At 42.9% G+C, this 236,725-nt stretch overlaps 4 protein-coding genes and 1 non-coding gene across 6 annotated transcripts; 3 read left to right on the top strand and 2 right to left on the bottom strand.

Annotated features, from left to right (window-relative positions):
- Positions 1-6,381: 6,381 nt before the first annotated feature.
- On the bottom strand, positions 6,382-11,094 carry hypk (huntingtin interacting protein K). The gene is made up of 4 exons (XM_080216241.1): positions 10,900-11,094; positions 10,058-10,113; positions 8,931-8,982; positions 6,382-6,773 (listed from the first exon to the last, which is right to left on the bottom strand). The coding sequence occupies exons 1-4, from the start codon at positions 11,050-11,052 to the stop codon at positions 6,678-6,680; spliced, it is 357 nt and encodes a 118-aa protein (XP_080072367.1). The 5' UTR covers positions 11,053-11,094; the 3' UTR covers positions 6,382-6,677.
- A 3,394-nt stretch (positions 11,095-14,488) lies between these two features.
- mfap1 (microfibril associated protein 1) lies at positions 14,489-24,597 on the bottom strand. The gene is made up of 9 exons (XM_080216021.1): positions 24,455-24,597; positions 23,047-23,263; positions 21,846-21,975; positions 20,481-20,668; positions 18,602-18,710; positions 18,181-18,341; positions 17,531-17,690; positions 16,489-16,578; positions 14,489-14,960 (listed from the first exon to the last, which is right to left on the bottom strand). Exons 1-9 carry the CDS (start codon positions 24,534-24,536, stop codon positions 14,778-14,780), a joined length of 1,320 nt encoding a protein of 439 aa, XP_080072147.1. The 5' UTR covers positions 24,537-24,597; the 3' UTR covers positions 14,489-14,777.
- Positions 24,598-46,334: 21,737 nt separating this feature from the next.
- On the top strand, positions 46,335-147,368 carry furina (furin (paired basic amino acid cleaving enzyme) a). Its single transcript, XM_080216248.1, has 15 exons — positions 46,335-47,036; positions 101,237-101,335; positions 110,722-110,817; positions 112,083-112,211; positions 113,047-113,123; positions 114,587-114,675; positions 116,625-116,797; positions 117,019-117,231; positions 118,454-118,554; positions 119,580-119,683; positions 120,775-120,892; positions 125,960-126,139; positions 127,673-127,797; positions 129,600-129,725; positions 140,571-147,368. The coding sequence occupies exons 1-15, from the start codon at positions 46,860-46,862 to the stop codon at positions 141,137-141,139; spliced, it is 2,376 nt and encodes a 791-aa protein (XP_080072374.1). The 5' UTR covers positions 46,335-46,859; the 3' UTR covers positions 141,140-147,368.
- LOC145360838 (U2 spliceosomal RNA) lies at positions 99,646-99,844 on the top strand. The gene has a single exon (XR_013889782.1). It is a non-coding gene; the product is annotated as a U2 spliceosomal RNA (small nuclear RNA).
- Positions 147,369-170,841: 23,473 nt separating the features above from the next.
- Positions 170,842-236,188, top strand: fes (FES proto-oncogene, tyrosine kinase). 2 transcript variants are annotated; one of them, XM_080216077.1, is made up of 19 exons: positions 170,842-171,267; positions 195,676-195,917; positions 199,234-199,407; positions 203,922-204,018; positions 209,760-209,943; positions 212,950-213,087; positions 213,726-213,845; positions 214,131-214,253; positions 215,124-215,310; positions 217,056-217,133; positions 218,029-218,238; positions 219,459-219,581; positions 220,884-220,937; positions 222,302-222,420; positions 223,132-223,226; positions 227,383-227,506; positions 229,117-229,274; positions 231,598-231,720; positions 233,193-236,188. In XM_080216077.1, the coding sequence occupies exons 2-19, from the start codon at positions 195,693-195,695 to the stop codon at positions 233,333-233,335; spliced, it is 2,475 nt and encodes an 824-aa protein (XP_080072203.1). In that variant the 5' UTR covers positions 170,842-171,267; positions 195,676-195,692; the 3' UTR covers positions 233,336-236,188. The 2 variants fall into 2 exon arrangements, with proteins under 2 accessions (XP_080072203.1, XP_080072202.1); XM_080216076.1 differs by lacking the exon at positions 170,842-171,267 and adding an exon at positions 171,283-171,351.
- Positions 236,189-236,725: the final 537 nt, after the last annotated feature.

Here is a 236,725-nt window from a genome sequence, read left to right as displayed (position 1 = left end):
CACCCCACACCCCTCACCCCAACCCCCCCTCTCACCCCAACCCCCCCTCTCACCCCAACCCCCCCCACCCCACCCCCCCCACCAAACCTCCCAGATGAAATCCAGACATTGGGGTATACTAAAACTCCACACAGACAGTGACCAAAGCCAGGAATCAAACCCAGGTTCCTGGCACTGAGAGGCAGCAGTGCTAACCACTGTGCTACTTCTCCAGTCTATCCATGTCCCATCAGATTCACGTAAATTGTTATGCTTCAGGTCAGAAACTCCAAAGTGTTTTATGGAGTTCGCCTGGATCATCAGTTTTGCGCCTTGAGTTTGGCTAGGATAAGCATGATAGGTTTCACTTCAGATATGATTCAAATGACCCACTAGGGAGCTTTTATCAAACAAAGTTTATTTATGAAGGGAAAGAAAATTAGCAATAACTTCGATTAATTACAAACAAATAAAAAAACAACCACAATAATGTATAACCCTTTACAAAGATAACCAAGATGTTCCAATCAAATCAGTTCCACAAACAAAAACCCTTCCACAGGGATAACACAGTAAAGACTAATGCTTACGTGATACTGGAACTCTGTCCTTTGGATGAATGTTGCAGTTCTCCTGATACACTCGAACAGTTTGAAGTCAGAACAGCTTCCCAGAACACCATGGAGTCTGGTCAAGCCACCAACAGCAGATTTTCTATTGCAAGAAGCCTTGCTTTCCGCTAACCAGCAGAATTTCCAAAACCCAGGGAGAGAGCAAGAGAGACACTGTTTTCAGTCTGATGTCCACCTTCCTTCTAAAACTAAACAGAAGCTCAAACTGTAAACAAAAGAGCTCCTGCCATCTGACCTACCAGCCAAAAACAGAGAAACCTTGAATTCCTTTGGAAAGAAAAATAACTGACCAGAACCCATGTCCTTCCTCCTAACAATGCAGGGCCATAAAACAACCCAGAGTAAAAATAAATAAACCCCATTTAAACCACAGAAGGAGGAGTAAAAGGATTCCTACAGTTAGCCCGGCAACAATGAGAACTACAGAGAACACGATTTAATAAAAACTTTAAAGGTACCCTAACTTCACAAAACAGGTAAGAATTTTTCAGGATAACTGGATTTTATAAAAATGGGCTCTGTCTGTAATTAGATATAATTTATTTCTTAAAAATTCATTCTCCGATGTGGCAAGACTAGCATTTGATGTCCATCACCAATTGCAGATGGCATTGAACCCCTGAGGATGTAGATAATGGCATGGTGGCACAGTGGTTAGTACAGCTGCCTCACTGCTCCAGGGTCCCAGATTTGATCCTTGGCTTGGGTCACTGTATGCACATTCTCCCCATGTTTGCGTGGGTTTCCTCCAGTTTCGTTCCACAGTCCAAAGATGTGCAGGTTAAGTGAATCGGCCATGCTAAATTGCTCCTTCGTGTCCCAAAATGTGTAGGTTATAGAGATTAGCAGGGTAAATGTGCGATGATGGAGTCTGAGTGGAATTGTTGTTGGTGCGGACTTGATGGGCTGAATGGCCTCCTTCCGCACTGTAGGGTTTCTATGGTCATGATACTGTGCCTTTTATGAGATATATTTATATCATATTTCTTGTAATGGGGTATGGAGTTCAGCTGTTTTACACCGTGCCAATTTTTCTGCTAATCAGACAACTTGCATGCTGAGAATGTAGCATAATGATTGATTTCAGCTGGGGATGTGTTTGTTTTAATCTGAGTTAATGCATTTTTATTTATTTGGGTTTTTTTTCCCCTGGGGTTTCAGAGGCTGGTTTTGATTAAGTGGATTGACACAGTCATGTACTTAAGAGGAGGAGCTAAGTTTACAAGGAAAAGCAGACAGTTACTACCGGGTTCTAAAAGAAGTAATAGGAGTCTCTCTTTGGGATCTATTAAGAGAAATAGGTTTCCCTCTCTTTCCAGAGGGGCCCTGGAGGTTCAAGGACTGGCAGCTCAAGTAAAAGCACTTAAGCCTGTGTGTTGCTAACTGTTTTTGAAGAGGAGTTTAAGTCTATAAGTGGAGGTGTTCCCATTCAACTGTGGTCCTCATTCTTGCAGGTATATCAGCCGTGGCCCAGTCAGTAGCACTCTCAGCTGAGCTGTAAGGTTTTGGATTCAAATGGTACTCCAGGGTTTGAGCACAAAAATCAAAGTTGAAACTCAGTGCAGAGCTCTCTTTGTACTACACTAATTAAGAGCTGCCACCTCTGTAAGAGACATTAAACTAGGACTCATATATTCCAGCTTCTGCACATGTAAAAGATACCATGGCACTATTTCAAGGAGATGGGATTCTCCCCAGTGTCCTGGCCAATATTTACTCCTCAGACCAACCTACTCATTATATTTGCTGAGCATATATTGGCTGTCATGATTCCTACAACATTGACTGAACCTTCAAAACTACTTCATTGGGTGTGAAGTGCTCTGAGATATCTAATGGTTATAGAAAGCACTACATAAATACATCACTGTAGTAGGTTGGATCTCAAACAATGAGGAGAAAGAGAGTACAGAAGATCATCTGGTGAACTGGTGCAACGACAATAATCTCTCCCTCAATGTCAGTAAAACGAAGGAGATAGTTGTTGACTTCAGGAAATGTTGTGGAGGACATGCCCCTTCTACATCAATGGGGATGAAATGGAAATGTTTGAAAGCTTCAAGTTTCTAAGTGTTCAGATTACCAACCTGTCCTGGTCCCCCCTGTCAACACTATAATTAAGAAAGCCCACCATTGCTTCTACTTTCTCTGGAGGCTGAAGAAATTTGGCATGTCAGTTACAACTTCCACCAACTTTTACAGATGCACCATAGAAAGCATTCTTTCTGGTTGTATTAGTTTGATATGGCTCCTGCTCTGTCCAAGACTGCAAGAAACTATAAAGGGTTGTGAACAAAGCCCAGTCCATCATGCAAACCAGCTTCCCGTCTGCTGACTCTGTCTACACTTCCCACTGCCTCGGAAAAGCAACCATTATAATCAAGGATCCCAAGCACCCCAGAAATACTCTCTTCCACTTTCTTCAATCAGGAAAAAGATACAAAGATCTGACACCATGTACCAATCAACTCAAGAACATCTTCCCTGCTGTCATCAGGCTTTTGAATGGACCTACCTTATTTTAAGTTGATCTTTCTCTACATCTTAACTATGACTGTAACACTATATTCTGCACTTTACCTTCCCAACGTATGGTATGCTTTGTATAGCACCAGAAACACTTTTCACTGTATATCAATATGTGACAATAATAAAATCAAAACAATATTTTTCTTAACTTTTTGGTAGTGGTCACGGGTTTGGAAGGTGCTGTTGAAGGAACCTTATATTCTTGCAGTGCATCTTGAAGATGGTACACACTGCTACCACTGTTAGTCGCTGGTGGAAGAAGTGAATATTTGTGAATGGAGTAACAATCAAGCGGGCTGCTTTGTCCGTACGGTCTCAAACTTCTTCAGTGTTGTTGGATCTGCATTCATCCAAGTGGGGATATCCCATCACATTCCTGACTTGGGGCTTGTTGATGGACAGGCTTCAGGGAGTCAGGATGAGTTACACATTGCAGAATTCCCAGCCTCTGCCCTGCCTTTATTCCCCTTCAGTTTAACCATCTAAGCTAATTTTAAGTGTTGACAGTCTTCTTCAAACAAAACTCCAAGCCTCTCAATCTTGTGTGTAAGGAGTTCTATCCGAGTTCTTTACGTGCAATCTTTCTCTGTTGTTCGAGAACTATCACTGGAAACCTATTATCTCCTGTTCATCATTGTTAAATATTTCAATCTTTAGGATTCTCTCTGTTTTAATATTATTCATATGCAGTCATTTCCTTGGAATTTTGAATTTTCACTTAACCCCTTATGCACCATCTGGATTCCACGTTGTGCATGAAGATTTTATAGGTGCCTATCATGGCCTGATTTTTATAGCCTGTACTTTCATCACTACACCCAGTGATCCACAGTCACCCACTTTAATCATAGAATCCTACAGTGCAGAAGGCCATTTGGCCCATCAGTCTGCATCAAGTCCCATCAAGCACCTACCCCAGCTAGTCCCCCTGACACTAAGGGACAATTTAGCATGGCCAATCCACCTAACCCACACATCTTTCGGCATGTGGGAGGAAACTGGAGCACCCAGAGGAAACCCACGCAGTCATGGGGAGAATGTGCAGACTCCGCAGAGTGACCCAAGCTGGGAATCAAACCCGGATCCTCGGTGCTGAGGCAACAGTGCAAACCCACTGTGCCACCATGAACAGTTCCTTTTAATATTGTGTAAAACTTGACCCCAAATTGCTCTGCTCTTCTGGTGCATTTATTCCACTGTTGTTCACCTTGCTGAACAAAACCTACTGCCTCACATTCACTCACACTGAATTCCAGCCAACAGATTTTTCTGTCCAGTCACAACTTTAATACCCTTCCTTTTGTCCTCAGTATTAGGCACTGCACTTCCTATTTGTGATATTTTCTGATTTACGCAATAACTAGGAGCAGGTCTCTCCCAGCCTGCTCAGCCATTCAATAGGATCGCAACCAATCTGATTGTTCCCTCAAGTCCACTTTTCCATCTGCCTCCACTTCACACAAGGATTGTACTCCAGAATTACAGATTGTGATGGCAGAGGTTCCAACTTCTGATCAGGAATTTCTCCCACTCCCACAGGTGCTGGACAGATTTGCAAGGTTGATACTCAGCCTATTTAGCTGTGTTACAAACCCACCTTCCTTGGCCTAGGCTGGGACTTGAAAATCTGAGCTGCTGGTTCGAGGCAGGGGTGCACACTACCTGCTGCACCACAAGACCTGAATTTCAGTTTCAAATTACTGATGAATAGCAGCCTTAGAAAACCCTGTGGGTCACCACCACACATCTCCAACCACAGAGCTTTCTAGACCTGGCACCTTTCCTTAAATAGAAAGAAATGATTCCTGTTGGTTGGACTAAGGGAAATAGACTAAGAAATAGGGCCAGCTCCTTCAGAGGTGAAGACAAGAAATACATAAAAGTCAGAAGTTTGAAACGACACCACCATATCAATTAAGAATTTTAAATCTGAGATAAATGAGATTTTTAAAAATTAAAGCTTTATTTATTAGTTGTAAGTAGGCTTACATTTACATTGCAATGAAGTTAGTGTGAAAATCCCCTTGTCACCACTGTTTGGGTATACTGAGGGAGAATTTAGTACGGCCAATGCATCTAACCAGCACGTCATTCAGACTGTGGGAGAAAACCGGAGCACCTGGAGGAAACCCATGCAGACATGGGGAGAATGTGTAGACTCTGCAGTCAGCGACCCAAGCCGAGAATCGAACCCAGTTCCCTGACGCTGTGAAGCAGCAGTGCTAACCACTGTGCCACCCTTTTGTTATTCTTTTATTCTCCACAAGGTTTCAAAAAAATATGGTGCAGACATTTTCTTTTGGAGTTTGGTCACAGATCTGCCACGCCATCACTGAATCGTGGAATAACCTCAACCAGTGAAATGGCATGTCCCTGTTCCAGTGGGTTTTTCACGTGGTTTCTTGATTTGCCACACTCCCATATGTTTCTCCTGTTCACAATCTTATCAAGTGTTTTCTGAAAGACCGAGTCTAGATAATGAGTCCAGCTGAAGATGAGGGGACCTGCCTCTGTGTTGGCTGATGGGATAGTCATGGTTTACCGGAGATGGAATAAAATCAAGGAATCTTGGATAAGATGTGGGCAGCCAGAAACAAAGGGACCCGAACATAACCAGGATGGTAAACATCCTGTTCAAACCTGCACAGCCCTGGTCTGACATACCCCAGGAAAATATTTCAACTGTAGATATGGTGCAGAGTGCAGAAAAAAAAATGTTTATTCATGAGTCACAAATAAGGCTTACATTCACACTTCAATGAAGCCACTGTGAAGTTCCCCTAATCGCCACACAGGCGGCTGTTCGGGTCAATGCACCTAACTAGCACGTTTTTCAGACTGTGGGAGGAAACCAGAGCACCCGGAGGAAACCCACGCAGACATGGAGAGAACGTGCAAACTCCACACAGACAGTGACTCAAGCCAGGAATCGAATCCAGGTCCCTGCTGCTGTGAAGCAGTAGTGCTAACCACTGCACCATCTCGGTTTGAGGGACTAAGTTACAGGAAAGACCAGAGAAACTTTATTTTTTCAGCTAGAGTAAATGGTTTTACCAAGGTTTAAAAAAAGCAGAAAAGGAGGACTAGAATATTACCTTAAATTCCCTTGAGATGGAACAGAAGTTATGGTTTCAAAGGGGTAAAAAGCAAATGTTGGACTGACGCACAGCAGCACTCTTCACACAGACACCGGTCTCCCTCCCCACTCTGTAATCTCCGAAGGCAAGGACACATCAAGGTCTGGTTTGAATAAGTGAGCTTGTATTTTATTGATTCAAGTTTTGAGTCTGATTCCTTCCCACTCGGAAGGTTTTGCCCATCTTCCCGATTCAGCGTTGGATCTTGAGTCGTGCTTGTACCAGCAAAGTATTCGCTCCACTGAAACCATCCCAATCCTGTCACCAAACAGTGGGCAGTGCTTGCACAGGGTGGATGGATTTCCAATTCCATCCGCCTCTTTCACCCAATCTCTGCATTCCCCCCTCCCCGATCCCTCACCAACATGTCCGAGACAATCCTGTCAAACACGCTGCGACCTCAGTCAGTGAGGGCTATCAAAGCTTCGACGACATTTCCCAAATGCTCGCGTAGACCACGCTCGGCTGCATTTCGAGAGATCTCCATCTCATTCATCTGGAGAAAGATTACAACAAATACATCAAGGAGGTGGCTTTCAAGTGGTTTCCCCTCACCGTTAGTGGCTTGTGCTGGACATGCTCTGTACGAGATCCTCTGTAGGAGACATCATTTCTAATATATTGAGATTTCATGATCAGGTGATGAAAGCAGACTCAATAGTAACTTTCAAATGCAATATTGTGGAGTTGCCGGCACTGGACTGAGGGAGGCACAGTAAGTGGTCTCACAACACCAGATTAAAGTTCAACAGGTTTATTTGGTAACACGAGCTTCCGGAGGACCACTCCTTCATCAGGCGAGTCACCTGGTGTTGTGAGACTATTTACAATTCAATATTTGAAGGGGCAAAACATGCACAACTATAGGGAAGAGCAGGGTCGTGAGGCTAACTGAATAAGAGCTGCCAAAATCATAAAATTCCTACAATGCAGAAGCCAGCATTCAGCCCATCAAGTCTGCGTCGACTCTCCAATAGAGCATCTTACCCAAGTCCTTTTTTTCCCGTCCTAATCCTGTAACCCCATTAATTTACCATGGTCAATTCATCTAACCCACACATGTTGGGGCACTAAGGGGCAATTTAGCATAGTCAAACCACCTAACTTGCACATCTTTGGAGTGTGGGAGAAAACCAGAGTACCCGGAGGAACTCCACCCAGACACAGAGAAAATGTACAAACTCCACACAGACAGTGAGCCAAGGCAGGATTTGAACCCGGGTCCCGGTAGCTGTGGGGCAGCAGCGCTAACCACCATACTGCCTTAATCACAGTGGGCTGAATGGCCTCTCTCTTGTTACAAGATTCTATGAAGTTAAGAATTCCCTCCATTATTCTAAAAATGGTAACACTTCAGACCAGCACGCACATTTTTTAATCAACTGATTGTTGTCAAAAACTGCAGCCTCTTGGCTCCAGAAAAAAAACCACAAGATCTCCCTGCATGTCACGGATTCTTCAAAGCCAGCTGAACTAGCAGACGGAGCCTCAGTTTAATGGTCTACCCGCAAGGTGGCATTTCTAAGAAATTGTCATTAAAAATACATTGGATATGGGTTCATGTTGAGGAGCTTAAACCCACATCCTTATGATCTGATGAAAGCAGACTCAATAGTAACTATCAAATGCAATTACTATTTGAAGGGGCAATAACTGCATAACTATAGGGAAGAGCAGGGTAGTGAGGATAATTCCTTCAGAATCACAGAATCCCTACTATGCAGAAGAGGCCATTCAGCCCATCGCGTCTGCATGACCCTGAGACAGAGTATCTTACCCAAATCCTTTTCCCCACCCTCTCCGTGAAACCCCACTAATTTAGCATGGCTATCCATGTAACCGACACATCTTGGGACATTGGTGAGAGCCCAGACTAAAACAGATGAACAAATTTGTTCTGATTCCATGTTACCAATTTAAATTAATTAGATTGAAGCCAGTAAGAGATTTGAACGTGTAATTTCTAATTAATAGGGCAAAACCCCTAAATCCTTACAACACAATAATTGAAATGAATTTGCAAAAAATTTTTAAATTTTTACATAGGACTCTCAGGCCAGTCTGCCCACCATCATACTGGTGTTTAAAACCCTCTCCCCTCCATTTCACCCTTCTATTCCTTTCTCTCTCATGTCTTTACCTAGCTTCTACCTAAATGCATTAGTTCTGCTAGAAGGTCTGACTTGTGGAAACACAGATGCAACCAGACATTCAGCCCATCAAGCCTGTACCAATCACCATTCCATCCAGGCCCTATTCCTGTAACCCCACTTATTTACTAACCTCCTGACACCAAGGGGCAACTTAGCACGGCCAATCAACCTAACCAGTAGATCTTTGGACTGTGGAAGGAAATCACAGCACCTTGAGGAAACCCACACAGACACAGGGAGAATGTGCAAACTCCACACACACAGTGACCTAAGCCAGGAATCGAACCTGGGTCCCTGGTGCTGTGAGGCAGCAGTGCTAACCACTGTGCCACCGTGCTGCCCATTTTGCATGGGTTTTTTTTTTGCCTAGCCTCCAATGGATTTTACTACTGAGCAGAAACCTCCAATGTTTAACGTGGCTCGGTATCAAGCTGGGAGGTGAAAGGACTTGGATCACAAAAAAAATGCTCTGCACAATCGCTAACAATCAATTGACTTACAATCAATTCAACATCTTCCTTCCTGATGGTCACTTTTGCCAGTTCCTTCTCCCTGCAGGGGAAAGGGGGAAAAAAATCAACCCCAGTTCATAGAACATAGAATCCCTACAGTGCAGAAGGTGGCCATTTGCCCATCTAGGCTGCACCAACCACATCCCACACAGGCCCTATCCCCATAACCCCTCAGCTCGTCCCCCTGACACTAAAGAGCAATTTTAGCATGGCCAACCTGCACATCTTTGGACTGTGGGAGAAAACACACGCAGGCAAGGGGAGAACGTGCAAACTCCACACAGTGATCCAAGGCCAGGAATTGAACCTGGAACTGTGAGGTAGCAGTGCTAACCATTGTGCCACTATGCTGTTCATTACCAGACTGATCGATACAAGACAACTTACTAATAAGCTTTCACCTCTCATTTAAGTGATAGGTCTGAAAGCCTTAATCACAGCCCAAGGGACAGGATCAGGTGCAGAAGGAAATTAAGCACTGAGCATAATAGAGGACTGAGAATGTGGTTCCAGGGCAGGAACCATTTACAGATGATTTCTGAACATGTGGGGATATTAACAGGGCTATCAGTTGGTGAGGGGATCACAGGACAATGACAATGAGGTGGACAGAATTCATTGTAGATTACAATAGGGAATAGGAGGCATTACTGTGGTCACAATGCCGGCTGGGGCGAAATCTGTAAGCAACATTGAGGATATTAAAGTCAATGCTTTGGAGGTTCTCAGAGACTGGAGGCAGTGAGGGAATGAGAAGCAGTGGATGCACTGACAGTGAGATCAATGGAGCTCACCACAGGATAGCTGTTTTCAGAGATGCTGGGATTGATCGAAGAGAGAGGAAGAAACGTGCTGCCATTTGAAGGTCAGCTGAGGATAAGTGCACTGAGGCTACACTTCATCAGCTTAAGCATGAGGGATTGGCCAGAGGGGTGGCAGCCCGGAATGGGCAGATGGGGAGGTGGAAGCAGAGACGGAGATGCGTTGACAGGAGCTGGACTAAAATTGCAAGGTTTCGCACTCCCCAGCACCCTTCCTGCTCCCCCCCCACCCCCTCCACCGCTTTCACCAATTCCCCCAGAACAACCCGCACTCAGCGAACAAGTGGTTCAGACCTTTCCTGTTTCGCCTTCTGTTCCCGGGATCTTCTGTCTCCAATGACGGACATTGCCTGTGAACAGAAACAAATCCCTGTCACAATCCACACTCACTGTAAACCCTCCCCAGCCTCCTATCCCAACATCCCTAGCCGTGTGTCCTCCCCTTTCACATTCTTCATTATTAATATATTCAGGGTCAAGTTAGACAGATTTTTGACAGACAAAGGAGTCAAGACTTATGGGAAGGGAGAGGAAAGTGGAAGGAATTGAGACCAACAACCGGATCAGCCTTGATCTTATCAAATAGTGTTGTTTGCTCCCAATTCCTTTAGCCCAGTGAAAGCTTGGCTGGGGAGTGAGATTTCAGGGAAATAGCATGGAGAATTCAATTTTATTCCTATTCAATCTCTCTCTCCTCTTCCAACCCAAACTGCCATCGTCACCCCCCTCCAATTTCATACTGTCAGCCCCCATTCACCAACTCACCCCAACTTCAACAGATCCCCTTTTCAACATCCCTCCTTCAGTTCCACCGTTTCAATACTTACTTCCCCGGCTCACCAGCCTGCTGAACCCATAACCTCCTCCCCCTCGCAACCACTTTGCCCAGACACCCTACCCTTCCCTGTAAGCATCTATATCTCCCACTCCCCCCTTTAAATACACCCCCCACAAACTCGTCCCCCGCCCTCCGTACCCCGACCCGCACTCTCCCCCCTCCCCTCCATATAACCCCCGCACTCTCCCCCCTCCCCTCCATATACCCCCCACACTCTTCCCCAATCCCCCCCGTATCCTCCCACCGCACTCTACCCCCCCGGATCCTCCCACCGCACTCTCCCCCCCCCCGGCCTCACCGTCTCCAGGTCCGAGCTGAGAATCTCTTTCTCCTCTGCATAGTCGGTCACTCTCTCCAGATCCGCCGCGCCGCTGTCGTGTTTCCGCGGTTTCTCCGCCGGCCGCTCCGTCTCCTCATTCTCCAAGTCCAGGTCTCCGTCAGCCTCCGCCATCAGCCCGCTGCCTGCACGCCACCGGAAACTACGTCAGTACGCCGACGGAAACTGCCTCAAGACGCACAACTGCCCCTACGGGAAATGGCGTCAGCACGCTTTGCTCGGCTATCGGAAATGGCGACACCGCGTAGCTCCAGCTCCTTCCGGGTTCTGCTGTCAGTGTTGCTTAGAATATAAGAAATAGGAGCAGGAGTAGGCCATCCAGCCCATCGAGCCTACCCCGCCATTCAATAAGATCATGGCTGATCTGTCGTGTCTTAGTTCCACATTCCCGCCCTCTCCCCATAACCCTTAATCCCCTTGCCTATCAAAAACCTATCAACCCGCGTCTTAAATATATTTAGCAAGGCAGCCTCCACCACTCCAACGGGCAGAGAATTCCAGGTTTTAGTCCAACCGATTTAAAATCCCCTCGAAAGCTGGTGAGTTTACTATCAAATAAATCGGTTGGACTAAAACCTGGTGTTGTCCGACTTTTTACCGTGTTTACCCCAGTCCAACGCCAGCGTATCCACATCGTGTTGCTTAGACACATGGTCCCCTTTCTGTAAACGCTGAGCTCATTTCACTGTCCATCCAACTTTAATTATGTTTAAAACACATCAGCATTAACATTCTGCAAATGTTTCCAGAACATTTCAAAATCAGTGAAGTTGAGGCAACTGATGCACCCCATAGTCTGGTGCCTAACACATTGGAAATGCTGCAGGGAGGGGTAATGGTTTGGCTGAGAAGCCAGAGAAATGGACTTCAATCTGGGAAAGAGTGAATACTCAATGAAGGGGAAGGGGTCTGAGGAAGTGAGGACCCTTGGAGTGCATGCCCACAGGTCTTTGCAGGTGGAGAGGTGGACAAGATGGTCAAGAAAGCACATGGCATACTCTAACCAAAAGAGAAAATGCTGGAAAATCTCAGCAGGTCTGGCAGTATCTTTAAGGAGAGAAAAGAACTGATGTTTGGAGTTCAGACGACCCTTTGCCATAGCTCAACATGGAATGCTTTCCCATATTGCACAAATTATTGAATTCAAATGCAAGGATGTAATGATGCAAGGCTAGCACAGTGGCTACAACTGCAGCCCCTTGGTGTCGGAGACTTAGGTTCGATTTGGGCCGAGAGTGCTCGTATAGAGTCTGCATGTGCTCCCCCCGTCTGCATGTTTCCTCCAGGTGCTCCGCTTTCCTCCTAAAGTACAAGGATGTGCTAAATTACCCCAAAATACATAGGTTAGGGGGTAATTTTGGCCTGAAAGACCCAGAGGAGATTGACAAGAAGTTGCTAGGGTTTGAGGAGAGTTTGGTTAGGCTAGACTTGTTTCCTTTATATAGTGGGGGTTGAGGGGGTGACCTAATTGAGTAATTGTGCAAAATTATGGGGGGGGGGCGCGGCGGGGGAAGCTGGACTCTAACTGAGGGTAAATTACCACTTGGTATAGTTTTAAGGTGATTGGCAGGAGGGTTAGACGGGACGTGAAGAAAAACATTTTCACCCAGAGGAGGGTGGAGGGAGTCTTGTATTCATTGCCCAACATTGGATGAAACATTGAACTGATTGACTGAATTTTTCTGAATCTGAAGTGCTGTAACCTGCAAGAACGAACTAGCTGGAAGTGGCAATAAAATGAGTAGTTTTTTTTTCCTAGTTTGGTCTGCACGGGTATGATGGGCAGAATGGACTCTTCCTGCACCACAACTTTTAACAGGAAGCATTGTGATCAGATCTGACCCAAGAAACACAATCATTCAAGCAGATTCTGCCACATGCCAGGGATCCAGCTTTGAAGAAATGTGGGCTTTCCACTCAGGTAGACTTTATAGAACAAAGATAGCAAATAATATGGAATTTGTTAAGTTTAAATTGTGAGAATATGACAGGGAGACAGTGTTGAAGAATGAGATCAACAAGGTTTTTAGCCAGTGATCACAGCAAGTGGAATGACAAGGTTAAGTAAAATCAAAAGCTTTGGAACATTTCTGGAGCAATTGGATCATAAATTGGGAAATGGTGAGTTTTTTCAGAATGAATGAAAATGAGCTTGACTTCTATCTAGGGACTACTTAGTATTTTCTCCATTAAGTTTATTTTTTATTAGTGTCACAAGGAGGCTTACATTAACACTGCAATGAAGTTACTGTGAAAATCCCCTAGTCTCCACACTCCGGCACCTGTTCGGGTACACTAAGGGGGAATTTAGCACGGCCAATCCACCCTAACCAGCACATTTTTCAGACCGTGGGAGGAAACCAGAGCACCCGGAGGAAACCCACACAGGGAGAACGTGCAAACCCCAATAACTCAATAATTGGAGAACTGCACCAGATCGACAAAGTCTGAGTTGAGTTTTCACCACTGACAAAAGTAGACATACATTTAAACAACTTTTTTAAAGTTGGTTTCGTGACCCCACTGTACAATATTCCTTGCTTTCAGAGCCAACCCTGAACACCTGATCATGAGTCCTTGACTCTCTCTCTGCCTGCCAAAAGATTTTGATTTGATTATCACATGTATTAGTATACAGTGAGAAGTATTGTTTCTTGCGCACTATACAAAGTATACCATTCATAGAGAAGGAAAGGAGAGGGTGCAGAATGTACTGTTACAGTCATAGCTAGAATGTAGAGAAAGATCAACTTAGTAGGTCCATTCAATAGTCTGACAGCAGCACAGAAGAAGCTGTTCTTGAATCATTGGTACGCAACCTCAGACTTTTGTATCAGAAGGTGGAAAAGAGAATGTCTGGGTACTTTGAGTCCTTAATTATGCTGGCTGCTTTGCCAAGGCAGTGGGAAATGTAGACAGAGTGGTGTGTATTTCATCTCAACCAGCAACCAGAGACATCAAAATATCCTGTTAATCTATAATCATAACACAGCAGGTTAGTATAGTCCATTATTGAAGGTGGAGTTGGGCATTATCGTATCAGATCAGTCATGCTTATTGCACAGCAGATAGGACTTGAGGGGCTGAGTGGCCTACTTATGCTATTGTGCTTATACCTATTTTAATGCCTGCAAAGAAAACATTTGCAGTATTAAGTATTCACAGCACAGTCAGACCATCCAACTCACCTAGTCCACTGTGGAGGTTCTGCTCCACACAAGGGTCCTCGCCACCACTTCACCTCACCCCATCTACATATCACTCTGGTCTTTGCTCCTTCATTTGCATCAGATCAAAATCCCTTGACAATTACTATAAAATCAGCTTCCTCCACCCCTTCAAACAATGCATTCCAGACCATAACAGTGCGCTGAAATATTTTCCTGTTGTTATGTTTAAATTTGTATGTATGGGAAGTAGCAGGAAAGAAGAATGGCTAAATCAAACTCAGGATACTAATGTGCAGGCTTGTAATGCATTGTTGTCTGCACAATAATTTTCCCTCTGGTGCACAGCCCATCCCACAAGAACGAAACAAGGAGATTATAAATAAATTCACTAACTGGCTATTTTTATCCAACTTGACAAAACAACAGGAAGAGGAAAAAGATACATGATTACACAGCTGTAAACTTTCCAGAAAATAGGTTTTTAAAAAGTAGGTTTAAATTACACATGAACAATATCTTCACCAGGGAGGGAAAACAATATTTTAACAGAAGGACATGAAGGGTTTTAGAAAGAGAAAGCAGAAGCAGTTCAGTTCACCATGCCAAAGATCTAATGCTTGGTGTAAAACACAAAGTTCACGTGGCCACAATGCCCCTGCTTTGCTAAGATTACGTGGTCTTCCTCTTTTTGGCTGATGGTCTCTCAAAAACGTCACGCACACCAGCTGCTCGCTGCTTGAAGAACTTGCTGTTCTGGGCAGATTCCTGGGCCCAGGCTGAGTCAAACGAGGTGGTATCTTGGTCGACCAGGTGAGTGTATTTGGTCCGTCCCGAACGACCAAAGTTTTTGACCTGGTGGAGGGAGCAAAATTAAACCCAAATTCAGTTTAATCAGTCAAACAGCAGCAAAAAATATTTCATACCAAGTGCTGGAAATACATAACCCATCAGTCATAGAAGTACACAGCACAAAAAGGTGGCCATTTAGCTCACTGGGCCAGTGCTGACTCTGGAAGAGTTATACAATTAGTCCCAGTTCTTTCCCTATATCCCAAGGGGAATTTCATAGTAACTTCATTGCAGTGTTAACGTAAACCTTACTTGTGACATTAAAATAAAATTTTCCTTAAAAAGTGTTTATCAAATTCCCTTTAGGAAGCTGCAATTTACATTAGCACTGCTGCCTCACAGCGCCAGGGACCATGTTCGATTCCTGGCTCAGGTCACTGTCTGTATGGAGTTTGCACATTCTTCCCATGTCTGCATGGGTTTCCTCTGGGTGCTCCAGTTTTCTCCCACATTCCAAAGATGTGCAGGTTAGGTTGGTTAGCCATGCTAAATTCAGCATAAAGCCATGCTAAATCATCACCACCTGTTCAGACCACGCAGTCCACATCATTATAACCTTCCGATTACCATTTTCCTTCCTTGGTAACTGAAATTTCTAAAGTCTAAATGAAAGGCTGAGAACAAAATAAAAGCTGAAAATGGATGTGTCGAGGTTTCCGCTGTCCATCAGCTTGGATTCCAGCATTTGCAGCTTTCCCTCTTCTTTTGGTTTTCTCACAGGGGGAAATGTGACCCAATTAATCCTCCTTTATACCCCTGATGAACTATCTAACGCCCACGGAGATTTCTCATTCCTCTACTGTTCACAACAGATGGTGCTCGGAAAGCGCACAGCAAAGGTCAGTCGATCTCTGAGGGTGGGCATTGCTGCTGTTCCATTGAAAGATACGCATTCTGATAGAGACTGCACTGGAAACATCTTTCTTTCAAATGCTCAGCTGCTGTTGTCTCTGAAAGCCAGTTGCTTTGGTACTGCCATAGGATTGTCCAATATTTGCACCCACCCACTATTTCCCACAACAAGGGTATCAGAGGTACCCAATTATCCAGGGGGAGTTTTTTTATTCATTCATGGGGCATGGGCATTGCTGGCTGGGCCAGCATTTATTGCCCATCCATAGCTGCCTTTGTTCAGAGGGCAGTTGAGAGTCAACCACATTGCTGTGACTCTGGAGGCCAGACCAGGAAAGGACGACAGATTCACACGTAGGCCAGACCAGTAAGGATGGCAGATTTCCTTCCCTAAAGGGACATTAGTGAACCAGATGAGCTTTTCTGACATTTGACAATGGTTTTGTGGTCATCAGTAGATTCTTAATTCCAGATTTTTTTTTAAATTGAATTCAAATTCCACCATCTGCTGTGACAGGATTCGAACCCAGGTCCCCAGAACATTAGGTGCGTTTCTGGATTAATAGTCTAGCAATAATACCAATAGGCCACTGCCTTCCCTGTGGTGTTGCAGGAAGGCATGTGCTTATTGAGCAGCGTCCGTGGGTACACATTTTCGGATAATCCGGGTGCATAGTACCTGCATAACTTTGGGCAGAATGGTCTTGTTGAAATGATCCTCCAGTGTTGGGGAACTGAAGTCGCGTTTATACAGATCTTCCTCTTCATCCTGTTAAAAATTGAACAAGGGAGTCTGTCAGTTTAACACACCAGAGAGAGCTTTACATTGTTAACAAGTGGTGCATACTCCCAGGATAGATAAGGTGTGGGGATGCTGGCGTTGGACCAGGGTAAACACAGTAAGAAGTCTCACAACACCAAGTCCAACAGGTTTATTTGGAATCATAAGCTTTCAGAGTGCTCCAGTCACCTCATGAAGAAGCAGCACTCTGAAAGCTTGTGATTACAGATAAACCTGTTGGACTTTAATGTGGCATTGAGAGACTTTCAAAGGAACAGATAAACATGATTTGTAACAAAATAAATACATCAAATTCCTCCCACAGCCCAGTTCATGCAAATAATCGATACTTGTTCAAAGATACCTCAGAAAATCCTGTCTTTCATCTCTCCCTCCCAAAGGTGCCGCCTCTCACTGGGGCCTGGTACCACACCAGTCCTTTGTAACTCATCTGAATAGCTATTATTGTTGAGCGATAGTCAGTGAGCGTCAAACTATCCCACTATGGGCGCCATCGCACAGGAGCCCAATCCAGTCCCCAAGACCAGTTACTCAATAGTGGCCAGGAGTGTGAGGTTGATGCATCTATTGCCAGAATTACCAGAGAGCCCCAATATATGTGGGCGGCATGGTGATTAGCACTGTTGCCTCACAGCCCTCGGGACCTGGGTTCGATTCCCGGCTTGGGTCACTGTTTGTGTGGAGTTTGCACGTTCTCCCCATGTCTCAGTGGGTTTCCTCCAGGCGCTCCTGTTTCCTCCCACAGTCTGAAAGACATGCTGGTTAGGATGCATTGACCCGAACAGGTGCCGCAGTGTGGCGACTAGGGGAATTTTGCAGTAACTTCATTGCAGTGTTAATGTAAACATACTTGTAAATAATAAATAAATTTTATATTGGAGTTCGTGTTTAGAGGTGACTGAAATCAGCCCCTACTCACCATGAAGAAGGCTCCTCTGTGGTAGTATTTCTGCAGGAATTTGTACTTCCCCTTGCTGGCCTTGTTGGTGATAGCTTTGCTGTTGGCTCGGAGCTCTGCTCGCCTCTCTTCCTCTGTCAGATTATGCATCCGATCAATCTCAGCTTTCTCCTTCTCCATGCTGGGAATTGGGAAGATAAGCAAGGAATGGCCATCACAATCACTTCATCCAGAGAGAATCATAGAATCCCCACAGTGCAGAAGGAGGCCATTTGTCCCATCGTGTCTACACTGGTCACAAACCCACCCAGACCCCATCCCCACAACCCCACATAGTTACCCTGCTAATCCGCCTGACACGAGGATAAAAGCAGATTACTGCAGATGATGGAATCTAAAAGAGAAAATGCTGGAAAACCTCAGCAGGTCTGGCAGCATCTGTAAGGACAGAAAAGAGCTGATGTTTCGAGTCCAGACAACCCTTTGTCAGATGGAAATAATGTATTGATGCAAAGATGTGTCCAACTAACTTGTATAGTGGGACCAGATTCAGCAAATTTGAGCTCGGTATGCAGCATACACGCTGATATGATTCTTCAGGAGTTAGAGGGCATGGGGAGGGTGCTGCAGTAACAAAGAGGTGGGATATAGCGATTAAATACAGTACTCACGATTCCCGCTCCTCTCGGTCACGTTTAATGCGTTTAAGTTCCCGGACTTTCCATGACTCGTATTCCTCTTCATCGTTCTCATCATCGGTATTCAGTGCATCGAGAGCTGACAGTGTTCTCCGGGACTCCTCGATCTCCCGCCTAGCCTCCTCCTCCACAATCTGCAAAATGCCAATACATCACTCAGTATCACACCATAGAAACTACAGGCAAACCTCTACCCTGACTAGAACCACCCACCAGTACTGTCCTCCAATGCCACCCCGATGCCCAAAGCCAGACTATTGATTTTACTCCATCTCTGCAGCATGCTTCCTGCAGTAGTCCTGGAACTGCGGAGTACGAAAGCGGATTCACATCCTGTGGCTGGAGGGGGGCAGCATTCCGCACAGGAAGCAGGGCTATAGCTTGCACTCAGTACCTTCAGTGTGTATTTGCGTTGCTCCTCGCTCAAGCGTTTCGCCTCCAGCTCCAACTCCTTCTGCTTAATGGCCTCGGCTTCACGTTCTTGCACAGTAACACGGTCCTTCCTGGAGAAGACCAGAGGGGGAGGCATTAATCAGGAGACCTGCACAGATTAGCTCATAACACAAACCTCCAGTAAGAGAAATTGGGCAAAACAGCTTTCATACTCAAAGCCAATTATTACTTTTTTTCCCCAGAGGCAGAGATTGTCACTGGCTAGGCCCAGCAATTATTGCCCACCCCTATTTGCCCCTTGAGAAAGTGATGGTGAGCCACTTCCTTGAGGTGTCAGTACACCCACAGTGCTGTTAGAGGGAATTCCAGCATTTTGGCCCAGCGACCGTGAAAGAACAGCAATATATTGCCAAATCAGGATGGTGATTGTAGGGGAACTTACAGGCAGTGCTGTATCTACTAGATGGTAGTGGTTGTGGGTTTGGAAGGTGTATGTAAGGAACCTTAGTGAGTTCCTGCAGTGCATCTTATAGACAGCTGCCACTGTGCATCAGTGGCGGATAGAATGATTGTTCAAGGTAGTGAATAGAATGCCAATCAAATGGACTGCTTTGTTCTGGATGGTGTCAACCTTCGAGTGTTGTTGGAGCTGCACCCATCCAGGCAAGTGGAGGGTATTCCATCAGACGCCTGACTTGTGCCTTGTAGATGGCGGACAGGCTTTGCAGAATTGCCATAGAATTTCCAGCCTCTGAAATACTCTTGTAATTTTTGTAATTGTTGTTTTGTAACCTCTTGTAAATCTTGTAATTGTTACTCTTGTAATTATTATGGCTGGTGTAGTTCAGTTTCTGCTCAATATAACCCCCAGGATTTTGAGGGAATCAGTGACGGTTATACCACTGAATAAAGTGCTTTAAGTGCAGTCACTGTTGTAATTTGGGAAACAGCAGCTAATCTATGCACAGCAAGATCCCAAATACAGCAATCTGATGATAAACAGCTGATGTTTTTTATATGGTCAAGGATAAATATCTCAACAAACACTCCAAGGACTTTTACAGCATGGGGTTAAACATAGAGTAATGCTCCCTCTACACTGTCCCCCATCAAACACTCCCAGCACAGGTACAGCATGGGCTTAGATAAAGTTCCCTCTAAACTGTCCCACAAAACATTCCAACAACACTCAGGAAGCCTGACACCATTTAGGACAAAACAGCACATTTGATTGCCACCCCATCTACAAGCATTCATTCTCCGCCGGTGAGACAGCCATTTGTACCATCTACAAGATGCACTGTAGGAACTCACCAAGACTCCTTAAACTGCACCTTCCAAATCTACATCCGCTACCATCCAGAAGGATATGGGAAGCAGATACCTGGGAATACCACTACTCCAAGCCACTCACCATCCTGATTTGGAAACCTATCAACGTTCCTTCACTGTCATTGGACCAAAATCCTGCAACTCCCTAACAGCACTGAGGGTGTACCTACACCACATGGCCTGCTGCGGTTCCTGAAGGCAGCTCACCACAACCTTCTCAAGGGCAATAATAGCTGGGCTTAGCCAGGGAGGCACATGAATGGATTAAAAATCTTCCAGGCACGTGCAGAGGGGTGAAGTGAGTCAAATATCCCTCTAAAGTCCTCAAAATGTCTCAGCTTCAATCTCAGGGAGCCTCTCCAATGGCTCAGGTTTGGCAATGTTACTATTTCAGGAACAAGCTGAGTGAATTGCTAAATCTTATCCAGAATGTTGATAATTTTAAAATTTTGTGCCCTGTATCCACACACACTGCAGGCTCTTTCCCCACACTTGCTTCTTTGCATGAGAAAGTTTACTTATTAGGTAGTTCTAGAGGCAAGTCATACCTTCTTATAAAGACAGGCTTTAGTCGGGGTTCAGTTTCATCCTCACTGTCGGTATATTCTTCATACTCTGATTCCTCCTCCGACTCTTCTCCAGATCTGCCCTCGTCCTCCAGCTCCAACAATTCCAATTCCTCGTTCTCTCGTTCCTGAGCCCGTTGTCTCATCATAGCACGGCGACGCTCGATTTCCTGCGGGGTACGAGAGGCACAGCTGTAAATATGTCTGGATTCTTTTAACTTCAATAACTGATCAAAGCTGTCCACAACTCATCTAAAGGTTAACATTTCCCCACTCGCAGGGAGGCCAAAGTAAGAGTCACTAACACATCCAATTGGCAATTCAGGAGATACATTGTCTGGCCATGACAAGAAGTGGTTAAGTTGAATAGAGTTGATAAAGGGAAGCTGGTTAAACATGAGGGAAAAGCAGACGAGAAGGATCTTATTGAACGGCAGAGAGGCTCAAGGGGCCGAATGGCCTACTACTTCTCCTGTTTCATGTTCCTAAGTTTAGAGGTTGGTGTTTCTCAGAACAGCTTCCATCTGCAATGTAGATTCTATGTGAGTCTGGAGAAGGCATAAACAGCAGGAAAGACCAGCTGGGCTGAAAATTATTTTGAACAATATCCTCAAATCCAAAGCACGATAAATCCCTTCACTCAAACCTCATCCAACCAGCTTAACCCGACCTGTAGGCAGTTCCTCAGATGCTGACGATCTCCTATAACCTTAGTCAAGTGACTTTAACATGTTGACCCAGCAAACCTCATCGATTGTGGGAGATATTCAGATTCCAACCCTTGCTCTCCTCACCCTACACCCTCAAGGACTATAGCTGGAGCCTGCTTCTTACGTCACTCAAGGGAGGTTGAAGCTAACTGGTCTCTCTCCTTACATCTCAGCTACATTTAGCTAACTCCGCAATGGTGCCGAGACACTTTCCAGGCAGGGCTGCTCACCTTTATGTCCGTTACTTGCATCCAGTGTGCGGGGGAGAAAAAATATCCAGGATCACAGAGTGAAACATAATGATTCCAGTAGCTGCAATTTGTCTCTCTCACAGCACAGAAAGTGACCGTTCAGCTCAACAGATCAGGGTGAGGTTTTCCATTCCACCCTCCTTATCTTTCCATGCCTTCCTCACGTGTCTATCTAGCTTCCCCTTTGATGCATTATGTTATTTATTTCTTGTGTTGCGTTTCATCCACTGTCATTACCCAGTAACATTCTGAAAAAACTGCTCAGCATCTCAGGCCTGTGTTTCCAAGTAGAATGTGCAACTTGTCTCTGCCCAGTCTTCACCCTCACGCACGGACTTTCGCTGTGGGTCTCCCTGCTTTTAAAGTTTCATTGTTGCTGTACCCACCTCATCGTCCACTTCCTCCTCCTCCTCTTCGCTGGTGTCCTCTCGATCCACATGCCACGGCTCACCCTCGTCCTCTGATTCTGCTTCCATCACTACCTCAGGCTCAACAATCATCCGATGCCTTGCCAGCCTGGAGAAAGGCAAAAGAAAACAACAGTCATCTTCTCAGAGAGCAGAGCTTGAACATTGATCACCACTTCATTTATATAGCCCCTTTCCCATCTTTAGGATGTGGGACGGCACGGTCACACAGTGGTTAGCATTGCTGCCCCACAGCGCCAGGGATCCAGGTTCAATTCCCTACTTGGGTCACTGTTGTGCAGAGTCTGCACGTTATTCCTGTGTCTGTGTGGGTTTCCTCCCACAGTCTGAAAGACGCGCTGGTTAGGTGCATTAGCCGTGCTAAATTCTCCCTCAGTGTATCCGAACAGGCGCCGGAGTGTGGCAACTAGGGGATTTTCACAGTAACTTCATTGCAGTGTTAACGTAAGCCAAATTGTGACATAATAAATAAACTTCATATCCATAAGAGAATGTAGTCATTGCAGTCGATTTGTACAGTCCACAAACAGCAATTAAATAAATGAACAGTTAGTCTATCTTCTTGGTGATTTTGAAGCATAAATAAAGGCCAAGAAAATGGTGCCTTGCATTCTTTGGCATCAACTTCAATTGTTGTTTTGGTTAATGTCGCAGTTGAGAGATGGCACCTCTGACAACGCAATCTTCCCTCAATCTCAGCCTAGTTGACATCTTCAATTCCTGATGAGGAACAGCAATCCTGGCAACTGTTTTTTAAAACTCCCATTGCCTTCATCCGAGACCCGGCATTTCAACTGCGACCTTCCCTGATCTGTTACTGCTCAGGTCCAGACAGCACGGTTAAAAGTTTTAAAGTTGATTTATTAGTGTCACAAGTAGGCCAACATTAACACTGTAATGAAGTTACTGTGAAAATCCCCTAGTCGCCATGCTCCGGCACCTGTTCGGGCAAATGCACCTAACCAGTATATCTTTCAGACTGTGGGGGGAAACCGGAGCACAAGCAGGAAACCCACACAGACACAGAAAGGAACTGCAGGTTCCGCACAGACAGCGACCGAAGCCAGAAATCGAACCGAAATATTATACATTGAACAGAAACAAAAAAATAAACAAGAACTGCATGGCAAATCATGCGTGGTCCCAAACAGCCTCTTACCTCTCCTCGACATCCTCAGAGAGCCGGTTCTGGAGACGTTTCAGACGAGGATCATTTGCCAACTCCTCTGTCACCTCAGGCTCTGCCTCTGCATCCTTTGGCTTCTTCACAAACTGAAAGTCCTCCTCCTCCTCATCTGAGGACTCCATTGGCGCGTAATCGGGTCGCTTACCAGAGACATAGCGTTTCACCTTCACCTTTTCCATTGACACCTCACCTGGACACAGAAGGCAGCAGGATTTGGTAAAAGGTATTACTACAGTAACCTTCAGCAACGGGAAACCAAAAGGGACCTGAGTCTCAGTTCGCTCATCCCAGCGATGGCAAGCACTGATTAAAGTCACCACAGAGGAACAAACACAGAACAGAATTTGATGGAGGAGGGGGAGAGAGCCTGTTACTGAAGTTAACACAGAGGTGGTGCTGGGTGTCATAAAAATACCCACCCTCCCCCGGATGACCCCACCCCTGGGCAAACCCCTCTCCTAACCCCACCACATCCCAGAGAGCCCACCTCCATGGGGCAACTTTCTCTCTCTTCCCCTGTCCCCCCTTCCGCAGCAGGGTAACCCCCTCTCCTAACACCCTCCCATCCCACGCAATCCCCTTCTCCTTTACTTCCCCCTCCCCGGGGTGACCCCCCCCTTCTCCTTTACTTCCCCCTCCCCGGGGTGACCCCCCCCCTCTCCCCTTTACTTCCCCCTCCCCGGGGTGACCCCCCCCTCTCCCCTTTACTTCCCCCTCCCTGGGGTGACCCCCCCCCCTCTCCCCTTTACTTCCCCCTCCCTGGGGTGACCCCCCCCCCTCTCCCCTTTACTTCCCCCTCCCTGGGGTGACCCCCCCCCCTCTCCCCTTTACTTCCCCCTCCCTGGGGTGACCCCCCCCCCTCTCCCCTTTACTTCCCCCTCCCTGGGGTGACCCCCCCCCCTCTCCCCTTTACTTCCCCCTCCCTGGGGTGACCCCCCCCCCTCTCCCCTTTACTTCCCCCTCCCTGGGGTGACCCCCCCCCCTCTCCCCTTTACTTCCCCCTCCCTGGGGTGACCCCCCCCCTCTCCCCTTTACTTCCCCCTCCCCGGGGTGACCCCCCCCCCTCTCCCCTTTACTTCCCCCTCCCCGGGGTGACCCCCCCCCCCTCTCCCCTTTACTTCCCCCTCCCCGGGGTGACCCCCCCCCCCTCTCCCCTTTACTTCCCCCTCCCCGGGGTGACCCCCCCTCTCCCCCCTTTACTTCCCCCTCCCCGGGGTGACCCCCCCCTCTCCTTTACTTCCCCCTCCCTCCCCAGTGTGACCCCCCCCCCCTCTCTCTCTCTCTCTCTCCGCCCCCCCCCCTACGTCCCCAGGGATCACTGTACCCAGAGCCCAGGCTCCGGCCACGACTAGGCCGCAATCCCCGGTCTCGGGCCACTCACCTTTCTCATTGAGGACGGGCACGGCTCCGGCCGTGGACTGGATGGGAGGCTGTTTGGCGTTGAGGCCGAGCGGAGCCGCCATGGTTGCGCCGCCGCTAGAGACAGAACCCGGGAGAGAGAAAGGAAAACAATCAGAAAATGGCGCCCCGGCGGCGCGTAATAATGACCTCATCAACGAGCGACCAGTGCGGCCCCGCCCCTGCCCAGATTCTATTGGCTGCTGGTGGGGTCTGGCCTCTGAGGTCAATAATCAGGGGCGGGGCTTCAGGAAGGGGCGTGGCACATAGTGATGGTGAAAAGTCTGACAACACCCGGTTTTAGTCCAACCTATTTATTTGATAATAGACTCACAAGCTTTCGGGTTAGTCCCTTCGTCAGGTGAATGGAGAGTTCTGGCCTCAGACAGAGCATATAAAGCACAGACAGTTTAGAGATTACTGATTAGAATGCGAATCCTTACACCTAACCTGCTGTTCAAGACCTGAAGTGGCTGATAATGTGAGTGGAAGGAGCACTGATCACAGTTTAAAGAGATGTGTATTGTCTCCAGACAGTACAGTAAGTGAGGTTTTGCAAACCCAGGCAAGTCACGGGGGTTACAGATAGTGCGACATGAACCCAAGATCCCTGTTGAGACCTTCCTCATGTGTGTGACCTTCGGGTAAGCATCCTCCAAGGCGGCCTTCACGACACACGACAGCGCAGAGTCGCTGAACAGAGACTGATAGCCAAGTTCCGCACACATGAGGACGGTCTCAACAGGGATCTTGGGTTCATGTCGCACTATCTGTAACCCCCGTGACTTGCCTGGGTTTGCAAAACCTCACTTACTGTACTGTCTGGAGACAATACACATCTCTTTAAACTGTGATCAGTGCTCCTTCCACTCACATTATCAGCCACTTCAGGTCTTGAACAGCAGGTTAGGTGTAAGGATTCGCATTCTAATCAGTAATCTCTAAACTGTCTGTGCTTTATATGCTCTGTCTGAGGCCAGAACTCTCCATTCACCTGACGAAGGGACTAACCCGAAAGCTTGTGAGTATATTATCAAATAAATAGGTTGGACTAAAACCTGGTGTTGTCAGACTTTTCACTGTGTTTACGCCAGTCCAACGCCGGCATACCCACATCATGACATAGTGATGGAGCAGCTTGTGGAGTGGGCGGGACTAAAACAATGGAGCAGGACGATGAGAACGGGTGGGGCTATGGGAATGGGCGGGGCTATGGAAATGGGCGGGGCTATGGGAATGCGAGGGGTGATGGGGCGGGGTTTGCAGAGTGGGCGGGACTAAAATAATAGCCCTGACGTAGAGGTGTTGGACTGGGGTGAACGCAGTAAGAAGCCTCACTACACCAGGTTAAAGTCCAACAGGTTTATTTGGTAGCACAAGCTTTAGGAGTCTCACTCCTTCATCAGGTGAGTGAGGAGTTGCTCTTTTGCATGCCAAACAAACAAACAAACTCAAATTAACTTAGGGACAAATTACAAGGGGCAGCCCCCCCAAAAAGGAAGGGGGGGGGAATGGCCCGAACAAAAACCAAAATCGAAAGGAAACTTAAAACTTTAAATCAAAATGTGATTGTCGCACCCCAGCCCCTGCAGTGCCCAGCGGGCACGGACGGCATCAACTGTGCCCGTGGACACCGCATGCTCCCTCTCCAGGGACACCTGGCTGTGAATGTAGCTGCGGTAGAGGGGCAGACAGTCAGACCCCGTCGATCGCCCGCTGCCTGGACCTACTGATGGCACGTCTCGCCAGGCCTAGGAGCAGGTTCACGAGGAGGTCAGCATCCCGACCTGCCCCTCTCTGCACCAGGTGCCCGTAGGTCAGGAGCGTGGGACTGAAGTGCAAACAGAACATCAGTAAAAGGTGTTTCAGAAAACCAAAAAGGGTGTGCAATCTATAATGTGAAACGTAGGTGAGTGAGGAGTTGTGTTCACAAACAGGGCATATATAGACGCAAACTCAATTTACAAGATAATGATTGGAGTGCGAGTTTTTACAGGTAATCAAGTCTTAAAGGGACAGACAATGTGAGTGGAGTAAGGGTTAAACACAGGTTAGAGATGTGTATTGTCTCTAGACACAACAGTTAGTGAGATTTTTGCAAGCCCCGGCAAGTTGTGGGAGTTACAGATAGTGTGACATGAACTAAGATCCCGGTTGAGGCTGTCCTCATTTGTGCGGAACTTGGCTTATCAGTTTCTGCTCAGCGATTCAGGAAAGGATATCCTGAGGAATGGTACATTGGCGAGACCATGCAGATGCGTTTAAAAACGGATGAATGGACTCCGCTCGACAATCACCAGGCAGGAATGTTGCCTTCCTGTTGGTGAACACTTCAGCCTTTGATCTTCGGATAAGTGTTCTCCAAGGCAGCCTTCACAACACACAATGCAGAGTCGCCGAGCAAAAACTGATAGCCAGTTTCCACAGACTTGAAGGGTCAAATGTCCTATTCCTGCACATTGGTTAACACTGCTGCCTCACAGCTTCAGGGACCCAGGTTCAATTCCAGCCTTGGGTCACTGACTGTGTGGAGTCTGCACATTCTCCCCGTGTCTGTGTGGGTTTCCTCCAGGCACTCCACTTTCCTCCCACAGTCCAAAGATGTGTGCACTGGCCGTGCTAAAATTGACCTTTCATGTCTAAAGGTATGTAGGTTAGTTGGATTAGCCAGGGGAAATGTTTAGGTTTGTAGGGATAGATACAGTAAGAAGTCTCACTACACCAGGTTAAAGTCCAACATGTTTATTTGGTAGCAAAAGCCACTAGCTTTCGGAGCGCTGCTCCTTCATCAGGTAAATGGGGGGCAGGAACTCCCACTTACCTGACGAAGGAGCAGCAAGCGCTCCGAAAGCTAGTGGCTTTTGCTACCAAATAAACCTGTTGGACTTTAACCTGGTGTTGTGAGACTTCTTACTGTGTTTGCCCCAGTCTAACGCCGGCATCTCTACATTATAGGGATAGGGCAGGGGAGAGGACTCGGTCAAGATACCCTGTCAGAAAGTCAGTGCAGACTTGATGGGAAAATGGCCTGTTCTGCACTATAAGGATTCTATGATTGTTCATATCATTATTGCTGTTTGTGGGATGTTCTAACCATGGTATTTCAAGGTCTCTTTGGTAAAGTCATGAATAAACCAAAAACCTCACACTGAATTCAGATTTTGTGATGATAGTGGTGGCCTGACACGGAGGGCATGTTCACCAAATCTGCCACACAAGTGGTCCTCACTTAATGTTCTCATATCACCCTGAAAATCATAACCATAAGTGAAACACATTTTCCAATAAAATCAAACGAAAGGTTATAGTTGAGTTCTGAAGGACATTCCTTATCAAAGAAAAAAAACATGAAAACATTAAAGGTAAACACTTTCCATTGATAAATTCCTATATTGGTAAAATAAATAACTTTCAAAATAAGCTTAAAAATATAAAATAAGCTGACTGTACCTTTCACTTGCTGCCAATCCTTCTCAGACCTCCCTTAAAGTTAAAGTTTTATTTATTATTCACAAGTAGGATTACATTAACACTACAATAAAGTTACTGTGAAAGTTTCCTAGTTGCCACACCAGCCCTGTTCCGGTATACTGAGGGAGAATTTATCCTGGCCAATGCACATAACCACCATGTCCTTTGGACAGCGGGAGAAAACCAGAGCCCCCAGGAGAAAACCCATGCAGACATGGGGAGAACATGCAGACTCTGCACAGACAGTGACCCAAGGGAATCGAACTCAGGTCCCTGGAGCTGTGAGGCTGCAGTGCTAACCATTGTGCCACCACGCTGCCCCTAATCTGAGGACCCTTCTTCTCATGACCCTCCAATTCATGGCCACTCCCATTGCCAAACCCACCCTCTGACTCCTTTGTCCTCTCAACCTGACTCGAGTACCTAATTCTTCCGTCTCCTGAGCACTTGCTGTGGCCAATTGATCTGAAGATGAGCAGCAAGCACATAAGAACATAAGAAATAGGAGCAGGAGTAGGCCATCTAGCCCCTCAATCCTGCCCTGTCATTCAGTAAGATCATGGCTGATCTGATAGTGGTTCAGTTCCATTTACCCGCCTGCTCCCCATAACTCTTAATCCCCTTATTGGTCAAAAATCTATCTATCTGTGACTTAAACACATTTAACGAGGTAGCCTCCACTGCTTCAATGGGCAGAGAATTCCAAAGACTCATTACCCTCTGGGAAAAGAAGTTCCTCCTCAACTCTGTTTTAAATTGACTCCCCCTTATTTTGAGTCTGTGCCCTCTAGTTCTTGTTTCCTTTCTAAATGGAAATAATCTCTCTGCTTCTACCCTGTCTAGCCCCTTCATTATCTCATATGTCTCTATAAGATCTCCCCTCAGCCTTCTAAACTCCAACGAGTACAGGCCCAACCTGCACAGTCTCTCCTCATAAGCTAACCCCCTCATCTCCGGAATCAACCTGGTGAACTTTCTCTGCACTCCCTCCAAAGCTAATATATCCTTTCTTAAATAAGGGGACCAAAATTGCACACAGTACTCTAGGTGCGGCCTCACCAGTACCTTATACAATTGCAGCAAGACGTCCCAGCTTTTATACTCCATCTCCTAGTAGCATTGAAACAACGTTTAAACAAATCTTCTGATGGTAAACATGAGTACAGGCATCATTAACTGACTGCCGTTAAGGCAAAACAAGATGAAATGGAGCAATGTCAAGTATGAACAGAGGGTCACAAAGATATTGGGTGCAGTAAGGAAGGTAATGCAGAGCAGCTCTCCATAGATGGAGCTATTAGATTAATGCATCCCATCTGTTAGCTTCACTACAAGGTGAAGACTCTTCGGAGAACATTAAAATGTTTTACTTGCAACAGGATTCAACATTTTCTTTAATAATATAAACCTGCAAAAAAAATTACTCAGACCCCACTGAGAGTCTGTGTGTGTGAACCTGTATCCCAGTGAGAGTCAGTGTGTTTGGAACCCGTACCCCAGTGAGAGTCAGTGTGTGTGTGGGACCTGTACCCCAGTGACAGTCAGTGTGTGTGGGACCCGTACCCCAGTGAGAGTCAGTGTGTGTGTGGGACCCGTACCCCAGTGAGAGTCAGTGTGTGTGTGGGACCCGTACCCCAGTGAGAGTCAGTGTGTGTGTGGGACCCGTACCCCAGTGAGAGTCAGTGTGTGTGGGACCCGTACCCCAGTGAGAGTCAGTGTGTGTGGGACCCGTACCCCAGTGAGAGTCAGTGTGTGTGGGACCCGTACCCCAGTGAGAGTCAGTGTGTGTGGAACCCGTACCCCAGTGAGAGTCAGTGTGTGTGGGACCCGTACCCCAGTGAGAGTCAGTGTGTGTGGGACCCGTACCCCAGTGAGAGTCAGTGTGTGTGGAACCCGTACCCCAGTGAGAGTCAGTGTGTGTGGGACCCGTACCCCAGTCAGAGTCAGTGTGTGTGGGACCCGTACCCCAGTGAGAGTCAGTGTGTGTGGGACCCGTACCCCAGTGAGAGTCAGTGTGTGTGGGACCCGTACCCCAGTGAGAGTCAGTGTGTGTGGAACCCGTACCCCAGTGAGAGTCAGTGTGTGTGGGACCCGTACCCCAGTGAGAGTCAGTGTGTGTGTGGGACCCGTACCCCAGTGAGAGTCAGTGTGTTTGGAACCCGTACCCCAGTGAGAGTCAGTATGTGTGGGACCCGTACCCCAGTGAGAGTCAGTGTGTGTGTGGGACCCGTACCCCAGTGAGAGTCAGCGTGTGTGGGACCCGTACCCCAGTGAGAGTCAGTGTGTGTGGAACCCGTACCCCAGTGAGAGTCAGTGTGTTTGGAACCCGTACCCCAGTGAGAGTCAGTGTGTGTGTGGGACCCGTACCCCAGTGAGAGTCAGTGTGTTTGGAACCCGTACCCCAGTGAGAGTCAGTATGTGTGGGACCCGTACCCCAGTGAGAGCCAGTGTGTGTGGGACCCGTACCCCAGTGAGATTCAGTGTGTGTGTGGGACCCGTACCCCAGTGAGAGTCAGTGTGTGTGTGGGACCCGTACCCCAGTGAGAGTCAGTGTGTGTGGGACCCGTACCCCAGTGAGAGTCAGTGTGTGTGGAACCCGTGCCCCAGTGAGAGTCAGTGTGTGTGGAACCCGTACCCCAGTGAGAGTCAGTGTGTGTGGAACCCGTACCCCAGTGAGAGTCAGTGTGTGTGGAACCCGTACCCCAGTGAGAGTCAGTGTGTGTGGGACCCGTACCCCAGTGAGAGTCAGTGTGTGTGTGGGACCCGTACCCCAGTGAGAGTCAGTGTGTTGGGAACCCGTACCCCAGTGAGAGTCAGTATGTGTGGGACCCGTACCCCAGTGAGAGTCAGTGTGTGTGGAACCCGTACCCCAGTGAGAGTCAGTATGTGTGGGACCCGTACCCCAGTGAGAGTCAGTGTGTGTGTGGGACCCGTACCCCAGTGAGAGTCAGTGTGTGTGTGGGACCCGTACCCCAGTGAGAGTCAGTGTGTTGGGAACCCGTACCCCAGTGAGAGTCAGTGTGTGTGGGACCCGTACCCCAGTGAGAGTCAGTATGTGTGGGACCCGTACCCCAGTGAGAGTCAGTGTGTGTGGGACCCGTACCCCAGTGAGAGTCAGTGTGTGTGGGACCCGTACCCCAGTGAGAGTCAGTGTGTGTGGGACCCGTACCCCAGTGAGAGTCAGTGTGTGTGGGACCCGTACCCCAGTGAGAGTCAGTGTGTGTGGGACCCGTACCCCAGTGAGAGTCAGTGTGTGTGGAACCCGTACCCCAGTGAGAGTCAGTGTGTGTGGAACCCGTACCCCAGTGAGAGTCAGTGTGTGTGGGACCCGTACCCCAGTGAGAGTCAGTGTGTGTGTGACCCGTACCCCAGTGAGAGTCAGTGTGTGTGGGACCCGTACCCCAGTGAGAGTCAGTGTGTTTGGAACCCGTATCCCAGTGAGAGTCAGTGTGTGTGGAACCCGTACCCCAGTGAGAGTCAGTGTGTGTGGAACCCGTACCCCAGTGAGAGTCAGTGTGTGTGGGACCCGTACCCCAGTGAGAGTCAGTGTGTGTGGAACCCGTACCCCAGTGAGAGTCAGTGTGTGTGGGACCCGTACCCCAGTGAGAGTCAGTGTGTGTGTGACCCGTACCCCAGTGAGAGTCAGTGTGTGTGGGACCCGTACCCCAGTGAGAGTCAGTGTGTTTGGAACCCGTATCCCAGTGAGAGTCAGTGTGTGTGGAACCCGTACCCCAGTGAGAGTCAGTGTGTGTGGAACCCGTGCCCCAGTGAGAGTCAGTGTGTGTGGGACCCGTACCCCAGTGAGAGTCAGTGTGTGTGGAACCCGTACCCCAGTGAGAGTCAGTGTGTGTGGAACCCGTGCCCCAGTGAGAGTCAGTGTGTGTGGGACCCGTACCCCAGTGAGAGTCAGTGTGTGTGGAACCCGTGCCCCAGTGAGAGTCAGTGTGTGTGGGACCCGTACCCCAGTGAGAGTCAGTGTGTGTGGCACCCGTACCCCAGTGAGAGTCAGTGTGTGTGGAACCCGTACCCCAGTGAGAGTCAGTGTGTGTGGGACCCGTACCCCAGTGAGAGTCAGTGTGTGTGGGACCCGTATCCCAGTGAGAGTCAGTGTGTGTGGAATGTGTAAAAGTTGCTTAGGCAAGGAAGATAGAAAAACTGGGGGAAGTCCGTTTCTTACAATCAGAAAAACCAACAGAGGAAATTCTTGATGCAGTCATGACCAAAATGGCAGGAAATTCTCTATTTGCTCTACCAAGAACTCAGCCTGACCACAGCGTGTTTTCCCGAAGGTGATTACATGTTTGCCTCTTTTTGCTGACACAATTAGATAGCAATCTATCCTGTGGTCAAGTCAGGAGTGCCAAACCCACACAGAGAAGCAGCTTGAACATTAATGATGAGGAGGCATCCCACCTTCTGAGCCTACTCCACCATTGAATATGATCGTTCCTGATCATTGACTGTCCTGGGAGAGTGTCATATCCCCGGATTCTTCTGGCACCCAAACTCCATCACTCCTGGTCTGGAGAAAACTCAATGGCTGGACTTCCTTCGTTGTCTGGGGTAGAGAGTTGTACATCCACTTTTACAGAGTTAGATTAATTTAAGTTGTTATTGCTTTGATGTTTTCTGGCTTCTACATCAGTGTTACTAACCATCCCTTTAAGATGCAATTTTGTTTGTTTTCAAAAGAAGATATCTGAAATTTCATTTCCAGCTGATCTCAAGCTGTGCTGGCCCTGTGTTAACTTGCACAAAGTCCTGTTTACTTTTCATGTCTGTCCTCACTCTTCTACATCTGAGCTGGAAACATTTCAGTATCAAAATTCTCATCATCCTTCCTTATCTCCAGCATCTCCTCCAGCTCCGCAACACTCCAGCATATTTCCATTTCTGGTCTCTTGCACATCCCTGATTGTAATCACTTCATAATCAACAGCTGCTTCTTTGGATGCTTCGGCCTAACCTCTTGAATCCCTCCCTCAACCTCTCCACCTCTCTCTCCCTTTCTGTTCCTTAAAACTTAATGTCTTTAACTGAGCTTTTGGTCACCTGTCCCAATGTCTCCTTGTTGCTTTATGCTGGTATTTATTTGATATTGTGCCTGGATGGCACAGTGGTTAGCACTGCTGCCTCACAGCGCCAAGGACCCAGGTTCAATTCTGGCCTTGGATGACTGTGTGGAGCTTGCATGTTCTCCTCGTGTCTGTGTGGGTTTCATCCGGGTGCTCCAGTTTCCTCCTATGGTCCAAAGATGTGAGGGTTAGATGGATTGGCCATGCTAAATTGACCTTGAATGTCAGGGGGATTAGCTAGGTTAAATGCATTAGGTTATAGGGATAGGGACTGAATGGATTGCTGTTGTTACAGACTCGAGGGGCCAAACAACCTCCAATAATTCTGGTTTCCACATTTAGTGAATGAGTCCTGATAGTTTCACATTAAATTCATCCTACTGACATGAGTCTTGCAGCTTTGCTAATGAGTCTTTGGTTGATAGTCTACATATCAGCTTCAGAATTACCTCAAGGGGTGACAATAGGACCACCTTCCATGAAACCAATTTCTTTCATCAATTCTTTGAAGAAAAGGAATTAAATACCATAATTAGACAGGTAGTATGAGACAAACAAATGGGGGTTAAAGGCAGCTAAGTTCCCTGGCCCAGATGGCTTCCATCCTCGCATCCTAAAAGAAGCAGCTACACAGATGGCACAAGCATTGGGTGTAATTTTCCAAAAATCCTTGGATTCTGGAGAAGTACGGGAGAATTGGAAAACTGCCAATGTGACACACCTATTCAAAAAGGGAGGGAGGCAAAAAATGGGTATCTACAAGTCGATTATCTCAACATCTATTTTTGGAAAAATGTTGGAATCAATCATGAAGGAAATAATAGCGGTAGAGTCATAGAGGTTTAAAGCACTGAAACAGGCCCTTTGGCCCAAGTTGTCCATGCCACCCTTTTTTTAAAACCCCTAAGTTAGTCCCAATTGCCCGCATTTGGCCCATATCTCTCTATACCCATCTTAATGGTCTAAATGCTTTTTAAAAGACAAAATTGTACCCGCTGTACTACTGCTTCTGGCAGCTTGTTCCAGACACTCACCACCCTCTCTAGACCCCTTTGTATCTCTCCCCTCTCACCTTAAACCTAATTTTAGACCCCCCCCACCTTTGGGAAAAGATATTGACTATCTAGCTGATCTATGCCCCTCATTATTTTATAGACCTCTATAAGATCACCCCTCAGCCTTCTACACTCCAGAGAAAAAGTCCCAGTCTACCCAGCCTCTCCTTATAACTCAAACTATGAAGTCCCAGTCACATCCTAGTAAATCTCTTCTGCACTCTTTCTAGTTTAATAATATCCTTTCTATAATAGGGTGACCAGAACTGTACACAGTATTCCAAGTGTGGCCTTACCAATGTCAATAAGAAGTCCCAACTCCTGTATTCAATGTTCTGACCAATGAAACCAAGCATGCTGAATGCCTTCTTCACCACTCTGTCCACCTGTGACTCCACTTTCAAGGAGCTATGAAGCTGTACTCCTACATCTCTTTGTTCTGTAACTCTCCCCAGCGCCCTACCATTAACTGAGTAAGTCCTGCCCTGGTTCAATCAACCAAAATGCATCACCTCGCAGTTATCTAAATTGAACTCCATTTGCCATTTGTCAGCCCACTGGCCCAATTGATCAAGATCCCATTACAATCCAAGATAACCTTCTTCACAGTCCACTATGCCACCAATCTTGCTGTCATCTGCAAACTTACTAACCATGCCTCCTATATCCTCATCTAAATCATTAATATAAATGACAAATAATAGTGGACCCAGCACTGATCCCTGAGGCACACCGCTGGTCACAGGTCTGCAGTTAGAAAAACAACCCTCTACAACTACCTCTGGTTTCTGTCATCAAGCCAATTTTGTATCCATTTAACTACCTCACCCTGGATCCCGTGAGATTTAACCTTATGCAACAACCTACCATACAGTACCTTGTCAAAGACCTTGCTAAAGTCAATGTAGACAACATCAACTGCACTGCCCTCATCTACCTTCTTGGTTACCCCTTCAAGAAACTCAATCAAATTTGTGAGACATTACTTTCCACTCACAAAGACATGCTGACTGTCCCTAATCAGTTGTTGTGTCTCTAAATACCAGTACATTTGGAAAATTTAATCATAGAATCATTGTATTCCTACAATGCAGAAGGAGGTCCTCTGGCCCATCGTATCTGCAATGCTCACAATCCCACCCAGGCCCCATAACCCCACATATTTACCCTACTAATCCCCTAACACTAGAGTCAATTTAGCATGACCAATCAACCTAACCTGCACATCTTTGGACTGTGGGAGTAAATCAGAGCACCCAGAGGAAACCCACACAGACACAGGGAGAATGTGCAAACTCCACACAGTGACCGAAGGCCAGAATTGAACCCGGGTCTCTGGCGCTGTGAGACAACAAGTGCTAACCACTGTGCCACCCCTAATCTAATCAAGAAAAATTGGCATGGATTCATGAAAGGGAAATTGTGTGTGACTAATTCGAGTTTTTCATTAAAGTCTCAACCACAATTGGTAGAAGGGAACCAGTAGATGTGTATTTGGACTTCTAGAAGGTGTTTGACAAGATATCTCACAAAAGGTTAAGTCATAGATCAGAGTCCATGATGTTAGAGGTAGTGTATTGGCAGGGATGGAGAATTGGCTAATTGGAAGGAAACAGCGAGTAGAGATAAGGGGTTTTTCTTCAGATTGGTGACGTGTGATTCCACACGGATCAGTGCTGGGATCGCAACTGTTTATAACATATATTAATGACCTGGAAGAAGAAGGCGATTGAACCATAGCCAAGTTTTCAGATGACGCAAAAATAGGTGGAAAGGCAAATTGCAAGACGGATACAAACAGTTTACAAAGAGATATCGATAGTTTAAAAAGTTTATTTATTAGCCACAAGTAGGCTTACATTAACTCTGCAATGAGGTTACTGTGAAAATCCCCTAGTCGCCACACTCTGGCACCTGTTCAGATACACTGAGGGAAAATTTAGCACGGCCAATGCACCTGACCAGCACGTCTTTCGGACTGTGGGAGGAAACCGGAGCGCCCAGAGGAAACCCACGCAGATACGGGGAGAACATGCAGACTCCACACAGACAGTGACCCAAGCCAGGGATTGAATCCGGGTCCCCAGTGCTGTGAGGCAGCAGTGCTAACCACTGTGCCACCCTGCCAATATGTTAAGTAAGTGAGCAAAAAAGTTGGCAAATGGAGTATAATGGGGGAAAATGTGAAGTTTATTTTGGAAGGGAGAACAAAAGAATAGAGTATTATTTAAACGGAGAAAAACTGCAGAAAGCTGCCAACAAAGGGACTTGGGGTTACTTGTGCACAAAACACAGAAAGCTAGCACATGGGTACAGCAGGTAATCAGGAAGGTGAATGGAATGTTGGTCTTAATTTAAGGCATTTGGAGTGTAAGATTTGGGAAGTTTTGCTGCAACTGTATAAGATACTGGTGAGGCCAATCAGGAGCACTGTGAGCCATTTTGGTGCCCTTATTTAAGGAAAGATATTATTTCATTAGAGGCAGTTCAGAGAAGGTTCACTAGAATGATCCCCAGTATGGAGGGATTGTTTCAGGAGGAAACAGGTTGGGACTCATTGGAATTTAGAAGAATGAGAGGTGATCTCGTTTAAATGTATAGGATTCTTAAAGGGTTTGACAGGATAGATGCTGAGAGGATGTTTCCCTTCATGGGAGAATCTGGGACCAGAGAGCACAGTCTCAGAATAAAGGGGTGCCAATTAAGACTGAGATAAGGAGGAATTTTCTTCTCTCAGAGGGTTGTGAGTCTTTGGAATTCCATGCTACAGAGATCTGTGCAGGCAAAGTTATATGTATGTTTAAAGCTGAGACAGGTTTTTGATCAGTAAGGGAATCAAGGATGACGGAGAAACGGCAGGAAAGTGGACATGAGGAATGTCAGATCAGCCACGATCCTATTGAATGGTGGAGCAGGCTCGAGGGGCTGAATGGTCTACTCCTGGGCCTATTTCTTCTGGTCTTATGGTATTACAAGACTGAAGCATTTGCAACAATCTTAAGTCAGAAGTGCTGAGTGGATGATCCATCTCAGCCTCCTCCGGAGGTCCCCAGCTTCACAGCTGTTGGTATTTTTTCCCAGGGTGGAAGAGTCAATTACTAGCGGGCACAGGTCGAAGGTGCAAGGGGCAAGGTTTAAAGGAGACATACAAGGCAGATGTTTTACACAGAGTGGTGGTTGCCTGGAGCTCACTGCCAGGGAAGGTAGTGGAAGCAGATATAATATTGAGTTTTAAGGGGTGTCTTGACAAATACACGAATAGGATGGGAATAGAGGGACATGGTCCCCGGAAGGATAGGGGGCTTTTGTTCAGTCACGCAGCATGGTCGATGCAGGATTGGAGGGGTGAAGGGCCTGTTTCTGTGCTGTAATTTTCTGTTCTTTGTCCTGCTAATTCAGATCACTGCACTTGATATCAAGAAATGGCTGAAGACACTGGATATTGCAAACACTATGAGCCCTGAAAATATTCCGGCAATACTCCTGAAGACTTGTGCTGCAGAGTTAACCACACTCTTAGTTCAGCACAGCTAAAACAGTGGTATCTACCTAGCAATGTGTAAATTTGCCCAGGTATGTGTTGTCTACAAAAATGGGATAAATCCCTATTAATCTTCTACTGATCATCAGCAAAGTGATGGGATATTAATCACTTGACTGGATGAGTGCAGCTCCATTAACAATCACGAAGCTTGACACCATCCAGGACATATCAGCACATTGATTAGCATCCTATCCAGCACCTTAAACATTCACTCCCTCCACCACCGGTGCACAGTGGCAGCAGTGTGTACTATCTATAAGATGCATTGCAGTAACTCACAAGGCTCCTTCAACAGCACTTCCCAAGCCCACAAATTCTCTCATCTAGCAGGACAAGAGCAGCAGATCCCTGGGAACCCCACCACCTGCAAGTTCCCCTCCAAATCACACATCGTCATTCCCTCACTGGGTCAAAATCCTGGAAGACCCTCCCTAACAGCACTGTGGGTGTACCTACACCACATGGTCTGCAGTAGTTCAAGGAGGCAGTTCACTTTCTCAAGCACAATTAGTGCTGAGCAATCGACAACCACATCTGTTGTAATAAAAACAAGGAACCAAAGTAGGTCAATGAGTCAAGAATAATTGGACTCCATGTGAGTCAGGATTGTATGTAGTTGTGTGCGAGTGTATCTGGGTGTGTATGTATGAGGGTATGTGTGGGTGTGGGTGGTTGTATCTGTGGATCGGTATAAAATCAGGAAAAATGTTGAAATAATTGAAAAAAAAGTAAGGATGTTATACTTCAGTTCTACAGGCTTTGGTAAGACCACATCTCTAATGTTTTGCTCTCCTTATTTAACTAAGGATACAAACATGTTGGAGGTGGTTTAGGGAGGTTTACATATTTCCGCCTCTCTCTCACTTTCACATGTTCCATCTCCAACACTTCCCTTCCTTGACCTCTCTGTCTCCATTTCCAGTGATAGACTGACCACCAATATTCATTACAAGTCCACTGACTTCCACAGCTACCTGAACTGCAGCTTCTCACACCCCATTTCCCTGAAAGGACTTCATCCCATTCCCCCAGTTTCTCCACCTCCATTGCATCCGTTCTGATTATGCCACCTTTAAAAACAGTGCCTCTGACATGTCTGACTTTTTGCTCAAATTGCCTGGCATTATTATGGTTGACAGGACACTCAAATGTGTTCAACCTGCTTCTGGAACCTCTGCCCTCACTCCTTCCAAAACCATGATAGGGTCCTTCTTCTCCTCACTTTCCACCATACCACTCTCCATTTTCAAAGGATCATTTGCCACCTTTTCTGCCAACTCCAGCACGATGCCACCACTAAACACATCTTTCCCCCACTGCTCCCCACCCTACCTCCCACTTGTCAATCTTCCACAGGAACTCCTCCCTCCCAGACACCCTGATCCGTTTCTCTAGCGCTTTCCCATGTAACTGCAAGAGATGCAACACCTGCCCCTTTTCCTTCTCCCTTCTCACTGTCCAAGGCTCCAAACACTCCTTTCAGGTGAAATAACATTTTACTTGCACCTCCTTGATTTTGATTTGATTTATTATTGTTTATTATTAGTATACAGTGAAAAATATTATTTCTTGTGCACTATACAGACAAAGCATACCATTCATAGAGAAGGAAAAGAGAGAGTGCAGAATATGGGGTTACAGTCATAGCGAGAGTGTAGAGAAAGATCAACTTCCTGCAAGGGAGGCCCATTCAAAAGTCTGACAGCAGCAGGGAAGAAGCTGTCCTTGAATCAGCCTCAAACTTTTGTATTTTTCTCCGATAGAAGAAGGTAGAAGAGAGAATGTCCAGGGTGCATGGGGTCCGTGATTATGCTGGCTGCTTTTCTGAAGCAGTGGGAAGTATAGACAGAGTCAGTAGATGGGAGGCTGGATTGCGTGATAGACTGGGCTACATTCATGACCCATTGTAATTTCTTAGGGTCTTTCAATTTTCCTTCAGTTTGGTCTATTTTATTCGTTGTTCCCAATGCTGTTTCCTCAACACTGGGGAGACTAAACACAGACTGGGTGACTACTTTGTAGAACAACAAGCATGACTCCTACCTTGCTGTTTCTTGCCATTTTAACTCAGCATCTTGTCGTCATGCCCAAATGTCTGTTCTTAGTCTGCTGCAATGTTCTAATGAACGACACTAACTGAGCAACAGCATCTCATCTTTCGAATAGACACGTTACTCAGGACTCAACATGAGTTCAACAACTTCAGGCTGTGACCTTTCTCCTCCATCTTGACCCCTTTTTTATCCAAAACACTTTTTGTCTCAATGCAACCTCCCTTCCCCTCCCCCGCTGGGCCATCTCTAACTTCCTCGTAAGTTATGATTTCACTGAGCACTGACCTTTGTTCTGCCAATTACACATTCTGATTTCTTACCATTTTGTCAATATCAGCACCTTCTCTCATCTTTCAAATTGCCATTAACACTTCCTTTGTCTCATGCACTAGAGCTCTTTGTTGCAATTTCTCCGAGCTCCATCTATCTCTGACCTATTTTCTCTTGCAGCTCCATCTCATTTTATACAGTGTGGAATCCATCACATTTCTCCCTCTCTTTAGATCTGAAGACGTCATATAGACTCAAAGCTTCCACTCTGCTTCTCGCTCCACAGATGCTGACAGACCTGCTGCATTTTCAAAGCAATTTCAGTCTTTATTTTGGATTTCCAGTATCCTGCTTTATTTACTAGATTGATATCTGGAATGAGGGGATAGGTTGGACAGACTGGGCTTGTTTCCACTGGAGTGTAGATGAGTGGCTTCCTTGAAGTATATAAGATCCTGAATGGTCCTGAGAAGTGGGCATAGAACATAGAACATTACAGCGCAGAACAGGCCCTTTGGCCCACGATGTTGCGCCGACCAGTTACAAAACAATGACCCACTAACCTAAACCAATCCCTTTTCGTCCATAAACCTATCCACGGATCTCTTAAACGCCCCCCAAACTAGGCGCATTTACAACCGCAGCAGGCAGGGCATTCCAATCCCTCACCACCCTCTGGGTAAAGAACCTACCCTTGACATCTGTCCTATAACTACCCCCCCTTAATTTAAAGCCATGCCCCCTCGTGCTAGATTTCTCCATCAGAGGAAAAAGGCTATCACTATCCACCCTATTTAAACCTCTAATCATCTTATATGTTTCAATAAGATCCCCTCTTAGCCGCCTTCTTTCCAGCGAAAACAACTCCAAATCCCTCAGCCTCTCCTCATAGGACCTCCCCTCCATACCAGGCAACATCCTGGTAAACCTCCTCTGCACCCTCTCCAAAGCCTCCACATCCTTCCTGTAATGTGGGGACCAGAACTGCACACAGTACTCCAAGTGCGGCCGCACCAGAGTTGTGTACAGTTGCAACATAACGCTGCGACTCCTAAATTCAATCCCCCTACCAATAAACGCCAAGACACCGTATGCCTTCTTAACTACCTTATCTACTTGATTCCCAACTTTCAGGGATCTATGTACACATACACCTAGATCCCTCTGCTCATCCACACTATTCAAAGTCCTCCCGTTAGCCCTATACTCGACACATCTGTTATTCCTACCAAAGTGAATTACCTCACACTTCTCCGCATTAAACTCCATCCGCCACCTCTCGGCCCAGCTCTGCAACCTGTCTAAGTCTTCCTGCAAACTATGACACCCTTCCTCACTATCTACCACACCTCCGACTTTGGTGTCATCAGCAAATTTACTAATCCACCCAACTATACCCTCATCCAGATCATTAATAAAAATTACAAACAGCAGTGGCCCCAAAACAGATCCCTGAGGCACACCACTCGTAACCGAACTCCATGATGAATATTTACCATCAACCACCACCCTCTGTCTCCTATCCGCTAGCCAATTCCTGATCCAATTCCCTAGATCACCCCCAATCCCATACATCTGCATTTTCTGCAGAAGCCTACCATGGTGAACCTTATCAAACGCCTTACTAAAATCCATATACACCACGTCCACTGCCTTACCCCCATCCACCTCTTTGGTCACTTTCTCAAAAAACTCAATAAGGTTAGTAAGGCACGACCTACCCGCCACAAAACCATGCTGACTATCTCCAATCAATTCATTACTCTCCAAATAACTATAAATCCTATCCCTAATAATTTTTTCTAAAACCTTGCCCACAACAGAAGTGAGACTCACCGGTCTATAATTCCCGGGGAAGTCTCTGTTCCCCTTCTTAAACAATGGGACAACATTCGCTAACCTCCAATCTTCCGGTACTATACCAGAGGCCAACGACGACCTGAAGATCAGAGCCAGAGGCTCTGCAATCACTTCTCTTGCCTCCCAGAGAATCCTGGGGTAAATCCCATCCGGACCAGGGGACTTATCTATTTTCAGACCCTCCAGAATATCCAGCACATCCTCCTTATCAACTGTAACACTGTCAATTCTACTCCCCTGCAACCCAGTGTCCTCCTCAGCTATATCCATGTCCCCCTGCGTGAACACCGAAGAGAAATATTGGTTCAATGCCTCTCCAATCTCCTCCGGTTCCACACATAACTTCCCTCTGCTGTCGATAACTGGCCCTAATCTTGCCCTAACCAACCTTCTGTTCTTGACATACCTATAGAACGCCTTAGGATTCTCCTTAACCCTATCAGCCAAAGTCTTCTCATGTCCTCTTTTAGCCCTTCTTAGCATGGAAAGGATGTTTTCATTTGCGAGTCCAGAACGAGAGGGCACTGTTTTAAAATTAGGGGTCACCTTTATGGAGTCATAGAGTCATACAGCAGAGACAATAACTACCACTAAAGTCATGCTATTTCCATTTTCCAGAACTTGTACCATATCCTTGAATATTATGATAGTTCAAATGCACACCCAAAAACTTTTTAAAGGCTGTAAGTTGTCTAGCCTCCTCCACATTCCCAGGCAGTGCATTCCAGATTCTCACTACCCTCTGAGTGATCTTTTTTCTCAAATCTCCTCTGAATGTCCTGCCCCTCACCTTAAAACTATGCCCCCTCGTGATTGACCAGGGGAACAGCTGCTTCCGATTCACCCTGAATGATACCCTCACTGTCTAATACACCTCAGTCGTGTCCCCCCTCAGCTTTCTCTGTTCTAAGGACAGGAATGAGTAGTTTTTTTTGAGTTTTGTGCGACTTTGAAATTTTCTACCTCAGAAGGCAGAAGTAGCAGGGTGGTAGAATTTTTTTAAGGCAGAAGGAGGTAGATTTTTGTTAGGGAAGGTGTGACATTAGTGTACCTTTAAGGATTTTTTTAAAATCAGGTTCTCTGCAGCCATAAGCTGTTTTGGTTTCTTTGCTGCCAGGCCATCTGCTAGAAGTCTTATTACTGCTCCTTCAATGGTTTAAATGGTGTTGTTTATTTTTACTTTGGGACCTTTTCTGACCCTGCATTGTTAGGAGGAAGGTCGTGTGTTTTTGGACTTGTTTTTTTCCCTTCTCAGTGAACTTATGGTTTCATTTTCTGTTTAGCTGGTGGCAATATTAGTTTAGTAGGGACATCAAGTAGAAAATAAGTGTTTCTCTTTCTCCCTGGTTTTTGAAATTCTGCTGGTTAGCTGAAAGCAAAGTTTCTTGCCTACCTGGAGTAGAGAATCTGCTGTTGGTGACTCAACCAGATATGTCCTGGGACGCTATTCTGACTCCAAGCTTGTCTGTGTGTGCCTCAAGAGAACTGCAGCATTCATCCAAAGGACTCAGTTCCAGTATCACGTGAGCAATAGTCTTTGCTGTGTTAAACTTGTGGGAAGGGTTTTTGTCTATGGGAAGTTTTTGATTGGAATGTTTTAGGTTTTTTTTAAGGGTTGTATTGTTTTTGTTTGTAACTGATAAAAGTTCTTGCTAATTTTCTTTCCATACATGTTAATATATCTTTAAATAAACTTTACTTGAAAAAAGCTCCCTGGTGAGTCATTTGAATCATACCTGAAGTAGAAATGGTTGAGAGCTTCAAGCACCAACAGCCTGGTCCCCCCCGCTGACACCGTGGTTAAGAAAGCCCATCAACATCTCTACTTTCTCAGAAGACTAAGGAAATACGGCATGTCTGCTACAACTCTCACCAACTTTTACAGATGCACCATAGAAAGCATTCTTTCTTTCGCAGAGTGGTATGGTTCCTGCTCTGCCCAAGACCACGAGAAACTACAAAGGGCCATGAATGAAGTCCATCACTCAAACCAGCTTCCCATTCATTGACTCCGTCTACACTTCCTGTCACCTCAGCAAAGCAGCCGACATAACTAAGGACCCCACGGACCCTGGACATACTCTCTTCGACCTTATTCCATTGGGAAAAAGATACAAAAGTCTGAGGTCATGTACCAACCAATTCAAGAACAACTTCTCTGCTGCCATCAGACTTTTGAATGGACCGACCTTGCATTAAGCTGACCTTTCACTACAACCCAGCTATGAACTGTAACACTATATTCTGCACTTTCTGCTTTCCTATTGTGTGCACAAGAAACAACGCTCTTCACTGTATACTAATACATGTGATAATAATACATCAAATTAAATCAAACATATCATGTTTATCCTAGACAAATTCAAAGTGCAAACTTATGATCCAGGTGAGTTTCATAAAACACTTTGGAGTTTCTGACCTGAATTCAAACAAAGGATATCAAAAGGTGCTCAGGGGTAGATGAGAATATGAAACTGGAAACATAAACATAAGAACAGAAGAATTAGGAGTGGGCCATCCAGCCCCTCGAGCTGCTCCACCATTCAATAAGATCGTGGCTGATGGTTTCCTGGACTCAGCTCCACTTACCCGCCCACTCACCATAATCCTTAATTCCTTTACTGTTCAAAAAATTATCTATCTTTGCCTTAAAAACATTCAATGAGGGAGCCTCAGCTGCTTCACTGGGCAGGGAATTCCACGGATTCACAACCCTTTGTGTGAAGAAGTTCCTCCCCAACTCAATCCTAAATCTGCTCCCCCTTATTTTGAGGCCATGCCCCTAGTTCTAGTTTCACCTGCCCCTGGAAACAACTTCCCTGCTTCTATCTTACCTAGTCCCTTCACAATCTTATATGTTTCTGTAAGATTTCCCCTCGCTCTTCTGAATTCCAATGAGTAGTGATAAGCCATCACCTCTTCCACCTTCTTCCTTTGGGAAGAAGATAAAAAAATCTGAAAACATGTACCAACCAATTCAAGAACAGCTTCATCCCTGCTGCCATCAGACTTTTAAATGGACCTACATTATATTAAGCTGATCTTTCTCTACACCCTATCTGTAACTGAAACACTTGTCACAGTAAGAAGTATCTCACAACATCAGGTTAAACCTGATGTTGTGGAACTTTTTACTGTGTGTACCCCAGTCCAGCACCAGCATCTCCATATTATGTGCAATGTTTGTCTGTATAGAACAATATAACCATACTAAGACATGTGACAAAATAATGTATCAAATCAAATGATCTTATTGAATTGTAGAGCAAGCTTGAGGGGCCAAATGGCCTTCTTGTGGCTTGTTGGATGTGGCTGTGACACCATTGCGAATAGAGGGAAGACAGATGTCACAGCGGAGCTATGGGTGGTGCTAAGAGTTATGTGTCACCTCTCGCCCTGCGGGACAGAGACGGGGCTAAGAGGAGGTGGGTGGGGATAAAGGAGGTGGGCCAGGGCTAAGGGAAGAAAAGGCAGAGCTAAGAGGGGATAAGGGGAGGAGGCTAAGGGCAGGGGGGGGTGTCAAAGGGGTGGCAGGTGGGGCTAGGAGAGGGGAGGCAGTGCTAAGAAAAGGGGAGACTGGGTTAAGAGGAGAGTCATAGAATCCATACAGTGCGAGAAAGGACACTATTCGGCCAATCGAGTCTGCGCCAACTACAATCCCACCCAGGCCTATTCCTGTAGCCCCATGTATTTTGCCCTGCTAATCCCCCTGACACTAAGGGGTAATTTATCATGGCCCCTAGTCACCATACTCCAGTGCCTGTTCAGGTCAATGCACCTAACCCGCACGTCTTTCAGACTGTGGGAGGAAACCGGATCACCCGGAGCAAATTCCACACAGCCAGTGACCCAAGCCAGGAATCGAACCCGCGTCCCTAGTGCTGTGAAGCAGCAGTGCCTCACAGCGCTGCGTACAGAGGGCAACCGTCGAGTGGGCGGGACTAAGGGAAGGGGCGGGGCTAAGTGATGGCACACCGTGCTGAGGGGCGTGTTTAAAGAGAGGGGGCGGGATTATTGACGCCGTGGGCCTGTGGGAAGGGGCGGGGCTATGGTAGGAGAGGCGGAGTTACGGGTCGGAGCTACGGGAGGAGAAGCGGGGCCGGGGGGAAGGGGCGGGGCTATCTACGGAGGAGGAGCTTTGGGAAGGGGCAGGGCTGTGGGAGGAGAGATGGGGCTGCAGGAAGAGGCGGGACAATGGGAGGAGATGCAGGGCTATGGGAAGGAGAGTGGTAGTGGGAAGGGGAGTGACTGCAGGAAAAGGCGGGGCTATGAACGGAGAGGCGGGGCTGTGGGAAGGAGCTGGACAGTGCTAAGGACCGGGGGCAGTAGGAGGAGAGGCGGGTCTTTGCTAAGGGGCGGGGTTATGCCGGCGCCGCGGGGATAAAAGAGGCTGGTGGGGGGCGGGGCACTGGCTCTGTGTTTTCCTCTTTGCGGTCCGCGTTCTTGCTGTGCACGCTTGCGCGGCGCTGCTGGCTGGGCGGGGCGCGCGCCGGGGGTGGGGGGGGGAAGGAGCGCGCTCAGTGAAGGGGCCGCGCGGGAAGCGGGTTGTTCGCTCGGAGCTGAGGGGGAGCCGGGGGGAGAGCGAGAGTGACCGGGAGAGACAGAGAGAGGGGTGTTCGTGTCCTGTCCCCCACCCTCCGGCTGCCTCACTCAGCCCGCACCATGGCCACCCCGCACCGCTGCTGCTGCTGAGGGCCCCACTCCGGCCACTGTTCCCCATTTGTTTCCTTTATTTTTACCTCACGGAGTGAGTGAGTGACCGGTTCCTCAGGGAAGAGGAGAGGGTGGGGGGCGGATAGACGGGCCGAGTGACCATCCTTACACGGGGTGGGGGGGTAGAGGGAGAGTGACAGCGAGTGCCGGTCTGTCCCAATCCCATTCCCCTGGGACTGAGGAGGAAGGGGGGAGAAGACTGGGGAGGCGGTGGAGCCCGGGGCCCTGAGGAGGAGGCAGCGGGACAGGAGGGCAGGGGGTAAGCCGTTGACCCTCCCCAGCGGTGGCCGGAGTAAGGAAGACGCTGACCGTCTTGGCGAAGCTGTCCGGAGCGGGCCTTTGGGGGATGGAGTGGGGGCTGAAGGCCGTCCTCTCCTGCTGGACCCTGGCCGCGCTCTGCGCCGCTGCCGGGGCCCCCTCGGCGGCCAAAGTTTACAGCAACACCTGGGCGGTGAGAATCCCCGGGGGACAGCAGGAGGCCGAGCGGGTGGCCAGAGAGCACGGCTTCACCAACCTGGGCCAGGTAAGGCAAACTGTGTGTCCACCACTAACCCAGACTATCTGACCCACAGCAAACACCCCCATCCTTCCCAACACCAAAACCTCATCTTTCCAACATCCAAAACGCCTAACTTAATCCTCAGTAAACTTTCTCTACTTCCTCCTGGGTGGCAACAAAGTCCTTTTTTTAACTTTTAACAAACTTTTATTTCTAAACGAATGAACATCCCAGCAACTTCAAATGGCTATTCTTCCCCCCCCTCCCTCTCAACAAAAAGAGACGTGTCATCCAAGTAATTTTAAACTTTAAATGTTTCTTCCCCCTCCAAGTAAAAAGAGAGACTTGTCATCCCAGTAACTGTAAAGGACGCTCTTTTTGAGCTACCCCAAACAAGATAGACTTGTGTCATCCCAGCAATTTTAAACTTTAAATTACTCCCCCAACAAAGAGTTTCGTCATTCCAGCAACTTGAAACGACTGCCCCCCCAAAACAAAGACTTGTCATCCCAGCAACTTTAAACGGCTCTCTTCTCACCCCCCCCCCAGCGAGAAATTTGTCATCCCAGTAAATTTTAACTTTAAATGATTTTCTGTCCCCCCCGCCCCCAAACAGTGAGACTTGTCATCCCAGTAACTTTAAACGACTCTTCCCCCCCCCCCCCCCAAAAACAAGATAGACTTGTCATCCCAGCAATTTAAAACTTAGTGACTCCCCTCCCCCTCAACAAAAAAGATAGTTGTCACCCCAGCAACTTAGTTCCCCCGAACAAAAAGACTTCTCATCCCAGCAACTTTAAATGGTTCCCACAAACAAAAAAGAGACTTGTCATCATTGTGAGATTGAAATGATTCACTAACTTGTCATCACCCAGAAAAAAATTGCGTGGGGCTCCTCTTCAAAGGGGCAAACAAAGGTTGGATCAGTTTACTCAAAGTTTTGCTTTAAAACTCAATTTTTTTCCTTTCTCTCCCCGCAAACAATACACCCTCGTTTCCCCCCCCCCCCCCCCGAAACATATTCCAAAACAAATCCATGATTTCTTTTAAAAGTGATTTCAAGAAACATTTGCTAATCTTAAAAATTGCAACAGGGAATGGGCAAAGGGGTAAAGTAATGATGAGATCAGCTACAAACGATTGGCTTCCTCTAGTCTAAAACTGCACTGATTTTGCTTCAGGTAGCCATGCATTCTGTATTGCAATAACTTTTTACATGACAGAACTTTTTAGCCTCTCAATTTGTTTTGTTTCTAAACATCTAATTTAGTTAGAGACATAATTATACCTGAGGGTTTTCTGTTCTCTTTTCCCCTCCAAGCATTTGCTACATAAAGATGCTGTGAGCAAAAGATTTATGCAATCAGTGCTCTTTATCATTGAGTCCTGAGGCTCTTAATTTCTGTTCTGCATCAAAAGTTCTTGCAGTCCAGTTCTTCTGTAGTTCCATGAGATGGGCAAAACTAATTGTTTCAACAGCATCTGTGCTCTCATCCAGAATTTTTCATCTCTTGGTTCTCAGTTGCTGTTGAAAATTTTAAATGAGGATATGTTGAAGACAAGAAATGGTCCCTCTTGCTGTACTTTTAATATAATCCATGATTTATTTTGCAATGCCATTTTGTTTTAATGTTGCAAGATTGATGCAGTAGGTTTAGAAAGATAAAAAGTAGTGGAGATTCAATATTATAGTCATGAATCTTTGTGCAATGAGAATGAGATCTATTATGTCTGTACCTGCACATTGCTCTGAGTATGGATTATGTACTGTAACAAATAAGCCATTTTGTATGATTTTGATTCCTTTTGCCACTGTATTTTACTACTATCGAATCTTTACAGTCTGTGTTGCATACTTTGCTGCTGTATGTTGCCACTTGTTCCTATCTTGTAATACAAGTGTGGAACAAACTAGCATTCCTGGAGCTCAACAAAATCTCATTCCTCGATCTTAGGGCAAGCAGTTTCACACCATTGTATATGAACTTCCAATTTCTAGTCAATATTCAGTATATCTGAGTTCAGAATTGTTACAGATGCACATTTTATCTTTAGCTCAGAGGTATTCAGGAGTGGGTCATATGAAGTGATGCTTTAATCATTGAGTTTATCATTTAATATTACTTAATTTACCCTTGTGAATATTCTCGTGTTCTAAAGTATGTTTATTGGTTTTCAGTATACTCTTAAAGGTAATGATTTGTATTGTCTATAGGTGCTGCTGTTTCCTGTACTGATTTCGTGGAATTTTTACAAACTCTCTCCAGAAATATCTCAATGCAATTTTTTAACACTAGTTTATATGTAGAAACTGGGAAGATGAGTATAGCAGTTTTCTAATTCAATGTTCCATGTTATCAACTATCCTGATGGCAATTTTTAAACAAATATTAAATCCATATTTAGAAATGTGCAAACTCTTGAAGTGAGTTAACTGCATGTGATACACAGGATTGGTTTATTAATTCACTGTTGTGGAGTTCCTCTGTCTGCAAATTATAGATTCTGAACTTTGGTCACCTTTTAGGGAAGGTAGCGTGGATAGAGGATTGGTTGTCAAATAGGAGGCAGAGAGTGGGGGTCAATGGGTGCTATTCGGATTGGCGGTTGGTGACTAGTGGGGTGCCCCAGGGGTCGGTGCTGGGGCCTCAGCTATTTACCATTTATATAGATGATCTGGAGGAGGGAACCGAGTGTAGGGTGTCGAAATTTGCTGATGACACCAAGATTGGGGGAAAGGCAAATTGTGCGGAGGGTGTGGAGAGTCTGCAGAAGGATCTAGATAGGCTGGGCGAATGGGCCAGGAAATGGCAAATGGAATTTAATGTTGGCAAGTGTGAGGTGGTCCACTTTGGTAGGAAGAATGGTAGGAAGGACTATTACTTACGTGGCGAAAAACTGCAGCAGGCGACGGTGCAGAGGGACCTCGGGGTCCTTGTGCATGAGTCGCAAAAACCCAGCCTGCAAGTGCAGCAGGTGGTCAGGAAGGCGAATGGGATGCTGGCCTTCATAGCGAGGGGGATTGAATATAAAAGTAGGGAGGTCTTGCTGCAGCTGTATAGGGCATTGGTGAGGCCGCAGCTGGAGTACTGTGTGCAGTTTTGGGCGCCGCACCTGCGCAAGGATATTTTGGCCCTGGAGGGAGTGCAGAGGAGGTTTACTAGGCTGATACCGGAGTTGAGGGGGTTGAGCTATGAGGAGAGGCTGAATAAACTAGGCTTGTACTCGTTAGAGTTTAGAAGAATGAGGGGAGATCTCATTGAGACGTATAAGATGATGAATGGGATGGATAGGATAGAGGTGGAAAGACTCTTCCCGCTCAAAAAAGACAGTAGGACTAGGGGGCACAGCCTCAAGATAAAGGGGGGGGCGGTTCAGAACGGAGTTGAGGAGGAACTTCTTCACTCAAAGGGTGGTGAATCTCTGGAATTCTCTGCCCGTTGAAGTGGTGGAGGCTGCCTCGCTAAATATTTTTAAGAAGCGGGTTGATGGGTTTTTGATAAGAGAGGGGATTAAGGGTTATGGGGAGAGGGCGGGAAAGTGGAACTGAGCCACGACAGATCAGCCATGATCTTATTGAATGGCGGGGCAGGCTCGAAGGGCCAGATGGCCTACTCCTGCTCCTATTTCTTATGTTCTTATGTTCTTATGTAAAGTTGTTGTATTCTGGCTGTCATTTCTTATGTTATCCACAATCCCATAGGAGACAGTGGAGGCTGGGGTTGCAGAATATGCAATGTGCATTGAAGCCACGCAGGCTACTCTTCCATACCATTTTGAGCTTTAGATAGAGTGAAATGTAGCAAAATTTTGTCTCCAACTTGGGAAAGTAGTGAGTATAATTATTGTAATGTTAGGGAGGTTCAGATGACAAGCTAAATTGTATGAGTATTGCTGTTTGGTTAATCTCATAAGGAATCTGGGGAAGTATTATTCATGTCTTGCAATCTTGGTGTGTTACTCACCTCTTTCCATTAGCTAGTGTTGCTGGTCTAGAGACCTGTTTGAAGCTGGAAACCTCTAGAAGAGGAGACTGAATCCAATTCCTTGACATTAGTATAGGGAGAAACATGAAGGTTTGAGAATGTGCGTATCGAGTGACATTGGGTCCTTTATATTGCAGGTTGCTGTCAACAAGAGCTTTACATTGAATCACACTTGACATTTCAGGTTGATTTCAGCTCTTTGAATGAAATGTGTTCTTGATTTTGGTTGGGACTGCTCGCCATGTACAGTGTGGATGAAACCCATATTAAACCCCATACTTCCTGTCGAAGAAATTGTACTGCATTGAGGTCAAAACAGATGAGATTGCTGACATGGTTATTGTTTAATGTTGTAATCTGTACTGTGATTGTCAAAACATAATGATTCACTTTAAATCAGTTTCTTTCCATACTCTTCTATAGTAATTTCTATACAATACAAAGGGAGTAATTTTCCTGAGTGAGCTTGATGAAAAACTCACCGGTTTAATTTTGCCCAAGGCTGCATTTGACCTTTTCATAGAACACGGCAATCACTTAGAATGGTTTGTTTCTTTGCAATAAGAACAAGAGTAGGCCATTGAGCCCCTCAGGCCTGTTCTACACCTAAGATTATGACTGATCATCTGCAGTCTATCTCCATTCTCCTGCCTTAAATCACAGAAAAGGCAAACAGAATCTACAAAAATAAAATCCACTTTATAGTTGTTCTTGTGGCTCATGTATAGAGTCAATGCCTTCCCTGTTTTTAAAGTTGGGCAATGGATCCTTAAACACAATTGGAACTAGTTAAACAACCTTGTTAAATCAATATGGTTGAATTCTTATGGATATATCCAGGCTTAGTTACAATTAGAGAGTAATGTTAAGTTTTTTTAACCTTGTGCTTACTAAGTTCCTAGGAAAGGAGGTTGACGTGGATTTAATATAAACTGTTGTCCACCTGTTTGATTTGATCAAGATGCACCATCTTGGCAATTTTTCCAGCAAAACATTGATGCATCATCTTAGTACAACTAATCCAAAAAACATTTTGGATATTTTTATAAAAATTTGTGAAAGAATCAAAGAATCCCTACAGTGCAGAAGGAGAAAGAATAAAACTAAGTTTGTTATAACTGGATGGTCAGGCTTTATGCACCACTGTACAATGTCCAAGGACATTTGATCGGTTCAGTTTGATTTGTTTATAGCATCGAGAATTTTTAAGTATTAAAGATTGGATATTTTTATGAATTGATTATGAAGATTAAATTGTCATGTGGTCTGTACACTGAAAAATACTATCCAGTACAAAGACGATAGAGTATCTTTCTCTGAGCCTACAAACTAAATTCAGATTCAGTGATGGAGAGTAACCTTTCAGAAACTCTTCCAAGTAACTAAATATGAATTGCAACAGCAGTTTGAGATAATGGAGTACTGCGATTGAATTTGAGACGTTGTTAGTTGGTATGTGACCAATTATCTATTTATTTGTTAGGTTATTATGGAAATCCTGTTGCAGGTTATCCTGGTGCTCTCTACAAGTGTCCAATTTATCAGAGTAGTCCATGAACCCAAATGCAAAATGTAAGCATTGTCCAAAACTTAGGAGGGAATGTAAACCAAATAAGTCCCCAATTAAATCTGAAACTTTTATTGCAGTTTGTAAAGGAAGGTGTTTTTGGGCAGCACAATGGTTAGCACTGCTGCCTCACTGCCGGGGACCTGGATTCAATTCCTGTCTCAGGTGACTGTGTGGACATTCTCCCTGTGACTGCATTGGTTCCCTCCATAGTTCTTTCCACAGTTCCAAGATGTGCAGGTTAGGTAGATTGGCCATGCTAAGTTGCCCCAGTGTCTCAACGTGTAGGTTAGATGGATTAATGGGATAAATTCATGTGGATCAGAGGGATAGGGCCTGGGTAAAATGCTCTTGTAGAGAGTTGGTGCAGACTCGATGGGCCAAATGATGGCCGCCTGTAGTGTACAGATCCTAATTCTATGAAATGTGACATCCACTTTTTTCACTGAGGTTCCGCAAATAGCAGTGAGAAATTATCAGATATTTTGACTGAAGGCTTGGTCAGGAGAGCTCCATGGCTCTTTGTACAATGAAAAGTCTAACAACACCAGGTTAAAGCCCAACAGGTTTATTTGCTGGCAAACGCCACTAGCTTTTGGAGCGCTGTAAATGCCACTAGCTTTCAGTGAGCCTCACAAAGGAACAGCGCTCCAATAACTAGTGGCTTTGGCTACCAAATAAACCTATTAGACTTTAACCTGGTATCGTGAGACTTCTTTCTCTGTACAATGCCATGGACTTGCCTGCAAGGTTTCGCATTTCGCTGTACCCCAAAATGTAGGAGTAATTTGAAACAGCACATGGATTAACTGTGAATATGTGGGAGGAATAGATGACATTGGACATGTAGCTCTCAAAACTGTTCACCACTGGAGTTTTCCAGGCATCATTGTGGAAAAATTGATAGAGATTAACTGCTATTAGTAGGCAACTCTTATCATTGTGTCAAGCAATCACCGTGATGGTACAAAGTGAACTTGATGGATTTTGATCTTTTCTAGTCAGCAGTTTGTATGCTCCAATCATCTGAAAAATAGCACTATTGACACTGTCACTGCTGGTCCTGTTGTAAAGTGTCAGCCTAGATTATGTTTTCAAATCTATAGAGTGGAGCTTGAACCTGTAATATTTTAACTGAGGTGAGTGCTCTTCCTGAGCCAAGACTGACTCATGAAAACCCAAATAGCTAAAAAGCTGTTTGTGTAAAGTACCCGTTGAAAACAGGAAATTTGTGCAGAATAATCCTCTTAATCTTGCTGTTAGCAGAACTGCTTTTTGAGGTCTTGAGTTAATCAGTTGTACTTTATTTTGAGTATACCCTGGTCCCAAAACAGTGGGTATCCTCTAACTAGAAATAAATCAATTTCAAGTTCTAATTATTTAAATAGCGTGCTTGAGGTGTCTTGGAAAGCAGTCAATCTTTTGTACCATGGGAGGGGAAGTAAATATGTACTAAAACAATAATGACGCATGTTCTTCCCGTGTCTGCGTGGGTTTCCTCCAGGTGCTCAAGCTTCACCATGAATCTGAAAACGGTGCTGGTTTTGTGCATTGCCCTGAACAGGCGCTGGAGCTTGGTAACTAAGGAAATTTCACAGTAACTTAATTGCAGTGTTAATGCATGCCTTACTTGTGACTGACTAATAAACTTTTAAAACTTTTTTAAACACTTTCTATGTGCTGGCACGTGCTACTGTGACAGTCCATGACTATAGCAGCCTTGTAATAGGTGCCAGTGTCCCAAACAATCTACAATATCACATGACAGTTTCAAGAGTGACACTTGTAACAGATCTTGTCCCTCAAGGATTGGCTTCCATTCTTTCAAAAAAAGACTGGTTTACTGTGTGTCCATCTCATTGCCTAGGTAGAAGGCTGCCAGCAACAATTTTACTGTACAGACTTAAATTTTGCTTTTATCTTATTTGACCTCTTCCCAATCATGCAAAAAGAACTGAGTGGCTACTGCTCAAATTCCTGGATTAAACAAAGCCTGTGCTCATTTCCTGAAACTTCAGGCGTGGTTCCGAGTAAAAACAGTTACCATTTACCAGGAAAAAGATGTGGTAAGGTTGAAGTGGTTGGCTTACAAATGTGCATTGTCAAGTCGTGGTGTGCCTTAAAACAGCATCCATTTGAACACTTGCTGTGTTTTAAGAGAATGTGTTTTGGCTGACTTTTTTTAAAAAATCGCCGACCAATGTACAAGATCACAAAAAAACTAAATGATTTGTAAAAGGTATTTAGGATTTGCCAAAGATCTTTAGGCCCATGGACTTGGTACTTCTAAGTTTCTAAATTTTAATTGTTGTATTCAAATAGATCTCCAAATTTTAGTAGCATTCACTGTCTTCATTTGAACCCAACAACTATCAGAATGATTCTGCAGCAATATGTGGTTTTTGTGTAGTAACTGATTCAAGTTCAACGCTGTTGCAGTTCAGGGTTGTGATTTTAATTTTGGAATTGGTGAATACAAGTACATTTGTTATCGTGTGAAGCATTAAGAAGTGCATAATCCTGAAACCTGACTCTCCATTTCATGTAAGGGAAGATGTCAGACCAGCAGTATTAAGGTGGAGTTATGTTCAGTAGCATTTAGACATCACTGATGCTACAGTTTACAGTATTGTGTCACAAGTATTGTCACCAGGCGTATCGCATATTAGTATCGGTGAGCAACACAAAAATCATCTCCATAAGCACTTTGCTTTTGCATTCTCAATTTATTCGCTTGACAGCACAAAACCCATGACAGCTGTATAACCACCACCAGTACTTCACCCTGTATTTCCAAAATGCTCCCTAAAGATGTAATCAATACTTCATAGGATAAATTGATTTTTTTAAAAAAGTTTTTCTGAATACAAATAAAGTTGTAATATCCACCTATTTTTCCAAAATCTTTGGAAGGTTTCATTAGGAAAAGCCTTGTGCAAGAAATTTGTTTCTTTCCACTGAATTTTATTGAAGAATGTTAAAAAGTATTACATTATCATTCTTGTGCTAAGTGTATTGCTGCAATTTCGTGGTCTGTAATTTGAAGGATAGTGCTGAAAGGTTTGTATCTTTATTCCAATCACTGCAGTTATTTCTTGCCCAAGGGGAAAGATAAGGGAAAATTAGTCTGTTCACATACTCAAAGTAACCTTGGTTTCCTTTTACACATTACAGAAACATTTTGGTTTTTACAATAACCACATGTTAAATTTCTAATCTTACAGTAAAATTTTACACTGGTTTTAAAACAACTACAGCAATGTTTGCATCAAATTGTTACTACAGAAGCATCAGGAGTGCAAATAACTGCCCATCACTCATTTATCTAGAATGTCATGGTGTTCTGTCATTTTGACTAGTGAGACACTGCATCCTATTCTAATTTTTGCATGTTTGTATTCTGTTGAAATATTGTCTTTAATTGGTGCTGTGTACATGATTCCGGCCTCCAAAATCCCCAAACTTGGCTGGTCCTGTCCTGAAAGTTGATGATTCATGTTGTGATTTAGTTCCAGGATAGTGGCAGTCTTTTTATTGCACCCAAGTGTTGACCTGTTTTTGAAGCAGGAGGCATTATAGGAGGATCCAGTCCTATTGCCAGCATTTCCAGCAGGGAGCTTTGGGTCAAGGATGGGGGAGAAAAGATCAGATGTTGAAGTCAATTGTAGCATCCCTGCTGCTTCAACAGCTGAGCAACTAACTCTGAACAAACTCAGGATTGAGTCTGGGACCTTCGTAGATTTTGCACATCTAATTGTCTATAGCAGCTGAGCCATTGAAGAGTCAAGTCAGACTGGTGCTGTGAATTGATTAATTTCACCAGAACATAATATATAGGGTTGTTGATTTTGGGGGTAAAATACTATTGGAATGGAGATTTCCTTGCACCACCTATAAATTGACATAAGTCGAGGAACTGTTATGGTGGCGTTTGGATAAATGCAACATTTCACAGTAAACAGTGCAGCGTCTGGCTCTGTTCTAAGAAAATTAGAAAACCATTGGGTGGCATTAGGTTGGAATGCCTCTGAATGTGCCAAGTTTTTAAAATCAATTTGTGTGCCACTTTCTCCAGAATAAATACGGGTGCTAATAATAAGCTTATAGACTGAGTTTCAAAATTTAGCAACTTTGACTTTTACTTGATAGTTTTGCTCATACTTAAGTGAGGCCAACATAGATATCTGTGCACACGTCTAGCAGGAATTGTTGCATGGGTATTACATTTTGAGCAATGTAAAATGCACTAAATATTAGTGGAAGCAATTATAGGAGATGAATGAGGATCATGCAAGAAGCTCGTTGGCACAATATTAAAGTGTATTAACATTAATTTTTCCCAGAGCATTTTGGTACCAGTATGCTAAATAAACTATGTCGCAACACTGAATCTCTGTCTGCTCAGACTGGCTTAATGACTGCATCATCAGGAAGTACTGCAGAAAATGTTTCCCAAAGGAAGTTTATTGGGATAACATAATTATCAAAATGAAAACAGGGATAATTTTTACAAGGTTACACTTATAGGTCTTTAAAATGTTGAACTGTTAATTTAGCAGTGATTAAGAAGGAGAGACTAGTACATTTTGCCCAGTTTAGGGCAATTGAAATGGGATATCACTGAGGTTTCATTTCCCAGTGTTGTGACTGTAGTGTAATTATTAATTTGAATTACCTATTCATTTTGTGCTAGCGGTTTAAATTCCAGCTGGTCTGTATGTTGACAATGGTTTGACTGTTCAGCTGTCTGTGTGACTCACATTGAAACTTTTCCCTTCTCCAATTTTGAAGGGATTTTCGAAGTTTCGTATACTAGCGTTTTTAGTTTTTCTGCATATTCTGCAGTAGAACAGAAATCCAATCTTTGTGATTAACAATGCATGATGTCAACAAAGTGGCCTTGTGTGTGCTTTGCACTGTATTTATATCTGCGTTTAAATTGGAAGACAGCTGTTGTGATGTGGATATTACATCTGTGTAATCAAACCTTGTTATGAAGATATGATGACTGGTTCCTCTTTGGAAAAAGTGGAAGCTATTAATGTCAGGACTTGGGTTACTAAAATATATAATGCTTCAGAAGTCAGTACTGTATTGTCATTAATTGAACTTATAATTTTCAAATCTTGTGAAAATATTTTTCATTTACTTTTGTTCTGTTGAAGATTATTCTTGCCATCTGTGTTATCTTTTTAGTGTTGGTGAAGCCTGTGTTCCACTTATGTATGAGTGAAGTGACATGTAGCTATTGTAGTGGGCTGAAGATGACATGTCAAATCTTAAAGTATGTGCGCCATAATGGACTTTATGGAAACTCGCTCAACACTGGATCCTCATGAAGTTGGCTGCCATATTTCTTTCTTGTCATTGGATTTCACCTGCATGTGATAAACATCTACCAACCTAGCCCTTTGCATTATACGTGAAATGTTTTGGGGTAACTTGTGTCATTACTAAGTAATGTTTAACAAATTAAATGTATTTTATTGGTGTTAGCATTGCTAGTGCTGTGGAAAACCACATCAAATGAAACAGTAATTTAATCTTCAACTTATCCGACCTACAATTTTTAAATCCTTTTTCTTTGTATCTGGTGAATTACTGAAATTTCTTCATACTAAAGTATTTCCGTGGCCGAACTATATCGGTAGTAGATAGATTTGTTTGTTCATGTCTTTAAGTTAAGTCTGCATATATATTTGGCAATTGTAATAACTGCATTTTTAAAAAGGTTTATAATGGGAATTGGCCTGAAATTTTCTGTATGTAGGATTTAACAGAACAAAGTGTTTGGTCCAACAAGTCTATGCTGGTGCTCATGTTCCACGCGAATCTTCTCCCACCCGACTTCATCATGCTCTATCGACATATCTTAGCATTCCTTTTCCTTCATGCACTTATCGCAATTAAATCACATGGTAATGAGTTCAACATTCTCTCTGTTCTTTGTAAAGAAGTTTCTTGCCAAATTCCTCACCGAGTGTCTTGTATTTATTGCCTTAAGGCTTCAGTTTTCTGATGCTTTGTATACATCTATGTATAATTGACTGGTTGGCAGAATAATTTCATATTCTTGGGAGCTGTGATTTTATTTTTGACCTCCCTCATTATCAAGTTTTGTTCCATATAAAGTTTATAAGTTTTGGGAGACCATGTATGAATTTTATTCTGTTCAATGAAACCAAAAGCCTGCAGGGCCAGCTGAAAGATCATACAACATTATTTGAAGAACAGGGGCTTCTTTCTTCTGTCTTTACCTGCATTTACTTCCATCCAAAACACATCTGATTATTTAGCTCTACTGTTTGTGGGACCTTATGTACAAGTTGGCTATCACAGTTACCATAACATTTAGTCAGTTTGCTTTGGGATTGAGAAATGGAGATGGGTGTGATATAAAATTCGTAACCTATGTTGGTAATTTTTGTATTTGAAAATAGTGAGAATGTGGGAGCTGTCTGTTGACCAACCATAAAGCTGATGTATCAATGTCTCAAGCTGGTTAGAATATGTTTAATGTTGGCATCTTGACAGAGGAAAATCAAATAGTTCATGAGCTTTGACTAGATTCTGTTGCATATTTGTTGGGCATCACCAAGGTTCTGAACCTGTACGTGTGTAGGTAGGACGGGCTGTGGGCAGTTAAGGAGTTCCACGGTTTCCAAGCATGAGGGAATGAATGTGTTTGGATTTTTATTTTAAACAGGATGAATTCTATACAGGAGGATGTATCTGAAGCTGATTGTTGTAGAGCAGAGATGAGAATGTTGCAACAGCATAACAGTACAATATGATATAGAATAAAGTGTGCACTGAAGAAGTCTATTGCTGCTGTTGACTATTTGCTGTGCAACAAAGTTGGAATGTATAGACTGAGCAATATCTATATGCTAAAATTAAAATATTAGTTTTGGCATTTATTTTAAGCCAGTTTTTAAATTGAAAGACCAAGGCCTGGCCTGCAGCGTAGACGTTAAGATTGAGGATCAATGATAGTTAGGAAATGATAGTTAGAGACACCAAGCTTTGAGCCTAAAAGGAGGTCACAAAGACTGATGATTTGCATTCGGGCAAAAGGTGAGTGCGTACTTCAATCTGGAAGTGTTTTGCAAACAATAGGTTCACTTGTTTTCCATTGCCCTGCCACTTCATTTGAATCCTAATTTCATAAGTACCTGTAGCTTCAACATGCAGAATCACTTCAGTTTGTCCTTTGGTGCAATGATCTTGATTCTGTACTGCATGTGGGAAAGGAATAGATATCTAAAAGCCTAGTCTAAATCTATCTGGGGCGTGGAATCCCTCAATGAATATATTCCTTGACTTGTCATGTTCTCAAAAGGTTCGTGGGTAGTAAAGCTAACTTTTTGAAACATACAATTTCTTATTAATATCATGGAACTGAATCTGCTGTTGCATCACAGTTCCTTCAGGGGAGTTGGTACAACAATTTTTTCTTTACTCGTAACGGATCTGAACTTGCACAAAGAGGATGTGGAGAAATACGGGGCATTCGTTATTCCAAACTATGACGTCGTAATTGATGTTATCTGAGCAGAGCTAAACTTTCCGTATCTGATTTTAGTCTCTTAAAATATATCTTACAACTTGTGCACTCGTCTTTCCAGACTTGTGTTTTGCTGCATTTTAAATGGAAGCTGAACTAGTCTTTTTGTCTCTGAATGTCTAGCTCGTATGTTATCCACAACATTGGCAAAATTAAAGTTGCTAAAGTAAGAATAACATTGTTGCATTTTTTAAAAAAATGCTTCCATGACCAATGTAAGCTGTCCATTTGGATTACTTCTGGTTGTGTAATAATTAAAGCTTGCTCTCTGGTTATGTCTATATCTTATGCAAAAATTGAAGGTCACAACATTCAGTTTCACTATTTGTGTTCACTTTTTATGTTTGTTCCTCCCCAGACTGCCCCAGTGTTCTTCAAAAATACTTCGGTAAGCTAGCTATCGAAAGACAGTGCAGCTTTAATTCTGCTAAATAATGTCGAGTACTCATAAAATCATCAAGGTGTCATAGATGAATGATTTTGGAGATGGATTTTACTAATCTTAACATGAGAAAAACTTGTTCTACTTTTTCCTGTTTGAATAGTTACTGCAATTGCTACTGTTAAGTAAAAGGTATATATGTTGACAACAGCTGCAATGGCTCAAAGCAGGCAGAGTTTCACATTTACATTTAAGATAGAATGAGAGTTGAGGGAACAATCCATTGCGCTCATAATGACAAATGCTGCTTTGGCGAATGAGGTCTGGTGGATGATATGCCAGTGTAATGGATTGTGCAATGAAGTACTAGGTGCATTTTCTCATGCTGCAGATTCATGACAAAAAGAGTAGGGGACTGGGATCAAATGAGTTCTTAGAGTCTGCTTATAAAAATAGACCAAATGATCACCACCTGTGCTGCAGCCATCCATGATTCTGATTCATCTTATGAAACTTGTCAAAATTCTTGCCCCTGTCAAGGCAAGAGATGACAAAAGCTGGTTCTGGCACATGGTGTTGGTATTAATTGCTCACCCAAAGGTCAGGTATTCTACAACCAGACGCTAGTTCTTTCCCAACAATGAGCCTCCGCTCTACCTCAGAATATCACCCACCACTGCACTGGTGAGACATTCTTTCCGTTTTCCTTATCAGCCCTAGTGGCATTTGAGTAAAATTATCCGTGACAGGTTTGGAACTGTTTTGTACTGTGATTCCAATTACATGCCAGACTGGACCAAACATCTCATATGTAGACCTTACAGTCAATGACAAAGGATGTCACATTTCTGGGCCATCGTATCATTTAAAAGAAGAATGATATTTTACCATGATAGACATATAAACTGCCTCAATTTATTAAAAGTCTTCAAGTCTGGGACTTCGAGGCAAATATCTAGTTCATGACTTTTGTAGTGAAGATAGCTAAAATGCTGGGCTTAGAGATTCTAGAACATGTAAAAGAAAATGGGAGTTCTGAATGTTACCAAGTTTAAAGTCAGATTAGAAGAGATGAAGCCATAAAACAAGTGGGCTTACATAATTAAAGCTAATGTTTATACTGCTTGCAAAGAAATGAAGCCGAGGAATTGTGTTGTTTTGGGAGTTGGATTAAAATCTATGTAAAATTATTCAGTGAACCCTAAAAGGCTTATATCATTGAAATGGTGGAACTGAAGGTCACTATTTTCAATTTACTTTTTCTGGGAAAGGGGAGGTTGATTGCAGTCTGAACCTCAGAGAATCTCTAGAAGCTGTTATCTCGCCCCAGACAGATGGGGTTCATTGAAATCCTGGGGAATCGAAGTAGGCAGAAGGTCGGTGCTTCCGTAGGGAAAAAGATGAGGGCTCAGAAGTACTGGAGCCATTTTTGGCTTAAATCTTAATCTTAACAGTGCTGGAGGAGGTCATTTGGTCCACTGTTTCTCTTGAGAGCATTTTATCTAGAGTCACACCCCTGTAACCTTGCACATTGATTCTTTTCAGATAGCAATCCAATTCTCTTTTGAATACTTCAATCAAATCTGCGCCATGACCTTCTCAAAGTTTGTTCTAGTCTCAAGTGCCCTTTAGATTCAATTATTTTTACTTCATTTGCCAGTTAAATTGTGAACCTGTTACCTCTAGCTTTCTTGAATGGGAGCAGTTTCTCATTAGTTAGTCCACCCATACCCCACAGGATCTTTGTCAAGTCTTCCCTCAGCCACCTTTTCTCCAAAGAAAATAGCCTCCACCTCTCCAATTTATCCTCATAACTACAGTTCTTTATCCTTGGAATCCATTGTTCTTATGAATTTCTTTTCTCTCTCCAATGCCTTTGGATCCTTCAAGTATCGTGCCTAGAATTGGACATCAGTACATCTTGTACAAATTCAACATAGGCTCCTTACTCTTGTACTCAATACCCCTATTAATAAAGCCTAAGATACTGTATGTCTTCATTGCTTTCTCAACATACCATCTGTAGTGATTTATCTACATATACCCCAGATCCCTCTGTTAGAGTCCTCCCTTTGCTTTATACTGTTTGTCCATATTCTTCCTGCTGAAATGAATCACCTCGCACTTCTTTCCCTGGAACCTAATTTACCACTCATCTGCCCAATCTATCAACATCAAGGTGAGACTATAACAGTTGATGTTTTCAATCTTTCTATGCGCTAAAAATTTTGAAATCCTGCCCTGAACACCATAGTCTAGGTCAATAATTTATAGTAGTAAGAGCAAGGGTCCCAACACTGACCCTCTGAGGACCTCCATGTCCTGCAATCTGGATAAACGACCATCTCTTCCCTGTCCAATTTCATATCCTAAAGCCCACTCTCCTTTCTATTCCAATACCTAGAACTTTTGTCTCAAGTCGGTTGTGTGGCACTGTACTAAATGCCTTTTGAAATTCCATATACACTACATCAACAGCATTGCCCTTATCAGTCTTCTCTGTTACCTCAAAAAAACTGAAGTTAATTGAACTTGATTTTCCCTTAATCCATGCTGACTTTCCTTAATTAATTATCCTGTCCTTGTCTAAATGACTATTGATTTTTGTGCCAAACTACAGTTTCCAAAGGTTTCCCTACCATTGAAGTTAAACTGGCCAGTCTGTAGTTACTGGTTTTATCCTTGCATTCGTTTTTGAACAAGGGTGTAACATTTGCATTTTCCAGTCCTCTGGCACCACTCTGTGTCTAAGGAAGTTTTGAAAATTGTCACTTGTGCCTCTGCAACTTCCACTCTCTCTCTCCCCTCAGCACCCTTGGATCTAATCCTGGTACCTTGTCTATTTTAAGGAAAGCCTTTCTAACAACACTTTCTCAATTGCAAATTTGAGTGTACCAGTTAGCTGCATTCTCACCTTGGCCTGAATAGCATCTTGCTTTGTGTAACACCTTTCTTTGCTTAAAAAAAAAAGCAGTACTCGTATAATACCCTTGCTATTTCTCCTGTCTCTACATGCAAGTCCCCTTTTAACTTTAATGGGCCCTCCTTTTTTTGCCACTGAGTATTTGTATGCTTGAAAGGAGATCCCAAGATTTATTATATAATAGTTGCCAGTCTCTCTCTATGCTTTCGCCTTGCTTATCTTGTAGTTTTTTTACTTCTCTGGTCCTTTTATATTTCGCCTGATTCTTCATTGCATTTTCTATCTGACATTTGTCTTATGTGCGCTCCTTCCTTTTCATCTTCACCTGTTACCTCTCATCATCCAGAGTGCTCCTGGATGTATTTTTTCCTTTTCAAGGAAGCATACCCTGACATTGCCTGCAACACATTTTCTGTGAAGGTGGTTTGCTGTTCAGAAACCACTTTTTCTGCCAACCTTTGTTTACAACTTGGATGTATTCTCATCCATCAAAGTTGGCTTTCCCTCAGTTAATTATCCCCAGAAATCCAAGTGCAGTGAGTTCGAATTGCACCCTTAGAAGCAGGAGTGCACTTTTGCAAATCCTGCTGAATGCAGTGTCAAGAAAAGAAGATTAAACCACTGGGAAATGGTGCTTAAGGGAATTCAGAGTCCAGCAAAGAGAGTTGAAATCCCTCATGAAGGAGATGAAGTTTTAACAAGATATTGTGGCCTTGTGATTACTGACATCTGGGTGGGTTGCCAAGAAATCGGTGGGAACTGTCTTGATTGTATCTGCTGTTCACTGTGCAGTGTGATTTTAAACACAGTTTGCCTTTAATTCATATTTACCTAATTTTAATTCAATTTTGAAGTATGAGGTAGATATTGTAATTTTTTTCACTTATGACCTTTATTTGTTTTGTTTCTTTAAAGCCTTGGAATCTGGTGGCTTTATTTTCCTAGCGGGTAACTTGGATTTCATAAGACAATAGGAGCAGAATTAGGCCACTCTGCTGATCAAGTCTGCTCCACCATTCAATCATGGCTGTTTTTTTCCTCATTCCCATTCTCCTGCCTTTCCCCATAACCCCTGATCCCCTTATTAGTCATCTGTCTTAAGGACACACAATGATCTGGCCTCCACAGCCTTCAATGGCAAAGATCCACAGATTCACCTCTCCATGGCTGAAGAAATTCCTCCTCATCTCTGTTTTAAAGGATTGTCCCTTTAGCCTAAGGTTGTGCTGTCTGGTTCTAGTTTTTCCAACTCATGGAACCATCCACTTCACGTCCACTCTATCCAGGCCTTGCAGAATCCTGTAAGCTTCAATAAGATCCCCCGTCATCCTTCTAAACGCCAGTGGGTACAGACCAAGTTCCTCATACGACAAGCTCTTCATTTCAGGGATCATTCTTGTGAACCTCCTCTGGACCCTTTACAAGGCCAGCATAACCTTCCGTACATATGGGGTCCAAAATGGCTCTCAATACTCCAAATGGGATCTTACAGCTTCAGAAGTACATCCCTGCTCTTGTATGCTAGCCCTTCCGACATGAATACTAACATTGCATTTGTTGTCTTAACGGCAGACCGAACCAGCTTGTTAATCTTAAGAAAATCTTGAACAATGACTCCCAAGTCCCGTTGTTTCTGATTTCCTAAGCATTTTCCCTTTCAGAAAAGAGTCTCTGCTTCCATTGCTCCTTCCAAAGTGCATAGCCTCACACTTTTTCACAATGTATTCCACCTGCCACTTTGCCCGCTCTCCTAACCTGTCCAAGTCCTCCTGCAGTCCCCCCCCCGCTTCCTCAATACTACCTGCCCCTCTACATATCTTTGTATCATCTGCAAACTTAGCAATAGTGCATTCAGTCCCTTCCTCCAAATTGTTAATGTGTATTGTGAAATGTCGTGGTCTCTGCACTGACCCCTGAGGCACACCACTCGTCACCAATTGCAATTGAGAAAGACTCCCTTATCCCCACTCTCTGCCTTCTGCCAATCAGCCAATCCTCTATGCCAAGGTTTTACCTGTAACACCATGGGCACTTAACTTATTTAACAGTCTCCTACCTTGTCAAAGGCCTTCTGGAAATCTAAATAAATCCACTGATTCTCCTTTATCTAACTTCCTTGTTATCTCAAAGAACAGATTTGTCAGACATGGCCTCCCCTTGACAAAACCGTGCTGATTCAGTCCTACTTCGTGCACTTCCAAGTACTTTGTTATCTCATCTTTAATAATTTCAAACTGTCTACTTTAAACAAAGTTACTAGTCCCTTACTAGATTGTCACTTGATGTGAAAATATTTGTTTCCATGAAGCATGTTAGAAATGTAAAAAAAAGGCTGAAAGTGTGTTCCTGGCATGAAATACTACTGCTGTCCAGAATTGGGGCACTGCTAAATTTTAATGCTGGTAGGTGGATGTGCTTGAACTGTGCAAGCAAGGTTAATTGTTCTTGTAATTCTGCTCAAGGAAAATTGATTGTGTAGCTATTTTCTGCTTAAAAAAGAATTTGGATCAAATGTATGAGCAAAATATATTTAAATGGGAATTCAATTGTCCGTTCCCTGTTGGTGCAAATTTATCTTAGTGGATGTCCTGGCTGACCCTTTGAAATGTAGTGAAGGGGAATCCTTTAGTCATTCATTCACCTTGCTGGGCTTGGAGACCAGGACTTAAAGTTGCTGTTGGTATGAAAAAAACTGCTTTGTGCCGCTAAATTTATATTAAATGCGCTGGTGTCCTCTTAAACCAGAATTCAAATATAATCGAAAAGGTCACATTTTGCAATTGCCAAATCCACGTGTTTAACAAATAGAATTAAGCTTGAATTTGCAACCTAAATTGACAATGGCGGGGAGAGATAGACTGCAGCAGCAATTTGGAGGTCATTGCATTAACTTGAAATTAAGTGCAGGAGAACTCAGGTGATGTGTATTATGCTAGTTATTAATGCCAGTGTCAAAACTTTTGGTTAAATTGAAGTCAATTAGCTGAACCTATAAATATGTTAAATCAGCCATTTATTTTATAACATTCAACATTGAATGCTGTTTGTCAGAATGAATCACTAGCGAGTTGCCTCAATGTGTAAAGCTGCCGTTGATCAGTTATCTAGTTTAACTTTAGCCTGAATACTGAATGTTTCAGGGACCAGATGATTTTAAATGTCAAAAACATCATGCATTTGCTATGCTTCACTGAGGTTTAGGTGATGTTTGATTCGTGCAACATTTTCCTTTATTTGTTTGTTGTTATCATGCAATGCATTTGATTTGATTTATTTTCATATATTAAGATAGTGAAAAGTATTTATTGTGTGCTATACAGACAAAACATACTATTCATAGAGAAGGAAAGGAGAGTGCAGAATGTAGTGTCTTTGTCACATCTGTCATTTACTCTGTAGTGTGGCATGTCTGTGAAACCTCATGTACCTCTTAGCCTGAGTGTTAGAGTGTAAGGTGCATATTGTAAATTATTTTCTTTTTCCCAAACTTGTATAGTAAAGTTTGTTTTTGTTCAAAACCTATGGATTCTTGTGACTTTTTCAAAAATAAATGAGTTCAATCTATGCCTCTACCTACTTTTAAAAAAAAGTTATTGGTCCCTAATTGATCTCTTATTCCCTTCTCTTCAAACCCCTCCTCCCATGACTATAGCCACCCATACCCTGAAGCCTATCCTTCATGATGTCCAGGTTAAAAGCTTAATCCACAGGTCAGCCTTGGTGATGTTCTCTACCCTAAGATGGCATTATAGTCATTGCCTCCCAGTTGCAAAAGTTCTTCAAATCTAATCTCAAAGTGTAAATCATGTTTGCCAATTTGGCTGCAGTTTTGCTCTTTGTACATAAATATTTACTTGGTGCTTTGAAATTTTGTGATTCCTCTTTTCAGATTTCCAGCCACTTCAACCTCAACATGATTGAAATTTGACTGGACTTTAACCTGGTGTTGAGAGACTTCTTACTGCGCCAACCCCAGTCCAACCCCATCTCCAAATCATGCTTTCCTACTTAATATAATTGTGTTGAAATTTAGGTACTATTATTTGTAGTTACTATTATTTGGGGTAATGCATTGTAATACCTAGGTATATATTGCCTTGAGTTTATTTGCTTGAAACAAGGTCCTACAACCAGTCTGACCGGTCATAAATAGCTAGCTAATATGCTTGGGTTCAGAAATAAGTATTAACCAGAACACTTAAACTCCCAGTTCTTCAAACAACATTGAGACGTTTTGCATCTGCCTCAGATTTAATGTCATTTGTCAGTACCTCTGGCGCATACTTCAATGTGGTATTGAGCTAAACTCGATATCAGATTCATGAATTAAGTTTTTACCAAGGATGTCACCTTTGGAGAAAGTAGAGCTTTTCTAAAAAAAAATTCTTCTCTGAACAGTGGAGGGAGCTGATCATTAAGTGAACTATGCTAATTTATTTCCAATAACTCGCATCTAAACAAAGAAAATTACAGCACCAGAACAGGCCAGGAGTTTTTGTGAATAAATATTTGGCCTACTGAACTGCTTTGTGCAGTACAGAAGTCTTTTTTTCAGTTTTTCCCCCTTTGTTAAAGCTTGCATTTAAACAGAAACTTCAAAATTGCCTCTAATTCTTTCCTGTCTTGAAGAATTTGTTTTGTGGCATAAAGCTTGTGTAACATTCACTTCTAAGACTTAATCTAATGTTCATAGGTTGGGTAGGCTAAGACAACTACTGGGTGTTGTCTTTTGAGATGTAGCAGATGAGTGGAGTACTTTATTGTCTTTGAGCGCTGATCAAAGGTATCCAAAATGTTGATTTAACTTCAGTTGATGGAAAAAGTGAGAGAACTATTTAATACTAATTTTATTCGAGTGAATAGAGTAACAAGCATACATTAATGCACCAAATAAATGGCTCTTTAATTTGCTTGCCTAAAGACATTGGTTCACATGATACTGAAACAGTATTGGAAAAATGTTACTTGTGTTTTATATGCTTTAATGTTATGCCAGTACCTCAGTGTTGAGGGATCATCTTATTGCCCAATGAATATAACTCCCTTTTAACTTGTAAATGTCAACATTTTCTTCACTGCTCGATTCAACAAAATACTCTTCAGTGACAACTCTAGTTTAATGCTAAACCTTAAACAAGCTGTGTTGCTAAAGGTTGCTTCAGTTCAAGTGGATATATTGTCTCTAAAATTTCACATGCTTGTTTTGGTTTTAAAAAAATCTGTGACAACGCATTTAAGTGGCATGTTTTGCACAGGCTGTAACTGAAAATTCTAGGATTTCAATCTGAATTAAAATTCAGTACTATTTATAGTGAAATCCAGGGTACAACTGTGATCCATGGAGTACAGTCTGATCATGCAGCTGACTTGACAATCTATATTGAACTAGAAATATTGCCATATTTTTAAGGATTTTGAGTATGGAAGATGAGGTAAGCATTCTTGTGATTTTCCTGATTTAAGAAGATGGGCTAAATGCCACTGATTTTATTCTGCACTATTTGGCTTCAGGGCATTTGTTGTGGGTCCAAAAATCAGACACACTCTTTCACTTCTAGAACTTCATCCCATTTTTGCCTGGCTGACCCCTCTTCTGCTATAGGAGTTCTGATGAAGAGTCAAACAGACTGAAACATTAACTGTTTCCTCCCTATTTTAGTGTTGCATCTGAGATTTTCCAGCATTCCAGTAATTGATTACAGCATTGTATTGTCTAATTCAGTTTGAAGTGGTGGTTGAAGAATGGTGATAGTTCCTAGTCAAGATGGTGTGTGGCTTGGAGGGGAACTTGCTAATTGTGTTCCCATGCATCTGCTACCATTGTCCTTATTGGTGGTAGTGGTCATGACTTGGAATGTGCTGTTGAAGGAGCTCTGAGTTGTTCAGGCACATCCTGTAGATGGTGTGCACTGAATGAGGGGGAAATGAATGCTTAAGCTGGTTAAGCCAACTAAGGCTGCTTTGACTCAATGGTGTCAAACTTCTGCTATTTTTGCAGTTCTGTTTGTACTTCAACCCCACTTTCCTGATCTGTGGGTATATGATGCGGAGAAGCGGAGGACCTTGTTAATCTGCTCCTGGGTCTGGCCAAACTGGCCATCGACAGGTCCAGGTAGCAGGCAACCAAGGGGGTCTTCTGACCTGACATGTCTGCCCCTCTGCTGTGGCTGGGTGTCCCAGGGGTCCCCCTCCCATGGTGATGCTGTGGGATTCGGTGATGGTAATGCTGTTGTGTCAAAGAGAAATGGCTACATTCTCTTGCTGGAGATGGTCATTACTTGCCACTTGTGTGGTGCAAATGTTGGTTCCCACTGATCAGGCCAGATGTGATTGTCCTAATCTTACTGCATGCAGGCAGAACGATTTTGAGGAGTCAAAAATGCCATTGAACATTGTGCATTCATCAGCGAACATCCCTCCTTCTGAGAAAAATGGAGGGAAGGCCATTGATGAAGCAGCTGAAGGACAGTTGGCTGAAGAAACTAACCTGTGGAACTCCTGTTGCAATGTCCTGAGGCAGAGATGATTTGAACTTTAACAACTATACCACCTTCCTTTATGAAGGCACGACACCAGTCAGCGCCCAGACTTGTATTGATTTAAATTTTGCTAATGCTTTCTGATGTCACATTTGGACAATTGCTGTCTTCCTGTTCACATTTGTAGATTTTGAACAAACCATTTGAAAAACCTTGATGTGTATAGTTACAATTGTACCCAGTATGTATTTTTCCCCCACACTCAAAAGTGACAGTCATGATGAGTGGTCCAAGGAATGGTGGTCTTCTGTGGCTTTGCTGCATGTGTATATTAGATTTTTCAACTGTGGCTATTATTAGTTAAACTTCAATGTTGGTCTTACTAAATACCCATATGTACTTCTGGCAGAATTTATTCTGTAATGGTTGGGATGAGTGTTTTCTTATGATATTTTCCCTTTGAACTTAACCTTCTTCCCTATTCTAAGGCTGTCAGAACCCAGTTGCAATTGGTGCTGTCATAACTGCAATCAGTCTCAAGATATTTTATTTGTTTGTTACTCATTGGCAAGTTATGCTCACTGAATCATTAAAGTTAGATAAAAAGGTCATCTGGTTCTTAAGCCTTTTAAGCACTGTTTCTCTGAACATAAGAACATAAGAACATAAGAAATAGGAGCAGGAGTAGGCCATCTGGCCCTTCGAGCCTGCCCCGCCATTCAATAAGATCATGGCTGATCTGTCGTGGCTGATCTGTCGTGGCTCAGTTCCACTTTCCCGCCCTCTCCCCATAACCCTTAATCCCCTCTCTTATCAAAAACCCATCAACCCGCTTCTTAAAAATATTTAGCGAGGCAGCCTCCACCACTTCAACGGGCAGAGAATTCCAGAGATTCACCACCCTTTGAGTGAAGAAGTTCCTCCTCAACTCCGTTCTGAACCGCCCCCCCCTTTATCTTGAGGCTGTGCCCCCTAGTCCTACTGTCTTTTTTGAGCGGGAAGAGTCTTTCCACCTCTATCCTATCCATCCCATTCATCATCTTATACGTCTCAATGAGATCTCCCCTCATTCTTCTAAACTCTAACGAGTACAAGCCTAGTTTATTCAGCCTCTCCTCATAGCTCAACCCCCTCAACTCCGGTATCAGCCTAGTAAACCTCCTCTGCACTCCCTCCAAGGCCAAAATATCCTTGCGCAGGTGCGGCGCCCAAAACTGCACACAGTACTCCAGCTGCGGCCTCACCAATGCCCTATACAGCTGCAGCAAGACCTCCCTACTTTTATATTCAATCCCCCTCGCTATGAAGGCCAGCATCCCATTCGCCTTCCTGACCACCTGCTGCACCTGCAGGCTGGGTTTTTGCGACTCATGCACAAGGACCCCGAGGTCCCTCTGCAACAGAAGGAAGAACCAAGCATTTTAATTATTCCACTATAGTATTGCTTTGAACTTGCTCAAATAAATTATCTTCAGTTTTTAAACTTGGCAGCTTTCATTAAAGAAGTCCAGCTAAAAAGCTTATCCTTTTTAAAAATGGTCTTAAATAATTTTCTGTGCAAGACCAGTTGGAAACCTTTTCTCTTTATTTCATTAAATATTTATTCTATTGAATCTTTGACACAACTGAGAATCCCACATCGTCATGCAAGGTGATGCCATAAATAGTTCACAACTTCCTTGGAAAGTGTTTGCATTTTGGACAGTGGGTCTCTCTCTCTCTCTCTCTCTCATGTATTCTGAATCTTAGGCCTGCTTCAGCATACAAATTTAAAAATTTTTGCTAGATTAATATATTCCAGCAATAAAACACAGCCATCGATAAATTTTTTTAGTTGGCCTTCAACAATACATTAGTAACTGTTGTATTTCTTATCTTTAAAAAAAATTTAAGCATATTGAAAACAGCTTTTGAAGCATGGAAGGAAAAATGCAATCTGTTTTCAAATGACCCATGGAGACAAGAGATTAACCTTTCCACATGCTGGGTGAATAATCTTCACCAAAAGGCCATGTGTTTGCATGAAAGCCTTTTATCAAACGAAGGGATTGTCAGACAAATAGTTGTACAGTGCATGTTCCCTTTGAACTATAACAAGATTAGCAGCTGTACATTATCTCAACACCTGTAAATTCAGTTATTGAAAAACCTTGACCAAGGCCTATAGTACTACACGACAGCAATGAGATTGGAAAAGAGGGATGAAAAAAGTCTGGTGATTTAACGGGTAGCAGAACTGTGTTTTTAGAAGCTGCAGTTTGACGGGAAAAGGAAAAATAGGAACAGTTGAAATCCGTATTGCAGTCTGTTTAGCAATTAAAGGAAATCCAGTATACTTCACAGTAACTGAAAATGAATTCTTCAAAAGCATCTATTGCACAAGCAAAATTCCACAGCTGAGATCTTTAGGACCCATGGCTGAACTGTCCATTATCATTCGTTGCAGTGATTCGTTAATGTTCCTACTTCTTTTATCCAGTGGTATAGATATTGCATCAATTAGAAAAAGCATACATTTGTTAACTCGTTCCGGTGTCATCTCACACACCGACCTATTTTGAAACACAGTAGCTGCTCTTTGGTTCACAGCACAATTCCATACATAAGACTTGTAAAATCGTGTCTTTGAAGCAGATGAGTGTATATTTGTGAAATTTTTAAATCCTTCCCAAGTTCAGCACCCATGCACTGTAATTTTCAGAATATTTTTGTGACTTGTGTTGCCCCGTGAGAAGTATGGAAATATTTTTATTGGTTTATTCTACATTATTTCAGTCTGCTCTTTAATGGTGAGGATTGGCATGCACAAATTTTGCTGCCTACTGAACAATGCCTAACCAACAAAGAACAGTTGCTGAAAAATGATGGCCAAGCTTTTCATCTTGCACTTGGCAGATAGCAAGATTGCCAACAGTTAAGGGAGCAACCATTTATACTGCGTGAGAAGAGAATGCTGGTTGGCAAGTAGAATCTGATTGGTAGAGGCATTGCCGTGGAGAATGCAACAGGGAACAGTTAATTGCCAAACTTTTGTTCAAATTCAAACCAGACAGATTGACTCCCCGTTTGGCACTGCCTTGAGCAATGAAGTAGAAAATGGCAGAGTATAAATTGTTCCCTTCGTTGTCATTTGTGATCTGTCCTGATAAGTGCAAGGTGTTAAGTTTAGATGGCATGTCTCCTTATTCAGTATTGCTGAAAGAAGCTACATTTTGTGCACAACTCCTGAAAGTTTAATTTTGGTGGTGAAGTCCACTGAGCTACAGAATCCATACAGTGCAAAAGGAGACCATTCAGCCCATCAAGTCTGCCCCAACCCAGAATCCTATTCCCAAAATGCTACATTGGCCATGCTAAATTGACCCTTGTGTCTGGGGTCAATCAATCTAATGAACTCATCTTTGGAATGTGGGAGGAAACCTATGCAGACACCGGGAGAATGTGCAAACTCCATGACCCAAGCCAGGAATCGAACTTGGGTCCCTGGTGCTGTGAGGCAGCAGTGCTAACCACTGTGTCGCCTTGGGAGGAAAACTCATGTCAAGCTCCTGTGGATATTTTGGTAGCTTTGATTTGGAGGCTCTTGAATATGGCACTGGTACTGGGTTTCCGTATGATAAACACACAACTGGCCTAAAAATACAAGTTCAAAATTACATCTTAAAGATTTGAAAATGATCTTTCCTTTCTGTGACATTCTGTGGTTTGTGTTGATATAAAACTGAGATATATAACTGGGCTGTAACTTTTATTTTTAAAGAAAGATGTTAATGTATTTGCTAATTGGAATTTCTTCTCACCCCCCACCACAAATAATTTTTCTCCTTTCTCCCCTCTTCCCCCACAACAGCTACTGCTTCTCCTTTCATTCCCCAATCTGTTTTCAAGTTTGAGAAACTAATTACAGATAAAGGTGCTAAGTTGCATATAGAAAGCTGTCTTAAACCTGATGCAATACTTCAATAAAACACTTACGCAGATCACAAATGGGAGCTGATCCTAGAAGATATAACATGATTGGTGCATTTCAGGAGTCGACAGCAAGTTCATGCCTCTTCAGATTGTTTTCCTCACTTATTGGCTTAGCAAGTAACATTAAAACCACTTTTTTAAAAAAAAGGTTAATTTGCTGCTAAGTCCCCTCTGCGACGTTGTGCATTAATTAGTGCATACTCCCATGTCTGAACCGTTCCTGTAACCTGACTGCCATTATTTGAAAAAGCTGCCACTTAGTTGTTCCTGTTTGATTACGTTTGTCCAACCAGATAGCACTTAAGGTTTGTGGTATATTTTCTGTTACTGTAAACTGAAAGATTAAAGCTGCCATATTTCTTCTGAAATTTGAACTGTGGTGAGTGTGGTTGTAATCCAAAAGTTGCATGATTTAGATGCTTAAGTTTCTGGTTTGGTATTTTTAATTTAACAGTAACTCATTGTTAATGCATCCTTGTAGCTTAAAATTGGACAATATATAAAATGCAATACATGAGAATATTCTGAAGCAACTTGTCCAGAGTTTCTATTACAACTGAATGCAAAAGTTTCTGTCTGCATAGAGAAAAATATGACAAGTATTAATGTAGACCCCATGCAGTCAGAAATGGGGGCATTCATAATGGGGAATAAAGAAATGGCTGAGGATTTAAATCTATACTTGTCTTCCTGAAGCAGCTGGTTAGAAGATAGGAAGCAAAGAGTTGGCATAAATGGGTCTTTTTCTGATTGGCAGTCAGTGACTAGTGGGGTTCTGCAGAGATCTGTGCTAGGACCTCAGCTGTGCACATTTTGTATTAATGATTTGGAAGAGGAAACAATGTATTATCTCAATTTGCAGATGATACAAAGTTGGGCAGGAGATTGAGCTGTGAGGAGGATGCAGTGATGATTCAAAGTGATTTGGACGAGATGTGTGGACATCTGCATGGCAGATGCAATATAATGTGGGTAAATGAAGTTATCCACCTTGGTAGCAATAATGGGAAGACCAATTATTACCTGAATGGATGTAAATTGAGAAGGTGGATACTCAACGAGACCTTGGCATTCTCGTGCATTAGTGACAATAAGCACACAGGTACAGCAGGCAGTAAAGAAGACAAATGGTATGTTAGCCTTCATAGTGAGAGGATTTGAGTATAGGGATGTTTTGCTGTGGTTGTACAGGGTGTTGGTGAGGCCACATCTGGAGTATTGTGTGCCATTTTGGTATCCTTATCTGAGGAACAGTTGCCTTACTATAGAGGGATTACAGCAAAGGTTTGCCAGGCTGATAACTGGGAAAGCAGATCATTAGGATTATATTCGCTGGAGTTTAGAGTGAAAGGGGATCTCATAGAAACTCATAAAACTCTAACAGGGTTAAACGGGGTAGATTCAGAAAGAATGTATCCAGTGATGGGGGAGTCCAGAACTAGGGTTCGTAGTTTGAGGATAAGTCAACCTTTTAGGCCTGAGATGAGGAGAAATTTCTCCACCCAGGGGGTGGTGAATGTGTGAAGTTCACTATCGTGATGTATTGGAGGCCAAAATGTTGTCTGATTTCAGGAAATTAGATATAGCCCTTGGGGTTAAAGGGATCAAGGGATATAGGGGAGGGACAAGGGAGATCGGCCATGATCAAAATGAATGGCGGAGGAAGCTCAAATGGCCTACTCTTGTAATTTGTTTCTATGTAACACTGCATTAAGGACTGAGGCATGAGTGTGATCAGAGCAGAAGAATTATACATCCTTGTCCCATGTTGGATATGTGGAACTTTTGCAGTGACAGGATATTTGAGATACTTCATTTTACAGTTCCAAAGTTCTGATTAAGCTAATAATTATTGAAGTGCTAAACATAAAATGCTGGTGGCTTTCTTTTTCAAATTTGTTCATTTGTGTTCATTCAAACAAATTTTCCACTTGCCATTGCTGAAAGATTGGTTGTAACTGTTCAGTGTTAATGATCTATCTCCCTCTAGGAAGTATCTTTGGATGGGCCCACATGATTGATCATTACTGTGGAATTTTAAGGATCTTCATCTCTTGCCTTTTGTCAGACTGCCTTTTTAAAATTGAATTTCCAAGTGTAAATTATGGATATTTGAGCCTACTTCACATTTTGCCCTCGAGAAAATTTAATTAGATTTCTTGATGAGGTTATGCAGTACTACTGTAGCTGTTTGTTTAAGGATTGGAGCAATTTGTTTAGTTGCAGGGTCTTAAAGTTTATTTGAGCCATGGGAGTAAGGAGGTAATGTTTAATGTGACTTGAGTTTTCGTTGAGCTATACTATATGTAAGTTTTATCATTTGGTGAAAATTCTTACTATGAGGTGACTTGTTTTTCAACTTGAGCTTCTCTAAGGCATTTTGAGTCCTGGGTGTGAAAACAGATGTTCTGTTTTCAAATCTTGGCTTCTACTTGTATGTTTCCCCTTGCTTTTGCAGAGTCGTTCGGTGGATCTAGTTTTTTCAGTTGGGAAACCACCCGCTCCAGAAAGCAGAAATGTTGGGAGTGATTTTTCCCAAAAAATACCTCAACGCAGTTAACGTGAACATAACTATTAGGGAAGAAATTTTCAGACATGGTCCTCTTCTGTCCTTCACCCTCAAATGTTTATAAATGATCGTGCCTGACATTGGGATCTTACTCTGAGGAGTTGCTTTTCCTGTGAAACCGTACAATTAAATCAGAAAGCCCACATGCAGAGAAAGAGGGCAGAAAATACAATGTCTGAAGTATAACTTGGATCAAATGTTGAGTAATCTGATTAGTCATAAATGTTAGATGTTACATGACGACCCCATTAGAGATGACTTGCCCAGGATTAGGATAGAAATGCATACATCGCTACCAAACTCTCTCTCTCTCTCCACCCGTTTTTCCCTTGTTTTATTTCTCCTGAAGCTTATTTTGGAGAACAGTTCCAGGAATGTTAATACCTTGCTGAAATACACCACACTTTAGTAATGTTTTAAATAGTGCTCTTCACTGTGCAAGTGTCTGTGGACTTTACTAGAGGTTAAAGTGGAAAGGGGAAGATGAAGAAAGTACATAGCCCTATTTCTGTTTGTTCCTCCCAGTTTCCACCCAAGTAACAACTTGGATTTTTTTATTCATTCGTGAGACGTGGGTGTTGCTGGCTGGCCAATATTTACTGCCCATCCCATGTTGCCAAGGGCGGTTGTGAGTCAACCACATATGTGGCTCGAGTCATACATAGGCCAGATAAGTATGGTAGATTTCCTTCTCTAAAGGACATTAGTGAATCAAGTGGGGTTTTCTGACAATCAACGATGGTTTCATGGTTGTCAGTATATTCATTTCAAGTATGTTTTATTTAATTCACATTCCACGATCTGTCATGTTGGGATTTGAGCCTGATTCCCCAGAATATTAACTGAGTTTCTGGATTAATAGTCTAGCGATTTAATACAGCTTGGCTGTCGCCTCCCCTGATATAGCATATTTGTAGAAAATAATCCTACAGTGTTTGGTAGCACCCAGATACAATGTATGCTGATTCACTTGAGCAGGGAGTAGGAGGGATGGCGAAAAGCTTGGTCAAGGTCTGTTTTAAAGAGTGTATAGAGAAGAGAATGGAGAGGTGAGAAATTTGAGGGAATTCCAGAAGAGGCACAGATGACTGAAGGCATGGTCACTAACCTTGGAGGTGAAGGAGGAGGGATGTAGAACAGACCAAAGAAACAGTTCTTGGGATGTTTAAAATTTGTGGAAGCTACTGAGACTGAGGAGAGGACATTGAAGGAATTTGAACAGAATGAAAACTTCAAATTGGTGGAACTGGAAGACAATTTGGGTCAGTGAGGACAGGGGTGATGGGGAAAGAAGGTCATAACGTTGGACATGGGCTGAGAGAATTGAAGTTTGAAGATTAGAGGCTAAGAATACTCAAGTCTGGTGGTGACAAAAGCTATGGATGAAGCAGGAGGAGAGGTGGGTAGTGATATTGAAATAGAAGCAAGTTTTCTCCATGGTCCAAGCTGATTGGAGTAGGATAGCTCCTCCTCCAAAGCTTGATCTCATTTGCATCTTAGCCAAAAGGCAGAGATACTGCTTTTAAAAATTGCTGCAATTAAGCTAAAATGTAACCTAATGACTTCAACCAAGCACAGCATGTTGATACTGCACAGGAAGAAATGGGGTTGGAATATTACCAGGATGTTGCCTGGCATGGAGGGGCTGAGTTACGAGGAAAGGTTGGAGAAACTGGGACTATTCTCCTTGGAAAGACGGAGATTGAGGGGGGACATGATAGAGGTATATAAGATACTGAAGGGAATAGATAGAGTCAATAGTGAGAGACTGCTCCCTAGACTGGGTACAAATACAAGAGGTCATGATTTAAGGGTGAGGGGGGAGAGGTATAATTTGGATGAGAGAGGAAGGTTCTTTACACAGAGTTGTGGGGGTATGGAACACCCTACCGAGTAGGGTGGTGGAGGCAGGAACGTTGGACTCGTTTAAGGTTCAGTTAGATAGACACATGAGTGAAACGAGGATGGAGGGTTATGGTAGGGGCTATTAAATAAGGTTAGAACCTCGGGAGACACCGGAAAAGCAGACTTGTAAGATTAACGTTTTTGTCTTTTTATTCCGCAGGTGGAGGTCCACCTCGTTGTCAAACGAGGGGCATGCACACGGTGGGTCGTGTGTGGGCTGCTCTTGGAGGTTCCGGGAGTGGCCTGGTACTTCGTGTTGGTGTGTGTGCTTGATCCTGGACCGGTAGACGGGCGCCACAACAGCTCGGTGACTAGCACTGCTAGCTGTTCAGATACATGGATTTGGGCCTGTGTCTGTGGGAGTTTGTGCATTCTCCCTGTGGTTGCGTGGGTTTCCTCTGGGTGCTCCGGTTTCCTCCCACACCCCAAAGATGTGCTCTTAGGCTGATTGGTTTTACCAAATTGACACTATTCTCCCCTGAATCTGGCTAAGTTAGGGGTTCCATTCGTAGACACGCAGGGTAGAATAGGTGTAGGGTGATGCGGCGGTGCGGGCTCGTTGGGCCGAAGGGCCTGTTTCCCGTGCTGGGTTGTTCTTTGTAATATTTGATTGGGGTTGAATAACATGCCTGGATTGAAAACACAGTAGAAGATTTTTTTTTGCAGCGATGAACCCCTGGCTGATCATGTTCTGTGAGCTTCACCTTAGAATAAGATGGGCATTTGAGGCCAGCTAATGGCCTCACTGCACTGTTACAGGAGGCAATTTGACCTATGTGCTATTCAACTCGTGCCAGGTTTCAGTTTAGTTCCACTCTCTTGTTACTTCCCATAAACAATTTTAGTACATGTCCAATTTACTTTCAAAAATTACAATAAACCTACTTCCAATATTCTTTCAGGCACTGTATAATTGCCCATGTTGTTTTGCTCAAAAGTTCTTAAAAATATAGAACTGAGATTGTTTCTGTGCAAGCCCTTAGTATTTATTTTATTATTTGTTTTGTTTTATTGTGAAAGATGAAGAGAAATCAAATGTGTGAAGTGCTGTATGGAAGTATGAGCATTTAATTAAATGCTATTTCATTGTTTTTCCCTCCTCTACTTGTTTCTTTAAACCTTTGCTTTCATTCTATTCCTTGTCCTCTGCTCCTTTACAACCCATCATCAATAACTTGTCACATTTGATACTGCAATCTAATTGCAATTAAAATGGTGTTGCGTTCCCCCATTTTTAAAAAAAACAATATTTTCCTTGTTTAAATTGAATGGTTTATACCCCTTAAAGGGCAGGTTTAAAAAATCAGCTTACAGCTGCTCATAGATGCACTATCCTTTGGAGATTTATATTTATGAAACCAACAGATTATTTAGATTCTGGAAGATTTGTGTAGTTTGTGAAGCTTCAGTGGAAAACTAACAAAGCAAGTCATTTTAGTAACGTGCCATTGATTTGCATGAAAAAAGTTACTGGGTCCATTAAGTTTGATCCTACTTAAAATTGAAGTGGACTGCCATAGTACCCTTGATTTCCCCCTGAAATGTAAAATGTTAATTCCAGTTGGACTTTCTTTAAAGGCATAAAACACACCATCTTGACATTGCGCTTGTATGCTGTTAGTTTTATTGTGGATTGACAGATTAGATATCCATAAAACCATAAATCCAAATCCCTCTGGCTTTATTGTTTGTTATTCTGTATTCATTTGTACTAAAAATGGGATTAAACAAAAACTGAGATCGGAAAATCCATGACCGAATAATCATCCCTGAATATTTTTGATAGCACTTTGATAAAATGCAGAATGCTGAACCTTGCAGCTTGCCTATGAACTGCTGTTACATGAACTATCACTTCGTTTCAGAGATAGGTCTGTTATTTGATAGCCAAACACTTTGCCATTTTTTGGTTACCAGTTTTCGCATTTGGTTTTTCCTGAAGGGGTTAGTTGAAATGCTATAAATTAATGTTTTGTTTTTGCATGGGAAAATGCCGTGGGACATTTTCATTTTGTTCAGTCAACTTTTAGATGAATTGCCACCGGTGTATGCAGTAACTGGGAAAATAAATAACTGCGTATGTGTGCTTATGATGGGATATTTCCTACCCTTGCAGGAACATTGAGTTCCTAGAGTTCAGGGCTTGGAATGTTTATCCAGTTTGTACAAAGAGAAATAACCCTGTGCGTGCGATTGTTGGTTACTATGGTAATTGGAGTTCAAGGGACGCTAGAGGTCCTTGCACTGAGATTCCGGATTGCGGCCTGAAATTGTCCATGAAAATGCCAGATTAACCATGTTACTATTACATTAATAGAGTAGCTGCAAATGGTTTATTTTCCTTCAGTGTTGTTGGTATGAAATCATTGACTAACCATGGGTATAACTATGGCAAGATTATTTAGCTGTGTGCACTAATTTTGGTTTAATAGAAGTAAATGTGCTTTAAGTTGATTTGCCATGGTATTCATGCATTTAGAAACACAAACTTTAACGAGCATTTATCAGCATTTGGTGAAAAACTTTACAATCTTTCTCTTTTGCTGAAGTTTGGAATTCTGGCATGAATTTATCAAACAAATCAGATCTTTGTGCAGTTCCTATGTATTTGTCCTGCAGCTGCAAGTGGTACTTTGACTTCAGAAGATTGTTATCAATGTTGGCTTGCATGATTAGATGAACCAGGTGCCCCTCTGCTCTCCATCCAGAGCTGGGCTTGATGCTGCTTTACCTTAGCCATGACTTTAGCCCATTGGAGCTGCTATTGGTTTGATAGTCTGATTCTGTGATCCTGGGTTGGTTATACCAAATTGCAATAGCTCTTCCCTCCTTGGTGCAAATTCACTGCTGTCCCCATGATAAGCCATTACTTTTATGCACCATTTTTACAAGCTAATAAAAGGTAACCCAAGGAAGAAATTGCCTTAATTAAAACAAAACACTCTTGCGTGCTGCTTTCCCTATGCATGTGAATGTGCATAGACAATGTAAATTAGTATTGAGATCATGCACTCTTTTTTTCTATTTACTAATCAAAAATGCAGTTGGCCCCATCTGCATTCCCAATTGTCCACTATTTCACAATGCCTTTTTAGTAAAGCAATCAATCTTTCAAATCAAACTGAAGCGTTTATTTGCATGAAAATGTTCTTGGCTTTGGGGGATAAAAGGTCTCTGCTTATTTTGGGAAAAGTCAACCTTTCAGTCAGTTCAACAATATCTGCAGTATTATTTGTTTTCACATGCTGGGGATGTACAGAAATTAATGAGTTCCTCAAATTTTTGATATAAACTTTGGCAAGCATAAAATAAAATTATCCTTTTTTGTTTCTCTAATTTCATACTATTACTTACAGTTCAAGGTTAAAGTTTGACTTTAATCTCTTGGAAATCTCAAAACTAGAAACTTAATACAATATCCCCTTGTGTCTTTTACGATTAAAGCCCTTTCAGTAAATCAGTAGAAATTGTGAATACCACAGTTGAATCTGAAGTTGGACTTGAACAAATTTCCATTATGGAAATCACATGACATTCAGCAGTTACTAACTAAATCTGAGGGCAAAATAGGTTTTAACAATATTTCAAGATGAGAAACTAAAATTGAGACAATAATTCACAAGTAGGATTTTTATAAGTGTTTTGATCAGCAATCATTTTCTAAAGTGGATTTTGGGCAATGCAGTATCATTTTGGTACACTATCAATTCCTGTGGTGTGTGCATAAAGAACACATGGCGATTGCCATAAATATTAAATGAGTTTCCCTAATCCTAACCGTTTGCAGCTCTCTGATCAGAACCATGAGTGGGATGTCAAAAAAAATACATGCAAAATAAATTACACATCATGAAATTGGAGTTTTGCAATTGACGTGAGCTGCTTCCTTAGGGAGAGGAAGATCATCAGAATTCTCGCTGTTGATTGTCGTTCAGTAAATGTGCACATGGAAAAGCTTGTTGGAGAGAAACACTGATGGTCCAGTAGCTTAACTTTGCTCAAGCTAGGCTTTCTGGTAAAAGTGGGCCACTTGGGTGAGTTTTTGGAGATTGCTGCTGTGGAACACTGAGAAAAAGCGGAATAGTTAAATACAGATTTTAATGTTTGACATTTTATGAATGGGTTCAAGCCAGCAAGTTCTTTGTGGGGTGTGGAATGAAATGTTTATGCATCTGACAGTTGCTGGAACCCTTTTTTTAATGGTATTTCCATGCAATTCCATTGTTTTGCCTATGTCACTTGCATGATATTTATGCTAAATTATTAGAACCCATCATACTACACATTATATGTGATCCTCCAAATCCCAAATACATGTTTGGGGTACTGAATACTGGAGGTCGCAGAAGGAATTTGAGCAATGTCTTTTCAAAAGTTATGGTATTCAATTTCTGTGCAGTTGCCTCCTACCTATTACTGACTAGGCTACAAAGCAATGTTTTCTGTATATAGTACATTATGAAGAGTGGGACAGATGATTTGTATTTTTGTAATACTCCTGGGTATGCGCATCAAGCTTTAAATGAAAACTCCTGCGCTGGAATGGATGGCCAGACTTGGCAACAAATTGGTAATGGACGTTTTCCCTGTTTGAAAAGTAAAGAAATTTGAAGCTAATTCATATATTGTGCATGTTTTTGCACATCGATGGGTTCTAATGAAAGCCTTTTGCGTATTATGTCAAAATATCATTAAATACATTTTATAAATTCAAGTTTTGTACTTATTGCTGAATTAATGGATTTTATTGTGGGTAAATCGTGTTTTAGCACTTCCAAAGGATGCATCCCCTTTTAAGTTGTTTTCCCCTTTTCTGTCGATGGTGTTCTCTGTCTAATGTTTCATGTAGTTCCAACTTATGTCCGTCATTGGTTCTGTAGCAAAAACAAAATACTGGAAGAACTCAGGTCTGGCAGCATCTAGATAGAGAAACATTGAGTCTGATGTGACTACTGTTTGAAGCCAAAACAAGGCAGAAATGTGGTGAGCTTTTTTATGTTGTTGAAAATGGGGAGGACCATGGACCAGTTAGAGGACGGGAGATTAAATTAAAGATGTCATGGAACAAACAGCAAAAAGACATTAGTAAAGGAAATGAGTATTGGTTTAATGTAGGTGTTAATAGATTTTACTATGTGAACGGTGTACTACAAATGGAATATTGCTGCAGATTATCCACAATGAACACCACAAACCTGGCAGCCAGAGCTGCATTGCCTTTTTATTGATTCGCATCTTTAGGTCATCTTCATGCAGAAGAACTTATTGCCCAACTGAACAACACATTTCTGATGAAGATTGATCTCTTATCTGCATTTTGTTTTAAGTTTACCAGAACTATGTCCGGGGACTGCTGCTTAAATTTGGATGCCCTTTCTTGGGTTCCAAAAATCCAAACTTGGGATTGCTAAAATAATGCCTGATTTACCTCATTTCTTTCCCTCTTTCCAACTTCTCATCTGTGATACTGATCTTTGCCTGTTACGGAGTTCTAAAATTAAAAGATATTTTCTAAAATGAATTGTTGAGCTGAAACTTTTAAGATTAAATGTTGGTACAGTTTCTGTATATTGATTAGCAGTATGGTTAATGTTTAAAAAGCACAGTGGTTAGCACTGCTACCTCACAGCACCAAGGACCCAGATTTGATTCCTGGCTTGGGTCACTGTCTGTGTGGAGTTTGCATGTTATCCCCATGTCTGTGGGTTTCCTCCCATACTCCAAAGATGTATTGGTTATATTGATTGGCAATGCTGAATTGCCACTTAGTGTCAAGGGATTAGTAGGATAAAAATGTGGGGTTATGGGGATAGGGCTTGGGTGAGATTGTGGTTGGTGCAGACTCTATGGGCGAAATAGCCTCCTGCACTGTAAGGATTCTATGAAAAGTTGTGTAATATTTCAGTTCAGGGATCTTCAGATCTGGGTTGACCTGAAATATTAACTGTTTCTCCTCTGGAGATTATTAGACTAGCTGGGTAGTTGCATCAGTTTTTATTTCAGACTTATAGCATCTGCAGTGTTTTTTGTTTCTTTGAGCAGTTTCTTGTAATACCTTTCAGTTACAGTAGCCATCCAGCTGTTTCTGCTGTAGTTGTGATTCAAATTTCTGGTTTCAAGGTTCCATGGAAAGCATTTTCTGGCAGCCCTTTCCCAGTAGTCTTGGCCAATGTTATGCTACATCTGTTTTCAATTTCTATATTGCAATATTAATGGCTTTGCTGTTTCAATAGTCCCGACAGTGAACTCTTACTTCCTATTATGAATAGTTTTTTAAAACCAATTTTGATGTGCTAATTTTCTTTTCCTCCTCTTCTGCTTTGACTGAGAAACAGCCCCATGTCTTTCTGGCTGTTTTTTGTATAAAGCATATTTTGGCAAGCCCCTTGACTACATTGATACTGCAGGTGTCTCTGTCCCTTCTTGAGCTGAAAATACTATCACAGCTTTCTAGTAACTTTGCCCGATAGCAATTGTGATGGACACCTTTATCAATATGGTGTTTTTAAAAGCATGTGCGCACACCCCCATACCCACTTTTCACCCTGCAGCTGAGGAGATAGAACCCATGTACACAAATTACACCTGGTCCAGCTGAACTAGAGTGGATAGCAATTTGCTGCCATCCATTGGTCAAGGCACTGCCAATCATTCAAGCTGCCTGGTTCAAATGTCAAAGTGCTTGGCAGTTAACTGTCAGTCACCATCAACTGGTACATTCTCCATGGCAATGCCTCTATCAAATCCACAGTTTTTCCTTAGTATGCGTTTATTGTTTTCCCTTGCATTGTGAATTGTCCTGCCAAGTACAAGACAAAAAGGCAGCATTAGGAAAGATCATTAATGATAAAAAATAGTTATTACTGTAGCATAAATATTTACATATAAAAATATCAATGAGGAAAATAATACCAGAGTTGAAATGCTTGCAGTACAAATTAGAAATTTATTACTTAAGGTCAGTAAAGTGGGGGTGATTTAAACATGAAAACATAGAGCACTTGAGGGGTTTGGGATGAAAGAGAGGTTGTATTGAAATGCAACTTCAGATGCCAAAGCTAATCTCTATTTGAACTGTACAATGTTTTTGCTGTTAGTTTGTGAAGAGTGCGTTGTTGTGCAACCAATATGGCCACATGCCCGCATGTTAACTTAAAAGATGTGTCAACACCAGCCTACCCTGGGTGCTTGAGACAGTAAACATGAACTGCAGTGCTTTGCAGAATGTATGCTTGTGCTACTTGTTTTCTTTTTAACGTGGCTTTGACGTGAACTTTGAATCCACTGATGGAAATTGGATAGTTTTTTTTAAACTTTGGCTCCTGTGAGCTAAATCCAATGCTTTTGAAAAGACTGAGGAGAGCTGTCTGACTTTTTTAAAATGATGGGATTGAGCAAATCAGAACTCTGCAGAAATCCACACCAGATCAGTAACTCAAAAGGTGGAAACATGCAGTTAGTATCCAACGCCATATATGAAACATAAGCCTGTATTTTTTTCAAATACTGAATTACCTTGTTTGCCATATTTCCATAATCCCATTTGTTCTGCAGTTCCATGGCGGCACAGTGATTAGCACTGCTGCCTCACAGCGCCATGGTTTGTTTCGCGGCTTGAGTGACTGTTTGGAGTTTGCACATTCTCTCTGTCTGCATGGGTTTTCTCTAGATGCTCCAGTTTTCTCCCAGAGTCCAAAGATGTGCAGGTTAGGTGCATTAGCCATGGTAAATTGTCCCTTAATGTCAGGGGAACTAGCTAGGGTAAATGCATGGGGTTATAGGGACAGGACCTGGATGGGATAGTGGTCAGTGCAGATGAGATGGGCCACTTGGCCTCTTTCTGCACTGTAAGGGGGGGGGGTTCTGTGATTCTTGTTATCTGCAGAACAATATTTCTTTAAAGATTAAACCAGTTTTTTGTGTTTATTCCAATTCAATCAAATCAAGTCCGATTCAGAGTCTCAATAAGTTGAGACATTCCTGATCCAAGCTAAGACAGGGCTCCCACCTGTCTTGGACTTGATCTGCATGATCCAAGCTGATTGGAGTAGGCATAGCTCCTCCTCCATGGCTTGATCTTATTTGTATCTTAGCCAAAAGGTGAGATGCCACTTTTAAAAAGTTGCTTCAAATGAAGCTAAAATGTAATGACTTCAAGCACAGCATAACATGTCAATACTACGTTTGATCTTAGCCAAAAGGCTGAAATGATTAGTTGTGAAGAATTTGTTGCGGTGAGGTCGTGAACTTCAGAGCTTAATGTATTGATTTTTGCCTGGGGTCAAAACTTCAAATGAGTTTGTTTTTCAGTTTTTGTACAGCTGTGCTGATAAATTCTTCAAATATTGGGCATGCTAGATGTTAGCTTCCAGAATATGCAAATAATCCTGTAGTTTAATGCAGCAAATCCAACATGTAATATGTACAAGACAAATACATTGATTTTCCAATTTCAGAATAGTTATTTGGGAGAATTGAATTCATTTGCGCACAAACATAAGTTGCAATGCCCAAAAAAGGCACCCTGATGCAGGAATATATTAAAGATAAATTCAAGTTGTTTACCAATAAATAAAAACAGTATAAATCTGGGTACTGAGCTGAAAGCAAAATATCCTTAAAATATACATTGGATTTATAAGAAGCTATAAGATGGGTTTTAGGTGAGTCCTTCATCTTGACTAATATCATGCCTAAGCTGGCTGTTCTCTTGGGTGTTACTGCACATCAGAGTACTTCCTGAATTTGACTGCTTTTAACTTAAGAAACCACCACACAGGTTACTTTATTTTCTAAATGAACAAGCGAGTGGGTGAAATTTGCTGTCCTCCATGCCAACAAACCTTCACCCACTGTCTGGAGATCAGTTGACAAGATTGGCCTTTCAATGCTTGTGGGGTGACAAAACCATGCTGTAACACTGAAATCAAAAGATCCGCATCTACCCCCTTGACGTATCAGTTAAGTGTAGGTAAGTGATGTGTGCAGTTTTGGAAACTTGAGTAAAATTAGGTGTAGGGCTTGGGGTAATGGAATCTGAGATAAGGTGCTTCACTGAAAAACAAGCAGTCGATTGAGCAAATTAAAATCTATCTTTGTAATGCTAAACTAGTTATCTGTACAGAAATTCAGTTCTCATGGTCAGGGCTAGTGACTGAACAAAATGTTCACTTCCTGCACCACCAATTGTTTAAACAATTTTTCTTCCAAAAAACATGCACACGAAAGGTTAGTGACTTTTTTGAAGTTTGTTAAAGAATCATCATGGCCAGTGACTTGCTCAATTCTGTAATTCATTAAAAAAATACAAGTGCATGCTTATCCAGAATCAATCTTTGGTTTCAACTCTAATTTTTCACTTAAAGTGACAGTCCACTTAATTTTCCTTGTGGCACAGTTTACCAGTGGCATGATTGGTCTCTTGCATCTGCAATCCAAATTACTAAGATACTAATTCTAGGCTTTGTGTGTCACCCCAGTGAAAAATAAACTGGATATTCATGGGTATTGTGCTTTGTGGAGAAAATAATTTTTTTATTTCACATTTGAAGAAATCAAGGCACACATGGCAATGAAGGTCAGGTATATACATAATAGTTAAAACTGGTTAGATGAGGCCAGTTGGATTTTATTATTTGGTGGATTTTATCGTTGAAAGGTCAAGTGAGTGTTTTAAGGAATCTTTCATTTTTGGGAATAGCATTTGAGAGTTGGTAACAAAGATGATGCACAGGTCCTAAAAGGGAAATAATTGAGCCAATTTTAGGGCTTATTTTCTTCATTACAATTAACATGTAGCTAATTAAAATCAGTGGACAGAATAAACAAATTGTAATGTCATTATTCTCTGCAAAGTCCTGGTGCATGGAGATAACTGTTATTCAGATCAAGCAAAATTTATTCAATTCTTAAATACACTTGACGCTGAATTAGATTTGACATGATCACAAATCTGTGCGCTATCGGCTGAGTTCAGAGATATGTGAGCAATTTATTGATATATAGGTATTGTTTAAAATGCATTATAATGCAGGTCTTTTTAAAGATCAGTTTATGTTGGACAATAGAACAGCTGTATATTTCAAGTCTTAGTTCATGCCCCATGGTTCCTAATGCAGACATGGCTGGAAGTTTAGTTAGTTGCATTTCCACATGTACAAAGAAAATTGGAGGAAATTTGTCATTGACAATAAAATTCAGCACTGTTTCATTAAGTACATTTTTATAGAATGTCTAGGGTATATGGAAAGCTGAGAACTTGAGATAGCATTCTTTCTACCCTATAAATATTCTCACCACTCCCTGCAACTCCATGGGAATTTTCAATCATGGAATGTAGGAAATTATATTTTGGAATGTCCCATGTCGAAAAGGGCACAGGATGAGGGGAGCTCCAGCCCAACTGTCAGAGCTCATGTCGTGAGTCCTTGGCATGGTGTCCATATTACTCATGATATGAATGCAGCAATTGCTGAAGTAAATTGATCTGCACTGGAAATTAATATGTACCAATTAATCCTTTAGATTCCATCTTTTCTTGTCACTGATGCAAAATGTCCTTACAATTAAGCCATTATTTATTCATGGAATATGGGTGTCACTGACTGAACCATAGAAAATTTACAGCTCAAACAGGCCTTTCGGCCCTTGTCTGAGCCGAACCATTTTTTGCCTAGTCCCACTGACCTGTACTTGGACCATATCCTTCCACACCCCCCTCATTCATGAACCCATCCAAGTTTTTCTTAAATGTTAAGTGACCCCGCATTTACCACTATCTGGCAGCTCATTCCACACTCCCAACACTCTCTGCATGAAGAAGCCCCCGCCTAATATTCCCTTAAACTTTTCTCCTTTCACCCTTAACCCTTGCCCTCTGGTTTTTTTTTCTCCCCTAGCCTCAGTGGAAAAAGCCTGCTTGCATTCAGTCTATCGATACCCATCAAAATCTAAAAACATCTCTATCAAATCTCCCCTCATTCTTCGACGTTCCAGGGAATGAAGTCCTAATCTATTCAATCTCTCTAATTCAGTTTCTCAAGTCCCGGCAACAACATTGTGAACCTTCCCTGCACTCTTTCAACCTTATTTACATCCTTCCTGTACTTAGTGTCCCATCCCTAGTAGCTCTTGAACTTAGTGGCTTGCTGGTCCATTTCAGAGGGCATTTGAGTCAAACACCTTACTGAGGATTTGGTGGCACATGTAAGACCAGGTAAGGATGGCTGCCCTAAATGGTATCAGTGAACCAGATGGATTTTTACAATTGACAATGGTTTCATGTCCATTAAAATTAGTTTTATTGGATTCCTGTTGCATCATCTGCAAAGGTGGGATTTGATCCCAGATTGCCCTGTGTCTCTGGATTACAACTCCAGTGGCAATACAACCGTGGGGTGGCACAATGGTTAGCACTGCTGCCTAAGTGCCAGAACCTGGATTTGATTCTCGGCTGGGGTCACTGTCTGTGTGGAGTCTGCACATTCTTCCTGTGTCTGCATGGGTTTCCTCCAGGTGCTCCAGTTTCCTCCCACAGTCTGAAAGAAGTGCTAGTTGGGTGCATTGGCCATGCTAGATTCTGTGTATGCGAACAGGTGCTGGAGTGTGGCGACAGGGGGATTTTCATAGTAACTTTGTTGCAGGGTTAATGTAAGCCTTACTTGTGACACTAATAAATTTTTTAGAAATATTACTGTCTCTGCCTCCCAGTAGTCTGCTGAAATACTCCCCATGCGCTGCCTTTCCAGTTTCATTACGCAGAAATGAAGTGCAATTCTCATATTTGGAATAGTGAACCTCAGCTTTTGCAGCTTCTCCCTATTAAAAACTTTGGCCTGTAAGAGATATGACTACCATGCCTCTGAGATATCTGTGCACCTGTAATTCTGACCTCTTATACTTTCCAAGTTTCACTTTTGGTGACTGTGCCTTTAGATACCTAGGCCCCAAAATTCAGGAGTTCCCTCACTAAACTTCTCCACCTTAATTCCCCTTTCTCCTCCTTTAGAATATTCCTCGAAACCAACCATTTTGGTCATCTGACCTATACCTCAGCGAGACTCAATGTCACACTTGGTTTTATATTGCCCCTTTGGGCGCCTCATCGCATTGGAAGTGTTATGTGAATATAAATTATTGTTGCTCAATGTCAGTATTGTACGCTTCCTTCTGCGCTAACTAGGTAGTGAACGTGAGCTGGAATCCCAGCTGATGTTTACAGTTACGTGGGTAAAATGGGTTTAGAAGAATATGGGCTGAATGCAGGCAATTGGGACTAGCTTAGGGGTGGCGTGGACAAGTTGGGCTGAAGGGCCTGTTTCCATGCTGTAAACCTCTGACTCTATAACTTCCTCCCAGACACTAATTGCCGAGCCATGCACTAGCAAACCTGAGATCAGAAGTCCAGAATCTGAACTTTGTACCTTCGTGGCATGTGCATTGAACTCCAAGGCAAACTTAACAGATGGAAATTAATTTGCTTCTGCTTTAAGAATGGATTGTGTTCAAATAACACCGGGGTACTACTATTGGGATGTTAAAGAAAGAACTTAGCTTTATATTAGCATGTTTCAAAAGTTTAGAACATCTTGGAAATATGTAGGTGTGGAGAGATGCTACAGGGGAACTGACAGGTAAGTGCAGAAGATGATGGTTTTCAACATCCTCAAATTGGTGTCAGAAATGTTCCAGTCAGAACACAAATTGAGGAAGCCAAATTAACTGATCACATGTAATTTCTTTACGAGAGTCAGTCAGTGGAATGACTGCTTCTGCTGGATGCACTTTCACAAAAATGTTAGATTTCTGATTCAGGAGGGCATGAATATAAGTTTTATGGTTGAGGAAGGGAGACTAAATTTGTCAGGGGCCTGAACGGTGGGCCAAAAATAGGGGAGAGTTGAAGTGGGTGGGTAGTGTGGTGTAATGAATTAGGTGGGGACATCCCTTCTTGGTCTTCTGATTTCTTGCATTGAAAAGCAGAATTATGATTCAGCCAGTCATTTGACATCTGGTGCTTTTTTTAAGACTTCCGCCTGGGCAGTGTTTTTATTAAATGAAGAGCTGATTCCCATAGAAAAGATCAATACAGATTGAAAGAGTAGCAAAGAGATGCTGAGAAGCTAGCTTGGTGATGATGATCTTGATTGTTAAAAGCATGTGAAACAATGAAAGATTAATAATTAAGATCTGAGGCCTTGGATAAGAATGAGTTAGTGTATGCTAGTGGAGAGTGCTGTTTAATGTTAGTATTAGAATAGCTTGGGGATTAATAAAAGCTGTATTCTGGTCAGGTGGAAAGCAATTCCAAAGATGTGTGGGTTCAGTTGATTGGCCATGCTAAATTGATCCTAGTTTCAGGAGGATTAGCAGGGTAAACACATGGGGTTACAGGAATAGGGCCTGGGTGGGATTGTGGTCGGTACAGGCTCAATGGACTGAATGGCCTCCTGTACTTGATGGATTCTGAGTGGTGATTTCTTATATAGCTTTACTGTGTAGTTGTATTGAATGCCCAGTTGCAAGCACCTAAATATTGAGTGAATATTTTTCCTCTGAGTGCTGTATAAAATATTCTGAATAAACAGTGCAGCTGTAGTAGCCTGATAGTGATAAGCAAAGACCACAATAACAGTATCTTATGCAAATCAGAGTGGTGAAGAAGACTTTGCAAAGTGCGTTTAAGAAACATTTGACATCCGACTGATATTGAATCCTTTGGTTTAGCTCTGTTGCTGATTGCTGCTGCACATTAAAACAACTTGAACCTGGGAGGAAAATGAAGTGAAGTAACAACTTTCATGGAATAGGGAAAATAATGCCATTATTTAGAGCTCCAAATTTTAATCTTCAACCCAATTTGAGGGCGAGGATCAATGAAACAGAAGCATCACTAATTTGGCAAATGTCATCAGAGACCACAAAATAGCTGATGTGGAAAATACTGATGCCATGGGGAGTATCATGCTTCAGTTGAGGTTGAGGGATATTTGGATGAAGAGTTTTTGCTTGTATCTTGCCATGCCACTTTGATTTTTTTGGGGGGCATCCAGTTAGTGCCTGCCTGCACTAAGTAGAGGGATCTATTTTTCAACACTAGCTTATCTTCCTTTCAATTAATTTACAAATGCTTTCCATTTGCAATAGAACGTGTTAATCCCAATTTTTACATGACTGTCTTATAATTATAAATGCTTGAGTGATACTTCAAATTTACTAACTGGTAAATTAATTGGAGTAAGCTATACTGAATTCAGCAGCCCTGGTTGCTATTGGTCATTGTTTAATTTGCCAGCTAGATGCTGATTTTTTTGGAGCCTTTTGTAAACTGGATTGCTGAATTGATTCATTAAATGTAGGCTCACAGCTGGAAGAAATTTCATAATGGGGGCAGAATAAAGTGCATGTGAATTTGCAATCTCGTGGAGCTCATGGAATTTTTTAATTTCACTATAGTGGTTTTTTTGGATTTTCATTTAAAACTCAATGTGGATTTATTATGAAAATGTGGCCAAACTCTATTGGTAGCTAGCTATGTTAGTAAGGCAGGTGGTTCAGTGCAGTATCAAACAAAATCAAAGCTTGAATTATGAGCCTAGATCCTACCTATAAACATGACCAAAGTATGTGACGTACTGATGTGCTTTTGTACCCCACAATTGCAATATTGTGGCTAACATGGCATATTTCTTTTTGCTCTGTTAAATGTGTTAATGAACACATTTTGGGTCATAAAGGAGTGCCAGAAAATTTGAGTCCTGCAAATGCTGTTTGTTCTGAGTATTTGTTACGCAGGATGAATTAGGGGAATCTAAAACTGGAGGGCATAGGTTTAGGGTGAGTGTGTCCAGAGGGGCAATTTTTTTGACATTGAGTGTCTGGAACAAGCTGCCAGAGGTGGTAGTAGGCGGGTACAATTTTGTCTTTCAAAAAGCATTTAGACAAATGTGGGTAAAATGGGGATAGAGGGATATGGGCCAAATGTGAGTAATTGGGACTAGCTCCGAGGTTTTAAAGGAAAAAAGCAGCATGAACAAGTTGGGCTGAAGGGGCTGTTGCATACTGTAAACCTCTGATTTTGAATTCTCATTTGCTTTCAGTTCATGTCAAATGCTTTAATTTTCTACAAGTGGGACTCCTCTTCCGTCACCCTGCCATTTAAAGTTAGAATGGATTGAAGAAATCTACAGATATTTATTATTATTCATAAAGGATTTGCATTTAAACTATGCTTATTATTCACAAGTGCTGTAGTATTACGGTCAAATAGTTACTGTCCTTCGGTAGACAAGCGCAGCAATTAATTTGTAAATGATAAAGTTCTATAAGTAACAAATCAGTTAAATGATTTATTAACCTATCCACTAATTTTGGAAAACACCCCCACTCAGAATTTCCATGATCTTTTATAAGTCTCAATCTTTTATGTCCGTCTGGCCAGATTAATAGGTCTCCATTTAGAGTTATGGAGATTTACAGCGTGGAAATGGGCCCTTCGGCCTATCTTGTCCATGCTGCCCCCTTTTTAAAAACCCTAACTGGTTGATGTTTTGTCTGAATGAGGAGCATGTGACATTGCAATATTTCCTTTATATCGCATATCTGGCTTGAAGTTTGTTTGGAGGCAGAAGTTCTACCACCGAGATGTAGCAAAGTGTCCCTTTTTCACAACTTTTATTTTCTAAATAGATAGTTGGGTCAGTTTTAATGGTGAATAGAGACTGTGGAATCTGAGGAAAAGCCCTAAAATGGAATTTTAGATTCCAGTATTAGACACATCCAGTTTGGGATGAAAGCCTTCAATTTGTAGTGCTGCACTTTTTTTACATCAAATAATTGCAATGAGTCAATAATGCACAATGATTGATTACATGCTACTCCAAAGCAAACAACATAACCCCTCAGCCAGTTTGGAATTTGCCTCTCTTGCTCTTAATGTATTAAATTTCTCACAAATTCCTGACAGTCATTGATTTAAGGAAAATATGAGTATCTATAGGAATACAAGTTTTTCTATCCAGCCTAAGTTTAGCAGCTCTAGGCATTTAATGCAACTGCATAATTGCTGTTAATTAAAATCCAATGTGTTGTCAAAAAAGCTTCCAGATTTTAAAATCTATTTATAAAATTCAGCATCTCCTAGTGACGGCATTTCGAATTGCGGTGTTAAAACTCTTCTAAAAGTCCTACAATGTAAAAATAGCCCATGCAGCACTTAACATTTAAACTAAATTGTCTGTTAGCATTTTGATTGTTGCTAAATGTTGGAATTTTTTCAAAACTTCACATTAGATACTTAAGTCTGCAACGTTGCACACATCTTTATAAAATCATATGCTAAAACTGCAGAGCTAAATGAAGCTTTGCTGTAAAAAAAAATGGAGTTTGTGAAATGAAATCTGACTTGAATTGGGGAACTGAGTAAAAGCAGTAATTGTTGTGGAAAGGGCTGAAGTCAGAGCAGTGAGTGGGAGAAGAATGAGGCCATCCAGATGAGAGTTTCAGGTGATGACATTTGGTGCTGGGATTTGTTGCTCATCCCTTAACCAGGCAATTGCTTGTGATTGCATTTGTTTAAAATTTATTTGGATATAGTTTATTGATTTCTGGTCTGGCATTGCCTCAATTTTAAAATTCTCATCCATAGTTACAGCTCCCTCCTGTCTCGGTAATTTCCTCCTGTCTGGTGACTCTGATCCCGGTACTGTTCCAGTTCTGATCGCTTGCACGTCCTTGGTTTTTGACTCCTTCACCATTACTACTGTAACTTCAGATGCTTAAGCCCCAAGCTCTGCAGTTGCCTCCCTAAGCTTGCATTTTTAGGACACTTTGAAAGTCTACCCTTTTTGTCCAATCTTTTGGTCACCTCTGATTTTCACTCTGGGACTCTGTTAGATTGTTAATTTGATCTTGCTCCTATGACATTTCTTTGACTATTTTACTGTATTAAAGTTGCAGTATAACTATTGCTTTCAATTTAAAACATTTTTTGTTTCTCTGAATTTGTGATTCAAAAATGAGTTTATAAGGAGTGATCACTGGCATCAGGTAGCCCTGATCATACTTGCAAATGTATGCAAAGGCTTCTATATGCTTGTGCTTTATTTAAAGCTGATATTGCATGACATCAAACCAGTCCAATATTGTTAATTTGGCTTGCAAATCTGTTTTTGATTAATAACGGTCAATTGCCCTGACCTGAATACAGGGCGGTACGGTAGCACAGTGGTTAGCACTGCTGCTTCACAGCTCCAGGGACCTGGGTTTGATTCCCAGCTTGGGTCACTGTCTGTGTGGAGTTTGCACATTCTTCTCGTGTCAGCGTGGGTTTCCTCCAGGTGCTCTGATTTCCTCCCACAGTCCAAATATATACAGGTTAGGTTGATTGGCCATGCTAAAATTGCCCTTAGTGTCCTGAGATGAGTAGGCTAAAAGGATTAGTGTGTAAATATGGAGGAATATGGGGATAGGGACTGGGTGCAGACTCAATGGGTCGAATGGCCTCTTTCTGTACTGTAGGGTTTTTGATTCGAAGAATACCATCTGGCTTGAACATGGCACAAGAGATGAGCATACAGGCATATGAGTTAGGAGCAGAGTAAGTCATCAGCCCCTTTAGCCTGCTGCATCATTTGATATGATTGGTAATGGTGGATGATCTGATTGTGGTTTCTAGTTTACTACATACCCCCCCCATACCCTTTGACTCCCTTTGTCAGTCTCAAATCTATCCAATTTGGTCTTTTAAAAAAAAATCAATAACTGTGCCCCTGACTATTCTGAGAAGAGGAATTGGAGAAAAATACTCCTCTCATCAGACACGAGTGCTGGAGACAGTGCAGAGATGATCCACAAAGCTGATTTCTGTGTTAGGTGTGTGACATAAGGGAAAATGAGGTAACTTGGAGATATTCATACTACAGAAGAGACACAGTCTTAGAGGCATACCAGATAGTGAAACAGAATGGGGAAGGTATGTTTGGAATATTTTAAATCCAATGGTGAGTTGGTCAGGGGTCAGATATTCAAATTTAAAATTTAGGCCTGATGTCAGGAAAACATCTTTATATGGAAAGAACTTCAGGAAGTGAATACAGTGTGGGGGAAGAGAGAGGAGTGGGGAGGAAAGCCTGGACTGTTTTATAAAACAAGAAAATTCTGGAAGCTAGAAATTTGTGATCCATTTGGATGACCAAAGGTAGAGAAAATGCCTTTCATCTTGTGAAAATTGTGACCTGATTTCTGTCCTTTTTTTCTGAGGGGGAATAAAACAGAGCTTTGTATATTTGACCTAACTAACATTGACATCGATACATTCTTGCACAGATGGTGCTCCTATCCATCACTACATCACATCTGTTGCATGCCTATTCTCAACAGGGGTGACAGTGGTTAGCACTGCTGCCTCACAGCACTAGGGACCTGGGTTTTATTCCCAGCTTGGTCACAATCTGTGTGGAGTTTGCACGTTCTCCCTGTGTCTGCGTGAGTTTTCTCTGGGTGCTGTGGTTTCCTCCCTCAGTCCAAAGGTGCGCTGGTTAGGTGCGTTGACCCAAACAGGCGCCGGACTGTGGCAACTAAGGGAATTTCACAGCAACTTCGTTGCAGTGTTAGTGTAAGCCTTGTGACTAATAAATAAACTTATAAACTTTTTTATGAAAAGTGTTCTAATTTAATATTCAGCTTCCAGATTTTTGCCCACAAATTGAGCTGAGTGTAAGGAGATAAAATTCTGTCATGTTTGTGTCCTGTCAAACTAATTCCTGAAAATTGTATCTTAGCACCAGTTAGAAGAAAGTTATTCCGTGACCTTCACCCTTGTAGAAAAGGGGATATTTCAGTTTCTATTTGGCCAATCTTATTATGTTTAAGGTTGGTTTAGAGTTCAGTGCAAACACTAAGTGCTGTGAGGTTGTTTTAAAAAAAAATCAGTTCTGGATTGAGTAATTGTTCAGTCATTTCAAAGATGAATTAGAGTAATCTGCAGACAGTCACAGGACCATGTTTTTGATATTGTCATGAATCATTTACACCCACACGCAACTGTTGCTCCTCTCAATCTGATCACTTGGAACAAGATAAAACTGAAATATTTAGTTGGCAGCGTTGACTTACCCCTTGATCCACTTCTGGTAGTAAAGGGGAGCTTGTGAGCAAATTAACTAAATTATCTGATTTTATTCATATTTTCAGTCTTAGCAGTTCCTGGTGTCTGCACCCACTCCCCCACAATGTGTGTTCCCTTAGGATACAGTCCTGCTGGGGTATAGTTCCATGCAAGATAGCTATCTTCTGGTTTCTCACTCAAGGGCAATTCTTTATTAGCTTTGATACACTGAACAGTCAGGTAAGTTGGTGAGTTCTTTGCTAAAGCTCTATTATATTTAGGCACCTCATTTATTTTACTATTTTGTTAACTTTGCATGTAATTTTAAAGTCTATTGGTGTCACAAGTAGGCTCACATTAACACACAAATGAAAATCCCCTAGCCACCACAACCTGGTACCTGTTTGGGTACACTGAGGGAGAATTTAGCATGGCCAATGCACCTAACCAGCACATCTTTGGGACTGTGGGAGGAAACTAGAGCATCTGGAGGAAACCCACGCAGGCACAAGGAGAATGCGCAGACTCTGCAGAGACAGTGACCCAAGTTGGTAATCAAACCTGGATCCCTGGCATTGAGGCAGCAGTGCTAGCCACTTTGCCACTGTACTGCTCGGGAAAGCAGCCAACATAATCAAGGACCCTATGCATCCCGAACATTCACTTCCACCCTCTTCTGTCAGACAAATATAAAAACCTGAGGTCACGTACCAACTGATTCAATAGCTTCTTCCCTGCTGCCATCACACTTGTGATTGGACCTACCCTACATCAAGCTGAACTTTCTCTACACACTAGCTATAAGTGTAACTATATTGTGTATTTTGTCTTCTCCTTCTCCCCAATGTAGTCTATGAATGGTGTGCTTTGCCTGTATGATATGCAAGAAACAATACTTCTTGCTGTGTCCCAATACATGTGACAAATCAAAACCAACTGTATTGTGCACCCTCTCCTTTCCTTCTCCTTTATATACTCTGGTGTGTTTTGACTGTATAGCGCACAAACAAAACTTTTTTCTTGAGCAGAAATGCAGTTTTCAGAGATTTTACTGGATATGCATAAGTTAAGATGCTGAAAGGCAATCTGTTATAACTGGCACAATTGGAAGAGGCCTTGTTATCCAGATTCCTGCCTAGTACAAGTGACAGCAAACTAATTTACCGCCAAACAGGTAATTTCCAAATTTGACTCCTATCCAATATATGCACTTTTACTTTTCTAGAAGGATCATTGGATTAACAGAAGCAGGAATTATAACTGATCTTCGGGTTTTTTGCCTTGCAACCCAAAGATATAGCAGTACATCCCCACCTCAATCTTGGAATTTAACCTGAAACCTATTAACCTGTGTGGTTCTGGTACAGCATATTTACTGACTTGAGCATCAAAAGAAGCCTGCCGGCATAAATCTGAAACAGCTAATTGAATATAATGAAATGTACCTTCATTTGTGTGTTTATTTTGGTCTGGTTTACTTTCCGACTCATAAACTGATTTAATAGGAAAATAATTAAGTATCCAGAAGTTCTGCTTGTTCTATGCAGGCACCTGCCTGTTTTATGCCCTTTAGCTTATGCCTAACTGCTATGAGTTAATTGACTTGTCATACATGTGAAAATGCTACATACTAGAAAAAGATGTCCAACTCCTTAATGAACCTAATTATCATGGGCACAAAACCACACATTTTGGGTTCCCAAGTTCAATTTCAAATCTATTGTTAAATTATCCCAAATTATTTAAGTTTGGGGGATGTTGATAGTTTGGAACAGTACTTCCAATTGTCCCACATGTTTTAATCTTTGGAGGGTAACAGTCTGGGATGGCTTTGGACGCAAGTGAGAATTGAATGGGAGTCAGTTGGCTCCCTTTGGGTGGCACAGTGGTTAGTGCTGCCTCAAAATGCCAGGGAGCCAAGTTCAGTTCCCAGCTTGGGTCGCTGAAGTTTGCACACTCTCCCCATGTCTGCATGGGTTTCTTCCAGGTACTGCGGTTTTCTCCCACAGTCCAAAGATGTGCTGCTTCGGTGCATGGACTGTGCTAAACTGTGTACCTGAACAGACGCTGTACTGTGATGACTCGGATTTTCACAGTAATTTCATTGCACTGTTATTGTAACTTTACACATGGCACTAATACATAAACTTAGTTCACCACCCTTGCTGTAATCTAAGAATCGCTTCTTGGCTTTTTGACTAAGATCAAGTGTAGTATTGACATGCTGTGCTTGGTTGAAGTCATTTGGTTACATTTCAGCTTCATTTGAAGCAATTTTTAAAAGCAGCATCTTGGTCTTTTGGCTAAGATGCAAATGAGATCAAGCCTTGGAGGAGGAGCTATGCCTGCTCCAATCAGCTTGCATCATATAGATCAAGCCCAAGACAGGAGATGGGAGCTTTGTCTTGTCAGCTTGGATCGGAAATGTCTCAACTTGTTGAGACTCTGAATTGGACTTGATTGAATTAGAATAAAAACAAAGAAAAGGCAGTTGGAACAATGTGTCCTGTACTGCAACAGTTGCTGATTGTGTGAAGAAGGGAAAAAGTTGACTTGCATGTGCCATAAAATTTAAGACAAGTTGGTGTTTTCTAAAATAATGGTATGTTAAGTGGATTGTAATAATAAGTGTTTGGAAAATGTTTGGGTTAGAACATTGGAAGTTTACTATGAAGATTTGTCTTAACGACACTGAAGACACTTGAAACATCGTCATTGCTTTCCTGATTAACATCAACTAACTTTGCAGAAACCAAGTTGTCTTCAGCAGTAACTTGCATCTATATATTGCTATTAATGTAATCAAACATCCCAAGATGGTTTTTGGGAGTTTTATAAATAGAATGTGACAATGAGTCAAGTTAGAAGTTCACTATAAGAAAGATATGGAAGATTGGAGACAGTGCAGAGGAGATTTACCAGGATGCTGCCTGGTTTAAAGGGTAGGTCTTATGAGGAAAGGTTGAGGGAGCTAGTGCTTTTATCTTCAGAGCGGACGAAGATGAGAGGTTTATAAAATGATGAGTGAGATAAATAGAATGGACGTTCAGAGACTATTTCCTTAGATGGATGTAGCTGTTACTAGGGGTCATAACTATAAGGTTCATAGTGGGAGATATAGGAAGGATGTCCGAGGTAAGGACTGGCTGCTGTGATAGGGGAATCGGACACTTTAGGAACTTGAAAGTGGTTATTGGATAGGTATATGGAGCACGCCAGAATGATCGGGAGTGGGATAGCTTGATCTTAGCTTCGGACAAAGCCTGGCACAACTTCGAGGGCCGAAGGGCCTGTACTGTGCTGTACTGTTCTATGTTCTAGAAGTTCTTGGGGCAGATGGCGCAAAGCTTGGTAAAAGGGAAATGTTTTAAGGAGGAGAGTGTTGTAGCAAAGTTTAGGAAGCGAATTCCAGAGATTAAGGCCTTGGCATCTGAAGAGACAGCAGCCTCAAGTGGAGAAATGCAATGGTCTGAGTGTTGAGACTCTAAATTTAGGGTCATAAGGTCCAGAAACAGGCCCTTCAACCCACCATGTCTGTACCATCCGTCAAATACCAATCGATACTAATCCATTTACCAGCACTTGGATCATAGCTTACTGTGTCTTTGTGAAGTGATCATCCAGATGCTGCTTAAATGTTGCTACATATTACAATCTTGCAATATGTTATACAGCAGCTCAAACTTTTTCCACTTAAGATAGACATGATGAGGCTTGGCTTTTTATAGTTATTTAGAGTATTAATGGATACTGTGCTTCTGTCTTGCAGATTTTTGATGACTATTATCATTTCCGGCATCATGGATTGGTGAAACGATCACTGAGTGAGCACACGTATCATCACAATAAACTGCGACAGAACCCTCAGGTACGTAAAGGACGAGGTTTGAATTCATCTCTTCCATTCGTTGAATTGGCGCTTTGGAATTTTGGCAACCAAACTTAAAATCCGTCATTGCTAAAAACCTGGGACATGATTTTTGTTCCCAAGTTAAATGCAAGAACTATATAAAAATGCAGGTTTGCGAGAGCATAATCAGTGTTGTGAATAAAAGCTTGATAAACACATCCAGTAATGCAGTTTGTAGACTCTCTACATCCAAACCTAGAAAGTACACAGTAAGTTCGAGCTGACGAACACAGGGATGAAATGTTGGTTATAAATGAATTAGGAATATCATGCAGGGAAATGTGACAAGCTGCCACATCAAAGATTATTGCAGAAAATAGAAACTCATGGTGCAAAGAGCAACATTGGCTCACTAATAGAACACTGAGTAGGCATATGATAGGTAGGGTGTACCACAGGAATCAGTGCTGGGCATCAACTTTTTACAATTTGGATGAAGGGACCAAAGGTATGGTTGCCAAATATGCTGATAACATAGATAGGAAAGTAAATTGTGAAGAGGGCACATAAAAGCTGCAAAGAGACATTGGTTAAAAGTGTGGGTAAAGATCAGACAAATAGAGTATGATGTGGTAAATATGCAATTGTTCATTTTGGCAAGAAGAATAAAGCGTATCTAAATGGTGAGATTGCAGGGCTCTGAGATAGAGGGTTCTATGTCCTATTGCATGGATCACAAAAAGCTAGAATGCAGTTATAGCATGTAATTAGGGAAGCTAATAGAATGTTATATATGGAGAGGGAAATTGAATAAAGAAGTAGGGAGTTTGTTTCACTTGCACGGGGCATTGGTGAGAGAACATTTACTGTACTGTGTACAGTAATGGTGGTCTCATTTAAGGAAGAACTTACATGCATTGGAAGCAGCTCAGAAAATGTTTATTGGACAAATACCAGCAATGGGTGGATTGTCTTGTGAGAAAAAGGTTGGACAGGTTAGGCTTGTGTCCTCTGGAATTTGAAAAGGTAAGTAACTTGATCAAAATATTTAAAATCCTAGGGGTTTTGACAGAGTGGGTGTGAAGAGGATGTTTCCTTTTGTTGCAGAATCTAGAACTAGAGGTCACTGATTTGCTCATTTAAGTTGGGGGAGGAGAAATTATTTGAGGTCATAACACTTCCAAAAAGATAATGGAAACTGCAGTGGAGTCTTTGAATATTTCTAAGGCAGAGAAATTCTTGATGAGCAAGGGGGTGAAAGCTCATTGCAGTGGATGAGAATGTGAGTTGAGGTTCTCATCTGATCAGCCATGATTTTAACGGAATGGTGGAGCAGGTTCAAGTGGCCTAATCCTAATTTCTGCTTGTATTTATCATTCGCAATGTCATTTGAGTGAACAGAATATTCTTACTATTGTATTTTGAGCACATTAGTATTTCAACTTCACACCTAGGTAAGTATCAAAAATGAATGTGGTCAGCATAGATTTGAGAAGGAAACGTCTTACTTGGCTAACCTTTAAATTTTGAGGAAGCAGTATCAAAATTAAATGATGGTAATGCAATAGATGTAATTTACCCAAATTTATAAAAGTCTTTTGACACGATACATGAAGATAGACAGATGAATAAGATCAGAGGATATGGAGTCAAGACAATTAATAGATGGATTGCTAGCTGACAAGACAAGAAGGGAAGAGTGAGTAGAAAAGCTGGCGCAAGGTGAGAAATGGCTGAAGGTGATCAGTGCTGAGACCACTGCAATTTGCAACTTACATTAATGATTTGGATTTTGATATTGAAAACAATTTGATATTGGGTTGGAAGGTATCTATAGAGTACTGCAACAAATTGCAAACATGGGTCAAATCAGGTAAACACGACACAGTGCATTTTGTTAGGAAGGATAGGGATAACACATTACTTGGACAAAGATCTTTTAGTACAATTACAACACTGCAAGCTGTCCTATAGAGAAAGAAAGCAAACCAAGCACTCCGCTTTATTTCCTGACAGAATTGAAAAGTAGGAAAGTTTTGCTAAACCTGATTTAATTTTGGTTACCATCTTACAAAAAAGAGAGGAGCGCATATCAGCAAAGAATTGATGTAATATATCTTTCGCCACTTGAAAAAGAAGGCTGAAGAGTGGAATAAGAAAGGTATTTAAAGTGTCTTGATTGAGTGGATGTGGAGAATGACTCCTCTTGTGGGGAACAGCATAGAGGCCATCAGTATAGAATAGTTACTGAAATCCTATATGGAATCCAAAAGAAACTTTTTTACTTTGAGAGTGGTGAGAATGTGGAACGTTGTACCATGGGGCAGTTGAAATGCAGAGTATTTTAGGGGGTAACTAAATGAGCGTGCAAGGAGACCAGAATAGTGAGTTACAATGGCGGATTTGGATAAGGAAAGATGGAAGGATGCTAGAATGGACCAAACGTTGGTGTGGACTGTTTGGTTGAATAACCTGTTTGTCTTGTTGTATGTGATCTTGTGTTTGTAACACCCCTGGATCAGTAACTAGTCTTGATCAGTTCAGAAGCCTAACCTTTTGGTATATTGAACTTGATTTGCTTGCTCTAATGTTTCTAGCCTAGTTTGGGTGCCTGTTTAATCTGTGAACTGTAATTCACAACCTGGAGTCTGTGTTCATATTTCACAGAAAAACAAAATCCAGCCTGGGAATGCATACAAGCTGAACTGGCTATGCCTGTTTGTTTCCCTCGGGTGGTTCCAGGGTTCATTGAGTGGGAGTGCTGACAGCTCTGCTTTAACTCCTATGCCAATTCTTTAGATTCCATTGGGAATCTAAAACTTAACTGCTATTTTGTTAGCTTCAGTTATGCTTGGCGGTCTTGAGGTGCTACTGTCGTCTCAAGAAATCATCCACTTCAACCCATGTTTCTGCATTCACGGTACAATTCTGATTGAGGGTATTGAGTCTGAGTTCTGCTCCTGCATTACAGCTTCTGGTCATGTTTTTGTGTACTTGTATTCAATATAGGTGTGCTTGATCCCCTATATTCTGGCTTAATCCACTTCATGCACAACTTAATTTGAAATGGAGGCTATTCCCAACCTCGGGTGCAGAGCTGATGACGGAACAGGACTACAAGTTTTAGTGCACTTTGCTCGGGTGGTGTTGGAAGGAGTCATATAATCTGTTTCTTTAGTGGCATTGGGAATATAATGGTGAATAAGGGGCATTAACAAGTATAGACTTCTATTTAATGTTCCAGTTGCTTGCTATATTACTGTGCCACTAAACTTCAATCCCTTTTGATAGGTATTTAGCTCATGTCTTGTACTTTTGAGACATGTGCTGCACAGGGGATATACAGAGACAATATTTCCTTTGAAGTCACCCAACATTCCGGTATGTAGATATGGTGTCTTGTGTAATGCAGTCCACAGGAGATTTGGAAGGTCCCAGGTTCAGTTCTCAATCTCCAGTTGGGTGCTTCAAGTTTTTGATCAGTTACAGGGATGAGTCAGAATTAGTTAGGTGTCCACTGTTGATTGTTACCTTGCTGCAGAGTGTGGTGAGATTGGGTTGTGACTCTTTCCTGTCAACATGACTTGTGCAGAATTGTCACTTAAGCGAGATACTGGAGGGCAAAGCTGGAAGCTGTTTATTGGGAAGAGATGGTGCTTTGCAAAGGTTCCTGAAATATTTCCTGTTTAGTCTTCAAAAAAATTCCTCTGGTATTTAGCAATAATGGGCATGTTATTTCATGTATCTATTCAGTTAGATGGGGAGGTTACTGAACCAATAAAGGAAACACACAACACAGACTTGGGTTGAGCTTTGATTAATTAACAAAGGCAGTGGGTTTATTTCCTTTAGAGTAAACCAGCAGGATGCAGCTGGCAGAAGCAAACAATACACAAAACATTCGACCTGCGATTTGTGAAATTTTCCCACGCAAAGAGGGCAAAGCATGCCAGTTGTATTGCAGTTTGTTTGCTTTGATAGATATGAAAGAAATTTGCTTAGTCTTTTCAGCATTGTGTATTCTTATTTCAGAACACCAGCAATAGGTAAACGGACTTCCTTTTCACGCTCAAGTGGTAGAACTCACGGATGGTGTTGGGTGCAGGTGCAAACCTTCCCCTTTGACAGCTCTATATTGAGGCACAGTTCAACTGCAACTCCCTTTTCAGCTGATGGAGTAATACCTATTTTAGTAGTTTGTGGTGCAAGGACTGCATTAGTGATTATCATTGCAAGTGTTGCAAACAGCTGCTTACAACATGCGCATAACTTTCTTTTTTCCCTCCTGAGATATTTTAAGCTGAATTATTGTTTAATTCTAATTTCTCCTACATGGAGGGTTGCCAAGTCTTGATGTATTCCTGAAAGTTTCAATCATGGATGTCTCCAACAGCCTCACCCAGTCAAACAAACTTTTAAAAACTATCCCTAGTGTATTAGTTGTAAAAATAATACTGTTGAAAGAGTCAAAAAAATTATTTTAATGTCTCTGATTTTTCTCCTGGGTTATTCAATTACTTACAGGAGTTTCCAAGAAATGAATTCAATCTTGAAGGTTTCATAACCCTGACTATGTAAGGTTTTAAATAAATATTGAAAGCGTGGGTGAAATTGGTGCAATCCAATCTCCTAGGAGGCTCAGGGGTTATCTTGGCTAAATGATGAAACTAAGTGCCAAATGGATATTGTGCTAACAAGACATGCCTGTTTAAAAATTTGGATTTAGTGCACAATTTTCCTAATTGCTGATTACCATAACTTGAATTTGCTCAGAGGTATTAAACCAGACAGCTGCAGATTTGCCACTCGAATGGAGCAGTGTAAGTTAATACTTGCACCCACTTTGAATGTAGAGGTGTCTTCTCCATAAGCAGTCCTCCTTGATCAAGGATGATTTAGAACCACTTAAACTGGAGATGAACCAAGATGGCTAAGTTCAGACGGTAATCTGCAGACTTGTTTGCAAATACAAAGCTTCGGGTAGATGGGCTGTTTCAAGGCTTGCGTGCTCCCTTTGATGCCTTGACTTTTTTGTACATTCCTAACTAATATGTTTGGTGCCTTCCTGGCTAAGTTGTCATTTTGGTTGGTTGCAAGCCAGGGTCTTCCATGAGTCAGCATGGATGTTTGTCATCTTCAGGGATGCTTTGAGGGCATCCAGAAGCATTTTGCGTATCTAGGGAGCCTCCATTCAATAAGATGTATACTGTTGTGACTACAGATGTTAATTTCTGAGCAAATCAAATCACAGAGGGAAACTTTGTTTACCGAGCCATACCCTTTTTTGTGTTCTGGAAATGAGAAGAAAACTTAATCTCAGCAGCATGAAATCTGGTAACACTTTTGGGAATTTACAATTAAAAGCAGAAGATTTTTTAAAAGAAAACTTAAGCACACAAGATTACAGTTGCACAGTTAAAATTAGTCTTAGAAAATATTCTCTCAAAGACTCCTTACTTGGTCAGACTCATAGATAAACACAACCAGGCAATACTCCCTTATAGTTTTCTAACTATAAAAATCCATTAGTGTTCCAGGGTAATGCTGCTGTCACCTTAAGGCATACCACTCTACCTCAGACTCTCGTCTATTTGCTGTCTGAAGCAGTCAGTCATTCTACAACCCTTGTCACTCTTGCTGACATTTAACCTTTTGTATAATTGCAAAAATACAGTAGAAAAAATCTGATTGCTTTGCAAGTTTGCTTTCTGGCCTGAATGAAATAGATATCTGAAGGAACTTGGCTGTCTACGTTGCAAACTATGGAATATACTTTGGATAGAGACTGAAGCCATGCATTGCAATGTTTGCAAACAATTCATCCTATGTTACGTATTTGTATTGATAATGGACTCGTTTGGAGACTTGAGCACCAACTAATAATCCGTTTGCAGGAACAATTGGGCCAAAATAGTGATTTGTGTTTCTCTTATAACACTAAGTAAAAGCTAAAATGGGTTACCAACTTGGTGACGCCTTGTGACTCAGAAATGAAAAGAAAACAGCAATGTAAGAACGAAAAACTGACCTTCATGTTTTTTGGTATATGAGAGGAAAACACATGTCTGGTTAGATCCTTGCACAATTGTGTGGGTAGTAGGGACTTCGAAATTGGAGCTTAGAATGAGCTAGGATGAACCAAATGTTGGGCTAAATCCAATGAACATGGTCTTCCATAATTTAACTTGTTAATACAAAAAAATTCAAGATTGACTTCATGTAAAATCTGACCAGATTTGATTGTGTAGTGTTCCAGTGCTATTCTGAAATTTGCGAAGTTGTGTGCCAGATGCTATACTTGTCTAACAGTTTTGAAGTATTATTATTAGCTAATGACCAACTTGAAGACTTATTGCAGATGGAAGGAGCAAACTGAAATTGGGATCCGCACTTTTAATGTCTTTATTTCTTCATCCAAGAGTTCCCCTGATTGTGATTGCACCCACAGCTGCATTCATTTTATTTCATAATCCTTGCTCTTGCCCCCTTTCCCTTGGTTGTCAACCCATGATAGGGGCTCCACCCCTACAGGCTCTGTATTCAGTGGACTTTCTCCAGCATGCTGCTATCACCAAACAGATCTTTCACCCGATCCCAAAATTTTCGTTCAGAATTCTAAAAAGTCTGTTCCTTCAGTAATGACCTCATCCACTTTTTATTGGGGTGAAAGGGATCTAAGGTTATGGAGAGAAAGCAGGATTGCCGATTGAGTTGGACAATCAACCATGATCAGAATGGCGGAGCAGGCTCGAAGGGCCAAATGGCCTTTTCCTGCTCCTATCTTTCAGTGTTCCTTGCCGTGCATGTGCATCTGTCCTTTTACCTCGCTTTCCACGCTCCTAAGGCTCCTTCCAATTTATACAGTAATTTACATGATCTGTTTTCAATGGTATACTGTATCTGCCTGCTGGACATTGATCAAATGTGGATGAGGTGGTGGCTTTGTGGAACACATTGATTTCATCCATAATATTGACCGCAAGCTTCTGATTGCCTTTTCTTTTAATTCTCTATCTTGCTTCGACTTTTGCTGTTACTATTCTAGAATATTCCAGTGCAGCTCAATGCAAGCTCGAAAGACTGCACTTCATCTTTTGACTGGGTACTTTCCAGCCTTCTGGACTTAACCTTGAGCTCAATTTTAAATTGGCTCAGACAAAAACTTATGTTTTTGTTCTTGTAAAGGGCTGACGCTCGCATAATGAGCTAAAGATTGGCTCCTTCGGTGTAAACATTTTTAATTAAACAAACAGCAAAAAGGATAGATGATGTAATTTCATTTACACAGTGGAGTGAACTTCGGTTCAATTCGTGCTTTTTTCTCCCCTTTCCATTGGCTACCATTTATACAGGTGCGTGAATAAAGGCCAAGAGGTCTGAGCTGTATCATCAATACTTTCCGATTCTGGGGGTATATGTCGGAGTTCTGAATTTTATTACAGTTTAAAATAGACTTGCTGTGCGTGATCATTAAAACATTGATTCAGTAGGATCTTAATTCTTTCTACTCCAGGAATGACTTTGCTGTGTAGGAACTGTGGGGTCATAATTTAAATGGTTTGATAGTCAAAATAATGACATTGGGCTTTTATTAACTGGATCGTTTCACTCAAATGTTCCCATCTTATCCAACCACTTGCTGCCTGCTTCATTCCTTCTAAATTTGATGGAGTGGAAATTGAGTGGAAAACATGAAATGTCTGAGTGAAATTAGTATCAAGCAGGGGACGTGGCTAGCCCATTGCACTTAGTGTGCTGATGCCTGCGATCGTGGTTTTCCCTGGGTAGAGTAAGCAATCAGGGTAGCCAATGAGGTTAAACCGAGACTTTACCTGATGCAATTTTTTTAAAAAACAAGTATTTCGGCCCTTTGGCTAAGATGCGTTAGATCAAGCCTGGGAGTGGGTATATGCCTCATCCTAACACCATGGGTCTTGTTTTGATCAAGCTCAAGATGGGATGTATATCCTCGTCAGCTTGGATCTGAATTGTCCCTTGTGTAGGGACTCTGGACTTAATTTTCTTTTTTGATTGATTAGGAGTAAAGCACCAAAAGAGATACAGGAACAAAAGCCATTGAACTGTGTATCTGGGTGTGAAATTAGAAGCCTGGGGAGTTTGTCACATTTAAGGTACAGGGTATTTCAACACTTGTTACTAGATAGTAACCAATGTAACAAAGGTGGGACCACAGTGTTTTTAAGGTTACCAGATCAGTGCAAGCGTCATCTTGAGGCAGTGAATTTTGGGAGAATCTCAGCTAACAAGTATCTCCGGTGAAAGGGAGAGAAATAGGTCCCAGGTAAATTAAAGAAAGAACTGCAGGGAGCAGATTGTAAGAGGACTGCTGGGGCTAAAGTACATCCTTGGACCAGTGGTGTTCTACAATCTAAGCCTTCCTTTGATCAAACTGCTTGGGGTAACTTCAAAAAGGTCACATTACCTCAGTTTTACCCTAGATTTGAAAATAGTCCCAACATCACATTATAAACCTCATAATTGTAACACCTTGGGAGGTACAAGTTTAGGGTGCAGGAGAATTGAGTCATCTGACTTGATGGGATTAGTGGTGAGTAATGCAGTTTCACTAACAAATGCTCTGGCATAATGTCTAGAATGAAGTGCCACATGTGATTCGTTGGCCGGTTTGAATAATGCAGATATTTTTACCTGGAGTACTGGGCTAGAGATGGAAAACTGATATTAGTTTAGTTTTATGCAATGCAAAATTATTTCTGCTGTACATTGTTTTTATTAGAATAGTTGATTGTAAAATTTTGCACTCAATTTGAAAGGGATTTTTGTGCAGAGCCCTTGAAAAATGATGCCCCAGGTGGATGAAGGAGAAAGCTAACCAGAATAGAATTCTTTATTCCAAAGTTCTTGTCCCATCCAGCATTAGTCTCATTAAATTGTTTTTGATGAGGTGGAAAGTTGTAACGTTGGATCTTCTGCTCTGCTGACAAAGGTTGTAAGGATGGCCTGTGAGAATTAGTGCTTCTCATGTTTTTCTCAAAGTCAGTAACAGCCTGGGGGATAAGCATACCCAGCTGGTAGGTGCATTTGAGGTCTTCTAATTATGAAATAATTGATTTAGCTAAAATTGTGTTTTCAGTTAAAAATGAATGTCAGCCCATCCAATATTTATAATAGCTGGAAAGTAGATGGGAAATACTGCATTCCATACATATCTTTTGTTATGCATCAAAAAAATGCACTATCTGTAAATGTCAGCTATTGGTGAAGCACCTTAAGCAGAATGTCAAATGTGTCGCCATTTCCTTCCACTTGAATTTGTGCACTAATTGGTTTAATTAATCTGGTTAAACATAATTGCTTTGTAATGTCTTTGGAGATAAATAGTTTGCTTTTTCTCTAAGATGCAGTTTTATTTTTGTAAATAGGTTAAATGGCTGGAACAGCAAGTAATTAAGAAAAGGACAAAGCGGGATATTTATATAGAACCAAATGACCCCAAATTTACAGCGCAGTGGTACCTGGTAAGTAGTAATTTGTTTGGCAGCAGTTTGAGAATGAAAAGGTGCTGATTGTTCCCTGTAATTCTCCACATTCGTACTTTATTTATTCACATTGCTGAAGACTTCTCCTTTGTAAAGGGAAGTTTACTTCCCTTTTCAAGTATGAACTTTTCAAGGGAAGTATTTAAAAAAAAAATCTGCAGAGGTGTAATAACAGTCGACCAAATTATAAGGGAAGGGTAGTTAATGAGCTTGATCAGTGTGGTCGTCTTTAAAGATGTAAAATTGAGATTATTAAATTCTTGTTCGACAAGGGTACTGAGCTTTAAAACCAAGGTGTGCAAATGGATCAACCATAATCTAAATGAATGTGGCATAGGCTTGAGGTGCTGAATAGTTTCCTCCAGTTTCAATGTTCCCATGATGAGAATATTGAAACAGCACAACTTTGATAGCAATGTGGTTTATGTTACGTTTTGTCCTGGATTGACGAATCTCAGAATTTTGAATCCCTGAGAAATAACTATCAGCAACTGTTCCTCATCACCCCGCCTTAATAATTTAACCTTGCTTGTAAGTAATTTCTAATTACCTGAATTGTGAACTTCGAGAAGGCTTTTCTACCTCAAACTGAGGCAGCCAGTGGGACACTGGTCAGGGCTGGTGTAATTTTCAGCTCTCGTCAGTCTGTTTTGTGCATAGATGCTATTAGGAATGTAGAGGTGTACCTTTGTGGCATAAAAGCACTTTTAGACAAACCATATGCATCCCCTCCCTACGCACGCGCACACACACACACAGTTTGCTTTGACCTACATCATGTTCTTTTGACTATTTTTAAAGACAGTGTAGACTCTGACCATTAACTTAATCGAGATACACTACCTGCCTTTAAAGGTCAGGATGGTAACAACCAAATTTTATGCTCTAGGCATGAATAATGTCTTCCAAGGAAATAAATATTGTGCATTAGTTAAATTACAAGCTTGCACATGTTCCGATATTAATCTGATGTATTTCACCACAGAGTAAATAGTAAAGCAGCGCATTGTACTTAAGTGTTTGTATTCCAGATAAATTTGCTACTTGTGTTTATATAACACCTCCATGTGAGAAAATGTCCTAAGGAGCTGTCCAAAAGAATCTAAAGGCTCAACAAGGAGTGGGAGCAGGGTTAGGGATGTGACAGGGCAAATACAAAAAGTGTTAACATCACATATCGTTGGTCAGTAAAACTTTTGGTTTTCAAGTGAAGAAAGGCAGCTCATTGTTTGTCTATTACATAGCACGACATGAATCATCATGACCTGAATGTACAAGAAGCCTGGAAGCAGGGTTACACTGGGAGGGGTGTTGTCGTTTCTATTCTGGATGATGGAATTGAGAAGAATCATCCAGACCTATCAGCTAATTATGTAAGTACATCTGTTCGTAATATTTTAAGTTGATATTGGGCATCCAAACAGTGCTGCCCAATTTTGAGAAAGGAATGCTAATTCCCAAAACTCCTGGTCTTCAGGAAAAATTTGAACCGTGTATCTGTCTCCCAAAATCTCAATGTCATTAAAGTCCCACATGATAAAAATTGAATATAACTTCACAAACCAACCAAGAATTCTTCATTGGGCAACCTGACCCCTATTCCCATTTGGAAAAACATAAGCTCAAAGTTTGGGCTCCAGAAATTTTGACATCAGGATCCTCTTAATATTTGATTAAAAACTTCTCCAAGGCAGTGCACAACAGTAACATCCAAATAGCTCAGCAACTTGGAGGTCGTCCAGTCTACTCAGTTTAGCTGAAGTCAAATATTTCACTTCTAGAGTTAATTTGCAATTTAATGTTGAAACAACAATTGTCAATGTGTTGAATTTAAAAACTCTTCCTTTATAACTTTCCTCTCACTTTTAACATGAGAAGCTCCAATGAGGCTTTCTTGATCATCAGGTGAGAAGGAGCAGTGCTCTGAAAATTTGTGCTACCAAATAAACCTGTTGGACTTTAACCTGGTGTTGTGAGACTACTTATTGTCCCTACCCCAGTCCAACACAATTCCACATTGAAGAAATAGTTTGAATACCAGTGTCTTGACATTCAAGTCTGCTTGAGTACCTTTCACTGTTCCTGACTCAACTGTGCTGCTCAGTAATTCTGACAGTGCAGTTGCAGTGGTCAACCAAGTTTCACTCCTTAGTTTTTGCTTTGCGTTGAGTAGGGAAGAGGGAACTAAATTTTTTTATTCTGTTCTAGGATCCAGGTGCCAGTTATGACGTGAACAATAATGACCCTGATCCTCAGCCCCGTTACACACAGCTCAATGATAATCGGTAGGTCACGTCAGTGAAAGTTTATATCGAATCAAAGGGTTTCTACGTGATTTTACTTCAGTGGTTTCCAAGTGATTTCCTGTAGAGACCCCTCTGTCTATGAACATCCCCCAAGAGCCTCTGTTTCAATTTCCAAACAAGGTTAGCTACTCGTAAGAAAACAGTGCTATTATTTTATGAAGGATGGAAAGGCATTGCGGTGGATGGAGAAGCGATTTACTCATTGCTTCAAGAATGAAGGATTGCAGTACCTAGACGGACTGAAAAAAAGCTAGTTTTGCTCTCCTTGCATTGGAGAAGGCTAAGATGAGGTTTTGTAGAAAATCATGAATTGGTTTGGTCTATCTAAACTCAAGAAACTTTCCAATAGCTGAAGATTCGATAGCCTAAGGGTACAGATTTTAGGTGGTAAAAGACCCAGAGGCAACATGATGAGCGGACACCGTATGCAATGAATGGTAAGGATTTGCCTGGATTAAGTGGATCCAATAACCTCAAAAGAAATTGGATAATACGCAATGGTCAAAGGATTGCAGGGATAAGAAGAAAATGGAGTAGAACTAACTGGGTTATTATTGGTCAGAACATGCACAGATCCAATGGGCTCAATACCATCCCCCCATTTTGCACTAATTCTGATTATAAAAATAAATTAAAGCTGCTATACACTTAAGTCAACCCATAAAGATGCGTGCAGGATTCTAGGGAGTACATTACTTCTGTAAGGTTCAGACTCCAAATGAAAGTACCATGAATTTCATGTCACCTCTGACACCATAGCCCTGAACTTTCAAGTATTCTGAGGGTTGCGTGGGAAACAGCATTTCATCACTCAGGGCAAGCCTCTACTTGACCAGTCTCCTGGTGCTGCTTAACACCATATAAACAGTATTGGGAAAGGAGGATAATTAACTGTAGATTTTTTAAAAACTGATAGGGGAAAAAAATGCCTGCAGGATTTATTTTATTTTTCCTTTAACAGAATTTCTGGACCAACACCAATAATTGGGCAGTAATTAATTTGTGTTGTCACTGAAATTTTAGTGAAACTCTTATCATAAAACACCAAAACTGCACAATTGAAGTTTCTGCCCTTCCACATTAGTTTTGTGTGGAAGGAGCTTTGAAGTAACACTGGGATTAAGTCCTCGTAATGGCTAGCTTGTCGCTGGCAGTTAAGAACGGAACAAGGTATACAAACCTCTCGTGACAAAAGCATCGGTAGCTGAAAAGTTCATATATAGTTGAGAATGCTGTGATATACTTCTGACCACTCCAAGATTTGTTGCCATTGATTATGTTAAAGAATCCATGGGATTGTTTCACATTTCAGAAGATGGCACGAGTGAACACACTATGGAGATGGGAACAGAAGAGATACATTAAGATTTTTTTAAAAGCTAGCCTGTACAACAGTTTAAATAATGTTTTGCAGAATTCTCATCTTTGCCATTTCTCCACAGACATGGAACGCGTTGTGCTGGTGAGGTGGCAGCTGTTGCCAACAATGGGATTTGTGGTGTGGGAGTGGCATATAATGCCAGAATTGGAGGTAAGTATCAACTTTTTATTCCCTCCATCAGTAATCCCATACCCTCCCCCAGGCTTATCATTCCTGAAATCACTTTTTTCCCTGCTGTGATATGATTAAGTGCTGAAAGCCCAATTGAGAATACGTGACATGCCATTCCTTAGGTTTTATGTGAAGTTTTATTTATATGCTGCCCTGCTTTCTCTTTTTATCTGATTTTAAAAAAGTGATTACCATTTTGAAAAACCCACCTTCTAGGACAGATTTTTTTGAATCCTATTGCAATACATTTCTCACGAGCCAGGCTGATAGGCAAAGCGACGAGTTGAGAAAATACTATGTGAGCAGACTTTGCTTAGCTACAGGGAGAGAAAGGGGAAGTTGGTCGCCTGGAGAAGGATGGGATGCTGACCATCTTAGCAGAAAGGGAATTAAATAAGTGGGAGGGAACTTGGTCAAAGCATTCTTGTGAAAAATGTTAGAATGCAAACTATTTTTACGGTAATATCATCTGCGCAAAGTTGAAGTTGGGTTCATCCTGTTACGATCTAGCAGGTGGTAAGTGCCGTGCAAACCAAATCCCACAAAGAAATTTTTCTTTATGTTTTAACCACCAGAAAAAAACACGTAATGACGTCAGGAGCCACAAATTCCAATGACAAGTTTTGAGATTGTTGAATATTAATTTTAAAATTCTTGTAAAGAAAAGAGAACTTAAATGCTTAAGATTACATTTAGTTTAATATTAGCCTTAGAGCATTCCTCCCCACACCCATACACCCAAAATTATTTCTTGGTTAGACTTTCAAACACCACTTTAGCCAACAGTCCATTTAGAGCTTTGTTTAAAATTCCAATACTTTTAGCACAAGGCACAGCCTGTGGTGCTTGCTTGCACATAGCTGTAGAAATTCAAAATCTTGCCATGAAGAGCAAACAGACACTTGTCTGGGGTGGCTGAAGGCTACTTCCTTTGCTTCGCAGCACAGTGCAGTCATCACAAGGTCCTCTGTGCTCACCCTCCAACACAGTGCTCGTCCCTTTTTGAACATAATTTTTCCTCTTCCATTTTTTTCCCACGTGGCCTTTTGCGAGTTGTAAACATTTCGTTTTTCCTTTTGAAATTCACCAGCTAAAAAAATCCAAATCTTAGCTCTTAATGCAAATTTCTACCCATGCTGTGTTCGCTTATGAAATGTCTAACTTGGCCTGTTCAGTTCAAATGCCTGCCTTTCACAATTAGCCCCTTTGATGTCTTCAGCTTTGTAGACACTCAGTCACCAGCTTAACTAAAGTAATCATGCACACCCCACAATCCTGCTTTGCAGGATACCACAGTAGGCCCCAGAAATATTAACAAGATTTTCTTCATGATGTAGCAACATGAGTTATTGTTACAAATTAGTTTTTGGCAGGAGGGTTATTTTTCAGTTGCTAGAAAACCTGTCTGAGGATTACAAAACCTTTTATACTAGCTGATGCCAACAGTAATTGTGGCAAATTTGAGGCATCTGAGGAGTAAAATGCAGTGCTCCCCTTCCCTGCCATGAATCTGCTTTATATTATCCAACTAATTAGTTTAATAGAAAACACATGAATACACTTTCCTAAAGCACAACATTGTTTCTCTTTCCCCTGCCTTTCCCCTCCCCTCCTTGTCCAGATCAGTACCTCAGACATGCATCTGTCTCTGGGATAATGTCAAAAAGCTTGTCAGTGGGTGTCAATGTGCTTAACCATGAAGGGCAGTACTGTTAAAATCAATTATAGTTCCAATAGGAAAATGGATATAATCTGCAAGTGGAATGATGATTCTTCCCCCCCTTCCCCATTTGGCAATATTAGCTTAATGTTTCTAATATGTTCTTTTCCACACTTTTTTAATAGAAGTGAATAAATACTCCCTGTGGAGCCGCCTTGTAGCTGCCAGTTTCTCAATTTTAACTTTTATATTTTCTTTATTTTTGCAGGCGTGCGAATGCTTGATGGGGAGGTGACTGATGCCGTGGAAGCTCAGTCTCTCAGCATGTATCCTCAGCACATTGACATCTACAGTGCCAGCTGGGGTCCAGAAGATGATGGAAAGACAGTAGATGGACCTGCTAAATTAGCACAGGCAGCATTTTTTAAAGGCATTTCTCAGGTAAAGTAAATATGACTTGTGCATGTTGTACAGGATACATTATCTATATTGGAATGTTCATTTCTATATCAACTTGGCCAAATGACCTGTCTGTAATGTTATAAAATCAATGTAAAGGATTTGGTTAAAATGCAGGTCTTATAAAGGAGAGCAGAAATCATTTTGTAACACACAATTTCATACCACAAGGTGAGCAATGACTTGTTCTGAAATGTTTACAGGGACGTGGTAACTTGGGCTCAATTTTCGTATGGGCTTCTGGGAATGGTGGCCGAGAGCATGACAGCTGTAACTGTGATGGGTACACAAACAGTATCTACACTCTTTCAATCAGTAGCACAACTCAGAATGGAAATGTGCCTTGGTACAGTGAGGCATGCTCCTCAACACTTGCTACTACATACAGTAGTGGAGGTCAATTTGAAAAACAAATTGTAAGTAGTTTTTTATGCTATGCAACACCGTAACGTTTATTTTTAAGCTTGCTTTGTTCTTGGTACAATAATGTTGGAATAGTGTAAAGTATTATTAGTCACAAGTAAGGCTTACATTAACACGGCAATGAATTACTGTGAAATTCCCCTAGTTGTCACACTCCAGCACCTGTTTGGGTCAATGCACCCTAACCAGCACGTCTTTCAGAATGTGCTCATTTTTAAATTGTTGCATTAAAAGCTCCTTACCTAATAGAGGAGCCTGATTTATTTTTCACATGCAGCTTTACATTATATTGTGCAAGTGACCGTTAATCTTGATTCAGTCCTCAACATTTAAGAGATTATTTTCCTCTTTAAAATATTAAAGGGCATGCAGTACCAACAAGGAAACCAAGATTAGAGTGGAACAGGCACACTTGCCCTGATGGTTTGTTTTCTTAAATTCAGTTGTTCTATGAAATGTGCAGTGGTACGTCCGAAGGTTTGAGTAATCACTTAAGCTAGCTCGTTTCAGCAGGGGGAAGAAAGCGAGGCAGATACAGGTGTGGATGCAGCTTCATTTGAAAGAGCAGTAATAGATAAGGATGGATATAGTAATACTGAGGGCAAAGATTATTTTGGCTTTATCTACCAATTCAAGGCCCCTCCATTATTTGTAGAATAATATTGTATATCCCCTTTTCTAACGGGCAAATAGATTTGTTTTTTTTCCTTAAAACCTGCCATGACACTCTACCACCAGTACTGCTGGCACTTTGTTCCATAATTCTATTAGCCACTTGTGTGCACAGCTTGTTTTTGCCAAATCAGACAGACTCTCAGTGGTGCCTTTCCATTAAAAGCTGTACTGGCTGTGGAATGAGAGGACTTTGATCCTTCGCCACCCCATCCTGTGTAAGCTTTGCATGTGTTGCTTCTGATGTGTGACAGGCCTCTGTACAAATTGCCTTTGCTATGAATTGTCTAGGTAGAATTAAATATTGGTGGAGGAAAGAATGTATAAACTTGGTATTAATGCTGTAAAACTCACTTTTATTCTGATTATAAACACATGATCTGAAGTCAAAACTACTTTTTAATGTTTTTTATTGATGATAATGCTGACAGATACATTTTCTTTCATTCTCAGCTCTCGGTTCTTGTTTCTTATATCTTGTTAAGGTGTTCATGTTTTGATTGCTGGTATACCTTAATAGCTCTTCCTTTCATACCTCTTTAGGTTACAACTGATCTCAGACAGAAGTGCACAGAGTCACATACTGGGACTTCTGCCTCTGCTCCCCTTGCTGCTGGAATCATTGCCCTTGCACTGGAAGCAAAGTATGCATCACTAATCTCTTGTACTGCTGATAGCATTAATTTATTTTGTGCCAACTTGCTAATTAAGTTTCTAATCATAGAATGGGGACGGCACAGTGGTTAGCACTGCTGCCGCACAGCACCAGGGAGCTGGGTTCAATTCTTGCCTTGGGTCATTTATCTGTGTGGAATTTGTATATTTCACCCCGTATCTGCGTGCGGGTGCTCGGGTTTCCTCCCACACTCCAAAGCTGTGCAGGTTAGGTGAATTGGTCATGCTAAATTGTCCCTTAGTGTAAAATGCATGAGGTTGAGGATAGGGCTTGGGTGTGATTGTAGTTGGTGCAGACTCAATATACTGGCCGCCGCCTCTATGAAGTTTCTAATCAATGAGATGTGAATTTTGGCTATTTACTAGCACAGTTCCATTAGCTGTGACCCAGTTGCCAAATTATGAATTGTATTGGTAACTTAGCCTCACACACCACTTTCCTCCTCCTCCTCCCGAGCTGTTTGGATTTTGCTGGGATGTAGTTCGTTGGGTATCATTTAATTGGTCATTTGTCACTTAATGACTCTTCTCTGGCAATGGGACTGAGGAAGCATCAGTTCAGGTCAATTTTGTTTATATCTGACTTGTCAGATCGCTGGGTGCCTATCAGGATTCAAATTTTCTCAACCCATGCGCGTGCATGTCAGGCCAATGGTCGGAACCTGGTTGTTTCCATGATTAACTTGTCCATTACCTCAGAAGATTGAATGTGACCTGAATTGCTTGGTGTATTTGCCTACTGAACTATGAAGAGAACTTCATTAAGTTTAAATTTCTTCAGATATGGTTTTTATACAAGATTAGTTGCTATAAATGAGATGAGCAAAAGCCTGAAGGTCCGTTATGTTGGACCCAATTAAACAAAAATAATCTTAGTTTTGATGTCCTTAGCAATTTAAATCATTTTTAATCAGTGACAATAGCTAATGTTCTGTTGAAAATTGCATGTCACATTACTGATGCTGAAAGTCTTAATTTTTCTCCTCTCCTCTAGTAAAAATCTTACCTGGCGGGACATGCAGCACCTTGTGGTACGAACATCCAAACCTTCCCATCTTTCAACTAATGACTGGATTACAAATGGTGTTGGCCGCAAAGGTAAAAATAACAGCTTTGATTTGGCTGTGTACATCTCATGTTGAGTTTCGTCCGGAAATAAAAGCAAAATGGTGGGGGGGAGTGGTAATAGGCATTTCATCAAACCTTAATCCTTAGTCTCCTAATGTTCCTATCACCACAACCAGCTGCAGCTCATACCATACAGGTACAAGAATTTCTGTAACTATTATTCAAGGTTATTCCATATACTTAATGGGTAAAGACATTTCTTTATCTGTATGAAATTATTAATTTAGTTTATTTACAATTCCATTTTCCTGCTTTAATGAACTGCCTTCCCTATAACCTAAATAATTTAACCTTGGATAGCCTTTTTCTCGAGGCTTGCTCAGCAATGCATCTCTTCGTTAGCATGTAGGTTCACTGGATGCTTCTTGCAAGCTCCTTGCATGCTGTGTGATCTTGCCTCCAATTTGATGGACATTGTGTCTCATTACATTTTTACTGTAGGCTTTGGTACTCCTGCTAAACCAACCTTTCTTCCCACTATGTCCATTTAAGATGGTCTTTAAAACCTACCTTGGTGATCAGGCTTTTGGTTGCTTGACCTTTGGTGGTTTGATATCAAATTCTGTTAAGTAATTGAAGCACAGTGTTTTAATTTGTTCATGGGATGTGGGTTGCCCATCCTGAATGGAACTAAAGCCATTTCAATGGATGGTTAAACGTCAACCACATTGCTGCAGCTCTGGAGTCACAGGTAAGGCCAGCAAATTTCTTCCCCTGAAGTGCCTTAGTGAACCAGATGGGCTTTTTAACCATAATTGGCAATGCTTTCATAGTTAGCATTAGACTTGTAATTTCAGCTTTTTATTGAATTCCGATTTCACCATCTGTGATGGTGGGATTCAAATCCTAACCAGGGAACCAAATTCTCAACTTGGATTCTTCCAAGTTGTCAGATAGTAAAGGATTGATGTCAACTCCCCTCCCACACCAAACAAACAGATTCTGGATTGTGCGTTCCTACTATTATGCTGCCTGAAATTTTGTCAATTCAGCTGTAAGAAAAAATACAGGAATATCGCTGTGATTGGTGTTGAAAGGTACTTCCCTGTTTTCACCCCCAGTCAGTCACTCCTATGGGTATGGGCTACTGGATGCTGGAGCTATGGTTGCATTAGCTAAGAATTGGACAAATGTTGAAGACCAGCGGAAATGTGTCATTGTTATCACCTCTGAGGCAAAGTAAGTGGCATTTCTGCTATAATTTGACATTATTTGCTTTTATCTTGTGTATGGATCACGATGTGCCTAAAAAGGGATGTTTGAGTAAATTTTCTGCTGCAGTTACGTTAAAGTTGAATTATTGCCCCTCCATCTCTCTCTCTCGCACACATGAAATCCTCAAAGCATGAATTCCTGCTGTTCCCCAGTATTTCTGCTGAGTGGTCATTCATCTCTGAAGCTTGGTAGTTCAGTGTCAACATCTCTTGGAGGATTCCTGGGCCATGCCCAATCCTGCTTGTCTGATATCTGCACATATCCTGTTGCCAGTCAGATCATGAGATAGCAATCAGGGACAAGATCTGATTTTTTTTTTACACCCTGCCCCTCAAAAAATGTAAGGTGGTGAGATCAATTCTTGTGCCTTAAATTACAGACTCAGATTAGGATCAGTCTGGTGTGCTGAATCAGCTGCTCACTATTTTAATCGACCAATTCAAAGGAAGAACTATAAGGAAAAGCTTTGTAAAGCGGCTTTATTCCTTTGGTTTATTAATTGGCAAGCACTAACTTGGTTCAAATCCAAGGGTGCAAACCTTCAAGTAGCATTGTTGGTAAAGACACTGATTTGTTCAATAATAAACCAGTTTTGATCCCTGATCTGCAATAGCGAATGTCATCTGGAGTGACACATTTTCTAACACAGGCATGACAGGTTAGAAAACTTCCTATTCCAGTCCTGTTTGCGAGCAAATATAACATGGCTATAGTGATCCCCACCATGTCAAGTAGCTCGTTCATTGCTTATTAGTCTTTTGTGATGTAAGCATGGATATTTGCTCAGTAAATTGTTTTGCAATCCCATAGATGTCTTCCCCTTTACATAAAGGTGATTAATTCCATTCCCAGCTGTGTAAACTTCGGTTCAAAGCATCAACAGTTAAATTGAAGTTTGTTTTTCTTAACACTAGATTGTTTCACATCAAAACTTTATTTGCCTCTGGCACTGAACTGAGTTGAGCAATGTCTTGATTATTTGGTGTACAGTTGTTGTTTATTGAATATTTTTATTGTTAAGTGGTCTAAAGTAAGCAAACTCGAGGTTTAAAAAGCTAAAGCAAAGTGAACTATGGTTAGTTTCTAGCTTTCAGAGTCCATATTGCTGTTGAACTGTTCCTTTAGCTCTTGCCATAAAATAAACTGTTTGTTCCCTTAACCTCACCTGTGCCCTGACCTTTCCGATTAGAAGTCATTGGTTTATAGCTGTCCACGGCCCCATGTCTGTGAATCTGATCCAACAGGTCCCTCTGCATTTTGTGCATGCTTCAGTTCTTGGCTGATAAGAGCGCAAGAATTAGTGTGCACAAAGTGGTCATTGCAAGAACATACAAATATCTTTATAAACTAGGCTTGACACCTCGAGTTGTGCACCACACAGTAAGCTGAGAAATGGTCACATTCCCACATGGCTGTTCTTTGAGGTCAGGTTGCAAACTGATTTCAATTGTACTCCACTTTTGCATCCCCACAGAAATGGCTCTGAGACTTTGATATACAGTAAATGTGCATGTTTATCTAAGTTTGACTAAAGTTTGTTCATGAAACTAAAATAGATTGGTGCCTGTCGTGCTGGATATCTCATTTAGGTTTCATGTGTCTGGCTAGCTGTGCTCATTGTCGTTAATCAGGTCAAGGAATGAATAGCCTTTTGTGACAACAGTGTCTTCTCAGATTAGTTACCACAGAACTGGTTGTTGGTGTAGTTGCAGGATGTGTGCCTGAATGTGACTTGGATGGTAACCTGTTTCTCATGAGGGGACAATTAGTTGCATGAATCACAAGATCTTTGTAATGAATCTGCTGCAATTATTGTTTGTGCTTTTGCCAAATTACCTTTTCAGAAATATTATAAAAAGGAAAAGCTGAAGCGCTAACTTTAATAGCCAGTTCATTATTTCTTTGTTCATGAAACACTTCCCAGAAGTTATCATTTTACGTTGCTCATTTTAAATTACTTTGTTTTGAGTATTTGGGTATAATCCTTGCATTAATATCAAAGTGGAAAATACCAACTTTTTAAAGTCATTCGACCACAGTAAGTGAACCACAGGTTTGATGCTTCAGTCTGATTTTCAACAGGCAGCAGTAGGGTGCAAAAAAATCTAAACTTCGGCAGGATAATTGACTAGGATTCATGTTGTTGGTCATTTAATATTATCCCTGCTGAGTGGATTCAGTTATAGCATTGACAGGTTTTACATGGGCATTTTCCCTTGAAGGTAGAAATTTATAATGGATATAGGGCAGAATGTATAATGGGGACAGAATTATCTCTTCATTCCAGTACGGTTTCCCAGACTCTGAAGCCTATACTTTGTCTAATTTGTGCAGTATCATGAGGTTTTAACTGAAAGCCTAATTCTTCTGTGATAGCATGAATCCAACCTTACTGTTTAAAATTCAGTGTCTATTATTTTAAGAACAGCAGTGTAACATTTGTTTAAAATAACTTAAGGTAAAGTTGTTTATATGATAATATCTCTGCAAGTCCCAAATAGATCTGTGTGCATAATAAAATTTATTTATTAGTCATTAGTAAGGCTTCCATTAACACTGAAGTTACTGTGAAATTCCTAATGTTCGATGCAGTCGTTTGTGTGATACTTCTGAAAGATCTATATAGTTTTGCTACTATTGGATTCTGCCACAAGTGTCTTGGTATCTGTGATAGCTAATCTAATCAGTATCATTTTCATTAAAAATGCATTCATTTAATTTGCATATGACAGTGAGCTCCTGTTAGTGTCTTGGCAGGTGAAACAGTAGATTACATTAATTTCAGTATGAAATGATAAGTCAATGATATAGGAGTATCCTCCTGAGAATGCAATGTAATGGGAATTTGTTGACTTGAGTTTGTAGCATTGCTGTAGAACTAGGGTAGAAAATATTTAAGTAAACCTAGCTGTCATATACTACGTGTTTGGCTTAGTAACTTGAGCTATGTAGCATAACTAGGGGGTGAGTTTGAACCGTATTTTTGTGCAGAGATGATGGGGCCAGATGTCTTCAGCTTCATATCATCTCGTATCTCTGCAATCTTTTCAACTTTGTCAACGAGTGCGTAAAATAAACAGCTTACTGTCAAAGTACTTAGTCTTCTGGTACCTGCTGGCTTCTGCAATCTCTGGTTTGAGCAAATATGGTAATATGTCACATTGTTTCAGCAGTGAATTTTGGGGAATGTGGATAATTTCATTTTCCATGGATGGGTGACTTTGGTATATTTTATCAATAATTTTCTTAGATTATCCATGGCGGCATTGATTGGCACTTGTGCCTCAGTGTCAGGGACTAGGTTTGATTCCTGGCTTGGGTGTCTGTGTGAAGTCTGCACATTCTCCCTGGGTTTCTGCTGGGTGCTACAGTTTCCTACCAAAGTCTGAAAGCCGTGCTGGTTAGATGGATTGGCCATGCTAAATTCTCCCTCTTGTGTACCCGAGCAGGTGCTGGAGTGTGGTGACAATGGGATTTTCACAGTCACTTCATTGTGGTATTAATGTAAACTTTAAATTTTAGTATCCAGATGTTCTGACTTGCTGATCAAAAAGCTACCATATGCAAGTCTTATTTTATCCTTGTGGTGAAGCCTAAGTCACTGTCTCTGGTGTGCAGAATTCTTAACCACAAAACTTGGTGCTTGGATATGTAGAGTCTGGGACTGTCAACATTCCTCTACTCTGTTTTTGTACGTTGGCTGTTCTATTCTATTCATCTATCTGCTCAATATTGTTCCAGAATTTCTCTGCACGTTGGTGATTGACACCTGCCTCCAGGACTTAAAAATGCATTATTCAAGTCCCAAGTTAAAGCTAAATACAATAAGTGAAACAAAGATTGTTCTTTCACACACGTCGCTCAATTGTTCCGAAGCAATGCATGAGTTTCTCTTGTGCCAATTTGCACGTGGTAAAGGAATGCTTGCCAAGCTAATCTCTGTCTCGTGGTAAAAGCAAATTGCTGTGGATGCTAGAATCTGAATAAAAGTAGAAAATGCTGGAAAATCCCAGCAGGTCGAACAGCATCTGTGAAGAGACAACAGAACGAATCAGATTCTCAACATTAGCTTTGTTCTCTCTCCACAGATGCTGTCAGACCTGAGATTTTCCTTTCTTGCAGTGATTGACAAGGGTCAGGGGACATTGTCACATCCTTCTACTTTTTACTCCATCTTTAAAGTGATAAAAGCCAGTGCTCATTTCACTGGATAAACCCAACTCCATTCCTTGCTTGCTCCAAAAACCAAATTTGAATCCCAATTCCTAATCCTTCTTGACAAGATAAGGCATTGCACCCCATCTTGGGCATGATCTTAGACAAAAGGCCAAGTTCTCCCAAACCTTACTGGGGATCGTTTTAATGGTCGTCTAAAGCACTGGCTCAGGCTTTAAGGCTCTAAAGCACTGGACCAGGAATCTGTCTTTAAGTTCGTAAGGTTGGCCCCTCTGTATCCACTCTTTGGACCCACATTATCATATAACTGACATGGAGACTTTGCTATGTACCTCACCTGTCCCTTGGGGATAAGGTCAACTCTGTTGGCACCAAGATATAATATTGCTAATCACTTAGTCAAATCTGTAACTCAAGCATGGAAATTTAATAATATCCTGCAGATAATGGAAATCCGCTCTTGATTCTGAAATGTGCACATTTTGTTAGTTTGTCATTCTGTTCTTGGCACCATTTTGTTCATTTGTAATTGGCAACATTTTCCCAGGACACAACCTAGACTGACCAGCTTAATGTTGCACAAGTCTAGAAGTGGGCCTTGAAACCAGAATGGTTTGATTTTAAGGTACAAGTTCGACCAGCTAGGCCAAATTAAAATATGCAGATTCAGCATGGAAATTACACAGCAACAAATCACTGATCCGATGAGATCCTGGGCCCCAACTGACTGATTTTAATTCTCTGCATGGTAATCGATGACTTAAATTGATATTCCGATACAACCTTGGCATAATTCAGAGCTCAAAGGAGTGTCAAGGAATTTCTACAGTTCTGATGTTCAATGTGTCTTTTTAGGGATATTGGTAACCGATTAGAGATACGGAAAAGGGTTGATGCATGCCTTGGAAGTTCAAATCATATCCACTCATTGGAACATGTGCAGGCAAGAATCACATTATCATACAACCGGCGTGGAGACTTGGCTATATACCTCACCAGTCCCATGGGAACAAGATCAACTCTGCTGGCACCAAGGTATGTTATTACTGATCACTCAGTTAAATCTGTAACTCAAGATGAGTGCATGAGAATTGAATAATATCCTGCAAATAATAGAAATCAGCTCTTGATTCTGTAAGATTTTGTTTGTTTGTCATTCTGTTTTTGACACCATTTTGCTGATAGGCAGAGGGGAGTTTAAAGTTCAGCTTTTATTCAGTGATCTATTGAAGGTGGCTGGATGACCCACTTTTTCTCTTCCCATTTCCAAATATCATCGGTTGAAGCTCTGTGGAAGATAATAGTGCAAGAAAGATTGATGCATTTGAGCTTGAACTATTTGGAATTCAGCCCTCAATCACTGATTCACTGCTGGTGGCCATCGTATCTCTTTACAGGGAGGCAGTGGCATTGTGGTATTTTTACTGAATGAGTAATCCAGCAACCCAGGGCAGATGGTGAAATTTGAGTTAATAAAACTGGGATTAAAAGTCCAATGCTAACCATGAAACCTTTCTTTTTTGAAAGAAAACCTGTCCTTTAAGGAGAGAAATTTGCCATGCTTACATGGTCTGGCCTACATGTGGCTCCAAACCTATAGCAATGTGGTTGACTCTTAACTGCCCTCTGAAATGGCCTCAGTTGAAGAGCAATTAGGGATGGGTAATAAATGCTGACTCAGCCAGCAATACCCACATCCCATAAATGAATAATCCAAAAATCTATGGTTGCAAGCCAGCCACCTGAAGCATGCTCCAAGGTTAATCATAGCCTCGATGGCTTAGCTAGAGCTCTCACTAGTAGCACTCCCACTGTCCTAAATCAATTTCTGCAATCACTTTAAAGCTCAATGGCCATTTTGCTAAATTCTGTGCATTGTAGCTATATCACTTGATTGTCAGCAAAGAACTAAGCATGCATTATTTGATTGTAACAAATAAGAGTAATGCCTTTATTTAGGTGCTTTAAAAATACTTCCCAATATTTAAATTGAGCTGAGTCATCCTGTTTACAGGAGGTTGACCTTTAGGGGAGGCAATTGAGAAAGGTAAATTGATAAGCAAGATCCTTGTGATGCAAGATTCTTGTAATTTAAAGAGCTTTTGGCCCATGTCCTATTTTGTTGAGTAAATAGAGCAGATTGTTGGACCTGCCATGTCCGGGGCATGCGAGCCTTCATTCCAAGCAATAATTTGCACAGGGCATGAACATTAATCTTGTTCGTTATCTATGGTGGCATTCGGCCTCTGAAATGAGGGACCTTGAATTACAGTGCTTCATTTCTGCTCTAGAATTCCAGAGCACTACCCTGTGGTGATCTTGGAGTGGGATTTCAGGAAGTCACAATTAAAACGCTGCTCATCACTCAGCAAGTAGGGCATAGACTTTACTATCTGCATGTAGAATACTGTGTACCCTTGTGAAGTACTAAATGTACATCCTTTATTTGCATCCTTTCATTTTGGGGCAGAAGTAAAAGAAAATAATGGTGCCAGTTTCTCTTAGAATTTTGAGATGGCGAACCATTGGGCTTTGTATCATATTACAACTGTTTTTTAACTACTGCAGACAGCACGACTACTCATCTGAGGGATTTACTGACTGGGCATTCATGACCACACATTCCTGGGATGAAAACCCTTCTGGAGAATGGGTTCTGGAATTGGAGAACACATCTGGTGCAAATAATTATGGTCTGTTTGCAAAATTTCACATTTAGTTGGTTTAAGTCCCCTTCCCTACTGGCCATAATGTGAATTGTAGAAATTACACTACTCCAACTATGTACTTGTCCATTGCCTTTCCTTTGCTCTTTCAATATTCTTCAATATGTTTTCATTTTTAAATAATGTTTCTGCCTGTTATGCATTTCATGACCTAGTGATGCAATGTGCAAAAACATTTCTTCAATTACCTCAATCATTCACTGTGTAAATGATTTTCTGTGACCCCATGATACTGTTATACCAAGCAGCAAAAACAATCTTTTTCAAGATTTCACAAAAGCAAAATACTACTGATGCTGAAAATACCCAAGAAATAGAAGTAGACTTCTCGTGCGTGCTCTTTCATTTCCTTACACTGTCTGATCTTAGGCTTTCCTGCCCATAACCCTTGATTCCCATGAGAAACTGAAAATCTATCCCAGCTTTAAATGTATTCAACAATACAACATCCGCAACCCTCTAGGGCAGGGAATCCCAAAGATTCACAACCTGTTGAGTGAAATTTTCCTTCAGCTCTGTCATAAATACTTGTTTCCTGAGACTTGTCCCTGGGTGTTTTAAATTCCCTGACTTGTGAAAACAATGAATTTATCCTACCAAAAGCTCCTGAATCTTACAGGTTTCAATGAGATTGTGCCTCATCCTTCCAAATTCCAAAGGGAAGAGACAAATTTTCTCAGCCTCTCATCATAGGACCACCCCCTTGTCCCAGGAACCAATCTTCTTCATATTGCATCCAATGCAAGTATGTATTTTCTTAAAATTAGAGACTAAAACTCTGCAAACTACTGTGGTCTCACCAAAACCCTGTACAACTCCAGCTTTGACCTCTTTATTCCTGAATTCCAATCATCTTGCAAATCTGAAATGAAAACAAAATGCAGGAATACTCCTTTTAGTTTACTTATCAGTGTCACAAGTAGGCGTACATTAACACTGCAATGAAGTTACTGTGAAGATTCCCTAGCCACCACACTCTGGTGTCTGTTTGGGTACACTAAGGGAGAATTTAACACGTCCAATGCACCAAAGCAGCATATTCTTCAGACTGGGAGGAAACTGGAGCATCCAGAGTAATCATAGAATCACTAGAAGAAGGCCATTTGGCCAATGAAGTCTGTACTGACCACAACCCACCCAGACCCTATTCCTGTAACCCCACACATTTACCCTGCTAATCCCCCTGACACTCGGGCAATTTATCATGGCCAATCCATCTAACCGACACACCTTTGGATTGTGGGAGGAAACCGGAGCATCCAGAGGAAACCCACGCAGATGTGGGGAGAATGTACAGATTCCACACAGTGAACCAATCTGGTTTCCTGGTGCTGAGGGGCAGCAGTGCTAACCACTGTGCCACCCAGTCTGGCAGCATCTATGGAGAGAGAAAAACAGTAATTTATTGCCAGACATGAGTCTTTGCAATATTTTCTGCTTTTATTTCGAACAACTTTTTCAATGTTTTCATGCTTGACATTTGCCATTTTCAAAACGAGTTTGATCTGGGTGTGAAACAACAGTTTAAAGGTTATTGAGCACCTTCATGGAAAATATATCAAAAGGCCACAGCCAAATAGTGTCTCCATCCCCCACTTGCTGTCTTATAAATACTGGTTAATTTTTTTGTTAAAAAATAAACCTGATTGAAATTGTCTTTGCCCCTTTTACACTTTAATGATATTGTATGCCTAACTGCTGCTGTTTAACATGCCTGCTTCTAATGATGTGTAGTAGATCTCTTTGTAATACAGAAACTATCTATTCAGGTACCCTGAGGCAGTTTACACTGGTTCTGTATGGGACGACACCAACTAACTACGGTCAGCAGAAATCTACCAACATCACACTACCTGCCAATTGTAAGAAGTTGAACTCTCATCAAGTGTGTGCAGGTGAGTAAACAAAGTTTGAATTTAACGAGGAATTGAGATTTCCATCCCTCAGCACTCTCTACAAGCAGAAATGGAAAATAATATGTTGAGAAATCCTTCAACTCGTTCCTCCTCTTGCAAGCCACATAAAAATTGTAATACAAGAATAATTCATGAATATTTCATGTAAGTTGATTGTTTTCTTTATTCATTCATGGGATATGGGCAGCACTGGCTGGCCAGCATTTATTGTCCATCCCTAATTGTCCTGGAGAAGGTGGTGGTGAGTTGCTTCTCTGAAATGCTGCTGTCCACATGCTGTGGGTTGACCCACAATGCCTTTAGGAAGAGAATTCCAGGATTTTGACCCAGCGACTGCAAAGGAATGGCGATGTATTTCCAAGTCAGGACAAGCTAAATACTGATTCCAGGGGAGAACTATTTCATTTGTTTTTGACTTCATTTTTGCAAGTAGTCGGTAATTGTCCAAAGAATGAAAATGCTTTTAAATTCTGTGCAATTGGTATTTATTTGAAAAAGCTTAATGAAGGCTTTCTGTAAGTTTACCAGCCTGACTGATGATAACCTTTGGTAGTTAGAAGATGCTTAAGGTTGCACTCAGCAACCTTTTTGTCTTTTGGATAAATATGTTGATTTTATAGTTGAAAAATATGGTGAACCCCCAGTAATTCAAAAGCTATCTTGCAGCAGTATTGGTCTACCTGGTACACCATTTGATGCTTACTCTTTCCATAAAAAGGGCCTTTTTCATTTTTGATGTAAATTTGATGGAATTTTGTGGAGCAATTAGTGGTGGGGGGAGGGGTTCAAAGAGATAAAGGAAACCATTTGTTGTAAACTCTAATTTGAAGCTATCTCCTGTATAGTTCTGAAAGATTTACAAGTGTATAGTTCTTAAGCCTCTCAACAATAGTTGCAAAGTATAAAACAAAAAAAGGGGCTTTGTAAACATACTGCAGTAATCATGGGTTATTTTTAATTTTCTAGAGTCTGTATGGTAGCCTGGAGGGGAGTTCACTGTATTCAGAACAATTTCTGAGAATTGATTTAAACCTGGTAATGGCAGGATTAATTAATAACTTCATAGTAAAGAATCCTTTTGGTAATGATCATAATATCATTTTTCATTCAGCCCAAACATGAGGAAATTTAGTATTATAGTTTAATTGCCTGGATTTAAGTTTGAAGCAAATGATGGAGAAGCAGTGGTAGGCAAAACAACAGGTAGTGAGGATACAAACAGTAAAATGGATATCGATGGATTGAGTGGACAAAAAATTAACACAATGAGAGAAAATTAGGTCAGGCAGAGAAGTGAAGTTATGGCTTCAATTCGGTCAGCTGTGATCATGTTGAAAGGCAAAGAAAGCTGAAGGAACTGTCATTTCTTCTGACCATGTTTTGCTTTGGAAAACACCGGAATTGGCATTTCACAATCACAGAATTGTTAGGTGCAGAAGGAGGCCATTTGGCCCATCGTGTCTGCATTAGCTCCCCAAATGAGCATCTTGACTTAGTCCCTTTTCACCGTACCCCTGCACATTGTTTTTCAAATAATTATCTCATGCTTTCTTGAATGCCTTGATTAAACCTGCTTCCAACACATTTGCAGGCAGTGCATTCTAGACACGAACTACTTGTGTGGAAAGTTTTTCTCACGTCACATTTGCCTCTTTTGCAGATCACTATGTCTATGCCACTTTGTTTTTGATCCTTTTACGAGTGGGAACAGTTTCTCCCTATCCACTTATGATTGGAATATCTCTACCAAATCTCCTCTGAGCCACCTTCTACAAGGAAAGCTGTCCCAACTCTCCAATGTATACACACACCTGAAGTTTCTTATCCTTAAACTCTTCTGCACTCTCTGCGTTTCGCATCCTTCCTATTGTATGGCAACCAGAACTGTTCACAACACTCCAGCTGAGATTGAGTGAACATCTTGTATAAATTTGTATAACTTCCTTACTCTTGTACTTTATCCCTCTATTAGTAAAGCCCAGAATACTATATAATTTATTAATGGCACTCTCCACCTGTCCTGTGACCTTTAATGATTTATACACAAACACCCAGGTCACTCTCTTCCTGCACCGCTGGAAGAATTTTGCCCCTTTGTTGTATCTCTGTTGTTCCTACGACAACTTGAGAGTTTGGGTCTTTAATTCCTTGAAGAATATTGTCATAAAATTAGAAACCAGCATAATTGCCATGATGGTGAGTCAACCATTCTATAGTGAAATAAAATTTTATGTTAATTCATAAGCGTTACAGCTTCTGGATATTTTACTTTTAATGACTTCTAGTTGGAAGACTACAGTCCATAATGCTGAGCACAGTGACTTGACAAATACTCCAGAAAAGGAGAGAAAGTAAGTCATATAGGAAGCAGTAATTAGATGTCCCTCAAGTTTGAAAAGGGAAGTGAATTTTAACACATTTCCCAAAGATCAGACTGGTGAGAGTAAAATATATTGTAGGATGCAATATTTGCATCTGAAGTAGACTGTTCAGAGGGGTCATGACTTTATGTTGGTGTTAGGAGATGGGGACAAGAAAAATTTCACCTGGATTTTGAGGCGTGATTGGAGGCTTGTGGTAGAAAGTCAAGGTAACTGAACAAAACAAAATATTTCATAGACTGATGGTTGAGAATCTGGACCCTAGTTTGAAGAGTAGCTGTCATTTGACAAGAGCACCATAGGCAAAATTGATTTGTTAGTGGGTTTTGTATAAAAACGATTCCTCTAGCTTGATCTTGAATCCTATTGTGAAACACTAACCACAGGTGGTGAGGTGATTGGTGCACATTGGAGCTGGCTTCACATCGAGGCTGTGTTTATAGTGATCGACTATTAGCAAGTGGCATATCACTGTCAGTGTTACATGCACCACGTTCCCAAAACTATAGAAGTAATATTCTTTCAGTGCCTTAGTAGAACCACAGCCTTAACCACACTGAAATTAGAACTGTGATAGCTCCAGCACTCAGCACTACTGTATTTTGTTGAGAGGGGAAGATTAAGCTTTGATAGTCCATCTAGTCTTTCAGTGAACATTGTACATTTTGCTTTTTGCAGTAAAGTGAGTTTGTTTCTCCATAATCAGTCACTGGTGGGGGATAAATTGCAGAGTATGCTTGCTGACTACAGACATAACATGATGAGAGCTCTCTGTAATGTTATCAACATCATGACCAAATACCAGTTTTCTATGCTGATATTAAAGTGCACGTCTCTATCCAGTTTTTCTAAATATATGTTGCCATCCCATAGACTCCCTACAGTGCAGAAGGCAATTTGGCCCATGAAGTCTACACTGACTCTGGCACAGAAGCTTACCCATGAGCATCCATTTATCCTACTAATCCTCCCTCACCTACACATGTTAGAACATCTGGGGACAATTTAACATGGCTAATCCATCTAACCTTCATCTTTGGACATGTTTTAAGGTCTTACAATTTTTGCTGTTTAGGTGGCTTGGTGATGAATGCACATTCAGATCACAAGGTAGAGGTTCCATCCAGAGATCATGTTTGTTTGCTTTTAGCTGGACAGCAATAAGGATATTGCAGTAGAGGCTGACATTTGTAGCCTCGGGAGGGGAAATATTTCCCCCAATTTAATCTCTAGTCTCTCTTTTTGTGGCTGTGTACATTGATCACAACCATGTCTATACCCAGTTACAAGATGCAATGCAGCAATTCACCAAAATCCTTACAGTACCTTCCAAACCCATGATCACTTCCATGTGGAAGGACAAGGGCAGCAGATGCAAGTTCCCCTGCCACTCACCACCTTGACTTGGAAATGAATTGCCATTCCTTCACAGTTGCTGGGGGGGGGGTCAAAGTCCTGGAAATCCCTCCCCAATGGGGGTCAACCCATAGCACATGGACTGCAACGATTCAAGGAGGCAGCTCACCACCTTAAGGGCAAGTAGGGATGGGTATGAATGCTGCTAGCCAGCAACGCCCCCTACGTGTTTCAATAATGTGTAAACGTTCATTTCTAAGTGCTCACATAATGAATGGCTCCTTGGGCAAGACACAGCAATGTCTGTCTGTGCTTTGCTAAATTTTGAGAAGTACGCACCTGGATTTTATCAGAAGAAAATAATTGGGGAAAATGCTTTGAAAATCTTCAAAGTTGATCGTTTAATTTATGCACCCTGCTAAGCATTTTAAAAGGCTTCTGTGTACAAATTTATGTTTTAGATACAGTCAGTCTTGTTTTGTAAATTTATCGATTTGTAATCTGTTCGATAAATGTTTGGAACCAGTGCCTCAGATTTGTTTTAAATAGAATTTAAAAGTACACAATTATCCTTTTTCTGATGAGCCATTTTATGTAGTTTTTAGTGAAAAATGAAACTGATGTTTTGATCTTTTGAGCCTTGCTTCACGGGGAACATTTTAATGACTAATTTTAATAGGTTTGTGGGTTCCTTTGAAGTTCACAGGCTATTCTCTCATTTTTTTACTTTGCCTTGTAGGATTTACTTTTATAAACTTCTGTTTCATGTCTTTACCTCTTTTTTTTCTATTTATAATTTAGGTTAGCTTAGTTTTTGAATAACTGGTTAGTGGTGCAGAGACACGCCAATAGCATGGGTTCAGTTCTTGGCTGAGATTATTCATGAAGTCCCCCTGCCCCTCGTCTGAGGGTGTGGAGATCACGCAGTCAGCTCTGCCCCTCAAAGGGAAGCACCTATGGTCACCTGGGACTATGGCAACTTTGTTTGAGATTTTAAAATTAAAGTAGTTTAATGGAAATACTTCCTTATTCTGTGATTACTTATGAAAGGGAAAAGCTCTGAAGTGGGAAATCTGGAATGAAAACAATACAGCTACTGTTTTCATAGAGAAGACAGGTTAAGTCTTCAGACGCTGACCCTGTATCAGAAGTTCTGCTGAAGGATATTTTCGTTTTCTTTAAAATGATGCTGTAAATATTCCTGGTGTTTTGGGGTAATTTTGAGCCTCTTAATATTAGCATTGCTATATTTTTCAATCTTGCAATAAGAATTAGTTGTTTCCAACTTCATGTATTTTTAATTATTGCCCATTCTATTTTTGATGCTAAAATGTACGTTTGCCCTGGTTTGTAGCTGGTGCTCCAGCAGCACTTGTTCAAACTTAGAACAACCTGTGAGTCCTGCACTTGAGCTCATTCCTTACAAAGAAAAGTACAGCACAGGAACAGGCCCTTCAGCCCTCCAAGCCCGTGCCCTAACTAAACTAACAAACCCCATCGGATTTCTAATTCTTATACTTCAAACCAAATTCCTGTAACCTGCCAAGATATTATGAACCGTGTGTAATTCTCTGCAGCTTTGATCTGCATTTCAGTTCATCCAGCTTCTTAACGGCACAAAGTTCAATTTTAATGAATGACACATTCTCAAAGTGCAGCCCCAGTTTAATTGCTGGTGACAAGATAATGTTTGTAAATGATTAGATCAGGGGAAAATGTAAACTAGATATTGTATCCCTTGAAGTGTCATCTGAAATGTGATTGATCTTTCCAATATATCTACATATTTGTATCAATAAACTTTTAGGGAGAGGGATAAGCTTAAGTCAGCACAGTTATCAAAACACTGCATTTCGACTGCATCTTGTATTTTGTCTTGTTCCTTTTTCTTGCATATCATGTCTGAGATCTATTCCTTGGTCTGTGGCCTGGACTTTGCCTTTGCTTACCTGAATGGCTGAAGACATAGTTGTCAGAAGTGGGCTTAAGGGAGGGAGCTGTGCATAGGCAACATCAGGAAATGGGGTTATGGAAGCTTTTATAGGGTGCACAAGGCCATGATATGAAATAAACTTGACGGCCAAAGAATCAATAGAGGATACAAACAGAAGCAATGTCCAATGGTTTTGCAGTTACAACTGTTCTCCTTTGAAGATAGGAAATAGTTGAAAATTGCTAACAATGCCTTTCATTTGATTTGTTGTCACGTGTATGAATATACAGAAAGTCTTGTTTCTTGTGTGCTATACAGGCAAAGCATACTGTTCATAGAGAAGGAAAGACTGCAGAATGCAGTGTTACAGTCATAGCTAGGGGTGCAGAGAAAGATCAACTTAGTGCAACCTAAGTCCATTCAAAAGTCTAACAGCAGGGAAGAAGCAGTTCTTGAAGTCAGTTGGTACGTGTCCTCAGACTTTTGGTATCTTTTTTTCCTGACAGAAGAAGATGTGAGAGAGTATGTCCAGGGTGCCTGGGGTCCTTGATTGTGCTTTATTTCTGAGACAGCAGGAAGTGTAGACAGCCAATGATAGGCTGGTTTGCGTCATGGATTGGGCTACATTCACAACATTTTGTCGTTCCTTGTGGTCTTGGACAGAGCAGGAGCCACAGTAAGCTCTGATACAACCAGAAAGAATGCATTGTCTGGTGCACCTGTAAAAGTTGGTGAGAGTCGTAGCGGACGAATTTCCATAACTGCCTGAGAAAGTAGAGGCATTGGGTTTTCTTAACTATCGTGTCAGCAGGAAGGGACCAGGCAGGTTGCTGGTCATCTTAACACCTAGAAACCTGAAGCTCTGTCATCCCCACTTTGCCTCCTGTTGATGTCGACAGGGGTATGTTCTCTACTGTTTCCTGAAGTTGATGACTATCTCCTTTGTTTTGTTGACATTGAGGGAGAGATTATTTTCGTTGCAGTTCACCAGACTCTCTCTCTCTCTTTCCTGTATTGTCTCGTCATTGTTTGAGATCTGATCCACGAGGGTGGTGTCATCAGCGAACTTAAATAGAGTTGGAGGGAAATTTGGCCACAGTCATTGGTGTAAAAGGAATATAGTAGGGGGCTGAGGACACAGCCTGATGGGGCACTGGTGTGAAGGATGATCATGGAAGTGTTGTTTTTGCCCATCCTTACTGAAAATGGTCTTTGGGTTAGGAAGTTCATGATCCACTCGCAAAGGGAGGAGCCAAGCCATGGAATTTGGAGATGAGTTTTGTGACAATAATAGTTTTGAAGGCCGAGCTGTAGTCAATAAATCGGAGTCTGACATGGGTGTCTTTGTTGTCTAGGTGTTCCAGGGTTAAGTGTAGGGTAAGGGAGATGGCGTCTGCTGTGGACCTGTTGTGGCATTAAGCAAACAGCAGTGGATCCAGACAATCTGGGAGGCCAGAATGGATTCATGCCATGACTAAACTTTTGAAGCACTTCATAATGATGGATGTCAAGCCAGCGGATGATAGTTATTAAGGCATTCTGTCTGGCTTTTCTTTGGTACCAGGGAGATGGTTGCTATCTTGAAGCAGATAGGGACCTCACGTTGGTTTTAAACATTCTGTGGATACTCCTGGCAGTTGGTCTGCGCAGGATCTGAGTGCTCCTCTGGGTATCCCATCCAGGCCAATTGCTTTCCGTGGGTTGACTTTCGAAGGCTGCTCCATCTGCAATGGTGACCTCAGATACAAGCTCTGGGGTAGAGGGCATGTTCTTGCTGTCCTTGTGCTCAAAATGGGCATAGAATACATTGAGCTCATCAGGGAGGAGTGCATCGATATCGGTAATTTTATATGCCTTCAACTTGTAGCCTGTTGTCTTGCAGACCTTGCCATAATCAGGAATGTGTTGGCTTGCCTGGGACTCCAGCTTGGTCCACTACTGTCTTTTGGCATCTCTGGATCTTTGTGGGTCATATCTGGCTGATCGAATGTTGACTTGAATCTTGAGGGAGTTGGAATTCAACGTTGTACAGGGTTGTCGATCCCATTTGGCATATTGTCCAGTTGAGACCCACACAGCAGGAAGTAACTTGAAATGGCTACAACTCAGATTCAGCGTAACGAGACATACATAGAGTTAAACTACAAGGAGAGGTTGCACATACTTATCTTGAATTCCTTTTGGCTTAAATTAAGGTGACAGAGATGGTTTTGTGTTTAAAACTTGAATCAACCTTGTTGAATGCATCTTCCTTTTTGTGGGAGAATCTAGAACAAGAAAGCTTAATTTTAAAATGAAGTAATTTAGGTGAGATCAGAAACAATTGGTAGGATAATGAAAATCTGGAGCTCACTCCAAAGGTCTGGATGTGAGGAGAGTTGGAGCTTCAAATAGAGGTTTTTGTTAGGTAGAAGTGTCTAGGTATCTGGAATTAAAGTGGGTAGATGAATTTGAGGTACTGATGAATGCAGTATAATTCAGTGGCAGAACAGGTTAATGGGGTGAGTGAGCATACAAACATATAGAACACAGAACATAGAGCAGTACTGCACAGTAAGGCCCTTCAGCCCCCGATGTTGTGCCAAGCTATGTCCAAACCCAAGATCAAACTATCCTACTCACTATCATTCTGGAGTGCTCCATGAGCCTATCCAATAAACGCTTGAAAGTTCCTAAAGTGTCCGACTCCACTATCACAGCAGGTCGTGCATTCCACACCCCAACCACTCCGAGTAAAGAATCTACCTTGGACATCCCTCCTATATCTCCCACCATGAACCTTATAGTTATGCCCCCAAGTAACTACATCTACCTGAGGAAATAGTCTCTGAACGTCCACTCTATCTATCCCCCTCCTCATCTTACAAACCTCTGTCACCTCTCATCCTCCTCTGCTCTAAAGAGAAAAGGCCCAACTCCTCAACCTTTCCTCATAAGACCTACCCTCCAAACCAGGCAGCATCCTGGTAAATCTCCTCTGCGCTCTCTCCAATGCTTCCACGTCCTCCTTTTATAGTGAGGTGACCAGAACTGCGCACACTATTCCAAATGTGGTCTCACCAAGGTCTGGTATAGTTGCAGCATAACCCCACGGCTCTTAAACTCAAACCCCCTGTTAATAAATGCTAACGCACTATAAGCCGCCTTTACAGCTCTATCCACTTGACTGGCAAAGATCTGTTGATATGAATCCCAAGACCTCTGTGTTCCTCCACATTCCTCAGAACCCTGCCGTTGACCCTGTAATCTACATTCAAATTTATCCTACCAAAATGAATCACTTCGCACTTAATCAGGGTTAAACACCATCTGCCACTTTTTTGTCCAGCTCTACATCCTATCAATGTCTCTTTGCAGCTACAAGAGCCTTCCACCTCATCCACTACTCCACCAAACTTGGTGTCATTGGCAAATTTACTAACCCATCCTTCAGCCCCTCTTCCAAGTCATTGATAAAAATCACAAATAGCAGAGGACTACTCACTGATCCCTGTGGTACACTGCTGGTAACTGGCCTCCAGTCTGAAAATTTTCCCTCCACCACCACCACCCTCTGACTTCTATGAGCCAGTTACTTATCCAATTGGCCAAATTTCCTTCTATCCCACACCACCTTACTTCATGAGCCTCCCACGGGTAACCTTATCAAACGCCTTATTAAAATCCATGTATACGGCACCAACTGCTCTTTCGTCTATGCCTTAGTTACCTCAAAGAATTCAATCAAATTTGTGAGGCACAAATTGATGAATTGCAGATTAGGAGCTGAAGTAGGCAGCTGTGCTATTAGAACGTGCTCCACCACTTGCTAAGTTCATGGCTGATGTGATCATAACCTCAGCTCCAGGCTTCCTCCTACCCCTAAATATGAATAGCCATCTCCTGTTTGTTTTAAATTGGATTGGGTGTAAGTTCACTCAATATTAATGTTGAAGTAGCAAGTTATTGACAATGCCACATTCTGCCTTTTGCTGGCTGTTTCAGGTTGACTGCTCAATTTGAATAAGAGTGCAAATAATGCTCTTCAAAAATTAGGAGATATCCAAGAGTCATGAATCATGCATTTATATGCAAATAAAACAATTAAACTTCCTCCATTCTTGACAAGATGTAATATCAATAATAATTGTATCAAAATTAGTTGAGACTGAACCTGAATTTTAATCCTGCGTGTAATATGACAGTCATGACATGGAGATGCCGGTGTTGAACTGGGGTAAATACAGTAAGAAGTCTCTGAACACCAGATTAATCAGCCTTAATTACAGCTGCCCGTAACCTGTGGTCACGGGCATTCAGCCTCTGATCTTTGGGTAAACGTTCTCCAAGGCGACCTTCATGACACACAACAGCGCAGAGACGCTGAGCAGAGGCTGATAGCCAAGTTCCCCACACATGAGGACGGCCTCAACTGGGGTCTTGAGTTCATGTCGCATTATCTGTAACCCCCATAACTTGCGTGGACTTGCAAAATCTCACTATCTGTTCAGTCTGGAGACAATATACATTTCTTTAACCTGTGCTTAACCCTCTCTCCACTCACATTGTCTGTACTTTTAAGACTTGGTTGGTTGTAAAGACTCGCATTCCAATCAGTATTCAGTAAATTGAGTTTGTGTCTTTATATGCCCTGTTTGTGAACAGATCTCCCACTCTCACCTGACGAAGGAACAGCGCTCCGAAAGCTAGTGGCATTTGCTACCAAATAAACCTGTTGGACTTTAACCTGGTGTTGAAACTTCTTAATGTGACAGTACCATCGTGAACCTTGGACTAAATACTTCATTCTTATTGCTCCTCATGTCCCTCCAATTACTTTCTGTTCTGTAACCGGTACTTCAATTTTATACAGTTCAAAATATTCCCCAACTCAACCCTATTTCAAAAGGTTAAAGTCTCTAATTGTGTTTAGTTGAAGTGAGCAGGTATGAAAGTGTGTTAAAAATATTGCACAGACCATCGCAGCCTTCAGGAAACACAAATTAATTGTACTAACTGCGACTGAGCTGTTGGATCCTGTTTGAAAATTAAGTCCAATCTAACCTTAAATGATTTGACATTTTATTCAAATGTCTGTTTGGTTTGTAGCTAAAAGATTGTCCCTGTTGAAACTGTTCCTGAAATATTTGTTTCTCTCCTATTCTGTCTCCTCAGAATGTGAAGCTGCATTCTTCCTGCATCAGCAAAGCTGTGTGGAAAAATGTCCACCTGGCTTTTATAAAGGACTCGTCGATGGTCCTTTGGAAAACAACATTGAATTTCCACAAGTTTTGGCCTGCCTTCCTTGTCATGCTTCCTGCCGCACGTGCAATGGATTTACAGCCAATCGCTGCCTTTCTTGTCTCCCTCACTCACGCTACAATGAAATCGAGTTGAGCTGCTCACCCCAGATGCAAGTTAGCAGAGAGTCTCCCCTGGAGAAAGAGGAAGTTGTTGAACCGCTCACTGAATCACATGTAGCTATATGGTTTGCTTTGACCATCTGTGCCTTCATCATAATGGTATTTTTTATAATATTTATAGTTCTTCAGGTCAGGTCAGGATTCCAGTTCAACAAAGTGAAAGTCTACACTCTACAAAACGGGAAAGGGATTATATCTTACAAAGGAATTTCTGACACCTGGAAAGACGGAGATTTATCCGAATCGGATTGTGAAGAATTTGATGTTGAAGGACAAAGTGAGAGAACAGCATTTATAAAGAAAATACAAAGTGTCCTCTAATATTCCTCCTTTCAAATGTTCCATCCTGTTGCTAATGAAGGGTTGTCTGTCTCATTTTCATGGACTTCCAAGAAGTGTCTTTAGGGGACAAGGCATCCACAAACCCACTTTTATTTGGAAAGTGGATGATTGAAATGATGGACACAATCCCTCATAGCGGAACTGTTGACAATACTGGAAATTGGGCATTTTTCACAGCTGTTAGCTGGGTAGGTTGGTGACTTAGTTCCCAGCAAAATCTGGTCAGGACCATAGAATGGTGAAGTGGATTTTTTAAATTCAATATTATATAACGCAATAGGTAATGATGGAAATTTTAAGACTCCCAAAATTTATAAGAACATTCTCATCTGGATAAATTGAAAATTAATTGAGGAATTTGAAATTGTGGTTTAGGAGACTTTCAAAGCTATTTCAATCACAACAAGATCGAAGGGGACAAAAACTTAACTGTTTGGTACATATTACAACCGGTTTTTGAGTAGCAGAAATAGTTAGTTTCAAGGGGTACCTTTTTTGCACTTTAAATTATTTTCAAAACTTCCATCCCTTAAAACACTCAAAATAATTTAAAATATTTCTCTCCAAGCAATCACTGACCCATTAGTCGGTCGCTCACTCCCTATTATGGACTGAGGTATTTGGACCAAGAAGATTCTAGATTTGAACCCTGTGCCCAGTTGGCAAATGATTATGGTTTGGTGCACTTGGTCAGGGGGGCGGGGGGGAGATGCAATCACCAGGGTTCCTTCTGCTCCTATTAAAAATGTGCATGTGGACATCCCATCTTGTATGGGCTTGGCATAACCTCCATGCTGACTAAACTGTAACACTTCCTGTTAGAACTTAAATGTGATGATTGGCACTTGAGGCTGACAAATTACTTGTGGACCTGTCACCCAGCAACTGCTGCTTCAGGCCAGGAGGGAAGTATAATTAACTTGTCAGTGAAAACATCATCTTCCAGAGCAGATTGGATTCTGGCCATTTTGAGGCAGATAAAATAATTGGTTGATGAAGAAAAATCACACCAGAATTTTAGATTTGTTTTATGCCTGATCTGAACAATTAATTTGGAACCCAGGGAGCTGGTGATGCACACTATTATTAATCTGCTTGCAACCTGGAGTTCAAATCGAGGCTGAGGTCTGTCAGGAATGCAAAGTGACTGGTTCTAAATGGCGCAAAGCTTTAAAGAACAAGCCTTCCACTGAACGTCCTTGAGAGACCAGAGGCTGACGGGGGGGGAAAATGGAAAAATTAATGAAGTGGGCAGTGCTGAGATGCATTTATTTAGCCAGGGAAGAGGGGCCTCATGTGACCTACCTTAGAAAAACATGTAATTTGTGAGCTGTAACACACCACTTTGGGCACAAGATCCCCCAAGTAGTATAAATATTTATTGCACATCACTTTACTTACTGAGGTGTTGGTGCAACTCACCTCAATAGCACTTTGTATCAGAACTCCTGCCTCTATTTAGCACTGCATCGATTTTCCAATAGTGTCTTCCAGTTATTTTAATTGAAGGATTTTGCTATAAGCATACTATATATGGGAAAGAGCCTGATCAGGAAATACTGGCAATACTTTCCTGTGAAGCAGACCAAATAGAGCAGGCTGAAGTCAGGCATTTAAATGTGCTTGAATCCAGAGAGTCACTATGTCTTAATGCAATCTGCAATAAGTAAGTTTGATATTCAGGCTTAATGGATATTTTTATTGAACAGTTTCAGAATATGCACCAAGCTTGAGGGAGTATTATTTTAAGGAAGGTACACCTGGGGAAGTGGGTAACAAAGGGTTACATCTCTGGCAGTCACATGCTAATTCATCCCAATCTGATGCAGCAGGGCCTTCTCCAGTTGTGAGGCCCTTGAAATGAGTTAGGGCATTCTCAAATTAATTGTAAATGAACACAGATCCATTGCACAAAGTGCCTTTAATTTGGTGCTAAATTGGCAATCTAATTCAAAGGTCATGCTGGCTGGTGTGGGAGATGAGGGGAAGATGCCACACTGATATAGTGTAGGCAGTGTTATTCTAGAGCTATGGCCAACTGAAGGGGCAGTGTAGAGGGAGGTGAAGCTACCCTGGGAGTCTTTAATGTTGGAAAAGACTATCTAGAATGGATAGTGTTCCATTTCCAAGTATCAACCATTACAAACATGGACTTCACAAGAACATGCCTGCTGATGTATAAATCTGAACAGAAGCGAGAAACAGTACTATTAGACAGCACGGTCCATTCAGAACAGTTCTGTAGGACACAATTTTCCAGTTGTTCCTGCCAGCAGGTTCTTCAGGCCCTGCTGACGGTGACGCTGGTGCTGATTCCCTGGCAGCAGTGTGAGAGAATCCCTGCAACAGCAGTGGGAACAGAAGCTGCTGTGGCTGGTTATTGGGGGCTGTCTCTGCTGCTGTGAAATACACTGGGGGGAAGGGGGGGTGGAAAATCCTGCCCTTAGTCTCTACCCTCTGAGTGTTGCTACCTCTTAATTAAATCTTAAAACACTTAATTTTTCCCCTTTTACCATTGGTGCCACCTGACCTGAGCTAATTTGCGGTTTTTGAAATTTGTGGATGTTAGCTGTGAAAAATGTTTCCCTTCTCTGCTGTATGTCTGTGTTTTTTTTTAATGAGCACAAAACATTGGGGTGGGTGGGGAGTCTTATTCTTCAACTGAAATAAGACTTTGAGACATTCTTCACACCATTGAAACCCTCTCAGGGTGAGTCACTGACTTCAAGGTTTCCTTCAATGAAGCAAGAGAACTGTCATGGATGAATAGTTTCTTTAAAATCGCATTATTCTTGATTTTATAATGCATCAATTATGGATAAAAACATTAAGCATTCAGCATTCAAAAGAAAAACTTCAGGACTGGTCAGGGAATAATCCTTATTCACAGCACTTGGTTGTATCTGCTATAGATGTTTTTCTAGCCCATGCCTAGTCAAATGAACCATTTGCTCTATATTTGTAAACGGACAACTAATCCTTTTTGTTTGCAGTCAGTTTGTTAGGTAGTATACCAGCACTAATACACTACAGAGAGAAATCAAAGTTAAATTAATATTTCAAAGCTGTTTAAAAACTCTTTATCACCTCAGATTGCTCCCACTGCTATCCTAGCCAATGACTCAACTCGTTCCTGTTAGTAATTCATCACATTGTATCAATTTTTTCCTTAAAAACCCAAGTCTAGAGGGACAAAGTTTCCATTTGACACTTTAGGTGGGTTTCTTTTCCTTCATGATTCAAATATATCTATAAATTTTTGTGCACCTGAATCCTATTTGGAAAATGGCGCATTTACACTTCATATTACCAATGTTGAGTTATAACTGTGTAAATGAGTTACTAACTTCACCTGAATTAAGAGCAAAACACTGATTTCAAACTTCTCCAGTATAGAGATCTCGAGGAGGGTTTAGGGTGGAATAAATAATTGTCTTCAGCTAAAATTGAAAACAATATTTTGCCAGTAGCTGAATAGAATTTCGGTGAATTTTAAATGCCCAAAATAGTCCTCTTAGCTAGCCAATCTAAGAATGTGCCTTGACTGGGGAGAATGGGGATTTAATTTTGTTCTGCAGGATGACTTGCTAAACATAAGTAATGTCTTCAGTGATGCATCGTGTTTATATCAGTCTTGCACATGGTTCTAACAAAATGGAGAGAAATTTTGGACGTAATTTGAAATTTGCCATTACCCATACAGTCTGGTAGAAATATTGTCCTAAGTTTCAATTGACCGGAGCAGTAGTTGGGGCTGTATTTGGTCTTGCATCAGGAATCCTGAAAAATATGCACATGTCCTGCTCCTGATGGATATCCAGTAGCCCTTACTGGTAAGTGTATGTGTGGGATTGCCTTATGAATAGGCTTGGCTTTGACACTGTCTACAGAATTTTCATTAGATTTTTGTATGGAGAAGGGCCACCTTGGTGGAGTGTAGCAGGATAAACCAGCCCTGATTTGACAATTCAGGAATTGAGGATAGAAAGATTACCAAGTGAACAAAGTCATTTCTTTTGATGTTTTGTGACAATTATGTTGAATAATTTGGGGTTTTAAATATTTAAAGTTTTCAGATGAAAATGGAATTTGCCTTATTACAGTCAGTTGGTTTTCTGTTATGGAAGTTAGTCTACTGAGGGTGTCCTGTGTGGTTTGGCAGCCTTGCTAACAACTCCTGATTATCTATTGACTTTGCACTATATGCACAATATTATCTTCCCTTCTGTTATGAATCCCAAGCACTAAAAGTGTTGCAAAGGCATTGCTGAACTTCCAGGTGTTTAAGCAGTGCTGGTTCAGTTTGGAAATGTAATGAAACCTTGTGACTATTATTTTAATAAAGCAATATGATTGTGGGCCTTTGGGTTGGGGGAGGTCTATGATTATTAATCAATGAATTCATGAAAAATGTAAATAATTGTAATATATATTATAAATCGTGATTTCATAATATGCAACCTCTTAATGTGTAAAGGAATAGAGCAAGTACGTATGCGTCCATCAGGGAAATCCTAAGTTGAGTTGATTGTCCCAGTGCTTTTGGATGATTAGAGGAAACTACTTTGCCTGTTCTGCTACTTTGTTTTTTGCCAGTGCATTGTGGGTTGGAGAATAAGGGACACAGATCTATACTTAAAATGGTGTTGCGTTGTAGCAGTCTCCTCTTGTATGGGTGATCTATGAATCCTTTTGCAGATCTCACACCCAAGTTCCATCCCTACCTGTATTGCATCCAATCACTTGGTTTGGTGCTGCACTTCTCATTTCTGAAAGGCAGACTGTTTTCAAGACTGCATCAGACTGGGAAAGAAGAGGATAAAGCCTGTTGCAAGTAACCAGTTTAGACTTTATCAACTGTTCCGTCCATTCCCAATACATCTTTTCACTGAATGTTAAACTGCTCCCAAGATCCCATGTTATCGGTGCACTTTAGATGGAGTGACTTTTACTTTTGATTCCGCCCCCCCCTGCAGTGGTTTGTCCTACGGTCACTTGATATTTGTTGTAACTTGTGTTCTTACACAAACCAGAAACATTTTTTGGAAGGGTTTGGGAAATAGTTTAATATTGTTCTGGGGGGGGGGGCATTCTTTTTGAAAAATTTATTGACGCACTAACATCCAAAAAATGTTGAGGCTGAAGAGATTAAGCTGGTCATTTTGATTCTTCACATCTTAGTGACAGTTCATTGTGCAAAAACTATAAATGCTTCGTCACAGTTACCCCAGAGTACCATGGTGTCTCTAATTGATTTGTTAATGTGCTCGACATCATTAGTTTTATGCATTTTCTGGTGATTCATCCGTCATATACCTTTATGATAAAGTTTAAAAACCAAGTGGCAGAAACGTTTGCACGTTTTGTTGGAGATTACATAGTTCTCAGTGCGATACCATGTTCTCGTCTTCCCCTTCCCTCTCGCAATGTGTAGCTGTTTTGCACTAATGTATTTAATCATTCCAAATCTTGTCTTATGCATTCACACAGTCAAATCTTTAACTGAAAGCGCTACTGAAGAGACTGTCCCAGCGGCTTGATGGGTGAAGGCATTCTGCAAGGTAACACTGAGCTATACAGATGAGAAGGTTCTATGTTTGATTCTTTGTCTGAGTTATTAATTTTGGACATGGTGCAACGAGCTGACTTCCAAACCCAAGGATGGAGGTGGTGGAATTGGAAGAGGGGCAGGCACATCAAGTTATAGTCTACTACTTGCTGTGGTCAAACAGCCCATCAATTGACTTTGTCTAAGCTTGCACCTGCAGACATCTGTCAAAAGCCTGGAAGGTAGTTTACCCATGAAACAATACCCTAATGTGAGCCAAGCCTTTGGGAGAGATGGGGTTGGGGGGGGGGGGGTGGAATTAGGGTAGAGGTGGAAAAAAATAAGAGAAACGTGCAGCACCCAAAACCATTCACTAAATTGAAAGGGCTACATAAACTCGGTTGCAGTTACTATTCCACAGTGCAATGCACCAAAACATAAGATGCTGGCTGCTTGCTGTGATGTGAAGTCCAATTGCTATAATACTGATATTGTGGATGATTTACTAAGATAAGTGAACAGACATATTTTTGTACAATATTATATAGTGCACAGTAATTTTCTTGTAATATAAAATTGCTTAAAACAAATTACTCTTATTTAATGGATGTGGAAATATTGTCATAGATTTAAAAGAAATTAAAGAATTTCAAAGCAAAATGATGTTGTATTTTCTTTCTAACATGATAACAGTTAAATCTTTTCAGCCAGATGTTTAAGTCTTTACAGAAAACCCATGTATATTTTTAAAATCTGGGCTTTATAATATCAATGTCCCAGTTAACTTCTGCAACCATAACTTCAGGAGATCTGATGTTGCAAGAACTTGTGTTGCCACATGTGCCAATCTTGAGGGGTTAAGCTTTAGGCAGGTGCAGTCATAAGTCCTCGGAGTCCAGGAAATTAAAAGAAGCATCAGAATACTGGAGTGGAAGACAGACAGCCAGCTTCTTAAATATATTCTTCCGTATTTGGAATTCTGGAGTAGTTTGAGCAACCTTTAACCTGATGAGTCTCTGCAGGGTATGATGTGATCTACCAGAATTCAAAGCAAATTTCAAAAAGCACGACAAATAAAGAGAAGGCAGGTTTTTTGAGCAAACCTGTCATCCTCATCACTGACTGAGGCCGACAGAGCAAGGAAATGAAGCTGAGCTGTAGATCAGCATGAATTAATGGAATGATGGAACAGGTTTGATAACTGGCCTGTGATTAACTTGCTAAAATAATAGTGTGCACACAAATAACTGGGAAAGCAGCAAACAATCCTTTTCATTATATCCACTTTATCCGGAACCAACTGAACTAATTTAAATTGGTTCTATAACTTTTTATAATGACTGCTTAAATAGCTACCACTGGTAATTTAAATAAACATACAGCCTCTCATACATATATAATAGGTATCTCACTAATAGCTCTATTGTAACCCAAATACTAGATACAGAACTTGAAAAATGAGTACTGGTATTTTTATTTCTCCCCTCGAAGTGAACGTACCAGTAATTGTTGAGCGAGTGAGTTTTGAGTGGATGGCTCCTGACTGGATGTGTCCTTGTGAATTCAGTTCATGCTGCCCCCTGCTGATGCACTCGGTAGGGTTTAAGCAAAGGTTATTATCAAAAGCTCAGTCCATGTGGTACCATGCATAATTTTTGAGGAACTTGAATAAATGCAGGAAAATAAGAACAATGTAGTTAGCCTTTTGGGAAAGGAGCGAGCACTGTGTGGATTAGACGGGCTGAATGCCCTGTTGGAATTTGTTAGTTAACATCTACATTGCTGGGCAGGAATCAGCCAATGATAGCTCAAACTTTGGCCTCTGCCCTGGAAGGCAAGTTAATCGTGTGTGCACACTTTTTAAAATTTTGCTGGTTTCTCCCATTATTGAATCTAATGGACTTGGAATTTTGGGCAGCATTGGTTTATTTCATTAACTATAAATTCTCAGTCTGCACAAAATCTAACTTGAGATATCTGCAGATTAATACGAACGTGGATTTAAACTTTGCGTGGCCTGTAAAATATCAGGGCATGTACAATGTTAGCAACGCAAGGAATATCCTGCCAACATGCTCGCTAAATGGTAGAGACTTGGAGAGCCCAATACAAGGTGGCTGCGTAGAACTAGTTCTGGTGGAGGTGTGTAGTGGGGTGTTTTCGCCTCGGTGTGTCACTGTTGCTGAGTTTCAAGCGTTGCTTTAATAATTTTATCCAGCTGGTTCTTCGCCATCAGTCTCGATTCTGCACCAGCCAACATTCCTCCCACCATCCTAAGTAGATATGCTGGCTGTTTACCTCATTGCCAGGATGTTTTTGGCACTTCAAACTAGTAGTTAAGCGACATTTTTTTTGTTGTTGTGGTGACATTATTATGACTGAATTATTAAGCTATTAAATTGGTTACCATGCAGTCTGTATTTAAACCTGAAAAAATGCTGGAATTGAAAGATCAGGTCACAGGAACTGTGTCGTTTTGATAGAGACGGAAAGGAGATGTGTTTATGCAACTTCTGTCAATATAGGGCTTTACAGCCAGTGAATCATTATTAAAGCTTTTCACAGGCAAACGTGGCAGCCAGTTATGCACAGTGAAATCCCAGAAAAGTAAATGAGGGATGAATCAGCAGTGGGTTGGGAAATGAATTTTGGTAAGGAGACTGACACAATTCCTGTCATTTAGAAAATGAGCCATGGGATCTACACTTGCCTGAACAAGCAGCAGGGGGTATTCATGTTGACATTTCAGAAAACAGTAGGTGGGTTATGCAATGAAATTATGCTGTATATTGAAACTAATGTAAATCCTGTTCACAATTCACCAATATTTAAAAGGATAGTGTGGTGTATAGGTGGAATAAATAATCTCGAGGATTGGTACTGGCTGCAATTATTCATAGAATCCTACAGTGCAGGAGGAGGCCATTTGGCCCATTGAGTCTGTACTGACCACAATCCCCCACAGGCTCTATCCCCATAACCCTGTGTATTTACCCTGCTAGTCCCCCTGACACTAAGGGGCAATTTAGCCAATCCACCTAACCAGCGCATCTTTGGAGGGTGGGAGGAAATCCACACACACAGACTGTCCAGACTGCACCCAGACAGTGATCCAAGCCAGGAATTGAACCCTGGTCCCTGGCGCTGTCAGGCAGCAGTGCTAACCACTGCCACTGTTTCTTTTGTGCAGCCCCCTCCCCCCAAATCTTGCAGAAAGTAATTGTGTCTCTAAGCATGTTAAGCTCATCTACATTACAATACTGCTGAAGGTGTGATAGAGCAATGCATATAATGCACAAGTACTTCAGAAAGCCTTTTGAAAGATATCACAATAGTACCGGAGAAGATCAAGGGGGTATAGAATTAGAAGGGATGTGGCTAACACTTGAATTTTAAAATGTCTTGAAGCATTTTTCAAGAATACACCCATGCCTGGTTAAGTAATTTCAACTAATGTTTTGAGAGATAGTTAACAAATGTGTGTATTGTGTACCCTGCTATTAAGTAGCTGGGAACCAGATATATATAAAAGCAAAATACTGCGGATGCTGGAATTTGAAACAAAAACAAAATGCTGGAAAATCTCAGCAGGTCTGACAGCATCTGTGGAGAGAGAATAGAACCAACGTTTTGAATCTGGATAACCCTTCTGTTTTGGAACCAGGTGTATGTACTACGTACCCTGTTGAGTAGTTGGGGGCTGGATGCAAAAGACTTTTTTGTAATAGTTATTTCTCTCCACCGGAATCTTCAATTTGGACTTTGGTCTCGCTTTCTCTGACCCAGGTTGGTTCAATGCTCTTCAAATTTCAGGGGACCTGATAGGCCTGTCAACATAAACTCATAGAATCCCTACAGTGCAGAAGGTGGCCCTTTGGCCCATTGAGTTAACAATCTCACCCTGGTCCTATTCCCATAACCCCATGTATCTGCCCTGCTAATCTCCCTAACCAACACACTTGGGACACTAGGGGGCAATTTAGCATGGCCAATTCACCTAAACTTCACATCTTTACACTAGGAGAAAACTGTAGTATCAAGAGGAAACTCTTACAGACACAAGGAGAATGTGCAAACTCCACACAATCACCCAAGGCTGTAATTGAACTGAATCCCTGGTGCTGAGAGGCAGCAGTACTAGCCTCTGCCACTCTAGTTGATCAAAAGCAGGTGGTCTGCTGTTACTGCATTAATCACTATTGATAAAATTTAATAATTAGCTGTTTGCACAATGTATGTAATGTTTTAAAAAAAATGGGATTTGATCTTAACTGGATAAGTCAGTATTCGCTGCTTATCCCTCATTGCCCTTGAGAAGGTGGTGATGAGTTGCTGCCTTGAAATTGCTATTGTCCATGTTGTGGGAACATCCACAGTGCTGTTAAGAGTGAGTTCCTGGATTTTGACCCAGTGAAAGTGATGGAATGGTGATTATATTTCCAAGTCAGGATGGTGAGGGGCTTGGAGGGGAACTTGCAGATGATGGTGTTGCTGTGCATCTGCTGCCCTTGTTCCTCTAGGCAGTAGAGGTCATTGGTTTGAATGGTGCTGTTGAAATAGGACTAACTAGTAGTAATATCAACAACTTAAACCAAACTTCTCTCTCTGATGGGGAGGACAAGTGTTATACTCCATTCCTGGCAGCATTCCATAGTGGTGGTTCCCCAACTGCATAGTTTTTCACCTCCGGTTTTCTGAAAGGTTTTGGGTACCTCCCCTTGCCGGTCTGACAATGCTTCATCCCTTTCCACAATGCCAAATTCTGTGTATGATACATCCATGTCAGTCGCTTTAAGATATCACGTTTGATCACCACTGTAAAATTCTTCAAAGGACACAGCATTTACACGGGCTAATTTTGACATTGTGAAAAACGGTTTCAGAGCAGATCTATCTGTTGCTCGAGTACTCCTTGACGTTTGTAGAAAGTTGAAAAATCCTTGCATTTTCTTGCCACATCTGGTGTTAATTGCTTCAAGCAATCATTCACCGAGAAACCAAATAACTTGTCCCAATTCCTCTCTCCAGATTTCTATTTGTGTCACTATTCAGCTCTGACGTTGAATGATTTAGCTTCGAAAGGCTTCACTAGAGTCTGAATATTTTCTGGGCAAGGGAAAGTAAAAGTCCAGCCTCATCATTAGCAACACACTTGGGATATGCATGCACGAAGCAATTCTATAACATTTTGGGTTATTCTTCCTCACCTACACTTTGAAAGTAGCTTGTTTCCAATTTCTAGCATCTCAGCAATCTGTGACTAGCCAACAGTGGAGAAAATGAGTGATGCGGAAGAACAGCTGCATTTGGTGGTTTGTGTTCATAAGACTAAAACTACCTGAAGCAGATAAGGCCTTCTAAAAATAAACTAATACAATACTGGGCTTTATCCAATGGCTGAGCAAATTGAGTCTATTTCTTTCTCTTTCAATGAGATCACCTCGTACTCTTCAAAACTCCAAAGATTCGGAAGGGGTTGATTGTTTCCACTGATCAGGGAGTCTGAAACACGGGTGCAGTCTCTGAATAAGCAGCCAATCGTTTAGTAGCAACATGAGGAAAACTGACTTCACTCAAAGGTTATGAATCTTGGGAATTGCCTAGCCCAGTGGATTATGGATGCTCCATCGTTGAATATATTTAACTCTGGGATAGATGGATTTTTGGTGTCTTGGAATCAATGGAATAAAACGTCGAGTTTCAATGGTAGATGTACATAACAGCGTTAAGACTACAATTTGTGCTCTTATGCAGTTAGAATCCCTGCAGTGCAGAAGGAGGTCGTTTGGCCCACTGAGCCTGCACTGACCACAATCCCACCCAGACCCTATCTCTGTAACCCCACGTAGCTACCCTGACACTAAGGGGCAATTTTTCATGGCCAATCAACCTAACCCGCACGTCTTTGGACTGTGGGAGGAAACCGGAGCACCCAGAGGAAACCCACACAGACACAGAGAATGTGCAAACTCCAAAGACAGTCACCCAAGGCCAGAATTAAATCTGGGTCTCTGGAGCTAAGAGGCAGCAGTGCTAACCACCACCCACCCCAAAGTTTGAGCTTAGTATTGGAATGAAGTTGAATCGAGAGAGAGAATAGAGTGCAAATTAATTTAAGGTCTATCTTAGATGAGGAAATTAAAAGAATTGGGTAAGGAATTGTTTTAATTAGAATGTTTGAAGATTGGGGTAATCTCAAATGTTTAAAATTATGAAGGAATGGGGTAGAGTAGATAATAGCAGTCTGTAACTGAATCCAGTGATTGATCTCATAAGGAGACTTGATATAAGATTAAGCGTAGAATTTAGGATTTAGAAGAATTTTTTTCTGACACAGGACTTGGGCTGTGGAATGCCTTGCTGCAACTGGAAATAGAGAATCACTGTAATGGTTTATCTTTCTGCTCCTGTATTGTAATCTCTAATCTCTGCAATGTTCTATCATTGACTGTTTGCAATCTCGTCGATATATTTGATCCCAACGTGAGCTCCTGACTAAACTGGCACCATCACTAACACTTCCTGATTTCCTCCATAACATTACCCAACTAAGATACTTGCATCGGTTCATCTGTTATCCATGTCTTTGTTACATTTAGACTCGAGCATTGCAACGCACCCCAGATGGCCTTTCATCACCGAAAATTCTGCTGCACTTAACCTAACTCTTGCCAAATCCATCACTCTGTACTGATTGACTTACATTGACTTCTGATTCAGCGATACCTAAATTTTAAAAATCTCACCTTTATTTACAAATCCCTCCATACCTTTGCTGTAACATTCCCCCAGCTCGATTTCTTTGAAATCTGCCCTCTTGCTTATCCCCAATTCTAGTTGCTATTGCTTTCATTTACTGGAGCCCTAAGCTCTGGAACTTCCTACCTAAACACTTCTACCCCCTCTCTCTACTTTAACATACCCCTTGAAAATAATCCTCGTGACCAATCTTTTTGTCACCTGCCCTAACATTTCTTTACGTGGTTCAGTCTTGTTCATTGCTCCTGCGGCAAACTTTGGACATTTTCCTATGTTAAAGGTGCTGTGCAAATATAATTCCTGTAAGAGGTTGGTTAGGTTTTGGAGAGAGATAATGGAAAATGAGGAATGGAGCAGGTATGAGGTACATTACAACTTGTCTAACAGACAAGCATCTGTTTGGGCTTAAAAGGCTTATTCCATGTTGTAACTTCTATCATATTGAGGGCTGACATGCTCTTTCTGGAGGGTAACTGTATTCAAATCGACATTCTTCCTATCTGCTGCTCTTCCCATTTACTTCAACACTGCTTCAGATCCATCGGTTGCGGGGAAGGGAATCTGGTTCCATAGTTCTACTTCTGAGGACTGAATCTCAACTGGTCACAAAATGGGGTCGCAGCAATTGCAAACTGATGTTTTGTCAGTGCAGCTGACATCAGATGATCCACTGTTAATTTGGCTCAGGTAACATCCAAACACAAGTCAAAATCTTCGGTGTTCAAGCTTGACCATCAAGATTTCAGCATGTAACCCAGGCTGCCACTCGAGCTCAGTAGCAAGGGGGTGCTAGATTGTTTGAAGTGCTACGTTTTTGTTTAAAGGACTGAGCATTTAAAGAACCCATATGACAACTTGAGAAGCCAATGCCGTGTGTTTGTATAACAATCGAAACAGAGCCAGCAAAATAACAGATTAATTGTGATTCTTTACAATGCTGCATTTGAGATCTTGGACACAAGTATTGGTTGCACAAGTGACTGCACTTGAAAATAATTAACTGGTTTGTAAAGTACACTGTGAGGTGGTAATTTTCTATATAAATGTAAATTCTTGTTTCCTACCTGCACAAGATCAGCAAAAATATTGATGTTTAGTGAGTCCTTGAATAAATTCTTCAAGGAAAGAATGAATGAGGAAAGGTTCATTATCAAACTCACTCTCTGCTGCTTCTGTCTCATTCTGCAGGCAGTTGGACAGACATGACCCGACTTATTAAAGGAAAACAGTACTTTGTTTTTTCCAAGTTAAGCTGACAGGTTAATTTTTAGTAAGTTTATCTTTCATTAAAATCTCATGTAAATTTGCACAGTGGATTGTTTATCAGTGTCCTGACCATCAACACTACAGTTACAAAGGGCAACATTCATTTAATCTCCATAATAGCCCAAATCCTCTCCCCTTTCCTGGAGAATCTTTAACAAATGCAAAACATCTTTTGTTGTTAACCTCACCAGGAACTTTGGATATCCTCCCCCTCTCTCTCTCTCTATTTGAAAAACCCTGAGGAAAAGGCTTTGGATTTTTGGACTCTTGCGTCTATACTTTCTGCTGGTAACTAGAAGTAAATGTGATTCCTTGCCAGCCTTGCTTACTGGGAAAATTGTCCCAGCCACATCTTTAGTGTTACCTTGGAGTCAATGTTGAGGATGCATTGATTCTAGTAGGTTTTTCTGTTTTCACTTTGTTACATTTCCCCTTGGATTAGCCTCAGAGTTTCTAGATAACCAAAGCAATGCTTTTTTTTTGTGAATTTCAACTTTAGCATGGAGTATCAACGCTATAGAATCATGCAGTGCAAGAGCCATTTGGCCCATCAAGTCTACACTGACTCCCCTAAGAGCATCCATTCTCCATCCCTGTAACCTTGCACATTTTCCACAGCCAATCCACCTAACCTGCACATCTTTGAACTAGGGTTTCTTGTCCGATGGAAACAAAGACTGCTTTTGCCTCCTACTACCATGCGCTTGTTTCTCCTAAAATATCAAGAAAGAGGAGATGGCACAAAACTGAATCTCAATTCAATGAATATTCACTTGTCGCATGAATAGAAACTGAGGCCAGGGGAGAGCAGCTTGTGGTTATCTGGGACGATGGTGACTTTACCTTTTTTTAGAGACCACATTTCCCAATGAGCAAGGCCACAAATGTGGCCATCAGAGCTCCTAAAACCACATTTTTAACAGTTGCTTTCCTCCAGTGTTTCACTAATTTTGAGTGTTCTAATTCCACCTATTCAAGAGATCAACATCCAGGGGATTACCATTGACTAGAAACTGTACTCAAAGGATCAACAGCCAGGGGATTACCATTGACTAGAAACTGAACCATATCACAATATAAATAAATCAGAGGCTTAGAATTCTGCAGAATTGACTTCTGACACCATTTACAAGACAGGAGTGTGATGGAATACTCTCCATGTGCCTGGATGAGTGCAGCTCCAAAAACACTCACGCAGCCACCCATTTGTTTCGCCCATCCATCACTCCTACCATCCACTCCCTCTGCCACCGACACAGTGGCAGCAGTGCATACTATCTACAAAATGCACTTCAGCATCTCACCAAGGTTCCTTCAACAGCACACCCCAAACCTGTGACCTCTACCATCTAGAAGGACAGACACGTGGATATACCATCACCTGGGAATTCTCCTCCAAGCTGACTTGGCAATTCCTTGCCTTTTTCACTGTCGCTGGGTCAAAATCCAAGAACTCCCTCCCTCACAACAGCGTGGGTGTACCTACAGCATGTGGACTGCAGCAGTTCAGAAGGCTCACCACTCTGGGGGCAATTAGGGATGGGAAATAGAAATGTTGGCCTGGCCAGTAGCGCCCATGGCCTGTGAAAGAATATTTTATAAATGGTTTCTCCCTTGAGCCGTGTAGCTGTATAAAAGTAATTTAACCCTTCATTATCCAATTGTTTCAGCTCTGGCTAATTCAGTTGATAATCCTGTTGCATTGCCCCAAAGAGCATGAACTCCAGTTTCTGCCAATTTAATCTCTGGCATTGTCCTTCCTTGTTGTACCTTTGGGACAGAGAGGTGGAGCAGCAAAACTGACTTTCTGTCACCTGTCACTTTAATTCCCCATCTTATTCTCAAGCTGACCCCTGCTGCCTCCTTCCTACAGTATTCCATTGAAGCTTCAGGATCAGCACTTTACAACGTTCCTGATTTTCCATTGAGTTCAGACTCTAATCTCTGCTCCCATTTTATTTCCTTTTGTAGGTTTTGATTTTACTTTTTATTTGCTTTTGCAAGGCACACTTCCTTTGGATCCATCTTTTGTTTGATGTCCCATTCTCACTCCTATCCTTGCACCACTGACTCTCCTGTCATTTAATTTTCCCTTCTCAGAACATCCCTTTTGTTCATTTTCCACCCTTTCACCTACTGCATTTTTAACTTTTCCCATTTCTATTGAAAAATCGGTAAGTTGTCTGTATAGAAACAATACTTTTCTCTGTATGTTAATACACGTAACAATCATGAATCAAATTAAATCAAAATCAAAAAACATCAGCCTCCCATCCGTTGACTCTGTCTACACTTCCCGCTGCCTCGGAAGAGCAGCCAGCATCATTAAGGACCCCATGCACCCTGGACATTCTCTCTTCCCTCCTCCTTCCGCCAGGAAAAAGATACAAAAGTCTGAGGTCACATACCAACCAACTCAAGAACAGCTTCTTCCCTGCTGCTGTCAGATTTTTGAATGGACCCACCTTGTTGATCTTTCTCTACACCCTAGCTATGACTGTAACACTACGTTCTGCACTCTCTCCTTTCTGTCTCTATGAAAGGTATGCTTTGTCTGTATAGTGTGCAGAAACAATACTTTTCACTGTATGTTAGTACGTGTAAGAATAATAAATCAAATCAAAAACTGAAGTATTAATTCTGTTTCTCCCTCAATAGATACTGCATGACCTGAGCATTGACCCAACATAAGGGCAACATGGTGGCGCAGTGGGTTAGCACTGCTGCCTCTCAGTATCAGGGATCTGGGTTCAATTCCCAGCTGTGCAAACTCTGCACATTCTCCCTGTGTCTGCATGGGTTTCCTCCAGGTGCTCCAGTTTCCTCCCACAGTCCAAAGATCTGCGGGTTAGGTGGATTGGCTATGGTAAATTTCCCCTTAGTGTCGGGGGACTAGCAGTGTAATCACTGTACCGCCCCTAATTGGAGCAGGAGTAGGCCACTTGGCCCCTCAAGCCATGCTTGGCCTTTCAATAAGATCATGGCTGATTTGATTGTAATTTCAACCCCATATCCCTACCCTCGATAACTTTTCACCCCCTCGTTAATCAATAATCTATGTAACCAGACCTTAAAAAGATTCAAATTTCTGATTCCACTGCCTTTTGGGGAAGAGAGTTCCAAAAACACTCGCTCCTCTGAGAGAAAAAAACCTGAACCTGTCCTAAATGAGACAGCCTTTATTTTTAAACAGTAACAAATAAAAACAGGAAATGCTAAAGGAGCTCAGTAAGCCTGGCAGCATCTGTGAAGAGAGAAACTGAGTTAATGTTTCAAGTCTGTATGACTTCAGAGTTTTCTAATAACTGCACTACATTATCTGCAAAATTATAAAACTTGCAAATAAAGCAACATTATTCAAAGAACAGTGTAGCTAATATTGAGGGCGGATCTGCTGTTGAGGTTTCCTTTTGGAGATATTACCAAGGACAGAGAACAGTACAGCACAGGGTATGGGCCCTTTGCCCCTCCAAGACCACGCTGAGCACGTCCTTGTATCTAAACCAATCGCTTATACCCCTCTATTCCCCGCTTGTTCATATGTCTATCAAGATAAGTCTTAAATGTGGCTAACATAACTGCCTCAACCATCTCACTTGGCAGTGCCATCCACGCCCCCACCACTCGCTGTGTATAAAACATCCCCCGCACATCTCCAATGAGCCTTTCCCCTTTACCTTGAACTTGTGCCCCTTCTAATTGTCATTTCTGCCCTGGGAGTAAAGCTTCCAACTGTTCACCCTATCTATACCTCTCATCATTTTTTAAATTTCTATCAGTTCGCCCCTCCGTCTTTCCAGGGAGAACAATCCCAGTTTATTCAATTTCTCCTCATAGTGAATACCCTCCATACCAGGCAACATCCTGTTAAATCTTTTCTGTACTCTCTCCAAAGCCTGCATGTCCTTCTGGTTAGTGTGGCGACCAGAAGTGGACACAGCATTACAAATGTGGTCTAACCAACATTTTATACAACTGTAACATAAGTTGCCAACTTTTATACTCGATGCCCTGGCTGATGAAGACAAGCATGCCGTATGCTTTCTTCACCACCTTTTCCATCTGTTCTAACACTTCTAACAATCTGTGGACCTGTACTCCCAGATCTTTTTCTTTGTCTGTCTCTGCTCCTGATGGTTCTGCCATTTATTTTGTAGCTCCCACCTGAATTGGATCTATCAAAATGCATCACCTCGTATTTATCCGGATTACATTCCACCGGCCATTTCCCCACCCAATCCTCCAGCCTATCTATATCCTGGTGCATTCTCTGACAATCTTCATCACAATCCGCAACTCCAGCAATCTTAGTATAATCCGCAAATTTGCTAAACAGATCAGCCACATTTTCTTCCAAGTAATTTAGATATATTACAAATACTTGAGGTCCTCACATTGATCCCTGCGGAGCACCACTAATTACAGATCTCCATTCAGGAAAACACCCTTCCACCGCCACCTTCTGTCTTCTATAACCAAGCCAGTTCTGAATCCATCGAGCTAGTTCGCCGCTGATCCCATGAGATTTAATCTTTTGCACCAGCCTGCCATGAGGGACCTTATCAAATGCTTTACTAATTCCCTCTTATTTGTCGGCTAGAGGTTAACGTAGACATTGTGTACAAATTTTCTGCTAATCTCCAAAATTACCTGATACAAAGCAACTCCTTCTATAGAAATGGAAAATGCTGGATAAACTCGTCAGGTCTGGCAGCGTCTGTGGGTTTTGGGTCTAAATGATTCTCCTACAAAACAAATTCCTTCTATAAACCCCCGGATCTTACCATGGTAACCTGCCAAGTTAGTTCTGGTTGGATTCTGCTGGATGGCTGAGTGTGGTTTCTGGGCATGCTCCAAGAAATTCTCTGATCACTATTTAAGATTGGGTTAGTTCATTGAGATGAGGTCATGTACTCGGCTTCAGTTCCTCTGGATAAGGAGAACAAAATAAGATTGGCTCCATGCTCCTAAGGGTGGCATAGTGGTTAGCACTGCTGCCCCACAGCGCCAGGGACCTGGGTTCAATTCCTGGCTTGGGTCACTGTTTGTGCAGAGTCTGCACGTTCTCCCCGTGTCTGCGAGGGTTTCCTCCAAGTGCTCTGGTTTCCTCCCACTGTCCAAAGATTTGTGGGTTAGGTTAATTGGCCATGCTAAATTGACCCTTAGTGTCAGGGGACTAACAGGGTAAATACCGGGGTTTGCGGGTGGGGTTATTGTTGGTGCAACCTCAGTGGGCCGAATGGCTCCTTCTGCACTGTAGGGATTCCATGATTTTCTGTTTTTATCTCAAACTCTCTCTTCTATGTTGAACTCATATTTTCCCAGCAATTCAACAATGATACAACAAAAATAACCAGGACTCTCCATTGGAATTCAGAAGAATGAGGGGAGATCTTATCGAAACATATAAGACTATGAAGGGAATAGATGAGATAGAAGCAGGGAAGTTGTTTCCACTGGCGGGTGAAACTAGAACTAGGGGGCATGGCCTCACAATAAGGGGAAGCAGATTTAGGACTAAGTTGAGGAGGAACTTCTTCACACAAAGGGTTGTGAATCTGTGGAATTCCCTGCCCGGTGAAACAGTTGAGGGAATGTTTTTAAGGCAAGGATAGGTACATTTTTCAACAGTAAAGGAATTAAGGGTTATGGTGAGCGGGCGGGTAAGTGGAGCTGAGTCCCGAAAATATCAGCCATGATCTTATTGAATGGTGGAGCAGGCTCGAGGGGCCAGATGGCCTACTCCTGCTTCTAGTTCTTATGTAACTCCTTACTCTCAGTAAGCTTTAAATGATAAATATAGTGTCACTTTTACTGCTGTACTTCACGTTGCTTCACTGTCTTCAACCTATCTTCGGGCTCTAAACTGTTCGTTAGGAATCTTGTCTCTGTTTTGAACAAAGCCACTCAACCTCTCCTAATTCGAATAACCTTTTTTTAACTGTCAGGTAAGAAGGTTCCCTGAGTTTCGAGGAGTGCTTTTGGAAATAGCCAGTTGGATTGGACAATCATACAGGTTCAAGGATGCAAAAGCAGGCACTGGTTTAAGGAGGGAGCCTTCAAAGCTTCCTGTAGCCCTACAGCAATGTTGGCTGCTACTGGTCTCCTCGAATGAAAGGAATATTGATTCCTGTTTTGAGGTTCATCAAGGGCTTATTTCCATTTCTAAAAAGGAAAGTTGCAGGATGTATAGATCTCCATGTGGTACAAGAAAACATTGTAGAGAGGGTTTTCAATATATGAATGGGCATACAAACATATTAAGAGAAACACAGAATTCACAGAATCCCTACGCTGCAGAAGGAGGCCATTCAGCCCATCAAACTCACCCAGGCCTTATTCCCTAAAATCACACATTTATCTTGCTAATCCCACTGACACTAAGGGTCAATTTTCCATGGCCAATCCACCTAACCCGCACATCTTTGGACTGTGGGAAGAAACCGGAGCACCTGGAGGAAACCCACGCAGACACGGGGAGAACGTCCAAACTCCACACAGACAATAACCCAAGGCTGGAATTGAACCTGGGTCCCCGGTGCTGTGAGGCAACAGTGCTAACCACTGTGCCACTGTACTCCCTCTTAGGAGCAGGAGTAGGCCACTTGGCCCCTCGAGCCATGCTTGGCCATTCAATAAGATCATGGCTGATTTGATTGTAATTTCAACCCCACATCCCTACCCTCGCTAACCTTTCACCCCCTCGTTAATCAATAATCTATCTAGCCCGATCTTAAAAAGATTCAAATTTCTGCTTCCACTGCCTTTTGAGGAAGAGAGTTCCAAAGACACTCGATCCTCTGAGAGAAAAAAACCTGAACCTGTCCTAAATGAGACAGTACTTACTTTTAAACAGTAACAAATAAAAACAGGAAATGCTAAAAGAGCTCAGTAAGCCTGGCAGCATCTGTGAAGCGAGAAACTGAGTTATTGTTTCAAGTCTGTATGACTTCAGAGTTTTCTGATAACTGCACTACATTATCTGCAAGATTATAAAACTTGCAAATAAAGCAACATTATTCAAAGAACAGTGTAGCTAACATTGAGGGTGGATCTGCTGTTGAGGTTTCCTTTTGGAGATATTACCAAGGACAAAGAACAGTACAGCACAGGGTTTGGGCCCTTTGACCCTCCAAGACCACGCTGATCATGTTCTTGTATCTAAACCAATCGCTTATATCCCTCTATTCCCCACTTGTTCATATGTCTATCAAGATAGGTCCTAAATGTGGCTAACATAACTGCCTCAACCATCTCATTTGGCAGTGCATTCCAGGCCCCCACCACCCTCTGTGTATAAAACATCCCCCGCACATCTCCACTGAACCTCCCCCCTCCTTATCCTGAACTTTTGCTCCCTTATAATTGTCATTTCTGCCCTGGGAAAAAAGCTCCCAACTATTCACCCTAGCCGTACCCCTCATAATTTTATAAACTTCTATCAGGTCACCCCCCTCAGCCTCTGTCTTTCCAGGGAGAACAATCCCAGTTTATTCAATTTCTCCTCATAGTGAATACCCTCCATACCAGGCAACATCCTTTTAAACCTTCTCTGCACTCCCTCCCAAGCCTGGTAGTGCAGTGACCAGAGTTGGACACAGAATTCCAAATGTGGTCTGACCAATGTTTTATACAACTGTAACTTAATTTACCAGTTTTTATACTCAATTCCCCGTATGATGAAGACAAGTATGTCATATTCTTTCATCACCACCTTTTTCACCTGTGCTGCCACTTTTAAGGATCTGTGGACCTGTACTCCCTGATCTCTCTGTGTGTCTGTGCTCCCGATGGTTCTGCCATTTATTTTGTAGCTCCCACCTGAATTGGATCTACCAAAATGCATCACTTCACATTTGTCTGGATTAAATTCCTATCTATATCCTGCTGTGTTCTTTGATAATCTTCATCACTATTCGAAACTCCAGCAATCTCTGTATCATCTGCAAACTTGCTAATCAGACCAGCTCTACTTTCTTCCAAGTCATTTATATTACAAACAACAGAGGCCCCAACACTGATCCCTGCAGAACACCACTAATTACAGGCCTCCATTCAGAAAAACGCCCTGCCACCACTACCCTCTATCTTCTTTAGCCAAGGACAGTAAGAAGTCTCACAACACCAAGTTCAAGTCCAACAGGTTTATTTGGTAGCAAAAGCCACTAGCTTTCAGAGCACGGCTCCTTCGTCAGGTGAGCGGGAGTTCTGTTCACAAACAGGGCATATAAAGACACAAACTTAATTTACAAAATAATGGTTGGAATGTGAGTCTTTACAGATAATCAAGTCTCAAAGGTACAGACAATGTGAGTGGAGAGAGCATTAAGCACAGGTTAAAGAGATGTGTATTGTCTCCAGACAGGACAGTTAGTGAGACTTTACACGTCAGCGCAGAGTCGCTGAGCAGAGTCTGATAGCCAAGTTCCGCGTACATTAGGACGGTCTCAACCGGGATCTTGGGTTCGTGTCACACTATCTGTAACTCCCACAACTTGCAAGGGCTTGCAAAATCTCAATCCTGAGATTAATAAACACTCTGCCACAAAAGGACTTTCTGCTGCTCTGTGTAGTCAGTGAATTGATCATCTGACTAGCTCAGACTCTGACCATACTCTCAGTATGATTATTCAGCTGAAGAATGCTGAGCCCACAACAGTCAGAATCGTAGAATCCCTACAGCGCAGATATCAAGTCTGCACTGATCACAATCCCACGCAGGCTGTATTCCAGTAACCCCACATATTTACCCTTCTAATCCCCCTGACACTGAGGGGCAATTTAGCACGGCCAATCCACCTAACCTGCACATCCTCTGGAGCATCCAGAGGAAACCCACACCGACACGGGTAGAATGTGCAAACTTCGCACAGTGACCGAGGTCGGAATTCATAGAATCATAGAACCCTACAGTGCAGAAAGAGGCCCTTCGGCCCATCGAGTCTGCACCAACCACAATCCTACCTAGGCCCCACCCCCATTTCCCGACAGATTTTACCCGCTAATCCCTCTAATCTAAGCATCCTAGTACACTAACAGGCAATTTCAGCATGGCCAATCAGCCTAATCTGCAATCTTTGGACTTTAACCTGGGTCCCTGACACTGTGAGGGCATAGATCAGCTAGCTAGTCAATATATTTTCCAAAAGGTAGGAGAGTCTAAAACTAGAGGGCATAGGTTTAAGGTGAGAAGGGAGAGATACAATAGGGTCCTGAGGTGCAATTTTTTCACAGAGGGTGATGAGTCTCTGGAACAAGCTGCCAGAGGTAGTAGTAGAGGCGGGTACAATTTTGTCTTTTAAAAAGCATTTAGACAGTTACATGGGTAAGATGGGGATAGAAGTAGGCAATTGGGACAAGTGGAATGGTTAAAAACAAAGGGGTGGCATGGTCAAGCTGGGCCAAAGGACCTGTTTCCATGCTATAAACCTCTATGACTCTATGAGTCAGCAATGCTAACCACTGTTCCACCATGCCTTTATATCCCCAGATCTATGCTTTGAGAGTTCTGCTTCCCTCCTGAATGTGTTGAGATTCAGATTCAGCAACCGACCCCCACTCTCACTCTTATCCTGTCTTTATCCTTACTGATCCAGTCGTGATTTAACTTGTCTTTTCTCTTCCTATCAATCTCGGTGTCTTGAAGTATGAACTTCAATCTTTCACCTCAGCTTCTGAACATTAAACAGCTTTAATAGACTGAAGGAAATAAAGAATGAGAGCTTTGAAAGGGGGAAAATTCAGATAGGATTAAGTGGGAGCTCAGGTGTTTCTAATGTGTTGGTGCAGACTTGATGGGCCAAATGGCCTCTTCTGCACTGTATGATTCCATGATTCTCTCTTGTTGAATTGCTCTGTTACATGACCAACAACACTATCTCAAACACCCCATCCAAAGATTTATCCTGCAGGAGGTGGCACAGGAAGTGGCACAGTGGTATAGTCAGTGGGGAAGTACTCAACATTGATTTGGAACACAATAAGTCAAAGGTGGGTAAGGAAACCTCCTGCTGATTGCCACCTACCCTCTCGGTGGACTCCTTATTAAACAGCCATTGAAAGAAGCATTGAGGGTATCTGATGCGCAGAATGGGTGAGGGGCTTCAATGTCCATCAAGAAGAGTAGCTCAGCTACTGACTGAGCTGGCCAAGTCCTGAAGGGAATGGCTGTTAGGCTGGGTCTACAGTGGTTAGTAAGGGAACCAACAAGAAGGAAAGGCGAACTTGACCCAACCTATCTGTTGCAGATGCACCTGTCCATGACGGTATTGGTAGCAATGGTGACCTCATAGCCTTATAGACTACTGCACAGTTTTGTAGACTACCTCATAGTCTTGTAGACTACCATATAGTCTTGTAGACTACTGTATGGGACCTGGGGGTCCTTGTGCACGAGTCGCAAAAACCCAGTCTGCAGGTGCAGCAGGTGATCAAGAAGGTGAATGGGATGCTGGCCTTTATAGTGAGGGGGATAGAATATAAAAGTAGGGAGGTCTTGCTGCAACTGTACAGGGCACTGGTGAGGCTACAGCTGGAGTACTGTGTGCAGTTTTGGTCACCGCACTTACGGAAAGATATATTGGCCTTGGAGGGAGTGCAGAGAAGGTTCACTAGGCTGATACCGGAGATGAGGGGGTTGGATTATGAAGAGAGACTAAATAGATTAGGTCTGTACTCGTTGGAGTTTAGAAGGATGAGGGGGGATCTTATAGAGACGTATAAGATAATGAATGGGATGGATAGGGTTGAGGTAGAGAGATTCTTCCCGCTTAGAAAGGACAGCAGGACTAGAGGGCATAGCCTCAAGATAAGGGGGGGGGGTGCAGTTTAGATCAGAGTTGAGGAGGAACTTCTTCACTCAAAAGGTGGTGAATCTCTGGAATTCTCTGCCCATTGAAGTGGTGGAGGCTACCTTGCTAAATATATTTAAGTCACGGGTAGATAGGTTTCTGATAGACAAAGGGATTAAGGGTTATGGGGAGAAAGCGGGAAAGTGGAACTGATCCACTTCAGATCAGCCATGATCTTATTGAATGGCGGGGCAGGCTCGAAGGGCTAGATGGTCTACTCCTGCTCCTATTTCTTATGTTCTTATGTATAGTCTTATACTGCACAGTCTTTGTAGAGGCAAAGTCCCAACTTCACACTGAAGATACCATCTATCATGTGTGCCACTCCCACCGGGTTAAACGGCCAAGATCTCACAACTCAAAAAACTGGGCATCCATGAGGATCAGCAGCAGAATTGGATTTGATGATAATCCATAACTTCACAATTTGACATATCCCCCACTCTATCAATACCATCATGATCAATCCTGGTTCAATAAAGAGTGAGGAAGGCATGGCAGGAGCAAACCAGGGGAATTTCACAGTAACTTCATTGCAGTGTTAATGTAAGCCTTACTTGTGACTGATAAACAAACTTTAACTTTCTAATTTAAAGTATGCCTGAAAATTGTCAGCCAGAAGTTCCAAGCAGTTGATCCATCTCGGCTTCCTCTGGAGATCCCCAGTATCATAGATGCCAGTCTTCAATGAATTTGATTCACTCCAAGTGATATCAAAAGAAATGGCTGAAGGCATTGGACACTGCAAAAATAATGAGCTTTGACAATGTTCCAGCAATAGTACTGAAGACTTGTACTCCAGAACTTGTCACACCCCGAGTCGTACAGTTCCAGCACTGCTACAAAACTGGCATCTATCCAGCAATGTGGAAAATTGCCCAATAATGTCCTGTAGACAAGAAATAGGACAAATCCAACCCAGCCAATTACTGCCCCATCAGTCAACCATCAGCAAAGCGATGGAAGGTGTCACCAATGGCGCTATAAAGCAACACTTACATATTGTTATCAATTGGCACTTACAAAGTGTTAGCAAGGGACACTTACAAAGTGATATAAAGCCACACTTTATCGTGAAATTATAGAATCCATACAGTGCAGAAGAGGTCATTGGGCCCACTTGTCTGCACCGACTCTCTGACACAGTATCTTACTCAGGCCCTAACCCCTGTAACCCCATCTAACCTACACATCTTAGGACACTAAAGGGCAATTTAGCACGGCCAATGCACCTAACCAGCACGTCTTTCGGACTGTGGAAGAAAACCCAGAGCACCCAGAGGAAACCCACTCAGACACAGGGAGAACGTGCAGACTCCGCACAGACAGTCACCCAAGGCCAGAATTGAACCCGGGTCCCTGCCGATGTGAGGCAGCAGTGCTAACCACTGTGTCATATACACTGTGCTGCCCATATGTTGAAAATAATTTTACATACTTATTGGCTGGCATTCCAGCTGCTTGAAACAGCAGTTTGTAAAATGGCTTTTTATTTGTTTCACCATCTTACAAATTCCAAAGCTATTAAAATGGAGTCAGTTTGTTCACAAGAATCTTAGAGGACTATTGATGAACCACATCTTCTGTCCCTTTTAGAAAGCACAGCTATATTCAAATGGACGGGAAATAAGCCATTAGATAAAATCACTTTGGACGATGGAGTCTGGTTAAGAAACGGTCTTGTACACCCATAATTTCACAGCTAATCGATTTGTAATGACCATATTTGGATAACAGGCCAGGTGGTGAGGGGGATCATGTGATCCCCTCTCTGTGTCTTTCAACCAATGAGCACAGCCTGAAACCAGGCAAGTCATTAGCCAACAAGATCTGTATATCGCTAAATTTGGAAAGTTAAACGCATTTGTAGTTTTGCTTAGCTTAGTCATAGGGGGTGACTTGAGTACAAAGAAAGAACAAAAAACAAAGAAAATTACAGCACAGGAACAGGCCCTTCAGCCCTCCAAGCCTGCACTGACCATGCTGCCCGACTGAACTAAAACCCCCTTCCCTTCCAGGCCTATATCCATCTATTCCCATTCTATTCATGTATTTGTCAAGATGTCCCTTAAAAGTCACTATCGTATCTGCTTCCACTACCTCCCCCAGCAGTGAGTTCCAGGCACCCAGCACCCTCTGTGTAAAAAATCTGCCTCGTACATCTCCTTTAAACCTTGCCCCTCGCATCTTAAACCTATGCCCTCTGGTAACTGACTCTTCCGCCCTGGGAAAAAGCTTCTGACTATCCACTCTGTCCATGCCCCTCATAATCTTGTAGACTTCTATCAGGCCGCCCCTCAACCTCCATCATTCCAAAGAGAACAAGCCAAGTTTCTCCAACCTCTCCTCATAGCGAATGCCCTCCATACCAGGCAACATCCTGGTAAATCTTTTCTGTACCCTCTCCAAATCCTCCACATCCTTCTGGTAGTGTGGCGACCAGAATTGAACACTATATTCCAAGTGCGGCCTAACTAAGTTCTATAAAGCTGTAACATGCCTTGCCAATTTTTAAACTCAGTGCCCCAGCCGATGAAGGCAAGCATGCCGTACGCCTTCTTGACTACCTTCTCCACCTGCATTACCACTTTCAGTGACCCGTTCTGCCATTCACTGTATATTTCCTCTCTGTATTAGACCTTCCAAAATGCATTACCTCACATTTGTCTGGATTAAACTCCATCTGCCATCCCTGCACCCAAGTCTCCAACCAATCTATATCCTGCTGTATCCTCTGATGGTCCTCATCACGATCACCAACTCCACCAACCTTTGTGTCATCTGCAAACTTACTAATCAAATTGAACAGTAATTGAATAGGACCAGACACCAACTGTAACCTCAATGTTTACCAACTCAGGTGAACGTGGGACATGATTGACGAAACTGAGCATCTTAAATCTCTAACCCCAACAATCCTGTGTTTCATACTCTGGCCTTCTAAACCTCTTATTCCATCATCAGTGGCCAAAATTTTACCACCATGGGCATCAGAGCTGGCGAGGGGTGGAACATGGGAAGGTCAGTTGACCTCGGGTGGGATTTTACAGTTTCAGGATGAGCAAGGCTGTAAATTCTGGCCAAGTCTGTGTGCTTGAACCCACAAAGTTCAACTGTCTGAAATTCCCTTTCTTTAAATCCCTTCTTCCTAAAGCTCTGTCAAACTTCTTCTTACCCTCTTTGATTGCACCTTCAGAGTTTTACAACTTTCTTGTTCTTATACAGTTACCTTTATCCTTTATCACCCACATTGAATTCAAGGGAGTGCTTGAGGCCCAGGCTTCTCTCTCCTTGATATAATGCTTCTAATCCTTGCTAATCTTGGTGCTTTCCTTCCCTTGGCGTCTTCAGCCACTTTTGCTCACATTTCAGATGAGGTGCACAGACTAGTACCTTCACACTGCAGTGCACACACAGCCCCTGAACTGTCCCTGCTCTGGTTTACCACTCAAATGGAATGGACATCCGCCCATTTCTTTACTTACAGAAACATCACATACCCAATTGCAGTTAGCACTGAGTGAAGGATGAGTTGGTGTGTAGCTGCAGTCTACAGATAGGAAACCAACATTGATTGTCCACCTAGCAATCTGCAACTCAAAAGCTATCTTGTTGTGTAGTTGCTTATGAGAATTGTGATTTGGAAATGTAGGTATTTATTGCTAGCTGGTCAGCTGCTGCTCACAGGCTGCTGCACAGTTGTGATGCTTAATTCCTGCAATGAAGGCATTTAATGTGGTTTGCCCATTTTTAGCTCTTGTTCTGGTACCTGAAGTGGGGAAGTGGTATGGCCCACCACAAATGTCAACTCTTACCGAACTCGCAAAGAATGACTTGAGTTGGGTGAGAAGTTGGTCAAAATCCAAAAGATTTCGCTCAATGGTATAGATTTTATGAAGTGGGATTCCCTGCTCTAGAATTTTATGGAATATAAATGTGTTAGCAAATAAATTTAGAGTTGAGTTAGCTGGGTGGCTAGGTGCAAAATGAGGACCAGGACAGGTTCAAAGCTTGGAGTGATTTCATGGAGGCCTCTCCCTTGCCTTACTATTTCTTATTGTGAGGAACCATTTTCCTCTTTCTCTCTGAAGTTTGAGATTACGTACCAACCAATTCAAGAACAACCTCTTCCCTGCTGCTGTCAGACTTTAGAATGGACCTACGTCCCATTAAGTTGATCTTTCTCTACACCCTAGCTATGACTGTAACACTACATTCTGCACTGTCTCCTTTCCTTCTCTATGCAGTATACTTTGTCTGTATTTTTAAAAATTTGTTTTACAGGATGTGGGCGTCGCTGACTGGACCAGCTTTTACTGCTTGTCCTCAACAGCTCTCCATTTCAGACGGCAGGTGAGAGTCAACCACATTGCTTTGGATCTAAAGTCACATGTAGGCCAGTCTGGGTAAGGACGGTGGCTTTCTTACCCTAAAGGGCATTAATGAGCCCAATGGGTTTTTCTGACAATCAACAAAGGTTTCATGGTTATCATTAGACTTTTAATTGGGTGGTACAATGGCAAGCACTGCTGCCTTACAGCTCCAGGGACCCAGGTTCAATTCCTGGCCTTGGGTCACTGTGTGGAGTTTGCACCTTCTCCCCATGTCTGCATGGGTTTCCTCTGGGTGCTCTGGTTTCCTCCCACTGTCTGAAAGACGTGCTGGTTAGGGTGCATTGACCCAAACAGGTGCCAGAGTGTGGAGACTAGGGGAATTTCACAGTAACTGCATTGCAATGTTAATATAAGCCTTACTTGTGACTAATAAATAAACTTTAACTTTTTAATTCCAATTTTTATTGAATCCAAATTTCACCATCTGCCATGGTGTGATTCAAACCCAGGTTCTCAGAGCATTACCCTGGATTACTAGTCCAGTGACAATACCATTATGCCACTTCCCTTGTGTAGCTGAGCAAGAAACAATACTTTTCACTGTGTACTAATACATGTGACAATAATAAATCAAAATGAAATCGCTAATGGAGATATCCATGGCTCTTGGGGGATTACAGCTAATTACCATAACAAACTTTCAAACAATTTGTGCCGTCAAATCATTGAGATCAGTTGGTGCAGTGCACATGACAAGCGTGAGCCAAAATTTAGAATTAATAAAAAACAAATGTCAAATACTTTGTACAATTTGGTGGTATGATATTCAAGATGTCCCAGAGTGGGTCTAAAAGTGTGCATGAAACGAGAGAAGACCTGAACTGATGCAAACGTCCAGCAGCTCGAGGGTTAAGCGAGGTTGGTTTGAAATTCACACTGCAATCGAGAGGAAGGAAATTGGGGCAGTGACCCTCAGATGTAGAAAGTGTTCATTATGCGCAACAGAAAGGAGAAATAGGATCAGCAAAGAACAAACTGAAAACAAGAACAAGTTTTCTTTTTGCCTTTTGGAAAGCGAGGGAGGCCGAATTCAAGGTTTGAAGATTGAAAACAAGTGGTGTTTTACCGGGAAGAATAACCAGCCAGGATTTCTACCGAGAAACTCACAAGGAGCTGCTGTCAGTTTCAGCATTCCCGGACACAGTTCACCTTTGTTGGAACAAAAGCTTCGATTTACAAAACCGGGTCATTTTCCTAAATATTAGATCCATTCACCCGATCACTCCAAGAAGAGAGAGAAATCCAGAATAACCCAGGAATTCCTATTCAACTCTCAGGAATCCATTTCCGGTAACTCCACACTCTATTAACAATTATATTTTTTTTAAAACAATAAGTCATGGAATAAAGGCAGGGCGATGTTACTCGATGCAGGTTTGTATCCGTGTAATTTTCCCTGAAGCAGTTTCTTGACTCTTAATTCGAATTAATACAACCTGTTTTATGCACTTTTTAATTCAACAACTCTCTCTGTTTTGGAAAATGAATATTAAAATTGCAGTGGTAGACAAGATGAGGCTAGCTACATTTCATTTCTTGAGAAGCTTAGTTGAAAGCTTACTGCTTGGTGCTGAAGCCAATTAATGTTGCAAGTAAATGGGTGTATTTGTAGCATATTTTGTCTGAATGGGAAGATATGTGTAACACTGCAGACTGTACAGCAATATCTTACACCAGATGGTGGAACATTTTACCATGGATAAAGTGCAACAGTCAGTCTGTATGACATTTGCATATTTGAACTAGGAGGTTTAAAGGTACTTAGCAGGACTATTCCAGATGTTGGTTGTGTCTGGAGAGGGGTTTTTTTTTTGGGTAGCTCTGGGCAGGTGCAACCTTGTCACAGATGCTGTCCTCTGAATGAGACAATAAGCTCTGGCTGTTCAGGTGGATCTGAAGTGTCCTGTACCATTTAATTGTGGGTTTTTTTTTCTGATTTCTGTGCCAAACTTTATTCATTCGTTAACACCACAAAAGACATCGATTGGTCATTTTGCCTCATTACTGCTGATGGAAGCTAAATGTGTGCAAAATGGCTGCTGTGAATGTAGAAACATATAGGAACTAGAAGCAGGAGAAGGCCATTCAGCCCTTCAGTCTGCTCCGCCAAATTCAATATCCTGGTCCCTGCTCTGCCCCATGCCCCTTGATCCCTCTAGCCCCAAAAGCTATACCTAATTTCTTCTTGAAGTTTTGGCCTCGACAACATTCGGTAGTGAACTCCGCACACTCACCACCTTCTGGGTGAAGAAATTTCTCCTCACCTCAGTTCTAAACCCTCAGTTCTAACCCATTATCCTCAAACTATGACCCCTAGTTCTGGGCTCCCCCACCATCAGGAACATTCTTTCTGAATCTACCCTGTCTCTCTCATATACAAGTGGTGACAATTTAAAAATATTCCCGTGTCTGAAGCACTTTGTGATGGTGTAGATGTGAAAAGTGTTGTATAAATCTATACTCATTCTAATCAGTGACATAGCTGAGGACTTGTTGATGGAGACGTTATGTACTGATATACTTGGCTTTTTCTTTGCATTGCTGCTAACCAGTAGTACAAGCTGAGGCTGAGAAGCATACTGGCACAGGAATGGGGAACTTGCTTTAGATGCCCCACACTGACTGGTTGGACTTGTTGAGCCAGAGCTGATCCTCCACGTTCAAACCAATGTCCCATAGACACAGGAAAGGTATCAGAGTGGAGAATTTATAATTTCATGCTTTTAAACTGCCTGAGAGTCTTATGTAATTGTCATAATTCACCCCTTTCAGTCATTGATAAATCTGAAAACATCACCACAGTGTTGATCATAGAACCCCTACAGTGCAGAAGGGGGCCATTCAGCCCATCAAGTCTGCACCAATTACAATCTCACTCAGATCCTATCCCCATAACCTCACGCATTTACCCTAGCTAGTGAGAGGCATGAGAGCACGGACAGAGTGGATAGTAAGAAGCTTTTTCCCAGGGTGGAATAGTCAATTATAGGGGGCATAGGTTTAATGTACAAGGCAAATTTTTTACACAGAGAGTAGTGGATGTCTGGAACTCAATGCCAGGGGAGGTAGTGGAAGCGGATACATTAATGACTTTTAAGGGGCGTCTTAACAAGTACATGAATAGGATGGGAATAAAGGGATACGGTCCCCAGAAGAGTGTGGGGTTTTGGTCAAGTCGGGCAGCTTGGTCGGTGCAGGCTTGAAGGGCCTGTTCCTGTGCTGTAATTTTCTTCACTCTCTTTGTTCTTTAATTCCCCTGACACTAAGGGGCAACTTAGCATAGCTAAGCCACCTAACCTGCACATCTTTGCATTGTGGGAGGAAACCCGTGCACCCGGAGGAAACCCATGTAGACACAGGGAGAACATGCAAACTCCATACAGAAAGTGACCCAAGCCAGGATTTGAACCCCAATCCCTGGTGCTGTGAGGTTGCAGTGTTAACTACTGTGCCACAATTCTGTTCTGGCAACAGCAGCAGCTCCTGTCTCGTGAGGTGATGGTTCGCATTGCAGCGGTGAGTACCACCAGTGTCTGCCACACTCGCTGCGGGTGAAGGCAGTGGGCTGAGAAGGTGCACCATTCTCCTGCCTCTATTTTCTCTGGGTTCTCTTCTCGGCTAGCTGAGTTTTCCAAGAGGTCGGCTGTGCGAATCTCTTCCGAGGTACCATTCATCTTCCAGATTTTACAGTCATCGGTGTTAGTCATTTTCATATCCAGCTCATTGGTGTCCTTGCAGTGGAGGTATGGTCGTGACCCAGTGGCAGGTTCACCACATGGAAAGGCTTTAGATATCATTCTGTTAGTAATGAGTGTGTGCTGGTGTAATTAACATGCTCCAGGATCTCGGAGTTGGTGACTTTGTCCAGCCAAGGACGCATCTGAGATAGTGAAACCAGGAACTGTTCAGCCTTTTCTGCTGACTAGCATTTGTGGTCCAAGCCTGGATTCTGACTAAAATTACACATGGAAACATCTTCCTGTGTTGCTGGATCAGATATCTTATTTTTAGGTACATTATAATAAGAACTTCTGCCTTTTTCTGCTGCTGTTGCCATAACACTGTGGTGATGTTTTCAGATCTATTAGTGACCGAAAGGCATGAATTGAGATTATTACATGAGAATCTCAGGCAGTATTAAAGCATGAAGTTTAAATGCTCCTCTCTGATACCCTTCCTCTGACTTGTCGGACGCTGGTTTTGTACCTGGGTAATCAGCTCTGCTTCAACAAAGGTGTGTCCAACTTTTCTTTGAATACCAACACATTGGACAGTAGTGCGGAAGTGCTGCTCAGTTAGAAGTGCCCTTCTTCATCAGAGAACTTGAGTCAATATCCTGGCAGCCCTCTGCAGTGTCCACAGAATATCCCACAGCACTCTGAAGAGTAGGGACAGTCTTTCCAATATCCTGGTCAGGATTTATCCCTCAACCAACACTGAAGCCCGATTATCCCATCTTTATTTCATGGCTATTTGTGGGAGCTTGCTAGGATCAGTTTAGTTGGACATATAACAGTGACTATACTTCAAAAATACTTCATTGGCTGTAAATCACTTTGAACCATTCTGAGCTTGTAAAAGCTGCTATGAGGATAAAATTTTTCTTCTCCTTCCTTTTCTGTAGCCCCAGTGTTGAAGAGAGGGGATGGTCTTGTGGTATTATTGCTAGACTATTAATCCAGAAACTCAGCTACTCTTCTGGGGACCCGGGTTCAAATCCTGCCACGCAAGATGGTGGAATTTGAATAAAAAATATCTGGAATTAAAGCAGCTACTGATGACCAGGAAACCATTGTGGATTGTCAGAAAAATCCATCTGGTTCACTAATGCCCTCTTAGGGAAGGAAATCTGCTGTCCTTACTTGCTCTGACTTACATGTGATTCCAGAGCCACAGCAATGTTGTTGACTCTCAACTGCCCTCCAAAGGCAACTAGGGATGGGCAATAAATGCTGGCCCAGCCAGCGACACCCAAGTCCCATGAATGGAAAAAAAGTAATCTCAGAGAAACAAGACTTCAGTTTAACTGCTCATGTGACATGTGTTGTCTCTGACAATCCACTGTATAGAACAGACAGCTTGCTTTATGTACAAGTTCTGAAACAGACCCGAAACACAACATCTGACTTCAAGTCAAGCTCACGGTAGCACAGTGATTAGCACTGCTGCTTCACAGCTCTAGGGTCCTGGGTTCGATTCTCGGCTCGGGTCACTGTCTGTGTGGAGTTTGCACATTCTTGTCGTGTCTGCGTGGGTTTCCTCCGGGTGCTCCGGTTTCCTCCCACAGTCCAAAGATGTGCGGGTTAGGTTGATTGGCCATGCTAAAATTGCCCCTTAGTGTCCTGGGATGTGTAGGGTAGAGGGATTAGTGGGTAAATATGTAGGGATAAGGGGATAGGGCCTGGGTGGGATTGTGGTTGGTACAGACTCGATGGGCTGAAGGGTCTGTTTCTGCATTGTAGGGTTCTATGTTCTATACCATATGATCCAACTGTCCATTGCTACTCCAAATGATTGAGAATTTAAAAGAATGTAACTGGATTTCAGCAAAGCCTTTGACAAGGTCCCACATGGAAGACTTAGAAAAATGGCAAATGCACATGGAATACAGGTTAATTTGATAAGGTGCATTCAAAATTTGGCTCGGTTGTAGGAGGCAGAGAATAATGACAAAGTTGCTTTAGTAACCGGAAGCCAGTGTCCTGTGGCGTATCACTGGGATCTGTGCTGGGCTCCCTATTAATTGTCATTTATATAAACAACACAAATGACTATGTGGGCGTAGGATTAATACGTTTGTGGGTGATGCAAAGATTGGCCGTGTGGTTAACAGTGAGGTGGAGTGTCTTGGGCTAGAAGAAGATATAGATGGAATGGTCAGATAGGCAGATAATTGGCAGATGGAATTTAACCCTGAAAATTGTGAGGTGATACACTTTGGAAGGAGTAATTTGACATGAACAGCATGACACTGAAGTTCTGAGGAACAAAGGGACCTTGGCATGTTTGTCCACGGGTCTCTGAAAGCGGACAGGCGTGTTAGTGAGGTGGTGAAAAAGACATATGGGACAGTTGCTTGTATCAATCAAGGCATAAATTACAAAAGCAGGGATGTCATGATGGAGTTGTATAGAAGTTTGGTGAGGCTAGAATACCGTGTGCAGTCCTGGCCACATTACAGGCAGGATATGTTTGTGCTGGAGGGGTGCAGAGGAGATTCACCAGAATGCTGCCTGGGATGGAACATTTAACTTACGAAGAGAGGTTGGATAGGCTTGAGTTAGTTTCGTTGGTGCAGAAAAGACTGAGGGCAGTGACCTGATCAAGGTGCTCAAGATTATGAGGGACATGGACAGCGTGGAGAAGGAACAGCTTAGTTGACGGATCAGCCATAAGGGGTCATTGGTTCAAGTTGAGGGGCAGGAGGTTTAGCGGGATGTGAAGAGAAATATTATTATCCAGAGGGTGGTGAGGGTCTGGAATGTGCAGCCTGGGAGGGTGGTAGAGGCGGGATGCCCCACATCCTTTGAAAAGTACCTGGATGAGTACTTGGCACATCATAACACTCAGGGTCAAGTGCTGGCAAATGGGATTAGGTGGACGGTCAGGTAAAAAAGTAAAGTAGAGTTTACTTATTAGTCACAAGTAAGGCTTACATTAACACTGCAATGAAGTTACTGTGAAATTCCCCTAGTCGCCACAGTCCAGCGCGTATTCGGGTCAACGCACCCTAACCAGCACGTCTTTTGGAATGTGAGAGGAAACTAGAGCACCCGGGGGAAACACACGCAAACACGGGGAGGATGTACAAACTCCACACAGACAGTGACCCAAGCCAGGACTCAGTCCCAGGTCCCTGGCGCTGTGAAGCAGCTGTGCTAATCACCGTGCTGCCTATGTTTATCGTGTGTCGGTGCGGACTTGATGGGCCGAGGGGCTTCTTCTGCACTGTGTGATTCTGCAAGATGGCCACTGTGGCCAGAAGTTGGTGAAACTTCCATTCAGTTTGTTCTCGGAGTAGACTGGTTTTAAAGTTGACTAACTTTCAGACTGCACTTGCTCTGTGGCAAGCTGTTTCAAATTGTTTGATCCTTGGCAGAAATGTGTTCAACATATTTAAAACGATTCCACTGAGGGCCATGATTGTGGGAATGTAAAGAGAAGCTGTTTCAACAAGTCACCCAATTCCTCCCACAGATGACCTGCAATCTGGCCCACCATGGAACCCAACCCACCCACTCAAGTTACAGGTGGTAGATCCCTGATCCGTGCTCCAGAATTCTCCCCTTGCCAATATATTGATTAAATCTGCTAAGTGTGAGAACATATTCTTCGGTTGCTGCCTGTCCTGTAGGACTAATCTACCATGTCTCAGGCACTGTAGTACAGTGGTTAGCACTGCTGCTTCACAGCTCCAGGGACCCAGGTTCGATTCCCGCCTTGGGTCACTGTCTGTGCAGAGTTTGCACATTCTCTTTGTGTCTGCATGGGTTTCCTCTGGGTGCTCTGGTTTCCTCCCATAGTCCAAAGATGTGTGGGTTAGGTTGATTGGCCATGCTAAAAATTGCCACTTAGAGTCCTGAGATGCATAAGTTAGAGGGATTAGTGGGTAAATATGTAGCGACAGGGGGGTAGGGCCTGGGTGGGATTGTGGTCAGTGCAGACTCTGCACTGTAGGATTTCTATGGTTCTAACTCCTCTCTATTTGCTTGTGTATCTCCTAAACTCCACATACCCCATCTTATGCTCACCCCCCTCCTTGCTACATCCTCACTGTGCGGAAATGTTTATTGCACCATTTCCTGCTTTTTCTCATTTTTCCATTATCTCAGAGTTACATTAATTTCTTATCACCTTCAATGCTGGGAACTGAAATTTGTGGGTTCAAGTTCCATGTAAGAACATAAGAAATAGGAACAGGAATAGGCCGTTTGGTAAAACCATGGCTATCCTTTGACCTCAGCACCTTCCTGCATTCTTCCCATATCCTTTGATCCCCTAAGCACCCAAAAATATATCAATCTCTGTCTCGAATGACTAAGCCTCCACCTTGCTCTGGGTTAGAGAATACCAAAGGCTGAAGCAATTCCATCTCAATCCTAAATGGCTGATACCTCTTGGTATACCTCTCAGACTGTTCTAGATTCCAATTCAGGGAAACGTGTAAGCTGACATTCAGTTCAAACCTAAGGAATGTGCTATCCTGCAGATTAACTGCAAGCTAGGTCCAAACCGAATTTAGAGTTTATTTATTCATCATGAGTAGGCTTACGTTCGTACTGCAATTATCATGAAAGTTACTGTGAAAATCCCTTAATTGCCACACTTTGGTGCCTGTTTGGGTACACTGAGGGAGAATTTAGCACAGGCAATGCACCCTAACCAGCACGTCTTTCAGACTGTGGGAGGAAACCGAAGCAACCAGAGGAAACCCACACAGACGTGGGGAGAACGTGCAAACTCTACACAGACAGTGACCCAAGCATGTTTTTAATCTCGTGCCTCTCTCTCTTTCATTCTGCGTTGGTGAGTTAGTTTGAAATGAAACATCCTGGAGCAGTATTTGAAGAACTGGAACTGATCCTTTTGCCTTCCCTTAACCGACATTACCAGTAAACATCAAATTCGATGTACGTTACACAACTGGAACACTGCAGAAATAGCGATAGCTGTTCACAAAACACATGTGCATATCCCTGATGGGTCAGCCCTCTAATACTTGATGGTTCACTGAAATCTACCTCTCAAATATTCTTCCCCCCGCCCCCCCCACCACCCGAAGCAGATTTTCTTTCCAGAGTCTTATTCCCTTTTATTTGTTGCAGAGTTTTGTATTCTGTCAATAATGTACAGGCTACAATTTCTTAACCTCATAAAAAGGAAGTGAAATTTGCTGAACTTTATTAAAAGCCTCTCACTGTCATTTAGGAATGAGCTATTTGAGTTTGGATTTTTAAAACGGCCCTTAGGATGCCAAAGCGACTTGATGGATTGAGTTGTAAGGAGAGGCTGGAAAGACTGGGACTTTTCTCTCTGGACCTAAGAGGCTGAGGGGTGATCTTATCGAGGTCCATAAAATAATGAGGGCATAGATCAGCTAAATAGTCACTATCTTTTCCCAAAGATAGGAGAGTCTAAAACTAGAGGACAGAGGTTCAAGGTGAGAGGGGAAAGATACAGTAGGGTCTAGAGGGTGATGAGTGTCTGGAACAAACTGACGGGTGGTAGTAGTAGAGGTGGATACAATTTTATCATTTAAAAAGTGTTTAGACAGTTATGTGGGTATAGAGGGATAGGGACAAAATGTGGGCAATTAAGACTAGCTTAGGGGTTTAAAAAAAGGCGCATGGACAAGTTGGGCAGAAGGGCCTGTTTCTATGCTGTAAATCTTTACGACGCTCTCATTAGCAGTCGATATTCTTCCAAGAAAGGGGAGTTTGGCTCCTCCAGAGGTCCCCAGCATCATATATGTCACTCTTCAACCAATTCAATCACTCCATGTGATATCAAGAAATGGCTGATGGCACTAGATGCTGCAAAAGCTACGGGTCCTGATGATATTCCGGCAATAGTACTGAAGACTTGCCACACACCTAGCCAAACTGTTTCTGTACAGCTATAACACTGGCTTCTGCCTGGCAATCTGATTAAAAAGCCCAGGTATGTCTTGCACCTAAAAAGCAGGACAAATCCAAACCAGCCAATTACCATCCCATCAGTCTATTCATAATCCTCAACAAATTGGTGAAAGGCTTCATCAACTGCTCTATCAAGTGGTACTTATTCATCAATAACCTGCTCACTGACGCCTAGTTTGGGATCCACTAGGGCCACTCTTACTGACTTCATTACAGCCTTGGTTCAAACTTGGACAAAAGAACTGAACTCCAGAGTGAGGTTGGTGCCCCAATTCTGACTCCTAAGACACTTCAATTGCCAACCTGAAAAAGGCCCCATATTATCCCCACTCTCTGTATTCTCTGCTTCCTGATAGCTAACCAATCCTTTATCCATCCTAATATGTTACCCCTACAACCATTTAATCTTATCTTGTATACCTTTGATTGCGATTAATGTACCAGGATACCCAGATCCCTCTGCATCACTGAGTTTTCTAATCTCTGTCCACTTAGTATACTGCTCTCCTATTCTTCCTGCCAAAATGAACAAATTCACATTTTCCAAGAGGTGGGGTGAGAGTGACGGACTTTGACACCAAGGTAGCATTTGACTGAGTTTGACACAAGGAGCCCCCACAAAACTGAAGTCGGTGTGAATGAGGGGAATGTGCCAGGTATGACTCAGTCTGCTCAAACTTCCCTCCTCAGTTTATGAAAGCCCTCTATTCTCTCTAAACTCTGTTCACAAGCACTATATACATCCTGCATCTCTCCCAATCAGTATCAGCAATGTTCAGTTGGTCACACTTTCCCCATCGCTGCCATGATTAGGAGATATGCACGAAAATCAAGGCTATTGCTCCAGCGCTGAGGGAGGGGACGCTGCACTGTGGGAGGTGCAGTCATTCTGAAGGGACATTAAACAAAGGCTCCATCTGTTCTCTTTGGATGGTATTATTTGGAACAGAGCAGGGGAGTCCTCCGCAATATCCTGGTCAATGTTTTTCCCTTCAATAAACTTCACACAAAAAAATCAGTTAGGATCTCATTGAATGGTAGAGCGGATCGATAGGCTGAACAGTCTACTTCTGCTCCTACATCCCCAGTGACTTTTCTGGCCAATCTTACGTTGCTGTTTTGTGGGGAATTTGCTGCATGGCAATGTTGTATAGATTGAGCCTTGGAATTTTGAAGAATGAGACAGATGATCTTCTTGAAACCTATGCTTAGAGAATGTTTGTCCTCGTGGAGGAATCTAGAAGAAGGGGGAGGAGGGTTCAGTGTTTAAAAATATGGGATTTCCCATTTTTGAAGAGAAATATATTCTTTTTAGAGGGTCGTCAGCCTTTGGGATTCTCATCCGCAAAGCGATGGGAAGTGGGTCATTCAATATATTCAAGATTGATTTTTGATCTATAAAGCCTAGGATCAGGAGGCCATTAAGCCCTTTGAACATGCTCCACCATTCAATAAGATGATGATTGATCTGGTCTCTCAACTCCACTTTTCTAACTGCCCCCCTTGAGTCCCCTGTCAATCAAAAATCTACCTAACTCTGCCTTTAATAAATACAATGAGCCAGACTCCACGGTCTTCTGGAGAAGAAAATTCCACAGATAAACGATTCTCTGAAAGAAAAGGCTCTCCTCATCTCCATCTTATTTTTAAACTCTGTCCAATAGTTCTAGTCTCTCCCACAAGTGGAAACATCCTCCTGGTATCCACCCAATCAATTTCTCTGAGGATCCTGTAAGTTTCAGTAAAATCATCTCTCATTCCTCTAAACTCCAACAGGGTGGCACAGTGGTTGGCACTGCTGCCTCACAGTGCCAGGGATCTGGGTTTGATTCCTGGCTTGGGTCACTGTCCTAGTGAAGTTTGCACACTCTCCCCATGTCTGCGTGAGTTTCCTCTGGGCGCTCCAGTTTCCTCCTGCATTCAAGAGAGATTAGATAAATTGGCCATACTAAATTGCCTCTTGGTGTCAGGAAGACTAGCTAGAGTAAATGTATGGGGTTATGGGGATAGGGCTGGGTGGGATTGTAGTTACTGCAGACTTGATGGGCTGAAAGGCCTCCTTCTGCACTGTAAGATTCTATGATTTTAGGTCCAACCTGTTCAAACTTTCTTCATAAAATAAGCCCCAAATCCCATAAAATGAGTCGAGTGAATCTCCTCTGAACTATTTCTAATACAATTATATCTTTTTCAAATAAGGGGATCAAAACTGAACATAGCATTGCAGATGTGGTCTCACCACGCCCTGCACAGCTGTAGTAAAACTTCCCTATTTTCATATTCCATTAACATTCCATTTGTTTTCCTAACTGCTATCTCAGTACTGACATTTTGTGATTCATGTACCTGGACACTAGATCCCTCTGCATTACTAAGTTTTACAAACGCCCTCCAATTAGTATACTGCTCTCCTTCCTGCCAAAATGAACAAATTCACATTTTCCAAAATTGTACTCCATCTACTAATTTTTTGCCCATTCACTTAACCTGTTTGTCCTTTTGCAAGCTTTCTAACTCCTTTTGATAACTTTTCTACTTATTAAGGTCATTGGTAAATTTGCGGTCCAAACATTCGGTCCCTTCCTCCAAGTCATTGATGTAGATTGTAAATAGTTGGTGCCCCAATTTTGACCCCTATGACACTCCACTTGCCAACCTGAAAAATGCCCATATATCCATATTGTCTATATTCTCTGCTTCCTGTTACCTAACCAATTCTTTATCCAATCTAATATGTTACCCCTACACCATTTAATCTTATCTTGTATACCTTTGGTACTCTAGCAAATGCCGTTTGGAAATCTAAGTAAACCATATCTACAAGTTCCCCTTTATTCACCCTAGTTTTTACTTGTTAAAAACAAAACAAAATAAATTACTTTTAATTTACACAGTTTCCCTTTCACCAAACCATGTTATCTCTGCCAGATCAAATTCTGATTTTCTAAGTATCTGAGGAGTCAAGAATGGTGGTAGGAAGGTAGGAAACTGGAGTTAAGGCCACAATCAGATTAGCCATTATCTTTATTGAATGGTGTAAGAGGCTACAGGGATCAAATGGCTGTAAAGCGTCCAGTGGTCCTGGAAGGCACTATATAAATTTGACTGGAATTTTCTGACCCCTCCAACTGGCGGGATCATCCAGTCCTGCTGAAGTGAATGGAAGTTTGAATGGCCCACTGCATCTGCTGTGACCAGACCCACCGCACCAGGGATGGAAAATCCCGGCACTAGTTCATCATGTTGCCCATTCCCATTTCTTCAATTCCTCCCTGTCCTTCCCTGACTGGGAGGAGAGACAATGCAAATGTGGATAGTGAGAAACACCATGTTGGCCACCCTTATCCCAGTGTGTAAATCCCAGTGATTTTAAATATTTCCACTTTGAAAAACTGGACGCTTAGTGGCTAAGTACAAAATCCTCTGTACTCTTTCTAAGTGGGGTGGCACAGTGGTTAGTGCAGCTGCCTCACAGTGCCAAGGATCCAGGTTCAATTCTTGTCTGTGCAGAGTCTGCACGCTCTCTCTGTGTCTGTGTGGGTTTCCTCCGGGTGCTCCGGTTTCCTCCCACAGCCTGAAAGACATGCTGGTTAGGTGCATTGGTCATGCTAAATTGTCCCTCGGTGTACCCAAACAGGCACCGGAGTGTGGTGACTAGGGGATTTTCACAGTGACTTCACTGTAGTGTTAATGTAAGCCTTACTTGTGACACCAATAGTAAAACTTTTTTATGTGCCTGCATCAACCTCTGTGTGTGATATTCAGCACCCTCAACTTGGCCAATAACCAAGCACTCTGGAAGTTGAGTAAAAAAACTCTCACAGTATAACTACCGCACGATCTGATGGTGTCTTACCAAGGGGAAAAAAGGGGATGGTGTGGGTAAGGAAAGATCAGACGCTCGATTTAAATCCTGATGTTAGCTTTGCTGTTCCTGCACTGCAAACCTGAGTAACTGTTAAGAACATAAGAACATGGAGCAGGCCATCTAGCCCTTTGAGCCTGCCCCGCCATTCAATAAGATCATGGCTGATCTGTCGCTGCTCAGTTCCACTTTCCCGCCCTCTCCCCATAACCCTTAATCTCCTCTCTTATCAAAAACCCATCAACCTGCGTCTTAAAAATATTTGGCGAGGCAGCCTCCACCACTTCAACGGGCAGAGAATTCCAGAGATTCACCACCCTTTGAGTGAAGAAATTCCTCCTCAACTCCGTTCTAAACCGCCTCCCCTTTATCTTGAGGCTGTGCCCCCTAGTCCTACTGTCTTTTTTGAGCGGGAAGAGTCTCTCCACCTCTATCCTATCCATCCCATTCATCATCTTATACGTCTCAATGAGATCTCCCCTCATTCTTCTAAACTCTAACGAGTACAAGCCTAGTTTATTCAGCCTCTCCTCATAGCTCAACCCCCTCAACTCCGGTATCAGCCTAGTAAACCTCCTCTGCACTCCCTCCAAGGCCAAAATATCTTTGCGCAGGTGCGGCGCCCAAAACTGCACACAGTACTCCAGCTGCGGCCTCACCAATGCCCTATACAGCTGCAGCAAGACCTCCCTACTTTTATATTCAATCCCCCTCGCTATGAAGGCCAGCATCCCATTCGCCTTCCTGACCACCTGCTGCACCTGCAAGCTGGGTTTTTGCGACTCATGCACAAGGACCCCGAGGTCCCTCTGCACCGTCGCCTGCTGCAGTTTTTCGCCCCGTAAGTAATAGTCCTTCCTACCATTCTTCCTACCAAAGTGGACCACCTCACACTTGCCAACATTAAATTCCATTTGCCATTTCCTGGCCCATTCGCCCAGCCTATCTAGATCCTTCTGCAGACTCTCCACACCCTCCGCACAATTTGCCGTTCCCCCAATCTTGGTGTCATCAGCAAATTTCGACACCCTACACTCGGTTCCCTCCTCCAGATCATCTATATAAATGGTAAAAAGCTGAGGCCCCAGCACCGACCCCTGGGGCACTCCACTAGTCACCATCCGCCAATCCGAATAGCACCCGTTGACCCCCACTCTCTGCCTCCTATTTGACAGCCAATCCTCTATCCACGCTAACACCCTACCCCCAACTCCATGTCCCTCGACCTTCTGCAATAACCTCTTGTGAGGTACTTTGTCAAACACCTTCTGAAAATCTAGAAAGACCACATCCACCGGCTCTCCTCTATCCACCGCCCTAGACACATCCTCATAGAACTCCAGTAAATTTGTCAGACACAACTTCCCTTTAAAGAGAGATATTTGCATTTATATAGCATACGTAGGGGGGAAATGAAGGCCTGGTGCCATTATCACTATCCAGAAACTCAACTAATGGTCTGGAGTCCGAGGTTCAAATCCCACGATAGAAGATTGTGATATTTGAATTCAATAAAAAAACACCTGGAATTAAGAATCTAATGATAGAATTCCAGGAGGAGGTGATTCGGCCCATCGGGTCAGCACCAACCACAATTCCACCCAGGCCTTACTCCTGTAACCCCACATATTTACCCTAATAATCCCCTGACACTAGGGTGGCCAATGAACCTAACCCGCACATCTTTTGAGTTGTGGGAGAAAACTGGAGCACCTGGAGGAAACCCACACAGACATGGGGAGAACGTGCAAACTCCACACAGACAATGACCGGGAATCAAACATGTGTCCATGAAACCATTGTCGATTGTTGTGAAAACCTATCTGGTTCACCAATGTCCTTTTAGGGAAGGAAATCTGCCATCTTTACCCGGTCTGACCTACATGTGACTCCACAGCTACAGCAATGTGGTTGACTCTGAACTGCCCTCAAGCAACAAGGGATGAACAATACATGCTGGCCAGCCAGCGATGCCTATGTCTCACGAATGAATAAAATAAAAGTGCCTTTCATTTCACCAGGATGTCCAAAAGTGCTTGACAAAGTATCTTTGAAACCGAGCCAATGCAAGAAGATACTTTATTTATAAAATGTCTGAAAGAACAATACAAACATTTCTAAATGGCCATCACAGGAAGTGTAATAATGTTCAGAGTTGCACTCTGAGGTGCCTCAATACAATGAATCTGTTGTAAAGTGGGTGACATGGGAGCCAAGTTGTGCACAGCAAATTCCCAGAAACAGCAACATAACAATGATCAGATAATCTGTCTTTGTGATGCTGACTGTGGCATGAATATTTGTTAGGATACCAGGCAAAATATTGCCCTAGCTGGGATCTTTTGCATCCACCTAGCAAGGCAGACAGGGTAGTTTAATGTCTTCTCGAAGGGTGGCCTCCTCCAACAGTGCAGTGCTGCCTCAATATATGTGGCAGCCAATTTGTTCAAGGCAAGCTCCCACAAACAGCAATCTGACAATGATCAAGGTCATCCGATTTTTAGGGATGTCCCTCCCCTCGTCAACGAGGACTGGTCGAGATCAGAGATTCTGTCTTAAACCCAAGTTTAAGGATTCTTTGTGTCTATCCTGCGTCTACCCATCCTCCGGATTGGAGGGTTTCCTGAATGATGTCTGCCTAAAAGGAAAAGGCAATGTCATTGTAACTATCAAACTTTCCTACTTATACTTTATACTTTCTTAGGGGTGGCATGGTGGCACAGTGGTTAGCACTGCTGCCTCATGGCACACCATCTGTGCAGAATTTGCACATTCTCCCCATGTCTGAGTGGGTTTCTTCCCACAGTCGGAAAGATTTGCTGGTTAGGTGCATTGACTGCGCTAAATTCTCCCTCAGTGTACCTGAACAGGTGCTGGAATATGGCGACTAGGGGATTTTCACATTAACTTCATAGCAATGTTAATGTAAGCCTACTTGTGACACTAATTAAATAAATAATTGTTGAAGGTACACCTTGTAAAGTTACAAAAAAACACATTGATAAATCGACTGAATTTCTCTGAGACTGAGTTTCACTCACATAGCATCTGACACTGTTTATGTGCTTGCATGTTTGCACTTGCAGACTTGTACATTCATGTTTGTGCATTCATGTGCTTGTTGTGCCTTTGCATTTCTAACTCCCTGTATATATGTGTGTGTATAAGCATTCTCTGGGTCTGTACTCATTGGAGTTTAGAAGGATGCGGGGGGGGGATCTTACTGAAACCTACAGGATACTGTGAGGCCTGAATAGAGTGGACGTGGGGAGGATGTTTCCACTAGTAAGAAAAACTAGAACCAGAGGGCACAGCCTCAGGCTAAAGGGACGATCCTTAAAACAGAGATGAGGAGGAATTTCTTCAGCCAGAGAGTGGTGAATCTGTGGAATTCTTTGCCAGATTGAGTGTCTTTAAGACAGAGAGAGAGAGAGAGAGAGGGAGAGAAATAGGTTCTTGATTAATAAGGGGATCAGGGGTTATGGAGAAAAGGCAGGAGTATGGGGATGAGAAAAATATCAGCCATGATTGAATGGCAGAGCAGACTCGATGGGCTGAGTGGCTTAATTCTGCTCCTATGTCTTATGGTCTTATAGTTTTATTCAGTGTGTTTTGCCCCTCCCTTTTATCCTCTCCTTTTGTAAATGCTGCTCTGTAATTTATTTTCAGTTCTGTAAAAAGTTTCACACCTGTAAGATCAGCTTGTTTATTCTCTCGAGGGATACTGGCCTGCAAAATACAGTGGTTTCTGCTCATTGTTCCCTGGCACTTGAACCTCTCACGGTAGTGAACAAATTACTTGAAATCAATTCACTTTGCAATCCATTCCAGCGACACAATCGCTTGACTGCACGCAGATGGAATTCTCTCCGGGACTTCTTCCCACAGCGTGAATGTTGCATGTCCAATCAGCAGCATTTTTCTGGGAGTGTTAAGCTTCACATTCCTGACTTCAGGGGCTGCTTACGAGCCCGCAGCTCTGCCTCACACTTGCCAAGTGAGGAATACCACACTTAATGATGGGAGGCAGCTGTTAAAACAGGAATGGGCTGGGGAGTTCTGTAGCAAGGAGAGGTTTGACCAGGCAGACAGCTGGGTGCTTTATGTCTGAGCTATGAATTACACTGCTAGACTACACCAGGTGGTTGGGTTGCCAACACCCCTAGTATTACCCCGGAACCTCCAGGAATAAAAGCTTAATCTCCAGGGTTAACCTGGAACGAATAAAGCCCAGGAGAAAACTGAATAGGGCATGAAAACAAATTTGTAGTTTCCAACTTTTCCGAACATCTTCATTTGTTAATTTATAACCATACTGGAAATGGCAGACTATAAATTGTCTGAGTCCACAGTCAAAATTAATCCAGTTGGGTCCAGACTTGATTCCATTTCTAATTGACTGCAATGTGCCTGAAGCCAGCGCTAAGGGCAGGATGTGGGCATGGGAAGGTCACGGGTTATGGCCTCCAGAATACCCAGGTGGAGTTGGCAACCCTTCCATCTGATCAATGTTGCCTGACTGTTGGAAGCCCGTCTACCCTTTCCTGATTTCGCTCCAGCTTTAAATATTCTGGGTAAGAGCTGGAAGCCTGTTGGAGGAGCGTGAATAGGAGTAAGTGCCGTGTCACATTGCGAATTGAAGATGTGCCAGTTCCTCCTCAGGGACAGACACGCAGAAAATGTCCCTCTTTAAGATATATCATTGAATGGATAAATGGTCTTCAGTCCACTGAGTACATCCAATGCATAGCCTCACCACCAGGACACACACAGTTCAGGAAGTTGGGGTTTCCCTGTTATCTTTCTAGCATCTATCAATGTGGAGGCAGTGGACTAATGATGACATCACTGGACTAGTAATCCAGAGATCCAGGGTAATGCACTGGGGACCTGGGTTCGAATCCCATTACGGCAGGTGGTGAAATTTCAATCCTATAAAAATCATAGAAGGAGACCATTCGGTCCATTGAGTCTGCATTGAGCGCAATCCCACCCAGGCCCTATTCCCATAACCCCAAGCATTTACCCTAGCTAGTCCCCCTGACACTAAGGGACAATTTAACATGGCCATCCCACCTAACCTGCACATCTTTGGACTGTGGGAGGAAACCACAGTACCCAGAGGAAACCCATGCAGACACTGGGAGAATGTGCAAGCTCCACAAAGACAGTGACCCAAGCTGGAAATCGAACCGGCGACCCTGACGCTGTGAGGCAGCAGTGCTAACCACTGGGCTGCCCATGGCAATCGGCATTAAAAGTCTGAAACTATTGTCAATTGTTGCAAAAACCCATCTGGTTCACTAATTTCCCTTTAGGGAAGGAAATCTGTCATCAGGTTTGGTCACATGCCTTGAGATCCACAGAAATGTGGTTGACTTTTAAATGCCCTCTGAAATGGCCTAGCAAGCCACTCAGTTCAAGGGCAATTAGGCAATAAGAATAAAATAAAGCCACCTCAGGACATCCCAACATGACGCCAATGATTTTTGAAGTGTTGTTCCTTTTGTAAGACTTTCAGTAACCAAACCGTCCCTGACAAAGTCTCAAAAACAGATGAGACAGATCATCAGCCATTTTTAGTGATAAAAGCAAATTACTGCAGATGGTGGAATCTGAAACCAAAAGAGAAAATGCTACAATATCTCAGCAGGTCTGGCAGCATCTGTAAGGAGAGAAAAGAGCTGACATTTCGAGTCCAGGTGACCCTTTGTCAAATCACTGTGAGGAGGAGGAGGCAGGAAGAATCATGCGTAACAGCAACCGGACAACACCACTTGCTGCAGAATATTGCTCGAGACCAACAGCTAGTGCAGTAAAAAGGCTAGGTGATGCATTTATCCCTCGAGTCTGTGTGAAAACCTTTTCTATTTCTATGAATTTGCTACAAGAAAAGTCAGTGAAACAAATGCAACAACAAAGCTGAGATGGTATCTCACATCCTGTGACCAAAAGCTTCTTGGTGCCTGTGAACTGTGATTATCGTTGAGTTACAAAGAGAGACAGAGAAACACAGTGTGCTCCAAAATAAAAGCTGCTCCAACTCTACACATCTTCAAGGGTGTTTTTATATTAAAAATTTAGGATGGCACAGTAGCACAGTGGTTAACACAGTGCTAGGGACCTAGGTTTGATTCCTGACTTGGGTCACTGTCTGTGTGGAGTCTTCACGTTCTCCCTGTGTTTGCGTGGGTTTCCTCTGGGTGCTCTGGTTTCCTCCCACAGTCTGAAAGATGTGCTGGTTAGGTGTGTTGACCCAAACAGACGCCAGACTGTGGCGACTAGGGGAATTTCACAGTAACCTCATTGCAGTGTTAATGTAAGCCTCACTTGTGACACTAATAAATAAACTTTACCTTTAAAATCAATGCTTGCCAATTGGTGCTTGCCAGTGTCAGGTGTCAGCCGCTCTCCAAGCTAACACCCACTGTTCGATCAGTTTTCTTCAATCCCATCCTGACTTGATACCTTTGCACACAGTTGGGATCACTGGATAATGATAGTTTCGGAGATTGAGAAATAGTTGGAGAAGTTATTTTATAAAAATAACTAAGTGATGCTCTGTAATTAAACCACATCACTGTTCAAGTCTTGTGACAGTGCAACATCATTGCAAAGGTACTGTGACAATCCCTTAGTCGCCACACTCCAGCACCAGTTCAGGTACACTGAGGGAGAATTTAGCATGGCCAAAGTACTTAACCGGCATGCCTTTTAGACTGTGGGAGGTAACCAGAGCACCAGGAGTAAACCCATGCAGACACGGGGAGAACATGCAGATTCCGCACAGACAGTGACCCAAGCATGGAATCGAACCCGGGTCCCTAGCTCTGTGACTCAGCTGTGCTAACTGCTGTGCCACCGTACCATCCATTAAACACTCCTTTGTTGTTTTGGAAATGAATTTCTTTTCACCCCCTGCATTCAGTTCTTACTCAATGGATAGCACTCACACCTCTGAAGCAGAAGTCTGAGGGTTCAAGTCCAACTCCAGACATTTGAGCACAAAGATTTAGCCTGACACCAAGTGCAGTACTGAGGAAGTCCTGCATTGTCAGAGGTACTATTTTTTTTCAAATGACTTATTGACCAGAGGCTCACTTTTCCCCCTCTTGTTCAAAGCAGTAAATCCTCTGGCATTATTTCAGAGACGATTAGGGAAGCTCTCCCCAATGTCTTGGCAAATGTTTAACCCTCAACTAACACCACTAGAAATGTGGAAAGCTGACAGCCAATTTGTGATGTGGAGATGCCGGCGTTGGACTGGGGTAAACACAGTAAGAAGTCTCAACAACAGGTTAAAGTCCAACAGGTTTATTTGGTAGCAAAAGCTTCTTTATCAGATGAGTGGGATTTCAGTTCACAAACAAAGCATACAAAGACACAAACTCAATTTACAAAATAATGGTTGGAATGCGAGTCTTTACAGATAATCAAGTCTTCAAGGTACAGACAATGTGAGTGGAGAGAGGGTTAAGCACAGGTTAAAGAGACGTGTATTGTCTCCAGCCAGGATAGTAAGTAAGATTTTGCAAGCCCAGGCAAGTCGTGGGGTTACAGATAGCGTGACATGAACCCAAGATTCCGGTTGAGGCCACCTTCATGCGTGCAGAACTTGGCTATCAGTTTCTGCTCAGTGACTCTGCGCTGTTGTGTGTCATGAAGGCTGTCTTGGAGAACGCTTACCCCCGAAGATCAGAGGCTGAATGCTCGTGACTGCTGAAGTGTACCGTGCCTCAGGACATCCTTTCTTGCAGCGTATCAGGAGACAATGTTGGCCGAGTTGCAAGCACATATACTGTGTACCTGGTGGATGGTGTTCTCACGTGAGGTGATGGCATCCATGTCAATGATCTGGCATGTCTTGCAGCGGATGCTGTGGCAGGGTTGTGGGGTGTCATGGTCACTGTCCTCCTGAAGGCTGGGTAGTTTGCTGCGGACAGTGGTCTGTTTGAGGTTGTGGGGGTGGCCTTGGCGAGATGTTCGTCTTCATCAATGAAATGTTGAAGATGATCTCACGTGAGAATATCATCTGTCAGGTAAACGGTACATACACTTGCAACTCAGCCAATGTCGTCTACCTGATGTGCTGCAGGAAAGGATGTCCCAAGTCGTGATACATTGGGGAGACCATGCAGATACTATGACAACGGATGAATGAACACAGCATGACAATCACCAGGTAAGAGTGTTCTCATTCTGTTGGGGAACACTGCAGCGGTCATGGGTATTCAGCCTCTGATCTTCTGGTAAGCGTTCTCCAAGCCAGCATTCACGATACATGACAGCGCAGAAATTGATAGCCAAGTTCTGCACGCATGAGGACGGCCTCAACCAGAATCCTGGGTTCGTGTCACACTATCTCTAACCCCCACAACTTGCCTGGGCTTGCAAAATCTCACTAACTGTCCTGGCTGGAGACAATACACATCTCTTTAACCTGTGCTTAACCCTCTCTCCACTCACATTGTCTGTACTTTGAAGACTTGATTACCTGTAAAGACTCGCATTCCAACCATTATTCTGTAAATTGAGTTTGTGTCTTTAACCTGCTGTTGTGAGACTTCTTGGTGAGCCAATTTGTGCACAGCAAGCTCCCACAGAACAGTAGTATGATGATGAGTTTACCATCTTGTGATATTCCACCAATATTCATTACAAGCCCACTGACTCCCACCGCTACAACCCCTCACACCTGGCTCTCTGTAAGGACTCCATCTTATTCTTCCACTTCCTCCAAGTCTGCCGTATCTATCCTGATGATACAATCTTTGAAAACGGTATCTCTGACATGGTGGCACAGTGGATATAAAGTTAAAGTTTATTTATTAGTCACAAGTAAGGTTTATATTAACACTGCAATGAAGTTACTGTGAAATTCCCCTAGTTGCCACACTCTGGCACCTGTTCGGGTTAACCCGATAGTTTTTCCAGCAATCGACAATGGTTTTGTAGCCATCGGTAGATGTTTAATTCCAGATATCACTTTAATTAAATTCAAATTCCACCATTGACTGTGGCGGGGTTCGAACTCAGGTCCCTGGAACATTAGCTGAGTTTCTGGATTAATAGTCCAGCGATAATACCACTGGAATGTCGCCTCCCCTTGAAATAATCGCACTTTTAAATTAAAAGTGCTGGAACTTCATCAAGTGCATTTCTTTCAGCTTTTCGTGTAGCTGCCAGACTGATAGACATTGTTCCTTGGCACATGACTGCAGCGCGATAATGAATGTGATACCCCAGGATACATAATCACATAGTAATTAGTTTCCATAGCACTTTACGAATAATATAACAATGTCACAACATAACACTGGCGTCTGTGCAATGTATAAGCAATATCAACACTCTCCAAAATAGCAGGTATATGACCAATTCTCTCCTGAATTTCCTGAAATTCTGCTGGTCACTGCTGCCTCCCCGAGCAGTGCAGAGTTAAGAGCACAGTTGATGTTAAACACTCAGGTATTCCAAATCCCAGATTGGAAAGTGGGAATGCCTGTATTTTGCAATTGGTAAATTGTGAAGAAAGATGTGAAGAACATGATGCTGATTTTAAACAAAATAAATGTTTATTAAACAGTAAAACACACAACAAGAAAATCAACTAGAAGTACTGTTAACTACCTTAATGGCTTTACAGTCTCTTTAAATTTACCTAGTTCCAAATCCCCACAGGTACTAAAATTATAAATAAAATCCAAGAATTGTTACCACACCAGGCACCTATATCTTTTGGGGTTCCTTCTGACTTAGGAGAGAGACAACTGACTTCTCAGACTGGTTTTCTCCAGGGCAACTTGTGGACAACTTTCTGCTGTGGGCTGTGATCTTAAAAACAGCTCCCTTGCATAAGGTGAACTTGCCTCTGATGTATTGCTTTTTCCTCTTCTGATCTTCCCTTGTCAGGCCCTTTTCTTCTCCAAAGTCACTCTTAATTACTTCAAGTAAAGTTTATTTATTAGTCACAAGTAGTCTTACATTAACACTGCAATGAAGTTACTGTGAAAATCCCCCAGTTACCACACTCCGGTGCCTGTTTGGGTACACTGAGGAAGAATTTGGCATGACCAATTCACCTAACCTGCACGTCTTTCAGACTGTGGGAGTAAACTGGAGCACGCAGAGGAACCCCATGCAGACATGGGGAGAACGTGCAGACTCCACACAGACAGTGACCCAAGCCGGGAATCAAACCCAGATCCCTGGCACTGTGAGGCAGCAGTGCTAACCACTGTGCCACCATGCTGCCCAGTTACTTTTATTGTGAAAGAGTACAGCTCCCTCTACACTGTTCCCATTGGGTTGTGAAATTCAACCCATCGTCTCTTTGAATTTTTATCATCTTTACTTTTGACTTTTGAAACTCTATCCTCCGTTGCTACCAACCTGCCTAAAGTAAACGTGTTTACAGTGTTGTTAAGCTAAACAGTGTATCAATACTCTAGTTCCAGCAACGTGGCTAACTTGTCGTTACTCCAATTTCCATTTTAAAACAGTTTTTAAAACACTTTAAACATACAACCATCAGAACACACGTCGAATTACTGGATTTTTTTTTTTCATTTCATCACAATTTACACGGAAACATATCAAGGTCGCTTCCTTTTGCATTGTTTAGCCAAGTACCTGAGCAATGGAGCAAGTTATTCATACAACTCACTGTAAATGGTGATGCAGAGAAACAAATCGGATATGGAGCAGGAAAACTTTACTCATCCGCACAGAAAATAAACTAACAGCGCTTTCAACACAAATACATAGAAACATACATAAAAATAGGAGGAGGCATTTGGCCCCTCAAGCCTGTTCCTCCATTCATCATGATCAATGCTGATCATCCAAACTCAATAGCCTAATCCTGCTTTCTCCCCATAACCTTTGATCCAATTCGCCCCAATGGCTATATCCAGCCCTCTATTTCCTAACTCCAGTCTGAATATTCACACCTTCAGCTAAAAGACGTGAATCAACATTATCTTTTCTCCTTCCTGGTTTTGAAGCTTAAGGTTTCTGAATTCCATTTTTCATCTTTCCCGACAGTCCAATCTTTCACTTTAAGGACAGTGAGTCCTCTGCCCTTTGTGAAAAGGCCTGAAAGAATTCCAAACCAAATCATAGCCAGTAGAGTATTTTGTTGTAATGTTGGAGATGTAATAGTCAGTTCATAGAATCCTTACAGTGCAGAAGAAGACCATTTGGCCCATCGAGCCTGCACTGACAACAATCCCAGCCTAGCCTTGTCACCCCAGATATTTACCCCACTAATCCCTCTAAACTATGCGTTCCAAGATATTAAGGGGCAACTTAGCATGGCCAATCCACCTAACCCGCACATCTTTTGGACTGTGGGAGGAAACTGGAGCACCTGGAAGAAACCCATGCAGACACAGGGAGAATGTGCAGATTCCACACAGACAGTGACCCAAGCCAGGAATCGAACCCAGGTCCCTGGCACTGTGAGGCAGTAGTGCTAACCACTGTGCCATCATGCCACCCATCAAACATACACATCAAACGCCCACAATTTTGCAGCACGATTCCTTGGCCTGGGTCACTGTCAGTGTGGAGTTTGCATATTCTCCCCGTGTCTGCGTGGGTTTCCTCTGGGTGCTCCAGTCTCCTCCCACAGTGCAAAGATGTGCAGGTTAGGTTGTTTAGCCGTGATAAATTGACCCTATCAGGGAGATTAGCAGGGGTAAATACATATGGTTACAGGAATAGGGCTTGCGTGGGATTGTGGTCAGTGCAGACTTGAAAGGCTAAATGGCCTCCTCCTGCGCTGCAGGATTCTATAATGTGACAGGGGCCTGGTAATGTACTTTTTAACCTTGTTTGAGAGGTAAATACTGACCCAGGATTTGGGCAGAACCCCCTTCTCTTTAAGACACTCCTAAGCAGGCAGGTGAGGCCTTGGTTTAGCATCTCATCCCTAAGCTGGCAGTGCAGCACTCCCTCAGCACTGCACTAGGAGTGTCAGCCTAGACTTTTGTGTGGAGTGGGACTCGAATCCATTTGGTTCCAGGGTGGGAGTGTGGACCAAACAACCATGGCTGAAACGACTGCAAATATTGGCTTATTTACAACTGACTGGCTTGTGTTCAGTGAGTGTAGAACTCGTGTTGTGGTGTAAGGTCATTCCAGGTCATTCCTGTCTTTCTAATCTGCATTTTGTTTTCTCTTCCATGTCAGGTCCAGTGTCTGGAGCGATGGGGTTCAGCACTGATCTTTGGTGTCCCCAGGGACATACCATGCTGCTCCGCTTACAAGATTCAGAGCTGCGACTGCTGGAGATGATGAAGAAGTGGATGAACAATCGAGTCAAAAGCGACCGGGAATACTCAGGATTCCTTCACCAAATGTTCTCCCAAGTAGAGAAACAGGAGTGCAGCCAGCAGGCCCCAGGACTCGATTACATCAGTCAGGTCAACAAGGTAGGAGTGATCCACTGATTCAGGGCTTGTCTCTCTGGTTTATAGCAGCGACTTAGTGCTGCCTCGGCGGGTAAATAACTGGCCGTTGTGGTACTGAGTCAAACAACCATTGGCTCAGTGGATAACAGGGTCACAGGTTATGGGTTTAAAAAGCGCTTCCCAGGTTTGAGTACACAATTCTCAGCTGACACTTCCAGTGCAGTACTGAGGGAGAGCTGCCTAGTTAGAGACACTATTGTGTAGACCAGACACGTCTCTCCTCTCATCTTCCAAAAGTTGCACAATTTCAAGTCGGGGTGTTAGCTCCGGTGCTTTGCTGATATTTATCCCTCAGTCAACATCACTGAGGCGGACAGTCATGGTTATTTCCACCTGGCTCCCTGCACTGTGAGCCTCAGGTTGGAATTCTCTGGTCTCTGATGCCCCACTACCCCGCCAGAGAGAACGGAGCGCTTAACCAAAACGCCATTCACTGCAGTGGGACTAGAGAATCCCAGCCATGGGCCAGGTTGGAGATTTCAAGCCTGAGAGTTACACAATTAACCATGAAGGATTAGATACAGAGTAAAACTCCCTCTACATTATTGCCATCAAACACTCCCAGGACAGGTATAGTTTGGGGTTAAATACAGAGCTCCCTTTATGCTGTCCCCCATCAAACACTCCCAGGACAGGTACAGCACGGGGTTAGATACAGAGTAAAGCCCTCTCTACACTGTCCCCATCAAACACGATGTGGACATGTCGGCGTTGGGCCGGGGGAAAAACAGTAAGAAGATCCACAACACCAGGTTAAAGTCCAACAGGTTTATTTGTAACAAATGCCACAAGCTTTCGGAACTGGCCTCGACTTAACATATGACACAGGACCTTCAACTGATACTATACACTAGATACATCGATGATATTTGCTTCCTTTGGACTCATGGTGAACAATCACTGAAACAGCTATATAATGACATCAACACGTTCCATCGTAGGAGGTACATTAGCAGGTTCATCAACTGCACTCACAAGATAGCCCCGAACATCACCCAAGCACAACACAACGCCATCCGCGCTCTCAAGACCAACTGCAACATTGTCATCAAACCAGCAGACAAAGGAGGGACCATTGTCATACTGAACAGCACAGATTACTGCAAAGAAGTGTACCGACAACTGAACAATGAGGAACGCTATAGACAGTTACCCGCAGATCCGACCAAAGAACACACCCGTCAACACGCTGATCAAGACCTTTGATCCGGACCTTCAGAGCACCCTCCATGCTCTCATCCCGTGTACTCGCCGTGTTGGGGATCTCTACTGCCTCCCGAAGATAGACAAGGCAAACACACCCGACCGTCCCATCGTATTGGGCAATGGGACCCTGTGCGAAAACCTCTCTGGCTATGTCAAGGGCATCCTGAAACCAACTGTACAAAGAACCCCCAGCTTTTGTCATGACACTACGGACTTTCTACAGAGACTCAGCACACATGGAGCAGTTGAACCAGGATCAACTCCTTGTTACAATGGATGTCTTGGCTCTCTACACCAGCATCCCTACGATGATGGCATTGCTGCAACTGCCTCAGTACTCAACACCGACAACTGCCGGTTTCCAGATGTAATTTTACAACTCATCCGCTTAATCCTGGACCACAATGTTTTCACCTTCAACAACCAGTTCTTCATCCAGACACACGGAACAGCCATGGGGACCAAATTCACACCTTAACATGCCAACATCTTCATGCACAGATTTGAACAAGACTTCTTCACTGCACAAGACCTTCAACTGATGCTATACACTATTTTCTTCCTTTGGACTCAAGGTGAACAGTCACTAAAACAACTAAAGGATGACATCAACAAGTTCCATCCCCCATCAGACTCACCATGGCCTATTCTCTGGAATCGGTTACATTCTTGGATACACATCTCCATTAAGGACGGTCACCTCAGCACCTCACTGTACCGCAAGCCCACGGCTAACCTCACGATGCTCCACTTCTCCAGCTTCCACTCAAGTTAAAGAAGCCATCCCCTACAGACAAGCCCTCCGTATACACAGGATCTGCTCAGATGAGGAGGATCGCAACAACTACCTCCAGACACTGAAAGATGACCTCATAAGAACAGAATATGACACTAGACTCATTGATCAACAGTTCTGATGTGCTACAGCCAAAAACCGCACCGACCTCGTCAGAAGACAAACATGGGATATGGTGGACAGAGTACCCTTCGTTGTCCAGTACTTCCCTGGAGCAGAGAGGCTATGACACCTTCTTCTGAGCCTTCAACACGTCATTGTTGAAGACGAACATCTCGCCAAGGCCATCCCCACACCCCCACTTCTTGCCTTTTAAACAACCGCACACTTCAAACAGACCATTGTTCGCAGCAAACTACCCAGCCTTCAGGACGACAGTGACCACGATACCACACAACCCTGTCACAGCAACCTCTGCAAGACGTGCCGGATCATCAACACGGATGCCATCACCTTACGTGAGAACACCATCCACCAGGTACACAATACATCGACTTGCAACTCGGCCAACTTTGTCTACCTGACACGCTGCAGGAAAGGATGTCCTGAGGCATGGTACGTTGGGGAGACCATGCAGATGCTACGACAATGGATGAATGAACACCACTTGACAATCACCCAGGTAAGACTGTTCTCTTCCTATTGGGGAACACTTCAGCGGTCACAGGCATTCGGCCTCTGATCTTCGGATAAGCATTCTCCAATGCGGTCTTCACGACACACGACAGCGCAGAGTCGGTGAGCAGAGACTGATAGCCAAGTTCCACACACTTGAGGACAGCCTCAACCGGGATCTTGGGTTCATGTCACACTATCTGTAACCCCCACAACGTGCCTGGACTTGCAAAATCTCACAAACTTTCCTGTCTGGAGACAATACACATCTTTTTAATCTGTGCTTAATGCTCTCTCCACTCACATTGTCTGTACCATTAAGACTTGATTAGCTGTAAAGACTCACATTCCAATCATTATTCATGTAAATTGAGTTTGTGTCTTTATATGCCCTGTTTGTGATCAGAACTCCCACCCACCTGACGAAGGAACAGTGCTCCGAAAGCTAGTGGCATTTGCTACAAATAAACCTGTTGGATTTTAACCTGGTATTGTGAATCTTCTGACTGTGTTCCCATCAAACACTCCCAGGACAGGTACAGCACGGGGTTAGATACAGAGTAAAGCTCCCTCTACACTGTCCCCCCATCAAACACTCCCAGATACAGCGTGGATGTGAACTCACTAATGTTAAAATTTGTGTTTTTCGTGTTCCTTCAGTCCTGGTCAATGATTGTGAATCAGACGGAGATTTTGAGCCGAGTGATGCGGAAACATTCCGAGGATCTGAACTCGGGGCCAATTAACAAGCTGACATTGTTAATCCGCGACAAGCAACTATTGAAGAAGAATTACAGTGACCAATGGCAGCAGATCAACCAGGAGGTCATCAAGGTGAGGAGGCAAAGTCTTTATCTCCCTTTCAACACGTTCGAAAAAAACCCATTCCTTTCCTTTCACACATCATTTAACCACTGCTGAATGACAGATCAGGCTTGAGAGGCCAAATAGCCTATCCATAGTTTCAATGTTTCTCTGAATGGTCTGGCTCTAATTAGAGCGGCAAGGCGGTTAGCACTTTTGCCTCACAGCGCCAGACACCCGGGTTCAATTCCCAGCTTGGGTCACTGTCTGTGTGGAGTCTGCACGTTTCTGCATGGGTTTCCTCCAGATGCTCCGGTTTCCTCCCACTGTCCGAAATATGTGCTGGTTAGATGCGTTGGCTATGCTAAGTTCTCCCTCAGTGTACCCGAACAGGTGCTGGAGTGTGGTGACAGGGGGATTTCCACAGTAACTTCATTGCAGTGTTAATGTAAGCCTACTTGTGACACTAATAAATAGCCTTGTTCTGAATTTGCCACCAGAAATACTAGTTTCCCTCTGTCTAACCCATGAACGCCAATAATTGTCTTTATAAGTATGGCACTCAATTTGGTGGCTTGATTGCTCATAAGAATCAGTACGACACTGAGCAGTGCCTTTCCCCTGTGCGCCACTATGGGATCATTTCATAGAATCCTTACAGTGAAGAAGAAGGCCATTCAGCCCATTGAGTCTGCACCCACCACAATTCCACTCAGGCCCTATTCCCCATAACCCCATGCATTTTACCCTAGCTAGTCCCTCTGACACTAAGGGGCAATTTAGCATGGCCAATCCATCTAACCTGCACATCTTTAGGTTGTTTTATTTTGGTCTGGCCAGTGCCTGCCCTGAGTCACAGTCTTGCCTTGTTGAAAGATAGTGGAAACGTGGATGATTTTTTAAAGTCAGTGAGGGTTCCAACTTGTTCTGCTGGTTTCTTGGCTGCGTTCATGCTTACATTTGGTCTTACTTCATTGACCTGAGCTTTTCCAAAACCACCATCAGGCTGTCACTGTGATAGACACCCAGTTCAGGAAATTCTTGGGCAATAAGTTGGATTGGGAGGAGTTAGATGGAGGGAGTAGGTTGGAGGGGTGTTTCAGAGGGGGAGAGAATGCAGAGATTCCCCTTCATTGGCAGAAATATGGTGGAGAAATCCTATCCAGAAGGAGATCCAGAAAGGGGCGGCACAGCGGTTAGCAGTGCTGCCTCACTGTGCTAGGGACCCGGGTTCAATTCCAGCCTTGGGTCACTGCCTGTGTGGTGTTTGCACATTCTTCCTGTGTCTGCGAGGGTTTCCTCTGAGACTTTGGTTTCCTCCCACAGCCCAGAGACATGGGGATTAGGTTGATTAGCCATGCTAAATGAATCCCAGTCTCAGGGGGTTAGCATGGAAAATATGAGGGGTTACAAGAATAGGGCCTGGGTGAGATTGTGGTCGGTGCAGACTCGATGGGCCAAATGGCCTCCTTCTGCACTGTAGAGATTCAATGATTCCATGACAACCGAAAACCTGAAGCTGTGTCTGTCAGAGTCATAGAATCCTACAATGCAGAAGGAGGTCATTCAGTCCATCGAATCTGCACCGACCACAATCGCACCCAGGCCCTATCCCCTAGTCTCTGACAACAGCAAAGAGTAATTAAATACTAGGAATAATACTATAAGAGGTAGGAGCAGAAGTAGGCCATTCAGCCCATCAAATTCGTCATTCGATGAGATCATGAGCGATGTTTAACATCCAGCCAAGCCTCATGAACAGAGTCTTTGATTTAACAATCTCATATCGAGGGTGGGCCAGAGCAGCACTCCCTCAATGCTACACTTGGCTGATAGATTGGGTGCTCAGATGTGGAGCTTCAACCTTCATTCTCTTTAACTGACCTAGAGACACAGCAATCACCAGAGTAAAGTCACCAACTCTGGCAACACAAAACGTCCATCCTCACCGTGTCCCACCTTCCCACAGCCAATTGGAAATCCTTCATCATCGATGAACCTTGAATGTCAAGTTTTCTCCAAAAAGTTTAGAATTTGTTCGAATTTACAGAATCACGGAATACTACAGTGCAGAAGAGGTCCTGTGGCCCACTGAGTCTGCACTGACACATGAAAGGCCTTAATCTGCCCATGTGACCAATCAACCTAATTCGCACATCTTTGGGCTGTGGAAGGAAACGAGAGTCTCAGAGGAAATCGCGCAGACGCGGGGAGAATATGCAGACTCCACACAGGCAGTGACTCAAGGCTGAACCCAGTTCCCTAGCGCTGTGAGGCAGCAGTGCTAACCACTGTGCCACCCCCTTTCTGGATCTCCTTCTCCACTGTATTTCTGCTCATGAAGGGGAATCTCTGCATTCTCTCCCACTTGGCCCCTCGCCCTGAATGTTATGATGGGCCAAGTATTCATCCAGGTAAAGGATGTGAGGCATCCTGCCTCCACCACCCTCCCAGGCAGCATGTTCCAGACCGTCACCACCCTCTGGGTAAAAACGTTTTTCCTCAAATCCCCCTAAACCACCCGCCCCTAGTGTCTCCTCGTAACTGTCCGTTCAACTAAGAGGAACAGCTGCTCCCTATCCATCCTGTCCATGCCCCTCATAATTTGAACACCACAGTAAGATCGCCACCTCAGTCTTCTCTGCTCCAACAAAAACAACCCAAGCCTATCCAACCTCTCTTCATTACGTATTCCCTGCAGCAGCATCAGGAGAAAGAGAGATGTGTGTGTGTGTGGGTCTCTCAGCAGTCCTGTAGTTTGTTTACACTCCCCCGCTTGCCCTTTGCTCTACGTCTGTGATTCCAAGCCATTTCATTGCAGTTTGCCACTGTTCTCTCCCCTTTGGACTATCATAACTCTCACTACGCTGCTACTTTCTTTACCTCTGCAACTTTAAGTATTCTTTTTACTGTATCTTCACACGCTTTGTTTTCCCTTTGGGAAATAGTGGGGGGAAGGGTTCCTGAGCTGATTATCAGCCCCTGTAACAGCGTTATGAATGCTCACTCCATGGCCAACAAGTCCCAGCGTTCAGACTTGAACCTGGCGCTTCTGAACCAGTGGTGCCACAAGCGTGCAAGGAAATGTTGAATCTGGGCAAACAGTTGAGGACTGGAATGCACTACCTGAGAATGTGGCGAAGGCAGATAATATCGAGGCATTCAAAACAAAATTAGACTGTTACTTGAAAAAGAAGAATGTGAAGAATTAGGGGGAGAAGTTAGGAGAATGACCTTGGGTGGACTGCTCATTTGGAGAGCCACTGCAGACAAGATGGGCCAAATAGCCGCCTCCTGCGCTGTAACAATTCTGCGATTCTGGGAAATTGAGCAGACACCCTACGCTGCTCACTGTGCCTTTACCAAGTGGCAAAGTGTGGTCGCTATAGTTACAATAGAAAACAAAGACTCTATAAACTGGTTTGATGAGAGTACAATCTTCTTGAGTATTTACCAGTGGATTAATTATGATAACCTGGAAGGACGTGTGTTGGTATATACACCGACTTGACACCTTACAGCATTAATCCCATTAAACAAAGACAAACAATGCATTGCTTGATCCAACAGTATAGGAGGAGGCCATTCAGTCCATTACTTGTATGCCAGCTCATTGACAGAGCTATTCAATTCGTCCCACTGCAAGTTTCCTCCCTTCGAGTGTTTTTTACCCATTCCCCCAATTATTTCATTCTGCCCTCTTGCCCCCAAAAAATTAACATTTCTTCCAGTTGGCCAGAAATGCATTTACTTTATTGTTGCCTCTGCAGCAGAGTACCCTTCCCCACTACCCAATCTGCTAATTCCCCAGCCTCCCACCACTGTTGTTGAACTGTGTAATCTCACTGGGCATCACTGGTAAGCAGAGGATTTCATCACAGTCCATACGGCCAAATTTGGTAAAGATCCAGGAATTTCAACAACCCCTGGAGAAACCTGCCGGAATCCTCAGACCCCCCCCATCACTGACTCTACCCACCCATTTAATCCCCTCCCACGTCCTCGTGTATACTCTTCCCCTATCACTGATTCTACCCACCCATTTAACCCCCTCCCACAGCCCCATGTACACTCTCCCCTATCATTGACTCTACTCACCCATTTAATTCCTCCACCGCACCCCCCAGACATATATATATATTCAGCCTTCAATCCTATTCACAGGCAGGGATTTACTCTCTTCCCTTTCAACTAATTGTTGCGGCCTCATTTACGGTTCTTTAGTCTTGGCTTGTGTTGAAAGGAAGCCTCATTTACTCCCCTTTCCTTCGCTCACTTTACTGTATGAAAACTCCTCTCCTAGCCCCTACCCAATCCTCCCTCCTCCATTCCCCCACAATCCACATCTTTTCAAATTGCATTCTGTTCCAATGCCCTCTCATCTTCTTCTTCTTTTTAAGTTCTGGTGGTTTTCCCACTAGTGACATTATGCTTTCCCTGGAACTGCTCACTAAAGTTAGTTTCTTCTTTCATTTTAAGAATGCTTCAGTCAGCACTTTGCGTTGTGAGTTGTTGCGCTTAACCCAAGCCGCTGTGATTTACAGAACACACAGAGTGAAATTGAGAAGTTGAAGACACAGTATCGGCAGCAAGCCAAGGAGATGAACTCAGCAAAGCGGAAGTACCAGGAGGCCAGTAAAGGTAAGTGAAACAAGACGCAGAGGAGAAAGCTTAAATGGAATGGTGGCACAGTACTTAGCACTGCTGCCTCACAGCACCAGGGACCTGGGTTCAATTACAGGCTTAGCTTACTGTCTGGGTGGAGTTTGCATGTTCTCCCCGTGTCTGCATGGATTTCCTTTGGGTGCTCCAGTTTCCTCCCAAAATCTGAAAGACGTGCTGGTTAGATGCATTAGCCATGCTAAATTCTCTCTGTGTCACTCAGCAGGCGCTGGAGTGTGGCAACTAAGGGAATTTCACAATAACTTAATTGCAGTGTTAATGTAAGCATTACTTGTGACTAATAAATAAACTTTATTTTAGAAAGCGCAACAGACCAGACAGGTAAACTGAACACTGCAGTGGACACTGCATACACCTTGAGACACTGTTCCTTAAAGCCTAGTTCTTTCAACAAGCTTTTGGTCACCTGTCCTTATACCTCTTAAAGTGTAACCTGTCAAATATTATCTGATAATGCTCCTGTGAAGCACAGAGTTGTGTTCATAGTTGGTTAGATCTCACCTGTGCAGTTTTGATTCCCTTATCTCAGAAATTGTCACAGAGGGAGTGCAACAAAGATTTGCCTGACTTATTTCAGAGATGGTGGGACTGTCTTAAGAAGAGAGATTAGGCAACTGGGCCTGTATTCTGCAGCAAGGTGGCACAGTGGTTAACAATGCTGCCCCACAGCGTCAGGAACCTGGGTTCGATTCCTGGCTTGGGTCAATGTCTGTGTGGAGTCTGCACATTCTACCCATATCTACTTCAGTTTCCTACCACAGTCCAAAGATTAGGTTAGATGGATTGACCATGCTAAATTCCCCGTAGTGCTGGGGGACTAGTTAGGATAAATGTATGGGGTTATGGGGATAGGGCCTGGGCAGGATTGTGGCTGGTGCAGACTCAATCAGCTGAATAGCCTCCTGCACTGTATGATTTTGTGATACTTTATGAATGAGAGGTGATCTCATCGAAAACTACAAAATATTTAAAGGAACAGGCAGGATAGATACAGGTAAGATGTGACCTTTCGGTGGGGAGTCTAGAACCAGAAGCACAATTTCAAAATAAAGGGGAAGTCACTTAAGATCAAGATGAGGAGAAATTTCTTTAAACAGAGGGTTGAAATTCTCTACCCCAGAGGGCTGTGGAAGTTCAGTCACTGAGTGTGTTTAGGCTGGAGATGGATAGATTTCTGATTAACAAGAACATAAAGGATTATGAGGATAGTGGGTGTAAAAGGCATTGAAGTATCTGATCATACATGACCATATGAAATGGCAGGGCAGACTCTATGGACTGAATGGTCTACTCCTGTTCCATTGTTAAGGCACCATACAAATGCAAATTGTTGATACCTAAATATGTGGGAGGGTGGGGGCCGGGGTGGTAGGATTAGTATGTTTGTGGATGACACAAAGATTGTCCAGGTGATTAACAGTGAGGCTGGGTATCTTGGGCTACAAGAAGATAGAGACGGAATGGACAAATAGACAGAGAAGTGGCAGATGGAATTTAACCCTGAAAAGTGTGAGGTTTTACACTTTGGTAGGAGTAAATTTGACAAGGAAGTATTCAGTGAACAGCATGAGATGAGCAAGTTTTGAGGAACAAAGAGACTTTGACATGTTTGTCCACAGATCTCTGAAGGCCGAAGGAATAGTAGTAGGAGGGTGAAAAGGGCATAGCAGACATTTACCTTTATCAATTGAGACATAGATTACAAAAGCAGGGAAGTCATTTTGCAGTTGTATAGAACTTTGGTGAGGCCACAGCTAGAGTTCTCGTCGCCACGTTATAGAAGGGATATGATTGCATTGGAGTGGGTGCAGAGGAGATGCTGCCTAGGGTGGAGCATTTAAGTTATGAAGAGAGGTTGAATAGGCTTGGGTTGTTTTCTCTGGAGCAGGGAAGACTGAGTGGGTGACCTGATTGAGGTGTGCAAGATTATGAAGGGCATGGACAGGGTGGAGAGCAGCTGTTCCCCGAAGTTAAAGGGTCAGCGTAAGGGAATATAGGTTCAATGTGAGGGGCAGGAGGTTTAGGGGGGATGTGAGGAAAACTTTTTTTTACCCAGAGGATGGTGACAGTCTGGGATGCGCTGCCTGGGAGAGTGGTAGAGGTGAGTTGCCTCACATCCTTTAAAAAGTACCTGGATGAGTACTTGGCACATCATAACATTCAGGGCTATGGACCAAGTGGTGGTAAATGGGATTAGGTGGGAGCTCAAGTGTTTCTTGCATGTCGCTGCAGACTCGATGGGTCAAAGGGCTTCTTCTGCACTGTATGATTCTTTCTACGGAAACATTTACGGAAAATGACACTCAAATCCTACAGAATTAGAAACCTTGGTTCGAGATGTAGTTTTCTTCCCTCTGATAGTTATGAGAGTGTTTTGCACGATGAGTTTGGACTGTCTGCATCCTATTTGAAATTGCCTCTAACTTGATGGTCTTGCTCAGAGATGCCACTGACGAGGCTAGATTGGGAAATGAGAGATATCTTGTTGGTGGCATCATGCAGAGGCAGACTAACAGGTGTGGGGCTCAGCTTCATTTTCAGGGTCCCTCTACCCTGGAATCAGGAGGCTGAAGCCCAATCTGCACGGACACTCTCTGTTCACCCCACCCCCTCACACTCACTCTACCCAACCCCCTCCCCCTGCCCCGACTACCAGCACAGTGGTGCAGTAGTGAATTTTGAGGTTGAGGAGTTCTAAGTAAATGTGTTGGGCATATAATTTTTCAATATTTTGTTACGTTGTTTTCCTATGTAGTAATCATTTGAGTCTCCAAATGTCAGAAAAACTATGTTTTTAAAAATTAGTGCCAGTTGGCCTTTTTTTTTTGAAAAATGAATCATTGAATCATTAGTCTTTAGGACATAATGTGGAGTTGCCAGCGTTGGACTGGGATAGGCACAGTAAGTAGTCTCAGAACACCAGGTTAAAGTCCAACAGGTTTATTAGGTAGTGCGAGCTTTCAGAGCGCTGCTCCTTCATCAGATGAGACAACTTACTGTCTTTAGCAGTTAGTAATTCAGGGTGCAATGGTTTAATAACATAATGTAACTTTGCTCCTCAGTTCCTATCTAGATAATAATGAAAGAGCCTTGGCAAATGTATGCAAGCATTCCTGCATCAAGCTCTTTCAAGTTGCTGGCATGGTAGCACAGTGGTTAGCACTGCTGCCTCACAGCGCCAGGGATCTGGGTTCGATTCCTGGCTTGAGTCACTATTTGCACAGAGTATGCATGTTCTCCCTGTGTCTGCATGGGTTTTCTCCCACAGTCTGAAAGACGTGCTGGTTAGGATGCATTGGCCGCACTAAATTCTTTATCAGCGTACCCGAACAGGAACTGGAGTGTGACGACTAGGGGATTTTCACAGTAACTTCATTGCAGTGTTAATGTAAGCCTACCTGTGACACTAATAAATAAACTTCAAACTCTTTCGATTTCAATTTAAATCTCAAAGAGCTATTTGTCAGTTAAATTATTATCTCGCATAGTAACTCTCTGATTTTCTACAGCATTTGAGATTAAATGTTATCGGGTCCAGCAACCTGAGCAATCTTCAGTGCCTCAAATAAAGCTAAGGCCATTTATGGGTTTACATTCATAGAGTCAATAGCTTAAGCATTTATACCTCCCGCTGTACCATCTTCAATAGAGAAGATTAATTCAAAACATATATATTTACATTTCAGTCACATCCTACTCCAATGCTAACCACCATGCAAATCTCTTTGGATTTTTGTGGGTTTTTTGGCCACTAACAGAATTTATAAACGGGAATTCCACCTGATCAGTTGTTTCTTGCCAATGTACTTCTGGCATTCTGGGCCGGCACAGTAGCACAATGCTTAGCACTGCTGCCTCACAGTGCCAGGGACTCAAGTTCGAGTCCCAGCTTGGGTCACTGACTGTGTGGAGTTTGCACATTCTCCCTGTGTCTGCATGGGTTTCCTCCGGGTGCTCCGATTTTCTCTCACACTCCAAAGATGTACAGACCAGGTGGATTGGCCATGCTAAATTATCCTCAGTGTCAGGTGGATTAGCAAGGGTAAATACATGGGGTTACGAGGATGGGGCCTGGGTGGGATTGTGGTCGGTGCAGGCTCGATGGGCCAAATGGCCTCCTCCTGTACTCTAGGGATTCTGTGATTCTTCTATTCCATGATTCTATTTAGTTGTGGCTCTAGTTATTTTCAGCGGTATTTATACATGCAATCTTGCCAATGTTTTATATTTTGAAGTATTTACTTTTGCAGTTACTTTCTGATTATTTATAATTTTTTTTGCTCCTATAACATATTTTCTTCAGCTAGCACACCCCAGTTTCTTAACCCTTTCTTAATACCCAAAAATTGAACCCCTTCTTAAGGCAGCTGTCTGCAGCAATAATTTTATCAGCAAAATGAAATATGATGATACAATAACCATTGATATGAACTGAGTGGATATTAGGACATGGAATGTTCCCAGCAGAAACAGGGGCAGGAATAGGCTCCATCATATGTTTCATATTTTAAGTTAAAGAAAGAAGTATAGGAAATAGAATGACAGGGAGAGTTCTTTCTAAAGACCAAATAGCTCCCATCTGTGCTTTGAAACTGTACAGTTCCCAGAAGATCAGATATCAGGGCGATTCTCCCCCAAAAGTTCTAAGTGTCGAATTTGTGTAAAAACTGGAGTAAATCCAGTGTAAAAAGTGGCGTAAATCACACTGTTTTTCTCAGTGGGAGTTTCAAAATGAATCTCCCACACTCTGTGCATGGCAGAATGCCCTAGCAGGATTGACTCCAGAAACCTGTGTCTGTACCAGCGTTGTTTTCCTATGTAGTAATCATTTGAGTCTCCAAACGTCAGAAAAACTATTTTTTAAAAATCAGTGCCATATTCCCGCTGGAGAAGCTGGCAGCACAGCGCTGAGTGGGCCACTGTATGTGCACCAATCTGTCAGCGCCGAGATTGGAGCATGTGCAGAGGCCTCTCTCTCTGCTGGCCTCCTGATCACTGGCCAGCCCCGCTGTCCCCTCTGGACGTGTCCAGGACCAGCTCTGATTCCACCCCGCCACTGCCTCCCCACCCCCGCCCACCGCCCCACTGACATTCCCAAACTCATCCCCCCCCACAGAGTGGCAGCGAGACCCCTCCCCCCATTTCCAATGATCACCCCATTAGGCCCCACCCCTTTGGCACTGCCCCATGCCTGGCGGCCACATCTAAGGTGCCATTTGGACATTGGCACTTTGCCCCTTAGGCAGTGCCAGGGGCTGAGGCTGGCACTACCAAGATGGCAATGCCCAGGGGGTACAATCCCACCCACTCCAGTGCCAGACCCTCTTGGGGGGGCCCTCAGTTGTCCTCCCTGCACTCCAGCGGGTTTGGACCCGCAAGTGGGGAGCTATACTAATCCCCACTGAAGATTTCAGTCCTGGGCGCACTAATAGGATTTAAATAGCATGTAAATGAGCTGCTGCATATATTGTGCTGTTTCTGATCTAACCTTGATGCGAATGTCTAGGGGCGCGGGCGCAGGGAGGGGCGTGGGCGCAGGGGTGCGAACTTTGTTTTCGTGCTCACCAGTCTGTGACCGATTGCCCAATTGGAAAGATTGGCTGAGCAAGATCCCCCCAGGTGAATATCCCTCGCCTCAGTGAGATCAACAGTTTTATTAAAAAATGTCTCTGATTGTGTGAGTTTCCTTTTAAATCCAGACCGAGACCGAGACAGAATGAGGGATAAATATGTCAAGGCCACCATGAAGATGCACCTACTCCACAATCAGTATGTACTTGCTATCAAATCCGCAGAAGTCCATCACCAGCACTATTATCAACAGGGTTTGCCAGGACTGCTCCACACTCTGCAGGAACTCCACGAGGAGATGGTTTTAATTCTGTAAGTATCTTGCTTCTTGGAGACAGGTCGCCTGCTCAGTTTCGCTGGGAGAAGGGGAAGGTTCAGCTTCAGATTCCAAACTAAGTAATCCAGCACTTTACAGCTCAAATTTCACAAGGTCCCACATGGCAGACTGGTCAAGAAAAGAAGAATCCCACTGGATACAGGGGAGGGTGGCGTGTTTGATCCAAAATTGTCTCAGCAACACGAAACATAGAGTGATGGTCAATGGATGTTTTTGCGAATGGAAAACAGTTTGCAGTGGTGTTCCACAGGCTTCAGTGGTGGGGTACTTGTTATTTGTTATGTGGAGTTGCCAGTGTTGGACTGGGGTGGGCACAGTAAGAAGTCTCACAACGCCAGGTTAAAGCCCAACAGGTTTATTTGGCAGCACGAGCTCCAAATCGCCGAGCAGAAACTGACAGCCAAGTTCTGCACACGTGATTGACTCATCAGTTAGGGGAAAACAGGTCTTCCCTGTCTAGGCCCCCTCAAAAATGAGTACATCTCAATCAGCCTCCTCTGCTCTACAGAAAACAACCCTTGCCTATCCAATCTCTCCTATACCTGCAATTTTCACGCCCTGGCAACATTCTTGTCAATCTCCCCTGTACACTCTGTAGAGCAATTATATGCTTCCTATAATGTGGTGACCAGAACTGTACACAAAATTCCAGCTTACATTGAAATGAAGAAGTATTAGAGGGGACAGGAGGAAAAACACTTTCTGGAATTCACTGCCCAAACCAATGGTTGAGATTAAAATGCTCAACTCAACTCATTAAAAAGGTAATGGATCTGCACTTTCAGTGCTGGAAGCTGCAAGGCTACAGACCAGGTGCTGCAAAGTGGGATTAAGATAAATGGACACGATGGGCTGAATGGCCTCTTTCTGTGTTGTCTCCCATAGTTCTATGAGAGAATGTTCAGATGGAAGATGTTAAGGCATGGAACACTTGCCATTTCAAGCACACCTTGCCCCCCTCAAATACTCCCAGGACAGGTCCAGCATGAGGTGAAATACAGAGAAAAGCTTCCTTTACATTGTTCCCATCAAACACTCCCAGGACAGGTACAGCATGGGATTAAATGCAGAGTAAAGCTCCCTCTATACTGTCCCCATCAAACACTCCCAGGATAGGTACAGCACGGTGTTAGATACAGAGTAAAGCTCCCTATACACTTGTCCCCATCAAACATTCCCAGGACAGGTACAGCACAGGGTTAGATAGGGTAATCAGAAAAGAATATGTGATGTGAACACAATGAGTTGGAGGATGAGCGTATTGGTGAATCATGATCCTTGTGTGGCGAATTTGGAATGTTTAAGGGTCTGGAAGGGAACATTCTGAGAAACAGTGATCTGTGTCAATTCCGTTTTAGAGAATCTCTCACTGTGTGTGTTATTTCCTGTTCATCTGTGGGGTTAAAGTTTGACCCTCTCCGCAGTGTTTTATAGATTTGTTCGGAGGTGGCTTTCCTGAGATGACGTTGAGTAAAAAGATTTCTCTGTTAACAGGGGGTGTAGAGTTTTGTCTTTGGGGTGTTCCTCAGCCTGCCTCGTTTCCTTTACAACACTGAATTGATCCATTTTCAAAGTTGTTGAGTTCTTCCTTTGGAATATTGAAGCAATTGCCTCTAATCATGCCCTTTTGAGATGCCCTTCGGCTTGTTTTAGTTAAATACTGAAGGGACAGCTGAACACATACTTCTGGTTTATTGAATAAAGTGACAAAACCTGTGAATGTGACACTGCTCTAATCTCACCCGATACCGTCCTAATGCAAGAAGGGCTCAGATCCCAATTCCAGCCTGTATGGATTCAGTAATCTCATTGGGGATCTGATTTGCTCCTAAACAGCCCTGCTCCAATGGGGGCGGCACAGTGGTTAGTGGTTTAGAGTGTGTTTGACTTTTAAAGATGGGAGCTGAATGTATTTTTCTTTGACTGTGCCACTGCTTGTTCACAGCAACTTTATACATTCCTCATCAAGCTGCCAGCTGTAGAGCTCCCTCTGCTGCACCATTTTCCACATCATCATTTGGATCCGTGTGGTGTCACTGACATTGCTCCCTGGGAATTGGGTCAACACCAATTCTCCTCATCACTGCTGGGCTGGAGAGTGTGTGAGGAGAGAGGATACATGCATGTTTGAGAATGTGTTATGTATGTGTATATGTGGGTGCAGGTGCTGATGTTAGGTATATGTGTGCTGTGTGTATGTGCACGCGTGTGTGTGTCACCATGTGTGTGCTGTGCATCAGCATGTGTGCTGTGTGTGTGTTTGTGTCGGTGTGCATGTGTGTATATGGATCCTCTCATTTTCAGCAGGATTATGTTGCAATAGGACATTATCACAATGGCAAAACTAACTGTCCCATAATGGTCTTAACCCAGCTCACATCCTCTTTTTGTGGGTGAACAATCCAACTCGGTAAATTTAAAGGATAGAGAGAGCTGACATCGAAGAATCAAAAAGAATGGTGCCGTTATCAGCATTTTCCCCACTGCAAGCCAGTAATCCATGCGATAACTCAATCTGCTCCTTAAAACCCAGAGAGTGTGGGATGATTGAGTGGAAACCCTGAGAACTGACAGCACAGCTCAGCATCAGCTTTGGGCGGAGACAGGAGGATATGTTGGAGAGGATATAGAGGGCTGAGAATAAAGAGTCTGATTAGGTCACAACAGCACACAAGGGAACATACTGGGGACAGAAATAGGTGTCAAGTGTTGAGCCTAACCAGGTAAATGACCCATCAATAACCCATTATACAGCCTACCAGAGCATTCACATCTGTTAATGTTGGTGGACCTGAGGATCAAGAGGAAAGTATAGTGAGCCACACAAAAATCCCACATGATTTTGGCCATGTTCCCAATTTAAATGGGTTACTGACTGAGGTTTTGGAGCAAGTGACAGTTTGAACTCTTGTGGAATATTTCTGTATGGGGAGAAATGCCCTCACTGCAGTCCTCCAATCTGTTACTTTTGTTATCTGTAGAAAAGAGATTTTGCAGGAATATCAGGAGATCAGCAGCCTGGTCCAGGAGGAAGTGGTGACCATTCACCGGGAGATCAGTGATGCCATCGAGGCCATTGACCCACGCAAGGAATATGAGAGCTTCATCGAGCAAAACAGGTCTGAGCTTCTAATGCACGTAGCACTCAGCACTCATATCTCTGATTTGGTAGGATATAGAATTTTGTTTCCAAAGTGTACATCAATGTGTATGTTGTGAAAATACTTTTTTCAGCAGCTACCTCACTCCTCTCCTGAAGACACTGACTGGCAGACTGAGTCACCAGCTCTCCGTACGATGCTCAGTGGGATATCTCACATATTAGCCACGACACTTAGGCTGGAATTTTACACGCAGGTCCACCTGAGGCTCGTAAGAGCATGCCCGAGGCCAACAGAGAATGCTGTTCTGCGAGCCTTGCCTGCTCTGAATTCGGGGCAGGTGTGCCAATAAAATCAGGGCCTTAGTGCTGGGACTGTATATTGCAGCTGAGTCCAGCATCCACAAGAGCCATCGTAAACAGAGTCCTGGCTGATTTTCATTCTTTCCAGTTCCAGTCTATGGGTGTTGAGGCCACTGTTAACGCCACACTACTCCCACTTTGTACTAACTGAGGAAAGATTAGTGTTTGATTCCAGTTCCTTCCTGTGCCAAATTGCCCAGTTCCACACCTGGGGAGGACTGTGAAAGTATGAAACTGCCAATTCAGGCCTGCCATTGCGCACCTCTATTCTGAACTTCTTTATTCTTTGGACAGGTCAGTGGCTGAGGTCCCTCCACCCGTGGCCTTTGACACTAGCCTCCTGGAGGATTTGGACAATTTACCAGTGGGAGAGTTAGAACTCAACGACTTGACCATCGAATCAGTGCAACATAGGTGAGTGGCATCTCCAGCACTGCTGTGCATCTATTAATGTGTGTATGTGCGTGTGTAGCTATTGATACATGCACAATAATATGTGTGCACATTCACATGGAGATATATTTACATGTGTGTGTGTGTGTGTGTGTACATGCAAACATGGCGTGAGTGTGTGTATGTGTGTGTGTGTGCATACTTGTACACTTGCAATAAAGTATAGCACCGGGACTGTGGCATCAGGACAGTTTTCCTATATTCCTGCTGGATATTGTACTGATTTACACCTCTTTCTTCCCCTAGTCTTACATCCATCGAGGAAGAGTTGCAATCTCTGACAGGAACCATTGACAACCGACAGGCAAGCATCAGACAGATCTCCACAGAAATAGCAGCAGAGGAACAGTCGAGTGGCTGCAAATCACGGTGAGAAAATCCCCTCGACCAGCCATAGCCCAACATCTGTTCCAGAGTCAAAGCACACCCTGGTCTGAGCCTCAAATGTTTCTTTTGACTATTCCACTCTGGGTTCTCGTGAGCTTCATAATAACAAGACTATGAGAAATAGGAAAAGCACACAAGGTACAACAAGTCTATCCCTCTTTATGGATTAACTCCATTTACCCACCTTCTCACCATTTCTTTCAACTCCATTGACACTCTGTCTGATTATGTCCCATTCTCTCCCTCCCATTTTCTGTCTGTCTCTCGGATTTTCTCACTCAGCCTTGCTCCTCACTGCTTTATTTGCTTTTGTTTTCTCACTGTCCTAACCCTGCTCCCAATTTCCCCTCATCAGAAATCCCTGGAGATTATGCCTCTCCTTGCAATTTTCCTTCCCCTGAACTGGGAGGTGCCTGGGAGGTCTCTTCCCCCATCCTCAGCCCGCAGTACCCCGCCTCCACCCCCCCCCCCCCCCCCCACCCTCCATTGCATAAGTTACTGATGGACATTGCCATTGTTGTGTTCTAAGGAGCTATGCTTGCAAGGAGAATGGAGTATAGAGTAGGCAACTTTACAGGGCAGAGGTGGGATCGCATCAGTTTTGGTCTCCTTACTTAAGGAGGGATATAGTTGTCTTGAAAGCATTTAAGAGAAAGGCTCCATCATTGGGTGTACGCAAGACTGATTTTTGGACACCAAGGGGGGTGGGAGGGAAAGTGGAGTTGAGGTAGAAGATCGGCCATGATTGCATAGGCTGGCTCGAGGGGCTGAAGGGCCCACTCCCACCCCTATTTCTTATGTTTCGTAGGTTCTGTTCTCACTAAATACTTTCCATACACTCTCTTTTTCCAGCGTTTACATCTTCAGCAAGAAATGTGCTTTGGAGGAGAGTCGACAGCAGGTCCAGGTGCTACTGTGCAACAAGGGGAGGCTGGAGGCCCAGCGAGTGCACCTGGTACAGAAGCTGAAAGAGCTTGGAGACAAGGAGCCTCCGCCGGCCCTGCACTTAGAGGAGGACAGTTATTCCAACTCCTCTGTTGTGAGTCTCAACAACCGTCAACACGGAGGAAAAAAGCTTGCGTTTCCCTGTAGTGACATATTTTGTGTCTTTGGCATTTACATTCAGCCAATTGGTTATTTGGAAGGTGCAAGCCTTCCTTTCCTTTAAATGTGTTCAGCTGAAAGTCTGAGAGAGGAAAATAGGAAATTCCAGAAAGGCCCAACAGGCTCTTTAGCAATTGGAAAAAGCATCTGGGTGTCTTAGAGACCATGGATGTTACCAAGCCTTTAGCTGGTAGTCAAATTGTCTGCCCCGCCAATGACAGTTCCTGCAGTGGATGCGACTGGAAAATTTACCCAAATATGTGGGGACGGCACAGTGATTAGCATTGCTGCCTCACAGCGCCAGGGACCCAGGTTCAATTCTGACCTCGGGCCACTGTCTGTGTGGAGTCTGCACATTCTCCCCGTGTCTGCATGGGTTTCCTCCAGGTGCTCCGGTTTCCTCCCACAGTCCAAAGACATGCGGGTTAGGTTGATTGGCCATGCTAAAATTGACCCTAGTGTCAGGGGGAACTAACAGAGTAAATGTGTGGGGTTACAGGAATAAGGCCTCGATGGGATTGTGGTTGGTGCAAACTTGGTGGGCTGAATGGCCTCCTTCTGCACGTAGAGATTCTGTGATTCTATTTTATGATTTCCACTTGTGCACTTCTTAAAACTAGCCTTTGACCAAACTTTCGGCAATCTGTTGTCATATCTCCCAATGTGGCTCGATGATTGTGCTCCCATGAGGCATTTGGGACGTTTTGCTACATTAAAGGTGCTACAGAAATGCAGGCTGCTGTTGTTCTTAATACCGGAACTGAGTGGTTATAATTATCAGAAAAAGGTGTACGGGGTGGGTCTCCTTCCTCTAGAAAAGAGGAGGGTATGAGTGAACTGATAGGGTACATGTAGAGAAAATATTTTCATTTGCTGAGGGAAACCAACACAATTGAGCCACTGATGAGTCCAATCAGGAATTCAGGAGAAAGTTCTTTATCCAGGCAGTGGTGAGAATGTGAAACGCACTATCCCAGGGGATGGTTGAGGTGAATAGGAATATACATTTAAGTTGAAACTGGACGTACACATGAAGGAGAAGGGAATAGAAAGAAATACGGGTAAGATGGGATGAAGAGAGGTGGGAGGAGGCTTGTGTGGACCACAAGTGCTGGCACTGAGCAGTCGAATAATCAAAGGGTCTGTGCTATGGAACCTCACCAATCACATATTGGTTACTCAATAGGGGCGGTATACTGGCACAGTGGTTAGCAATGCTGCGTCACAGTGCCAGGGAACGGTCTGTGTGGAGTTTACACACTCTCCCCATATCTGCGTGGGTTTCGTCTGGGTGCTCCAGATTCCTCCCACAGTCCAAAAGATGTGCAGTATAGATGGATTGGCCATGCTAAATTGCCCCTTAGTATCAGAGGGATTAGCTAGGGTAAAGGCATGGGGTTATGGGGATTGGCCTGGGTGGGATTGTGGTTGGTACAGAATTAATGAGCCGAATGGTCTCCTATTGCACTGTAGGATTCTATAATTCTATGATTCACCTCCCTACTGCCTAGGATTCTCAAACAGAGAACTAGTCAAATTTCCAGTTTTCCAACCCATCCCAGGGCCCTGAACCTCCGCACCCCCCCCCGCCCCAAATACAGATACTGGCAGACAGTGTTGCATAGTTCCATCATTTGCCAGTTTTGATTTTGTTCTAAGCTGTTTCTCTTTCGTTAAAAGGGAAAGGATAATGTCAGAGCCTTATCCTTGGAAACACTGAAGACCCATTTCTCCGGACTCTTCAAACCCAAGTTTGGTGTAAGCAATACCTCCTCCTGAATTTTGAACCATAACTTTTTTGATGGGCCTTTGTAAAGGGTGATGGTGGTAAGAATACAGATCAGTAATGTTCTAATTAAACAGTGGAACAGGCTCCAAGGGCTGAAGGGGCTCCTCTCATTCCAATAAGCTGAAATGGTTTGACAATGAACAGTAGCTCAGTTCCCTAAATGTCCCACCAATCAGCTTTAGTTTGGAAATTCTCTTGTTCTCAAACCCGTTTAGCTAATATTTAATCAGACTTTAGAATTCACAATGGGAATGGGCACAGAAAGAAGTCTCACAACAGCAGGTTAAAGTCCAATTTGTTAATTTGCTATCACACACTTTCTGAGCGCTGCACCTTCATCAGATGACTCACCTGATGAAGGGGCAATGCTCCGAAAGCTTGTGATACCAAATAATCCTGTTGGACTTTAACCTGGTGTTGTGAGACTTCTTACTGTGCCTATCCTAGTCCAATGCCGGCAACTCTACATCATGGCTACTGTGAATGGAGCACATCCAGCCAACTGAACACGCAAAAATCTCATAGCATCCTAGGAGAACTCAGGCTGATTTTGTATCTATCACCCTTACCCACCTGCCCCCAACAGCCCACACCACCCATCTCCCAGCTCAGGAGTGTTGGAGCCAGTTGTTACCTCACAGTATACCCCAACAGCCCCCAATTCCTTAAGTTGACTATTCTAGAGGGATGGGAGGAGTTTATTCCAATCTCTAACTTTGCAGAACCTTGGGAATGTTGTAAGACTATTTCATCTGTCTTTCATAATTCGAAAGGCGTCTTCTTCAGAACTAAGTGTGTAAGAAACAGGTACAGGTAGAATCCTTTGCCTCTGCCCTATCAATGAAGGAATCCTTTTATTTCCAGCTCCCTCCTCTCCTGCCAATTGTACCGGCTGTTCAGAAGCCTCTTTGCCAGCAGACCTGGTATCACGGCGCTATTCCCCGTATGGAAACTCAGCAGCTCCTGATCAACGAAGGAGACTTCCTGGTACGAGAGAGCCAGAACAAGGGGGAGTATGTTCTGTCCGTGATGTCTGCAGGACAGTGTCGTCATTTCATCATTCAACATGTAGACGTGAGTACGAGAGCAGAGTGAGGCAACAAGGATGAGAAACTTCCCTCAGGACTTTTTATTCCCAACACCTGATTCTAAGTAATTGCTTGAATGCAGTGGCATGATGACACAGTGGTTAGCAGTGCTGCCTCACAGCACCAAGGACCCAGGTTCAATTCCAGCTCCAGGTCACTGTCTGTGTGGAGTCTGCACATTCTCCCCGTGTCCGCGTGGGTTTCCTTGGGTGCTCCAGTTTCCTCCCACACTCCAAAGATGGGCGGCATGTTGGCACAGTGGTTAGCAATGCTGCCTCACAGCGCCAAGGACCAAGGTTCGATTCCTGGCTTGAGTCACTGTCTGTATGGAGTCTGCACGTTCTCTGGGTGCTCCAGTTTCCTCCCACAATCCGAAAGACGTGCTGGTTAGGGTGCATTGGCTGTACTAAATTCTCTCTCAGTGCACCCGAACAGGCCCCGGAGTGTGGCGGGATTTTTACAGTAACTTCATTGCAGTGTTAATGTAAGCCTGCCTGTGACACTAATAAATAAACTTTAAACTGTGAATTAGTGCAGCTCGTGGTACAGGAGTTAGAATTGGGACCCTGAATTAGAGGAAACAATTAGCTGTGGGATTGGGCTGGGAGTTTTCTGTCCCAGAATCCCTGCCTGCCAAGGGGACGTGTACACCCTTGTTTGCAATCATTGGGTATAGAGTGTACCAAACTCTGCTGTGATGCCTCTGGGGCAGAACAGTCTGTTCAGGTGTACAGTGTTGGCTCTCACGTGAAGAATGAGCCACCTGGGTACTTGGTGCCTGTGGAAGTGTGAACCACCATTTTCTAATGGGAAAACTGGAAAAGGGAAGATAGAATTGGGAAGACTGGGATGGGATATCTACCTTCAGGAGCGGTAGGAGGGAGAGAGGAAGAGCAGTTTCCAGATAATTGTCAGTAGAGTCATTACTATATATTTTGCCTGTCCAACATTGCAATGTATAATGAGCTATGCTGCGCGTGCTACACCAGATGTGCGGATCATTATGAATACGACTTGTGTTAGCTTGTAATTATAGAGACGACAACATAGAAACCCAGACCAAACAGCGTTGCTAATGAAAAGATGATTACAGTATGTTTTTTATGAATGAAAACTGACTGTGGAAAATGGCTTGCCAGTTCCAAGTAACGATGTACATTGAAAAGCAGCTGAGCCTCAACACTTTGATGTCCTCTTTCTCAACAGTCCCAGTATCGATTTGATGGTGACAGTTTTCCCACAATCCCTCTCCTCATTGACAACCTATTGAAAACCAGGCAACCAGTCACCAAGAAAACTGGAGCTATTCTGATAAAGCCAGTTGTGAAGGTACACATTAACATCTTTTACCAATTAGAACTTTCACCAGACCTCCCTCCTACTCTTTTTCTCTCTTATTGTCTCTCTCTCTCTCTTTCACCCCCACTTTCTCTCCCTCTCACTCTGGATCTTTCACCCTTCTTCTACGAGTATCTAATTTGTTCTAGATCTCGAATTTTCTCGCACTTAACCTATTTCTCACTGTATTTAACCTGTCTCTACCTTTCTCGTTTTCTCTCACTATGTCTCTGTCCTCTTTCTTTCCCTAAGCCCTCTCTCCTTTTCTCACTAAACCTATGTCTCTTGCTCTCTCTGTCCCTCGCCTTCAGTTTCCCAATCATGGGCCATCACTATCACAACCCATCAGCGAATTTTCACATTGAATGGATGGTAAAGGAACTGTCTAGTGCGGCGGTGAACCAAATGTAGAAGTTTCCTGGTTTGATTGACTCTGTGTTGAACTGTGTACAGTTCTGGTCACCCTACTATAGAAAGGATATTATTAAACTAGAAAGAGTGTAGAACAGATTTACTAAGGTGATACTGGGACTTGATGGTTTGAGTTGTAAGGAGAGGCTGGATAGACTGGGACATTTTTCCCTGAAGCATAGGAGGCATTGGGGCGATCTTACAGGGGTCTATTAAATAATGAGGGGCATAGATCAGTTAAGGTAAGGGAGCCTAAACCTATGCCTTCTAGTTTTAAGGTCAGAGGGGAGAGATACAAAAAAGTCCAGAGGGGCAATTTTTTACCAGAAGGTGGTGATTGTCTGGAATGAGCTACCAGACATAGTAGTAGAGGCGTGTACAATTTTGTCTTTTAAAAAGCATTTAGACAGTTACATGGGTAAGATGGGTATAGAGGGATATGGGCCAAATGTGGCAAATTGGGACTAGCTTAGTGGTTTTAAAAAAATGGACATGTTGGGCCAAATGACCTGTTTCCATGCTGTAAACCTCTATGACTCTAATAAGAGATCTCAGTTTGGAGTAATGGTACTGGGTAGAGGTTAAGGTTGGCTTGAGTACTCCTACATTATTGTTGCTGTTGTTTGTGTGGTTGGTGAAGTTGGTTCTGCTGCCTCTAGATGTATAACTTGGGGTGGGAGAAGGGGGGGGTTGGTATGCAGCAGCCACCCCACCCTCAACCTATCCCTAATCACGATCTGGTAGATATCAGTCAAACTGTGATGCTCTTTGCAATCGAATAGTTTGAAGACGCTCACTGCTTTATCTTCCAGTTAACCACTTGGCTGAAGCAAAGGGGCAGCTGTTGGTATCTAAATGCTGACACAGTTCATTTCTTTGCAGGATAAGTGGGTGCTAGACCATGAAGAAGTTCTAATTGGAGATCGAATTGGTCGGGTAAGTGCCTGGGTGTTTACACTACAATATCTCACTCTCCTTCCCAGCTCCCCATGCCCCTGCCCTATCTTGGCCTGTATAAAATTGATGCTTGGGCCTGCCTCTCCTAAAGTTCAGCTGCAAAAGCAGACCTGTCCAGACAAAGGAGGGCAGGGTGGGGGATAGACCCCAATGATGGTCTCTGCAGTTGAAATGCCTGCTGTTGCTGCTCACTGTCCAGGCTTACACATTGCTAGTTGGCTGAGTTGAGCTGTTGATGTGTCTGGAACTGTACTCTGCCCTTCCACCCCAACTCACACCTTCATGAGATTGTCTGGAGATCCTCCACTCAGCGCACTGAAACTTCTGATATCCATATCCTAACTCACCCCCTCGCCCCACCCCTCCCCCAACTCACTGACCTCCACTAAAACTCGATTTTCAAAATTCCCACTCTTGTTCTCAGATCCCCCTGTGGCCTCATCCCTCCCAATCTCCCTCATCATCTCTGGCCCCCAGACCCTCTAAGATAGTTACATTGCTCCAATTCTGGCCTCTTGTGCATCACCAATTTCCTCCACCAACAGAAGCCGTGCCTTCAGCTGCCTGGCCCCCTAGTTCTGGAATACCTTCCCTAATCCTCTCCATTGTCATCTCTCTCTTTCTCCCTTTAAGATGCACCTTATAAAACTTATCACTTTGACAAAGGTGTTTACCTGTCAAAATATCTCTTTATGTAGCTTCTGTGTTAAATTCTTTCTGATAACACTCTTGTGAAGCAGAATGAGAGGTCTTACTGCATTAAAGGTGCTATATAAATGTACCTTGGTGTTCAACCATCTTTCATAACACATGAGAGGGCGGTACAGTGGCACAGTGGTTAGCACTGCTGCTTCACAGTGTCAGGGACTCGGGTTCGCCATCTGTGTGGAGTTTGCACATTCTCCCCATGTCTGCATGGTCTCCTCTCATAGTCTGAAAGAAGTGCTGATTAGGTGCATTGACCCAAACAGGCACCAGTTGTGGCAACTAGGGGAATTTCACAATAACTTCATTGCAGTGTTAATGCAAGTCTTGCTTGTGACTAATAAATAAATTTTACTTTACTTTAAGAAATAGGAACAAGAGTAGGTCATTCGGCTCCTCGAACCTGCCCTGCCATCCAATAAAATCATGGCTGATTATTGCTTTATTTTCACTTCCTGCTGGCCCCCCCTATAATCCTGACCCTCTTTTGATCAAAAATCTATCTAACTCAGCCTTGAAGATATTCCAAATGTTAACAGATCCTCAGAGAATTCCTCCTTATCCCCATCTGAAATGGGAGAGCCACTATTTTTAAAATATGCCCCTAATGAACTGTTTCCTAATTGCTGTGGTCGCAGGGTAACTTTGGAGAGGTGTTCAGTGGGAGAATGAGGAATGACAACACTCTAGTGGCTGTGAAGATGTGCCGCGAAAGCCTGCCGGCTGATCAGAAGAATAAGTTCCTGATGGAGGCCAGGTCAGTGCTGCAGCATGGAGGCTAGGTTGTCTCACACGATAGTCTCTGTGAACAGTGGAACAGGCTGACCCATTAAGAGGTGCATTTGTTACAGCCTCTGTAAGAATGTCTCTCCCAGGTTGTTCTAGTGATGTTTAAGCAACATTTTGGAATTAGTATTGGGACTGACCAATGGTTGGTGTCCAGCATTGGGGCTGACCAATGGTCGGTGACCATCACTGGGAGTGACCAGTGGTTGGTGTCCAGCATTGGGAGTGACCAATGGTTGGTATCCAGCATCGGGAGTGACCAGTGGTTGGTGTCCATCACCGGGAGTGACCAGTAGTTGGTGTCCAGCATTGGGAGTGACCAATGGTTGGTGTCCAGCATTGGGAGTGACCAATCGTTGGCTCATGCAGAGGATAAACCCCGACATGGCATGGTTGAACAGGCTCATTTCCATGTTATAATTCAGTCTGTGTGGAGGTCGTGTGGCACAGTCAATGGAGCCCTGCCTGTGAACCAGAAGTGCTGGGCTAAAGTCCAACTCCACTTTTGTTGGCAACAGAAGGAGCAGTGCAACAGGTTATTAATCAGCCTGTTAATCCTTCCATGCTATTCCCCAAAGGGAACAAATTGCACATGAACATTCAAGACAAAGAACTGTGTGTGTGAAAGGTCAGTTATTAAAGAAAATGATGATACTTTAACAGTTTTCCAATTTTCTTCCAGAATCTTGAAACAATATGATCATCCGAATATTGTTAGGCTGATTGGAGTGTGCACTCAGAAACAACCAATTTATATCGTAATGGAGCTGGTACAAGGTGAGGAAGTCGAACACTGGCTAACTGCAAAAGAAAATGTGGAGCAGGAAGAGACATTCAAACTTGTTCCTTCCAGAGATCATCCACAACCTGCACCATCAACTCTGGACATACAGAATCATTATGACACATAAAGACACCATTTGGCCCATCGACGTCAATCTCATTTTCCCACTCTATTCTTGCAGCCCTGCAAGTTTATTACCCCCAAGAGTCCATCCAATTTTCTTTTGAAATCATGATTGTCTCCACTTTCTCTGCCCTCATGGGCAGTGAGCTCCAGATCATTGCCACTCGTTGTGTAACAAAGTTCTTTCTCCTGTATCTCTTTTTTTTGATTTGATTCATTATTGTCACGTGTGTTGGGATACAGTGAAAAGTATTGTTTCTTGCTATACAAAGCATACCATACACAGAGAAGGAAACGAAAGGGTGTAGAATGTAGTGTTACAGTCATAGCTAGGATGAAGAGAAAGATCAATTTAATGCAAGGTAAGTCCACTCAAAAGTCTGATGGCAGCAGGGAAGAAGCTGTTCTTGAGTCTGTTGATATGTATCTCAACCTTTGTATTTTTTTTCCCGGTGGAAGAAAGTGGAAGAGAGAAAGTCCAGGGTGCATGGCGCCCTTAATTATGCTGGCTGCTTTGCCGAGGCAGCACGAAGTGTAGACAGGGTCAATGGATGGGAGGCTGGTTTGCGTAATGGATTGGGCTACATTCACGACCTTATGTAATTCCTTGCGGTCTTGGGCAGAGCAGGAACCATACCAAGCTGTGATACAACCAGAAAGCATGTTTTCTATGTTGCATCTGTAAAAGTTGCCCAAAACCTTAAATCTGCGACCCCCTAGTCTTCTACTATCAGCCTCTTCTCTCTACCATATCTCAACCTGTCATAATCTTGTACACTCCTATCAAATCTTCCCTCACTCTTTATATAATAATAACCCCACTTCCTTCAACCTAACTTTTTGGTTAAAATCCCTCATCCCTGGAACTAATGTGGCAAAATCTCCTCTGCACCCTCTCAAGAATTCTCACATTCTTCCGAACATGGAACAGAATCACTAGTATTGACCAGTTAAGATCATAAGAAATAGGAACAGGAGTAGGCCGTTTGGCCCCTTGAGCCTACTCCACCATTCAGTTGGATCATGGCTGATCCCACATTCCTCATGTCTACTTTCCTGCCCTCTCCCTGTTAAACTTGATCCCTTTACTGATCAAAAATCTTTCACAGAATCCCTATAGTGCTGAAAGAGGCCATTCGGCCCATCAACCACAATCCCACCCAGACCCTATCCCTGTAACCCCACACGTTTATCCCGCTAGTCTGCCTCTCCAAGTCCCCAAGCTTTTGTGAACCTGCCCCTGTTCACACTCATAGAATCATAGAAACCCTACGATGCAGAAGAAGGCCATTTGGCCCATCGAGTCTGCAACGACCACAATCCCACCAGGCCTATCCCCATGCATTTACCCTAGCTAGTCCCCCTGATACTAAGGGATAATTTAGCATGGCCAATCCACCTAACGTGCACATCTTCGCATTGTGGGAGGAAACGGGAGCACTTGGAGGAGACCCACGCAAACATGGGGAGAATGTGCAGACTCCGCACAGACAGTGACCCCAAGCTGGGAATCGAACTTGAGTCCCTGGTGCAGTGAGGCAGCAGTGCTAACCACTGTGCCACCTTAAATATACACAAGGACTCTGCGCCCACAGCTCTCTGTAGCAAGGAATTTCAAAGACACTCAAACTTCCGAGAGAAGAAAATTCTTCCTTATCTCAGTCTTAATTGGTACCCCTTTATTCTGAGACTGTGCCATCTGGTCCCAGACTCTCCCAGGGGAAACACCCTCTCAGTGTCTATCCTGTCAAGCCCTTATGAATCCTGTATGTTTCAATATGATCACCTTTCGTTCTACTAAATTCCATTGAATAGAGTCTCAATCTGTTTAACTTTTCCTCCCGATCAAGGGATCATCCCGAGTTGGATTGAATGGTCTCTGTGAACTCAATGTAATTTTGATTTGATTTATTATTGTCACATTTACGTTCTACAGCGAGGTCTCACCCCACATTGTTCTGATTTTAGAGGTGAGGAGCCCCAACAACTGAATAAAGCCAGCAACCTTAAATAAATTTAATTATAAATTTAGATTATTGCCACATGTATTAGCATACAGTGAGAAATATTGTTTCTTGTGTGCTAACAGACAAAGCATACCATTCATAGAGAAGGAAATGAGAGATTGCAGAATACAGTGTTACAGTCATAGCCAGGGTGTAGAGAAAATCAATTTAATATATGGTGAGTCCATTCAAAAGTCTGATGGCAGCAGGGAAGAAGCCGTTCTTTGAATCAGTTGGTACGTGACCTCAGACTTTTGTATCTTTTTCCCGATGGAAGAAAGTGTTAGAGAGAATGTCCGGGGTGCGTGGGATCCTTAATCATGCTGGCTGCTTTTCCGAGGCAGCAGGAAGTGTAGACAGATTAAGTGGATGGGAGGCTGGTTTGCGTGATGGATTGGGCTGCATTCACGACCTTTTGTAGTTTCTTGAGGTCTTGGGCAGAGCAGGAGCTATACCAGACTGTGATACAACCAGAAAGAATGCTTTCTATGGAGCATCTGTAAAAGTTGTAAAAAATTTATTTAAGGTTGCTGGCTTTGCTCAGTTGTTGGGGCTCCTCACCTCTAAATCAGAACAATGTGGGGTGAAACTTCGCTGTAGGACTTAAGTCAATGATTTTGGCTGATAACTGAGTGATTGTTGATGGAGTACTACGTTGTCATTTGGGTGAGAAGTTCAAATTGATGCTGTGTTTCATCATTCTGGAAAATATTTGAGGTCTTGTGGAACTATTCAAAGAAGATAGGGGCAATGTCCCAGTAGTATGACTGGTAAACATCATCATTCATTTCTATAGAACAAACAATGGATAAAGCATTGTCAAATCATTGAATACTGATGACATGAAGGGGCTTAGCTTGTGAGGAAAGGCTGGACAGGTTGGGCCTATTATCCATTAGAGTTTAGAAGAATGAGAGGAGATATATTAAAACAAGCAAGATCCTGAGGGGACTTGACAGGATGGAAGCTGAGAGGATGTTTTCTCTTATGGGATGAGGGGAACAGGTTAAAAATAATGGGTCTCCCATTTAAGTATTTCATTTAAGTATCCCATTTAAGTATTTAAGGAAAGCTAGTGGCTTGTGCTACCAAATAAACTTGGTGGACTTTAATTTGGTGTTGTGAGACTTCTGACTGTGTTTACCCAAGTCCAACATTGGCACCTCCACATCATGTTTCCTATTAAAGACAGAGATGAGGAGACTGTATTTTTCTCTGCAGGTTGCTAATTTTTCCCAGAGACAATGGAGGCTGGATCATTTATTATTAAGGCTGAGTTAGATAGATTCTTGGCTGACAAGGGAATCAAAAGGGGATAGGGAGTGGACAGAGAAATGGAGTTAGAACCACAGGGGAGGTGATGGCCTGGTGGTATTATCGCTAGACTATTAATCCAGAAACTCAGCTAATGTTCTGGTGAACCCAGGTTCAAATCCCGCCACAGCAGGTGGTGGAATTTGAATTCAATAACAAAAATATGAAATTAAGAATCTACTGATGACCATGAAACTATTGTCGAAAAAACCCATTTGGTTCACTAATGCCCTTTAGGGAAGGAAATCTGCCTTCCTTACCTGGTCTGGACTACATGTGACTCCAGAGCCACAGCAATGTGGTTGGCTCTCAGCTGCCCTCCAAGGGCAACTAGGGATCAGTAATAAATGCTGGCCCAGCCAGCGACACCCATGTCCCATAAATTAATCAAAAAAAAATCAGATCAGCCATGATCTAATCAAATAGCGTAACAGACACGAGGGGCTGAATGGCCTGCTCCTAATTCTTGTGCTCGTAAATGCAAAGTAAAGGATATGTAATGCAAAGTATCCAATCCTTTGCATTTATGATTTGATTTCCAGACACTGGAAATCCAAAATAAAAACAGAAATGTGGGAAATACTCAGCAGTTCAATGGTGAAAGAAACAAGAGTTAACGTTTCTGATCTGAACTATAAGATTTAAGAGATGTTTCAAATCACTGATTATACTATCGAATCATCCTTTTGATGTTTTCTCAAATCAGGAGGGGATTTCTTGACATTCTTACGCAATGAAGCAACTAATCTTAGCACCAAAGACCTGATCAAGATGGCGGAGAATGCTGCGGCTGGAATGGCCTATTTGGAGAGCAAGCACTGCATCCACAGGTTAGCACAGGATAATGTCCAGGAACCAGTCTGACTGTGCAGTCGTTTGGAAACATAGGCGAATGAGCTGATAGTTTGCTCGTTGCTACTTGTCACTATGTTTTCTCCTTTATCAAATTTCCCCTCTCCCACTCCTGAAGATGACAACTTGATTGGGGCAGGGGCAAGGGAATGTTCATAGAATTATACATACAGTGCAGCAGGAAGCCATTCAGCCCATCGAGTTTGCACTGACCACGATCCCACCCAGGCCCTATCCCCATAACCTCATGCATTTACCCCAGCTAGTCCCCTGACACTAAAAGACAATTTAGCATGGCCAATCCACCTAACCCGCACATCTTTGGAGAGTGGGAGGAAACCAGAGCACACAGAGGAAACCCACGCAGACATGGGGAGAACGTGCAAACTCCACACAGACAGCGACCCAAGCTGGGAATTGAACCCGGGTCCCTTGTGCTGTGGGACAGCAGTGCTAACCACCATGCCACCCCTTGGTGTTGGTGGTTAGAGATCACATTCAGCTGGACACCCTGCCATACCTTCCCCAATGTGATCGTTATTCATCTCAGAGTTTTGACACTCAAGTGTTCCAAAGCTGTCTGATTCCAGCAAACCTTTCGCAGTGGACAACAACTCTGCTCTCACCTGACTGCATTCTTCGGCTTTCGAGCATGAGTGGAAATTTAAGAGGATTCTCCTCCCATTCTCCTTAACCCAGGACAGTGATGGTCAACTGTAGCTCACTATGGGTGCTCCTGTGGTGACTGAGTCACAGAGTATTGCTCACAGGCCTGGTCCCCATGTTAAAAGTAAAGTAAAGCTAACTTACATTAACACTGCAATGAAGTTAGTATGAAAATCCCCTAGTCGCCAACTCCGGCACCTGTGCAGGTACACAGAGGGAGAATTTAGCACAGCCAATGCATCTCACCAGCACATCTTTGGACTGTGGGAGGAAACCAGAGCACCCAGAGGAAATCCATGAAGACATGGGGAGAATGTGCAGACTCCACACAGACAGTGACCCAAGCCGGGAATCGAACCCGAATCCCCGGTGCTGAGAGGCAGCAGTGCTAACCACCCTGCCACTGTGCCACTCTATGAAAAGGATATAGAGACATTGGAGAAGGTATATTACCTCAAACAATGGAACTCCTTAGGGCGCAATCTTACCAGTTGTTCATGCCACACTCCCGCTGCAGTGAGGTCAGAGAATTTGGCACTCAGCCAAAACCCTGTTCACTGAAATGGGATGGGAAAATCCCACCGGCATGAATGGTGCTAACGTTTCAGCCTTGGACTTTTCTTCCTCTCGGTTCAGCACAGAATCCTGGATGGTGCTCCAGCGCAGTGCTGAGGGAGTGCTATAACCATCGGAGATGTGTCTTTTGGATAACATGTTTTATTTAGGCCACTTCTGGCATCCTGTGGATGTAGAAGATCCCATGACATTATCCTGGAAAACAGCAGGGATCCTCCTGCTGTCCTGGTCAATATTTATCCCTCAAATCGACATTAGGAAAACAAATGTGGTCTTTTATTTTGGTGCGGTTTGAGTCATTGCCATGCACAAATTGAAAAGAAAATTGATTTGGATTGTGTTGCAGAGATTTGGCAGCCAGGAACTGCCTGGTTACAGAGAAGCACGTTCTGAAGATCAGTGATTTTGGGATGTCTCGCGAAGAAGAAGATGGAGTGTACTCATCTACGGGAGGAATGAAGCAAATCCCTATCAAATGGACAGCACCTGAGGCACTCAATTATGGTATGTCCTGGGTTTCTGAGCTCAACAGAACCAGAACTAATTAGTTTGAGCATTAGTGTGTCAACCTGCCACTGCATTGAGTATTCACATGGCACGGTGGCACAGTGGTTAGCACTGCTGCCTCACAGCGCCAGGGACCCGGGATCAATTCCCAGCTTGGTTCACTGTCTGTGTGGAGTGGGCATGTTCTCCTTGTGTCTGCAAGGATTTCCTTCGGGTGCCCCGGTTTCCTCCCACAATCTAAAAGACGTGCTGGTTAGGGTGCATTGAACCGAACAGGCGCCGCAGTATGGCAACTAGGGAAATTTCACAGTAACTTTATTGCAGTGTTAGTGTAAGCCTTACTTGTGACTAATAAATAAACTTTAACTTTAAACTTTATTTTTTAAATCAGCAGCTGATAAATTCCATGGGAGAAGAGTATAAAATTGTCTGCCAAATCTCTATCATCGTTTTCCAGTATCTCTCAATGTTATGATGCAAGTTTGTAGTCTATGGGGGTGATTCTCCCAGCCCACAGGACTGAAGCTTCCAGACCCGCTGGAGTCTCCCCACCCCTCAACCCCCACCCCCGCCAGGCATGTTTCACTCCAGCGGGGTTTACAATAGCTCCCCGCTAACTGGGGAGCTGGCGGCCCGACCCCACTGGGTGAAGGGGGTAGTCATGGAGGCCCCCCAGGAGATCGGAGGTGGGGGGATACCCCCTGGGCATTGCCAGCCTGGCCCCCTGGCACTAAGGAGCAAAGTGGCAATGCCTAAGGGGACACCTTGGCACTGGGAGGTGTGTGTGTGTTTGGGGGGGGTGGGGGGATGGGTTGGATTTTTTGCAAATTTCACATTCGGGCACTCTGCACACTGCACAGGGAGTCGGAGATTCATTTTGAAAATCCCACTGAAAGAAGCAGTGGACAATACTCCCACTGCTTCTTTCTCATCCTATCTATGTATTTGTCAAGACGCCCCTTAAAAGTCATATTGTGTCTGCTTCCACTACCTCCCCCGGCACCTAGTTCCAAGCACCCACCATCCTCTTTGTAAAAAAAACTTGACTTGTACACGATTTTGACACTTGGAATTTTTTGGGGAGAATCCCACCGTGTACTTGTCAAATTCCCCAAAGAAAATGTGTTTTTCTGAAATAAAACCAGAAACCACTGGGAACAAGAGGCAGCTGAATTCAATATAGAATTGAACACTATGTTCTAAGTGCGGCTATAAGGTTCTATAAAATTAGCAAGTCATGTTGCAGCTTTATAGAACCTTAGTGAGGCCGCATTTAGAATATAGTGTTCAATTCTGGTCGCCACACTACCAGAAAGATGTGGAGGCTTTGGAGAGGGTACAGAAAAGATTTACCAGGATATTGCCTGGTAATGGAGGGCATTAGCTATGAGGAGAATTGGAGAAACTTGGTTTATTCTCACTGGAATGACAGAGGTTGAGGGGCGACCGGATAGAAATCTACAAGATTATGAGAGGCATGGACAGAGTGAAAAGTCAGAGGCTTTTTCCCAGGGTGGAGGAGTTAATTACTAGGGGGCATAGGTTTAAGGTGCGAGGGGCAAAGTTTAAAGGAGATGTACAAGGCAAGTTTTTTATAAAGAGGATGGTGGGTGCTTGGAACTAGGTGCTGTGGGAGGTAATGAAGCAGACACAATATGACTTTTAAGGGGCATCTTGACAAATACATGGATAGGATGAGAATGGAGGGACATGGTGTCCAGAAGGGTAGGGGGTTTAGTTCAGTTGGGCAGCATGGTCGGTGCAGGCTTGGAGGGCCAAAGGGCCTGTTCCTGTGTTGTAATTTTCTTTGTTCTTTGTGAAGCGTTTGATAGGTTGATAGACAGAACCTATTTTGTCTGGTGGGGGAGTCCAGGACAATAGGACGTCATCTTAAAATTAGAGCTAGCCTTCATCAGGGTGATCTTGAGGAACACTTCTTCAGTGTTTCCTTAGTGAAAATCTAGAACTCATTCCCCCAAATAGCCACGAAGGTTGAGGGCAATTGAAAATTTCAAACCTGAGATTGGTCAGGCTTTGTTAGATGAAGGTATTAATTACTACAGAAGGTGGTTAATGGAATAAAGATACAGATCTAATTGAATGGAGGAACAGGTCTGAAGGACTAAGTAGCCTCCTCCTGTTCCTATATTCCCAGGATGGTCAGCATCTGAAGGAGCAAAGGATAGTTTGTTATTCTCGTGTGAAGCTTTGAACAAAACTGATGCAGATCATGACTGCAGCAGACTGAAGATCTTCTGAAGTTACTGACTCTCTTTTAAATCTCGACCCCTGTTTATTTACCGAGTTGATTATTTCACAGGGCGGTTCACAACTGAGAGTGATATCTGGAGTTATGGGATACTGCTGTGGGAGACATTCAGTCTGGGTTCAACTCCATACCCAACCATGACAAATCAGCAAACTCGAGAGGAGGTGGAACAAGGTGAGAATTAAGACAAGACAATCTTAAAGCAACAAGGACAAGTTTAAAAAAAAACAATGGGCACAAAAAATAGGTAAACATCTTCACCTCCTCACTCTGTTTAGGAAAGGGTGGAGGGATTGTTACTCTAACCTTGTGCTGTACTGTCCTGGGAGTGTTTGATGGGCGACAGTGTAGAGGGAGCTCTACTCTGTATCTAACCCCACGCTGTACCTGCCCTGGGAGTGTTTGATGGGGGGACAGTGTAGAGGGAGTTTTACTCTGTATCTAACCCTGTGCTGTACCTGCCCTGGGGGTGTTTGATGAAGACAGTGTAGAGGGAGTTTTACTTTGTATCTAACCCCGTGCTGTACCTGCCCTGGGAGTGTTTGATGGGGACAGTGTAGAGGGAACTTTACTCTGTATCTAACCCCATGCTGTACCTGTCCTGGGAGTGTGTGATGGGGGACAGTGTAGAGGGAGCTTTACTCTGTATCTAACCCCGTGCTGTACCTGCCCTGGAAGTGTTTGATGGGGACAGTGTAGAGGGAGCTTTACTCTGTATCTAACCCTGTGCTGTACCTGTCCTGGGAGTGTTTGATGGGGGACAGTGTAGAGGGAGCTTTACTCTGTATCTAACCCCGTGCTGTACCTGTCCTGGGAGTGTTTGATGGGCATGATGTGGGTATGCCGGCATTGGACTGGCGTAAACACAGTAAAAAGTCTGACAACACCAGGTTTTAGTCCAACCAATTTATTTGATAATAGACTCACAAGCTTTCGGGGTTAGTCCCTTGGGTTCATGTCGCACTATCTGTAACCCCCGTGACTTGCCTGGGTTTGCAAAACCTCACTTACTGTACTGTCTGGAGACAATACACATCTCTTTAACCTGTGATCAGTGCTCCTTCCACTCACATTGTCAGCCACTTCAGGTCTTGAACAGCAGGTTAGGTGTAAGGATTCGCATTCTAATCAGTAATCTCTAAACTGTCTGTGCTTTATATGCTCTGTCTGAGGCCAGAACTCTCCATTCACCTGACGAAGGGACTAACCCCGAAAGCTTGTGAGTCTATTATCAAATAAATCGGTTGGACTAAAACCTGGTGTTGTCAGACTTTTTACAGTGTTTGATGGGGACAGTGTAGAGGGAGCTTTACTCTGTTTCTAACCCCATGCTTTATTTGTCCTGGGAGTGTTTGATGGGGACAGTGTAGAGATAGCTTTACTCTGTATCTAACACCTATTATAGCTGCACTGAGAATGTTTGATGATGACACTGAGAAAGCTAAAATGGGAAGAGTTCCATGCAGTTCACTATTGATGAAGAATATTGCCTCCAAGTCTCACACATGCAGGATGTCATGTGGGTAATGTACTACCAGATTATCAGACCCCCAAAATAGGACCCCTTAAGGGGTGGAGGAGAAATGTTAACAGGAAATGTGGAAATTCATTACCGATTTGCTGACTGACTTGTTCCTTGTCTTTAGGCTATCGGCTCAGTTCCCCGGATTCCTGTCCAGATGAGGTCTATAGTATCATGTGTCGCTGTTGGCAGTACGATCCGAAGAATCGGCCAAGTTTTAGCGCCATTCACCAGGAGCTTGCGATGGTCAGGAAAAGATGGAGATGAATCTGGAAGTGATTGCTTTTATAAACGGCCTCCCTACTCTCCTCAGTGGTTAACAGAGTTAGGGAGTAAACCGTATGTTTAGCCGAGTTTTGTAGGGAATGGGCGATTAAGGCTGGCCTTGGCTAGCTATGTTCACATCCAAAGGATGAACAAACAAAAAATTTCCACAAAGCCTTTTTTGATTTGGGGATGAGACATTGCTAAGAGCTGGAAGAGTTGGTAGGTGAGGTGTAGAACTGTGAAAATGGGAGGAAGGAGAGAGCTGTGAGAGTGGGGTGATGTTTAAACTGTTTCACTTTCTGTTTCAGGCTCCCCACTAAGCAGGGGTTAGATATAGAATGAAGCTCCCTTCACACTGTCCTGACACTGTGCTTCTGCCTTCATTTCAGAAAACATCCTTACTGCACCAGCATGATGTTTCCCCATTTTCTCATAACCAATAGGTACTGTAAAGAAATAATTCACACATAACTCAGAAAAGGCCCTGGATAGAGAGGAAATTTATTCAGTGCACGCTCAATTGAACTAGAAGCAAGACCACACAGTGCCCACTGATTGCATCCCCATTGAACACTGTATGAAGTGTGTCTTATGGGACGGGAATTATCAATCAAATGAAGACAAATCTCTAAGTATCTCCCCACACCAGGAGGAAGGTCCTACTTAAAGAACCAATTAGAAATAAATGAAGGAACATTACATATCCACTTTGGAATAATTTTTCAGTATTTATTGTAAATTTTGTTCTGATTGTTTATGAGGAAAACTTAGGTAATTCCATTAGCCCAAGCAAAATATTCCTATCTGCTGTCCTCTTTCCTGTTCCTCTCCAACCAGATTTTGCCATTCCCCGGCTGGGATAATACATGCAACGATCCCTATCCATTGGCTCGCCTGGGATATCACCGGCCTTCACGCTGAAAGACCCTGTGGGGGAATATTACTGATCCACCCAAACCTCTCCTCACCCAAGATCATCACCATTCAGTCAAAATCACTGGAATAGTGGTCAAGTGATTGAACCTGAGATAATCCTTTATTAACCTCTCTTCGACCTGGTGTTGCAAAGGCCAATGGTCACACGCCAATCAACATGGACTGCTGCAATTCAACCCGAGATCTTCCTGTTTTGGCCTACCTGCTCACTCTGTAACTAGCTGAACCATCAAAGGTGCCCTCGGGACCAGGGAGTAACACCCTGTGTTTAACCAAGTGTTTTAGGGTTGGGTGTTTAAGGCTGGGCCTAGCAGGCAGCGCTCATATCCAAAGGTGAGCAAACAAAATACTTCCACGTGCGATAAATGACAAAATACTGCAGATGCTGTATTCCGAAGGAACAGTCCCTTCGGCCCTCTGAAACAAAAACAGAAAATGCTGTAAAATTTCAGCAGCTCTGACAGCACCTCTGGAGAGAGAATGTGGGCTGGGGCATTCTAAGACAAGAGGTCTTAGGATAAGGGGTAGCAAATTTAAAACAGAGAGTTTGGGAGAAACTAATTCTCCCAAAGGGTTGTGACTCTGTGGAATTCGCTACCCCAATGTGCAGTGGATGTTGGGACAGTGGGTAGATTTAAAGAGGAGTTAGACAGATTTTTAATTGGTAATGAGTTGAAGGGTTATAGGGAGAAGGCAGGAAAAAGGGGATGAGGAGCATATCAGCCATGATCTAATGGCGAAGTGGACTTGATGGGCCGAATGGCCAAATTCTGCTCCTTTTTCTTACGAATAGAGACAACATCTCACATCAGGATGACCCTACGTCACCCTGACGAAGGGTCATCCCCGCTCGAAACTTTGGCTGTATCCTTTCTCCTTAGAGGCTTGTCAGACCTGCTGAAATTTTCCTGCATTTTCTGTTGTTGTTGAAAATATTTCCACAAAGCCTTTTTTTTAATGTAAACTACCTAAACACTTTCAGGCAACCAGTGTCAACTCCAGACAGGGGTTAGGCACAGAAAAAAGCTTCCTAATAGGCCATCTTGTTTATATGAGAAACAGTTGCCATTAACTCACAAGTGTGCACAATTCTCCTGTACGTGCTAACTGATGGTGGATTAATATCTTGGAATTAACCATCCCCTGTTTCACAACTGAGTACTTCAGAGATATACAAACTCTGGTCTAGGACTAAATCTCAACTTTGAACTCTAACAACCCACCCAGCAGCTTTGTTATGATTGTGCTTGGTTTTTTTTGTTTTATTTGAATTTCATGGAGGTTTGAAAATTGTTTTTTTTGTAGTTCTGTTTTTTATCACCAGTGTTTTTTTTAAGCATATCTTCCCACATCCATACTGTTTTTTCTGCTCTTTTGGGGAATACTTGGGGGGAGTGGGGGAAGGATTCCCGAGCTGATTTCAGCCCATAGAACTGCGTTATGAACGCTCCTTCTGTGACCAACAAGTCTTGGTGTTGGGGCTTGTACCCAGAGCTTCTGGTCCAGAGGGAGGGACGTTACCCACTGTAAGGGAGTGGGTAACGTTACTCACTGATGAGGGAGATACAGTGGGTAACGTCACTGATGAGGTCTTAAAACCAAACAAAGGTCTGTTTGTGCCTGTGACAGATTAATGGAAATATTGCTCCAACTTTAAATGTAGCCATTTATTTTTATTCTTGCTCAGGATGTGGGCTCCACTGGCCAGGCCAGCATTTGTTGCCCATCTCTAATTGTCCTTGAAAAGGTGGTGATGAGCTGCCTTCTTGAATCGCTGCAGTCCCTGTGGGTCTATAACGCTCCGTGGGCTATGGTGACAAAACCTCAACTGCTCCAGCCATGTGTATTCTACTGTGAAAATGAACCACAGAAGTGCAACAGTCTGCTCTGTAATAAACTGGACTACAAACTATTTTACTTTTTTGTTGAAATGGTTTTCTGTAGGGTGAAATTAACTACATGAGCTAATTAATTGTGCATTTAAGAATTTGGTTATAGATTTAGATTTAGTTATAGATTATTATTCTTTTCTTTATTAATTCGTTGCCCTTGAACTTAGTGCATTTAAGAGTCAACCACATTGTCACACCAGGTAACAAAGGCAGATTTTTTTCTGAGAAATGACATAATTAGATTATTAATTCCAGATTGTTATGGAATTCAGATTTCATCACCTGCTGTGGTGGGATTCAAATACAGGTTCCCAGAGCAATACTCTGGGTCTCTGGATTACTAAGAACAAAGAAAATTACAGCACAAGAACAGGCCCTTTGGCCCTCCAAGCCTGCACCGACCATGCTGCCCAACTGAACTAAAACCCCTTACCCTTCAGGGACCATATCCTCCCATTCCCATCCTATGCATGTATTTGTCAAGATGCCCCTGAAAAGTCACTATCGTATCTACTTGCACTACCTCCCCTGGCAGCGAGTTCCAGGCACCCACCACCCTCTG

The sequence above is a fragment of the Carcharhinus amblyrhynchos genome, chromosome 32 (genome assembly GCF_965287045.1).
Source record: "Carcharhinus amblyrhynchos chromosome 32, sCarAmb.v2.hapA, whole genome shotgun sequence".
NCBI lineage: Eukaryota > Metazoa > Chordata > Chondrichthyes > Carcharhiniformes > Carcharhinidae > Carcharhinus > Carcharhinus amblyrhynchos.
Note: the sequence above shows the minus strand (reverse complement) of the source record. Positions and strands in the feature narration are given on the sequence as shown.

Bases quoted from the DNA above. Each gene is read 5' to 3' on its own strand.
- hypk (XM_080216241.1), bottom strand. From the start codon at position 11,052: ATGGCGGAGGCTGACGGAGACCTGGACTTGGAGAATGAGGAGACGGAG. The intron at 8,983-10,057 runs GTCTGAACCACT...TTTCCCCTGCAG, and splicing joins CAGAAGGCGAAACAGGAAAG to GGAGAAGGAACTGGCAAAAG. The intron at 6,774-8,930 runs GTAAGTCAATTG...ATCTTTCTCCAG, and splicing joins AGGAAGATGTTGAATTGATT to ATGAATGAGATGGAGATCTC.
- mfap1 (XM_080216021.1), bottom strand. From the start codon at position 24,536: ATGGCGGCTCCGCTCGGCCTCAACGCCAAACAGCCTCCCATCCAGTCC. The intron at 21,976-23,046 runs GTAAGAGGCTGT...GCCTTTCTCCAG, and splicing joins TCTGAGGATGTCGAGGAGAG to GCTGGCAAGGCATCGGATGA. The intron at 17,691-18,180 runs GTGAGTACTGTA...CCCAATTCCCAG, and splicing joins GACCGAGAGGAGCGGGAATC to CATGGAGAAGGAGAAAGCTG.
- furina (XM_080216248.1), top strand. From the start codon at position 46,860: ATGGAGTGGGGGCTGAAGGCCGTCCTCTCCTGCTGGACCCTGGCCGCG. The intron at 101,336-110,721 runs GTACGTAAAGGA...TTTTGTAAATAG, and splicing joins AACTGCGACAGAACCCTCAG to GTTAAATGGCTGGAACAGCA. The intron at 119,684-120,774 runs GTAAAAATAACA...TTTCACCCCCAG, and splicing joins AAATGGTGTTGGCCGCAAAG to TCAGTCACTCCTATGGGTAT.
- fes (XM_080216076.1), top strand. The intron at 219,582-220,883 runs GTACACATTAAC...ATTTCTTTGCAG, and splicing joins TGATAAAGCCAGTTGTGAAG to GATAAGTGGGTGCTAGACCA. The intron at 227,507-229,116 runs GTTAGCACAGGA...ATTGTGTTGCAG, and splicing joins AGCAAGCACTGCATCCACAG to AGATTTGGCAGCCAGGAACT.